At 41.4% G+C, this 288,358-nt stretch overlaps 2 protein-coding genes across 2 annotated transcripts in view; both read left to right on the top strand.

Annotated features, from left to right (window-relative positions):
* Nucleotides 1-17,810, top strand: part of LOC126187950 (chymotrypsin-1-like) — a 200,982-nt gene extending 183,172 nt beyond the window's left edge. Inside the window, exon 7 of the mRNA XM_049929326.1 lies at nt 17,567-17,810. Within this exon, the coding sequence (XP_049785283.1) occupies nt 17,567-17,740 (174 nt within the window). The 3' untranslated portion in view covers nt 17,741-17,810. The remainder of the gene's footprint in view (nt 1-17,566) is intronic.
* Nucleotides 17,811-95,308: 77,498 nt separating this feature from the next.
* LOC126187951 (chymotrypsin-2-like) lies at nt 95,309-262,349 on the top strand. Its single transcript, XM_049929327.1, has 7 exons — nt 95,309-95,358; nt 153,862-153,935; nt 163,202-163,290; nt 182,264-182,405; nt 201,887-202,000; nt 240,796-240,948; nt 262,044-262,349. Exons 1-7 carry the CDS (start codon nt 95,310-95,312, stop codon nt 262,215-262,217), a joined length of 795 nt encoding a protein of 264 aa, XP_049785284.1. The 5' UTR covers nt 95,309; the 3' UTR covers nt 262,218-262,349.
* Nucleotides 262,350-288,358: the final 26,009 nt, after the last annotated feature.

Raw genomic sequence — 288,358 nt, 5'->3', positions numbered from 1 at the left:
AGATGTCAAGGATATTGGATGGCAGTTTTGTAGACCACATCTACTACCCTTCTTGTACATGGTTGTGACCTGTGATCTTTTGCAAGAACTTTTGTTCTAGAGATCTAGGGGAGATTATAGTCAGAAGAGGGGCTAGCTCAGTCACAAATTCAGTACAGAACCTGACTGGGATTCCGTCAGACCTTGGTGCTTTGCTCAGTTTCATGATTTCAGCTGTTCCTCAACACCATTGGCACTAACAATTCTTTCATTCATATTTTCAGTGGTATGAGGATTAAACTGGGGTAAATCTCATGGGTTTTCCTTTGCAAAGGAACATTTGGAAATGGATCAAGCATTTCAGCTTTTGCTTTACTACTCTCAATTTCAGTTTCTGTCTCATTCACTTGGGCTGGACATTAACCTCAATGTCTCTAACAGCCTTTTCATAGGACCAGTATTTTTTTGGGTTTTGTAATAAATCATTTGACAATAGTCTGCTACAATAGTCACTAAAGGCATCACAGATTGCTCTCTTGACAGTCAAAAATGTTTCATTTATTATCTCTCAATCTATAGCCCTATACTTCATTTTATACCTATAATTCAGTAATCTCTGTTTCTTTAGAAGTTTTTTTACTGTATCTGTGTACCATGGAGGGTCCCTTCCCTTATGAACTGCTCTACTGGCTACATATCTACCCAGTGCATGGTCAACTATTCTTTTAAACCTGAGCCACAGGTCCTGTAATATGCTCCTGCCAAATCATTGTTGCCACACCTGCATTATGGGCATACTCACAGAGGTCAGGCCTATTTGTTGCCATTAGATCCAATATACAGGGTTATTACAAATGATTGAAGCGATTTCACAGCTCTACAATAACTTTATTATTTGAGATATTTTCACAATGCTTTGCACACACATACAAAAACTCAAAAAGTTTTTTTTAGGCATTCACAAATGTTTGATATGTGCCCCTTTAGTGATTCGGCAGACATTAAGCTGATAATCAAGTTCCTCCCACACTCAGCGCAGCATGTCCCCATCAATGAGTTCGAAAGCATCATTGATGCGAGCTCGCAGTTCTGGCACGTTTCTTGGTACAGGAGGTTTAAACACTGAATCTTTCACATAACCCCACAGAAAGAAATCGCATGGGGTTAAGTCGGGAGAGCGTGGAGGCCATCACATGAATTGCTGATCATGATCTCCACCACAACCGATCCATCGGTTTTCCAATCTCCTGTTTAAGAAATGCCGAACATCATGATGGAAGTGCAGTGGAGCACCATCCTGTTGAAAGATGAAGTCGGCGCTGTCGGTCTCCAGTTGTGGCATGAGCCAATTTTCCAGCATGTCCAGATACAAGTGTCCTGTAACGTTTTTTTTGCAGAAGAAAAAGGGGCCGTAAACTTTAAACCATAGGAGTGCACAAAACACGTTAACTTTTGGTGAATTGCGAATTTGCTGCACAAATGCGTGAGGATTCTCTACCGCCCAGATTCGCACATTGTGTCAGTTCACTTCACCATTAAGAAAAAATGTTGCTTCATCACTGAAAACAAGTTTCGCACTGAACGCATCCTCTTCCATGAGCTGTTGCAACCGCGCCGAAAATTCAAAGCGTTTGACTTTGTCATCGGGTGTCAGGGCTTGTAGCAATTGTAAACGGTAAGGCTTCTGCTTTAGCCTTTTCCGTAAGATTTTCCAAACCGTCGGCTGTGGTACGTTTAGCTCCCTGCTTGCTTTATTCGTCATGACTTCCGCGGGCTATGCGTGAAACTTGCCCGCATGCGTTCAACCGTTTCTTCGCTCACTGCAGACCGACCTGTTGATTTCCCCTTACAGAGACATCCAGAAGCTTTAAACTGCGCATACCATCATCGAATGGAGTTAGCAGTTGGTGGATCTTTGTTGAACTTCGTCCTGCAGTGTTGTTGCACTGTTATGACTGACTGATGTGAGTGCATTTCAAGCACGACATACGCTTTCTCGGCTCTTGTCGCCATTTTTTCTCACTGCGCTCTCGAGCACTCTGGCGGCAGAAACCTGAAGTGCGGCTTCAGCCGAACAAAACTTTATGAGTTTTTCTATGTATCTGTAGTGTGCCGTGACCATATGTCAATGAATGGAGCTACAGTGAATTTATGAAATCGCTTCAATCATTTGTAATAGCCCTGTATGTTCATCATAAATGGGGTTCCTAACCAAGTGTTCTAGGTAGTTTTCAGAGAAGTCATTTAATAATGTTTCATAAGATGTCTTTCATGACCAGAACTAAGGAAACTGTAATTTTTGCAATTAATTTATGGATCATTAAAGCCTCCACTGATGATTACTGTATGACTGTAACTTGCATACAAGTAAACTGAGGTTTTCTGTGAAGTTTTTGTTTATATCAGGAGATGTGTCTGGTGGGCAGCAGAAGGATCCAATCACCATTTTATGCCCAACCCTGATACCGAGTCTTGCCCGAACAGTTTCACATGCAGATTCAATTTCTATCTCGATGAATTTGTATTTCTTGCCTACTGTGACAAATACACAACCTGCATTTCCCATTTGCCTATCCTTTTGATATACACTCAAATTTCCCACTGAAATTTCATTGCTGTCAATTTCAGGTTTCAACCAGCTTTCTGTACCTAGTATTATGTGAGCCTCACTGCTTTTCATGAGCGCTTCAAACTCTGGCACTTTTTGCAAATGCCTTGGAATTTAACTATTAAGATTTTAGTACTCTCACCTGTGGGAGGCATTTCTTTTAATCTTACACTGATACTTCTGGGTTTCCTACATTTATCGTTATCTGCATTGGATGGAGAGTCGCCTAAACTAAAAATATCCTTGTGTGCTCCCCACACACAGTCAGCTATCTGAGTAGCAGCCTCTGACTTGTAGTGCACACCTGACCCATTTAGGAGAAACCTACAGCTCTCAACCTTATGGAGCAAGTCCAGGAAGTTGCAGCCTGGCTTGTCATTGAACCTTCAATGTCTGTAGTTCAGTCCTTCCACTCTATTCAAAACCAAAGGGCCATTAACATTTCTGCAGACATTGCTGCAAATTGTGAGCTTCATTGAAACTCCATGCACAAGGTTAGTCAGCTCAGCCTCCTCTGCCAGTCATTGGAATGACACAAGTATGATCTCGGAGCCCAGATGACAGGCATCATTTGTTCCAACAGGCACCACAATCTGCAGTTGGCTGTGACCTGTTCCCTCAATGGCTGTTGGAATAGCCTATTCAATATGTTGACTGAGACTCCCAGACATATATACTGAGTGCACCTGGTGTCCTTTAAGTCCCTTGCTTCCATTTCTCTAAGGGGTACCATCAATTGACATACTTTTGAACTGCAGTGATTAATAGATCCCTGTTCTTTTATGTTTTCCTCCTCTTGACATCAGACAGAAAATGTTTTTCCCAAAATAGGTGAAGTAAGTCCCACTGGCTCAGTTCCAGTTTCAGTGAAACAAGCACCTCAAACTTGTTGGTCAGGGGGATCAGTAAAACACCCTTAGTCCTGTCTGCTCCCTGTCCACCTCGTAGAGGACGCCTAGATCTACCACTGACACGTAGCTCGCAGTCAAGTGTGGACGAGTAATGACAGATCTTCTAGTTTCTGCAGAGGAGACTGAATCCACAGGAAAGGATAGTATTGGTATCACAGGTACATGACTCTTGGGAGCTCTTCCAACACACCAATTTGTGACAGCTACCAATCGTTTGATAGTAGTCAGGGCGATTTCCCGCTGCTTATGAACATCAACCAACTCATCCTGTGTTCAACAACAGCATTCATAGTGGGGCTGTGTTTTTTCTGGTGTAAAGTATTACAAGGAAGCAAACTAATAACTTTAAATGAAGCCCACTGATAATGTTTTACTCTGTTGATCTGAAAAGTTATGAATGCTCTGTATGAATTGAAACAAATACACTAAATGAGATTTCCATTCAGGCAACATAAAAACCTGTGGTAAAAATTAGTAGTTTCCTACAACATTTTGGGGTTAATTATAGTTGTTAACAAACCTGAAAAAAGAATTAATTTACAATTAATGTATACAATATATATGGCTACTCCTCTTAAAGGGAAAATTAGATGTAACACAATATGATAGTTAGTATATCTGCTACAGTAACTAAATCACAAATGCCGATTTATTACAAATTACTTGTGGGTATTACGTGGTGTAGTACCATAATCACATGCTTTTACAGTCAAAATTAACATTTATTTTGGCACTGAACAGAGCGAATACAGAAATGGTTGTCGAACATGGCACAAGAGAACAAAAACTGAAGACAAAACCAAAGGGCACAACCAAAGAAGTGTTGCTTCATGTCAGACCCCCACCCCCTGGGGCAGTAGCAAGCGTGGCTGGACGGAGCTAGCACATGCAAAAAAAAAAAAAAAAAAAAAAAAAAAAAAAAAGACTTTGTGCCAGTGTGGCGGGCAGGGGCAGCATCTGGCACGCAAAGTATGCAGCTCAGGCACATCGTCATCATGATCTTGCACAGCGGACAGCTACACAGGTGATGGCAGTGTCACCACTGTGGGTATTACGTGGCACAATACCATAATAACACACTTTTACAGTCAAAATGAACATTTATTTTGGCACTGAACAGAGCAAATACAGAAATGGATGTCGAACATGGCGTGAGAGAACAAAAACTGAAGACAAAACCAAAGAGTATAATCAAAGAAGTGTTGCTTTGTGTCATAGACGCCACATACTCATTAATTATGCAGAGGGCAACGTTAACTTCCTAAAGTTCTCAAAACACATATTTAGTTGCATTGATATACAATGAAATTCAGAGGTGATATATTCTTTGGCAGTAATTGTGAACCAGAAATGCTGATTTACAACAAAACAGATTAAGTATCCAAAATGTCTTGTAGTGGCAAGTTTTGAAAGCGTCCAAAAATTCTCAAAAATAACCTATTTCTGACTGGGCATGAAAACTGACAACTTCTGTATCAAGTAGCTCCTCAATTGAACTCACAAGTGCATTTTCTTACATTTAGAACAGGAAAAGAGAACTGTGGGTGTAAGGCACCCCTAGCACCCTAGGTGTGGGATAGTGTTATAAGTATGGGTATGCATATAAAAATATGCAGCATGACTTTGCAATGACTGCTCTGATTTCAGCCAAAATTGACACTCATGGCTTAATAACTAAAAAATTCTTGCTTAGGTAAACACCTACAGCACTTATATGCAGGAAGTATGGAACAAACAGAGACCATTATCAGTAGCAATGGCATGGTTTTTAGATTTAATAGGTCAATTAATAATCATTTTCATGACACTGAACTCAGGTTTAGCCAAGTGGAGCTCCACAGAATCTTCTAGAAGGAATTAGACATTAAAAAATTCAATTTACCATACCTTACATCAGTACCTTCACAGATGGTGCACCAGCACCATTGAAACCCATTGTGAGTGATGCATGCTATGGTGAATGATGTTTCCTAAGTTGCAATTACGAAAACTTTTATTCATAGCACAAGTTCTAAATAAAGTTTGGTTCTGTCTAATAACTGAAAGATCATCCATCATCACATAAGAGTAACAGAAACAAAGTCTGCTGCTGTAACACCATTCCTGTTGTGGAGTCTCGTCCTGGGAGGCTGTGGAGTGACACCCATAGGGCAGTGCAGTGAGGCTTATTGGGCTTGCAGTGTAGTGCGGTGAGACATCACAGCACATACTCAACACATAGTGTAGGTGGTGTGGAGACTAATGCAGCACAATGTGGCACAGCGGTGTAGATGCAAGCATTCGGGCTGGTCACACCCAAGCTCCTGGCCCAGAACTGAGTAGGTGATGGAATGATACTTGCTGGAGGTTGTACTCTGCCTTATATATGCAGCAGATGGAAAGATATCTCTGGAAGTTTGATACTTCTAAGGTAGTGTCACAATTTTCCTCATTCGGGTGCTGCTCAGGAATATGGCAGGCCCCCTGATGGCACATGTAACAGTCAGTGTGTCAAAAGATATTTAGTAATGGTATCACATCCACCCAGACCCATGGTCTAGGGGTAGTGTCTATGATCCATAATCAAAACGTCTTCGGTCCCGGGTTCGATCCCCACCACTGCCTAAATTTTGATAAATAATCAGCATTGGCGGCCGAAGACTTCCGGCATAAGAAGTCAGCCTCATTCTGACAATGGCCTTGTCAAAGAGGGCGGAGGAGCGGATAGAGGTGTCCTAGGGGTGGGAAATTACCCCTAAAGGTGGAAGAATCAGCAATGATCAACGACATGAGGATGCGGAAGGCAATGGAAACCACTGCATTAAAGACACGTAACGTGTATCCACAGGACATGTGGCCTGTATTTGAAGAAGTGTCATGATGATCTCTCCATTGGCAAAAGATTCCGGAATAGTCCCCCATTCGGATCTCCGGGAGGGGACCACCAAGGGGGAGGTTACCATAAGAAAAAGATCGAATAATCAACGAAAGGATAACGTTCTATTAGTCGAGGCATGGAATGTCAGAAGCTTGAACATGGTAGGAAAACTAGAAAATCTGAAAAGGGAAATACAAAGGCTCAATCTAGATATAGTAGGGGTCAGTGAAGTGAAGTGGAAGGAAGACAAGGATTTCTGGTCAGATGAGTATCGGGTAATATCAACAGCGGCAGAAAATGGTATAACAGGTGTAGGATTCATTATGAATAGGAAGGTAGGGCAGAGGGTGTGTTACTGTGAACAGTTCAGTGACCAGGTTGTTCTAATCAGAATCGACAGCAGACCAACACTGACAACGATAGTTCAGGTATACATGCCGACGTCACAAGCTGAAGATGAACAGATAGAGAAAGTGTACGAGGATATTGAAAGGGTAATGCAGTATGTAAAGGGGGACGAAAATCTAATAGTCATGGGCAATTGGAATGCAGTTGTAGGGGAAGGAGTAGAAGAAAAGGTTACAGGAGAATATGGGCTTGGGACAAGGAATGAAAGAGGAGAAAGACTAATTGAGTTCTGTAACAAGTTTCAGCTAGTAATAGCGAATACACTGTTCAAGAATCACAAGAGGAGGAGGTACACTTGGAAAAGGCCAGGAGATACGTGAAGATTTCAATTAGATTACATCATGGTCAGACAGAGATTCCGAAATCAGATACTGGATTGTAAGGCGTACCCAGGAGCAGATATAGACTCATATCACAATATAGTAGTGATGAAGGGTAGACTGAAGTTCAAGACATTAGTCAGGAAGAATCAATATGCAAAGAAGTGGGATACGGAAGTACTAAGGAATGACGAGATACGTTTGAAGTTCTCTAACGCTATAGATACAGCAATAAGGAATGGCGCAGTAGGCAGTACAGTTGAAGACGAATGGACATCTTTAAAAAGGGCCATCACAGAAGTTGGGAAGGAAAACATAGGTACAAAGAAGGTAGCTGCAAAGAAACCATGGGTAACAGAAGAAATATTTCAGTTGATTGATGAAAGGAGGAAGTACAAACATGTTCCGGGAAAATCAGGAATACAGAAATACAAATCGCTGAAGAATGAAATAAATAGGAAGTGCAGGGAAGCTAAGACGAAATGGCTGCAGGAAAAAAATGTGAAGACATCGAAAAAGATATGATTGTCAGAAGGACAGACTCAGCATACAGGAAAGTGAAAACAACCTTTGGTGACATTAAAAGCAACGGTGGTAACATTAAGAGTGCAACGGGAATTCCACTATTAAATGCAGAGGAGAGAGCAGATAGGTGGAAAGAATACATTGAAAGCCTCTATGAGGGTGAAGCTTTGTCTGATGTGATAGAAGAAGCAACAGGAGTCGATTTAGAAGAGATAGGGGATCCAGTATTAGAATTGGAATTTAAAAGAGCTTTGGAGGACTTACAGTCAAATAAGGCAGAAGGGATAGATAACATTCCATCAGAATTTCTAAAATCATTGGGGGAAGTGGCAACAAAACGACTATTCGCATTGGTGTGTAGAATATATGAGTCTGGCGATATACCATCTGACTTTCGGAAAAGCATCATCCACACAATTCCGAAGACGGCAAGAGCTGACAAGTGCAAGAATTATTGCATAATCAGCTTAACAGCTCATGCATCGAAGCTGCTTACAAGAATAATATACAGAAGAATGGAAAAGAAAATTGAGAATGTGCTAGGTGACGACCAGTTTGGCTTTAGGAAAAGTAAAGGGACGAGAGAGGCAATTCTGACGTTACGGCTAATAATGGAAGCAAGGCTAAAGAAAAATCAAGGCACTTTCATAGGATTTGGCGACCTGGAAAAAGTATTTGACAATATAAAATGGTGCAAGCTGTTCGAGATTCTGAGAAAAGTAGGGGTAAGCTATAGGGAGAGACGGGTCATATACAATATGTACAACAACTTTTGTGGCGGCGTTCGTAGCGACAAACACTTCGCTGTAGAAACGGCTTACGAAGTCACCGCCACACTTTTAATAGCGGGCCGACCGGTCCGCTGGAACAGTGAACAGAAGGATGAAAACCCAAACACTCTGATCAAATAAAAGTCGGTACTTATCTTTATTAATGAAGATACAGAAACACAGTGGTGAACTCCATGTCTACAGAAATCTGTCTAGTTCAAGTCGGAGCGGCTAGGTCAGCGTCGGCTGACGACAAACAACAACTCTGCTGCGATGAACACACAACTGACTAGCAAGTACACAAATCGGTGGCGAGTATACAACTGAGCGGCGAATACAGAACTGTCCTAGCGCTCGCGACTCCAGCGCTTAAGAAGCCAGAAGCCAGCGGTGGCACGCGCAGACTTGCGGCAATTTCCTGTATCGCTGGCACTGCTTATGCGGACGGCGTCCGGACTTTGATGCTGCCAACCTTTTTGGCAGCGGGCTCGGTTGGCATTACTGGCTAGGATATAACAACAACCAAGAGGGAATAATAAGAGTGGACGATCAAGCACAAAGTGCTTATATTAAGAAGGGTGTAAGACAAGGCTGTACCCTTTCTCCCCTACTCTTCAATCTGTACATCGAGGAAGCAATGATGGAAATAAAAGAAAGGTTCAGGAGTGGAATTAAAATACAAGGTGAAAGGATATCAATGATACGATTGACTGATGACATTGCTATCCTGAGTGAAAGTGAAGAAGAATTAAACAATCTGCTGAATGGAATGAACAGTCTAATGAGTACACAGTTTGGTTTGAGAGTAAATCGGAGAAAGATGAAGGTAATGAGAAGTAGTAGAAATGAGAACAGTGAGAAACTTAACATCAGGATTGATGGTCACGAAGTCAATGAAGTTAAGGAATTTTGCTACCTAGGCAGTAAAATAACCAATGACGGACGGAGCAAAGAGGACATCAAAAGCAGACTCGCTATGGCAAAAAAGGCATTTCTGTCCAAGAGAAGTCTACTAATATCAAACCGGAACACAAGAGAATCGAAGCATTTGAGATGTGGTGCTATAGACGAATGTTGAAAAATAAGTGGACTGATAAGGTAAAGAATGAGGAGGTTCTATGCAGAATCGGAGAGGAAAGGAATATGTGGAAAACACTGATAAGGAGAAGGGACAGGATGATAGGACATCTGCTAAGACATGAGGGAATGACTTCCATAGTACTAGATGGAGCTGTAGAGGGCAAAAACTGTAGAGGAAGACAGAGATTGGAATACGTCAATCAAATAATTGAGGACGTAGGTTGCAAGTGCTACTCTGGAATGAAGAGGTTAGCACAGGAAAGGAATTCATGGCGGGCCGCATCAAACCAGTCAGTAGACTGATGACCAAAACAACACATCACATCCACAGAATGAAGAGAAATGCCTATGGGTCAAGGGTAGGTAACACCACAGGGCGAAGATGATGTGCTGAAAGTATAATGTAGTCAGCGTATAGCTAATAATAGCAAGCATGAATGCATGAGTATTAAAAAAATCAGAGCTGGAGCCTTTGGCTGATGCCAGAAAGTGTGTCTCTATGATCCACATAAACTGACTGTATGTCTTACCATTAGAAAAAAATGGAAATATTTTGTAATCACTATTGAGCCAGAAAACTGAAATCAGTCTCTGAGCATGTTCTACAAAAATGAGAGTGTAAATCTACAAATTGGTAATATCACCAACCAACAGAACAGTATAAAACTTTACAGTGGCCTAAGTTTGAGTGTGAAGTATCTGGACAATGTAACTGAAGTGATCAGGATGACATATGATTAATCTGTTAAGTTTGTGGAAAGGATTTGAGTTCCCCATTTTTCTTGTACAAAGAACTTTATATTATCTGCTCAGTGTTGGGTTGATTCATCAGTTTTTTTGTTCTTGCTTTTGGGGGTGGGGAACTGAAAAGAATGTTTACAATCAATCTGTGCATTTATTTATCTTTGTTCATCCAAGGATCATGGCACAAATCAATAGGTCAAAATATGCAGCACACAGCATACAAAAAATGGTTTATGATGAGAGCACAAGTAGTCTATGAGGATAGGATAGATGGTCAGCCATAGCCCTGATTAAGGAACCAACCCAACAGTTGCCACAGTGATGTAGAAAAACCATGGAAAACCCAAATCAGGATGGCTGGGCAGAGATTGTAGTGAATCTGTAAGAGATTTTACTTTATGATCATCTTCTTTCATTCTCACAAGAGATGGGTCCCTTTCATCCTGGGGTCTGATTGCTAACTCCTTTCTTTTTAACCTTCCCCATCCCATCCACCTCTCCTCCCCCAAGAAGGAAATGCATGCACCTATGAAAAGTATTAAATATTTCATCTTCTGAAGGTAGGTACAACCAACGACTATGTGTCATAATGTTTTTAATAATTTTATCAAGTGATCTTTGTTTTTAATGTGTCATCACAGTTAAACAGATGAATAAATTCTAGACATTTGGAAGATGAAAGTGAGACAGACTTTTAAGTTCAGAAAGTCGTAATGCAAATGACATATCTACCACAGAGTATGAAAATGTATCTCTGGGAAAAGGATACAAAAAATATATTTCAGCATTAAATCAGCACAATTTTTAGCCAGCATTATATACCATCGGTAATCAATTCCATTTCAAAAAAATATACCAAAAGGGAAAACATATAAGCAACACAGTAAATGTAGCAGAATGTTTATTTCTGTTTCCAGCAAATGGAACTGAAGCTACAAAAAATGACTAGTACACAGGGTTAAATGGCCTATCAGTAAGGGTTGTTAAATATGCACACCAGACAAAATGCCAGGAATACCCAGTGTTTGTATTGCTATACTGAGTAACAGAGTAACACCAACTCCAGTCTTAATAATGGCCTCAATCTGGTGAAGAAGGCATTCCACAGCTTTCTTCAGGTATGTCATATCCAGCTAAAACCATGGTTGATGATTAGATCCTGTAGAGCTACTCAAATTACAGGGGAGTTGACTATTATGTTTCACCTGTTATTTCAAATAGTGCCACACATTTTATACGGGATTAAGGCAGGGTCAATCAGCAGTCAAGTTGAACTGTAACAAGATGCTTGGGGTTCACTGAAACAGGAATGTATATCCATAGCCATATTACAAGGCTGTGAGTGGTATACCAGTCTCTGTAGAGACATAGGTCAGGCAACATTTATACACCAACTAATTGGACAATTTCATTTGCAGTGCTGTCAAGGGCAATTCCAGGCACAATAGTGTTTATCTGACTTTCTGTAACATCACTACATCAACCTATCTTTCTGCAGTGATTCCACAAATCCACCTGACACATACACACCCACTTCACCACCAAACATGTAGAGGGTCACATGATCACCTGGAATCAGTTTTACAACACCTACAGTCCTCCAAAGTGAGCAGTGTGATCTTATAATGGGGTAACTAATATCTCATCTGATGAGATTACTATTCTCAATATTTGTTAGGGCTACTGGCAATTTTGATAAACTGAACAAAGCATGGAGACAAATTTCCAAAATGACTGAGAAAGAATAAAGTAATTTCCTTGTACAAAAATTACAAGTAGTCACATCCAATAAATTATGGTCCAGTCATCAGAACACATGGTTTGTCAAAAATGCTGGAGGTGGTTGTAAAAGTCAGTTCAGTACAGTTCATAGACAAGTATAATACCTTAACTTTTTCATAACATGGTTTCACGAAAAAAGGTCAACCAAGATAGCAGTTGCAAACTTTGAAATGCACACAATGACGACATTAAAAGTAACAAAAGAAATTTGGTTGATTATTCCTAGACCTCTCAAACTCTTCTCTCCATGTATATCAGGGTTAGCCAATCTTTTAGCTTATCTGGGGCATTAAAAGAAAAAGAGTATTTTTGAGCCACACATAATAAACTTAACACTAAGAATAACCCCTAGGAAGAAGGGGTGGATCAATGAGAGAATAGCATCATGTGGTGTGAATTTCAAATTAAAAATATTTAATTTATTATAACTTTAGATAAATGAATTTTTTTTTAAATTTTATTTTTACTGATTGTGTGACAGATGCTCACTTCGTGGGCTGCACTGAAACTCACTTCGGGCAGCATGCAGTCTGTAGACAGTGGGTTGGATACCCTCAGTGTACATCATGACACTTTGATACAGAAACTGCACTATTACACTTTTAGAAGAAAGACAGCTGAAGTTGAAAATAGGGATAACACTAAGTGGAGATAAAACACAAAGCTGCATCCAAAGTTAAAAAGTCTCTTGGAGTTTTCAGCAAGAGAGATAGGAGTGCCGCAAGGGTCGGTACTGGTACCATTCTCTTCATTCTGCACATAACTGACCAGACTAAAACATAAGATGGCAATATTATTGTGTCTTCTGATGAAGCCCTTTTAAAGCTAGCAGTCAACACAACAGAAGAAAATAAGGAAAATATTACTCTGAGAAACAAAAATGGAAACCAGTGTTTCAGTGGCAATACCCACATTAATTAGAGAAGAAAAATAAAATTCATGTTGATAAATGCTAGAACAGTACACAAATAAAAATTTCTTTTGAAGGAGACAAGCAATTATAGATCTCTGAAAGAGTAGTCAACTGAAGGGAGAAACAAATGCATTCTTAAAGAGAAAGGCATTGGCTACAGCCAATAAAGACACATTATTAAAAATATGCTATGACTTACAGATTCCTTCTTAGAGCACTTCAAAAGAAAGCCATTAGACTTTTGAAAATCTGTCCTCAACACAATCCTGCCGAGAGAAATTCAAGGAGCCATTGATGTTAACTATCTCAGCACTTTATATATACAAAACTAGGCTACTGTTGAAAGTTAATTCCAGTACCTTGTTAAATAATGTAGTAGTAGTAGTAGTAGTAGTAGTTTAATCATCCAGTGACAATGTAGATTGTATGGATTTCGTCAAAGAACATAGTATAACAAAAATAATATAAGGGTGTACAGTTTCCTACATAATACAACAGTTCACTGAATCCATCACAATATTTTTGGGCAATATAATTTTGATTACTGTAATAATATAAATGTATGAGAAGGATCTTTTACATGAAATACATTACAAGTAAATAATTGATTTGACACTTTTGTTCAGAAAAAATAACATTGAGGCTGTGGCAAGCATTTGATTTACGATACTATTAACGTATAGTAAATGAATGTAGTTACTTGCTACAAGGTTACTGCAGATATTTATTTACACTATAATAGCACATGGTCATTAAGAATTTAAATATTGCTTCCTTGAATGTGGAAAATGGTTTTATTTCTTTTAGCTGAGTTGGAAGTTTGCTGTACAAAATAGTGTCCTAAATGTTGGTTTGTTTTTGTGTTAAAGCCTAGTTTACTCTTTTATGTGGATGTCATTGCACATTCTTGTATTGTATGAGTGAAGATCTGAGTTGGTTTTGTAATTATCAATGTGCATTTTTATATTGACAATACTCTTTTTATATAGAGGCTTGGTAAGGGTAGAATATTTAGGTGTTGAAATAACTGTTTGGAAGGTGTTAGCCTTTTACTGTTTGAAATTATTCTAACAGCTCGTTTTTGTAAGGTGAAGATGGTTTTCATGTTTGCCTTATTATGACCCCAGAGGGTTAGGCCATAGGTGATAACAGAATGGATGTAAGCAAAGTAGACAGTTCTGCTACACTCTCTACTACACACAGTACTAATTATGCATAATGTAAAACAAGCATAGCTTAACTTGTTAGTGAGGTAGAGAATGTGGGCTTTCCAGTCTAAATTTTCATCAATTTGCACACCTAAGAATTCTGTGGCAGCTACCCTTTCAATTTGTTTATTTTGAATTTTGAGGTTCACATCATGATGAGACTTTGTTCTCCTGTAATGTATATAATTAGTTTTTGACATATTTAAGGTTAGCCTGTTCTGTCCAAATCAGTTTTTTATGTATTCTGAAACCCTGGTTGCAGTTGTTGGCAATACCCTATTTATGTCTGTTACAACAATATTTGTATCATCAGTAAACAAAGTTATGTGTACCACTGATTGGGATCTTTATATCATATATATAAGAGGTCCTAGAATGCTGCCCTAAGGTACTCTGATTGGTACAGTCTGCATATCCGATCTGTACAGAATGCTTTGGTTTTTATTGTTTGTTGAGGTAATTTCTACTACCTGTTTTCTATTATGGAGATATGAGTGAAACCATTTTAATGCAACTCCTGTTATACCAATAGCCTCTAGTTTGTTTAGCAAGATATCATGATCAACAGTATCGAATGTCTTCAACAAGTCCAAGTTTATTCCTACTGTACTGTTATTTCTGTCAAGTCCTATTACAATGCTTTTGATGAATTGGGTAATTGCTGTTTCTGTACTCATGCCTTTGTGAAAACCATGTTGGTTTACAGACAAGAGACTGAATTTTTTGAGATAATTTGTAATTATATTTTTCATGAGAGTCTCTTCTATTTTTGAAAATACAGACAACAACGCTATTGGTCTATAGTTTCCTACTTCATATATATTACCCTTTTTATACAATGGTTTTATTTTTGAAATTTTTAATCTTTGTGGGAATGCCCCTTCTGTCGATATGTCTATGATGTGTGAGAGTGATTCTGCTATGACACTAGCACATTTAATTATGACTGCACCTGTACCTCATCAATTCCAGAGGACATTTTTCTCTTCATTGTTTTTATTATCTTAAGAACTTCTGTTTTATTTGTGGGACACAGCAATATTGAATTACCACTTTTCTCTCTTTGAACTGTGGTACTACTATTACTACAAAAATTTTTACTCGCCGACATCTGAACACGTTCACACTATTCCATGAATTACACTAGACGCAGACGGTTGGGGTACACTAATTCCGTCCCGGGGGGTACGGGGTGGCAGCAGGAGGGGCATCCGGCCACCCATTCATCCTAACCTTGCCAAATCTGTTCCTAACAATGCCGACCCTGTGTCAGTGTGGGACATGGCACCAGCGAAAGAAAGAAGGAAAGAAAGGAAGTTAGTTCTCGTAATGGGGCTCCAGATGCCCTGAAGTTGTATTTTTCCGTTAACACTGCGGAAATTTGCCGGACGTGACTATCCCCTAATACACAGATATCGTGTTTTCCAGTTTTTGCACTCTGGGAATCAATTAGCAAAGGGATGTTTACTTTATGTGATTCATTTCCAAACTTTTCCGCTCTGACTGGCGTGTTCAAAGAATCTTCAGCGATGGGCAAAATAAAGTTTTTATGCACTTGTGATAGACTGTTTTTAAGCACTGAAGTTTAACTGTTTTTACACATGGAAGTTTCAGTGATATTTTGTGATTGCATTTTCTGGGAACAGTTTCCTTCCGTTTTCCACTTGTTTTCTGATGACCAATCTTCTTTGTTCATCAGCGTCTCACATATTCAGGATTGAAGTTTCTTCATGCCCGTTTTTAAAGCACCGATTATAAATTCTAAACTGGAAATACGTTCATTAAGCCTAGAAATTTCGTTCTTACAATTTACACATGTTTTCTTTCTATCACCGAAAATAACTTTTTTCCACGGAGAAGCACGATTTAGTTTTACACTCGCCACCATCTTGATTGTCCATGACTGAACATTTGAATCAGGAATGATTACCTTTTATAAAGCAGACAGCTAAAACTAATGTTTAAGGACATCATACCCGCAGGATGCATTTTTATAACAACTGTTGGCACAATAGAAAGGGTAAGCAAGTGTTTTTAGATTTCAAATACCTATAAAGAAACATTATGTGACTGTACTTACCCTACAAAGCAATGCAGAAAACATTGTCACAAATCAAGACAGCTAGACATTAATTGTACTTAAGCCATTTTGATAGCTGTCCCATCAAAATAGTTTTGTGTGTGTGTGTGTGTGTGAGAGAGAGAGAGAGAGAGAGATTATTCTTGCATGTGTTACTCTGTGTGTGCACGTGAGAACTACTACTCCATCTTTACATCTGTACTGATATTCTACTTTTTTCCCATGCACATTTCAATGTAATTTAAACATAAATCAACAATATGTCTTACAATGGATATGAAATTATTTAAAGAATTTTGTTATCAGTGAAATGTTGCCCCCCCCCCTCCCCCACCAACACACACACACACACACACACACACACTCACACAGCATATCCCATTGTATTACATTTTAATTTTGTATTGCTGGCTTGCCCAGTGTTGTTACAAAATGATTCACAGTCAGATAAACTAGTTATTTACACATAAATGAAACTATTGTTTATTCTTTTAATTTCATCAAGAATATATACAGAAAAAGATTTAGAGTTTGTAACAGCATAAGTGATATGCAGCTGGAAATAAATGAATTTGCACATCACCGACACATAATAATATGATCCTTTCATTCATGACACTGATTAATTAATGAGCCACAGTTATGAAAAGGAATAATATTAATATACATAATATTAATATACATAATATAATAAATATACATAATAATATATACATATATTAATATACATAATATTAATATACATAATACATAATATTCCTAAAAACAAAGATGATGTGACTTACCAAATGAAAGTGCTGGCAGGTCGATAGACACACAAACGAACACAAACATACACACAAAATTCAAGCTTTCGCAACAAACTGTTGCCTCATCAGGAAAGAGGGAAGGAGAGGGAAAGACGAAAGGATGTGGGTTTTAAGGGAGAGGGTAAGGAGTCATTCCAGTCCCGGGAGAGGAAAGACTTACCTTAGGGGGAAAAAAGGACGGGTATACACTCGCTGCTTGTGTCTGTATATGTGTGGATGGGTATGTGTGTGTGTGCAAGTGTATACCCGTCCTTTTTTCCCCCTAAGGTAAGTCTTTCCGCTCCCGGGACTGGAATGACTCCTTACCCTCTCCCTTAAAACCCACATCCTTTCGTCTTTCCCTCTCCTTCCCTCTTTCCTGATGAGGCAACAGTTTGTTGCAAAAGCTTGAATTTTGTGTGTATGTTTGTGTTCGTTTGTGTGTCTATCGACCTGCCAGCACTTTCATTTGGTAAGTCACATCATCTTTGTTTTTAGGTATATTTTTCCTTTGTGGAATGTTTCCTTCTATTATAACCATAATACATAATATTAATTTACATAATAATAATAATATACATAACATGTTTCAGGGAGATTCCGGTGGTCCACTCATAGCAAACAGTTACCAGGTTGGAATTGTTTCATGGTCAAGAAAACCTTGCACTATTAAAGGTTCTCCTGGTGTTTTTACACGAGTAGCTGACTATGTTGATTGGATTAAAGAAAAAACAGCATCAGATGAGATGCTAACATTTTCATATTAAGTGGGTCTTTTCTTTTCAAAAATCTATGTGTTGATTATGAAGTAGAATACAATAAACCTGTGATTTATAAAAGAGAACTGTGTTGTGTATTATAACTAAGACTAACTACAAATGTTTACACTGTATAAACATATTTAAAGCCTGTTAAACCATATAAATGAGTGTATGCCTTTAAATGACATCATATTGTCTGTCTGCTCTACAAACAAGTCTGAGGTAAGATGAAAGGTACTTGCTGTTCCACTAGCACTGTCATGTATCCCTGCCTGCTCAAAGAAGATGAAGAACATGGAGAATAATAACTTACATGTCTCTAAATGGGGCAATAGTGATCAAATTGTTTACTCACCTTCAAGTGATTGACTGAAAAACGTACATTCATTCATTTTTAGAATGTTTATTAAAATTTTGGAACCATACCTTTGGTAGAGAATAATTTAATGAGGCCAGTGACCATCATAGCTGAGCTGCAGCTCCCATGTATTTCACCAATGGTTGACATAATGCTTGTCATATCAAGGATTAACCTACCAAATATGTGTTCATGCATGTCAGTACTGCCAAATAGTCATGTGTGACTGCTTTCACTTTTGAGATCAAGTTTCTAAGCAGGAGCTATTAATTAAAGGTACTATTTGTCTGGTTTTAATTATGTACTAAGAAATATAAATTATGATAATCTAAAGATATTTCTACAGATGTGCCATGCATAACAGAGCATTATTTGGAGATCACAGAATAGTGGAGATGCACAAAAATGGATACAATTCAGTATTGTCTTACTGCAGATGTAATATGGTGAAAGAGGGAATCACTTATATAAACAAAAACTGGAACATTGTTCCAGTTCATAAACTTAAATGATCACTCACTTGAACAGCTCTTTGAGTGCTGTGCTCTGGTAATAGCCTAGGAAACAAACAAGACAGTGTTCCTGACAGTGTACAGGACCCTAACAAAAATGTTTTAAATTTCATTGAGAAATTAGAGAGGGCATTTATAAGACTCAGTAAGAAAGAACTGGGAAGTGACTGTATGTAGACATTTCAATATTGATTTCATGTCAGGTAGTTCTGATCAATCGTACTTAACAGTTACTGTTGTCAACTTTTGGTCTGCTCCCTGCAATAACATTCTCAACAAGAACAGAATGTAGTACAACAGCAGTTGATAATGTATTCCTTAAGCCAATCTAACTATGTTTCATGGAATAGATGTGAACGCCACAATAAATGTTTCTTCTGACCGTGATGGTCAGATGTCATCAATAAAGCATCCCCATCAGTCAGGTTTAACCAAGAAGGGAATTATTTTCATCCTATAATTCAGTGGATGAAAACAATTGGAAAAAAGCATAGCAAGTGTACACAGTAGATGATAAATTTAATTATTTTTTAAATAATATTCTCATTACTCTATCAATGCAATTTTCTTTTACACTGGGTCAGGAACAATTACTACACTGGGTCAGGGACAATTTGTAGCATATAAACTAAAATAGTATGTCATTAGGGCATTTCTCCTGCCTGGATCGAATCTTGTATTAACAGAAGAAAACAGAGGCTTACTTTAACAGAGGATACAACAGAAATAATGCTTAATTTGGTGTGGGGATACATGAAGTATTGATTCAGGGCTTAGCCCACTTCTTCACTTGTCAGAGGTATTAACAATATTTGGGCACTCAAATAAATCAATGGAAACAAGTAAAAATTTGTGCCAACTGGCATTAGAAACTGGATTTCTCACTTAATGTGAGTGGTCACCTTAATCACCTTGGCCATCCGAGCGTTCTTCCCAACCAAACCAAATTCCTAGCCTGTTACACACTATTGACATAGCATCACTACCCGTGAACCCCTTACTTACAATTTCTGATTCTTGTAAGAGATTGAGCATGGTGTGCATCTGAAAGAAAGGATCATGTAGCTTTACTTAGGGTGTTACAGGATTTTTGAAAAACTAAACTTTTCTGATGACACAAGTATAATGAATAAGAGGAAACCCATTCATACTAGATACAGCCAGAAGAACAATGTAACAGCCTTACAGTTGGTTTGCAAAAAAAGACTTTAACTCTTTATTTTATGAAGAATGTGTTACAAAATCCAAACAATTAAATGGTGACTTACAAGTACCAGACATTAACCAAAAATTCTAACTGCTTTGCACTTAGACATCTCTTAAATACCTCTCTCCTTGTGTTAACCTCATAATGGAACTCATCAATGCTCACTTCTGCTATGATGTGTACTTCTCAATACACTCAAGTAAATGTATTACTTTATGCATGGACATCGATCAGAGATCATAAAAAATGTGGTTCCTTTTGCTATGGTTAAATAAGTCACAGAGTATTATTTTTTCTTATATACATATATAAAATATGAGTAATAAAGAGTTATTTCAAAGTAAGAGCCAACCACTAAAAGTTGTGCTAAACATATTTGGCTTTAATTTTGAGGTAAGCTTCTGAAATGATCAAAATTATTGATTTTATTATTTATATAATTTTTAGACTATAATTTGAAAAGTACTTATAATTCAAATTTTATGAAATATTAATTACATATAAATTTTACCTTTTAAGTTTAAATATTTATATATATAAATAAATATCCTTGCATTGCTGGTCCTTTTAGTGGGTTGGAAGTGAGTTAGTAGAGCTCGTTGTCGAGTTGTGAAAGATGGAGGTCGTTTTTGAATTGCACATGTTCCACTGTTGATATGACTGTTTGCTGGAATTACGTCTTTTTGTAAATATACAATAAAAGTGATAAATAATGAATATGAACTCCTGCATCTGGTTTTATTGGTATTAATACCCACAATGAAATGAATCCAAAGAATCTTCTGTACCAAGCAGGAACAATTCATACAAGATGACTGTGCCAGTTCTATGAAGAAAATATAATAGACATCATGAAACAAGATAACTTCAAATCATTATTTACAACTTTGTGATTGGAATTTGGATCTGAGTTCTAATCCATCACATTTTGGCTTCAGCTCTTTCAGCAGTTGAGCAATGAACCAAACTAATACACCATTAAAAAAATGGCTCTTAGCACTATGGGACTTAACATCTATGGTCATCAGTCCCCTAGAACTTAGAACTACTTAAACCTACCTAACCTAAGGATAGCACACAACACCCAGTCGTCACGAGGCAGAGAAAATACCTGACCCCGGGCGCGGGAAGCGAGAACGCTACCGTACGACCACGAGCTGCAGACTACACCATTAAAGTGAGGTTTGCAACAAACTTACAATTTTACACTGTCTATAGAGATGAGTTAAGTCAGAATATGTGGGTCAGCAGGGATTGTTAATATTGTATATACCAATGTAATAAAATGTTGCAGGAACAAAACATAAATATTATTGGAACTGAAAGAGGTACAAGTACATGAACATAAGACATGTAGTATGTTGATAGCAACAACATTTTATTGTTGCTATCAACAGATTATGTGAAGCTAATCACAAATTTTAAATAATGCAGAGATCTTATTCATTTATTATTATTTTTTTTTTTTGTTCCAAGTGATGAAACAAGTTTTAGAAACTTTGCAATCACTGAGTCAAAATGATAAACAGAAGTTGGTGGAGGTGAAGATTTCAAGGACATGGAAGACTTAGACCAAACAATTAAACAAGAGGAGGAAGTCAGCAGAACTGAAAAATTATCACAACTGAGCACAAACAATTTCTCTATTTTCCTTGGTGGAACATATGACATAGCAACAAACAATACACAACTTCTTTCTGTGTAAATGAAGAAGTAAGAAAAGCAAACAAAGATGTTCAAAGTATCTGCACCAAATTTAAAAATGCAACATTCAGGGATATAAGTGATCTTGGAAGAATATTCCACATAACTCGTGGCATCTACCTCAAAAGAGTGGGAAAAAAAATTAATTATTTGCAAGATTTTAGGAACAGTAGGTAAACAACATCTTGGAAGCCACACATCTCAATGACAAATGTGGTTTGTCTAATTCTATAAGCAACAAGATGTGGACCATTTAACTCTATGCCAGCTGAGACAGAAAAATATAAAAAGGAAGCTGCCAACAATTCTCAGCAAGCAAAGGAAATCAACGGAAATGATGGGGTGCAAGAAGCCAACAACTAATGAGGCAGCCACATGGATGGATATCCTAGCATTAGAAAGTATTTGAAAGACAATGAGACAAAAGAAGACTCCAAGCACCAGTGCATTAAAAAAAGAATCCCTTCAAACAAAGCTGAGGCAAGCAATGTAATAAAAATGTCCTTAGGAAATGTAGATATTAATATAAAATCCAGTAGACAAATAAATTGCAGTGACAAGTATCTCTTCACACACCTCCAGACAGTCAGTCAGTCACAAACAAGGTTTTAGAGATTTTTTGCTGAACACTCAATTTTCGATTTTGTAACACTCAACATCAATTTTGACAGTGTTCTATGTTTTGCAGAAACACTGATGAAAGGCAGGTCAGATTGCTTCATTTTCAATACCAAGTTACACACTTGCAAACTAATTCTGTAGAAGAAATCACAAAACTGGAGGTACTGCTGTTTCACAAGGGTTGCCCAGAGAGTAATGTGCTGCACTTATTTTCTTCATAATTCTTTATTGAACTTAATGAGAATGACACACATGAAAGAATGGAGTTTTATCTACACACCCTATTTTTCCATGTAACCTCCATCCTGTCCTATGGCCTTCCTCCAGCATGAAACAAGGGCAGGTATGCCCTGTCGGTATCAATCCTTGTCCTGGTGGTGGAGCCAGTGCTTCACTGTGTGTGAATCATCTCCTCATCGTCCTCAAAATGTCTTCCACAAATGGAATCCTTTAATGGCCCAAACAAGTGGAAGTCTGATGGGGCTAGGTCAGGGCTGTAGGTTGGATGAGGTAACACTGTCCAACCATGTTTTGTTATGTGTTCAGCTTTCCTCACACTTTTGTGGGACCGAGTATTATTGTGCTACAGCAAAACATCTCCAGGGGTGCTGTGGTGCTGAAGTCGCCGGAAGCTTGTGTTGAGTTTTGTTAATGTTGACATATGCTTCTGAATTAATGGTACTGCCTCTTGGCACCACATCAATGATAATCACACCTTCACAATCCCAGAACATGGTAATCATGACCTTACCAGCAGAGGCAGTTCCTTTGAATTTTTTCTTCTGTGAGGAGTGGGAATGATGCCATTCCATTGATTGTCATTTTGTTTTGGGCTCAAAATGGTGAACCCAGGTTTCATCAACTGTCACACTCCAGGAGAGCTTCAAAATGTTGCAACAAATCAAGACAAATGTTTTTTTCTGCGTCATTTGGGATCCACCATTAGACACCACAGGACCAATCTTGCACGCACTTTTGAATATTCAAGAGTGTGGATAATTGCATCCACACTTCTTTTGCAGATTGACAGATACAGCACCAACTGCTGAGTTGTAATGCATCTGTCCTTGCAAATGACAACATCAGCTTGCTGCAACATGTCAGGTTTGACAGCCATGGATGGTCTCCCCAACTGCTGCAAATCATGGAGCTCTGCCAAACTGCCTTCTGATGACCTCACCCTCTGTACCAGTGGCTAACTGTACTTCTGTCGATAGCAGATGCTCCATAGGCTTTGCACAAGTGTTTGTCAATATCCCCCATAGTTTCTTTCTCTGCAGTAAGAAATTAAATGACTGCACATTGGTTGTAATGTACATCATGTGCAGATGCCACTTTGAAACTGTCCTGCATCTACGCTATCTGTTGGATGTAATGGAAACTTAGCCCACTGACTCAGGAGACTTCAAATAATACATATGTAACATTTCACATTTGTAGCATTGTTTACGGCTGAGAAAAAAAATGTGGTGCATTACTTTCCGGGCAACCCTCATAATTAAAAGTGGGTTGAAATTCAAAACTATTGACAGTTTTCAGTACCTCAATGCAGAAAGAGACTTTGAAGCAACAGTTGCAGAAATCAGTGATGCAAAAACTGTTGTTATGTGCACTATCACTCTCCAAATGGGAACTTTGAAGCATTTATCAATAAACTTGAAACACTACTAAATAGGATACATGCAGACAAGAAATCAGTAGTACTGTGTGCGGATTTCAATACCTACTTTCTTGTAACAAGCAGGAGAAAAGAACTGATGCTCAACCTAACAGACACTTTTGAAATAAAGCAAACAATTACAACCCCAACAAGAATTACAAACACTTCTGCCACTACCGTGGACCAAACAGTTGTTAACACATCCTATACAGTGAAATGTGTAAATGCACATTTCAGTGATCATGAGGCCAAAATGGTAACCCTCTTAGGCTGTTCACTACCCAACCAAAACCATAGCAGAACTGTGACTACAAGAAGGTTCAACACACACTTGTTTCTTACCAAGAGAAAGGTGGGAAGAAATTTCTCAGTTGCATGGCACCAACAAAATGTTTGAAAGTTCTCTAACTTGGCCCTTTCGAATGCTGTAAGACATTTCCTATTTCAGTGATCAAATCTAGACTCAGCAGTGAACTTCCTATTGGTGGATATAATGTTAATCTTATTTCACATTGTCAGGAAGTGACTCTTATTTTAGTGTTGTCAAGCAGTGACCCTTATTTTCTTTTTATCAATGTGCTATGTTCAGTGACATAATAAGAAATTGTTCATCACTACCAGTGGCATAGCAATAAGAGTGTTTTTCCCCTTGTGACCATGGACATAAAAAGAATTATCAGAAATAATTCTGTGAACAGTTTAAAAACATTTCAAATGAACATTTTGTTACTGCAGCAAACTTTGTTGACTCATGTGGAATGTTTGATTCTGATGAAAGACTTAGTCATTATGATTTAACAGTCTTATTGAAGGAAAGAATACTTGCAGTCTGTGAAAGTAAAGCCATGTTTGTTGTTGCTCAGAAAGTACACAGTTTCGGTTTGCCAGTAGACCTAAAAGAAAAAAATTAACATAGGATGTAACAATGGTTATGGAAAATGTAATGGTAGGCTTGTTTTAGATTTTGCCTCTTGCAGAGCATTCGAAACTTTTTCATATTTTGATAATGAGCAGTTTCAAACTGCCTATGTTGTACTTTATAAATGTCTAACTCATGCAGTTCAAACATTTAATAATTATTTAATATTTTAGCCTCCATTATGCTAGGACTAATGTTGAACAGTGACTGCTAGATGCTTTTGCTTTTCTTATGCTCATTATCTACATCTGCATCTACATCTATACTCGGCGAACCACTGAGAAGTGTGTGGCAAAATGTACACACCACTGTACCAGTTATTGGAGCTTTTTCCTGTTTCATTCACATATGGAGCATGGGATGGGAGAAATGATGGTTTAAATACCTCTGTGCATGCTGTAATTAATTTAATGTTATCTTCACGATCGCTATGGGATGGATATGAAGGTGCTTGTAGTATATTCCTAGTCATCATTTAAAGCCAGTTTTTGGAAATTTCTCAGTAGACTTTCTTGAGATAGTTTCCATCAGTCTTGAAGTGTATGCCAGTTCAGTTGTTGCAACATCTTTGTGAAACTCTCCTGTGGATCAAATAAACCTATGACCATTCTTGCTGCCCTTCTCTGTATTCAATCAATATCCCATGCTAGTCTTATTAAATACAGGTCCTATATACTTGTGCAAAATTCTAGGATGGGACATACAAGTCATTGGTAACAAATCTCCTTTTTACCCTGGCAGCATTTTCCTAGTATCCTACCAATAAACCGGAACCTGTTACCTGCTTTACCAACAACTGAGCCTATGTGACTGTACCACTTCAAGTTACAAGTGTCACATGCAAGTACTTATATGAGTCTGCAGATTTCAACTGTGACTCAGTAATATTATATTCATAGGATACTATTGTTTCTTTGTTTTCTGAAGTACACAATTTTACACTTTTGAACAATATAGCAAGTTAACAGTCATTGCAGCACTCTGAAATCTTGATGAGATCTGACTGTATATTTGTACAGCTTCATTCAGACTGTACATCATCATAAATAACTGCATCACCTGTGAAAAGTCTTAGGTTACTTTTAATATTGTTTACAAAATCATTAATACACAACATAAATGGTAAGGGACCCAACACACTTCCGTGGGGTGTATCCAAAGTTGCTTCATCTGTCGACAACTCTCCATCCGAGATAAAATGCTGTGCTCTCCCTACCAAGAAATCCTCAGTCCAGTCACATATTTCACCACAGGTATGGTTCTAAGTGAAATACTTTTCAGAAATTGAGAAATTCTGTGTCTACCTTACTGCCCTGATCCAGGGCTTTCCTATGTAATCTGACAAAAAGTGCAAGTTGAGTTTAATACGATTTTTGTTTTCAAATCCTTACTGGTTTACATGGAGGAGGTCATTCTGTTTGAGATACCTCATTATGTTTGAGCTCAGAATATGTTCTAAGATTCTACAACCAATGGATGTCAAGGGTAATGGATGGTCGTTTTGTGGATCACTTCTGCCACTCTTCTTGTAGGCAGGTGTGACCTGTGGTATTTTGTAACTACTTGGCACAGGTTTTTGTTTGAGGGATCTATGATACATTATAATTAGAAGATAGGCTAACTCAGCCAAAAATGGGGTGTAGAATCTGATAGGAATTCCATCAGGCCCTGGAGCTCTGTTCAGCTTTAAATGTTTCACCTGTTTCTCAATGCCACTGACATTAATATCTATTTCACTCATCTTTTCAGTGGTCTGAGAATTAAGTTGGGACAATATTCCTTGCTTTTTTTTCAAAGGAACATTTGAAAATGGAGATAAGCATTTTTGCTTTTGTTTTGCTATTCTCAATTTCAGTTCCAGTCTCATAGATAAGTGACTTAACAGTAACACTAGCACGACTAACAGCCTTTATGTATGACCAGAATTTCTTTAGGTTTTGTGAAAGAACATTTGACAATATGCTGCCATGGCAGTCACTGAAGGCTTCATGCACTCCTCTCTTGACTGCCAAGCACATTTCATTCAGAATTTCTCTAACTATAGCCCTATGCTTTGTTTTATACCTATTATGTAGTAGTCTCAGTTTCTTTAGAAGTTTCTTTACAGTGACTGTATACTATGGAGGATCTCTCCCATTATGAACTGTCCTACTGGGTACAGATCTAACTAGTGCATGGTTAGCCATTCTTTTGAACTTGAGCCATAATTCTTCTACATGGTTGTGTCCTGAACTAAAAGTTTCAAGTTCCTCATTGAATTATGATCCTATTGTTTCTCTGTTTACTCTGCTGAACATCTCATAGTGTTGAGATTTCTGTTTTCCAGAAGGAATGTAATATTTTGAGATAATTTTACAAAAACTTGAGTGCACTCTTTCAGCATGTGACTGAAAAGTCTAATTACTGTTTTGCCTGGAACATATGAACTTTGAAAATTTACATGAAACTCTCAGTGGGACACACACATTTTGTCTATTAAGTGCCTGGTGTGCACTGGGCCATGAGTTGTTGTAACACTGTTTCTGTCTTCACATACTGTGCTACGTCTTCTTTATCTGTATTTTAATCTATCTATGTTATTTCCTTCTGTCCATACTATCTCTCTAGTATTTGGAAAATAGAGTTAAATGTTTATGATTTTTGTTGTAAATCCTTTGTTGTTCACTAGTCTTATCAATAAATCTAATATGTTGACAAATTTTGATAATATGCTAGTTGAATACCATCACCAATGTCTGATGATAAAAACAAAAGTAAAAGTTGTATTTAGTGAGAATTTACAATTTACAATTTCTAATTTAAAGTTTCTTATTTGTACCCGGTGGTAATAATTAAACTTTCCCTATTTAACATGTTCTAACACAGAAACTAATTACTGTATGAATTCCAAACTTGGTACCATTAATGTCAAGGACATGAGGAAGAGAAATAATGCAGAATCAATCCAACTGAAACACTTTTAATGTGTGCTACAGTACATCATACCATTACATACTGATGCCATTACTACTACAAAAGGGGCTCAGTAGGGCACCCATCAGTGTCCAGAAGAGTCTGAAAGTGGAGGATTGCTTTCTACACAGCAGAACAATCCATGTCTTTATGTATGCTGGATACCTCTCTTGATATGTTATGCTTCATGTCAGCACATGTGTGAATATTCCCTTGGTCAACCCTGTCCTTCAGGTAGCCTCACAACCAGAAATCACTTGGAGTGAGATCAAGTGATCATGCTGGCCAAGCATTTGGAAACAACTGGCTGATAAATCGATCAATTTCCAAATGAGTTTTGGAGAAGCACATGAACTTCATGAGTGATGTGTGGTGGGGACCCACCTTGCATGAAAACCGTTGAGTTCAATACATATCTCTCCTGTAGGGTAGGTATGGCATGCTGGTGAAGCATATCGCAATAATGCTGGCCAGTCCCACTGCACGTCTTTGGTTCTTGAGTGCCAACCTGTTTTCAAAAAAGAATGGGCCAGTGATGAACATAGTCATGAAGACATTCCATATGGGACATGTTCACCATACAGAGGAATTTCATGCACAGTGACTGGAGGTGAAGAGCCCTACACTTGGCAATTTTGTGTTTTCACCTCACTCATCAGAGAAGATTGAGCTTTGTCTATCCATAGGATGGTCCAGGGCCAGCCCTCACCAACTTCAATCCTTGTGAGAAAGCGGAGAGCAAAGTCAACATGTCATTGTACATCCAATGGTGCACACTGCTGCTCCATATGGATCTTGTACAGATACCATTTGAGAATGGTTCAAAGCAGCATCTGTACAGTGGATCACAGGATGTTCAACTGCCATGACACAGCATGCACACTGCCTGATGAATAGGAATTGCACGCAGCATTATTTGCCATAGCAACAGTGATTTCATCAACCACCTTTAGTGCAACTGGTTGTTGGCCTCTTCCAAGGACGATGCCCAGTTCTGCAGCTGATTCAAACTTCTTCATCATCCTTTGTGGAGAAAGAGGACCCTTCCACAATCCTTTCAGCCAGCAATATTCTCAAAGTGCAGCTGCAGCATTACTGTTGTTCACCAACAATGCCCTCCTGCTCTTGTACAAGCTCATGTTGACACATCAACAAGTGCACTGCAAATGGTCAGGTGTGTGAGACTATGAATGATGATGACTGATCATGGCACCTGGTGACCATAGTTTGAACTGGACAGTGATGCTGTGATATCATGCACCCCATATTCTGGACATAATGCTACCAAGTTTGGTCCTCATACAGTGATTAGTTTTGTGTTATAACATTTTAAATGGGGAAAGTTTAATTATAACCACCCAGTCTATTATGATGATCTGCAAATACTTTCACTTTGATCCTTCACTATTTTTGTATGTGCAGGTAATAGTATATTTCTTGAAATTTGAGTGATATGTTGACCTCTTAAAAGATGTTGAATGGATATTTTTATTATATGTATTTCATAATTGAATGATTCATCCAGCTTGAAAAAAACTTGCTCTGAATCTGTTAAGATTCTCCATCCACCTACTGATAGAGCAATCCCAGTATATAAATGTGCTTTCTGTCTACATATGCATGGCTACTGCTGTCATAAAAAACTAATTTACTTGTATCTTTGTGGCAGCTGTAAATAGAACTACTGCCAAAGACAATGCAGTACTATGTGCGTAAAGTAAATTTATTACAAGAAATGTTGTGTCTTACCATGTGAAAAATGGAAATCTGCTACAAAAGGCACTGAAACTACCAAGTGGACCAATTGGAATTGAGGTAACATCAGTTTTGAAACAGACATTTATTCAAAGAGACCATCACCATAATACAGAGTCAAGAACATTGACATATGTAATACTTTACCAAAACTAAAGTTGAACTGATTTATACTTTTTTAACAGAAAGCTTACTTTTGTTGCTTGTGACACTGAAGTATCATAAGCTTTAAGCCCTTACTCTTTCTGATGTTTTTGTTGGAAACAATGTCTACAAATTTTGCATTACATTTGTTTGTATTTCATTCTGTTTAGTTTGATAGAAATGTGTATATGCATAGTTTTTTTTTGGTATTTGTTTTTTTTTTTTTTTAAACCTGTTACCTTGAAACAGGCTATTGTCTGTAATTAGTTGGAGAGAAACATATTTTGGATATAATTATTATTTTGATCAAAATTTTTCTCAAAAATGTAATTATTTCCAGTTTTTTTCTGCTTCATTTTTCTAGTTATGGAAAGTTTGGTAAGTACTTTGCAGAATTAGCTAATTATGCTATTTCTTTCTATCTGTCTTATAACAAGGTACATGGAGTATTTATTTCTCTGATAAAAAAAACAATTTTTCCTAATATTTTTTTCCAGCTAATGTAATTTACAAATTAAATATTAAAAAAATTTAATTAAAAAAATTTATAACACGCAAATTAGGTTTTCTTTTAAGGATCAAGATGTCAACAAAACTTGTCAGTTAAGTTAATGTAATTTTTTATTAATGAAATATCATTGTAGCTACAGCTCTTGCATATATTAAGCATATTTCACTTTCAGGGCGATATTTTTCAGAATTTTTTAAAATGTATGTTAAAATTGAACATTGTAAGGAAAAGGACAGATTGCTACTGACTGTAAAGGTGACAAGTTGAGTTGCAGACAGGCAAAACAAAAAGCCTATTTAAACATTTAGCTTTCAGCCCAAGCCTTCTTCAGGAAAGGAAACACACACACATTAATTCACACAAGCAAGCAGATCACATGCACATATGGCCACCATCTCTGGCAGCTCAGTCCAGTATGCCATTCCCGTCCAAGCTTTCAGAGATGGTGGTCATGTGTGCATAAGGTGTGCTTGCTGTTGTGAATGAATGTTTCCTAAAGAAGGTTATGGTTGAATGCTAAATCTATACCATTCTTCTCATGGTGAGTAGCAATCTATCCTTTTCCTGACACTGCTTGTATTCCAACTTGAAGTTTCCATTGTTTAAGAGTAAACATTGGGCAGTTCTATTACACTGCTATCAAAATTCTGCTTACATTTCACGCTCACAAAATTCTGGGGAGCTATTGTAATGGAACTGATCACTGCTCACTTTCACTACTTATTGCACTTCTTAATTCACTCATGTAAATGTACAACTCAATATGTGGACATCCTTCAGGGATCATAAAAAATGTTAGTTATGATTAAATGAGCTGTGGAGTACTATTTTTTTATCCACAAATAGAGAATAATAAGAAATTGATTTCAAATTAAGAATCAAACTACTAAAAGTTCTGTTAAACATATTTTGTTTTAATTTATATGAAAACTTCTGAAATTATCAAAATTGTTATTATTATTATTACTTGTAATCTTTGACTATAATTTGAAAGATGTCTGTAATGGAGATTTTGTAAAATACTGATGACATAAAAATTCAACCTTTGCGTGTAAAGATCCATATATAAATATCTTTGCCTTGCAAGTTGAGCATCACTGGTCTCTTTAGTCTTTAGTGTAACTCTGATGGACCAAAATGTGAAAAATGGAACCCAGTTTTTGTATTACACATGTTGCATTGTTAATGTGATTGTTTGCTTGAATTACATCTTTTGGAAATGTACAATAAATGTTGTAAATAGTGAATATAAGCACCTGCTTCTTCTATTATTAATATTAATACACAGAATGAAATAAATCCAAAGAACCTTCTGCACCTTGTAGGAACCATTCATATCTCCAGATGACTGTGCCAACATTATGAAGAAGATGTAAGGCACATCATGAAAAAAGATAAAGTAAAACATTTATTTACAACTTTCTGATTGAAATTTAGGGTCAAGTACTAATCTAACACATTTAGGCTTCAGATCTTTGAGCAGCTGAAGAATAGTGAAGCAAACTAAGTAACTTTTACTACTAATATTATAATTTTATGTTGTCTACAAAGGTGAATAGCATTTGAATCTGCAGGTAGGATTTTTATATACTCTCTCTCAATATGGTCATATTATATAATGTTCTGTGATAATGTAGCTAAGATCAAAAAGTGTATTTTGTACTCAAAACATGCAGTAAGATTCAACAAAACATCTTGCAGAAGCCTCTTCAGAGATCAAGGGGGTCTTACACTGTATCAAGCCAAGCATACTCCTTACACATATTTGTGGCTAATGATAAAATTGAATTCAGAATGTACCAACATATTAGAAGTAAACATGATATCCATACAGAATATGCACCCATATTAAGGGTTCAGAATGGAGTTTTATACCCTCTGATGCAAAGGTCTATTCAACAGGTTGCCAGGTTGCAGGAAACTGAACATCCTGAGATTTACAGTAACAAAGTAAAAGAGTACCTCATTATCCTCCTGCAATTTACCTGAACTTCTGAACTCAGGGGTGTAAATTCCATGCAACCCCAGTTTTTATATTACATATATGTTGCCTTTGCCAGGGTATACACAGTTAATAGTTAATAATAGTTTATGTAAGATACACAGTCGTGAAACTTTCAACATAATGTATGAAAAAAAAAAAAAAAAAAAAAAAAAAAAAAACACAGCAATAACGGGAATCTTTTCTGAAGTGATAGGAAGCAATGATACTAGCATGCCCATGACCAAGAATATTGCGAATAGCTTAATACCTCTCTTACAGACATTTTTAATTTTTCTCTCATGACTGGAATACATCCCACTTCATGGGAAAGAAGCTTAGTCTGACCTATGCTTAAGAGGCAAATCCCACCATTGCTGTGTTATTACTGACCAATCAGAATGTTACATGTGGTTTCCAGAGTCCTGGAATATATTGTTCACTACCAGATTACTGAGCACTTGCCAGAATTCAACTTATTTGACAAATATCAGTCTGGTTTTTGTGAACACCATAGTACAGACACCAATCAAGGTAACCAATGCCACACACAACTGTAAGGTCACAATATTGACACTATTATACATCAGCAAAACTGTTCACACTGTCAACTTTTAATATACTACTCAGAAAAATGTGGCAATTAAATTTCTCAGATAGTGAGCTGAAGTTGTTTGTAAGTTACTTCTGAAACAGACAACAAAGAGTTGTCTTTGGGAATGAAAAATTGTCTTGGAATCATGTTCCTCCAGGAGCCCCACAAGGTCATGCAGTCACTCATTCTACTGAATTTCCATTACTGTGATTAATTCAACATGGCACGAGTAATGAAAACACAAGATGGCTAGAGCTAACCATTGATATTTGTGTGTGCTAGATTTGCAACATTCGTCGATATGACGATGTGAGTGTTTCATACACCAAGTTTGGGTGGCTGTGGTCAGACAAGTTATGGGACTACCACATGCTATGTCTACTTCACTGGCTCCTCAGGGTGCAAGCACACCAGTATCTTGCTTCAGAATGTAAAGGTCTTTCATGGCATCACAATATAAACACAACCTCTCATATATCTAGTATCCTAGCTATGTCCATTCATAAAATAAAAACACATGGGATCTCCTTTGCTATTAAGACTGCCTGCATCTGGGACAAGTTGTCCTGCACTCTTAGTTCACTTCAGCACCCTGCTGCTTTTAAGAGAAAGTTGAAGTGCTTCCTTCCATCACCCTCATAGCACTCCCCAAAATTAACATATGTGGCCAACTTTCCCTCTCTCAAATAACCAAGACAACAATCTTATCTTCTCCCAGTTATGCTTCCTTCTGTCTTCCTTTGTCTATTCCTAATTAAAAAACATACATTACTGTAATCTACAATCATGGTTTGTATTTACTGTGTATAAAAATAAACTGTGTTTATGTTTTTTTGAATTGTACTTTATTAATTTTTATTTTTTAAATTTAGTCGAACATGTTTACTGTAGTATATGCAACGTAAAATACGTAGAATGCCTGGTTAGGTGTCAGGTTAAATAAATAATAAGGGACTGTGTGACTGCCTTGATGCAAAACTCTTTTTATTTTGTATTGAGATGGACCCACAATCTCATATTGTCCCATGCAAACACAGATCAATAGAATAATTTTCAAGTTTTAATGACTAAATAAATAAACAAATAAATAAAAGCTTTGTTTGATGTGTGTATATTCCACATCTTCTCCTAAACCACTGGACTGATTTCAACCAAACTGGAAAGAGCCACCTCTCATTGGGATGGGGATGCAAATGGAGTGACATAGAAAATGGTCACAGAAAGGGGAGAGGACATGGACACAGGGGGGGGGGGGGGGGGGAGGAAGAAATGGGGGAGAAATAGATGGACATAGAGAGGGGAGAGAGGAGATGCTCAGAGACAGGTAAGAAGAGCTGGACAGAGAGCGGAGTGGAGGAACTGGACAGAGCGGACAGGACAGTACAGCTAGTATACAGATATGAAGTCATCTAGAAGTAATTCACATAATTATTGTTCTGATATTTTAATTGCTGGGTTTGTGATCACAGAGACATTGTTTCAGAGTGTTGTGCCTTCCACAGAAGTTTTTGTATGCACTTCACCAATGCAGATGAAGTCATATACATCATGAGCTAATAAGCTAGCTATAAAGCAATATAATGCTAAAATGTATGCTTATCACTAGGAAGGCTAAAGGAGACTAAACATATCACTATAAATCATGCTGCTCACTTCAATTTATCTTGTGCATAACTGGTTTTCTACCTTGGCTCAAGTCCTTATGCTGTGACAAGTTCCAGAAATATTAATTGTTGCATAGCAGAGGACAATCAGTATATTACCGATTTGTACGTGCACTACATTGGAAACTACTGCATAAGTAGTATGATGAAAGAGATACAAGATTGTTGACTAAAAACAATAAGAATAAAGAAATAGTGTTTTAGTTAAAAGAAGATCACATCAGTTTTAGTTCCAGCAAATAAACTCAGGAAGCAATTTTAGCACTATGGATTACACTGTAAAGAAGAATGGAAGTGTATGGGATGTTGTCTGTAGCTTTTGCTGATTTTCTAAATGTTTTAGATGGGATAAATTGGAAACTAAAATACCATGGAATGAAGAGAATATGCCTCAAGTGATAAAATAGATGGTCAATTTGAGAACTATGGAACAATTAGTACACTCTAATAAGCAAAAATGGAAGTGGAAGAACATCTCAAATCAAGAAAAATGTCAGACCTGCCTCATTTCACTATACTAGTTCAACTTGTTTACTGAAAATGGGATTAATTTAAATATATTAGAAGCAGTGCAATTTTTTGATTTGCTGATTCATGTTCATTTACTGACAGATTTTGGAAAGAAGATACGTACTGAATTTATTCATACTATACAAACTACTTCCAGCAAAGTAGAAGGGCACATCTGTGATGAACTCTCATCCACTATCACTGAGTTGACCAATTTAGACGAAACTTGTCAAAGTGCAAGAAGCCATTTCAGGGTTGAAGAACAGTTATGCTCTAATAAGATAAGCAACAAAAAATTATTCCTTAGTAATGTAATCAATACAACTAAAGCAATCAAGGGTAGCCTCAGAAAGCAGGCAGCAATAATCATTCAAGGTGACACGAGCCACAATTTGCAGCTGGTTACACTCATTGCATTCATCAGCTCCTCCACATCTTACATGAGACCTCCTGGCAAACATAAAATGTGTACATTGGCCTTCTTTTTCAACCTACCTACTATTTCCCTTAGGGGCTCCACCACCCACACTATGCTGAAGCTCCAATGAGCAGCATACTCACCTTGTGTGACTGCCCACCCTTGGTCCAACAGGAGAGGCAACCCATTCTGGGTCTGATATGTTATCAACACTGAGGAGCATCTTGTATCTGTTGCTAAGGCAGTCATCATGTGGGACATGTTCCCCACCATGAAGCACACCAAACATGGTTGGTGCTTGCTTAGAAATGATGCACAACATCACATGGGACATGCTCCTCATCATGTTTTGTGACTGAAGCACTCTCCATTAGCAGTTATTGGTAGTTGGTTGGTTGGGGGAAGAGACCAAACAGCGAGGTTTTCGGTCTCATAGGATTAGGGAAGGATGGGGAAGGAAGTAGGCCATGCCCTTTCAAAGGAACCATCCCGGCATTTGACTGGAGCGATTTAGGGAAATCACGGAAAACCTAAATTGGTATGGCCGGACGCGGGATTGAACCGTCGTCCTTCCGAATGCGAGTCCAGTTTGCTAACCACTGCGCCACCTCCGCTCGGTCAGTTATTGGTAGTATCTGGCATCCACTATTTTTAAAAAAAAAAATTTATTTTTTATTTTTTTATTTTTTTTATTTTTTTTTAAATTTTTTTTTTTTACGGAACTGGACCTGGACAGCCCTAAACTCACTTACTACAACATTACTATTAAATTTTCTGTATTTCATGTGTGTGTGTGGGGGGGGGGACACTTACATCTATACATGTATGTGCATACATGCGTGTTTGTGCTCACAATCATACACAATATCCGTAAAGGAATTATGTAGTGCACAATCTGGAAATATTTTTGGATGAATAAATAAATCATAAATACGGATCTGTGATCAATTCAGACAGTGCCAAGCACATGTATTGCAATATATTGGTCCATATTCCGTGGCACAAAATCAGTTCACCTCACTTTTTAACAGTGAGTGCTCTTATATATACATAAGATAGCAAAAGTAAAGTCAAAGTTTTAAATTTTGCATTTAAGAAATCATTTCTGCAGTAGAATCATACAAACACACTGTCATTTGACCATTGCATGGACTACTGTAAGGAGGACATAGTAATGAGCATCACTGATATGGTGAAATAACTGAAAGAGTTGAAAGCAAATAAGGTCCCAAGTCCTGATGGAATCCCAATTTGATTCGACAAAGGGTACTCTACAACATTTGTCCCTTACTTCGCTTGCATTTATGGTGGGTCTCTCACTCAGCATACAGTCTCAAGCAACTGGAAAAAAGTGCAGGTGACTCCTGTATATAAGAATGCTAAAAGAATGGAACCACAACATTACAGACCAATACCTTTAACATTGGTTTGCTGCAGAACCCTTGAACATATTTGCAGTTTGCTTGGGTGGGAAAAGCTTCTGTCCACAAATCAGCAAAGTATTAGAAAATACCACTCACACAAAACTCAGCTTGCCATTTTCTTACATAAGATCCTGTGAACCATGGATGAAGGGCAACAGGTGGATTCCATATTCCAAGATTTCCATGAAGCTTTTGACAGAGTGCCACACTGCCAACTCTTAACAAAGGTACAAGCATTCAGAACAGGTTCCCAGTTATGTGAGGGGCTCAAAGACTTCTTAAGTAACACAGCCCAGTATGTTGTCCTCAACATCCCCAAGTGTACACCTGAGACAAATTTATAGTCAGGACTATCCCAGGGAAGTGTGATAGGAGCACTGTTATTTTCTTATAAACGATCTGGTGGACAAGATATGCAGCAGTCTGCGGCTGTTTGCTGATGATGCTGTGGTGTATGGGAAGATGTCATCATTGAGTGATTGTAGCAGGATACAAGATGGTTTAGACTAAATTTCTAGTTGGTGTGATAAATGGCAGCTAGCTCTAAAAGTAAAAAAAATATAAGTTAATGCAGATAAGTAGGTAAAACAAATCTGTGATGAACAAATATAGTACTAGTAGTGTGCTGCTTGACACAGTCATCTCAATTAAATATATAAGCATACCGATGTGAAGCAATGTGAAATGAAATGAGCATGTATGGGTTGTAGCAGGGAAGGTAAATGGTCAGCTTCAGGTTATTGGGAGAATTTTAGGAAATTGTGATTCATCTGTAAAGGAGACTGCATATAGGGCACTATTGCAACTCACTGTTGAGTACTGTCTGGGATCTGCACTGGGTTGAATTAAAGGACAACATCAAAAAAATTCAAAGACAGGCTGCTAGATTTGTTACCAGTAAGTTCAAACAACGCACAAGTATTATGGGGATATTTCTGGAAATCAAATGTGAATCGCTGCAGGAAGGGGACATTTTTTTGTGGAGCACTATTGAGAAAATTTAGGGAACCAGCATTTGAGGCTCCATGAAGAGCAGTTCTATTTCTGCCAATGTAATTTTGCATAAGGACAATGTGGATATGATTAGAGGGATTCGGGCTCATATGGAGGCATAATACCAAATGGTGGCTTGCAGAGTATGTATGTAAATGTAAATTAGAAGATGGATTGTTACATAATATATTTTCATTAAGGTAATGACAAGGTCCCAGAATCTTTTAGAAAATGTGAAAGTGAAGAAAAAGTATTTGCAGATAATAAGATTCAAACCAATGTCCTTACAATTCACAACACCAAACCGCTATTACCTGCACTACAATCAATAACTGTCACAGTACTCTTAAGTCTTTGGTGTTAAGACATCTTGAAGGTCTCATCCACAGATATGTCATTAATTGACATATTAAACATAACAAATTGTACCAAAAATGAAGTGTTTTGATAGATCTTCACTGTGCAATTTATTCAAGGTGACATGATTCCCTAACATACAATTATAGTCCAAAAATAATGAAATGCTTTAAAACAGTATAAATTAATGGAATGAAGGCTATAGCATAAAATTCACCAAATATGGGCCTCAACTGCAAACAACATAATCCAATATGGGATCTTCTAAGTTCTGTTTGTGACTCAGAAAATGATCTCCCATCTCAGTAGCCACATTCCTCTCCAAAAAGAAAAAATATGATGTGTCCAATTCAGATATTCATGATTCTAAATACTCTGGAAGATGAAACTCTATGTTGTGACCCCACAAAGTTTCAGTAGCTTTCATGTACCATGTGATAAGATCTGTAAGTGTAAAGAGATCATTGTGCAGCCAGTGCCCAGTTTCACTTTGCATCCAGAAACACTCAATACCACCACTGCCTGCCACACAGTGAAGACTGTTGAAAAATGAGAAAAATTCATCTGAAGAGCAATCCATATACAAAAAAATAACCAAGGAAGGTTGAAATCGGAGTGTCTGTATGGGTCAGTAACTGTAGCCTCATAGAACACAAGACAATACCTGAGACACTTTTATTCATGGTTTTTACATGTGCCCACACCCATCTATCTCCATGCCTTTCTTGTATGTTGAGATATGTCAGTGCAGGGTTTTACAATGAGTGACTTTACAAAATATTGTGAATAACATGGGGCTTCAACAGTTATTTGCATGACTTATATCATGGTGGCAATAGCATAGCCTGTACACCAACAGGTGCAGTACCAGACCAACAGACGAAAGCACCAGCACCAGGGTCATCACACTGAGAGACGTGTGCAGCTACTACCGGCATAAGCAGGCCAAACTGTTTCCTATATCTCTGAAACTGGCTGGAACTAATCACACCCTGGGGTATTACGCAGTGAGACATTTATTTACGCTCATGCTCCAGCTTCAGAAGTCAGTTCCAGCACTACACCATGGATGTCTCTCCTCTCTGCACATCACTGGCAGCTCAGACTCTATTAATGTATTGGTGCCATGCTGGGAGACCTTGGTATATTCTGCTTCAATATTTCTTCCCTGCTTGACAATGGCAGACTTGGTGCTAGTAGTATTTGCACAAACATAGACAATTTCTCTGGTTCTCTCATCAGGACTTCATTAGCAAAGTACAACCCTCCAGAAATTCAAAGTGTTGTGATACTGTTACAATTTTTGTACTCGTAACATCTGCCTAAAATTCTGGGCTTTAACTTTTGTTCTTCCTTCAGAACTTAACTTTGTTCAGGTAAATGGAAAACTTTATGCTACATTTCAGACTTTAATTTGATCAAACTTATGAATTTAGCTTTGTCGAACTCACTTCAAGAAGAGCCATGTTTGTTTCTTTGGAAGCAGTTGATGGTGTTATGACACAGCCAGTGACATTACCTGTGTGACACATACGGCTTCTTCATTTAGAATAAAAATTTTTAATGTGCATCTGATGTATATTTCTATTCGGACAGTACATATCAGAAAGATATGTAAGATAAAAAAAATTATTGGCAAAATAATCGGGAGGGAGAGGGTGGTTCTATCTTCAAATAACGGAAAATTAATGAAAGGACATGAAAAGTGTTTGGTCACTTCCAACTTCTTGTACTCATTTGCTGTAAAACAACAACTCGGTTCTGAGAGTTTCGGAACCTCCAAAGAAAATTGGAATAGAGATCAACATAAACATCATTTCCGCTCTTTTTATTGCTCATGAAAACCACACATTGCTTGTTGTACCACCATACAGCGAAACCTTCAGAGGTGGTGGTCCAGATAGCTGTACACACTCGTACCTCTAACACACAATAGCACATCATCTTGCATTGATGCATGCCTGTATTCATCGTGGCATACTTTCCACAAGTTCATCAAGGCACTGTTGGTTCAGATTGTCCCACTCCTCAATGGCGATTCGACATAGATCCCTCAGAGTGGTTGGTGGATCACATCATCCATAAACAGCCCTTTTCAATCTATGCCAGGCATGTTCAACAGGGTTCACGTATGGAGAACATGCTGGCCACTCTAGTTGAGCGATGTCGTTATCCTGAAGAAAGTCTTTCACAAGCTGTACATGATGGGGGCACAAATTGTCATCCATGAAGATGAGTTCCTTGCCAATATGCTGCCAATATGGTTGCACTATCAGTCAGACGATGGCATTCATGTCTGTACCACCATCACAGCACCTTTCATGACCGGGGTGATGCAAAACTTTTTTTTATGTGTGCATAAAAATTACCATCATTAAATGAGATAAGCAAGGTATTTGATCTTTAAATAATTACAAATGATTAAGTATAATGAACATTTCAATTATTACCAGCAAATTATAGCACATTGAAACATCCCCTCTCTCGGAGCCCATGCAGAAGGACATACAAATGTAATGGTAAGGTAACTGAAGATCAACCTATTCATTTGTTATCGGCGATAATAGTTCTATGGCATTCTAGAGACTTCTCATTCAACATATATTTAGTTGATTGTGGAAGAAAATAATTAATAATAATTTATATATTTTTTGCTAATGTCATTTCATAAAAAATATATTCACATAAATACATGTGGGAGTCCAGTATCTGTTCTCACGAGCAGAAGTGTTTAGGGGTCAGTCAAAAAGATAATCTTTATTGCCCACTTGAATGCTGGAAGTTACCATTGAACAGTCAATGCTTCAAGTATTCAATCACATTTTTGGTGTATCACAAGTTAGTGATGCGCAGCAGACCAGTTTTATTACTGCACCCACATACTGTTCTCAGTACGTAGAACGTGGTGATGGTAATTGACAAACAACATGTCCACACATTGGTACATTTATTTGTGGAAAAGGAATACACAGTAAACTTGCCCTGTTTTCTATCAACAAAAGTTGGTGCTATTGCAATCGTGTGGCCACAGTAACAGGCATTCCACAACAAATCTGCTCTAGAGGGTGTACACTTCTCAGTGATGAAGGATATGGTCTCAATATGTAGCCCAGGAAAAGCAATGAATGTGTGAATGGACTAGCCAATAACCATCTGACCTGGGGTGCACTGTGTACTATGCAGTTGTGATGCAATGAGATGGATGAACAGACCGCACTGCCTAAATAATCCTGTACGCGTTGTGTCAAGCACACAGTAAGCTCGTCCAGTGTCACCCATGACAAATGGCAGGCTGTGCACAATCCATAGCCGCATTGGTTCATCTCAGAGGTCACTAACACACAAGCAAAGTTTGGTTGGCAGTTAATAACATGAAACAAAGCATTCACAAATTGCACAGAAGGTAATGAAATAAAGCATTCACAAGTTGCACAGAAGGTAAGGAAATGAAGCGTTAATGAGGTAAGCCTTTTCACAATTACCGAGTTCACTGACACAATCCATTCTGGAAGTACAACAGGGCACTCAATCCAGCTGCAATCCTCGAGACAGCAGAGGCAGGGGAGCCATATGAAGCATCTTACCTCACACAAGCTTGATGTCATATCCACTCTAAAGCAGGTCCCACTACTGTGATGGACTAGCCCAGGAACCCAGGAAAATGGTGGGTGAAGTCCAGAGTTCAACAGAAACACAAACATGGAAACCAGTGTGGCAGTTGAATCTGGCCTTAATGTCTGATGTGGCGGAGGCAAAGGGTCATGAACATAAGTCCAGAAGCTGCGGCGGACAAGTTGCCAATGAGATAGGAGGCAATGACTGGAGCTCAGCTGGAGATCAGATGATGAGACAGGGTCTGAATAGCAAGTGGTAGCTTTGGGGGGGGGGGGGGGGCATATTCTAGTCCCGTAAATGGCTGGGCCACATGTGGTCCTTTGTGTGACTTGCGCATGTGTGTGTGTGTGTGTGTGTGTGTGTGTGTGTGTGTGTGTGTGTGTGGGTGGGTGGGTGGGTGGGCGGTGCATGTTGTCTAATTCTGATGAAGGCCTTTTGGCCAAAAGCTTACTTGTTTGATAGTCTTTTTGTGTGCCTATCTGTGACTCAGCATCTCCACTATATGGTGAGTATCAATCTATCCTTTTTGTAATGAACATTTCAGTTACTACCAGCAAACAGGAGTACATTCACACTCTTTGCGCTCTCACAGAGGAAAGATAATAATTGATTGATTAATTTAGTCTTTCATCCATAGACAAATTTCTTTGTATGGACGTTATCTTCATGTCATTACAGATACATGAGTAGCCTAGTTACAAACATGGTCACCTCTATTTTTTTAAAAATCAGGGTTATGGTCGAGTCTTATAGTTAAGAATACAGGGAATCTGATGTTAGTTTGTTTCAAAATCAGCCCAAACAGTGATAATTCAACAGTAGAAAATCAACCTACATGACAAAAATGTCCAACTCCTTACTACATTGGTAACAAAATCGACCACCTTCACACCCACCAGTCATAAAATTCGATTTGGTCAGCTGACTGGCGTGGGTGTTCATGGGACTGGGAGTTAACAGTGGCTATTGTTGACATCACTCTGTAACATGGACAAAAGTATAGAAGAAACGCCATTTGGTGAAAGCAGGAAGAAAGTCATCAGATGAGTGGATGGAAATGTGAAAAAGAGGAGAAAGTGAGGTTAGTAAATAAAAAAAAAACTATTTCCTTCAGAAGCAACTGTAATAACGGCCTAGTTACAACATGAATTTTTATTAGTGTCTAATGTCATTGTTGTGCTATAGGTATGGACTGAAGAAATTACCAGAATATCTAAGCTGTGGTTGTAGAGGAAAGAAGAACTGCAATTTCCTGAAAATGGTGGACATCAGGCAATTTTACAGAGCATTTCATGCCATATCAACAAAACAGAGTCAGGATGCTTTTGTAATGAAAAAATGCTCATCAAATTCTCCAGTTAGACACTGACCAAGTGGTGGAGATCGGGGTGAGAAGGGCTACACATTTGAATATTCCATTGAAAAGATGGCAGGAAACAGAATTTTGGAGAAGTTCATTTTTAGGAGTGATTGGCATTACAAAACATTGACTTGAAGGCGTTTTCAAACATTTCAAGAAAGAAGGATGCCTTATACCAATTGAAACTCGTGGAGGTTATAGAAAGGCTGCAGTATACAGCACCACAATTACGTCTGTGAAAAATTTTATTAAACAGTTTAAAGGAAGTGAATCACATTACTGAAGGTTAATAAGAGCTGTTATTTATTTGTACACTAATTGAAGTATAGCTAAAATGTGGGAAATGTACCTGAAATTGGTTTCTGATGAGCTAAAGGTTATGCAGTCATTGTTCCAGAAAGTTTTTGTCACCAATTTTAATATCAGTTTTAAAGCCCCATCCACAGATGTTTATTATGCTTGCCTGCAACTAACTAAGAAAATACAGTACGAGAATGATGAGCAAGTATTAAAGAAACTACAGGTAAATTTGACGCTGCACAATCTGCAAGATAAAGGATTTTACAAACTTATAAAAGAGGAAACCCCTGGTGTGCACATCATATTGTTCGACATGCAGAAGAATCTACCCATACCAAAGCTGCCTGATCAAATTGCATGCTGTTCTGGACAATTGTATTGCTACAATTTGACTGTTGTTTCTGGACATTCTACTGGGAAATTAGCAGTTAGTAAAGAGCATGTTGCGATATACTCGTGGGGAGAAGATGAAATCAAAAAGTCTTCTGATGAAGTACTTTAATCATTCAAGAAACTGACCATTCTTAAAGGAAAAATTAAAAATATTGCTAAATACAAGGCTAATATGTGCAGCACAGTACTTTGATATTCTGCTAAGTACTGCATCATAGTCATGAGAGTCCTTAGTCTTTAGTGATGTAATTATTGAGTCAATCTCCCCACTGTCAGTATCACAGAGCAGTATTTCTGATAAGAAAGGCATTTTCCAAGAGAATTATATGATCCCCTGTACAAACCACATTTTTATTTAATTCACCAGTAATGTCCAGAAAGTGATAGTTAAATACTGTACATATATCTGACTTGTTAGTAACAGAAATATTTTTACTATGAACTGACTTTATATCATCAACTTGCATTGCTACCAGACAGTTCCTCTATGACTGATCATATGATTTTAATTTTATCCTATGAATTAACTATTCTATTTGCATACAACATAATCTTTGCCTTCCTAATAACATTTTAAACGCCTTACAGTACTGTCAGTAATGGGCTACTGTAGCTCAATTGTGACCACTTCTAACATTTTGTTCTACGTGATATGCTTATCTTACTAGTCAGCCACCCAGCTGCCGTTTACTGCTAGCAGCCTGTTTAGAACATTCTAATGGAAACCAACTTTCAAAAAGCATGAGAAATGTGTTAAGGAAAGCATTATATTCGTCATCTATGTTGTCGGCACTATAAACATCCTGCCATTCTTGTTCCTTAACAAGGCTTAAAAAACTCTCTATTGCCATTGGATTAGCTTTTCTATATAGTTTGTAATTATATATAACATTTGGTTGAGTACAAAAACTTTTAGTGCTAAAATTTGTGCATCATGGTCTGAAAGACCATTCACCCTTTTACCGACAGAATGCCCATCTAGTAATTATGAATGAATAAAACTATTGTGTATGGCTGTGCTACTGTTCCCCTGCATCTTGCATCAGATGATATGAATTTAAGAGCTCTTTCAAAATCCTTTTTCTTGCACAATCACATACAAATTTAATATTGAAATCACCATATATAACTAAGTTTTGGTACTTCTTATAAAGTGAACCAAGAACTCTCTTGAGGAGAAATACTCTGAAGCCAGAGTTAGGTGACCTATAAACAACAACAATCAGAAGGTTAGTTTCACTAAATTCAACTGCGCCTGCACAACATTCAAATACCAGTTCAGTGCAGTGTCAGGATATGTCTATGGACTCAAATGGAATACTGTTTTTTTATGTACATGGCCACTCACCCATTCCACAAAGAATTCCTTGAAAAACACCCAGCTACCGTAACCTTAAGCTGAATGATGCTCCACGATATAATTTGAGCCACTTGAAATTTGGAAAATCTCTACCTTCTGCTTTCTGTCTGCTTGGTTAGACCTAAACCATTTATTTACAACCCCTCTTATTCCTAGCACTTCAAGTTTGTCTAGATGTATTTCATGATTAGTTGTGTCAAATGCTTCACTGAGTTCTAGTAAAATGACTGTTACTTGTTCTCCTTTGTCTAGGGCTTCTATAACTACTTTTGTAAGTTTTGCTACAGCAGCTCCTGTTCCCTTCCCAGATCTGAAACAAAATTGTTCTTTGCACAGAAGTTGGCATTTATTATAAATAATCCATAAGTGTTCTTTGTAATAGTTTCTATTATTTCTGAAAAAGAAAACAATAATGAAACTGGTCTGTAATTATATTTTCTGCATCACCTTTTTCATGTATGGGGAGAACTTAAGTATGCTTTAAGTAATCAGGAAAGCAACGTAATGAGAAATATTTGTTTATAATGTCTGTTAAGGGTAAGGCAAGATAACTGAAGATCAGTATATTCATTTGTTATCAATGATACAATGTAAAAGTTCTACAGCATTCCAGAGACTTCTCTTTTAATATATGTGTACTTTGATTATGAAAGAAAAACAAAAAGAAAAATAATTTATCTGTTTTTTGTTAACATCATTTTATAAAGATATATTCACATACATACTCTTAGGAATTCAGTATACTTCTCTCAGCGACAGAATTGTCCAGAGGTCACACAAAAATGCAACACTTAAAGCAGCAGTTGAACCCTGCATCCGCAATTATTTGCTGGATATATTGCAATCTGTGTTTTTCCCTACAACTTCCTCTAGTTCCATCAAAGTTGTTTCCTGATATCTTAAGGCATGCACTATCATACTGTGTCTTCTTTTTCTTCTGTGTCTTTCTTCATCAATTTTGTGGAACACCTCCTCATTCCTTATATTATCGGTCCACCTAATGTGCAATATGCTTCTGTAGCAATATGTCTCAAATGCTCAGAGACTCTTCTGCTCTGGATTTTCCACAGTCCATATTTTGCTACCATACAATGCTGTACTCAAAACCTACATCTTCAGATACTTCTTCCTCAAATTAAGATCTATGTTTGAGATTAGATGACTTCTCCTATCTTTGCCCATCTGCTTTTTACATCCTCCTCGCTTCATCCATTATGCATTATTTTGCTTCCAAGGTAGCAGAATTCCTTAGTTTGCTCTACTTCTTGGTCACTAATTTTGACATTAAGTTTATCACCAATCTCAATTCTGTTATTCCTCACTGTTTTCGTCTTTTTTCAATTTACTCTCAGTCCATCAAGTTTGCTCATTAGAATGTTTATTCCAACAGCTTCTGCATTTCTCCCTCACTTTCACTCAGGACAGCAATGTCATTAACAAATCTTACCACTGATACAGTATCCCTTCATCCTGAATTTTTAACCAACCCTTGAATATTTTATTTTCGTCATTGCTCCTTTGATGTACAGAGAGGATGGTAGGGTTTAAAGACTACATTCTTGTATTACAGCATTTTTAAACTGAACACTTTTTTCTTGGTCTTCCATTTGCTATCATATACCAGTACTAAAGAATCTATTGCTATGAATATTTTTTATACAAATCATATACTGTGTTACTTTGAATGTAAGTTACAACCTAATGTAAGTAGTATCATTAAATTTGAGGAGGGGGGGGGGGCAAGGAATTCAAAGGGGGCAAAGGAACTCAGAGGAGAAAGGTTCGTCATATTATCTGTTTGCAAAATTTACATAACAGAGAAAGACCAGCCTTTTAAGCACCATCTTCACTGATGTGAATATTAACTTGACTATCAGAATCTGTTTCATCACTGTCAGTATTTTAATCATTCTCCTTCCAACAAACATTGTTGTAGCTACCATGCAGTGTGTTGGACACAAAGCATTCCTGGATCCTATTGGATAATCATACACTTAAACATAAGGCTGACTGATGGCTTTGTAATCCTGCCAGAAGGGGTAAGCCAAGCCACACAGAACATTATTTATGATGATGGTCTTTAAAGGTTCATGTATGGCTCCATCAATCACCTGCAGTTCTGATGTCATACACCCAGACGTAACGACTAGGGCTGGTTTCACTGGAGCAACTTTAAGCTTTATTTCATATGTGAAGTGACCATTAATGGCAACATCACAAAATGTCTTTCACTGAGTAGAGCAACACAACTGCAACTGCCAAAGCTACCTAGCTACTCCCTCTTGAATTCTGTTGTCACTGAGAGAATGACTGTGCTCATGCCGTCTGTTCTATTCATTGTTGCCCTGTCACTATGCACTGGTGCTGGTACCACAGTCAATTGCAGTCAATGCTCGTGACCGACAGCCTCTTAACTGCTAATCCAATGTCATTATTCTCTACATAGCATGTTTAATTTACATGTCACAATGTCTGAAACTGTGTGAAAGTATACAGAAAACTGATAAGACTATTAAGATCTTTCAAAGGGAACTAATAATGTACTTTAACAGACGATCGTGTGAATAAACTCAGTATGAAACTACACAGCTGTAGCCACCACAGCCATATTTTGAACGCGGGTGATTATGAACCGACATCACAACTCCCTTCTGTGCTCAGCTGTACTCTATTGTTGTTTTGGTCGAGATGCCGTTAGAGCAGCTGTGTCTGTCCTATCACGTAAAACAGTGCAGGTGTGACCACAATAATAGTCACTACGTAAACAAAAAAGTCAACAATTGAAAACATTTACATTGTTATCTCATATACAGTGATCAGTTTCCAAATACTACGAATATTGGTGTTCCATTTTGAACTTAGGAATGAGCACTAGAGTTGAAGTTTCTATGATGCAAGAACAAAGTGGCATTTCAAGGGTCACACAGGTAAGTCGTACCCTAATTTTATGTCGACGATTTTTGGGGAAAAACTAGTTCTTATGTTTGGATGAATATGGTACACCCTCGTCATGTACAGGCTCTACCACTTCTCAATGTAGTCTTCATTTCCTCGAGAAGGCCCACATCTAAGGGAGGGCGAGGGGGGGGGGGGGGGAGGAGGCAACCGGAGTATCTATTCCGAGCAGCAATTTCTGGGGACGCCAAATTCACAATCTCGAAGAAAAAAACTTTATTTCACAAAGCGCCTAATCTAGCACACGTTGACCTATTGTGATTATTCACATGATTTTGAAACACATCACTGTTGATTTCTGAACATTTTTGAAGAGATTCTCAGTTGATTTCTGAATGAATCATAAGTTGATTTTTGAATAAGTGCATAGCGTACATGATGTCTCGGCCAGGGGAATCCCGCCACATCTATAAATTAAAAAAAAAAAAAAAAAAAAAAAAAAAAACTTTCCCACACACAAAAGGGGACGGAACGAGACGTGCTGATCCGAATAAATTGGAAAGGGTGAATGCCAATCGCTGTTTGTTTATGTGGCTGATTGGGTGTGCGAATGATCAGTGTTGTTATAAATATTAGCGAAATCGATAGAATCAAACTGCCGGATTGGAAATACATGATTAACAGGAATGACACGTAAGAGAGATTAATGTAATCTTCTCGGTGTAACCAACAAAATGAAACTTAGGCAGAAAATTTCTGCCACATCGCTACACTATTAAGGGCCAGTTGCACAGTTCCTGGACAACAAGTTCTGTTCTCGGAGTAGCGCGTAATAAGGAAGTTCGGCCACAGGGTGCAAGTCTTGTTGCAGGTGACGCCACATTGGGCGACTTGCGCATCGGTGGCGAGGACAACACAACACCCTGTGCAGGAGCGGAGAAAACCTCCAACCCGGCTGGGAATGGTACCCGGGCTCGCTGAATCGTTGGCAAACACGTTAACACTCAGCTAAGCAGGCATACAACAGCACAGAAAACGCGCTGCATGAACACGCAACAACGCCTAACCGGAGTATAAACGTGGGATAACTAAACTAGTGATTCTGGCCGGGTTAGTGAAGTTAACTGTAGAAGAGGTTTTGACAATGGCAGGTAGAGTTGAAGAATTAGTGATGACAAGATTATTTGATAGAACGAGGAAGGAGAAGAAATGGAGACATCACACAGATTATATGGAAGAATGTAACGATTCCAAATTTATAGAAAAATTTCACGCTACTACTTTTCGATTTCATACTTGAGAAACTGGAACGTATGAATGAAATGTGAAACTACTTCCTTATTTGTAGCAAGCCTAATAGGCATTTGATATTGGTACTTCGTCAATTATGTTCTGTCGTGCTATTTATGTAAATGAGGTAGATAAAAATGACTATTTGTGCCAAAACAGTCTCGCTTATTTGGCGTGTTTTATATTAGCAAGGTCTGTTTCGTTTTATCTAGCAGGCACTGACAGAACAGACGTAATGAAATAGAGAAACCACAGCAGTTATTGTTATTGTTATTTATTGCGCATCCATTTTATCATATACAGTGGTATAGGATAGATACTGTCATTGCTGATACGCTGGTACTGCCTGTTCCGTTTCTGATGACAATTTTTGTGTTTCAGAAGATACTGTGGACTGGTCTATCAGAGGCAGAACAGCAAAAGGTTCACTGTTCATGCATCTGTTTAATGAGTTTTGAATTTTCCGTCCTAGTAGTGTTTTTCCCTTGCTGTTAAGATGTAGACCGTGCTGTGTGAAATGTTATCTCTCCAGGGAATCTAGAGACAGGAAATGTGAATACTGGAATGCTTTGCGGATCTTCCCAAACTGTCGATTGACCTTAGTAATCTCTTTATTTGCGATAGAAGCGTTCATAAGGTCGTGCCTATGTGGAATTCCAACAACAAGAATTGCTGGTATTCTTCTTGCAGAACACAAAGTTTTGTCAAATTTTTAGTGGCTTCGGATAACTCGTTCATGTACACATCATTAGCGCCCCCAATTATGACTGCGTATTGACTCGAACTGGAGAATTTTTCATGATTTATGTTTCGTGTGATTTCCGCCATGGGTGCCCTTGGTTTTACAATGGAAGAAGCGTTTACACAATAATCATCGCGTAATTTCAACAAGGCCACGTCCATGGCTACCAGAGTGTATACAGGTAGTCACATTATATCTGGGAGCTTGCGGAGTTATTTGAACCTGTTTATGTACACAGTTCACAGTACCTTTAGGTGTTATTGTCTTCTTCACATTTCTGCGTACTTAACATTGTGGTCACTTGCGCATGTATGTTTGTACTGCTTTCAGTATATGTTTCAGTCTTCCGTGCACTTATGTCTGTGTCACGTGCACCGAAATGACTGTTTACTACTGTATGGAACGTGTTTTCACATGGTTTACAATGCATACACATACAGTTGTTGGTGTCATTTGTATTAACACTTTCATTTTGTTCCTCGGTAAACATTTTGACTGCCGCCTGACGACCGTTCCACGACAACACATCACACTCGCAAATAGAGTTCTTAAAGGTACTAACGCCGAAACATTCTGTATGGTACCATTTTTGGAATGTAGAACAAATTCTGATCCCTTCACGAACAATTCCGCTGCACAATATACACTTCGCAGACGCACAGAATTTACTTTTCACAGAGCGGTTCATAAGTACTTCTATACGACACACCATCTTGCTGCTGGGGTACTATTCGTATTAAACAGCTATTTCAGTATTAGACAAGGACATTTGGATTTTTAATGTAGTAAACTGTTGGACGAATTTTGATGAGGTAATAGATTCTTTCGCAGAAAGTAAAACACGCCGTGTAAAGCTGTAGCATGATTTGAGAGAAATACATGCTGGGACCAAAGGATTGCAGAAATATGTACTGTCTTGCTTGTTGTCTTTACTGGTTTTGTTTCCTATATTTAATTTTATGTCACACAAAAGAGAAAGTTATTAGCTAATAGGCAATAAAGAGTACAAACTTTCTGAAGAGTGCTTATTCTCCCGGTTACAAATAATCTCACCTAGTTTTCTTTCATATCGAGTTGAGCCTCTATGGACCGCGTGGTAACAACCAATTTCATTTTAGTGTCTAGCTCTTGTTCTTGTTCCAGCTTTGACTTTCTGCCAATATCTTCTGAGACCACCAAGATGCGCCTGGTTATGCTCTTCAGACAAAGGTCCTCTCCGTCTTTTGAACGTTGATGCCATTTTAAAACCTTGGTAGTTGTTCACCAATCTTCTAAATTTGTTCCTGTCAGAAATTTCTCTCTCTGAGATACCGATCTGCCTAAGATCTTTTTCACATTCTTCGAACCATGTTGGCCTTGTTTTCTTAGATTGGATGAAACTCTATATTCTTTTTGTTAGTCGGTCACCGTCCACCCTCATGAGATGACTGTAAAATAACAATCGTCTCTTCTTAATTAATGCTGCGATAGGTTCTGTCTTGCTGTACAAGTCCTCATTTGCTCTTATTCGCCATTGTCCATCCACCTATCTATTACCTAGGATTTTCCTTAATATCCTATGCTCTCGCTTTTCCAGCCACTCAGCTTGATTCTATTCATAGTCAAAGTTTCGGACGCATATAAGCCCACAAGTTTTACAACTGTATTATAATGTCGGAATTTGGCCCACATACTCAGACTTTTTTTTTATAGGTATTCTTTTTCAGTTGCTACGCCTGGTCTAACTTCCTCATCCTGACATTAATTGCTTCTTCTTCTAATCCATTCTCCTGGATGACTTCCCTGAGATACCTTAAATTCGAAGTTCGTGGCGTCCTCCATCGGTAACGTTGGAATTCAATATGGTGTTGGCCCACTCTTAGCTGGTGAAGCCTGACATGAAGTCGGCTTTCCAAAACATCCCAAAAGTATTCTATAGTATTCAGGTCAGGACTCTGTGCAGGACAGCCCATTACTGGGATGTTATTTGTCGAGTGATCACTCCGCCACGAGCCTTGCATTATGAACAGGTGCTTGATCCTTTTGAAACATGCAATCGCCATCCCCGAATTGCTCTTCAACAGTGGGAAGCAAGAAGTTGCTTAAAACATCAATGTAGGCATGTGCTATGATACAACCACGCAAAACAACAAGGGGTGCAAGCCCCCTCCATGAAAAACACGACCACACCATAACACCACCTTTTCCGAATTTTACTGTTGGCACTACATACGTTGGCAGATGACGTTCACCATACCCACACCCCGCCATCGGATAGCCACATTATGTACCGTGATTCGTCACTCCACATAACGTTTTCCACTCTTCAATCGTCCAATGTTTACGCTCCTTACACCATGCAAGGCGTCGTTTGGCATTTAGTGGCGTGGTGTGTGGCTAATGAGCAGCAGCTCGACCATGAAATCCAAGTTTTTTCACCTCCCGCCTAACTGTCATAGTGCTTGCAGTGGATCCTGATGCAGTTTGGAATTCCTGTGTGACAGTCTTGATAGATGTCTGCCTCTTACACATTACGACCCTCTTCAACTGTCGGCAGTCTCTGTCAGTCAACAGACGAGGTCGGCCTGTACGCATTTGTGCTGTATGTGTCCCTTCACGTTTCCACTTCACCATCACATCGAAAACAGTGGACCTAGGGATGTTTAGGAGTGTGGAAATCTCGCGTACAGGCGTATGGCATAAGTGACACCCAATTACCTGACCACTTTCGAAGTCCAAAAGTTCCGCAGAGCGCCCCATTCTGCTCTCTCACGATGTCTAATAACTACTGAGGTCGCTGATATGGAGTACCTGGCAGTAGATGACAGCACAATGCACCTAATATGAAAAACGTATGTTTTTGGGGGTGTCCAGATACTTTTGATCACATAGTGTACACTGCCTGAAGCACCCAGAAGGGAGAAAGAAACAAAATGATACTTCACAGGTTGAGACGATACGTGAGATACGTGATGTTCTTTCGTATGATTTCACACCCCGCTAACGCATGGGCACATGCATTGATTTGGTTGGGAAGGGCATCATAAAGCCGTTTTACTCTCTTGAGTTAAGCTGGCATATGACAGTTTTAAGTGATCCTCGATATCCCAAATGCTGGCTGTGGGAAGCGTTGAAATCTGAGCTGGTCCCTCACATCTTCCATCAGGGATAAATCCATGAATCTAGCTGGCCACTGAACACACCTCAAGATCTCACAGACAGTTCGTAGAGACAAGGGCCATTTGTTGGTGAGTACTGCCCGGTTGAAAAATGGCACCACAATAATGTTGCATGGGAAGTAACACACTATGACACAGGATGTGTGTGACATACTTTGGTTTCACTGAGGGCAAGTAACCCTTTGACACCACTGGGGTAGGACTGCCTGCCCTCAGGGGCTAGAGCAGCCACGAGGTACCACTCAACCGATTGGATGTCGAAGTTCCTGTCAGGTAAATTTTTAACGTGCTCAACAAAAGTGCGTGAGTGGTACCGAGGGTATCGTCAAGCAGTGGGTCTTAGAGGGTCCCTTTACCGTTTTCTTCACGCACATGTCAATGTTGCACCCTTCCGTGAGAGATGGGAGGGCTGAAAAAACATAAACATTCTCTGCTGCTTCCAATCACATTCGGATTTCGTCGAATGGTTTTGAACGGTCCCAAGTAATCCCATCCTGTACACCAGAGCAAAAATGGTCCTACTACACACCAAAGTGGTCAGGTCACGTTCAATGTGGTTGCAGCCCTTCAACGTCTTTAGAATATGGTTGAATCTCTGGGGGATGTCAGCACTGTCGAACATTGTAAGGAATGTCATCCTGTTGCCACCGCACTGTGAACTATTGTTTTCGACCGCGAAATGTGCGGCGATCAACGCCTAAAAGAAGGGATGGTTTCATTGACGCCCTTCACGCCACCACCAGAGCGGCGGTGTGTCTGAAATATTTTCCTCGGCCACCCATAGGAAAACCGAGTGGCTATTCTGTCCTCCATCCAAGAATCTTCAAAAGACGAGGTGAAATGTGGTTAAGTGGGAGTATAAGGACCTCCGCACCGTGTGACACTATGTGGAGTGGACTTGTGGTGAAGTTTGGTGCCAATGTGACATCATTGACCCACCTTACACCTCACACGAACTTCTGAGCTGTGGCCTTTTTTTCACATGTGTGGACACCTTGATGTTTGAAGCGCCGCCGAGCCCGAGGGTGAAGTCGCAGGATGTCACTTTTTTTGCACAATTACAAAGAAAGGTCGTGGGCACCTTTGCACCAAATTTCAAATTTATACACAGCAATGCGAGACAATTACGGGGTTTCGAAAAGTGATACTTTTTTCTCTGCTCAGTAACTCGCAAAGTAATAATTAATTCAGTCCTCATAATTAAATTCAGCTCATCATCACAGAACAATCCTCACGTAACACATCACACTGCTCATCCATTCCAATCAATACTGCCTAAACTACTGAATCACGTCCAGCAGCAGTTAACAATAACCCTCCTATATTTTATCATAAGTACTGGTAATGCAAGTTGGCGCCAACCAATCCCTGCCTATGGATTTCGGCAATCACGATCAAAGTTCCGTTGACAAGCTTTCAAGACGCTGTTAGAACACTGCAGCAATAATGATATAACAGTTCAGATATTAATATTCATTTTCAGCATTGGCCGTCTATAATCTCTCTCTTTGGCTTCGTAGCATCCCCGACCGGCCATTGGTTATATACAGTCAGTGGGCAGGTACGTAGTCCTCATAGTCGTGGATGACAGCTATGTCCATTTGTATTCTGCAACCCTATAACATATTTTTCACATGTTAAAATATGGATCTCGTTTGTATTCTCGATTGACTATCCGTCAACTACATCATTCAACCGATCCTGCCACCAGAACATTGCGTGGACCGCAATAACATTATGGCAATAGGCAGACCATTACAATACTAATGCGAAAGTTGAACGTATTATCTGATTAGCTCGAATGAAAGGATGACTCCAAAATGTTCGCTTTATGTGAACGTTCCTCAAATATCAGTAGTCATAAAGGAAGAAAGAACTGTGGAGCAGACTGACAAAAACAAACACTTTTCAGTTGACCGCCAGTCGCAAAACAGCGTCATCAGTGTACAAAGAACGTGCAATTCGACTCTCATCGATCTGTAGCCAAAAAGTCGCGCTGTGGTTGCGTTCCTCCTGTGGAAGGACAGAAGTCTTTAAATTTGGCGTGTGAGCGCCCATTACCAACAATAGTACAAATCCTTCACCACTGCAGTGGGCGAAGGCGTTGGGAGAGAGAACACGTGGAGATAAACTTGGTTCAAAGGCATCAGCTTCTGTTCACAGACGAGTGCAAGACGATCGTCGTAGTAAAGTGTGGAGCGGGCCAGGTGCCAGCAGACGTCTCAGACATCGCAGCTCCCCATGTTCTGCAGGGAGGTGGTTCGGTCATGTTACGGACCAGTACTATGTGTAGAAACTTCACATCACTTCTACGATGAACGTTCTGCAGCATCGGGACAAGATCCTTCAAATTACTGTTCACTCACCATTTCGTCGATGAACTCGTCTTTCGAGATAAAAATGTTCGAACACAACTGCGCCTGCCTCGTTATACACTGTCCAGGAGGGAGGAATCAATGGAATGCAATGCTCACTGGAATGCAACGCTATATGCTCACTTGAATGGTGTTGAGCATGTTTGGGACAAGTTGAGACTCACAGTCGCCCATGGAACCCTGCTCACTAACCGGGCTACCTCAACGGGGGGCGGGGGGGGGGGGGGGCACCGTCGAAACCTGGTGCAGGCTGGAAAAAGACCGCCTTGTGGACAGCATCAATATAAGATTTTTGCGTGTTATAATGTACATGCGTAGAGTAACACGGCACTGAATATCACCCCACAACAGTTTTGTTCATTATTGTACACAGGTGTACACTTTGGAACAATGCCAGTATTTTGTTGTATTATTGATGGTATTATTTGATAGTACAGGGCTATTACAAATGATTGAAGCGAATTCATAAATTCACTGTAGCTCCATTCATTGACATATGGTCACGACACACTACAGATACGTAGAAAGACTCATAAAGTTTTGTTCGGCTGAAGCCGCACTTCAGGTTTCTGCCGCCAGAGCGCTCGAGAGCGCAGTGAGACAAAATGGCGACAGTAGCCGAGAGAGCGTATGCCGTGCTTGAAATGCACTCACATCAGTCAGTCATAACAGTGCAACGACACTTCAGGACGAAGTTCAACAAAGATCCACCAACTGCTAACTCCGTTCGGCGACGGTATGCGCAGTTTAGAGCTTCTGGATGCCTCTGTAAGGGGAAATCAACGGGTCGGCCTGCAGTGAGCGAAGAAACGGTTGAACGCGTGCGGGCAAGTTTCACGCGTAGCCCGCGGAAGTCGACGAATAAAGCAAGCAGGGAGCTAAACGTACCACAGGATAACAGGTTGGTGCTCCACCGCACTTCCATCATGATGTTCGGCATTTCTTAAACAGGAGATTGGAAAACCGATGGATCGGTCGTGGTGGAGATCATGATCAGCAATTCATGTCATGGCCTCCACGCTCTCCCGACTTAACCCTATGCGATTTCTTTCTGTGGGGTTATGTGAAAGATCCAGTGTTCAAACCTCCTCTACCAAGAAACGTGCCAGAACTGCGAGCTGGCATCAACGATGCTTTCGAACTCATTGATGTGGACATGTTGCGCCGAGTGTGGGAGGAACTTGATTATCGGCTTGATGTCTGCCGAATCACTAAAGGGGCACATATCGAACATTTGTGAACGCCTAAAAAAACTTTTTGAGTTTTTGTATGTGTGTGCAAAGCATTGTGAAAATATCTCAAATAATAAAGTTATTGTAGAGCTGTGAAATCGCTTCAATCATTTGTAATAACCCTGTACATTAAAAAGAGGCTTTTAGTTTTTGTTTTTTTATTTTTATTTTCGTAAGCCATATTGTTCCATTACTTGCCCCCTATGGATCAACCTCATACCCATTGGCAGATAGGTAGGTGATGCATAAGTTTTCTTGATTAGTTTAGTTTCATGTGTCGATGTGTGACAGTACATACTGATGTGTTGCTTAATGGTTCCAATGACAACTGAAACAGAGTGGATGTCTTGCGTAAGAGACACGTAATCGCTGAATACGTCACCACAGTGCTTTATATTCGACAAGTGCTGTAAATTCTCAGGTATCAGTCTGTGCGCCACATGTTACATGATTTCTGAGTGCTTGGCAAACGATAGATAAGCGCGATATCAGGTAATTACTGTGCTGCCGCTAAAGAAGCGAGTGCTACATACTGTAAACCTTATCAAAACATTTTCACGCGAGATTAAATTCATTCGAACCTACGCAGAATGAAAGAAACTGCACTTGAAGAGAAACAGTAGAAATACACAGAATTAATATGAACGACAAACGTACAAATGTTGTTCAGGAATGTTTTGTTAAGAGTTTATCTGCAGCGGGCCTATAGTCTCGTTCACCGAGTACTTTTACCTCGCTATGTTAAACACGGTGTATTGCTACGAATGTGACAAATGTATCTTCATTTTAAAATACAGCAGCCTACTGCAGATTACGATGTGACCCCCGTAATATTATGTGAACAGTAACAGATAAACAAGTTTTCTTTAAACTCTTGTAAAACACGCAGTAGTTTTCGAGTTGTCGCTTTTTTTTATAATTGTGCTCTTTTCATTAATTATAAGGTCGCACGTGTAAGCACTTAGCAGCAACGCCTGACCGTGTTCTAATTCTCACAACATGGTGTCATACCGTGATTGAGTAAATGATCAGCGCGTGTTCATCATACAGGGTGTTTCAAAAATGACCGGTATATTTGAAACGGCAATAAAAACTAAACGAGCAGCGATAGAAATACACCGTTTGTTACAATATGCTTGGGACAACAGTACATTTTCAGGCGGACAAACTTTCGAAATTACAGTAGTTACAATTTTCACCAACAGATGGCGCTGCAAGTGATGTGAAAGATATAGAAGACAACACAGTCTGTGGGTGCGCCATTCTGTACGTCGTCTTTCTGCTGTAAGCGTGTGCTGTTCACAACGTGCAAGTGTGCTGTGGACAACATGGTTTATTCCTTAGAACAGAGGATTTTTCTGGTGTTGGAATTCCACCGTCTAGAACACAGTGTTGTTGCAACAAGACGAAGTTTTCAACTGAGGTTTAATGTAACCAAAGGACCGAAAAGCGATACAATAAAGGATCTGTTTGAAAAATTTCAACGGACTGGGAACGTGACGGATGAACGTGCTGGAAAGGTAGGGCAACTGCGTACGGCAACCACAGAGGGCAACGCGCAGCTAGTGTAGCAGGTGATCCAACAGCGGCGTCGGGTTTCCGTTTGCCGTGTTGCAGCTGCGGTCCAAATGACGCCAACGTCCACGTATCGTCTCATGCGCCAGAGTTTACACCTCTATCCATACAAAATTCAAACGCGGCAACCCCTCAGCGCCGCTACCATTGCTGCACGAGAGATATTCACTGACGATATAGTGCACAGGATTGATGACGGCGATATGCATGTGGGCAGCATTTGGTTTACTGACGAAGCTTATTTTTACCTGGACGGCTTCGTCAATAAGCAGAACTGGCGCATATGGGGAACCGAAAAGCCCCATGTTGCAGTCCCATCGTCCCTGCATCCTCAAAAAGTACTGGTCTGGGCCGCCATTTCTTCCAAAGGAATCATTGGCCAATTTTTCAGATCCGAAACGATTACTGCATCACGCTATCTGGACATTCTTCGTGAATTTGTGGCGGTACAAACTGCCTTAGACGACACTGCGAACACCTCGTGGTTTATGCAAGATGGTGCCCGGCCACATCGCACGGCCGACGTCTTTAATTTCCTGAATGAATATTTCGATGATCGTGTGATTGCTTTGGGCTATCCGAAACATACAGGAGGCGGCGTGGATTGGCCTCCCTATTCGCCAGACATGAACCCCTGTGACTTCTTTCTGTGGGGACACTTGAAAGACCAGGTGTACCGCCAGAATCCAGAAACAATTGAACAGCTGAACCAGTACATCTCATCTGCATGTGAAGCCATTCCGCCAGACACGTTGTCAAAGGTTTCGGGTAATGTCATTCAAAGACTACGCCATATTATTGCTACGCATGGTGGATATGTGGAAAATATCGTACTATAGAGTTTCCCAGACCGCAGCGCCATCTGTTGTTGAAAATTGTAACTACTGTAATTTCGAAAGTTTGTCTGCCTTAAAATGTACTGTTGTCCCAAGCATATTGCAACAAACGGTGTATTTCTATCGCTGCTCGTTTAGTTTGTATTGCCGTTTCAAATATACCGGTCATTTTTGAAACACCCTGTATGATTAGCCGCATTGTGGGTGGGGGTGGCTACGCAGTTCTTAACCCTCCGTTACTCGCGAGAAAATTCGTGACGTGGTCACTCGTGCGCATGGCAGGTGTCTTCCACAAAGCAAGCGGTCTATTTGTATACTTTAAACGGTCTTTATGAATGATTTTATGACTTTTTACTAAATCTAAATATAATACATTTAGTATACGTACACAAATATATCCTAACGTTTGAAACAGTTTGTGCAATAATTTAAAAAGGTTAAATTTGAAAATAACAAATTTACATCTCATTTCCATGCAAGCATTAAGGAGTGTGTAACGATGCGACTACTTATCAAAAGAACATGGAAATGTTTATTTCAAAACAACGACCTAACTAATAAGCGTATACAAACAGTAATGTAGTGACAAAGTGCAAGCAAAATTGAAATAAAGAACACGTTATTTGAAAACAGTTTTCACATATATCCTTCAGACGATCTACACATGTCGAGTTGTTGCACCATCTACGAGTTGTTTTATTTCGTGCTCTTCCACATATATAATACCTTCCATGTGATTCCGTTGATTTTACTGGCTGTTCCACAGTTTCTTGAGTGCCTAACAGTAATTTAGCTCTCCTCCGAATTTCACATGGAAGGCTTTTTAATAAGGGAACGTCGCCTCTATTTGAGGCTTTATTAGTTCCCAGCTGATTTTTTCTATAAAATCAACCCTTTTTACAATCTGATTTGAAGCCATGCGGTGGTATTTATGTATGCATAAAGCTTTTATGGCTACAATGTTCAAAATATTGTAAAACAGTACCATAGGCCATCTTCTTGTATTAAGTGACACATTGTTCAACTGACAAAGCTGATCTAAAAGATCTACCTCCACTTTTTACATGTTATAGAAAGTACTCAGTTCAGGTTTATTTTGTTCCCCTGATGAACGATCTATAGCGTCATCGAAATGCATGCTTAACAACACCAATACAGTTCTATTTTTCTTTGGACCAATGTGCAGTCCTGTTGAAATCTAAAGATAGATGATTTTGGCTTCCTTTCTCTTTTTGGTAGAAATTCTTTCGGCACTTCTCTGTTGTTTTTTCGTACTTTCCCGACGTATGTCAGTTTCCTCGCCTGAAGTTTCTTGACTAAAGGCAAACTGGTAAACCAGTTGTCACCAATATTTCTGCTTGTACCTTGTACCGGTTCGACCATTCAGAGAACAATATCTTCAGCTGAATTACTGGCATTATATGGTCCCCCTGGTTGCTTACCGACGTACGGTTCTAAATTCAAAGTGTAAGCTGTTTTTACATCAACCAAAGCAAACACTTTTGACCCATACTTTGCAGGTTTTCTTGGAATATGTTGCCTGAATGGGCAGTTTCCTCAAAATGCCAGAAGCTGTTCATCAACTATAAGATATTCACTAGGTGAAAAATATTTTTGGCAATTGTGCTTGAATAGTTCAAGTACCTCTCTGATAGCAGCCAACTTGTCAATCTCTCTGCGAACACCTGTATCACGGATTTCATCAAACCTCAGACATCTCATCAGAAACCTTAATCGGTATTCACCCATGCACAAATAGCATGACTCAAGTCCGTTTCCCTTCGAGTTATCCCACAATTTCGATATACTCTTCCTAGAACATCTCAAAGATACACACAGATATAACAAAAAAATGAAAGCTCTGATATCTATCGCACCTGTTTCTTTAGCATCCCTTTCCCTAGAGAAGTTACCACGAACTTTACTCACGGATATATTAGTGCATGTTGTGATAATGATTATTATGAAACTTCCTGGCAGATTAAAACTGTGTGCCGGACCGAGACTGGAAATCGGGACAAGTGCTCATTCTGGAAATGATTATTATGTTTTCATCCAGGAACAAATTCAGAATTTCTATTTCTGTCTTTTTTTGTACGAGCTTGATTTTTTGATCCGGGCAAATGCGTATTAATATTAAAAGATCTGCTTCTAACAATGGTAGGATATTTATTTTTCCTCTATTTAGTTATTCCATCTTTCCCTAAAAATTGCATTCTCTTGAGTTACGTCTTCTTGTGACTCATATTCATCATTTTCTGACACTTCTTGTTCTGTTCTTGAATCATGACCGCTTTCATGAACAGAATCCTCAGTCTCTGTCACTGTGAGCATCTTCATCACTCAGCTCATTGAACCATTCCAGCCATACATTAGGATCTCTACTAAACTCTGTCTGAGGTCTTTTTGCCTTTTATATTTCTTCCACAATTTAAAAATAAAGAGAATACTAGGTAACACGGAAGGCAACTGCAATCAGTTTCAATACGTCTAAATTGACGCACATGAAGATCGATTGAATCTAGGAAAGCAATAAAGTAATACAAACTCACTTTGTTTCAGATTGTGGCAGCAGAACTCGCGCGGATGACAGGTGTCCTCCAGACTATAATAATGTTTCATAAGCAATGTATCTTTCGTAACTGAAAGACAACAATGACTGTAGCTAACAGCCGAAGAGTTAACAGAAAGGTACTGAAAATGGCACGAACTCAGTGCAGCCCTGTCAGACAAAATTGAGCGGGAAAGTCATGTGGATGACGAGTATGATCCGCGCGGGCAACGGAGGGTTAAGAACTGTTATGATAAAGTGGTCTTGTTTTGACGCCTGGCGAAGTGTTTTCATGTGAATTGTGTTGTGATGTTCATCCAGTTCACCGTCCCCTACTGGCACGCACATACGGCTTTCCCTTATAAATGTATTGTTCCTGGTAACACCTGCCATATCTGCAATGATGTAATATTTGCTTCGAAGAAGCGTTCAATTACGCTACAGGGCTGTAAGATAGCGAACTAAGGCAACAAAAATGTGCTCCGCACATATGACGTACTACGTGTTCATCCTGTCCCGATGTGTGGGCAAATGGAAAGAGAGTCGTATGCCGTTTGGATTCTCGATGATCTGGAGAGAGTCCCTCAAGCTACACATGATGTTATTTCGGTGATGATCCCCTATAAACAAAGCAGTCCGCTTGAAGCAAAAAGGAGAGTTATGTTTCCCAACATAAGCTCTGCAATCGCGATGTACTGCACGACAAAGAATTTTTTGTTGCTGAATCTCCAGAGAACGGTTTTTATGAATTCTAATGGATCCTCAACTGAAAACGAGAATCGATTTAGTCTGTGAGTTGCAGGTTTCTCGCTGATGTATGAGCAGCTGCAACGCAACATACACTTAAAAGTGCAATTTTTACAGTTTCATCTCGGTTTCATTTCACGAAATTGCGGTGTTGTCAGCGATGAGCATGTTTCACTGACTAAGCAAAGCTACAAAAATGGACTGCTCGGAAGTTCGTGTGATTAAGACTGGATGATGATTTTTTGGTTTGTTTTTGGGTATTACCTTGAACCACTACTATAGTCTGTTCATTATTGGCCAGAAGGCGTAGCACAATTAACACTGGTGTTGTTACGCTCTTGGAAGTAAACTTAGGTCCCACTCATACATCAGTTCTCTTATTACTAAGTTACGTTAGATGAAGCCTTAAGATACAGGGTTATTACAAATGATTGAAGCGATTTCACAGCTCTACAATAACTTTATTATTTGAGATATTTTCACAATGCTTTGCACACACATACAAAAACTCAAAAAGTTTTTTTAGGCATTCACAAATGTTCGATATGTGCCCCTTTAGTGATTCGGCAGACATCAAGCTGATAATCAAGTTCCTCCCACACTCGGCGCAGCATGTCCCCATCAATGAGTTCGAAAGCATCGTTGATGCGAGCTCGCAGTTCTGGCACGTTTCTTGGTAGAGGAGGTTTAAACACGGAATCTTTCACATAACCCCACAGAAAGAAATCGCATGGGGTTAAGTCGGGAGAGCGTGGAGGCCATGACATGAATTGCTGATCATGATCTCCACCATGACCGATCCATCGGTTTTCCAATCTCCTGTTTAAGAAATGCCGAAGATCATGATGGAAGTGCGGTGGAGCACCATCCTGTTGAAAGATGAAGTCGGCACTGTCGGTCTCCAGTTCTGGCATGAGCCAATTTTCCGCGGGCTACGCGTGAAACTTGCCCGCACGCATTCAACCGTTTCTTCGCTCACTGCAGGCCGACCCGTTGATTTCCCCTTACAGAGGCATCCAGAAGCTTTAAACTGCGCATACCATCGCCGAATGGAGTTAGCAGTTGGTGGATCTTTGTTGAACTTCGTCCTGAAGTGTCGTTGCACTGTTATGACTGACTGATGTGAGTGCATTTCAAGCACGACATACGCTTTCTCGGCTCCTGTCGCCATTTTGTCTCACTGAGCTCTCGAGCGCTCTGACGGCAGAAACCTGAAGTGCGGCTTCAGCCGAACAAAACTTTATGAGTTTTTCTTCGTATCTGCAGTGTGTCGTGACCATATGTCAATGAATGGAGCTAGAGTGAATTTATGAAATCGCTTCAATCATTTGTAATAGCCCTGTATTTCAATGTATTAACAACAATGAATGTTTTTCTTAATCACGCTGTAGCTATTTGGTTTTTGTTCCAAAAATCGCGTTCAGTCACTGCCTCTCTACTGTTGTGCTCGATTGTTGCGCTGTTCATACGCAGTGGGAAAATGCCTGAGGCTGCTTCTTGGTCCGTAGTGAATCACGTCAGTGGAACACAGTTAAAAAGTACCGACAAATGGGCTGTTATCAATGTTTTTCATAAATTTGCAGAAAAAAATCGGATTTGAAGTTTTCCGAGGGACTATATTAAATACAGTTGAGATACAAATACGCTATAAATGTTTATGGGAATCGGTAGCGTAGTAAGTAGGTAATCGGAGGGCACTTCCTGGGATTGCTGGTGCAAGTCTCGCCTTGGATATCCCTTTTTTTCGTTCAATCTGAAATGCCTACTCCTCGAAATTGTAAAATTTATAATCATTTTTATGAATAACGCACGCCTTCTTCTTTCTGAGTATACATTGCACGCGAAATTCCCGTTTTCATTTCCAATACTAATTCTTAATATCGATACATTATGAAAGAATGTTAATGGTTGTTGGTTGGTTGGGGGGGGGGGGGGGGGAAGGAACCAGACAGCGAGATCACCAGTCCCATTGGATGAGAGAGGCCGTGCCATTTCAAAGGAACCATCCCAGCATTTGCCTGCAGCGATTCACGGAAATCACGGAAAACCTAAATCAGGATGGCCGGACGCGGGTTTGAAGCAACGTCCTCCCGAATGGGAATCCAGTGTGCTAGCCACTACGTCCCTCGCTCGGTGGTCGTTAAATAAATAAAACATAACGATTTAATTTGCAAGTAAATAACTTAAGTAAAGAAAACATAACGATTTAATTCTTTAGGACAAAAATGAAAAACAAGATACTCTTTATTTGGACAACGTTCATTGTTTTATACCACGTATGTAGTCTCACGAGAACTAGTGATAAGTGTCGTAGAAACGTGAAAAACAATCATTTTCATAGCATCGAGCACACCATACAACTACTGCATTTTTACATTTGGCGCTGTACTATTACCATATAAACCCAACAGAACTGATCTGGGACCAAGTCACGAGAGATAACAAGACTTAACCCGCCAGATGTACTGGAACTAACGCACGCAGCTTTTCCTCAGGTCACTGCCGAAGGCTGGCGCGATGTAGAACGGCACGTCATAAAGAAGAGGAGAGAATGCGGCGCCTGAGAGGCGTCGTGGATTCTGTTGTTGTTCGACTAGTTGTCAACGTAGCAGATGACACTTCCAGAATTGAGCAGATGACAGTTCCAGAATGAAATGCATTTCTCGGATACGGATAAGAAAGGAGCTAAGATGTTACCAGACGACTGACTGAAATTAACACCTTCAGTGGCTTCAGTTTTCAACAATACGGTGAAATTCCTGCAGTATGCTTTTGCATCACACACTGCTCGCTCAGAAAAATTACCCTGTGTTTAATTTAGAAAATTTCATCAGTCTTGTTTGTAATTAGAAAACTACACTCCTGGAAATTGAAATAAGAACACCGTGAATTCATTGTCCCAGGAAGGGGAAACTTTATTGACACATTCCTGGGGTCAGATACATCACATGATCACACTGACAGAACCACAGGCACATAGACACAGGCAACAGAGCATGCACAATGTCGGCACTAGTACAGTGTATATCCACCTTTCGCAGCAATGCAGGCTGCTATTCTCCCATGGAGACGATCGTAGAGATGCTGGATGTAGTCCTGTGGAACGGCTTGCCATGCCATTTCCACCTGGCGCCTCAGTTGGACCAGCGTTCGTGCTGGACGTGCAGACCGCGTGAGACGACGCTTCATCCAGTCCCAAACATGCTCAATGGGGGACAGATCCGGAGATCTTGCTGGCCAGGGTAGTTGACTTACACCTTCTAGAGCACGTTGGGTGGCACGGGATACGTGCGGACGTGCATTGTCCTGTTGGAACAGCAAGTTCCCTTGCCGGTCTAGGAATGGTAGAACGATGGGTTCGATGACAGTTTGGATGTACCGTGCACTATTCAGTGTCCCCTCGACGATCACCAGTGGTGTACGGCCAGTGTAGGAGATCGCTCCCCACACCATGATGCTGGGTGTTGGCCCTGTGTACGGCGCCAAACACGCATACGACCATCATTGGCACCAAGGCAGAAGCGACTCTCATCGCTGAAGACGACACGTCTCCATTCGTCCCTCCATTCACGCCTGTCGCGACACCACTGGAGGCGGGCTGCACGATGTTGGGGCGTGAGCGGAAGACGGCCTAACGGTGTGCGGGACCGTAGCCCAGTTTCATGGAGACGGTTGCGAATGGTCCTCGCCGATACCCCAGGAGCAACAGTGTCCCTAATTTGCTGGGAAGTGGCGGTGCGGTCCCCTACGGCACTGCGTAGGATCCTACGGTCTTGGCGTGCATCCGTGCGTCGCTGCGGTCCGGTCCCAGGTCGACGGGCACGTGCACCTTCCGCCGACCACTGGCGACAACATCGATGTACTGTGGAGACCTCACGCCCCACGTGTTGAGCAATTCGGCGGTACGTCCACCCGGCCTCCCGCATGCCCACTATACGCCCTCGCTCAAAGTCCGTCAACTGCACATACGGTTCACGTCCACGCTGTCGCGGCATGCTACCAGTGTTAAAGACTGCGATGGAGCTCCGTATGCCACGGCAAACTGGCTGACACTGACGGCGGCGGTGCACAAATGCTGCGCAGCTAGCGCCATTCGACGGCCAACACCGCGGTTCCTGGTGTGTCCGCTGTGCCGTGCGTGTGATCATTGCTTGTACAGCCCTCTCGCAGTGTCCGGAGCAAGTATGGTGGGTCTGACACATCGGTGTCAATGTGCTCTTTTTTCCATTTCCAGGAGTGTATTTTAGGTGAGAACGAGTGCATTTTATACTTTTCAAAAAAAAAAAAAAATGGCTCTGGGCACTATGGGACTTAACTTCTGAGGTCATCAGTCCCCTAGAACTTAGAACTACTTAAACCTAACTAACCTAAGGACATCACACACATCTATGCCCGAGGCAGGATTCGAACCTGAGACCGTAGCGGTCGCGCGGTTCCAGACTGTAGCGCCTAGAACTGCTCGTTATACTTTTCGTCTGGTCACCTAAGAAGCGTGCGGTAGTGCTGGAGTTTTGACGAATATTATTTCATTCTCTTTAAAAATTAACAGAATTTCGAAACGTATATTGTTTCTCCGCTCGTCTCTTTTTACGTCTGAACTGCAACTGCTCGCATCATTGCAGGTTAATTGGGTCAGCTGGCCGGCCTGTGCTGTCCAAGTTAAATGCGCCGGTAAAGCTGTCTGTCGTCCCGCATTGTCGCTCAGTCTATGTGCGGGTAACACAGCATAAATCTTGTCCTTATGATCGTACTTTACTGTATTGGACACAGCTTGCCTCGCACTCCACGTGAAACGAAATCCAATGAGATTCAAGCAAGCGCGGAAGAGTACGTGATTTAATCTTTACGTCAGCTTTATTCTTATGATGAACACAGTATATAACTGATAGAGGGAATTGAACAGACAAATGAAGTCATTGCTTATGGACACTATATACTAGCGATACTAGCGGGCAACTAAAGAGCACATCTAGAAAGTAAATCAAATGATGTATTAAAACAGGCAAAACAGATAGAAACGCAATAAATTAAACATAGCAGCCAACAAGTCAGTGAACATAATCCTAAAAGGCAAACTGTGAAGAAACTTTGTGATCAAACTAGAGAATGCTTCCATAACACGTCCCATGACACGATACCTCGGCAAACAGTGACGAACGCCTAAATCTTTACAACCACAAACAAATAGTTTTCGACAAAATCTAAGACTTTTACATTGATTAACCACGTTAAACACAAAACAGTCAGATTACCACTTCTTACACAATGCAATAACACTGTGCGATCTTTGAGGCGATTGAATGTTTTAAGGCCAGTAAATGCGCACATTGCCTGGGCTTTGTTACTAACAGGCTATTAGACGAAAGCAAAGAAGTGTGCTGCTCAGGCTTTCCGGGTCACTTGAAGCTCTGCTTGTCGTCTTGGGAATCTGCCCGACAGGCTATACCGTCAGATATCGAGCTGCAGGACACTGGCTCAAGATGGGTGGACCTGATAAGATAACTACCATAACAGGGGAAGAAATTAGTGAAAAACGCCATTTATAGATACTGCCGTCAGATAGCTGGCAATGGGAATGGGATAGCAGTGATAAGGGCCGGAGAGTTTATACTTTAGTTCCAAAAAATCTGGGAATGGTTAGGAATGACATATATAGACACATAGCAGAGCCATGGATCACTTCCTGACTGGACGTGGCCCATATTCAATGTACGAGGGTATTTCGGAAAATAAAGATACACCGTATGCAGGAGGAACAGAACAGTTTTGGAGAGCAAGTTGGCAACACTGGTGTTAACCTTGAACCGTTAGCTTTCTCCTCGCAGTCGCTCGGCAGTTGAACGTTTCTTCTGGTTGGAGTAGGTCGTGTTTAAAATGGCTGCGCCGATTCAGAATCCCGCCAAATGCGAAGTGTGCTCCGTCATACGTTTTCTTCATGCAAAAGGTCAGCGACCAGCGGATATTCAGAAAGAAATTGTTTCTGTTTATGGGAACTTTATGGTTGGTTGGCTGGTTGGTTTTGGAGAAGGAGACCAGACAGCGAGCTCATTGGTCTCATCGGATTAGGGAAGGAAGTCGGCCGTGCCCTTTCAAAGGAACCATCTCGGCATTTGCCTGGAGCGATTTAGGGAAATCACGGAATACCTAAATCAGGATGGCCGAACGCGGGATTCAAACGTCGTCCTCCCGAATGGGAACTTTATGAATCGACAAAATGTAAAGAAATGGTGTCGTCATTTCTCTAAAGGTAGGATCGATGTTAATGACAAACAAAGAACAGGTCATCCATCCGTGATCTCTGATGCCCTTCTTCGGAGAATGGAGGAAGCAATTCGTGCTAATAGACGTCTCACATTGAAAGAATTGCATCCGATCATACCAAACGTGTCAATGACAACTCTTTATGACGTGACTGTCAAGTTAGGGTACAGGAAATTGTGTGCGGGCTGGGTTCCAAAACTGTTAATGGAAGAAAACAAAAAGAAAAGGATGGGCTTTGCACTCGACTTCCTCACACGCTAGGCTGAAGCAGGTGATGAGTTCCTTGATCACATTGTGACAGGTGACGAGGCGTGGGTTCATCACCATACACCTGAATCCAAGCAACAATCAATGCAATGGCGCCTTTCGAATTCACCAAAGCCAAGAAATGCAAAACGTCGATTTCAGCGAAAAAAATCATGGCTTCTGTTTTTTGGGACAGACAAGGAATTCTTCTATTGGAATTTATGCCTCCTGGAACGACAATTAATGCTGCTGCATATTGCCAGACTTTGAAACATCTTCGAAGGGCAATTCAAAACAAACGCAGGGGAATGCTGACAAGTGGAGTCCGCTTGCTTCATGACAATACTCGGCCTCACACAGCGCTCGTAACCAAAGCACTACTCAAACAATTCAAATGGGACGTATTGGACCATCCGGCTTACAGCCTGGACCTTGCGCCCACCGACTTCCATGTCTCCCGTTACCTGAAGTCACATCTTGGTGGAAAATCATTCCACTACGATGAAGAGATCAAAGATGAAGTTGAAATGTGGTTCTGACAACAGGTGGCAATCTTCTATGACTGTGGGATACAAAAGCTTGTGCACCGACTTAACAAATGTTTGGATAACGGGGGTGATTATGTCGAAAAATAACAAATAATCCAGTTAATAATATGTAACTGACGTTTTCTAAATAAATGTTCTATTTAAGGACTGCGAGCCATTGTATCTTTACTTTTCGAAATGCCCTCTGATTTACAGTTCAGTGAAAAGGAAGAATGTATTTATGTGGAGAGGTTCCCCAGCGCCCGACGTAATACACTGCACACTTTTCACACAGGCGAGACGGCTAGAGCACACACACGAGAGAGAACCTGTACAATGCGATTACAGACGAAACAGCTTGGAAGGGATAGACAGTGTGCCAGACTCGATCTCAAAGCTCGTGCACATTAAAGAATGGCCTGATATAAGACCCAGGACACGATAAACGATCAATATGACACACACATCAGAGGAAGATGGCGAAACTGACTCAAGCAACAGTACAGACGATACAACTGCGTAAGTTCTCGCGGCCAGAGTGAGTTGAGATAAAGGTTTTCCGAGTATCTCACCATATCATAATGTAAAAAATTACACTGGAGAAGCCAATGTTTCGGCCACAGTTACAATGTTCTTATGGGTCTATTACACCAAGATGAAGGCCAGTCTAACTGTGGCCGAAACATTGGTTTCTACAGTATAGTTTTTTACATTATGATGTGGTACGATACTCAGAAAACTTTTATGTCAATACAGGTGATTATGATAAGTTCCTTGACAAAATCACCCAGTATGGGTTACTACTGTATGTAGAGGAAGGATGTAGTACCGCGTGGATCAGCGGTAGGAACGTGACTCATTGTCTTCCCAATGTATCTCTACCCACTGAACTTTGGTGGCAGTACTCTACGACTCATATCTAAAATTTCCAATAATCTTTAAACTTCCTCCAATTTCAATAAATTACTGACATTTATATTTAATACCCTCAGATTCAGTTCATTAGTTTTATATGTCTGTCGTAATTTATTATTATTACTTCGATATTTTGTAATTAAAAGCAAAATTTGGTTGTTATAAGGAACAATTTATGCAACCACATGAAAAATTGTAGAATTTGCGATCTATTTTTAAAATACTAGACTACAAGGCTCCAAATATGCAATAAATGAAATGAAAATAAGAAACAATGAAGAACATAAAAAGAGAAGCCCATGGAGATTACCAGAGGCAAGCCAAAAAAAAGTGTTCAGGTACCAGTATCTGCCATTTTCTTTTTTTTGCATTTTTCATCTATTCTTGAAAGATGCAACAAATATCATTACCTCAAAATACCAATTACTAAATTTTAGCATCATTTTTCTGTTCTGCAACCACAAAACCTAATAAGTGATATTCTATTCACCATAACAGTCAACTTTCGAATTTACTGAACGACATTACGATATTTACACGAGCAATGATGACACACACACACACACACACGGGGTGAACGTTAATAAAACTGACAAACTGCAGGGACGGATTCCTGACTGGAAGTGGACGAAGAATGGTCCTGCACTTTTTCAAATTATGATGTCATATGGACTTATTCTCTGGGGAAACTCAAGCCATGTTCAAACTATATTACTTCTGCAGAAGAAAGCAATCAGAATCATAACAGGTTCTCAGCGTAAAGCACATTGTAAGCCCTTGTTCTCTGAATGTAAAATAATGACTGTTGTAAATCTTTATATATACCAAGTGTTAACCTGTACAAAAAAGAGTCTAAATGAAGCAAAACGTACAAGTAATATTCATGGTCACAACACAAAAATAATAATTCCACACTTATGTCATACCATAGACTATCAAAGTCAATCAACAGCTATGAGCTAGTGGGTCACAAACTATTTAATAAGCTTCTGCAGAGGGTACAAGACCTTCCAGAGTGTGAATTTAAGAAAACATTAAATAAATGGCTTGTTGCCAACCCTTTCTATGAATTGAAAGAACTTTTGACTGCAATACGGAATTGTAAGCTAACAACTGACATGGCCAAAGAGTTCTATTTGCTAATGTAATGAGTATGTTATATGTATAAAAAATTGTCTATTGCTGTAAAGGCCTAATGACAATAAAATTATGTTATCTTATTTTATGATATATTTTAGTTTTCTTTGGACAGGTTAGCTGATTCTACAAAATGGAAATATAATATCACTGTCTGGCTTCAAATATCACGAACTTTTTTGTACTTCAACATGTATGTGTTCTGACAAATACTCACTGCCCCTCTGAAGCGACCATAGCATATTGTTTTATCAGTAATCCATGTTACATGCTGAATGTTGCATAGCTTGTCTGTTATGGTTGGGAGTAAGTAATTCAAAGTTGATAAATTTGTATATGTATACAGAGGTGCATACTTCATTACACATAATTTTATTGTTTATAAATTGATTTTTTGTTTATTCACTCAATTTAGAATGAAGTTTTCAGTAGAAGGCGCAGTTTCTTATCTCTGGAGGTTATTTTGTGGATTATGTGAATTACTATAGATATCGACTGACAGGCATTAATGAATATTTTGGAAACAAACTCTCACTAACACAGTGTCAAAAATAAAATTTATGGGTCAGATCTCAGAACCCTTTACAATCAAAATGGGCGTAAGACAAAGAGATGGACTATTCCCACTCCTTTTCAACTGCGTCTCGGTAAAGGTCATTCGAGAGTGGAGAAAGTTCTTAGCCCAAGAAGAAACAAATGAAGAGCGATTCAGACTTGGTCTTAAGAACAAAGGGGTGTACATTGACTGCTTGGCCTTTGCGGATGACATGGCCATTTCTGCTAACAACATAGACGCAGCAGTCAACAAGATCAATAGGCTGTCAGAAATTGCTGAAAAAGTTGGACTCCAGATCTCTATTCAAAAGGAAAAATATATGACGAACATTTGTAATGGACCTGACTGAATGATCACCAATCTGGGAAAAATCGGACGAGTTAAGAGTTTTAGTTATCTCTGTGAAGTCAACCAGGAAAATGGATTAGAAGAAGAAGCAGTTAATGTCAGGATGAGGAAGCTAGACCAGGCATAGCAACTGATAAAGAATATCTATAACAAAAAGTCTGTGAGTATATGAGCCAAGTTCCGACATTATAATATAGTTGTAAAACTTGAGGGCCTATATGTGTCCGAAACTTTGGGCATGAATAGAATAAAGCTGAGTGGCTGGAAATGCGAGAGCTAGGTAATAGATAGGTGGCTGCACAATGGGGAACGAGAGCAAATAAGGACTTGTACAGCAAGACAGAACCTATCACTTGTACAGCAAGACAGAACCTATCACAACATCCATTAAGAAGAGAGGATTGTTATTTCACGGTCATCTCATGAGGATGGACGGTAACCGACGAACAAAAAGAATATGGAGTTTCATCCTATCTAAGAAAACAAGGCCAAGATGGTTCGAAGATTGTGAAAAAGATCTTAGACAGATCGGTATCTTAGAGAGAGAAATTCCTGACAGGAACAAATTTATAAGTTTGGTGAACAACTACCAAGGTTTTAAAATGGTATCAACGTCCAAAAGACGGAGTGGAACATTAGCCGAAGAGCATAAAGAGGCACTTTTTGGTGGGCTCAGAAGATACTGGCAAATTTCGCACCCCCAGATTAGGCACGAATTTAATAATGCATTCTTCCAATTATACCGCACATGCATAATAAGTATAATTTCGTTATTTGGTATCATTCCTAGTGCTGCAATTTCAATGGCCAGCAGTGTTGTTCCGTATTTACGAGTATTTCCTCCTCGCCTAACGGCACCTGTGTACATTGTGTTTGCACATTGCTGGCGGTCCCAGCTTACTTTCAACACCTAGCTCGGAACACCTGCGTCGGACATTACCCAAATACACTCCTGGAAATGAAAAAAAGAACACATTGACACCGGTGTGTCAGACCCACCATACTTGCTCCGGTCACTGCGAGAGGGCTGTACAAGCAATGATCACACGCACGGCACAGCGGACACACCAGGAACCGCGGTGTTGGCCGTCGAATGGCGCTAGCTGCGCAGCATTTGTGCACCGCCGCCGTCAGTGTCAGCCAGTTTGCCGTGGCATACGGAGCTCCATCGCAGTCTTTAACACTGGTAGCATGCCGCGACAGCGTGGACGTGAACCGTATGTGCAGTTGACGGACTTTGAGCGAGGGCGTATAGTGGGCATGCGGGAGGCCGGGTGGACGTACCGCCGAATTGCTCAACACGTGGGGCGTGAGGTCTCCACAGTACATCGATGTTGTCGCCAGTGGTCGGCGGAAGGTGCACGTGCCCGTCGACCTGGGACCGGACCGCAGCGACGCACGGATGCACGCCAAGACCGTAGGATCCTATGCAGTGCCGTAGGGGACCGCACCGCCACTTCCCAGCAAATTAGGGACACTGTTGCTCCTGGGGTATCGGCGAGGACCATTCGCAACCGTCTCCATGAAGCTGGGCTACGGTCCCGCACACCGTTAGGCCGTCTTCCGCTCACGCCCCAACATCGTGCAGCCCGCCTCCAGTGGTGTCGCGATAGGCGTGAATGGAGGGACGAATGGAGACGTGTCGTCTTCAGCGATGAGAGTCGCTTCTGCCTTGGTGCCAATGATGGTCGTATGCGTGTTTGGCGCCGTGCAGGTGAGCGACACAATCAGGACTGCATACGACCGAGGCACACAGGGCCAACACCCGGCATCATGGTGTGGGGAGCGATCTCCTACACTGGCCGTACACCACTGGTGATCGTCGAGGGGACACTGAATAGTGCACGGTACATCCAAACCGTCATCGAACCCATCGTTCTACCATTCCTAGACCGGCAAGGGAACTTGCTGTTCCAACAGGACAATGCACGTCCGCATGTATCCCGTGCCACCCAACGTGCTCTAGAAGGTGTAAGTCAACTACCCTGGCCAGCAAGATCTCCGGATCTGTCCCCCATTGAGCATGTTTGGGACTGGATGAAGCGTCGTCTCACGTGGTCTGCACGTCCAGCACGAACGCTGGTCCAACTGAGGCGCCAGGTGGAAATGGCATGGCAAGCCGTTCCAAGGACTACATCCAGCATCTCTACGATCGTCTCCATGGGAGAATAGCAGCCTGCATTGCTGCGAAAGGTGGATATACACTGTACTAGTGCCGACATTGTGCATGCTCTGTTGCCTGTGTCTATGTGCCTGTGGTTCTGTCAGTGTGATCATGTGATGTATCTGACCCCAGGAATGTGTCAATAAAGTTTCCTCTTCCTGGGACAATGAATTCACGGTGTTCTTATTTCAATTTCCAGGAGTGTAGATGATATGACAAGTAGGTCGTTCGGCCCACGCTTTATTCCTTTTTATGGTATTTCTTTTTACGGACACACACGAAAAATACTGTGCTCGAGGCACTAGTTGAGACTGACGATGGTCTCTTGCATAGAAATTCCACGATCTACGTTGTTCGACAAACTGGGGCTGTTCCAACGGGTTTGATAGATATTACAGATCTGTACTGAAGCGTTTAGAGCTACTTTTGTAAATATAGGAGCTGTAGTGTTGTATATCATCGTTAGCAGACCAACTGTAAATCTGTTAATTTCTGATTCATAAAATTTCGAGCGTGCAGCAACATAAATTCAACTTCTTCCTCTAATATTTCGGCTAAATACCGCCCATCCATCTTTAGAGTGAGCCGAAGTGACTGACGCTCCAGCACCTGCTCCGTCCTTTAAAACCCGTGGACCGCACCACTGCGCATGCGGCCACAGACACACAAGGCGCCAGAGACGTTAATCGGCGGCAAAGAGGTATGACATATAAAAAACGTAAAGAGCTCAGTAACCCCGCTCTCAAGTGTCTTAACTTATTCAATCGGCGGACACTTAAAACCATCTTCTCCCCGAAGAGGTACTGTTAATTTCTCATTTTCGGTTTCAGATTCCGACACAGTCGTTTCTGGAACAGGATTCTCTACTTCGCCGGTTTAGCATGAGGCGAGTCAATTTTGTATACGCTTCTTGGGGAACGGTCGTAAATTGGTCTGTTAAGCTCAAGCCTATTTGTGTTTTATAAAAATATAATCTTAGCATTGCCGTAATGTTCGACTATTAGAACCGTTCCTTTTACGAATGTAATTGAACAGATCCTTCAATAGAATATTACCGTCGGGCATGTGACGTGGTCTCTTATCTACCTCAGTGCGAGCTGTGCACTGTTATCTCTATAGGTCTGATAAGTGGGGCACTGAAAAATCACACAAGTACCTTCTTTGGACGGCACTAATGAATTTTTTACGAGATGTTCGAAGTCTTTCTTACAGTGTATGCCACTTGAGATTTATTTTTTGTATTTTAGAGTTTGTCACACTTTCGAGCATTCAGGCAGCCCTTCTCCTTGTATGTTTGATATACTCTGACGATACGAACTGAAACGATACGAGCTGACATGCATCCCACACAACTGAACATTAATCCAATGTGAGGCCAACGGTACAGTTGTAGACAAACTACACTACTGGCCATTAAAATTGCTACACCACGAAGATGACGTGCTACAGACGCGAAATTTAACCGACAGGAAGAAGATGCTGTGTTATGCAAATGATTAGCTTTTCATAGCATTCACACAAGGTTGGCGTCGGTGGCGACACCTACAACGTGCTGATATGAGGAAAGTTTCCAACCGATTTCTCATACACAAACAGCAGTTGTCCGGCGTTGCCTGGTGAAACGTTGTTGTGATGCCTCGTGTAAGGAGGAGAAATGCGTACCATCACGTTTCCTACTTTGATAAAGGTCGGGTTGTAGCTTATAGCGATTTCGGTTTATCGTATCGCAACATTGCTGCTCGCGTTGGTCGAGATCCAAAGGCTGTTAGCAGAATATGGAATCGGTGGGTCCAGGAGGGTAATACGGAACGCTGTGCTGGATTCCAACGGCCTCGTATCACTAGCAGTCGAGATGACAGGCATCTTATCCGCATGGCTGTAACGGATCGTGCAGTCACGTCTCGATCCCTGAGTCAACAGATGGGAACTTTTGCAAGACAACAACCATCTGCACGAACAGATCGACGTCGTTTGCAGCAGCATGGAGTATCAGCTCGGAGACCATGGCTGCGGTTACCCTTGACGCTGCATCACAGACCTGTGATAGAGTACTCAACGACGAACCTGGATGCACGAATGGCAAAACGTCATTTTTTCGGATGAATCCAGGTTCTGTTTACAGCATCATGATGGTCGCATCCGTGTTTGGCGACATCGCGGTGAACGCACATTGGAAGCGTGTATTCGTCATCGCCATACTGGCGTATCATCCGGTGTGATGGTATGGGGTGCCATTGATTACACGTCTCGGTCACCTCTTGTTCGCATTGATGGCACTTTGAGCAGTGGACGTTACATTTCAGGTGTTTTACGACCCGTGGCTCTACCCTTCATTCGATCACTGCGAAACCGTACATTTCAGCAGGATAATGTACGACCGCACGTTGCAGGTCCTGTACGGGCCTTTCTGGATACAGAAAATCTTCGACTGCTGCCCTGGCCAGCACATTCTCCATATCTCTCACCAATTGCAAACGTCTGGTCAATGGTGGCTGAGCAACTGGCTCGTCACAATGCGCCAGTCACTACCCTTGATGAACTGTGGTATCGTGTTGAAGCGGCATGGGCAGCTGTACCTGTACATGCCATCCAAGCTCTGTTTGACTCAATGCCCATGCGTGTCAAGGCCGTTATTACTGCCAGAGGTGGTTGTTCTGGGTACTGATCTCTCGGGATCTATGCACCCAAATTGCGTGAAAATGTAATCAGATGTCAGTTCTAGTATAATATTTTTGTGCAATGAATACCCCTTTATCATCTGCATTTCTTCTTCGTGTAGTAATTTTAATGGCCAGTAGTGTACAACTTGTTAGTATCCTACTAAGAAGTCGAAATTAATCATCCACTACTGGGGCTACGAGTTTATTCCTCTTCATATCCTCACATACACTGCTCATCAGAGACAATTTTAGGTTACGGCTAACTTAATAAATTAATTTTTCAGCAAAAGTTAGTACATTTTAACGTTTCATGATGTGTATAACTGTAATTTTCACGACATAGATTTGTAATTGATATCTCTGGTTGACACTTGATTATGGGATAAAACTTCCTAGTAGATGACTACACCGTGTGCAAAAAGTCTAAGATTGGCAAGCAATTTTGCAGCTAATATACAAAAATATAATAATAACAGTGAATATCGTATTACACATCCTTGGGGCGCATCGGAATTGCTTTTTTATGCCGATGTGCATCCTGGACAGCGTTCAGCATTCTAACTGTCAAGAATCACTCACTCCAACACCAAAAGTGGCTAGGTATCTAGTACAAACGTATTTTCTGTTTTATAGGGGTGCAGGCGACTGTCATGTCTAATCACTGGGAACAGTCGAGCTCTCTGCATGAGGATTTTCTGTAAATTATGGTTACGAGTGGGACTAAGTGGCACGCAAATTCTGGACAGACCCTGACTAGACTCTATCTGAACTTCTGACTCTGTTTCGTAGTGATTTCAAATAGTTTTTGAGTACCGTTAGGAGTGAATGCTATGGAATAATATCGTTTGCACAGTTACAGCATTTGACCGGTGCTACATTTCTTGTTTCTCTTTTGTGAAAAAATGTGAAAATAAGCCTCAGCATTTTCATTTGCAGTTTTGTTTTGTGTATTTCTCTTCCTATATTTACACTGTTAGCTACCGCAAGCATGAAACGTGCTTTGTTGGTGCTCCACAATTTTCGCAATTTCAACTGAGATAAACTAACGCTGCAGGGGTCACCTTCAGCCTGCCATCGCAAAAGTTTTCACTGATCCAGTTAAATAAAAAAATCCGTGTAATTACTTACTTTTGTAAGCCACCTTAAGAATTTTCCTTTGTGTGAGCCCACATGTGCCAGATTGGTCGATTCAAAATACTAGATTCTAACGTTCTACAGTACTGTTCGTGTCAGTTTTATATAGTCATTCACGGATTGTGGCAATACTCGTGCATATCATAACAACTGAAGTGGAAGAAGCCATCGGATAGCGATATGCACAAAGCAATATCGCGTACAAAAGGCATAAAAGGGTAGCCATTGGTGGAGGTGTCATTTCCACTCAGGTGATTTATGTGACAAAGTTTCGACGCGATTATGGTCGCCGACGGGAATTAACAGACTTTGAATACAGAATAGTAGTTGGAGTTAGACGCATAAGTCACTCCATTTCGGAGACTGTTAGGGAATTCAGTATTCCCAGATTCAGAGTGTGAAGAGTGTGCCGAGAACACAAAACTTCAGGCATTACTTCTCACCACGGACAACGCAGTGGCCGACGATCTCCACTTAACGACTGAGAGCAGTGGCGCTTGTTTAGAGCTCTCGGTGCTGCCAGACAAGCAACAATGCAGAAATCAATATGGGAAGCACGAGGAACGTATCCGTTGGGACAGTGCGGCGAAATCTGGCGTTAATGGTCTATGACAGCAGACGACCGACTAAGATTCCTTTGGTAACAGCGCGGCATCGCCTCTTCTGACTATTTAGATTGGAAATAGCATCCCTGAGTCAACAGATGGGGACGATTGCAAGACAACAACCATCTGCACGAACAGTCGACGACGTTTGCAGCAGAATGGACTATCAGCTCGGAGACCATGGCTGCGGTTACCCTTGACGCTACATCACAGACAGGAGCGCCTCCGATGGAGTACTCAACGACGAACCTGGGTGCACGAATGACAAAACGTCATTTTTTTGGATGAATCCAGGTTCTGTTTACAGCATCATGATGGTCGCATCCGTGTTTGGCGACATCGCGGTGAACGCACATTGGAAGCCTGTATTCGTCATCACCATACTGGCGTATCACCCGGCGTGATGGTATGGGGTTCCATTGGTTACACGTCTCGGTCACCTCTTGTTCGCATTGATGGCACTTTGAACAGTGGACGTTACATTTCAGATGTGTTACGATACGTGGCTCTATCCTCCGTCGATCCCTGCGAAACCCTACATTTCAACAGGATAATGCACGACCGCATGTTGCAGGTCCTGTATGGACCTTTCAGGATACAGAAAATTTTCGACTGCTGCCCTGGCCTGCGCATTCTCCAGATCTCTCACCAATTGAAAACGTCTGGTCAATGGTGGCCGGGCATCTGCCTCGTCACAACACGCCAGTTACTACACTTGATGAACTGTGCTATCCTGGTGAAACTGCATGGACAGCTGTACCTGTACACGCCATGCAAACTCTGTTTGACTCAATGCCCAGGCGTATCAAGGCCGTTATTACAGCCAGAGGTGGTTGTTCTGAGAACTGATTTCTCAGGATCTATGCACCCAAATTTCGTGAAAATCTAATCACATACCAGTTCTAGTATAATATATTTGTCCAATGTATATCCGTTTATCACCTGCCTTTGTACTTGGTGTAGCAATTTTATTGGCCAGTAGTGTATTCTGCTAAATACTTCAGCGCAGTTAAGAAGCAGCTCCTGGCCACTAGTTCTCAATTCCACCACAGCTGACGTCACATCCAGTGTCGCTATAGACCATCTTCCCCGCCATCCCCCCTCACTCCGAATAAAACTCCACTGATTGTTCCATGATCAAGTAGCGTAGACTCGCACGATCCCACAGAACATGACACACAATTGACACTGGCGATAGTTGTGGCGCGATGGTAGTCGCTGGACTAACAGCTGTGGTGAGTAAGGAGATAGATATGGAATACTTTTCGATTCTGATATGGAAAGAAAGAAGAAAGGCCATCAAATCTGAAGAACAGCCTCACACAAGAAAAGGTCAGAGACGGAAATTGGCCCTGTTCTTTTCAAAGAAATAACATTGTCATTTGTCTCCAGTATTTCAGGGAAACTATGGAGACCTTACATTTCAATGAGCAGAGGGATTTTGAACCACCGCCTTCCCAAATGTGTGGCGAGCGTCCTACCACTGCGCAACCTTTGTTTATTGTGCGACAAGTGTATGTGGTGTGCATTTTCATTTGCATATGCATTTAGCGGTGTATACGGTTTTGTTGTTCTCTTGGAGTATAATGGCTTGATGTGCTTCTCTTCAGGAAGAGGAGCGTAAGAAGTGTCGAACTGGATAATGATGGCATTGATGTGGGCTAGATAGCACAGGTAGAGAAGTAGTGACAGACGTGTATAGTACACTACTAGACAATTAAAATTGCTACACCACGAAGATGACGTACTACAGACGCGAAATTTAACCGACAGGAAGAAGATGCTGTAATATGCAAATTTTTAGCTTTTAAGAGTATTCACAGAAGGTTGGCGCCGCTGACGACACCTACAACGTACTGACATGAGGAAAGTTTCCAACAGATTTCTCATACACAAACAGCAGTTGACCGGCGTTGCCCGGTGAGACGTTGTTGTGATGCCTCGTGTAAGGAGGAGAATAGCATACCATCACATTTCTGACTTTGATAAAGGTCGGATTGTAGCCTATCGCGATTGGGGTACATCGTATAGCGACATTGCTGCTCGCGTTGGTCGAGATCCAATGACTGTTAGCAGAATACGGAAATGGAGGGTCCAGGAGGGTAATACGGAACGCCGTGCTGGATCCCAACGGCCTCGTATCACTAGCAGTCGAGATGACAGGCATCTTATCCGCATGGCTGTAACGGATCGTGCAGCCACGTCTCGATCCCTGAGTCGACAGATGGGGACGATTGCAAGACAACAATCATCTGCACGAACAGTTCGACGACGTTTGCAGCAGCATGGACTATCAGCTCGGAGACCATGGCTGCGGTTACCCTTGACGCTGCATCGCAGACAGGAGCGCCTGCGATGGTGTACTCAAAGACGAACGTGGGTGCACGAATGGCAAAACGTCATTTTTTCAGATGAATCCAGGTTCTGTTTACAGCATCATGATGGTCGCATCCGTGTTTGGCGCCATCCCGGTGAACGCACAATGGAAGCGTGCATTTGTCGTCGCCATACTGGCGTATCACCCAGCGTGATGGTATGGGGTGCCATTGGCTACACGTCTCGGTCACCTCTTGTTCGCATTGACGGCACTTTGAACAGTGGACGTTACATTTCAGATGTGTTACGACCCGTGGCTCTACCATTCATTCGATCCCTGTGAAACCCTACATTTCAGCAGGATAATGCACGACTGGATGTTGCAGGTCCCGTACGGGGTTTCTGGATAGAGAAAATGTTCGACCGCTGCCCTGGCCAGCGCATTCTCTCACCAATTGAAAAGTGTGGTCAACGGTGGCCGAGCAACTGGCTCGTCACAATATGCCTGTCACTACTCTTGATGAACTGTGGTATCGCGTTGAAGCTGCATGGGCAGCTGTACCTATATTCGCCACCCAAGCTCTGTTTGACTCAATGCCCAGGCGTATCAAGGCCGTTATTACGGCGATAGGTGGTTGTTCTGGGTACTGATTTCTCAGGATCTATGCACTCAAATAGCGTGAAAATGTAATCACATGTCAGTTCTAGTATAATATATTTTTCCAATGAATACCCGTTTATCATCTGCCTTTGTTCTTGGTGTAGCAATTTTAATGGCTAGTAGTGTACTTGCAAAGTGTGGGATGTGAGGCGAAGATGGGGTGACAGTGGAGATGGCCAGAATGTACACAAATATACACTCCTGGAAATGGAAAAAAGAACACATTGACACCGGTGTGTCAGACCCACCATACTTGCTCCGGACACTGCGAGAGGGCTGTACAAGCAATGATCACACGCACGGCACAGCGGACACACCAGGAACCGCGGTGTTGGCCGTCGAATGGCGCTAGCTGCGCAGCATTTGTGCACCGCCGCCGTCAGTGTCAGCCAGTTTGCCGTGGCATACGGAGCTCCATCGCAGTCTTTAACACTGGTAGCATGCCGCGACAGCGTGGACGTGAACCGTATGTGCAGTTGACGGACTTTGAGCGAGGGCGTATAGTGGGCATGCGGGAGGCCGGGTGGACGTACCGCCGAATTGCTCAACATGTGGGGCGTGAGGTCTCCACAGTACATCGATGTTGTCGCCAGTGGTCGGCGGAAGGTGCACGTGCCCGTCGACCTGGGACCGGACCGCAGCGACGCACGGATGCACGCCAAGACCGTAGGATCCTACGCAGTGCCGTAGGGGACCGCACCGCCACTTCCCAGCAAATTAGGGACACTGTTGCTCCTGGGGTATCGGCGAGGACCATTCGCAACCGTCTCCATGAAGCTGGGCTACGGTCCCGCACACCGTTAGGCCGTCTTCCGCTCACGCCCCAACATCGTGCAGCCCGCCTCCAGTGGTGTCGCGACAGGCGTGAATGGAGGGACGAATGGAGACGTGTCGTCTTCAGCGATGAGAGTCGCTTCTGCCTTGGTGCCAATGATGGTCGTATGCGTGTTTGGCGCCGTGCAGGTGAGCGCCACAATCAGGACTGCATACGACCGAGGCACACAGGGCCAACACCCGGCATCATGATGTGGGGAGCGATCTCCTACACTGGCCGTACACCACTGGTGATCGTCGAGGGGACACTGAATAGTGCACGGTACATCCAAACCGTCGTCGAACCCATCGTTCTACCATTCCTAGACCGGCAAGGGAACTTGCTGTTCCAACAGGACAATGCACGTCCGCATGTATCCCGTGCCACCCAACGTGCTCTAGAAGGTGTAAGTCAACTACCCTGGCCAGCAAGATCTCCGGATCTGTCCCCCATTGAGCATGTTTGGGACTGGATGAAGCGTCGTCTCACGCGGTCTGCACGTCCAGCACGAACGCTGGTCCAACTGAGGCGCCAGGTGGAAATGGCATGGCAAGCCGTTCCACAGGACTACATCCAGCATCTCTACGATCGTCTCCATGGGAGAATAGCAGCCTGCATTGCTGCGAAAGGTGGATATACACTGTACTAGTGCCGACATTGTGCATGCTCTGTTGCCTGTGTCTATGTGCCTGTGGTTCTGTCAGTGTGATCATGTGATGTATCTGACCCCAGGAATGTGTCAATAAAGTTTCCCCTTCCTGGGACAATGAATTCACGGTGTTCTTATTTCAATTTCCAGGAGTGTAGTAGGGGGAAATAAAGACCCAGAAAATGATATAATACAATGTGATATGTGATCTGGAAACGGACGGAGTCATTGGGACTGAACACATTGGTAATTAAGTTTTAGGGTCTGGATGAGAGCCATAAGGTGATGGGTCAAACAGCTGATATTAATTGAGGATGGTGCGCCGTCTTTCGCCTTCTTGTCGGGAAGTGGACTGCGGGTGCGCTGGTGGCTCGAATCGTAAGGCGAACAGTGAGCAAAACATTCCTAGTAATAGTAATGCTTCATTCGTGTGATTTACGCGGATGATGTCACAGCCAGAGGGCAAGTGATTGGCCTCGGTGACGGTGGAGACCTGGATCGCACGGCCTGGCGTCAACGTTTCGCCTGCCAGGTGCAGTATCGGCCGTTAGGCGCTCGGCCGCACTTTCAAACACGCGCTCCGCCAGTTACGCCACCGCACTTCCTGCAGACGCCACCGGAGCGCGAGGGCGCTGCCACGAACTGTTACGGCGCTGCCAGTGACACGGAAGCTTCACTTTTCTGAAGCTTCAGCGGTGGGTGTACGTACATTCATGTCCGACCCCATTTAGTGTTTTTGCCATTTGAATAACATTTACGAACTTTCACAGGGGCCAAGGCTCGACGTCATCTGAATAGAGATTGTTTTCTGACACGTTCCACATCATTACGATGTGTCGTATTCATGATCTATGGAGCAAGTACTAATCTATGTATCTTTTGAATCTGTACATACCGGGTGATCAAAAACTCAGTATAAATTTGAAAACTGAATAAATCACGGAATAATGTAGATAGAGAGGTACGAATTGACACACATGCTTGGAACGACATGGGGTTTTCTTAGAACCAAAAAAATACAATGTCTGACAGATGGCGCTTCATCTGTTCAGAATGGCAATAATTAGCATAACAAAATAAGACAAAGCAAAGATGATGTTCTTTACAGGAATTGCTCAATATGTCCACCATCACTGCCAGCCGCGGTGGTCTCGCGGTTCTAGGCGCTCAGTCCGGAACCGCGCGACTGCTACGGTCGCAGGTTCGAGTCCTGCCTCGGGCCTGGATGTGTGTGATGTCCTTAGGTTAGTTAGGTTTAAGTAGTTCTAAGTTCTAGGGGACTGATGACCTAAGATGTTAAGTCCCACAGTGCTCAGAGCCATTTGAGCCATTTTGAGTCCACCATCACTCCTGAACAATAGCTATAGTCGAGGAATAATGTTGTGAACAGCACTGTAAAGCACGTCCGGAGTTATGGTGAGGCATTGGCGTCGGATGTTGTCTTTCAGCATCCCTAGAGATGTCGGTCGATCACGATGCACTTGCGACTTCAGGTAATCCCAAAGCCAATAATCGCACGGACTGAGGTCTGGGGACCTGGGAGGCCAAGCATGACGAAAGTGGCGGCTGAGCACGCGATCATCACCAAACGACGCGCGCAAGAGATCTTTCACGCGTCTAGCAATATGGGGTGGAGCGCCATCCTGCATAAACATCGTACGTTCCAGCAGGTGTTTATCAGCTAGGCTAGAGATGATGCGATTCTGTAACATATCGGCGTACCTCTCACCCGTCACGGTAGCAGTTACAAAACCAGAATCACGCATTTCCTCGAAGAAAAAAGGCTTGATAACGGTAGATGTGGTAAATCCAACCCATACCGTGCAATGGAGTTTCCACGACAGTTCTAGGATTTTCGGTAGCCTAAATTCTGCAGTTGTGGGCGTTGACAAACCCTCGGAGCGTGAAATGAGCTTCGTCGCTCTACAACACGTTACTCAACCGATCGTCATCTCCCGCCATCTTTTGAAACGCACACACCGCAAATGCCTTTCGCTTCACTAAATCGCCAGATAACAGTTCGTGACGCCGAAGGATTTTGTACGGATAGCATCGGAAGGTACGCCTAAGTGTATGGAATGCCGGTGTGACGTGCGACTGCACGAGCGCTGACTTCCCCGTGCATAGACGAACCCGCTACAGTCTCCATTTCTTCCTGAACTGTCTCAGCAGCATTACGCTTTGTGCTCGGTCGGCCACCACGGGGTCTATCGTCTAAACAACTCGTGGCTTTGAAGTTCGAAATCATTCTCGCCACAGCTGCATTTGTCAACGGACCTTTACCCGTTCGAATCCCTTTCCTATGGCGATAGGATCGTAACGTTGAACTAGCACATTCCCCATTTTGATAATACAGCTTCACCAAAAGCGCCTTTTCAGGTAACGTCAACACGCTGCGACTTCTGGCGCATCTGATTCTCTCTCTTTTTTTTTTTTCTTTATTGTGATTTTAAAAACCTTATACAAAGGCGGGCTGGCAGCAGCACAATACGCCGCTCTTCAGCCTCAAGTTTGACAACAAGTAGTACATAAAGGTGGCACAGAGAAGACACCAAAACGGTGGGCAAAAAATGTAGACACTAAAAATCGAAAAAACATGGAGCCGTTCACGCTGGACGAGAAACAGCACTAACACTAGGCGACACGGTGCACAGAACATGGATGATGGCGACGGCATGTGAACGGTGGTGGCGTGACGGCGAGCAACACTACACACAAACGAAGGCACACACACGAAACACTGACGGCGACGATCTCCGGCGCGCGAATGTTCACTGAGCGTGTACGAGTCCGGGGACCTGCCAAGTGGGGAGGAGCAGGAGGAGGAGGAGGGGAATGGGAGATGGGATAGCAGAGATGCCATGGGCAGAGGAGAGCGGGGGAGGGAGGAAGGGGGAGGGGAAGCCCGGGGGAAGAGGGGAGGAGGAAGGGGGGAAAGGAAAGAGAAGGGAAGGGAAGGGAGGGAGGGAGGGAGGGTGCCTAAAGGAAAGGACACAGGAAGGGGGGGATCAAAGTTGATAGGAGGGGTAGATGGAGGGGAGGAGGACATCATCAGGGAGGGCGAGCTGGCGGAAGCCACCTTGGGAAAGGGTAAGGAGGGTGGAGAGATGGAGACCGGGTAGGACGTGGGAATACAGGTGCGGCAGCGGGCGGGGGTGGGAGAGGATCAGGGAGACGAGTGGGTGAGGAGGATTGAGTTTATGGGAGGTGGACAGGATCCGTATCCTTTCAAGGAAAAGGAGGAGGTGGGGGAAGGGGATGAGATCGTACAGGAGCCGCGTAGGGGAGGGGAGACGGATGCGATAGGCGAGGCGGAGAGCATGGCGTTCAAGGATTTGGAGGGATTTGTAAAAAGGAGGGGGGGCGGAGATCCAAGCCGGATGGGCATAACAAAAGATACGGCGGATGAGGGATTTATAGGTGTGGAGAATGGTGGAGGGGTCCAACCCCACGTACGGCCGGAGAGGAGCTTGAGGAGACTGAGTCAGGAGCGTGCCTTGGCTTGGATTGTCCGGAGGTGGGGAGTCCAGGAGAGGCGACGGTCGAGGGTGACGCCAAGGTACTTAAGGGTGGGAGTGAGGGCGATAGGATGGCCATAGATGGTGAGATAGATATCAAGGAGGTGGAAGGAAGGGGTGGTTTTGCCTACAATGATCGACTGGGTTTTGGAGGGATTGACCTTGAGCAGCCACTGGTTGCACCAAGCGGGTGAATCGGTCAAGATGGGATTGGAGAAGGTTTTGGGAGCGCTGTAGGGTGGGGGCAAGGGCAAGGAAGGCGGTGTCATCAGCAAACTGGAGAAGGTGGACGGGGGCTGACGGCGGCGGCATGTCCGCCGTGTACAAAAGGTATAGAAGGGGGGAGAGGATGGAGCCTTGGGGCACACCGGCAGAGGGGAAAAAGGTGTAGGAATCTGTGTTATGGATGGTGACATAGGAAGGACGGCGGGAGAGAAAGGAGACGATCAGACGGACGTAGTTAATGGGAAGGGCGAAGGTTTGGAGCTTGATGAGGAGACCGGAATGCCCTACACGGTCATAAGCACGTTCGAGGTCCAGGGAGAGGAAGATTGCGGAGCGACGGGAATTAAGCTGTTCGGAAAGGAGATGAGTGAGGTGAAGGAGAAGGTCGTTGGAAGAAAAGGACGGCCGAAAACCCCACTGGGTAACGGGAAGGAGGCGGTGCTGGCGGAGATGCTGGTGGATGCGTCGGGTGAGGATAGATTCCAGGACCTTGCTAAAGACCGAGGTAAGGCTGATGGGACGGTAGGAGGAGACGGTGGACGGCGGTTTGCCGGGTTTAAGGAACATGAGGATACGGGAGGTTTTCCACAGGTCGGGGTAGTAACTGGTGGACAGGACTACATTGTAGAGCCTGGCCAGGGTGGAGAGGAAAGAGACAGGAGCTTCACGAAGGTGATGGTAGGTGACATGATCGTGACCAGGAGCGGTGTTGCGTTTTGTGCAGAGTGTATCAATGAGATCCTGTGTAGTAAAGGGGGCATTGAGTTCCGTGTGTGCAATGTTGTCCAAGTACTGGAAACCAGGAGCGAGGGGAGGGACAGAGGTGTCGGTTTGATCACGGATATCCAGGAAGAGGGAGTAATCGAACTGGGGATCATCGGGGATGGAAAATACATCGGAGAGGTAGGAGGCAAAGTGATTGGCCTTACTAAGGGTGTCAGGGAAAGGGTGATCATCATGGAGAAGAGGATAATAGGGGGAGGGTTCAGTTCCGGTAAGGCGACGGAAGGCCAACCAGAACTTGGACGAGTTGATTGGGAGGGTAGCATTTAAACGGGTGCATGTCTGTTGCCAGTCCCGGCATTTCTTTGCCGCGAGCAAATTACGAATGTGTCGCTGGAGTTGCCGGTGGCGTCGTAGTGTGTCCGGGTCACGCGTGCGGAGGAAGGCACTGTAGAGACGGCAGGATTCACGGAGGAGGACGGCCTGTGGGGGTAAGGTAGGACGGTGGGGATGGACGGCGACAGTAGGGACGCGGGCCTCCACAGCCTCAGACAACGCCTGCTGGAGAAAGGAGGCAGCATGGGTGACATCGTCAAGGTGGTGGTAGGTGAAGGGGTGGCTATCGACCTGGGTGGAAAGGGTATCCCGGTAGGCATTCCAGTTTGCACGGGAATAGTCATGGACGTACTTAGGGGGAGAGTGATTACGAGGGTCAGGGCGGGGGCGACGACCATCTGAAATGGTGTGGAGGACAGGGAGATGGTCGCTACCAATAGGCTCCAGAACATCCACCGTTATGCAGCCAAGGAGATTGGGGGAGGAGAGGATAACATCAGGTGTGGAGTTGGGTTCGGGATGGGTGTGCTGGGGGATGGGGATGAGGTCGCCTTGAAGGAAGGAGAGGAACCGATGCCACCGCCGTAACTGGGCAGCGGAACGACTACGGATGTTGAGGTTGGTGGCGATCACGTAGGAGGAGAAGGTACGGTCGATGTGGGAGAGGAAGTCGAAAGGAATAGGGGCGTTGGGGCGGACATAGATGGTGGCGCAGGTAATGGTAAGGCTGGGGAAGAAGAGACTAAGGATCAGGTGTTCGGTGGGGTCGGAAAGGAGAGGTTGGAGCCGAACGGGGATCTGGCGGTGGTGACCAATGGCAACTCCGCCACGCGCAATTTGGAGGGGATTATCGGAGCGGTGGAGGAGATAGGGTGAGGTGTGGATGGAGTGGTGGGGTTGGATGAAGGTTTCATTGAGGAGGAAGGAATCCACGCGGTGGGTGGCAAGGGTGTGCAGGAAGAGGTTCTTGTGGGTGGGAAGGGAGCGGATATTGTTGAAAAGGATACGTTGCTGTCGCGCCATGACAGGGATTTATACGAGGGTGTCAAGATGGGAGAAGGTGAAATGGGCCTGGTTGTTGGAGTAGGTGGCGTACATTTTGAGATGGAAAATGGAACGGGCGGCGAGGGAGATCTGTTGGAGGGTGTGGGGGCGCTGAAAGGGATGAACATTCCTTAGGACGACGGTGAGAATCCTGATGATGTCCTCAGCGGTGGGGGGGGGGGGGGGCGAAGGGAATTGCCAGGAGGGGTGGGGGCGTCCAGAGGACAGACAGGTACGGTGAGTTCAGGAGTTGTCGGAGGGGGTCGGGCTTTACACTTTTGGGAGTAGGTGGGATGGGGGAGGGAGGGGATTGAAGGTTAGGGCACTGCCGGAGGAAGTGCGCTTGCCTACAATGCGGGCAGGTGGGGGCCTCGCAGCACTCAGCTGTTGGGTGTGTGTTATAGCGCACACACCTCTGGCAGCGCAGGGATTGAGGAGGGGAACGGGAGGGGTCGACCTTGTAGCGCTGGTTGAAGAGGAGGGCACCCTCCTTCAGGAGACGATCAATGGAGGGGGCGTCCTCGGAGAAAACCCGCATAAGGTGGATGGGGCCGGCCGAGTTGAAAATGCGACAGACCGCCCGCACCTCCAGCGTGGGATGTGCCTTGAGCTCCGCCAACATCTCCTCCTCCGTGATTGACGGACTGAGCCGAATGATCATGGCGGGGAGGGTTGGCGGGCAATGCGGGGGTTGGGGTTGGCGGGTAGGAGATGGAGAAGGAGCAGGGGTGAGGGAGGTGTTGGGGCCAAAACGGGTGATGGGGAGGCGGGAGAGGATGTCAGTATGGAGGGTTGGGCTGGGGGAGGAGATGAGAACAGAATCCTGTCTGGGAGTAAGGAGAGAGATTGGGGCACCAGGGAAGTGTTGGCAGAGGAGGAGGGAGAGATTCCGGGCCTCAAGAAGGGAAGGATCGGGACGGGAGAGGAGGTATTTGTATGAACAGGGGGGGGGGAGGAGGAGGAGGAGGAGGCGGAGGGAGCAGGGCCAGGTGGGGAGACATCCATGGCACCCTGGGGGGGGGGATGGAGGTCGGGGCGGGGCCTCTTTTGGAGCGGAGGAGGTGGTAGTGCCACTAGGGCGTTTAATGGCGGTAGAAGGGCGGGTGGTGATATGAGGGACGGGAGCTATAGGGAGGTGGTGGGAAGGGTCAGGTCCTGGCGTGGACGCAGCAGTCGGCGCCGGAGATGGTGACAGTGACGGTGAAGGCGACGGCAATGATGACGGTGGCGGCGGTGATGGCGAAGGCGATGGGGAGAGCTGGGCATTGACAGTGGCCCGACGGGCCACCACCCTAGCCGGAGCTGCAGTGACAGGCAGGGGGAGTGGGGGGAAAGGAGCAGATCGAGAGGAGCGGGAGGAAGAAGCTGGAGAGGGGGCGACAAAGAGCGAGGGCGAAGGGAGAGTGAGAAGAGGTGGGATGGAAGGAGGGGGGTGTGACTGGGCACACCATGTTATAGTGGTGGAGGCGGCGGAAGGGGAAGTATAAACTATGGCGGTGGTGGTAGTGGTGGCGGTGGTGGTGGGAGCGGACATGACGACAGGGAGAAACAAAAACGCACAGGACGAAAAAGAAAGGACACAAACTGGGGACAGACGAAGACAAAGACGGAGACGGAGGAAGATGAAGATGGACGTAGACCAGGGTCGGACGGCGACGGCGACGGCGACGGCGGGTGGCAGGAACGCCGCAGCAGCTGCTGCTGCTGCTGCTGCCGCGGACGGGGCTGCTGCTGCTGCTGGCCGGCTGGCTGGCTGGCTGGCTGGCTGGCTGGACCGCTGCTGCTGCTGCTGCAGGAGGACTGGCTGGCTGCTGCTGGCTGGACTGGAACCGCTGCTGCTGCTGCTGCTGCTGCTGGACCGCTGCGGCTCTGCTCGGCTGGGCTGGCTAGCTGGCTGGCTGGCTGGCTGGCTGGCACCTGTAAAACCTAGCACTTCGATTAGTGCTGGAATGGCACAATCGAAGGGCGGTAACCTTGCGGTGTACCGCCGGAGATGGATTCTCTCTCTCATTACAGCTCCTTTTATACACGATTGTCATGCGCAGTCACTTTCGTTTTGCTGTCCAGCGCCATCTGTCGGACGTTTTGTGCTTTTTTTTTTTGGTTCTAATAAAACCCCATGTCATTCAAAGCATGTGTGTCAATTTTTACCTCTCTATCTACATTATTCCGTGGTTTATTAAGTTTTCAAATTTATACTGACTTTTTGATCACCCGGTATTTCTACATTCAATTTTACTGTTAATCTGATACTGCAAATACAGCAACAAGGTTATGCATTATTTTTACTGTTTAATATCACATGTATAATAAATTAATATCTGAATTCTCTGTTCATGAACAGCGTCTGTTCCTCGCTCCTGTATCCATTAAAGAACCACATAGCGTGCAAAGGAAGACCTAACACCAGGCAGGCAAAATTTGTAACAAATCCTCACCATATACCTTGTTTGGTGACGTCGGGGCAGCTGTGGAGTTCTGATGCAAGAGCCGTGCCGTCGATGAGGGGAGGTGGTGGCCAAGTGACAACACACTGGAATAGCCGGTGCTAAACTGTAATAGCCGGCATGTCCGAAGTCGATGGGGTACACTTGCAATTGGTGGTGATTAGCAACAAGGAGGGCTCACAAGGAGCAATGAACAGCAACGACGAAGCCAGAGATCCCCTAGTCCAGGGTCGAACACGCCACCTACCGAGGAGGTGGTCACCAGCAGAAGGAAGTCAACCAGCAGTGTGAACAAAAAAATGGTTCAAAGGGCTCTGAGCACTATGGGACTTATCTGCTGAGGTCATCAGTCCCCTAGAACTACTTAAACCTAACTAACCTAAGGACATAACACACATCCATGCCTGAGGCAGGATTTGAACCTGCGACCGTAGTGTTCACGCGGTTCCAGACTGTAGCGCCTAGAACCGCTCGGCCACCCCGGCCGGCGCAGTGTGAACACACCAAGTTGGCTGTATACGAACTTCACCTCATGTAGACGCCTGTAGCTACTGGAGGGGAATCCGTGGAATTTGGCTGCTGCTTCATCTGGTACTACAGTGGTTTTTGAGTCGCAAGTATATTACACTATGGTGTTCGGCATCAGTTGCACACGTGGATACTACCTGAGAATATCTGGTGGGAGGGAGGGTCTGATATGGGGAGGGGGAGTGGCGGCGGTAATAGATTTTGGGGGTGGGGGGGTATATATGTGAGCCAGTTACTAAAGTATTTATCCAACGTTTCCACTGGCTCTGAGCACTATGGGACTTAACATCTGTGGTCATCAGTCCCCTAGAACTTAGAACTACTTAAACCTAACTAACCTAATGACATCACACACATCCATGCCCGAGGCAGGATTCGAACCTGCGACCGTAGCAGTCGCGCGGTTCCGAACTGCGCGCCTAGAACCGCTAGACCACCGCGGCCGGCAACAACGTTTCCACTCTCACCGCGGAATCCGCAGCAGGCTGGAGCGGAGGGACATAATCATTGGGCGATGATGACTTCGTTTGCTCTGGCTGTCTTGTTTGGTCACATGCTCCAGAGTCCTGTAACATTTACCAACTTCACATTCCAGAGGTGCTGGTCAGCGCTTTCCACGTCCTGAAAGAGCACACCTTCTTGTGAAATAGCGTCTGGAATTCGGGCAGACGGCTGTTTCCTGCCGGGGCCAGCGAGATATACGGGCCCTGCAACGAACTTGTGACGTCACACTATTCGGCTTGTCCGCCACACTTGGCGAACGCTCGTCTCCGTGCAGGGCCCACGGGAAATCGACATTTATTTGGAAAGGTACCCTCCAAAGGTCTTAATTTTGTCGTGTGCTATCGAGGACTCGCATGGATTTAAACACGCAGTCAATAATTATTAAACTCGTCTGAAATAGTTACTCGCTCTCCGCCGCACTCGTAAGGCCTGTGCTATCACGTGCTGCGACGTACGCGCCACGGCCTGTCTTTCTCGTTCCTCCTGTATGACGTAGTTCTGCTGAACGTCGCAATAACGGTACAATGCCTCTGGCGAAGCCATGGTGGATCACAAGCAATGAAACACTTGAACCATACCTCCATAGAGTGAGAATACGGAAGTAAGCAAAATTTGTTAGAAATCCTCACCACATGACTTCTCTGAGACTCAAACATACATTATACTACAAAATTTGCGAATTTAGTGAACATTGTGAAAAAAAATCATCACTGGGTTTCAAACCCGCGCACTGTGGCGCTATTAATGGTCGGGAACTGAGTAAACAGCTGCCTGCGTGCTTTTATAGGGCTTGATCAAGCACTTGCTTGAATCTGATCCACTATTTTTCGACGCCTTCAGTGTCTAGATCAAATTATTCTAGCTCTCGTCTGAGCAACTGACGCGAGTTACTGCTTATCAATATACAGGGTGATTCAAAAAGAATACCACAACTTTAGGAATTTAAAACTCTGCAACGACAAAAGGCAGAGCTAAGCACTATCTGTCGGCGAATTAAGGGAGCTATAAAGTTTCATTTAGTTGTACATTTGTTCGCTTGAGGCGCTGTTGACTAGGCGTCAGCGTCAGTTGATGCTAAGATGGCGACCGCTCAACAGAAAGCTTTTTGTGTTATAGAGTACGGCAGAAGTGAATCGACGACAGTTGTTCAGCGTGCATTTCGAACGAAGTATGTTGTTAAACCTCCTGATAGGTGGTGTATTAAACATTGGTATAAACAGTTTACAGAGAATGGGTGTTTGTGCAAAGGGAAAAGTTCTGGACGGCCGAGAACGAGTGATGAAAATGTAGCACGCATCCAGCAAGCATTTGTTCGCAGCCCAGGAAAATCGACTCGCAGAGCTAGCAGAGAGCTGCAAATTCCACAATCAACTGTATGGAGAGTCCTACGAAAAAGGTTAGGATCGGCCGCCAGGCAGCCCGTGACAGAGCACTTCATCACTGGCCTCCAAGAAGCACTGATCTTACCCCCTGCGATTTTTTCTTATGGGGGTATGTTAAGGATATGGTGTTTCGGCCACCTCTCCCAGCCACCATTGATGATTTGAAACGAGAAATAACAGCAGCTATCCAAACTGTTACGCCTGATATGCTACAGAGAGTGTGGAACGAGTTGGAGTATCGTGTTGATATTGCTCGAGTGTCTGGAGGGGGCCATATTGAACATCTCTGAACTTGTTTTTGAGTGAAAAAAAAACCTTTTTAAATACTCTTTGTAATGATGTATAACAGAAGGTTATATTATGTTTCTTTCATTAAATACTCATTTTTAAAGTTGTGGTATTCTTTTTGAATCACCCTGTATTATCTTTTACCCTTCCTACTAAGTGTCTGTAGCTGTTTGCACCTTGGTAACCGTACTGGATACAACTACCTCATCATCACTTATTCCAATCTCTTTGTGGGCACCCTCGATTACTCCCTTGTATACGTTTAGCTCTTGAAGAAATCACTAGTGCCACATGTTATACGCCCCATCGCTGTTCAATAAATCTACATCTACATGGATACTCTGCAAATCACATTTAAGTGCCTGGCAGAGGGTGTGTACGAGATATTCTGGAAAAGTAGCGGGGAAAGGGTTACAAAAAATATACCGACTAACTCTGAAAGAAAGAGTAGTTACCCAGAAAAAAAAAGGTCTTGTGAAATTCCGGAACAAAGTTTCCAGTAATTATTCTATAACGAAATAAATAAAGCTACCGTAGGGACCTGGAAACTGAAACAGTTTGTTGTACCTAATTCCATTCTCTCCGCGCGCTTTCGCTTGCACGGCGCGGCAAAAAAGTTAAGACAGCGCGGTAAGCAGGTAAGTTGCGTGCAGTAGATGAGGCTGATCATTATGACACTTCGACCATGTCCTTTGTTTACGGAAAGAACTCATCGCGTTCGCAGAAAAAATGCGCGTCGCCAGCTTTAAGAACGTGCATTACGGACGAGCCGATAAACTACTTATCGTACCGAAGATAAAAGAGCTTTTACTGTCCTACGGCTAGAACATATAAAAGCAAATACTCAGAATACGAGCTCAGTCAGACGGCGCAATGGCATGTTTAGTAGCAACGTTGTTGTGTGTGCTTTTCGCCGGTATTTGTAAGTACCACAAAGTAAATATCTTACTTCCTTCACGCTGTATTTACACGACAGTAATTAAGGGAAAGTAGTAGTATACTTCGCCCTACACGAGTTTGCGATTTATAATAATTAGGTCTTCAAAAGTTCCCATATGGTTATTGTTGTCCCTTAAAAAAAAAAAAAAAAAAGGTCGGAAAATGCAGAATCTTTAAGACAGCAATTTTAATGTGTGGGTGAAAATTATTAAAGTATTTCACCCAAGAAATCTGCAAAAAGGGTAGCAGAAGTTATTCACAAAAACTAGCGTCGAATATTCTTGAGATCTAAGTGTTGCAGAATCTTATAACATATTCTGACCTCAAATATAACAACGTACATCGAACAGAGTAACATCCTCCAGTGCAACCAACATGGATTTCGAAAACATCAAAACATCGATCATATGAAACCAAACTTGTGCTTTCCTCACATGACATCCTGAAAGTCATGGACCAAAGCAGTTAGGGAATGCCGAAGAGCATTTGACTTGGTACCACAGTCAGACTTATCATCGAAAGTACGATCGTATGGTGCATCGAGCAAAATTTCTGACTAGATGGAGGACTACTTTGTAAGGGTACGCTGCATGTTACCTCTGATGCAGAGTGATCATCAGATGTAGGAGTAACAAGTTTGCTTGCGGGTCATCGTCTGCTACAAGTACAGAAATATTTGTTTTGTAAATAAACCCGCCTTTTCTTGATGCTCACATGGCTCTGAGCACTATGGGACTTAACTTCTGAGGTCATCAGTCCCCTAAAACTTAGAACTACTTAAACCTAACTAACCTAAGGACATCACACACATCCATGCCCGAGGCAGGATTCGAAACTGCGACCGTAGCGGTCGCGCGGTTCCAAACTGTAGCGCCTAGAACCGTTCGGTCACACCGGCCGGCTTTCTTGCTGCACTGTAATTTATTTCTCCCAGATACGTTTCGCCTTTTTTTTTTTTTTTTTTTTTTTAACAACAAGGTATCTTCAGTGAGTCCTAGAACGATACAGTTCTGTTTTGATATGTGTTATTTTTAGATTATGAAACAGTTCCCGGCTTGTTTTTTATGGAAATAAGCAATTCCTTATAGTTTGTGTTGGCATCTGTGTTTCCTTTTATCTGGTCTGAAGGTCGCACTACTACTCCATCTCCGAAACATGAGCACATTTTTATATTACGAACTTTTTTCCTTCACACTGTTCACCATGATTGTCCTCATTTTTGTGGTGCACTATTGCTGTTTTGCCACTAGTCCATGAACTACGCCACAGAGCATTTAAACCAAAACTCGAATCAGCTGATCACCAAACCTTTCAACTACTCTCTAATAGCTATTACATTCATATTCAGCACCCTAAAACTCAAACCATTACCCCCCCCCCCCCCTACACACACACATGAAACAAAAACATATACACACTCTTCAGCTCTCTCTCTCTCACGCACACATTATATCATGAAGAGACTTTAGTTTTCAACATATACTTCGTTAGGTTGCCAACATGTAGGTAAACAGACCAAACCGGAGGAAACACGTAATGAACTCAAAATATTTTCGTTTCTACAAGCACAGTTTTCGAACAAACACATATAAATAGTGGCAAAAATAAGGATAAACAGAGTGGAAGATAAAGTTCGACATATAAAAATGTGCTCATATTTCGGAAATGAAGTGGTAGTGCGACGTCCAGACCAGATGAGAGGAAACTCAGATGCCAACAAACTGAAAGTAATTACTTATTTGCATAAAAAGCAATGTGAACTGTTTTATAATCTAAAAGTAACACATATCAAAAGAAAACTGTATTGTTCTAGATCCAACTGAAGACGCCTTACAGAAAAAAGGCGAAACGCGCTTGGGAGGAATAAATTACAGTGCAGCAAGGAAAAGGTGGTTTCCATTTACAAAACAAAGATGCGGATGTTCCTTTAGGCGTGCCCCCCTGCTGTTCATGTTGTATAATAATGACCCCAGAAATTTCATTGATGGTGCTCTTATCTACAACGAAGTAATATCTGAAAAAAGCTGAACAAACAGTCATTTGATAAGATTCCGAAGTGGTGCAAAGACTGGCGACTTGCTTTAAATGTTCAGAAATGTAAAACTGTGCACTCCACCAAACGAAAAAAAAGTATCAGTTGCTGCAAAATAAATGAATCACAGTTGTAATAGGTCCTCCCATAAAAGCACTTGGGTATAATAATTTGTAGGGATATGAAACAGAACGGTTACATAAGATGAGTCTAGGTAACGGAAGTGGTACACTTCGGTTCACTGGTAGAATTCTAGGAAAGTGTGATCAGTCTTCAAAAGTGACTGCGTACAAAACACTCGTATGACCTATTCCAGAATATTGCTCAAGTGTGTGGGACTCGTACGAAGTAAGGCTGTCAAGAGATATTGACTGTATACAAAGAAACGGCAGTATGAATGGTCACAAGTTTGTTTGACCGTTGGAACAGCGTCACAGAGATGTGGAAAGAAATGAACTGGAAGACTCCTTGAAGATTATGACCACTGCCCACCGAGAGGTTGAATGCCACCTGGTGACACCACCGGCACGTGACCCGGATCGGGAAGTACACAATGTGACCACAAGTATCCGGACACCTGGCTGAAAATGACTTATACGTTGGTGGTGCCCTCCATCGGTAATGCTGGAATTCAGTATGGGGTTGGCCCACCCTTAGCCTTGATGACCCTTCCTCTCTCGCAGACATACGTTCAATCATGTGCTGGAAGGTTTCTTGGAGAATGGCAGCCGATTCTTCACGGAGTGCTGCACTGAGAAGAGGTATCGTTGTCGGTTAGTGAGGCCTGGTACGAAGACGGCATTCCAAAACATCCCAAAGATGTTCTATAGGATTCAGGTCAGAACTGTGTGCAGGTCAGTCCATTAAAAGGATGTTTTTGTCGTGTAACCACTGCACCACAGGCCGTGCATTACGAAAAGGTGCTCGATCATGTTAAAAGATGCAATCACCATCCCTGAATTGCTCTTCAACGGTAGGAAGCAAGAAGGTGCTTAAAAATCAGTGTAGGCCTGTGCTGTGTTAGTACCACGAAAACAACAAAGGTTACAAGGCCCTCCATGAAAAGCACGACCACACCATACCACCACTGCCTTCGAATTTTACTGTTGATACTACACAAACTGGCTCGCCATACCCATACCCTGCCATCGGATCGCCACATTTCGTACCGTGATTCGTCACTCCACACAATTTTCCACTGTTCAATCACATCAAGCGAGGCGTCGTTTGGCATTTAGCGGCGTGATGTGTGGCTTATGAGCAGCCGCTCGACCATGAAATCCAAGTTTTCTTACGTTCCGCCTTACTGTCATAGTACTTGCAGTGGATCCTGATGCAGTTTGGAATTCCTGTGTGACAGTCTTGATAGATGTCTGCCTGTTACACATTACGACCCTCTTCAACTGTCGGCAGTCTCTGTCAGTCAACATAAGAGGTCGGTCTGTACGCTTTTGTGCAGTACGTGTCCCTTCACGATTCCACTTCACTATCACATCGGAAACAGTGGACCTAGGGATGTTTATGAGTGTGGCGTATGACACAAGTGACACCAAATCACCTGACCACGTGTGAAGTCTGTGGGTTCTGCGGAGAATCCCATTCTGCTTCCTCATGATATCTAATGACTACTGAGATCGCCGATATGAAGTAACTGACAGTAGGTGGTAACACAATACACCTAACATGAAAAACGTATGTTTTGGGAGTGTCCGGATACTTTTGATCACATAGTGTATATGCGGAGCAGAGGCTAATGGTGATAATGCGGCCTTGAAACGGAGGAATCCACTAGCATAAGCTACTCCGACGACAGGCAGATTGTTATCGCCCCGTGTCTGGAAACCAGCATCTCGGACACGGCGAACCTGGTCGGCTGTATCGTGCTGCTTTCGCGAATTTTCTGGGGTCATTATTATACAACATGAACAGCAGGGGGGCACACCTAAAGGAACATCCGCATCTTTGTTTTGTAAATAGAAACCACCTTTTCCTTGCTGTACTGTAATGTATTCCTCCCAAGCGCGTTTCGCCTTTTTTCTGTAAGGCGTCTTCAGTGGGATCTAGAACAATACAGTTGTCTTTTGATATATGTTACTTTTAGATTATAAAACAGTCCACATCGCTTTTTATGCAAATAAGTAATTACTTTCAGTTTGTTGGCATCTGAGTTTCCTCTCGTCTGGTCTGGACGTCGCACTACCACTTCATTTCCGAAATATGAGCACATTTTTATATGTCGAACTGTATCTTCCACTCTGTTCACCATGTTTATCCTTATTTGTGCCACTATTTATATGTGTTTGTTCGAAAACTGCGCTTGTAAAAACGAAAATATTTTGAGTTCATTACGTGTTTCCTCCGGTTTGGTTTGTTTACCTACATGTTGGCAACCTAACGAAGTATATGTTGAAAACTAAAGTCTCTTCATGATATAATGTGTGTGTGTGTGAGAGAGAGAGAGAGAGAGTTGAAGAGTGTGTATATGTATTTGTTTCATGTGTGTGTGTGTGGGGGGGGGGGGTAATGGTTTGAGTTTTAGGGTGAATAACTTCTGCTACCATTTTTGCAGATTTCTTGGGTGAAATACTTTAATAATTTTCACCCACACATTAAAATTGCTGTCTTAAAGATTCTGCATTTTCCGGCCTTTTTTTTTCTTTATATTTGAGGTCAGAATATGTTCCAAGATTCTGCAACACTTAGATCTCAAGAATATTCGACGCTAGTTTTTGTGAATAACTTCTGCCACTAGTCCATGAACTCAGATCAGCTGATCACCAAACCTTTCAACTACTCTCTAATAGCTATTACTTTCATATTCAGCACCAACAATAAGGTATCTTCAGTGAGTCCTAGAACGATACAGTTTGGTTTTGATATGTGTTAGTTTTAGATTATGAAACAGTTCCTGTCGTGTTTTTTATGGAAATAAGCAATTCCTTATAGTTTGTGATGGCATCTGTGTTTCCTTTCATCTGGTCTGAAGGTCGCACTACAGCTTCATCTCCGAAACATGAGCACATTTTTATATTACGAACTTTTTTCCTTCACACTGTTCACCATGATTGTCCTCATTTTTGTGGTGCCCTATTGCTGTTCTGCCACGTCGAATATCTCTGCAAAGTGGCTGAAGGACTGCAAAACTGCGAGTGGACGACAAGGTAATGGACATCCGAGCCCCATCACAGAATGTGGAGATCAGAGGATTGCCCACTCTGTAAAACGGGACAGGATAGACTCCCGCATGGACGAGATAGCCCGCCCAAGTAGCCGCGCGGTCCAACGCGCTGCTTCCCGAGCGGGAAGGCGTGCCGGTCCCCGGCACGAATCCGCCCGGCGGATTAGTGTCGAGGTCCGGTGTGCCGGGCAGCCTGTGGATGGTTATTAAGGTGGCTTTCCATCTGCCTCGACGAATGCGGGCTGGTTCCCCTGATTCCGCCTCAGTTACGCTATGTCGGCGATTGTTGCGCACTGTCTCCACGTACGCGTAATCAATACTTACTCTACCACGCAAACATTTGGGGTTACCTTCGTCTGGTATGAGACCTTCCCAGAGAGGTGGGGGGGGGGGGGGGTCCACGGAAGAGCCGAACCGCACAAATAACACTGGGTTCGGTGAGGGGCAGCCTGTTGTGCGGTTGTGAACCACTGACGGTTATGGCGGGAACGAAGCCTCTCCGTCGTTTCTATGGTTTAATGGCTCTGAGTACTACGCGACTTAACTTCTGAGGTCATCAGTCGCCTCGAACTTAGAACTAATTAAACCTAACTAACCTAAGGGCATCACACACATCCATGCCCGAGGCAGGATTCGAACCTGCGACCGTAGCAGTCGCTCGGTTCCGGACTGTAGCGCCCAGAACCGCACGGCCACTCGGGCCGGCGTCGTTTCTATGCCCCCGGTTCAATACACACACAATGGACGACATAGTAATAACAATCCCTGGCTTAGAGAAACAACTGAAAGATTCGAAAGTAAATAAATCACCAGGTACAGATGGAATGACAGTTCCATTTTACAAAGCGTACTCCTACGGCATTGGCCCCTCACCTAGCTCTCGCGTTTATTGTGAATCTCTCGCCCAGCACAAAGTCCCAAGCGACTGAAACAAGGCGCAGATGACTTCAGTATATAAGAAGGGTAAAAGAACGAATCCGCAAAATTACAGATCAAAGACGGACGGGCGGTTTACGACGATAGAGGAGAGAGCCATGTGGTTAGATGTTCAACACCATGGCCGACACCATTTTAGAGTTTTTTATGTTTTGACGACTATGTGGAGATGCACCTTGGAAGAAACGGCTGCAACAAGGGAAATAGCCACGACGTTTTAATTTTATTATCAATTTTATTGTGCCTGGTGCATGTTCCATTTTAGCGAGTTTTAACAGGTTCTTTTACTTTTTATTATTCTGATGATGGAAGGTTGCCTGCCGGCCGGTGTGGCCGCGCGGTTCTAGGCGCTACAGTCTGGAACCGCGAGACCGCTACGGTCGCAGGTTCGCATCCTGCCTCGGGCATGGATGTGTGTGTTGTCCTTAGGTTAGTTAGGGTTAAGTAGTTCTAAGTTCTGGGGGACTGATGACCTCAGAAGTTGAGTCCCATAGTGCTCAGAGCCATTTGAACCATTTTTTTGAAGGTAGACTTCCGAAACGCGTCAATCTTAGTGTTTTACACTATAAATAATTGGTTGAGCCGATATATTTTTTAACACTGACAGACCAATGTCCCTAACTGCTGTTTGCTGCACAGTCCTTCAACATATTCTCAGTTCGAAAATAATAAACTTTCTTGAGACTGAGAAGCTTATGTCCACGAATGAGCAAGGTTTTAGAAGACATCGCTCGTGTGAAACTCAATTTCTCCTTTTCTCACATGATACACTGAGAACTTAGGATGAAGGACAATAGGCAGATTGCGAATTTATAGATTTCCTGAAAGCATTTGACACAGTGACCCATTGCAGGCTGTTAACTAAGGTACCAGCATATGGAATAAGTTCACAGCTATGTGAGTGACTCGAGGACTTCTTAAGTAATAGAACCCAGTATGTCGTCCTCAAGGGCTAGTGTTCATCAGAGACAAGGATATCATCGAGAGTGCCCCAGGGCAATGTGACAGGACCGCCGTTGTTCTTTATCTACATAAATGATTTGGGTGGGGGGGGGGGGGCAGGGTGGGCAGCAATCTGCGATTGCTTGCTGATGATGCAGTGAATTTCCAATTGATGTGGTGGCAGCTAGCCCTAAATGTGGAAAAAAATGTAAATTAATGTGGATGAGTAGGACGATAAACCTGAAATGTTCGGATGCAGTATTACAAGTGTTCTACTTGACACAGTCAAGTCGTTTAAATATCTGGGCGTAACGTTGTCAAGCGATACGAGATGGAAAGAGCATGTGAGAACTGTGGTAGGGAAGATGATTGGTACACTTCGCTTTACTGGGAGAATTGTGAGAACTGTGGTAGGGAAGGTGATTGGTACACTTCGCTTTACTGGGAGAAGTTTAGGAAAGAGTGGTTCATCTGCAAAAGCAGAGCGCATATAGGACGCTGGTGCGACCGACTCTTGAGTACTGCCCGAGTGTTTAGGATCCTTACCAAATCGGACTGGAGAAAGACATCAAAGCAATTCCGAAGCGGGCTGCTAGGTTTGTTACCGGTAGGTTCGAACAATCTGTGTTACGGAGATGCTTTGGGGATCCCTGCAGGGAAGGCGACGTTCTTTCCGAGAAACACTAATGAGAAAATTTGCAAAACCGGCATTTGAAGCTGACTGCCGAACGATTCTACTACCGCCAACATGAACTGCGCGTAAGTACCATGAAGATAACATACGGGAAATAAGGGCTCATATAGAGGCATATAGACAGTCGCTTTTCCCTCGCTCTGCCTGCGAGAGGAACAGCAAATGAAATTACTACTACTAGTACAGGATGCCTTCCGCCACGCACCATACGGTGGCTAGCGAAGTATCTATGTAGATGTAGATCTGTGGCAAATTTGACAACGGAGTACAATGCTGGTGTAGGCCCAAGTGTTTCTGTGCACGCTGTTTAACACATATTGTTGGCCAACTGAGCATGCAGGAAACGATCTTTACGGGTTCGCATGTTGACACAATGGCATCATCCATTCCAGTTGTGGTGGATGAAGAATCACTGATACAGGGCAGTAGGATGAACCACGTTTCTTGTTACGCGAGGTCAATGGTCGTGTCTGGATATACCGTCAACCAGGTGAACAGCCGTTCAAAACAAGCATCGCGCCATGGTGCACGCTATGGGGAACATTCACCTGGGCTGCTGTGGAATTTGTGGTAGTAACTGATGGCACCATGACAGCTATGAGGTATGCAAACATTATTGGGAACCACCTGCATTATTGCAAGCTTGATATCTACCCCAGTAGCAGTGGAATCTTCCAACAGGATAAGTGCCCATGTCAAAGGGCCAGAATCGTGCTACAGTGGTCTGAGACTCATGGTACTGAACTTGAGTCAGCAAATTCACCTGATGTGAAACCGACGGAGCATATCTGTAATGCTATCAGGCGTCATTTCTGTGCCCGCAAACAACCGGCTGGTAATTTACGGCAACAGCGTGACGTGTGACCAGACGTCTGGTGCCACGTACCTCCGGAAACTTACCAAGCACTTGTCGAATCTATGGTACTAAGAATCGCTGCTGTACTGAGTTACAAAGCTGAACCAACACGCTGTTAAACATGTGAGTGTAATGTCCTTGTATCTTCATTTGGCAGATGTCCACATGTAGTTCAAATGCTTTCCTGATACGCCTACCCTCATCTCTCGCGGCAAACGCCACAGCAACCTGCTATTCGGTCGAATGTATGCATCTATCGTCCTGGAGAGCCTTGCAGGTGGCCTGTACATTCAGTATGACAATGCATGACTCCCTCAGTCTAGAACAGAGTCAGAATCGTTCTTGGAACACTCAGTGGGTATGAGGGTGTTTATCTGGTCCTGTGGTCACTTCACCTGAACCTAGTCTCTGCGAGTTGTGGGTTGCAGTTGAGAGCACCGGGACGCGATGGCTCCACAAAACTTTCTAGCCCATGCCCCGATATGTCCTCTATGTCAGTTGCGTAAAATGTGCTGCTATCTGCTACCAGTTAGATTTCTTTAACACTGTTGATTCTTGTAGGACGTTAGTACCCTACTCCCAAAAAGAGATAAACAGAAGAAGAAAAGACGACAAATTACAGATAATCGCCATAAACCAGAATTGTGCTTTCTGCATGTGAATGTAACACTTTCTGCTTCAAATAGGTGCACGAATGAAAGGCATCTGCACTTTCGTTGTGAACTCTTGGAGAAGGCTACAGTGTCAAGATAAAACCCTGTTTGGATCCTGTTTCCCTTAAAACAGTCCCCCGATGCCTTGAATATCAGATAACACACAGATCCCACTCTTGACAGAGATGAATGTACGAATAGGATTTTTTACAAAAATTTGGCTTTCCTGCTGAGACAAATTTACTTTTATTAATTCTTGGAAACCACAACAAGCACAGTGCCAAAGCTGTGAGCTACAGTAAGCAACCAAACAATTAACCACGATGTTGTAGTAATGTTCCACTTGAGGTCCTATGGTAGTACATATCGCCATCCGCCGGCCGTTATGGCCGAGTGGTTCTAGGCGCTTCAGTCCGGAACCACGCTGCTGCTACGGTCGCAGGTTCGAATCCCGGCTCGGGCATGGATGTGTGTAATGTCCTTAGGTTAGTTAGGTTTAAGTAGTTCTAAGTCTAGGGGACTGATGACATCAGATGTTAAGTCCCATCGTGCTTACAGCCATCTGAACCATATCGCCATCCAGTAAACCTGTCCAGCTAGTTCTCAATGTTCACTGTATGAGCGGACAGAAACAAATTACCAACAGTTTTTTGTTCTCGTATAATAGTGACTTCTCCGTCGGCTAGGCCAGTTTGACAGTACTACTTTTTGTTTATAGTTTTGAGAGGTGATTAAATTTAGCGTTTTGTGGGGAGCGCTGGATCATTTGACGGTTCATATCGTCCTCCTGTTTTGGCTACTTTGTTTATGTGCTCTCTGCACTTTCTACAGTGCCCTACTTGAACCTGGCTTCAGCTCTGTGAGGTATATTCAGGTGTGGTTTTGACTGACTTACAAGGGGATGTCACGACGCTGGGGTCACAGATTTACTTCATACTTTGTACACCTTTAGTAGGTCATTATTACAACGTAATGTGCACATAGTACGGTGCACTACTCTGGCAATTCCGAGAAAATCGCAAGAGAAGTTTTACGCGTCCACCATGTTACTGATGTGTCTGTGCCTAGGTGCTGGTCGTTAAAGAGTTCGTGGGGGTCAAGTGGATTGCCGGCACAATAGCTCACCGTGTTCGATCAGAGAGCTGCTTGTCCTCTACAATAAAAAAAAAAACAAAAACAAAAAAAAAACTGAGTGCTGGCATTAACGAATGACTTGAACAAACGTAAAAAAAAGGTTGTTTGCGTTCGAGTTGCATAAGACAAATGTGTATGAGGCGAAGGTTCGACTCCTGCTCAAACTTAATTTTTAATCTATGTTTTTTCGCCACTGATTATATTATTTAATTTATATGACATTCGAGAGGTAACATAATTTAAAAAAACCATCTGTATTTGCGTCAAGTTTTAGTGAATTTCATGCCATTTGACTACTTACTATTTTTAATTAAATTTAATTATCAGAACAAACATATTTATATCTATCGAGGAGTAACTGAAGAAACGCATAGAGTTTTCCTGAAAATATTTGCCTGTTGTGATTTACGAAATCCCTTATACATGCAGTCTGATAAAGCACCCGGAACTACTTTGCACCTCAGCGCTTCGAGCTGCAAATGCCTTATACAGGTTCGTCGAACGCTAACCGCGTTCTCGAACGCTAACCGCTTGACCCCCACGAATTCTGTCAGGCATCTACGCACAGATACCTCAGTTACATAATAGGCGCGTAAAACTTCTCTTACAACTTTCTCGGTATTGGCAGAGTAGTGCACCTATCTGCTTGCTCATTATGTTGTTTTAATAACGTACTAAAGGTGTACAAAATTTGAAGTAAATCCATCAACACAACGTCGTGGCCACCCCTTCTCAGCCAATTTATTCTGTGCATGAATTTTACTGGAATCTTCTTTAAGGACATTGTAACTCTTCTTACTTTCCATACTTTTAGAGAAAATTGGAGAATATTTCCGATTTGCGCAAGACATAGTTTATTTATTTCTTTTACCCATAGATGTTTCACAATAACACATGAGATGACGGCAGAAACTTTATGTTTGCCAGAAAGTGCGTGTGTAACTCTTAAAACGACAATCGTGAACAAACTAGGTGTCTTCAAACGTCTAATCCAATGGCAAACAAAACGACAGCAGCAGAAACGATGTCAAATTGTATAAAATAAATTATATATGGCATTACTGTCAATAATACGAGGCAGCGTTATGTGAGTCAGAATAATGGGAAAACCGCTGAAGATAGTGCATAAAGTCTGAAACTTATATGGTTAAAAGAAAAATAAATGAAAGACTGCCGACTCGCCGAGCTATCCAGCGTAGTTATACGTGCCTAAAGCTGGGTTTACACCAGCAAGTCGCTTGCAGAAGTTATTGCTGCAAGTTATTGCTAGCCTCTTCCAGCTGTGTTTACACAGCAGCGCAAGAATTAAGCAAGATTCTTCCACAAGTTCTTTGGCAAGAAACTTGCGTCAACAACTTGCTGATACTGTTTACATATGCTTTCAGTACCACTACAAGTGTGAGCCGAAGTGTAAAATGACAAGTAGGCGGGTGAGATATGCTGCAGCTCTTGTAATCGTAATGCAAAACGCGAAAAAGAAAAAGAGAAGTATTTGGGTTAGAGAGTAGATAATGAGAACATCGCAAATTGATGCCTTTTGCAAGAACTTAGTATCGAGAACATGGATACTTTTGAAAACTTTTGCAGAATGTCCTCAAATGATCTGGAATATTTGTTGATGTTAACAGCACCCGTCATATCAAAACGAGACACAAACTTCGGTACTGCTATTTCAGCAAAAGAACGTTTGCTAGTCACTCTGATTTATATCTACCGGTGAGCTAGGAATAAAATAGGCATTTCATTTATTTATGTGAAACATACAACCAAAAAAAGTTTGAATTTTGAAATCTTTTCTTTGTAGGAGACTCATACAAGTCCCTAATGTGCTTGTTTCATATTCCCGTCAGCACGATTTCTCTGATCGTGCCCGATGTATGTAGAGCCATTTTTAACGTCTTGAAAAGGGAAAATTATTTGAAGGTATGTGAAAACACAACAATGAAATTAAATTTGTATTGAAATAAACTGCATTTTACAGAATGATATGCTTATAAAAATGTTTTTTTTTTATTCTAATGCTCATAAAATGGAAAGTGACAAGCTAAGTAAATAGAACATGTAATAATTACACATCGTCTTTTTCTAGACTCCTAAAACAACAAGCGAGTGGATGCAGGTGGCAAAGGGGTTGTGTCTTCAAGTTATGCTACTTTCTATGTACTTCTTTTATAGATGTGTCGAAATCGACGAGATTTCATTTAATGCGCTCATCTTCTTCACTCTATCCTTAAAGTCTCGGTTATGCACGTTCCGTATTTCGGGGTAGCTCTCCACGGCTTCAATAAAATGTTCTGTATCCTGCTTCATCCATTCCCGTTTCTTCCCCATTTCTGAAATTTGTTTGCATATAATACATAAGATGGTTGCATAAAATTAAGTCACCACATTAAGTAAAATGTTAAATATGAGTGTTATGCAGACGACATGCTTACTATAACTTGCGCTTCCTACTTGCAGGAAATAGAAATAAATCCTAAAAGCTGCAAGTTACTTGCAGATACTTCTTGCGTGGTGTTTACACTGGAAGCGGAAAACGTGTGCAAGTCACTTCCGCAATAAATTGCTACGGTCGCAAGTCGTCTTGGCGATATGTTTACACTCGCAAATCGCGCGGCAAGTTCCTCCGCGGATGTAAATTGCTGCAATAACTTGCTAGTGTAAATCGAGCATAAGGATGCACACAGAGAACGCTGGCCAGCCCCCAGGCAACATGGCAGCAGTCCCATTACGAGTAGAATGTTGCGAGCGCTCCGTTAGCTTTACATTCTTGCACACACGATTTTTACAGTGACTAATCGATAAACGAATTTGATTTTTGCATTACTTATAGCTCTACGTGTCAACTTCATTACGAAATGCCCATAATTTCGTAAATGATGCTAATTATTGTGATTTTTCTCATTTAAGCAAGACACTACGCGAAATTCTAAAAGTTTCAATGACAAATAGGAGTCCTATGATTTTGCAGTCGACGCATATTACATCATGCGATGCTACGTATGATATTTAGCTAACATACTGAAATTTTCTTTAGACTTGGGAGGAGATCTCTATCTCCAGTCTTGAGAAAATCGATTTCACGAGCACACTAAGATCGATCAGGCACGCCGCGATAAAGCCAGAATGAAATATTTATAACATCCCTTGTACATCAAACGGTTTGAGATATCGAAACGAGTTTTTTTATGGTCAAGATGTGGAACTGTCTCATCTACGGTAATATAGGACATGCAATAGTTCGTATTTTAGTTTTTTCAATACAATATTGTAAATTTTTAGCATCATACTAGCATACTCATGCTTCCAGAAAAATAATAATGAATTAAAGATGATCTGCGTTTTTGCAACTTCACTACTACTGTTTTTCTGTTATATCCCCCACAGCTGTGTCATTCTAGCGGGATTTTTAGTTTTCTTGTTGCTAAAACACATACACAAAGATTTTATGTTGGTCAGGAAATATGTTACATTTCATTTTGTTGTTGTTTGAATTACATCTTACATCTTATTTTGTTGTCAGATGTCAGTGCGTACCATGCTGTCCTATTTGTAGGTTTTTCAACTTGTGCGCTTCGTTTGTTCTCTGTTGTTGGTTTTTACTGGTGTGTTGTGCTGTAATACTGCTGTGTGTATTCTGTGCTAGTTCTTTTTTTAACGTTGCGTGTGGCTGCCAAAAGAAATCAGCCATAGGGCTAAATCAATACAACAATTTATCTGCAAACATACGGATGTCTGAATGGAATGACCTGTGAATAACAGTAAAATTTTGTGAGGTTTTGAAGTAGGGTACTATTTAGTGTGGTTTGTTATTTATAGATCATGCTGCGTATTTTAACACCGTTTACTTACGTTTTCACTTGCTCATGTAAGAATTCTGGGTCTTGTTTTGTTGCTGTGGCTTAGATGCACGTTTCAGTGCACTGTTTACGTTTTTAATTTGCCGTCGTTTGTTTTGCTGTTTTGTTTTCGATCAACAGCCGCGAAAATTGAATTAGTTCTGCCGTTTTTCTTTTCTTTTCTTTTTTTTTTTTTTTTTAAATGGTTCAAATGGCTCTGAGCACTATGGGACTCAACATCTGTGGTCATAAGTCCCCTAGAACTTAGAACTACTTAAACCTAACTAACCTAAGGACATCACACACATCCATGCCCGAGGCAGGATTCGAACCTGCGACCGTAGCGGTCACGCGGTTCCAGACTGAAGCGCCTTTAACCGCACGGCCACACCGGCCGGCTTTTTTTTTTTTAATTTTGTTTGTGTGTTCGGTCTGCTAGACCGTTAATCGCCACTCAATACAGAGTCCTGCGGGACTCCATTCTCCTGGATATCCATGGAACTATGGGAGTCACCAACTCGGACACGGAAAGTATGGAGCGACAGGATAAAAATCTGGAGTGGTCCCCAGAGACCCAACTTATACAAAGTGGCAAGGATATGATGTCGCCAAGTCGTGTCGTATACTTTCCGTAAGTCAAAAAAGATGGCAGTCAGGTGTTGCCGTCTGGGAAAGGCTGTTAGGAGGGCAGACCCGATGAACACAAGATTATCAGTGGTAGAGCGACCCTGGCGGAAGCTGCTCTGACATGGAGCCAGCAAGCCACGTGACTCCAGGACCCAAACAACCGCTGACATACCATACGTTCCAGCAGCTTACAAAGAACGTTGCTGAGGCTGATGGGCCGACAGCTATCCACATCAAGCGGGTTTTTACCGGGTTTGAGCACCAGAATGGTGGTGCTCTCCCGTCTTTGCGATGGAAAGACGCCACCACATCAGAGCCGGTCAAAGACCTTGTAAAAATAACTAGACTCACTGATGGCGCTGCAGTCGCGGGATAATTTGAACCTTCGGCTGGACGCCATTATAGTGGTTGTAGTCTGATGTGTTGTGTAATATTGTTGTTTATGAATACCCTGATTCAACGTTGTATGTTTGTTGGGGCGTACATACAGTATTTGTTACTCGTAATTCTACTGTCTGTACATTCCAGTCAAAAGAAGTACAATGGTGAAGAGTTGTGCAGGGATTAATTGTACAAATAAATTCGAGAAAGGAACGAATATTACATTTCACAGGTATGTGAATATTTTAAGTTGTTTTGTATGTCAGTGCACTTGCTTAATAAATGTTTTTGTAACACGGTATTAGCATAATGTCTGTGCATCTATTTGCAGGTTTCCTTTCTCAAAACCACAGCTGTTACAAAAATGGTTACACGCTGTCAGGAGGCAAGATTTCCGACCGACAGAAAACCATTTTATATGTTCTGATCATTTTGAAGAAAGTTGGCTGATCGGTAGTGTTTTCATGGTCTAGGTTAGGTTGAAACTTGATAATTTGGTCGTAAGTTGCCAAAGCACTATGCCATATATAACGCACTTCTCGTCATAAAATCTAAAGCAAGGTAGTCAGAAAATATCTATTAATATAGTGGGCAAGTCTTCGAGTATTGTGATGCATTTTGCGTACATGTATTGAAAATGAACTACGAAAAATGCTAGGGGTCCAGTACATAACTTTTAGCTACGGCAGATTCCATGTAGTACGTAAGATAAATTCATAAACAGTGACTAGTTGCTGTTTGTTCATAAATTAAAAAGTATATTGTAGTAACATAATTAAATGAGGCATTATGTTTGCGACCTAACTCAAGGGAAGGTATTTTATAACCAAAAGCGATGTATCAACATTCGAACTCCGCGCGTCAGTTTACCACTCTAATGGCCGCCGCCCAGCTATTCAATTTGTCCACTCGTGCGGTTGTGGGGGCCTGGAGCCGGTTGAAGATGATGAGAAGATGTCGCTTGTAGTCAGATGAGAGATGTTTAATCATCTGGCTGTGGATGCGATCGGGCCCAGGAGCTGTGTCAGGGCAATGTGCAAGGGCACTGAGGAGCTCCCACTCTGTAATGGGGCGTTATACGATTCACTGCAGCGTGTAGTGAATGAGAGGACGTTCTATTCCAGCCGCCGTTTGAGTGTGCGAAAGACTGGGGGGTAATTCTCCGACGCCAAGCTCGAGCAAAGTGCTCGACAATCGAGTTTGCGTCAGTACATAACTCGCCATTTATGGTAACACCAGGGACAGCTGTTGGGGACTGGTAACTGGAAAGACGTTTGATCTTTGCCCAGACTTGGAAAGGTGACGTGTGGCACCCAATGGTGAAGACGTATCTCTCCCAACAGTCCTTCTTCCGTTGTTCAATAAGGTAGCAAAGAGGGGCACGGAGCCGTTTTAAGGTTATGAGGTCCACCAGGGAAGGTGCTTATGCCGCTGTAGAGTTCGCCGACGCTCCTTAATTGCTTCAGCAACTTCTGGCGACCACCAAAGGACTGCCTTACGCCTCGGGCACCCTAAAGAGCGAGGGATCGCGTTTTCTGCCACAAAAACAATTATGCTTGCCACCTGCTCAACTACCACATCGATGTTACCGTGTGGGGGAGATTCAGTGGTGACAGCAGAGGTGAAAGTTTCCCAGTCCGCCTTGTTCAATGTCCATCTAGTCAGGCGTCCATGTGTCTGACGCTGGGGCAGTGACAGGAAGATGGGGAAGTGGTCACTACCACACAGGTCGTGATGTACTCTCCAGAATGAGATTTTCACTCTGCAGCGCAGTGTGCGCTGATATGAAACTTCCTGGCAGATTAAAACTGTGTGCCCGATCGAGACTCGAACTCGGGACCGAGTTCGAGTGTCGGTCCAGCACACAGTTTTAATCTGCCAGGAAATTTCATATCAGCGCACACTCCGCTGCAGAGTGAAAATCTCATTCTGGAAACATCCCCCAGGCTGTGGCTAAGCCATGTCTCCGCAATATCCTTTCTTTCAGGAGTGCTAGTTCTGCAGGGTTTGCAGGAGAGCTTCTGTAAAGTTTGGAAAGTAGGAGACGAGGTACTGGCAGAAGTAAAGTTGTGAGGACGGGTCGTGAGTCGTGCTTGGGTAGCTCAGTTGGTAGAGCACTTGCCCGCGAAAGGGAAAGGTCCGAGTTCGAGTCTCGGTCCGGCACACAGTTTTCATCTGCCAGGAAGTTTCATGTACTCTCCAGTTATAGAAGGGAGAAGTCCTGGGCTGCAAACTGATAAAACAATGACCGCATAACTACCATGAGCCACACTGAAATGTGTGGTGGCCTCAGTATTTAAGAGGAAGAGGTCGAATTGCGACAATAATGTTTCGACATCTCTGCCTCTGCCATTAAGCGTGGTACCACACCACAAGGGGTTATGGGCATTAAAATCTCCCAGAAGTAGGAAAGGTTTAGGGAGTTGATCAATCAGTGCAGCTAATACATTCAGGGGTACTGCATCAGCTGGAGAAAGATATACATTGCAGACAGTTATTTCCTGCGCCATCCTTATTCTGCCAGCCACAGCTTTAAGAGGGGTTTGAAGGGGCATATGCTCACTACACACCGAGTTTAGGACATAACCGCAAACTCTACCTGACACTCGATTATAGTCGCTACGGTTCCCATAATATGCCTTATAGCTGCGGAGTGCAGGGGTCCGCATTGCTGAGAACCAAGTTTCCTGGAGGACAACGCACAAATTGGGTGTAAAGCTTAACAGTTGCCGTAGCTCAGCCAGGCGGTGGAAAAAAACCACTGCAATTCCACTGGAGGATGACATCGTGAGACTCAGAGTCACCTGCTGCCACCGATTTATTGCCTGAGCAGTATATATCCATTGTGTCTGAGGGTCTGGCGAGATCTAGGTCCTCAGTGGACGCCCAAAACTCCACCCCATCCTCAGCCACAGAGCTTGTAGGTAGCGTTGGTGTGGGTGCCACCGCAATTTTCTTGGTCTTAGCTGTTTTCTTTTTGGATTTCTATCGCTGCTTCTTGGGTTTCCCTGGCTGGGAGGACTTCACTGGCTCAGTCTCTGGGACTGAGGATGAGCGTGAAGCCCTATGACCAGCTGTTTTTGGGTTGTTCATCCATTGGCTGGTGTCGTCTTTCCCACTAGAAGAAACCTGGGAAGGGAGTGATCCAAGCGACCCCTTCCTAGCGAGAGAAGCCGAAGAAGACTTACACTTCTCTGGCTTAGAAGTGTGGATGGACGTCCCCAATGGTTGGGGGGGGGGGTGTTGGTTCCAACTAGGTGGTGTATTACCAACAGGGAGGGCAATGCCTCCCACCACCAAGCAGACAGGTGTAGTCTTCCTGCTCTGAGAGGTGACCTGGGTTAGCAGACCTGATGGTCCCATAACTGTTGTAGCAGCAGTGTAAGATGATGACAGGATGCAGGTGTTCAAATTTTCTCTTAGCCTCAGTGTAGGTCAGACGGTCCAGGGTCTTGTACTCCATGATCTTCCTTTCCTTCTGGAGAACGCTGCAGTCAGGCGAGCAAGGCGAATGGTGCTCTCTGCACTTTACACAGATGGGAGGCAGGGCAAATGGAGTACTGGGATGTGATGGGCGTCCGCAATCTCAGAATGTGACGCTGGAAGTACAGCGGGAAGACATACGGCTGAACTTCCAGCACTTAAAGCACTGCATTGGGGGAGGGATATAGGGCTTTACAATGCAGCGGTAGACCATCACGTTGACCTTCTTGGGCAATGTATCACCTTCAAAGGTCAAGATGAAGGCTCCTGTGGCAACCTGATTATCCTTCAGACCCCGGTGGACACGCATATGAAACGTACACCTTGCCACTCTAACATCGCTGGACTGCAAAAGAAGGTCTCTGTGAAATATGATACCCTGGAACATATTTAAGTTCTTATGGGGTGTTATGGTTACAGAAACATCCCCCAGCTTGTCACAAGCGAGTAACTCCTATGACTGGGTAGAGGATGCTGTTTTGATCAAGACTGAACCCATATCTCATTTTGCACAATCCCTCCACCTCCCTGATCTTGTCCTCTAAAAGCTCAACATAAAACTGAGACTTCATCGTCATGAAAGATTCCCCATCAGCTCTCGAACATACAAGGTACTGGGGCGAATAAGATCTGCTGCCATTCTTAGCCTGACATTCCTTCCATGATGTGGCCAGGGAGGGGAACGATTTGGGGTCGCACTTCTGTGTGTTGAATTGAGCTCGTGATCGCTTAGACACAGCTGATGTTTCATCACCAGCAAGAAATGATGGACTACGCTTCATCGTGTGTCATCCACCTGATGCCACCCACTCTGACCAGGGGCACTCTCCACGTGCGCCACCCATCCTGCGCCATTTCCGGAAGTCCCGATGCCCCAGGAGGATGGGCATCTACTCCTTGGCATACATGGGTAGTTAATGGCGCAGGCATCAGCAGAGCGATCCCTGTGTGGTCAGGGGCTACAACCAACAGGGTACATAGTGGCCCCACCACAACGGATTGGCTATCGTGCTGGATATCAGGTGCAAGGAAGTCTATGGTAATTGTCAAGGCAGAAATCGACACTGCGTAGTGCATGGTGGAAAACGCACCCAGGAAGGTGTCCTCCACCAAGAGAGGACTGCAACGCAACAACAAGAAAGTGGGCTAAAGATCTCAATGCACGATGGACACAATGCACGATGCTCCTTGTAAGGTGCCCTTCCCCAACTGGCTCGCTCCTTGGGAAAATTTTGAAGAATGGAGGTCAAACCCTACAGGGGACCATCACATAAAGGCCGAAACATGAAACTCCTTTTAATCGCCTTGCACGACAGGCAGGAATACCTCGGGCCTATTCTAGCCACCAGACCCGCAGGGGGGGAGGGGGCGGCCGAGGGTATTTGACGTAAGTGGTCAGACGTCCGCGGGCTGGTTGCGCGGCGTGAGAGAGACCGGATGATCACGTGACTTCACAGTAGTCAGTTGGGCTCTGGAGCTCGTGGTGAACACACTGTATACGGTCATCTAGAATACCGGTACTTGCATCATCACCTGACATTGCAGTGGCGTCCTCTGGTGGCACCGATACGAACTAAGCCAGTTGGGCTCTGGAGCTTGCGATCAACACACTGTATATGGTCATCTAGAATACCGGTACTTGTGTCATCACCCGTTGTCGCAGTGATGCCCTCTGCTGGGCCAGATATGAACTAAGCCACTTGCAGTCCAGACCCAGCGGCGAACACATCTGCTTGAAATTTCTTAAATAATAAAGACAAGTCCTTTTTCCCCGCCATTTTCTTTGCTTAGTAGAGATAAGTGTGGTGTGGCGCATTATCATGTTGGGATTTAAACTTCACGCCATTTTTCTGGGCGTCATCGCCGCCATCTTGGATAACGGTACTTTGTCCTGAAACGCAGGTTGTCCCAATACTCACGAGTTGCCTTAGGATTTTTCAACTCCCAGAAATGGCTACTGTGCTGCTAAATATACCTTCCCTTGTGAAGGCAGCAGCCTCGTCAGCAAACACGATACACGTTCGGAACTTAGCGATGTTTTAGAGTTTGGTGCAGATAGCGCTGGCAGAATACCACGTCCTGAGGAAAGTCATCAGCTGTAAAATCTTGTACCTTCTGATGTGTGAATGACCATCTCGTGCAGGAGGTTCCACACACCAGTGTTGAAGGTATTTAATACTTTTGGTATGGATCGTGTGCTGGAGATGTCCTTTACTGGCTGCAACACAGCCTCTTCAAAGTGAACAATTAGCTCACTGTGAAGTCTGCCAGTTTCCTGTCATTCTGTCTAAGGGATCCTGTCCCACAAAGATGGCAGTCAAGTCTTTGAAACGTGTCATGGTTTGGTAACCCTGGATATCGTTCTGCATACAGGCGGCTTGCTGCTCGACTGTTCCATCGTGCCTCCCCATAAATGGAATGCCTGTCAGCTAACTCGATAGAGTTTAAACAACATCAAGAAACTTTAAACGTCATTAGAAACGTTAATGTAAACACAGCATACCATATACAATAATAATGTGTTTGTCCAGGAATCTGGGCAATGCTAACAGTATCTAAAATTTAAATTTATCCGTCGTAGCAGATAGGCGATTGTGCTGCACACAAAGCGGAGTAAACAACTGTGAACGTTAGCCTGTGGGCAGAACAGCGTCAGACCCTTCAAGAACCGTTGGGAGGGGGGGGGGGGGGGGAGGGGGCACTGTGCACCTGCTACATCTGGGTCACATAATAAAAATATTTCTTTATGTCTCCTCTAGTAAATCCACAAATTTGAATATGTAGTTTTCTTTACACCCCCTGTATATTAAACAGAATCGGAGATAATGATGATATTTGAGATAAAAAATGGTTCAAATGGCTCTAAGCACTATGGAACTTAACATCTGAGGTCATCAGTCCCCTAGAACTTAGAACTACTTAAACCTAACTAACCTAAGGACACCACACACATCCATGCCCGAGGCAGTATTCCAATCTGCGACCGTAGCAGTCGCGCGGTTCCGGACTGAAGCGCCTAGAACCGCATGGCCACCTATTTGAAATATTCTTGCTTCAGTTTGTTTTCTTTGCTTTTATACTAGCGATGTTCTCAACAAAACTATATTTTGTAATATAGGGCTAGCAGTTTAGATATTAAGTCGTCCTACCGTAACTGGTCGCAGGATTCGTGCCAGCTTGTAATGATCGCCGCTATAGTTAAAGTTGTTTGCTGTATTTTCTACCACTCTGGCTACATGTGATCCTATTGAGAAATTAATTCTAAATCCGAAAAGTTCCAGTCATATCACATTTCCTTCCTTCAAAAGTACCTGTATTCACTTTAAAATTATTCTTCCTGAAAGTGACGGGTCTGTAGCTGGCGACTTTTTTGAGTTCCTGTTGTTGTTGAGTGTTATCATAGTGCTGGTCTTTTTCCACTGTTCAGGAAATTACTGTGGTTGTAAGCATTTGTTAACACTGTTCGTCAGAAGGACAACCGGTTTTCGAAGCAGTTTATTAAACTGTCGCTATGCTATGCTGTAACGCTGCTGATGTTTTTTTCCCTGTTTTTAAGCCTCCGTATCACCTCAGCAGGTGTCATTAACTGTGGACTCTGTTCACTTTATCTTTTCCAAGAATTTCCACTAGTTGTATTATTTTTATTTTTTAATTATTCCCCTACTACTGTTAGGCATAGCTTTATCAGCGATTAGAAATTTCGGAACAATAACAGTGAGTAATATGTTATTGCTGCGGGAGTCTCGATAGCTCTTTATCGTGTCCTCGATATTTTTAACGCCTCCAGAATTTGCCATTCGCTTTATTCTGCAATAGAAATACTGTTTCGTTTGCCTTTTCGCTAATCCCGTTTCCGTAGACCTTTTCGCAAGTCCTATTTGTTTAGTCCTCTTCGCAGTCTGCACACCTCCCCTTAGCGCTTCGAGTGCCTGTCCTTTTTAAGTTCTAATTTTTGAAAGAAATGGTATATCTGAATCGCATTGGGGTAACATTTCAAATTTTCCCCATTTACAGAATATATGTTACTGCTGATTCCATTTTCATGTTAGTATTAGTCTCAGCTGATCACTCTTATTACTACATGCAACTAGCTGTAGGTGCAGTTGCATGAACTAAGATAGTAGCTCTCAATGATGGCCTGATGCCTTGTCACTGACAATCATTCACCAGAACACAACGTAATGTCAATACAAAAATATTGTAAATTTCAATTATCATATTGTCACAGTGTGATGACTGAAATTTGTTATAACATTTTGTGTAATGATTATACATTGTGTTCTGGTGGAAGATTATACGTATCGAGTGGGGCAAATGGGCAAAGAATGTGAAAACGTTCTTCAAGCTGGGCAGAACGTTTTTATTTTAACTACGTTGTCTAGCGTTACAAGTCAAATGTGTTGCACGTTGGATTTAGATCCAATCCGGTGCTTGGGTGTTGCATGACCTGCCTCATTAGCTGTCCACGAGGGCTGAAATACGTTGCAGCAAGTATGACTTTCTCTGTGTTTGTCTATGTGTCTATGCCCTCTTTTCTTACGTCTGTCAGTATGACACACAGGTATCCCATTTCACATTTTGGAGGAGAGTACGTCGGGAAACAAAAATTTCATATAAAACTTGTTGCTGACGTAGGTAGCCATATCAGTTTCATCCTAGACTGTACTGCAGTCTATGAAAGTTACATCAAATTCACTTTTAAAAATAGCAACTCCCATATTTTATTGCATATTATGACTGTGTGCTAAAAAGAATCTTTTGTCTTCAACTTGATGGCATTAACTTTTACGAACTACCTCTTTTTTTACTGCTGGCAGTCGAAATTAGCACCATGAGCAAGTTGCGTGAATAGATTACGCACATCATGTGGCCGTGATAAATGCTCAATGATCTTTCATTCTGCAGCGAAGTCGATATTTTGAAACTCCCTACCAGGTTAAAACTGTTTTCCATATATGGAATCAGATCCGTATCCTTGTCTGTGGGAGGTTAATGCGCTTAGAACTGAATGATGTCGGAGTCCGTTCACTTAGTCTCCTCGTGGAGCACATTGGTTGAATGTTGCAAGTTAATTTCGACCATTTTCATTGGTTACGATACTGTGTATTAGGGTAATGCAAATAAGGTACAAATTAAAGCTACTTAGTATTTAGCAAAGAATGATTAACATGCAAAAAAGTGACAGTAAAGAGTATAAAAATTGAAGTTCATTCTATTACTACCTACCACAGTGCAATCTGTAGGATGTAATTAAATTGGTTACCTTGTGACCGCGTTGTCTACAACAACTTAAAAAACATTGTGACATTGCCCACAACGCAATTGTGTGCTGTCCGCTTGAGTTGCGGGCACGTGACGCAGTAACGGAAGTACAAGATGATTAAAAAAGAACAGATATCAGTTGTTTATTACAAACTATGAAAGATGAAAACACATTGTGCATGTCACTGGATAGAGGAAGGTTCACAGTTTTATGTTCGCACAGACACTGTACCCTACAGTCATCACGAGCATCATGCGTTCTCGAGAAACATCGAAATGGTAATCAATTTCATTCCTCGCACGAATCAACACATCTCTGTCGAATCGACAGCTTCAACAATTCGATTTCTCAGCCCCTGAATACCAGCTGCAATAGGTGGAACGAAGATTATCTTTTACCTTCCCCCACAGAAAAAATCGAGAGGTATGAGGTCTGGTGACCTGGGAGGCCTAATACAATGCACAAGTTTTTGTTGTTGATCTCTTCCTATGCGACGCTGTGGGATGTTGTTAAGATAACGCCGCACCTCAAGGTAAGGTGGGGCGTAATCATGCATCAAAATGAAATCATTGGAATCTTCGTGAAATTGACGAAACAACCAATTTTGCGGCATGTCCCGGTATGACATTCCTGTCACAGATTCCTCTGCGACAACGAAATAACCATAAACTTTGTGAACAGAAACGGTGCAAAACGCAGTCAGTTTCACCGGATCTCCTTCATTTTCGACGACGAAGCCTGCATTTTGTGATTTCCAAATTTATAAATTATAGCGGCTTACTTTACCCGACAGATGAAATATCGATTCTTCAGAGTAGATGACTCGCTCAAACAAAATGTCCACTGTCATATTCTAGAGAACTGAAATGCGAAATTCATACCTTCTGTTATGGTCGCCAGGACGCAATTGCTGCAGAAACTACAACTAGCAAGGCTTCATACGCAGGTGTTGTTTCAGAACACGCCACACCGTTATTCGAGGAAGTAGAAGATCTGGCCTGCGCGCCTTGGGACATCCGAGGACTCCGTGGGAACGCATCTCGGATACGCTCGACATTTTCGTCAGACGAACGTGGCAGACTAGGGCTCTCCGCTTTGCATAGTCAACCAACTTCCAAGCATTTCCTATGGCAGTCATAAATCTGCTTGTGCAGAGGTAGCTTCTTGCTGAATCGACGGCAGAAGGTACTCTACTGGCCCTAAAATTGCTTCGCCAAGAAGAAATGTAGATGATAAACGGGTATGCATTGGGCAAATATATTATACTAGAACTGACATGTGATTACATTTTCACGCAATTTGGATGCACAGATCCTGAGAAATCAATACCCAGAACAAATACATCTGGCCGTAATAACGGCCTTGATACGCCTGGGCATTGAATCAAACAGAGCTTGGATGGCGTGTACAGGTACAGCTGCCCATGCAGCTTCAACACGATACCACAGTTCATCAAGAGTAGTGACTGGCGTATTGTGACGAGCCAGTTGCTCGGCCACCACTGACCAGACGTTTTCAGTTGGTGAGAGATCTGGAGAATGTGCTGGCCAGGCAGCAGTCGAACATTTTCTGTATCCAGAAAGGCCCGTGCGGTCGTGCATTATCCTGCTGACATGTAGGGTTTCGCAGGGATCGAATGAAGGGTAGAGCCACGGATTGTAACACATCTGAAATGTAACGTCCACTGTTCAAAGTGCCGTCAATGCGAACAAGAGGTGACCGAGACGTGTAACCAGTGGCACCCCATACCATCACGCCGGGTGATACGCCAGTATGGTGATGACGAATACACGCTTCCAATGTGCGTTCACCGCGATGTCGCCAAACACGGATGCGACCCTCATGATGCTGTAAACAGAACCTGGATTCATCTGAAAAAATGACGTTCTGCCATTCGTGCACCCAGGTTCGTCGTCGAGTACACCATCGCAGGCGCTCCTGTCTGTGATGCAGCGTCAAGGGTATCCGCAGCCATGGTCTCCGAGCTGATAGTCCATGCTGCTGCAAACGTCGTCGAACTGTTCATGTAGATGGTTGTTGTCTTGCAAACGTCCTCATCTGTTGACTCAAGGATCGAGACGTGGCTGCACGATCCGTTACAGCCATGTAGTGCCTGTCATCTCGACTGCTAGTGATACGAGGCCGTTGGGGTCCAGCACGGCGTTCCGTATTACCCTCCTGAACCCAACGATTCCATATTCTGCTAACAGTCATTGGATCTTGACCAACGCGAGCAGCAATATCACCATACGATAAACCGCAATCGCGATAGGCTACAATCCGACCGTTATCAAAGGCGGAAACGTGATGGTACACATTTCTCCTCCTTACACGAGGCATAACAACAACGTTTCACCAGGCAACGCCGGTCAACTGCTGTTTGTGTATGAGAAATCGGTTGGAAAATTTCCTCATGTCAGCACGTTGTAGGTGTTATAATTTGTCTGCAATAAACAACTGAAATCCTTTCTTTCTTTTTGAATCACGTGGTGTATAAGCAGGTGCACAGACAAATGGATAATCATTCAATTGGCTATATAGGCCGCAAATGGGGTCATCCACTGCCCTACGCAGATTATTACGGTTCGGCGCCTGGGGACGACCATCGACACGGCGAAGTATGTCGTCTAATGTCATGAGCATCTACTGGTGAGTGAAAGATGATACCACCCCGAGTTGGCGACACGGTGCTGGGCGTTCAGAGGACGTGGAGATTGGAGGCACGTCCACTCAGTAAGGCAAGATAGGCGGCGATCGGATAAAAGTGCACAGTGCTGGTGCAGGCACAAGTATTTCAGAACACACGTTCACAGCACACTGTTGAACGTTTGTCTCCGCGGCAGACGGAATCAAACGTGTTTTCAAACTGATCTAGCGACATCGTCAGTTACGATTGCAGTGGGCACAACATCAAAGGGGACTAGACTGTAGACCAACAGAAACGTGTCACTTGATTGGATGAATCAAATTTCTTGTTACGCCAGGTCGATCGTATGGGGGACAATCCACAAAACCTGTGGTATTAATGGAAGGCATCACCACAGCTGCGGACTACGTGAACATTATTGTGGAGCAAGTATATCCGTTCACGCATGTTGTCTCCGCCGACGGCTATGGTATCTTGCAGCTGGATAACTGTTCGTCTCACAAGACCAAAATCGTTATACAGTGATTTGAGCAGCAACTCATGTTTATGTCTCGGACACCAAATTCGCCTGATCTGAAGCCCAAGGGGGACATTGGGACGTCGCTGGGTGCTAAGTCGGCGCCACAGATGCGAATTGCGCGATCTGTGCGTAGTCACCTGCTGCTGTATTTCTCCGAAAACCTACAAAGGACATGCCGAATCCTTGTCAAACAGAACTACATTTTAAAAGTGGACCAACACGCTACGTAACAGGTGGTCATAGTGTTTCGGCTCATGAGTGAATGTTGAGTCATTTTTCTTCAGAGACGTCTTGTACAACCATGTTTTTGATCCTGTAATGGTCACTTTTTACTCAATGTGATTCTGATATTGTGTTGCTCTCTTAATGTTTGAGTTCCATTTTTTAAAATCCCACTGGCGTTCCATAGCACGTTTAGTAACTTTATTTTTTTTTCATTTTTATGGTTCAGTGCCTGAAACTGTAAAACCCGAACCCTAATAGGATCATTTGGTTGCCTATCTGTCTGCCTGACTGTTCAAGATGCTTTTTCACAGGAACGTGTAGACCTATCAACTTGAAATTTATATCGCATACTAAGGTCTACCGTCCATTGGCGCTGGAAGAAATTGAACGTTCTAAGTCAATGCGATCAAAAGATACGGCCATTTATGTCACACGCTTTGATACTCGCAAGCTCACTCATTAAAACCTACAGTATACTTTCTGTTGACCTAGAATCACGAAATTTGGCAAGAAGCAAGATTTCAAAGTACAAGGGTAGGAAACCATTCAAAATTGTTAAGTTGTAATATCACATAAAATATATCTTTTTGCCATTGAACTTACATTATATTCATCGCCGCTCAAAAGCATAACAGAGAAAATCTCTCCATGTAAACATGAAATTCAAGTTGTAGCAATGTTGTAGTAAATACATAAAATATTTTATTAATATCTTCTCTCTCTACATAAATGGAATTCTCGTGACCGATATCCTGCCAGTATTGATAACACACAAAACCTTCGAGGTTCTCGAGTCCCAGGATGAATGAACGATCTGTATAAATAGTTTGTACGGAATCCTCTTAAATTACGTAACAAGAGCCCACTCCTCCGGTCCAGACCGTATACCAATTAGGCTCCTTTCAGGGTATGCTGATACAATAGCTCCATGCATAGCGTGCGTGACGAACGATCCGTACCCAAAGACTGGAAAGTTGCTCAGGCCAGTAACTCAAGAACGGAAACAGGAGTGATCCACCGAATCACAGACACACATCACTAACGTCGGTCTGCAGTAGGATTTTGGAACATATTCTGTGTTCTAACCTTAAGAATTACCACGAAGAGACCAATTTATTGACAAATTGTCAGCATGGATTCAGAAAATATCGTTCTTGTGAAACTACTAGCTCATTACTCACATGAAACAATGAGGGCTAACAACAAAGGGATCTCAAATTGATTCCATATTTCTAGATTTCCAGAAGGTTTTTAACACCGTTACTCACAAGCGACTTCTAATCAAACTGCTTGCCAATGGCGTATCGCCTCAGTCTGTCAGTAATTGGCGGAGAGACATAGGGTAAAACAGGCGTGATATTTGGCGTACCCCAAGAAAAAGTTATAGCCCTCTGCTGCTCCTAATCTACACTATGATATCAAAAGTATCCGGACATCTGGCTGAAAATGAATTACAAGTTCATGGCACCCTCCAACGGTAATGCTAGAATTCAAGATGGTGTTCGCTCACCCTTACCCTTGATTACACCTTCCAATCTCGCAGGTATACGTTCAATCAGGTGCTAGAAGGTTTTTTAGGGAATCGCAGCCCATTCTTCGCGGAGTGCTGCACCGAGGAGAGGTATCGTTGTCAGTCGGTGAGGCCTGACACAAAGTTGGCATTCCAAAACATCCCAAAGGTGTTTGTAGAATTCAGGTCAGGACTCTGTGCAGGACAGTCCATTACAGGGGTGTTATTGTCGTGTAACCACTCCGCCACAGGCCGTGCATTTTGAAAAGGTGCTTAATCATGTTGAAAGATGCAATCGCCATCCCCGAACTGCTATTCAACAGTGGAAAGCAAGAAGGTGCTTAAAACATCAATGTAGGCCTGTGATGTGATAGTAAGTGGTGCACGCTCCCTCCATTGAAAACACGGCCACACCATAACACCACCACCTCCGAATTTTACTGCTGCCACTACACACGCTGGCAGATAACGTTCACCGGGCATTCGCCATACCCACACCCTGCCATCGGATCGCCACATTGTGTACCGTAATTCGTCACTTCACACAACTTTTTCCACTGTTCAATCATCCAATGTTTACGCTCCTTACACTAAGCGAGGCGTCGTTTGGCATATACCGGCGTGATGTGTGGCTTATGAGCAGCCGCTCTATCATGAAATCCATATTTTTCTCATCTCCCGCCTAACTGCCATGGTACTAGAAGTGGATCCTGATGCAGCTTGGAACTCCTATGTGATGGTGTGGATAGCTGTCTGCCTATTACACATTACGACCCTCTTCAACTGTCGGCGGTCTCTGTCAGTCAACAGACGAGGTCGGCCTGTACGCTTTTGTGCTGTGCGTGTCCCTTCACGTTTGCACTTCACTGTCAGTGGAAACAGTGGACCTAGGGATGTTTAGGAGTGTCAAAATCTCGCTTACATACGTATGACCCAAGTGATAGCCAATCACCTGACCATGTTCGAAGTCCGTGAGTTCCGCGGAGCGCCCCATTCTGTTCTCTCACGATGTCTAATGACTACTGAGGTCGCTGATATGAAGTACCTGACAGCAGGTGGCAGCACAATGCACCTAATACGAAAAACGTATGTTTTTGGGGGTGTCCCGATACTTTTGATCACACAGTGTATATAAACGATTTAGAAAACAATATCAGCGGTCCTCTTAGATTATTTACAGATGATGCTGGCATTTACCGTTTCGTAAGTTATCAAATTTGTTCTACTCACTGTATTTAACAGTGTTAATTAACTTAATGTTTCTTGCTACAAACAGGTACCGCATTTGAAGAAGACTGTCTCTGTGATGCACATTCATGAATGCATGTTACTTCCGTGTCCAAATTTATACCATAGCAGCTGTTCAGTTCGAGACGTGTACGTCTGTGAGTTGTCAGTACTGGGAAAAAAAATTTCTACTTATTCCTTTGCCGCTGAGGTTCGCAGCCAGTTTCACTTAGGCCACGTCCGAATCCGCCAAGATCAGTTAAAATTAAACACAGCATAAATAATCTCTCTAGACTGAGCAGAAAGAGCAGACTCTTTATCCTGAAAGTGAACATAATGCTCTGACGTATTAGGATTAAATCTGATTTGCCAACGGTTGCACTGCTGAGTAGTCTCAAGTTGTCTTTGAGACTCACGATTCGATTGTGATTTTAGCCACTTTGATACTGCTGTGCTATCATATAAGGTTATCTCCCTGCCCTGATACCTGGGAATGTGAAGTATGTACACTCCCTGAAAAATAAATAAATAAACCAAACCTCAGAATACATGGTCAGATATCAGTGAAACTATTACATGTGTACATTACCGGAAAACACGTTCATTCTCTGTGGCAGGTAGAACGGCCACCAGACTGCATTGGTATTGTTACCAGACCTGGTGGGGTATATAAAGGACAATGACAGATGTTGTGTGATGAGTGTGAAGGGCACACAGATCCCATGTACTCATGAGAGACAGCGTTACGAGCAACTTACAGTGTTTGAAAGGGGATTCATTGTGAGTCTGAATTTGGCTGGCTTGTCGATACAGCATCCAGATTCATGTGGTTATGTTATGTGGTTTATTCATCTCATTACATACAATTTTCAAATCATTTGATTTGATGTACAGGAGACATGTCAGGCGTTCGGATGTGACAGTGGGCCGATGTTAAGACTGCATGGAAACGTGACTGCAGGCATATTTGTCAAGTTTTCGGTCGACCACGTGTGAACACCACAAAGCGGGATCGTTGTATTCTGCAGCACGCTAGTTACACGTTCCATATATCATTTGAACATGTCTTTTAGCTGGCCGCAGTGGCCGAGCGGTTCTAGGCGGTACAGTCTGGAACCGCGCGACCGCTACGGTCACGCAGGTTCGAATCCTGCCTCGGAAATGGATGTGTGTGAGGTCCTTAGGTTAGTTAGCTGTAAGTTCTAGGGGACTGATGGTTCAAATGGCTCTAAGGTCATCAGTCCCCTAGAACTTAGAACTACTTAACCCTACTAACCTAAGGACATCACACACATCCATGCCCGAAGCAGGATTCGAACCTGCGGCCGTAGCGGTCACGCGGTTCCAAACTGAAGCGCCTAGAACCGCACGGCCACTCTGGCCGGCGGGGACTGATGACCTCAGAAGTTAAGTCCCATAGCGCTCAGAGCCATTTGAACCATGTCTTTTATCCCAATAATGCGGAACGAGTCGGTTTATATGTCTTGTATACACGATTAAAGTTATCAGTAACACAAATGAACACATTTTTCATTAATTTCCAGCATTCTGGAAAACATGACGTAAGCAACAGTATGGTTCACTAAATATTAAAAAAAAAAAAACTGCAGAGAACCATCGAAGTTGCAGTATTGGTTTTCTTTATTACTTGATGACCTAAACTCGTTTTCAAATCATACAGGAAGTTCTGCAATGACATACACTCCTGGAAATTGAAATTAGAACACCGTGAATTCATTGTCCCAGGAAGGGGAAACTTTATTGACACATTCCTGGGGTCAGATACATCACATGATCACACTGACAGAACCACAGGCACATAGACACAGGCAACAGAGCATGCATAGTGTCGGCACTAGTACAGTGTATATCCACCTTTCGCAGCAATGCAGGCTGCTATTCTCCCATGGAGACGATCGTAGAGATGCTGGATGTAGTCCTGTGGAACGGCTTGCCATGCCATTTCCACCTGGCGCCTCAGTTGGACCAACGTTCGTGCTGGACGCGCAGACCGTGTGAGACGACGCTTCATCCAGTCCCAAACATGCTCAATGGGGGACAGATCCGGAGATCTTGCTGGCCAGGGTAGTTGACTTACACCTTCTAGAGCACGTTGGGTGGCACGGGATACATGCGGACGTGCATTGTCCTGTTGGAACAGCAAGTTCCCTTGCCGGTCTAGGAATGGTAGAACGATGGGTTCGATGACGGTTTGGATGTACCGTGCACTATTCAGTGGTCCCTCGACGATCACCAGTGGTGTACGGCCAGTGTAGGAGATCGCTCCCCACACCATGATGCCGGGTGTTGGCCCTGTGTGCCTCAGTCGTATGCAGACCTGATTGTGGGGCTCACCTGCACGGCGCCAAACACGGATACGACCATCATTGGCACCAAGGCAGAAGCGACTCTCATCGCTGAAGACGACACGTCTCCATTCGTCCCTCCATTCACGCCTGTCGCGACACCACTGGAGGCGGGCTGCACGATGTTGGGGCGTGAGCGGAATACGGCCTAACGGTGTGCGGGACCGTAGCCCAGCTTCATGGAAACGGTTGCGAATGGTCCTCGCCGATACCCCAGGAGCAACAGTGTCCCTAATTTGCTGGGAAGTGGCGGTGCGGTCCCCTACGGCACTGCGTAGGATCCTACGGTCTTGGCGTGCATCCGTGCGTCACTGCGGTCCGGTCCCAGGTCGACGGGCACGTGCACCTTCCGCCGACCACTGGCGACAACATCGATGTACTGTGGAGACCTCACGCCCCACGTGTTGAGCAATTCGGCGGTACGTCCACCCGGCCTCCCGCATGCCCACTATACGCCCTCGCTCAAAGTCCGTCAACTGCACATACGGTTCACGTCCACGCTGTCGCGGCATGCTACCAGTGTTAAAGACTGCGATGGAGCTCCGTATGCCACGGCAAACTGGCTGACACTGGCGGCGGCGGTGCACAAATGCTGCGCAGCTAGCGCCATTCGACGGCCAACACCGCGGTTCCTGGTGTGTCCGCTGTGCCGTGCGTGTGATCATTGCTTGTACAGCCCTCTCGCAGTGTCCGGAGCAAGTATGGTGGGTCTGACACACCGGTGTCAATGTGTTCTTTTTTCCATTTCCAGGAGTGTATTGCAGAAAAACAAAACTTTGATGTGGTTGAAAAAGTGCTCCCTTCGAATATTGTTGGAAATGAGACCAAAACGTTTCACTAACAAATGCAAGCAGCAACAGCAATGAAATCTAAGATAAAAGCACTTCTTTTTCCATCAATAGGCGATTTTACACGAAATATACAGAAAATATTTTGCATTCAAGAGCAAAAACAAAATAAAATGTATGTATTTGTACGTAGTTGCCCTGGAAGAACAGTAAAAGTCATAAAGGGAATGACATAAAAGAGGCACATTGGTCATGTTGATGTGCAGATGTTAAGGTAAAATGTTCTTTTGTTTGTCCGTAGATAGCCATCTTACATGGGGACTCTCAAGTTACTTGATGTGACATTACTTCTTGCTCAAAGATGCTTGGACTTCAGAGGTTCAACTCAGAACATTGGAGATCTAAAAAATGGAAATTTCCTCGGAATATTACAACTCTTGAGCTACAATGAATATGTTTCTGCAAAACACATTTGCAAGGTCAGAGACAGACAAGAAGCTGGAAAGTATTTGCAAGTGCATTATCTGTCAAATTATAGAATGAAGTTATTTCTAGTTGTGCCTCTCCAGATAATATGTTCCCGTTTATTTAAAAGACTGCGACTGAAAAGTCGGGTACCAGCTGTCTCATTCCACATCATCTTCAAAAATTATGGATTGCGAACATATTGCGCTTTTTTTTAAACATTTAACTCACCTCAAACTGCCATAACTGTAACTCACTCATACTCAGTACTCCGTTGCTATGAGTTGCTCACACCCATGATTCCCAGCTCTCTTTCTCACTCAGCCCAACTAATTGTTACTCTCTTTTTGTCCCTCTGTCATTGTCTCTTACGTCACAGCTACAGTCCCCTTCGTTCAATCCTACTACTGTCTCCTTTTGCTGTCATTGTCTACCTCTTGCTCTCTATTAGAGCTAGTATCTCATTCCTTCCTTCCTTCCTACTGCTGTTCTCTCTTCTCACTATCACTATCCCTCTCTTCATCGTTGTCATTGTCATTACCTCTGTCTCTCATTACCACTCCCTCTCACCCACTTCCTCTTTTTTTCCTCTCGCTACCCTTGGCACTCTCGCTGTAGTCCTTTCCCTACCACTGTTAACTCTGTTCCACTGCCATTGTCCCCCTCTCTTTCTCTCACAGTGTCATTTTCTCCTTCGCATTTTCTGTAACACAAACACTGTGTACTATCTTCCAGTATTTATTACTTTTCCCTCCCTTTGCCAGTGCCACTGTGTCCTCCTCTCTCAACGTATAAAAGCGCGAATATGTTTGCATGCCAAAAGTTTTGAAGGTGCTGGGGAAAGTAGAATGATGCAACTGGTACCAACTTGTCATTCAGATAGAACTGGAGCATTTTTTTCGCTGGTTCCATTCTTACCCTTGCTGTAGCAGGGCATGCAACATATGAAAAGAAATGGTCAGTAAAATTTAGATAGTTTTCTTAGTGAAATTGAAGTAACACAAAACTAATTTTACTCCTCAAAATTTTATACGGAAAAAATTGCATTTTCTTCAGTACTACAACGTGGGGTTCACAGATAATAACGGAGACACTTTATAGCATATTTCTCCGTGCTGCGTCATTTTATATGCTGCGTTTTCACCTCACACCGGATTTTACGTGTAGAAGTAGGGTAACTTTGAACCTCTGTGTCTTGGAAATGAATGAAGGTATCAATAAAATTTTCATTGTTGTTCGAGTTTGGAATCTTAGGAATATTTTGTAAAAATTTATGCCATTTTCTGTGCACGGTCGTGTTGAATCCTTGGATGTGTTTTGATCGGCTTGTGACGGCGAAAAAAACAAAACAAAAAAAAACTTTTTTGAGAGGGTTTTCCGAGGAACCGCCCATGAACTAATCGTGCCTCTTTAAGTCTCACAGCGACAGTAAGACGATTCTTCTGTTGGGTATACAAATGGTCCCTTGCCCAACGGCTATCCTGAACACTTGATCTATCTTTTCGTAACCAACAAACTCTTTCTTATGGCCGGCGTTCTGGAACATATTTGAAAGCATGCTGTCGCATGTATACCGATTATTGTTGATTAAAATCAAGTTGAAGAAACAACATTCATCCTGTGTTACATTTGAATCACTAAGGAAATGCATAAACACGAAATAAATGTACGGTTTTTGTAATACCGGCAAATAAATAGTAATTAGAAAACAGCTACCGAAAATTTAATTGATTAATTATAACATATTAGCTTTCACGGCTGGCGTCTTCATTAATTAAAACTTAATACTTGTGACACAATAGCTATTAGTGACCGCCGCGTACAAGATTATGTGAACGGAAATAATATGAGAGGTTCTTATAAACTAGTTCACATATTTCCAAAATGAGATTTTCACTCTGCAGCGAAGTGTGCGCTCTTTTCTTTTTTTTTTTTTTTTGACCTTTGCCTTTCGCGGGCAAGTGCTCTACAATCTTTTTTTTTTTACAATAACAAACATAAACTGCTTCTAGCATTTTTTTTAAATATATAAGACGATGACTTTATAAAATAAAATTTTTCTGGGAAACGTAAATAAGTGGACTTTTTTTTTACATAATAGTGAAAAAATAAAATAAAATATCCTGCTTCTGTCAGTACAAAACAATAACGGTCTACGTTCTTCTTTTAGGCGCGTACCTCGCTAATCCCGTCATACCTCGCGTTGGTGTCGGGTACGTCTTCACGTGTGTTTGTGGATCCTCTCCACTGTCCTGGTCCTTTCTTGTTCTGATACTTATAGCCAATAATTACATTCTCCTACCCGGGACACCCCAACTGGGTGGGGGATCAAGCAAGGCACTCCCTAAAAAGTTTGCGTAATATGTTCGATATCTCGGATGTCTCATAAGCTGTGAGTGATGTTCCTGTAGTAAGGCCCAAAAGTCAAGCACATTCTTACTGCCGTCTCGGAAAAGATAACGCACAGTCAAACCTCGAATCCAAGTCACTGCGTTTGTCTTCGTTCGGGGATAATATGTCCTATCTGGGAGAAGTAGTGTGCGTGGATCTATTGTTTGCGGCCCCACCCGAAGGAGGAAGGCGATAATTTTTTTTTAACCATAAGTCCGCCGAAGGCCCGCATATCAGGCGATGCTCCTCTGTGTCTATAACATTGCACTGCGGACACAGTGGCTCGTCCGCCATATGAATTGTGCGCAACCTGGAACGAGTCACATATTTCCCATTTACCACTTGATACCACAGTGCGCGCGTTCCCGTATCAAGGTGTGGGTGGTGCACTGTACGCCATACCACTGACCACAAAACTGTTGGTTGGCGGCGCTCTACGGCATTATTCGGCCGTCCTCGAGTCAAGATGTGATATATATCACGTGCCGTTGCCGTCCTGGTAGTCGGTAGTTCCATATGTACATAACTGTGTTCCACAAAGAAGGTTCGCATATGGGCAAGCGATGGTGAGATGTGAGCCACCGCTACCGGAGCCGAACGAGAAGGTGGAGCGAGTTCGTCTATCAAGCTGCCCGTCAGACTTGTCTGGTGTCGTGTCCACATCTTTATCATTGTGGTTACATAAATAGCCACTGCTCGGTCGCGTACGTGGACTAGTACAAGACCTCCACGACTACGCGGAAGGGTGAGGGTTTCGTATCCTTCCTTAAAAAGCAAACCTGTGCTCACAAAATATCCTAGTGCTGCCAGGATTCGGCGGGCCAACACCACCGGCATAGGAAGAACTTGTGCCAGGTGGGGGATGCGGGAGGCTAGATAAGTGTTGGCAAAGGTGACCTGTTGTATCATATCCAGTGCCCTTAACCTGTGACTTCGGACACTCGCACGAATTCTTTGCAGAAGATGTCTGTAACTCAGTACCACCGTGCGTCGAACGTCTGTAGTGAAGATAATTCCTAGGCATTTCATCTTGTTGATTGGCTGTAATGGTGCTAGACTTCCTGTCGGGAGTCCTCTCCCGATTGTTCACTGCTCCCGACTTTGCCATGTTCAGGCGGCTTCCCGTAGCCATACAATACAAATTAATCCAATGCAAGGCCGCTCTTGCCTCGTCGCTTGACCGTGCTAAAAACACTAGGTCATCTGCGTATGTTCGGCATATAAACTTGTTGTGCCTTATCGTCATTCCTTGGAGTCGATTCAGGAGCCCGCAAAGCAGCGCCTCGACAGCGATGGCATACAATATCGTTGACAGCGGGCACCCTTGTCTGACCGATCGTGAGATGGTGATGGGCCCCACCAAGCGTCCATTGATGAGCACTTTGGATACGGCTCCGTGGAGTAGTCTCATGACGACGGTGACAAAACTTTCCGGAAACTTCATTTTCGTCATCACGTCCGTGAGATAAGCATGACTCAGCCTGTCAAATGCGCGATCGAAGTCTATCGATACCAATACACCCCGGAGACGACATGTTGAAGCCAGTGCGATAACATCGCGGTAGTTGCTGAGTGCCGTTTGTATATTGCTAGCTCCTCCTAGCTGGGTTTGGTCGAGTGAAATCACTTGGCGTATTACGCGTTTAAAGCGTGCTGCAAGTATCCTGGCGTAGATCTTGTAGTCGCAATTAAGAAGGGTCAGTGGCCGGTAGGCCTGTATCCCTGTGCCGCCAGATGGTTTGTGGATGGGGATGATCATTCCTTCCACGAAGGAGGGTAGAAGAGGCACGTTGGGAGACATCAATTCGCAGTACATGGCAGTCCATCGTGAAATCATGAGATCTTTAAATGTACGATAGAACTCTAACGGAAACCCGTCGGGCCCCGGCGATTTGTGCGACGCTCTCTTATCAATCGCTTCCATTACGTCGTCAACTGTGATTTCACCTGTTAACTCCAGGTTGGCCGACTCGTCGAGACACGCGGAGAGCGTTCGTCGGACCTCATGAAAGGCTGCCTGATCGTGTTCCGCTTCTTCATAGAAAGCGTTGGCAATGTCTTTTTGCGTTGTCATGCGGCGACCATCTGGCAGTACGACCGTCTGTATTAAGGTTCTGCGGCTACGTTGTTTTTCTCTTATAACGTGATACATCGACGGGGATTCTCCACGGACTCGTTCAAAGGCCCTTGCACGGATTGCGACGCCCTCCAGTCGGCGGCGCGTTATGGAAATTATTTGGGCCTGTGCTCGTTTTATACCGGCACGACGCTCCTGTGAAGGTGCTTGTACAGAAAGTTCGCGGAGCACAGTGAAATAAAATTCCGTCGTGTATCGCCTCCACATCATCTGCTCTCTTCCGTATGCAATTAAGGCTCGGCGCAATGCAGGCTTAACGCATTCCAGCCACCACTGCAACGTCGTCGGATATGTCGGGAGGCGTCGTTCACACACATGCCAAGTGTCTTCGACTAAGCGTCTGCACTCAGGTTCCCTAAGGTGTGCTGTATTCAGTTTCCAAACACTGCGACTCCTCCACACTTGTTGACGACTCAGGGAGACCGTGCATATATATGCTATGTGATCTGAAAAGGGGACAGGCCACACTTCCGCATCGAGGATCGCAGGTTCGAGACGGCGTGTTACGTAAATGCGATCGAGACGACTTGCAGAGTGACTCGTGACGTAGGTGTATCCACGTCTGTCGCCATGTATCTTCTCCCATGTATCAATGAGATTCATGTCCTGTATGAGTTGCCGCAGCTCTGGGCATGAAGTATAACGTGGGTGTTGATCTTTTGGTGCGAGCACGCAGTTGAAGTCGCCTCCAAATGAGACATGTTCATACCGACCTAAGAATAGTGTTGCAATCTCCTCTGCGTAAAATCGGGATCGGTCGCGCCGTCTGTCTGACCCCGACGGTGCGTAAATGTTAACGACCAGTACTCCCAGCACTGTGAGCGCCAGTCCTCGCGCTGACGGCAGGTACACCACGTCCTCGGCTACTATGCCGCTACATAGAAGTATCGCTGATCCGCTGCCGCCGTCGGTAGTAGGTGTAATGTACGTATCGTACTCATAGAGGTCGGGGAAGCTCTCAACACATACTTCCTGCAGCAGAACGATGTCGACGTCTGACGCATGCAACATGTCTCGTAATAATTGCAATTTGACAGGCGTTCTGATCGTATTAATATTAATAGAGGCTGTTCGATATGCCTGCCGCTGTTCCTCAGTGCGTAAAGCGCACATGAACGCTTATGTTAATTTGTGTGTTGCTGCACGGTGACATGCTATCTGTGCGTCAGTCTGCATCTTCTGCGCGGGTAACATCCGGTGGACGCAGCACTCGCCATTGCGGGTGCATCGTCGGTGTGGGGGTCAGTATCGGATTCGTCGGCCCAGTTCCTGTGCTGGAGGTCCAGCTCCCGTCGTGTCTCTCCGGCCGGGCTGACCTAAGGCGGTGGCGTTGCTGCGGTGGGTGGAGGGACTCCTTCCGTGGTCTTTCCGTCTATTCAACCCCTGTATAGCATCATTCGCGTCGCACTGCTGTGTGGGAGGTAGAACCTCCCGTTGCGCATCCGGATGCCCTGTATCGACATTACACTCAAGTCCATCTGACGTGGACTGCAGTAAGCAGGTATCCGACGGCGCTAGCCGTCGTTTCTTGTGGCGCTTCGGTGATCGTTGTTTGCGCGTGTGCGCCTCCGTATCCGAGTGCGGAAGTGACTCCCGGTGCTCAGGGACGAAAGCAGCTGTCGGCACAACAGCAGGATCAATTTCCATTTCTCCTACCGATCCTTTCCGCTCGGTTAAGTGCGTCGTCGGCGCCGGAGCGGCAGAGGTGTGCGTCGTTGCGTCACTGGAGGCGGTCTTGCCGCAGTCGGTTGCCGTAAACTGTCAGGATTCTGTAGCTGGTCATTCTTCGGGATGGGATCCGTTCGAAAAGCTTCCGCATACGTTAGTGGAGTGGCGTCAACGTGGACGGAGGTACGGGTTCGCCGGTTGGAACTTGCACTATCCTCCGCTGCATACATTCGGAACGGACGTGGCCCTCTTTCCCGCAGCCTGAGCATGTTTTGGGTTGTCCATCGTAGATGACTATAGCTCTGCATCCGCCGATGAACAAGTACGAGGGTACATGTTGTGTCAGTTCTATTCTCATTTGACGCACCCCATTGAGAACGGGGTAAGTCGTGAAGTTGGACCATTTTTCCTCAACGTAGCTAAGCACTCTTCCATATGGGCGTAAGGCGTCAACGACCAAGTCAGAAGGAACCTCGAAGGGAAGTTCGAAAATACGTATGTTTCGTAAGCCCAGTCCTGCATGATCAATAGTTACTTCTCCAACATGTCCATCAGAGTGACGAAATTTGAGTCCATGTTTAGTATCTCGGATGATTCTGTCACATACTGCATCGTTAATCAGCTTGACGTAAACGACACTGCTCACTATGGAGAGGTGGATTCCGATAAGTTCGTTGTAGTCAAGTTTAACTTCGTCTCGTAGGAACCTTTCTATTTCGTAGGCTTTCGGTCTCGCATATTCATTCGAAAAACTTATCTTGAGAGTCGACTTTCGGTATACATGTGCCATTCCATATCGAGTCGTCTAAACGCACGAGTACGCCGAAGAGGTAAACAACTGCGCGAACTTCTCCGGCAGGGACGTAAACAGACGTCCGTGCCATAGCACCGCCGAAGGGAGACTGAACTGAGCTACCCAAGCACGACTCACGCCCCGTCCTCACATGTGGGAGACGAGGTACTGGCAGGAGTACAGCTGTGAGGACAGGGCGTGAGTCGTGCTTGGGTAGCTCAGTTGGTGCTGGCACGGTAGCTCAGCGTGTTCGGTCAGACGGTAAGCTGCCCTCTGTAATAAAAAAAACTGAGTTCACCGATCAACAACGAACCAAAACGGATGTCTTAAGACGTCCGCCCCGAGCAGGTACAACGAACGAAAGAGAACAAAATGAGATTAAAAAAAAAAAAAAAAGTTGGTAGAGTACTTGCCCGCGAAAGGCAAAGGTCCCGAGTTCGAGTCTCGGTCCGGCACACAGTTTTAATCTGCCAGGAAGTTTCATATTAGTTCACATATGTTCTCTTCAGTGGAATCCTCTTGCAAAATTTTCTGTGTGTACTTGTCATAGCCTTTCGTGGACTAAATGAAGCTGACAATTGTGATGAAGCAGGTACTTTTTTCGGGGTGATTCAACGTCTTTGCAGCCTGTTCATTTCCAGTCCATAACGATGGGAAATAAACAGTGAGCTGTATGTTCTTGATATCCATGCCTATTACCGACCGGAGAGCACAGGTTGACGCTGTTAAGCCCAACTACAGGTCTCTTGGATAAGACTGCCATCGACGTTTAATTCTCAGCGAGTAAAAAGTGTCAGCTGAAATACTTTCTGCCGTACGAGGTGTATTGGATTATGTGAGATCTTTCACGTATTTAATGACGGGTTCTATGTGTCTCAAGTTACTGATGCCAACTGATACAGAAGCAAATTATTAAAAGCTCGAAATACCACCATTGATTTTGAAGTAAAACACTTTGAGAACTCATTGAGTCTGTAATTGTTGGCGGTGCAATTCATATCGATCCTGAATTTCCGGAGGTGTGCATTAAGAAGAGGAAAGCATTTCATTATGAAACCATTAATGGAGTGTCAGATATCGATTCAGATTTATTCACGATAAATGCTTCTTACGTCATTACTAGCACGCTAGTGTCTACCTAGAAAACCGTATACGAAACAGTGAAGATTTTAGATGAAACTTTCAGGTTTTTATGGCAATAGTCCAAAGGTGACTGACAATCTGTTCGCTGATGAAAACAATTCATAGGTACTTCAAACTTCGAACAAATTGATTTAAAACCATTAGACCTATAGAATAAGATGCACAAGCTTAAAATTGCAAGCTTGTTAATGAATGTACATGTACCTATGCACATCTTTTACAGTCTTCCAGTGACTGTGCTGAAGTACACACATCGTGCAGCACTCTAGCTCGTGCTAAAAATTATCTTCCGCACTTGTTACTACAAGCAAGTAGGGTATAACAACTCACTGCACTTTACATGCGAGAGTACTGATGTTTGTTTACTGAAATGTTTGAACAATCCAGGTGAGTGGCGACAGAACACTCCTTATCACAGAGTCACTGATACCAGACATTTCGCCAGTGTACAACTCAGTAGCACACTTTGCCTTCCGCTTTTAATGTCCACAGACCCTGTAATGCAGGGTAACACTGCAGCTAACTCGCAACCGAATTTTGTGCTGTTAATAGTGACTCGATGACACACTTGTGTATATTACCGCGCACTTTTATTCAACCTATTGCCACGAGCAACTGTTAGTTCACTCAAGTTCCGCCGGCACCATCTATACTATGCAAAACCCCGTGAAGTGCATGGCAGAGGATAGGTCCCACTGTACCAGTTATTAGGGTTTTTTGATGTTTTATTCTCGTATGGAGCACGGGGAGAGTAATTATTGTAATGCGTCAGTGCGTGCAGTAATTATTCTAATCTTATCCAAACGAAACCTGTCACCGACACGTAGTGCGTTGTAATATATTCCTAGAGTCATCATTTAGAGTCGATTCTCGAAACTTATTAATCGACTTTCTCGCGGTAGTTTATCTTGAAGAGCCTTACAATTCAGTAACTTCAGTTCATTCAATGTCTATGTGACACACTCCCACGGATCAAACATGTGACCACTCATGCTGCCCTTTCCTGTACACGTTCAGTACGCCTGTTAGTCCTACTTGGTACGGGCCCCGCACATATGAGGAATATTTTAGAACCAGTCGCACGAGTGATTTGTAAGCAATCTCCTTTGTAGACTGCACTTCCTTAGCATTTTGCCAATGAACTGAAGTCTAACACCTGCTTTACCTGCAATTGAGCCTATGTGATCATTCCATATCATATCTCGACAAAGAGTTACATCCCGACTTTCTTTTTTTTTTCTTTCGATGTACAAAGTTTTACATTTCTGAACATTAGAGGAAGATTCCAATCTTTGCACCATTTTGAAATCTTTCTTTGCACCATTTTGAAATCTTATCAACATCTGACTGAATATTTATACAGCTTCCTTCAGACAATACTTCAACAAAGAAGTCTGAGTTTACTGTTAATATTGTCTGCAAGGTCGTTGATATACAACACAAACAGCAACAGTCCGAAGACACTTCCGTGGGGCACTCATGAAGTTAGGTGTGTTCAAAAAGTACGATTACTTTATATTTTTGTGAAAAAATATTTATTTCTTCATCAATATTCATGTTATCCCCTTCAAAGTAATCCCCCTCAGATAGAATACACTTGGGCCAACGCTTCTTCCAGTCCCCGAAGCAATTCTCGTCACCTTTGAGTACTTCCAGTGATGCAGTTTTCATTTCCTCAATCTATGAAAATCTTCGTCCTTTCATACGTCTCTTCAGTTTTGGGAAAAGGAGAAGGTTGCAGGGGGTCAAATCCGGTGAATATGGTGGCTGAGGCATGATTGTCGTGTTGTTTTTGGCCACAAAATCTCTCACATGCCACGGTGAATGAGCAGGTGCATTGTCGTGAAGCTAAAGCCATTAATTGTTTTTCCACAATTCCGGACTTTTTTCCTTATTGATTCTCGCAAACGGCGCATAGCGTCAAGGTAATACTCCTTACTGACCGTCCGATCTTGAGGCAAAAATTCATGATGCACTACGCTACGCTAATTGGAAAAAAAGTGAGTAAAACTTTCACATTTAATCGAACTTGGTGTGCTTTTTTCGGTCTTGGCTCTTCGAAATGCTTCCATTCGGACGGTTGGGCTTTGGCTTCGACGTCATCTACATCTACGTCGATACTCTGCAAATCACATTTAAGTGACTGGCAGAGGGTTCATCGAACCACCTTCACAATTCTCTATTTCAGTCTCGTATAGCGCGCGGAAAGAATGAGCACCTATATCTTTCCGTACGAACTCTGATTTCCCTTATTTTATCGTGGCGATCGTTCCTCCATATGTAGGTCGGTGTCAACAAAATTTTTCGAATTCGGGGGAGAAAGTTGGTGATTGGAATTTCGTGAGAGGATTCCGTCGCAACGAAAAACGCCTTTCTTTTAATGATTTTCAGCCCAAATCCTGCATCATTTGCGTGACACACTCTCCCATATTTCGCGATAATACAAAACGTGCTGCCTTTCTTTGAACTTTTCCGATGAACTCTGTCTGTCCTATATGGTAACGATCCCAGTCCGCGCAGCCGTATTCTAAAAGAGGACGGACAAGCGTAGTGTAGGCAGTCTCCTTAGTACGTCTGTTACATTTTCTCTAAGTGTCCTGCCAATAAAACACAGCGTTTGGTTAGCCTTCCCCACAACATTTTCTGTGTGATCTTTCCAATTTAAGTTGTTCGTAATTGTAATACCTAGGTATTAGGTTGAATTTACAGCTTTTAGATTAGACTGATTTATCGTGTAACCGAAGTTTAACGAGTTCCTTTTAGCACTCATGTGGATGACCTCACACTTTTCGTTATTTAGGGTCAACTGCCACTTTTCGCACCATTCAGATATTTTTTTCTAAATCGTTTTGCAGTTTGTTTTGATCTTCTGATGACTTTGTTAGTCGATAAACGACAGCGTCATCTGCAAACAACAAAAGACGGCTGCTCAGATGGACTCCCAAATAGTTTATATAGATACAAAACAGCAAAGGGCCTATAGCACTACCTTGGGGAACACCTGAAATCATTTCTGTTTTACTCGATGACTTTCCGTCAGTTACTACGAACTGTGACCTCTCTGACAGGAAATCGCAAATCCAGTCACATAGCTGAGACGATATTCCATAAGCACGTAATTTCACTACGAGCCGCTTGTGTTGTACAGTGTCAAAAGCCTTCCGGAAATCCAGGAATACGGAATCGATCTGAAATCCCTCGTCAATAGCACTCAACACTTCATATGAATAAAGAGCAAGTTGTGTTTCACAGGAACGATGTTTCCTAAACCCATGTTGTTCTTCGAGGTAATTCATAATGTTCGAACACAATATATGTTCTAAAATCCTGCTGCATACCAACGTTAACGATATGGGCCTGTAATTTAGTGGATTACTCCTACTACCTTTCTTGAATATGGGTGTGACCTGTGCAACTTTCCAGTCTTTGGGTACGGATCTTTCGTCGAGCGAACGGTTGTATATGATTGTTAAGTATGGAGCTAGTGCATCAGCATACTCGGACAGGAACCTAATTGGTATACAGTCTGGGCCAGAAGACTTGTTTTTATCAAGTGATTTGAGTTGCTTCACTACTCCGAGGATATTTACTTCTACGTTACTCATGTTGGCAGCTGTTCTCGAGTCGAATTCTGGAATATTTACTTCCGTCTTCTTTTGTGAAGGCATTTCGGAAGGCTGTGTTTAATAACTCTGCTTTGGCAGCAATGTCTTCGATAGTATCTCCATTGCTGTCGCGCAGAGAAGGCATTGATTGTTTCTTGCCGCTAACATCCGTCACATGCGACCAGAATCTCTTTGGATTTTCTGCCAGATTTCGAGACAAAGTTTCGTTGTGAAACTGTTATAGGCGTCTCGCATTGAACTCCGCGCTGAATTTCGAGCTTCTGTAAAGGATCGCCAATCTTCGGGATTTTGCGTATGTTTAAATTTGGCATGCTTGTTTCGTTGTTTCTGCAATAGTGTTCTAATCCGTTTTGTGTGCCACGGAGGATCAGCTCCGTCGTTTGTTTGTTTATTTGGTATAAATGTGCGCAGGTCGTGGTCTTGCGGTAGCATTATAGCTTCCCGCGCACGGGGTCCCGGGTTCGATTCCCGGGGGGTCAGGGATTTTCCCTACCTCGAGATGACTGGATGTTGTGTAGTTTTCATCATCATCATTCATCCCCGTTACGGCCGGAGGAAGGCAATGGCAAACCACCTCCACTAGAACCTTGCCTAGTCAGCGGTGCGGGTCTCCCGCATCGTCCCCTACGCTCCTCGGAGTATGGGACCTCATCATCATCATTAGTATAAATCTCCAAATTTCTGCCGATACTATTTGTTTGAATTTAAGCCACATCTGGTCTACACTTATATTAATAATTTGGAATGAGTAGGGATTGTCTCTGAGGAAGGCGTCAAGTGAATTTTTATCTGCTTTTTTTGAATAGATATATTTTTCGCTTATTTTTCGAGGATTTGGGTATTACAATATTCAGTCTCGCTACAACAACCGTGTGTTCACTGGAAGTATCTACTTCAATTTCGCGACAAGTTAAACGACTTCTGACAGCAAGAAAGCCCCACCGCCAAACGTGTTTAGCCTATCTTTTCGGAACACCATTCTTCGCAAAAATTTCGACTGAGCTTATATCTGGCTTTAGCCAGCTTTCAGTGCCTATAACGATTTGAGCATCAGTGCTTTCTATTAGCGCTTGGAGCTCTCGTACTTTCCCAACACAGCTACGACAATTTACAACTGTTATACAACCGTAAACCCGTGTTTCGTCACCAGTTATGACCCTTTTGAGCAAATCAAGATCTACATTGACGTCATTCAAGATCTCCTGATCAAAATTATGTAGTTTTTGAACAAACTTCACTGACACACGTCTCATGCCCAAAATATCCCAAAAAATTGCATGACACTAGCCGAGCGATATGCCAACATCCTCAGCAACTTCTCTTACGGTAATTCGACGATTTTCAAAACAATTTTCTTCACAGCTTCGGCGTTATCATCTGCCCCTGTCAACCTTTCAAGTGTTTTAGAGCACTTGATTCCATTTTTCACACAAAATTTGATGGAGATTCTCTGTTCTACTTTTTATAATAATCGTAAATTGCCGAGCACAATAAAATACGTCTAGCCTTTCTATCTGTCAAAAACAAACGAAGTATTGGGAGTATGCTGTACACTTGAAACTGTGAACATATGTTCGGAATATGTCTACCAACATAAAAAAACGATCGATAATAGAATGTACGTTGCCCGCACAATTTGAAAGGACACCTTACTTCTTGAACAGCCCTTGTACATCTGACGATGACTCCAAAATAGCATGCTGCGTCCTCCCTGCCAAAAAGTCCTCAATCCAGTCACAAATTTTACTTGATACCTCATATGATAGTACTTTTGACAATAAGCATAGGTGTGGTAGAAAAGTGCAAGTTGGGTTTCAAATGATCGATGTGGGAATCCACGGTGGTTGGCACTGAGTTCATTATCCTCGAATTCGGAGTAGGTTCTAAGATTCTGCAAAAACTCGATTTCAAAGATATTTGATGTAGTTTTGTGGACCACTTCTACCATCCTTCTTGCAGACGTGTCTGATATGTGCTTTTTACCAAGAACTGGGCAAGTTTTTTGTTCAAGGATCTACAGTTGATTACAGTTACAGGAGCGGATAGCTCAGCCGCACAAATTCAGTATAGAATGTGACTGAGATTCCACCGGGCCATGAAGTTCACTTTCACCCATTTCAGCTGTTTCTCAACATTCTTATTTCTTTAAGTATTAAATTGTAGCATTTCTCCTGGCCTTTTGTAAATGAACATTTGAAAATGGAGTTAAGCATTTCAGCTTTTGCTCTGCTACCTTCAGTTTGTGTCTCATTCACAAGGGATTGGACACAAACTTTGGTGCCACTAACAACCTTTATATCCGACAAGAATTTATTTGGGTTTTGTGAAAGATCATTTGACAATATTCTGCCATGGTAGTCATTGAAGGCATCACACATTCCTCTCCACAGCCAAACATGTTTCATTCAGTATCTCTATACTGATAGCTCTACACTTTGTTTTGCACCTATTATGCATTAATTTCTGTTTCTTTAGAAGTTCCTTTACCATACATTGACTGTATACTATGGAGTGTCCCTCCCCTTAGAAACTGTCCTAACGGGTACAAATACAGGAGAAAAAGTAACATGTATTTGTTCAGAATGACTGAATATGATCTAGAAATCTGTGATAAAACTGTCGTTTATGAGGCGTTTAAGCTGATACAACAGAGAGTGGTTAAAATTCCAGTGTGGTGTGCTGAATATTATGAAAACTGGATGGGTATCTGTTGCATTAGTATTTTCAGAAGAGACCAGGGATTCCCAGCAAATGAAAAAAGTTAAAGTTCTGTGGAGTGACTTTGATCTTTCTTTCTTGTACAACTTGTAATCCCTCCCAGTTTCGTGTCTAAAACCAGTGGGCAATGCACAGCAGACTTACTGACACTAGACACATGAATGGCTGTTACAAATAAAGTTAAAAGTTCTTCAACATTCAGAAACAGTGAGGCGTGGCAATAATGTGTGAAATAAATGTTACTCTGGAAACATTGTGACACCTGATACAGTGATACAAAACAAAGATATACAGAAAACCTGGCAGAGATCCTTTGGCAGTACTTAGCATGTGTGGTGCCTGTCTGCTGGTGGCACAAAAACACTGGTACATGCTGTGAGGCCCTTGGATGGCAATAAAAGATGCGCAACAGTTTCCATTCTACAAACACGCCCTCTGGAGGTTAGCAATTCTGTGTAAGTCCAGAGACACTTGCTCGTATAAATGCATTAAGTCTGGACGTATGATGTCGTCATGTTTCAGGAACTCGTCCATGAATAACTGTGTGACATCCAACATTTCATCCCTTGGACAATACACAGAATAAGACACCTCATTTGCCAAGTTACACAATGCCTTTATGTGAAGAGAATGTATTTGAGGGCAGCCAAGCAAATAAAACTATATCATGAAGTTGACAACATGCAGTCCAGTGGAAGGTGTGTGACCTAAACTCATTCACCATGTAAGTTAGCTGATTCTTCATATAGAAACCAGGTCCAACAACACAGTGCCTTTGTATGATGGGAATATATGTGATGGACAGTCAAGTATACAGAACCGTTATCTTGTAGCTGACTATACAGTTCAGTGGAAGGTGTCACCTAGACTCTTTTGAGAGGTCTCCAGCAGAGTCATGTAAGGAATACAACCATCCTGACACAATGTTCCAGCACACGATTTACCTGGAATAATCTCTATTTTTGTGAAAAGTCACTAGAGACTGTGACCAGCCTCTAATCTGCTGATGACCCGCCTCTGTGTAGTGTTCTCTCTTTGTTATCCAATTTCACTAATACTGGACACTGCATCAGTCAAAACCAGTATATCCACTTCTGTCTACATGAACTACTGCCAGCAACTAAACTATCTAGTAACTGTAAATTAAAAATGGTACCTCAGTGGTAAGACACTTATATTTGTGAAGAGAGCAGGTTCAGATTCCTGTCATGGTCATCTAGAATTGTTTTCTGTGGTGTGTCTGAATCAATTAAATGAATTCTGGGGTGGTTTTTGAAAAGTACATAGTCAGTTATACAAAATCTGAACTTGTGTTACATCCTGCAATGAACTCATCATCAGTGAGTCATTAAATGCTAACCTTTCTTCCTTCATTCATACTGGCATGTTATATGTGTCCTGGGTTAATTTTGTACCCCAGAGACAAGATGCTGTAACCAACACAACAGAAACACAATGAGAAATTGAAACTGTTTCCTTACAATATTTTCTCATAATGTACTATTGACTGACGGATCCAATGGATTACCTTTTAAATTGTGCCTTTTATAGACAAATAATAGTAAAATGACAAGGACTGTGATACGCTAACAATACTTCTGTATGCAATAAAAAATTCAAAACACATAAAAACTCTATCATCATCTTGCCTTGCTACACAACCCGCAAATGACTAAAAGACACTCAGTTATTTGGAACTGACAGAGGGAGTTGTTAGCAGCTTTCAAGGAATTACATGTTCATTCAGTTTCAATTGTTAAATGCCACTTCTCTTGTTTGCTCTATTTTTACTTAAGTCTAATCAGATAGATGCAATTTACATGTTACAACTGCCCGGGGGACCAGTCTGTAATAGCTAAGCATGGACATGATGAATGTGAGAACCCTGCAATGGGGACTCTACAGCCCCCATTGCAAACTCTAAACATGTGTTGGTAACGTAACGTGAAGCACACAGCAGAAATGGACAAATTCCAATGTAACTTTTTACGTGTACAGAGTAAATGATTACAACTGCAATTCTCTGTGACAGGAAGGCCTCCAGAGTGCATTAGCATTGTCCGTGTCTGGTGTTGTTACCAAGGCCTGAACAGTATCAGATGTTAAGTGATCACTGTGCAGGACATGATGGAGACGCCATATACTCATCTGAGACAGCATCATCAGCATGTGACAAGAGTAGGAATGAGACACCATAATGAGTCTCTATTTGGCTGGCTGGTTGAACTGTGAGATTTGTGGGGCATTCGGATGTGACTGTGGCCTGATGGTGGACCAAATGGGAACAAGAAGGCAAGTACACTCACAGTCAAGTTCCAGACCACACCTAGGGAGGATCACCATATTGTGTGCCAAGCACACTGTAACACCATCACTTTTGCAACTGCCATTTGAGAACAAACAATGGACTGCCTGTAACATTGGCAGGAGACTGGCAGCAGCCAGACTAGAGAATTACCACCCCCTTGTGTATGCTGCTATTAACACAACAGCACAAATGACTGAGTCTGGAATGGTGCCATGAACGGGAAGCAATGATTGCAGAGTAATCATGTCACATTGTGTTCAGCGGTTAATCATCATTCTGCACGACACTACATGACCATAGTCTGTGAGTATGGTGGTTATATGAGAGTGGTCCCATTCTTGCAACTTTTTGGAGAGGCACAGCAGTGTTATTTATGAAAACAATGTATGGGAAACCATCAAGTATGACTTCCGGTCATGGCTGGTTGTGAATCATGGCACTCTGATGGCACAATATTTATGTCACCGATATTATGCATTCTCAGGCATTATCTATTATGCAACAGAACCACAATGTCATTTTTAAACAGGACAACATTATACAGACATGGCATGTGCCTCTAAGAAATTATCTGCACGATGTTGAGATACTGTCGTGGCCAGCAAGATCAACAGATTTGCCCCCAATAGACCACAAATTGGACCTGCTCAGATGTCAACTCTGTCCCAATGCCAGTATCCCGGGCACCGAGGACCAGCTTCAACAGTTGCATACCAGCTTGCCTCAGGAAAAGACACAATGGCTTTATGACACTCTTCCCAAGCAAATAACTGCATTTATCGATGCCAGAGGGGTGCAGCATCAAACTGATATGTGCAAACTTTATGGAAGTATCCTGCAGTGACTGTGTCTGTCAATGTACAAGGGCTGTTCAAAACGTATCCAATCTTATTTTTTATTGTTGGAACCAACACTTGTATTGAGGCACACATGCACTCTATTTCCATAGGCATACATAGAGCACATGCATGATTTTTTTCATGACTGTGGAAATAACAAGTCATTGGCTAGCCACTGACAAGTCAACGTTTGTAAGTGGTAACTGTCGATCTTCGTATTATGTGTAAAAGACAGAAAAAGTGGAATAATGTTATTGCATAAAATTTTATATTAAGCTTTGAGAATCTCCAGTTGAAACAGTCTGCAAGATTTGATAAGTGTTTGGAGACAAAGCAGTGGGTATTACACAGATAAAGAAGTAGTACAATCGCAGTGAAGAGTGAAGCACGTTCAGATGAGCCCTTAACATCTGCAACAGAGGTTGTTATTGATCATGTGAGGACCCTGGCAATGCAGGATAGATGAATCATGATCAGAGAGCTTGAAGATGAAGTTAAAATTACGAGGGTTATTCCAAAAGTAAGGTCCGATTGATTGCCAAATTGAAACCACAGTGAACATCAGAAATGTTTTACTTGTAACAATTAGCTACACCTTTCAGCTACTTCTCTACGTAGTCGCCGTTCTGACTTAGACTTTTGTCATAGCGTTGTACCAACTTTTCAATAGCCTCATCATAGAAGGCAGCCGCCAGTGCTTTCCGCCAATTCTCCACGCTGGCCTACACCTCGTTGTCTGTGTCAAAATGTTGTCTTCAAAGACAGCGGTTCATGTGACCAGAGATGAAACTCAGGGGGAGACAGTTGCGGACTGTATTGTGGGTAATCTAACATTTCCATTTGAAAACGATGCAGGAGCATCTTCATTGCCCCTGCAGAATGCGGCTGAGAATTGTCGTGAAGACGAAACAGCATGACAGTTATGTAATGTTGGCTGCATAGCTTCAGGCGAAATTTCTCACCAGGCCCTCGTACTTGGCGACAGACACTATTTTCTAGACACCTTTACGCACTCACTGCAAGCTCAGAAATGAGAAGAGCGACGTGATGCTAACTGGGGTTATACTAGAGACACTACCCAACACATCTGTGCAAAGCTTTATCGGATTTTCATAGTCGTTTCCATTTCGCGACCGATCGGACCTTACTTTTGGAATAACCCTCGTAGTATTGGACTCTCATTCATTCCATAAAAAAAAAAAAAAAAAAAAAAAACATGGATCTCGGCTACACTTGGGCCAAAGTTGCTAGCAAATAAGCAAAAGCAACTTCATTTGGAAATCGCATGCAACATGCTGGATATTGTGAACAGTAATCACAGCTTTGTTAAGACAATGATCACAGGTGATGAGTCCGTACAACCCAGAAACAAAGTTCCAGTTGTCACAATGGAAGCACTCATCATCCCAGAGGCCCAAAAAAATGAGGCAGGTCCATAGCTATATGAAAGTCATGCTGACCATCTTTCTTTACTGCAATGCCCCAGAAGATGCTAATGTCAATAAGGAGCATTACCGAGAGGTTCTGTGTCACTTCCATGAAGCAGTGAGACATAAACAGGAGGATTTATGAGCAGCAGGTAGTTGGCACCTTCATTATGATAACACACCTGCTCATCATTCTCAATTAATTCAGAGTTTTCTGGCCAAACACAACACAGCAGTAGTTTTTCAGCCTCCATATTCCCCTGACCTTGCACCGAGAGACTTTTGCCATTCCCTAAACTGACAAAGGCTCTGAAAGGAACCAGATTTCAGACTAGGGAAGACATTGCACATATTTCAACAGAGCTGCTGCAGGCTATACCGAAAGAGGCTTTCCAGTGTGCTTCCTCTTACAGTGGCAGCAGCATTGGCAGAGAAGTGTAGAAGCTGTAGAGGACTGCTCCGAGGGTGACTAGTGTCAAACAAGTAAAGATTGATTTTATAAATAAAAGAAAGATTCTCTTTGAACAACCTTTGTGTAACTTGATTCATGGAGCACAGCATGTGGATGAATGAACTTGTGCAATTATTAAGTACAACTTCCTCTCTGTTTGTAAAATCATTTACTGGTTTTATAGTTTGTCAGTGCTACATTTAACTAAGCACCATAACTAATGATCACACAGTCGCATACCCTAATACAAACAACTGACTAGCTCTATGAAAACAAACTGGACACGAGAAGTTAAAAACAAAGAATGTAAAATGGCACAAAACGAAAAACTAAACAGCTGTAGGGATAAAGATTTCAAGAAAAAGTGTTAAGACTAGATAGATTTGGAGGTATAAACAGGAGTGACATGTTCTGAAAAAAGAAAGAAACGGAAGAAATAAATAGGTTGAAACAATATGTAAATTAAAAACCAACAAGTGAGAAGGAATGGAAAATTGGTTGGCTGGGATATACTACAGAGTCATCAGTCAATTATCCTCAAGCACACAACTCCGCCACACACCATTGGGTGGCTTGCGGAGTATAAATGTAGATGTAGATGTAGAACTCTCAAGTTAAAAGCAATTATCAAAAGGAGTTGGGGAAAGTAAAAGAGTGTAAAACTAATGGGGAACTACACCAAAAGAGAGAATGAAAGAAGCAAACTAACAGGGAAAACTTACACTAAAAGGAAAAGTAGAAGAAGGTATTATAGTACAGCAGATGGCCTGGGCTGGCTGATCACAAGAATAAAAAAAAGGATGAGCCAGCCACTCTGCAACACACTAAAATCACAAGCCTAAAAGATAAAAGCGAGATGAGCACATGTACAGAAAATACGAACACCAAGGCAAAAAAAAAAAAAAAAAAAAAAAAAAAAAAAAAAAAAAAAAAAATATATATATATATATATATATATATATATATATATATATATATAATAAAAAAATGCAATGAAAGAATGACAAAGAAGTAAAGTGGAAAAGTGGAGGGAGGGTGGAGGCCTGGGAGAGAAGGCCAGACACCCAACCTTTAGTTGTATTGTAAAACCCTCCTTCATGAATAAAATGTGAAACTAGATCAGCTGTTGAGGCATTGTTGGCCAACAATGGGTGCTGGGAAGGCTAAAATTCCACTGCAGAGATGCTAAAATTGGGCAGTCTAACAAGAATGTGGAGGACAGTCATGGGGGAGCCACAGCAACAGCAAGGTGGTCCTCTCGACGGAGAACATGACCATGTGTTAGCCAAGTATGGCCGATGCAGAGCCAGTGAAGGACAACAGATTCCCTGTGAGTGGCTCATGTCGATGACTGCCACACATTTGTTGTCTCCTGGATAACACACAGAGTCTATGTGGTGTACTGAGGGTGCACCATTCAGTATCCCTGATCACAAAAACTTTACGGCAGAAGACTGATTGGAGATCAGTCTCTGGCAGGCCGTTCTCCAGAGTTGGTTTGCTGGTAGCCTGTTTGGCCAGGCTCTCAGCAAGTTCATTGCCCAGTATCCTGACATGTCTTGGAGTCCAAATGAAGGTCACTCAATGTCCTCTGTTGCCGAGGGTATATACATACTCCTAGATAGTCAATACCAGAGGATGTTGAGGGAAGTACTGGTCGAGAGCTTGTAGGCCGCTTAAGGAGTTGCACAGATGGAGGACTCACTGGTGCAGGAGTGGATATGCTGAACAGTACGATAGATGCCTACCAACTCTGCAGTGAAAACACTGCAGCCACCCCACAAGGATCACTGTTCAGTACATCCAACATGAGCGTAAGCAAAGCGAACAAGGCCATCAAGCATTGATCCGTGGTGTAGACTATTTCTGAACCCTGTAACTCGCTGAGAAGAAACAAAAATTGCCAGCGGGGGTCCACAGGTGGAACTGAGCCTTCTGGACCTCACATTAGGTTCAGTCGAAGCTGTGGCTGAGATATGGACCATGGAGGTGTATGTAAGTGGACCCGCAGGAAAAGTGGTAGAGGGAAAAAGTGGTGAGTTCAGTACGAAGCACCCGGCCATGGACAGTGACGGGATTCCTAGTTCTGGCCTGCTATTGCAGGAGGTGGATCGCCATGTTAGGGCGATTTCGATGGCAAGGCAAACTATGAATGTGGGCAGTATAATTTGCAAACAGTAGTTGCCACTGGAGATGCAATGGAAATGCCAGCTTCCAGGAGGAGGCTGTTCACTGGGCTCATTTGGAAAGCTCCCGTTGCAAGCTGAACTCCATAGTCGTGGACAGGGTCCAGCAGATGCAGTACAGAAGGTGATGCTGAACCATACACCAGGATCCTATAGTCAACATGGTACTGTATGATGGCTTTGTACAGCTGCAGCAGTGTAGAACAATCAGCACCTCAGTCAGTGTGGTTCAGGCATCAAATAATATTAAGATGCCGCCAGCACTTTTCAGGAAGCTGATGACGATGGGTAAGCAAAGTTAAGTGGGCATCCAAGACCTGTCCCAAAAAGCAGTAAGTCTCCATTACATGTAGCAGTTGATCATCAAGGTAAATTCAGGGTGATAGACAGTACGATGATGATGATAATAGAAGTGCATGTCGCAAGTCTTGGTGGTCAAAAATTGAAAGTTGTGAGTACGGGCCCATGACTGAACCTTCTGTATAGCTACCTACAGCTGGTGTCCAGCCACAACAATAGAAGAGGAGCAGAAGGAAATACAAAAATCATCAGCATAGAGGAGGGGAGATAGGACCCTACTGCTAGTGTGAGACCATTGACAACAATTAAAAAGAGAGGGACACTCAGGACTGAGCCCTGCGGGATCCCATTCTCTTGTATACATGGTGCACTGTGGGAAGCACAGACATGAACTCTGAAAGTGTGGAGCGACAAAAAGTTCCGTATAAAAAATCAGGAGGGGCCCCAGAGACCCCACTCAAGCAGAGTAGCGTGGACGTGGTGTCACCAAGCGGTATTGTAGGCCTTCGCCAGGTAAAAAAAGGAAGACTGTAATAAGGTGGTGTCATCGGGAAAAGACTGATTGAATGGCAGACTCAAAATGGACCAAGTTGTCAATAGTGGAGCGCCCTTGGTGAAAACCACCCTGGGATGGAGCCAGAAGGCCCCGAGATTCAAGGAGCCAACACAATCATCGGTCACCATACATTCAAGCAGCTTGCACAGAATATTAAAATGGGTCAAATGGCTCTGAGCACTATGGGACTTAACATCTATGGTCATCAGTCCCCTAGAACTTACAACTACTTAAACCTAACTAACCTAAGGACAGCAAAAAACACCCAGTCATCACAAGGCAGAGAAAATCCCTGACCCCGCCGGGAATCGAACCCGGGAACGGGAAGCAAGAACGCTACCGCATGACCACGAACTGCAGACACACAGGATATTAGTGAGGCTGATAGGACGATATCTATCAACAAACAAAAAATATTTTGGAGATACCTATCAGCTAACATACACTGTATATTTATATTTTCCATAGTTTGTTAAATGAATTACTGTCAGAGTGTACGAAACATTTAGTGCCCGCCCCCCATCCCCAATACATGATGCAATAACAAAGAGTGGTAATAGGTAAAACAATTGATAAGCTTACCAATGCCAAAATGAGGATGATTATGGAATTAGTAACTTTATCATAAGGAGCATAGCAGATGAAATTAAAATGCCACTAGTTTATCTTGTCAACAGCGATGTGGCAGAAGTTATTTTTCCTGATGCTCTTAAAATCTGTCACACTTTTAGTGTTTAATAACGCAGAATAACACCACCTAGTAACTAAACACCAAGCTCAAACACAGACACAAACAAATAAAAGCTATTTTGAAAATAACCAGTTATTGAACCCAGTATAGTCTGGCTTCAGATCAAATGTATCAATAGTAAAAGCAACAAGTCGTCTATCAGATATTTGAGAAGATACAAACAACTTTGAGCTATATTTATAGACTTGAGTCAAATAATTCGACACTGTGATGCACAGGACTATAATTATAAATGGCATATGAAATATGACATAAAGTCTCATTGGAACCTATGTATCTGACAGACAACAGCAAGTATATGAAAATAAGCAAATGACGCAACTGTTGAAAATAAAATTTAGAGTTCCACAAGGATCAGTTCTTCAATGCTGGTGTAAATGATTTCTCAAGTCTTATACCATGTGAGAATGTGCTCTATGCCCATGATATCACACTGATAAAATGTGAGAATTTAGAAAGTGTTCAAAATTAATGCTAAGAAATATTTTATGCGACTAATTATTTGCGTCTGGCCAACCAACTGTTGATTAACAAAACAAAAACAAAAAAAAAATTATTTCACTCTCAGAGCAATGGTGAAATTACTTGGACTTTAGATTGATAAAAGATTGTAAAAAACTAAATAAGCAGTAAACTAGCAAGAGCACTAATTTTGCTACAGAAATGAAAGCAAAATCTACGTAATCAGCTACCATACTCTTATTATGCATTCTTTCAGTCTTAACTGCAGTATGGAATACTGTTGACACACACACACACACACACACACACACACACACATACACACACACACACAGTGCATGTAATTAATATTTCATTAGAATTAAGCATTTATATATGCGCAGAGATAATATGTTTGTTGGCTAGGCCATTTGTATGAAAAGTACTGAATAGCTGATAATAAAGATTCTAAATAACAAAATTACTCATATAAAAACAAAAGAAAAAAAGGAAAACAGGAGAATATTACTCAGTGTAAAATGTCAATAAACTTCAATAAATAATTAATATACTTAACACATTTCATATTATGTTTAGTCGGTTACTATTAAAACTCTGTACAGAAATTTTGGATACAACACTTGTAACTTCTGTTCAACAGAATATGTGCAAGACAGGAAAGAAAATGTTTAGGTAACAGTTTTGATCTACTACAAATGTATTTATTATCTGCCAGTATTTTATTTCCAACCAGTGAAAGATAGTTGCATCTTACACAAAAGAAAAAAAGTAAAAGACAAAATGCTAAGATTTAGCCTGTCTATAAAAATATTACTGTAATAGTAATATACAATGAGAGATAGGTAGTTGAATAATTCTCAACGTTAGAGAAAAAATTGTGATGTAATTGAAGTTAATGATAAGAACTGCAAACTTTTAATATTTGTGCAAAAATAATAAAAAATATTTAAATTTTTCATTTCAGATGCAGCACCACAAAAAGTAGAATCAAGAATTGTGAATGGGACAGAAGTTATGGAGGGACAGTATCCTTTTGTGGTAAATATTAATTTCAGTCTCTCTTAAGAATTTACTGACCTTTCCTTGGATATGAATAACGATTTGTGTATAAAGTAATTAGATAGATCAGTAGGAATCTGGTGACCTTTGTGTAGTTGGTAATGCAAACAAGCAGGAGTTATTTTTAACAATTTGTAAATGTTAACAAAATTTAAATTATCAGGTTAAATATATTTCTATCCTTCTTGAAAAGCAGTGTGTGTTTCATGCCTGAACATCATCTTTTGAGATGTCATCATGAGAGCAGAAACACTTATGGTAAAAGTTTTTGGAATATTGTTCCAGGAAATGATACTTAATGGCATTATAATTATTTAGTTATCACAGTCGTGGTTGTGTATAAGTTGTTAATTTTTATTTGTGGATGACTGGTTTCAAACTACGTAATACAGAGATCATCATCAGATCTATATTCTGTGAAGAGAATAAAACATATCACTTTAATTACAATCAAAATGGACATTAATATAAATAATGTAGCAAAAAGCTGCAGCATGATATGGCCTTGGTGGTCATAGGAATCCATGACATGGAGCAGGCCCATCCTAGATGGTGTTGAGAACACTGCTGAATATGGCTCAGCTACTGACAGCCGAGCCATCTTCAGCAGAGTTCTCAATGCCAACTAGAATGGACCTGCTCCACGTCATGGATTCCTACTACCACCAAGGGCATATCATGCTGCAGATTTTTGCTACATTATTTATATTAATGTCTATTTTGATTGTAACTAAAGTTATATGCTTTATTCTCCTTCACAGAATGTAGATCTGAAGACAATTGCTGTAAAAGACCAAACCAGGTCACCCATAAATAAAAAGTAACAACTTATAAACAACCATGACTGTGTTAATAAATATTTATGGTAAAATATCTTATTTCTCCTCCAGTACTCGTTATTCTTCTGTGTACTTTTGTCAACAGAGAACTCCACATATAAAAATTTGCCAGTGTTTGAATGGGTTGTTGGCATGCCAGGTAATGGTACTGTCATGATAAACTTACCTGTTACAAAAAGTAAATTTATGATGTTGCCAGCTGCATGTTGAGGGTCCTAAAGACAAACAGAAGTATATGTTATTACCGTATTATTTATAGGTATACTAAGGAAAATTCACACATGAAAATAATAAACTATGAGACAGAATTGCTAGACATCACTTATATTGTGGAAGGGAAACATCTAGTACTGTTGACAAATGCATGTAACAGAATATTACCTTATTCTAGCTGTCAGCACTATTAGTGGTTTCCTTGGGGAAGAAAGGAGGATAGAGCTCCCTTCATGTTGTTTTGGAACTGACACGGCTCCTCAGAGCAATAGTAAGTTCTGCAGTGACTCATGCAGCTGTCATTCTATTATTTTTTGGCACAATCCTCTTCAATGATACTCTGTCACTGTATCACTCAACACAGTTCCACATTGTGACTTAGTGGATGATGTTTTTCATTTGTTCAGAATGTTGGATAAATCTTGTCTATTGAAACACCAAACACTTCAGCTTCCTTTGTTAAAGAAGCACCCACCATTCAAACACCAATGATTTCTTCATGTTTAAATTCATTTAGATCTTACATAATGCACTATCAATATAATAGAGGGAAACATTCCACGTGGGAAAAATATATTTAACAAAAAAGATGATGAGACTTACCAAACAAAAGCGCTAGCAGGTCGATAGTCACACAAACAAACACAAACATACACACAATGTTTGTGTTTGTTTGTGTGTCTATTGACCTGCCAGCGCTTTTGTTTGGTAAGTCTCATCATCTTTCTTGTTAAATATATAATGCACTATCAACTACACAAAACTCTTGACATACCCTTGCAATGTATTGAGGACATTGCAAAGGTGCAATTTGTGGTCAAATACAACAGTGCAACTTGCAACTTCAACTTATGTTCAAGCATGCATTTCTCACAGTGTTTCCAAGTTTCTATCCAGCTCCTGCAACTAATTCTTATAAATTGTCATCAGGAATTTAATGTGGTTATGAGCTGATATTATTTGTCATCTATGAGCTTCAAATACTCATTTTTTTCTCATCCCCACTGGCTATGAGACAAAGGGTTGCCAGTACTTAGTGTTAATAGTATTGATTCTTTTGCTGGAATAAAATTTACTATTAAACGTGAACATGGATTTAATTTTTCTCAGTTGATCCCACAGAAATTTCAAATTATATGGGTGTTTAACTGTCTCAGAAACAATGCTGAATCACCCCTTACTCTGTTATACATAAACATTCAACACAATTATTTCCCATTTAATTTATGTACTGTTCTCCAATGTACCAATAGCATTTCATTTTATTTAAATGTGCTTTCTGGCCATGAGCAGCTCAAAATTATTGGCATTCTTTCTTACATGCTAATACTAAACGTGTGCTGTCAACTTCTTCACTGACCATGTTCATCTACGTTGTTCATCCATTTTTATGTCCACCTAGGTTGCATTCATTTTTAAAATTGTGACCAGTTTAGAGTCCACATGTTCCGTCTTCAGATCTGAATCTATCAGTTACAAAACCAACTTTTCAAGTTCATCAACAAATTTATACGTTACATTGCAGAACAATATTTATATTGCACTGTTCTGTGATACAGCATGTACATTTTCCAATAAATTTGACATGTTACTCTTGTAACTGATATACTCAGATTTGAAAATAATTCATGTGAAACCAAAACAAGTCACAATTTTTAAAATGAATGTGATCTAGATGGGTGATAAAATCAGGTGTATACCAATTACTTGTGGGTTTTCTTTGAAAAATACAATATATCATTTGCTACAAAAATTGCAATGTCTCATTCTTGACAGCTGCATATTATGAGACAGTTTCAAGTTCTAAGATACTACAAAAGTTGTGTGTGCTAGGCTATAACTTTCCGAAAGCATAACCATAATGATATTTTTATGAAGCCCAAATACTCATATGTAAGCAAAAGCAATGATGATGACCTTGTAAGTCAAGAGATGGGAAAGAGAAATAAATTAGCACCATAGAACATACACAATATCATCCTTTTAATTTAATAATTGGATACTTAACTGTAGAAAGGTGCTAAGTGCCAAATTCATGAAAAATGTGATAAGAGGTTTGAAAGAGACAGGATACTGAGGAGGATTACCTATGAAATGTGCTATGTCCACCGAGAATTCCAAGTGGTTACATTTGGCAATGATGCTAAGTTGCCAGCTGATTTCATAAGAATGGTGCAATGTGCCATTCAGTTGTGTTTGTTTCACTTTACTGCATTATCGATTGATATGCCACAGGTTATGTTTGTGCCCACACAAATGCACTCCGAGATGTTTTATCACTGCCAGTTATCTTGTTACAACATGGCAGTATCTGTAGGTGACACCCTTCAGTCTTACATGTGTATGTGGGATGGGGGTACAGCTGGTAGAGGTGGAAATGAAATCGTGTCATGCATTCTGAAAGTGTTATACACCGGGATAACAATGAGGAAAAACCTTATTGTTTGGAGTGACAAATGTGCTGCACAAAACAAGACTTGAATGATAGTATTTCTTCTTCTTTTTCTGGTGGCAAATGGGTTGTTCGCACAAACACAACAACAGTTTCTTGTTAGTGGGCACAGCTTCCTCCCCTGTGACTCTTGAGTTTGGCTTGATAGACAGAAGGAAGTCAGTGACGAAGGCATTTCTACCCAGCGACCTATGCAAAATGATCGAGGAAGCAAAAGTTGATGGACAAGATACTCTTTATAAAAAAACTGAACATTTCAAAAGCTGTTAGCATCACATATGATTCAACAGATGGAAAGGATCGGTAAGGCGAATGTGCTCAAAAGAGTGAAACACGCAAGAAACATTCAATGTGCTACCTTTGAATCTATTTCCTCACCTAATTCAATCACAGATGAAAGGAAGAAAGCTTTAAAAGCTATGATACCTTCCCTGGAAAAGAATGAACATAAATAATATTATATGAAGATCTGTCGAGAGTGACTAAGAACATAGCACCTAGAATAATTTGATGGTGCTTAGCAACTTTCATAAATGTTTCTGTTTGAATTACCTTCAGCATCAAACAGTTCCAACTGTGGCACAAAACCACCACTAACAAATGACACGATACTCCCATTTGTAACATGGAAAAGTCTGAAGAGTAAATAATTAAAACACTGCATTATAGACAGTTAGTTTGTAATTACTTCAGTTCATGAATGTGGTACTTTGCACCTTTCTACAATTAAGTATCCAATTATGAAGTTGTATCGAGAAGCAACAGAAGAATCCATTAATATAATTATAATTAATCTATAATCATTTTCACCAGCATTACTCCTTATTTTTTACATTTATGAAGTGGCCTAAGTGGTAAAGCTGCATGTAATAGCTGAGTAATCGGTGGTGATTTCATGGTTGCAATTAAGTACACTTTTACTTAAAGTACAGAGTTCACAATAAAGAAGGTTTCTAGATAACAACAGAAAAATCATACATGATCACCTAACAATAACTTAAAGAAAGTCTGCTGTGGTAGTACCAGTCCCGTTGTGAAGTCTCATCCTAGGTGGCTATTGGAGCCATATCCGTAGTGCAGTGTGGTGTGTTGCAAAGGAGTGCACTGTGGTGCACTACATTACAACGTCACGGCACAGAGCAGTGATGTAGATGTGAGCGTTGTCCAGTATGGTCTTGGTGAAGATCCAAATGATCAGCTGCAAGGTGCAGCCAGCACCTGGCCTGGAGCTGAGCAAGTGACAGAATGCTGCCTGCTGAAGGTAAAGACACAAAATAAATATCCAGCAGGTGGAAGGATATTTGCAGGAGTCTGACATGCACTTGACCTGCAGGTGGAGACTGGTCCCTTGATAACAAAGCTCCATTGCTGGATAGTGTCCACAACATGTGATGCCGTTGTGATATTTGTACATAGTCTCTGGAGGAGAAATTCCTGCAAGTCAAGGATACACGAACCCACAGGTTGAAGATGTGGTGGAAGCGTAGTGTAGTCAGCATATGACCAATGCACAGCATCCCTTCCAACTTAAGGAGGACATGTTGACGCCATCTCAATGAAGGTCGCAGATCCTGCATCCTTTTTCCTGTGAGGGGAGAAGGCAAAGCTGGCAAGGAACAGCAGTGCCGATGACTGTCAACAGGAGCAGTGCTTTCCCTGGGTGACAAGAGAGGTCCAACAGAACGGGGAGCTTCAGGTGGTTGTGATCCAATCCCAGGAACGTGGGACTTAATGTTGTGAAATGGTAGCTGCCAAGAGTGTGGATGAATCAGGAAGTGCTGTGGAGAGAAAATGCAGGAGAGTTAGCCATGGCACTGAACACAAACTGGAACAGCACCCACCAAAGTAGACCCACCAGGTGGTGCTATGCTGCAAAGTGTGAAGACACCAGATGTTGAAGTGGTGGCAGCAACGAAGGGGCACTGGGAGACTGGGCTAGATCAATCCGGGTTCTGGAAGAGTGATTGAGCCGATGACAGACATGGTGTCTGCGGGTGCTGATGAAAATTTGAAGCAGCAGTCACCAGCTGTGAGAGTATAGGGGAAGTGTGGGCATGTTATGAGTGGGGTAGGATGTGTTAGGAGCATGACAGGTCACACTGGTGTGCAGTAGGATACATTGGTCTGTGGTAGGAGCGTGTTGTAGGATGAGGCCCAGTGGGCAGAGGGGCACCATGAAAAGGAAAGGAAAAGAGGTAAAAGGAGAGTAAAGATCAAAGTTGTGAAAGGAAAGGAAAAGAGGTAAAAGGAGAGTAGAGCTCAAAGTTGTGAAAATTGCTGAATGTGAAGCTTAAGGAGCATAGGAGAAGCTAGCTGCATGGAAAACAGGGGTGGCAGGAGGGTTGTTGCAGCAATGTGCTCGGGAGCACGGGATATGCTGTCTGTAAGGAGGCCTGGGTCAGCACGAAAGTCATCGCTACAGTGTGTGTTGGAGCAGGGAAGATCTACACCACAGAAAGGTAAGACAAGGATGTGTGTTACCTAGAAGAAGAGGTATGTGGTTCTGCACTGTCTTTGAGAGGAAGAGGGTGAACACAGCTTGAAGCGATGGTGTGAAGCCATGTGAAGTGTCGGGGTTGCTTGTGGGAGGGCAGTGTCAGGTGTGATTGCAGTGTCACCAGAGGATGACACTGGGACTGCAGACTGCACACTCACCAGTGCATCTGTTGCAACATGCTGGAAAGTGAGACTGGGCATAGTTGCCATAGTTACATCACAGCAGAGGTGCAGAGGGCGAGTAGCATCAGCTGCAGCTAGGAAAGGGCAGTGGCTGAGCAGCAGTCAAGCCATGATGTTGGGTGGACTTGAGCCTTGTCACTAACTGATGTCTGGGTGACACCAACCTTAGGAGAAGGGCCGATCATGACTGCAATGTGTGCAGCAGTGTCCGATGCCACTGGAGGCAGGTGGTGGACCAGATGAGGCACAGCATGTACAAACAGTAGCACCATTGTTGACAGCTTGGAACCAGTCAGTACCACCCTTGAGAGGAGTGCTGGCCATGGCTACAGGAGTGTCGGGGGCAGCTGGACGTGGGTGGTAGTCAGGTGGCAAATGAGAGCAGGAGCTGGCACTGGAGACATCAGAGTGTTAATTCACAACAGCATCTGAAGTGATGGGCGAGAAGCATGCAGTGGGGTCGTAATGAGCCTTGTCACCGTCTGAAGTGTACTGAGTGGTTGGCTGCACATAGTAGCTGATTAGTGACAATTTACAACTTGCAGTTAAGTTCACTTTTATTTACAACACAAGAATTCACAGTAAAGAATTGTTCTGGATGATTATGAAAGCATAACAGAAACAAAGTCTGCTGTGGTAATACCAGTCCCACTGTGAACTCTTGTCCTGGATGGTTGTTGAAGTGACGTCCATAGTGTTGTGTGCCACACTGCAAAGTGAGCGTCTCAGCTGGTCTCTTCGAAGCTCTGAATGATGGGCATCAGGATGCAGGGTGCTCCTGGCTAACAGCTAAGTGAGGGATGGAATGCTGCTTGCTGCAGGCTGAGCCATAATTTAAACATCCAGCAGGTGGAAGGATATGTATGGGATTTTTATGGGCACGTGACCTACGGATGGAAACTAGTTCCTCGATACTGGCACCACTGTTGCGGATGTGCACACTGCTCATGAGCATGACTGATGCCCTGGTAGCTGCTATAGTGATTGGTGTGTCAACAGATTGATTATAATCAGTTTAGTGTCTACATCACATGATGCCCTGTGATATTTGTAAATATTCTCTAGAGGAGACTCATCTGTGAGTCAAGAGTAGGTAAATCCACAGTAAAAACACGTGCCGGACATATAAGATAATTGGCATATAAGCAATAAACAGCAATTTCATATGTACATAGTCTTGTACAACCCAACTGGTAGAAAATAAAAGATTGATGGGGAAAAAATTCATTTTACTTTTCAAACTGCTTTTACCTGTGAAAATCAAAGTGTGTTAGATTTGCCCCACATTCATTCCTACACAAAGGTAGCTTCATAGGTGGCTATTATTAAAACAAACATGTCATGACTAGAATTTGGTCATTCAAATAAAATAGTCCTACCTAAGAATTTTCTCACAGTGAACATGAAACGATCACATTTTTGATGTGTAATATTCAGAAACATGTTTCATGGAACACAAGCATGTGGGTAAAGTCTTCCTACCTTACAGGTGCAGGATCTCTGCAGTAGGGGTGTTCACAAATGTATCCTTATCATGAAAGAATTCAGCATTCTATGTTGCTGGGGTGAATACGCAACTGATATAGACACTCTCCAAGATGTGATCCTCACCAGAACTGAGTCACGTTGTGGATGTGCACCTGTGATAGGGCACACCTATCTCAGAATGTTGACTAGCTATACAGTTCCACAGATGCCTCCCCACAAGATTTTACAGCAGGATGGTGCCCCACCCCACTGTCATGGGGATGTTACCACATTTCTCCATGAGACATATCCTGAGCATAGGACCAGGAGGGGGGTATCCCATTGTCTGGGCCCCTCGGTCTCTCAATCTGACTCAGCTGGATTTCAGTGCATGGGGATTTATCAAGGACACTGTTAACAAAAGTTTGAGATCTGGTAGGTTTGGGACAACAGATCTATGCCACTGTAGATGCCACAACACCTGTCATGCCTATAAACGTATGGTAAAAAGTTTATTACTGTTTCAGTATCTATTGAGGTACAAACGGTGCCTCCAAGAACTGTACCGACAGGCAGTGTTGGACAAATAAAAGTTATAAACCTCAATAGGTACTGAAATTTTTTACCTCTGGCCTGTAAATCCTTTACAATGAATCATATCAAACACTTAAGCACATCAATAATACACTGTTCAATATAATAATTGCAAGATGATAAGACATCATGTAACAAACATTATATTTGCATGAAGCATATCATTTGCTTTTGTATGCAACTTATTACCATTACACTGAAATTGCACCAAGTTGCTAGGAGTAATACATCTATATTTTTTATGTAAGGAAAGAAATCACATCTGGATGTTGTCTGTTTGTGAGGTGATCATCATATGCCCAGTTTAAGAAGCAGAAATGTCTACCAGCAAGAGTTGGAATTGATGGCTGCAGGATTAAGGTCAACTTAGATTGTGGTTTATTGTTTTGTAATATTAGTGCTTGTGTGCATCTGGAGTCCATGAGTGTCATGTGAATCTGGAATCAGTGGCTTTAAGAAAGCCATACTCAACAGTACGCAGGATCCCAGTGGCCTCACATGACCAGTATGAGACATGCAACATCATTTTCCAGCAGTTTCCTTTTCTTCATAACCCAAACGATTATGTGTAAATCATCTGTTGTTACATCTACAATATTATTTTTAGTATTATATATCTGTATTTTTGCTCTACCTTTTAAACTGTACAAACATTAAAGAAGCATGCCTATTCTTCATTAATCTGATTTAAGTCACACTGTAGTATTTAGTGTTCTTACACAGAAACCTGGATCATCACTCCTGTAACCAGAGAAACAAAAGTTGCTACAGATCTTACAATACAATACAAAATTATACGTGTACATGGACAAAATTTAAGTCAGCATTTTGTGATAGTGGACAACAACAACAAATTTTGATCTAAATTTTCCAGTCCAGGAGTATTATTTACTGAGTGATTAGTACAAACAAGAAAATGTGCTGGAGATAGCTTTAAGGAAATTGGTTGTTCTTTATTTAATAGTATTTACCAATTTTATAAAAATTTCTATTTCTCACAGATCTCCCTAAGATATGATGGAAACCATTCCTGTGGTGGTACTGTTCTTAATAAGGAATGGGTCCTTACTGCAGCACACTGTGTGTATCGGTGAGTTGCCAGCTGCTACTATCTACGGAGATTTTTACTAAAATATTACATGAATAAAAATCGGAGAAGTGTGGGTAAGACTACACCCTGACCATCCTGTTAGACTTAATTATGTATATAGATAGTTCCTCTATAATTTTGATGAGTGAGTTTGCGAGTGTCAAAATATGCGACGTAAATGGCTGTATCTTTTACACCACAAAGGGATGCAGACCTTAGTATTTGACATAAATTTCAACTTGACACTTCTATTTGTGCCTGAAAAAAAGGGGTCTTAACAGGTAGACAGACAGTGATCCTGTAAGGGTTTAAGACATGGAACTCTTAAACAAAGTGCTCACTCACAATACTTAATCACTGTGATGTTATATTGTTACCGTAACCCATTCTAATCCAATATCACATTATGAGATTTATGTAAGTGTCCTTTTTTGGGATTGTAAACAGAAATAAATTTTGATGATCAGGAGAAGCATACTGGAAAAACATACATCATCATCTCAAGATACTCACTACCGCAATTGCTACTTACCATTTTGTAGAATCAACATTTGTATTCCTCTCTTGCAGAAGTCTGCCACCTGGGCTAAGAACCAGTGTGCGGCAGGCTCAGATACAGGGTTCACTTCTGGTCATGGTGGTAAGAGGGAGGGAGAGGGTGTTACAGTTTGTTTCTGTATTGTCTTCCCCAAATATAGCTTACCTACAATTTTGACAAAATAACAACAAAATATACATATGTTTTAACATAATAATACCTGCCTCCATAGCTTCTAACACAGCAAACTGGAAGCTCCCTAACTGCTATGCTGCACTCTTGTTAATATTTGAATTTTTTCTTTCCACTTATTATTCATGTTTCATACAATTACCTACCTAATACTCATATACGTGTAATGTATGCATAAGTATTTAATGTTAGTAATTGGCTGAGTTACACAAATTAATTATCCAGATTATTATTTTGAATGTGCTCATTACTTTAATAAATGTAGTTTTTATTGGAACTCTGTTAATTGAAAGCTATGACAGGCTAAAAATATTACTACTGTTCATCATATGCAGAATCTTCTGAACTAACTGACATATGTAGATAAGTTAGCATACACCATTAGAAAGGCAGGCACCCCAACTTTGTATTAAGATAATTCAATTTTCATGAAGCTAATTAACTTATGAGATAAATGACACTGGAAGTCCAGACTGTACGATTTTCAATTCTAGATTTTGTTTCTGTACTTGTTAGATTCTGCATATTGGCACTGTGCTTTTAATACAGTTCAATAAACTTTTCTAAATTACTAACCCATAACATATTCCATGAAACAATTTACTGCCTCAGCATATAGGACATTCAGAATAGAAAAAACTACCCTAGTTCTGTAAAACAACATATATCTTTATACCAGTCTTTGTAAGATTTGCCCCAGCCCAAAATCGCCAATCTAGGCACAGGAATAGCAATGGTAACATCTATGTAATTCATTCCTGACAAGCTAAAAAACATGTTAGTTAATTTCATGTTCCATCTACCATCCGCATGATAAATCATAATAATGTGGAACAAATCATTTTATAGTAATTCCTATGCATGAACTTCTGCACATTATAACAACAGAAATTCTCCTTTGGAACAGAAAGAGTTTTCAAGAATAAACTTTTTCAGTTTGTTTTCAAATCTTACTTTGTTGTCTGTCAGACATTTTGAATCACTGGATAAATGATTAAGAATTTGGATTTGCAGCATAGTCCACCCCTTTTTGTGCTTAAGACTACCTTGACATGGAGTAATTAATTTCATTTTTCCTTCTGGTATTGTAATTATCTGCATCATTGTTCCCTTTGAACTGTAGCCGATTATTTACAATGAACTTCATGAGGTAATAAATATTCTGTGAAGCCATAGTCAGAATGCCCAACTCCTTAAACATACGTCTACAAGATGATCATAGATGAGCACCATATATTATTTTTACTGCATGTTTTTGGGCAGTGAAGATTTTCATTTTGAGGTTATAAAAGTGAATCTAGAAAAAATTTACTCTTTACAAGCAGTAGCAGGAGAAAACACACATAAAAGTTATGGAAATGTGCAAGCTTTTGGAGCTAGTGGGTCCTCCTCCTGGGAGAAGTATTGAAAGAAAAGGCATATGACATTGAATGAAAATACACAAAATGTGTCAACATACTGATTTGTCTCTCCCCATGATTTTCAGTAATTCCAAATGCAAATGTGGCTGCATTAAATTGTTTTAGGAGTTCCAGAGTGTGCTTTTTCAGGGTGTATACGTGGACCAGGAAAAAAATTCCTGGATTTTTCCCAGTTAAAAATACACTTTCTCCCTGATGAAAATACACTTTTTCCATGTTAAGTAACAGTATACTTTTCCCCGGAACTGTAAAACTTATCAGTCCTTTCAATGGTTGTGGTTTTATACACTGGCGTAGAATTTCCCGGCACTTTAGAAAACAAAACTCAGGGGAAAAAAGATGTTTTGGAAAGATGTCGGATGTGCAGCAACATGTACACTGCATATTTTCGTATTACAAAAGTATAAATTCGAATTCCACCAAACACCGCATGCTACTTTCTGACAAAAATAACTTCATTGTTCTGCAAGGGCCGGCTGGGGTGGCCGAGCGGTTCTAGGCGCTACAGTCTGGAACCGCGAGAATGCTACGGTCGCAGTTCTGAATCCTGCCTTGGGCATGGATGTGTGTGATGTTCTTAGGCTAGTTAGGTTTAAGTAGTTTTAAGTTCTCAGGGACTGATGACCTCAGAAGTTAAGTCCCATAGTGCTCAGAGCCATTTGAACCATTTGTTCTGCAAGGCAATTAATGCTTGTGTCAGAAAGGTGGAAACAAAATAAAATCTGAAACTAATAACATATTTTAGCCTTCTGTAATTATGTGAATGAATTTTAATTCACTTGATAGCTCCCGGGCACAGAAATCCGTTTTGTTTCCATTTGATGTGAGAGCAATTAACGAAGAGGAAACAGCAAAATCACTTAAATGTAAACACGAGTCACGTGGAGACTACCACCTCTCCACTACAACTCAGACTGCTCTGTGCATCAGGTCTGGATCTACGATATTTCCAAACCCGGGCAATATTGGATAGTGGCGCTCCCCCTCCCTCGAGCGTTTGAGGTAGGACGCCAAAAATTTAAAAAATCGACTTTTCAAAAATACCTTCATTTTGTAGTGCACATCTCTCTGAAGATTCTGATGGATAAAACATTTATGTTTGAGGGAACATAAGACATGTCATTTGGTCTATGTCCCGAAGAGCAGTGCCATGCCTCTTCACACAGCATTCTTCCATTGCATGTCTCTGTATTTCGCTCTGTGCTCCCAGGCTGCCAGTTTGACATCCTGCCCCTCTTTAAAAAAATCTCGCAATTAACACTGGATAGGATTATCTGTAACTGGCAGAACAAGAACTCTTCAGAAAATTTGCAGTCTTTACTGTCTATTAGCTAATAAATTGCTGTTTTGTGTGACATAAAATTAAATATAGGATACATAAAACGAGTAAAGACATGAGACAAGCGAGACGGTACACATTTCTTCAATCCCTAAGTCCTTGCTTTTTTTCTCTCTCTAATCTTGCCACAGCTTTATATGGTGTTCCTTGCTTTCTGGAAAAGAATCTATTACCTCATCAAAGTTCATCAACGTTTTTCTACATGAAAAATCCAAATATCATTGTCTAATACTAGAAAAGCTGTTAATACAAGTAGTACCCAAGACTGGTGTGGTTTCTCAATCTGTTTACATGATTTTGCCACTGTCTGCTAGATAAAACGAAAGAAGCCGGCCTAATATTGCAGCTATTGTTACACACACCAAATAAACGGGGCTGTTTTGGCACAAATGGTCATTTTTATAACAACACAACAGAATATAATGCACGAAGTACGAATATCAAATGCCTTTTAGGCCTACTACAAGCAAAAAGTTTGATGTTAGGAAATAGTTTCACATTTCATTCATACTCTCTAGCTTCTGAATTTGCCGCACCCCCAGTTGTCCCAGGTTTATACACCCTGTTTTTCCAGTTTAAATTCTCATCACACTATTCATTACTTTCTCACCATGTATTACACTTATCACTGACATAATACTCCTAGATACTTAATAAGTTCTGTCTTTTTAAAATTGAAGGTGAGACCACTGTGGAAAACTAGTCAACCATACTTTTAAGAACCTTGTTTGCCATTACTTTCTTACTGCATGTATGCCTGGACAGATAGTGTCATCTGCAAAAAGAATTAATACTTCTTCTTGATACTGTAAAATATAATGTGATTCTTGCAAGTAAAGTTCATATTTGTAAAGCAAACATGACAAAACTAAGTGTAATTGTTATATGAAACTTACACATTGCATATTTTAATAACTTTGTTCATTTTTTTGTGACAAGGACATGTACACTGAGTTTGTTATGAAATATTACCACTGTATCAAGTCTGCACTTTTCATCACATACTGTATTATTTGACTGATATGGTGTTATCAGAGTTACACTTGGAAATGAGTGGAGATGTGTATACAATTTGTAAATTTGATAACAGACCTGCTCATTACATAATTTATAGTGCTAATAAACAAGGAGAGAGCCACTTAACTGCAACAACTATGTTGTGTACATCTTTTGCAAGATCCAAGAAAACACTGTCCAGTTATGACATCAAAAGATCAAACTACAAGACTGCAAGAAATGAAACTGCAAGGAAAAAACAGGCAGTCGATCACCCCAAGCTGATGTCATTATTGCATGGCTGCATGATGGCATTGAACTTGGAAGTACGCTCATTTGACTCCTGATGGAAAATTTTCACCACCAGTATTTGGCCAGGATGGAGAGGATATGTGGTGTAAAGCTCCTGATAACCAGCCTTTCACCCAACATACTGGATTAAATTCCAGACCTTTCCACAGTACCTCAAGAAGCAACGGCATGTAACACCGTTTATGGTGATCAGTCTGTTGGATGGGAACATTAACCTTCCTATTGTGAATGGGTCATTTACTAAAATTAACATAAAACCACCTTGGAGAAGATGATGAGAGAAGCAAATAGCTTGACTAGGGGAATGATTTTTCATAAATCTGTGCAGATACTGGACTGTGCGGACACCATCGACATAGTAGCAAGAACTCTGACGGCAATGGAAGAGACATTCACTGTGCTTGAACAGGCCAGCAGGAATACAGGACTAAATATTGATGAGAAAAAAACAAAATACCTAGCTGCTGGGAAAGCACACAGGGAGAACATGCCAGCTTAGATAATTATTGGTAGTCACACATTTGGAAAAGTCGATCATTGCAAGTACCTGGGTTCCATTGTACCTAGCCTAGATGATACCTCATAAGAAATAAAACAGAGACTAATTGCAGCCAATAAAGCATAAGTTTCCTTAACAAAAGCTTCTATCATCAAGGCTCCTGCTTAGGACCACAAAACTAACCATTTATAAAATACTGGTAAGACCAGGGCTTACATATGCCTCTGAAACCTGGGCTCTTTCAGCAAAGGATGCTGAATCACTGGACGCATTCTAGAGGAGGTTACTCGAGAGAATTGTTTGCCTAGTTTGTGAAAGGGAAAAGATGGACGGGGAGATACAGCCATGAATTGTATGCCATGTACCAGCCCGTTAGAAGAATTGTGAAGTCATCTAGGCTGAGGTGGACTGTATATGTGGTGCAGGTGAATGATACAGAAACACCAAAAAAGATTTTACAAGGGAATCCAGGTGGTCAGAGAAAACACGGTCAACCAAAAACTAGATGGGAGGACAGACTCATAGAAGACTTTCACAAGATGGGCTACATGAGCTGGAAAACGCTAGTAACAGACCAAGATAAATGGAATGAGACAGTTGAAGAAGCCACAAATCATCATGAGCCGTAGAGCTGCAGAAGAAGAAGAAGAAGAAGAAGAAGAAGAAGAAGAAAAGTATTTACACTTTAGCAGGACCTTGGGTAATCCTCAGATAGGTTATATTTATGTTGTCCTCAATTTTCATTTCAAAATGTAAAATAATTTCAGAAATGCTCAGCTTCAACAAACTTATTGCGTGTGGTTTATTTAGACCCAGTCAGAAATTTTCATTTGAATCCAAACAAAATTTTACCTGAAATAAATGCGATTTTTGTCATATGGTCAACAACAGTTCAGAGGCATTTCACATTGTTGTAAGAACAGATACAAGTGTAACAACGACATCATTAGTCTGATTGTGTGTGCCAAAATGGCTATACGCTTTCTAAGGTGATGATTAGTTGGAAAGACTTTGGAATGAGTCAGATGATGAAATGGTAGATAACCCTGTCAATGGTCCTGATTTTCAAGATTTTCTTGATGGTTCAAGTAATGATGATAACTATCATCAGCTAGAAGCGAGAAGAGTGATGTGACTGAAGGAGATGAAGGTGGAATATCATTGTCTAAACAAACTAATGTAGTTGGATTTATACATATAAAACAAAGATGATGTAACTTACCAAACAAAAGTGTTGGTATGTTGATGGACACACAAATAAACACAAACACACACACAAAATTCAAGCTTTCACAACCCACGGTTGCTTCATCAGGAAAGAGGGAAGGAGAGGGAAAGACGAAAGGATGTGTTTTTTATGGGAGAGGGTAAGGAGTCATGCCAATCCCGGGAGCGGAAAGACTTACCTTAGGGGGAGAAAAGGACAGGTATACACTCGCGCACACACACACACATATTCATACGCACATATACAGACACAAGCAGATATTTGTAAATGCAAAGAGTTTGGGCAGAGATGTCAGTCAAGGCGGAAGTACAGAGGCAAAGATGTTGTTGAATGACAGGTCAGGTATGAGTGGCAGAAACTTGAAATTAGTGGAGGTTGAGGCCTGGTGGGTAACGGGAAGAGAGGATATACTGAAAGGCAAGTTCCCATCTCTAGAGTTCTGATCGGTTGGTGTTAGTGGGAAGTATCCAGATAAACCGGATAGTGTAGCACTGTGCCAAGATGTGCTGGCCGTGAACCCAAGGCATGTTTAGCCACAGGGTGATCCTCATTCCCAACAAACACTGTCTGCCTGTGTCCATTTGTGCGAATGGGCAGTTTGTTGCTGGTCATTCCCACATAGACAGCTTCACAATGTAGGTAGGTCAGTTGGTAAATCACATGGGTGCTTTCACACATGGCTCTGCCTTTGATCGTGTACACCTTCCAGGTTACAGGACTGGAGTAGGTGGTGGTGGGAGGGTGCATGGGATAGGTTTTACACCGGGGGCGGTTACAAGGGTAGGAGCCAGAGGGTAGGGAAGGTGGTTTGGGGATTTCATAGGGGTGAACCAAGAGGTTACGGAGGTTAGGTGGACGGCGGAAAGACACTCTTGGCAGAGTGGGGAGGATTTCATGAAGGATGGATCTCATTTCAGGGCAGGATTTGAGGAAGTTGTATCCCTGCTGAGAGCCACATTCAGAGTCTGATCCAGTCCCGGAAAGTATCCTGTCACAAGTGGGGCACTTTTGGGGTTCTTCTGTGGGAGGTTTTGGGTTTGAGGGGATGAGGAAGTGGCTCTGGTTATTTGCTTCTGTACCAGGTCGGGAGGGTAGTTGCAGGATGCGAAAGCTGTTTTCAGGCTATTGGTGTAATGGTTCAGGGATTCCTGACTGGAGCAGATTCGTTTGCCACGAAGACCTAGGCTGTAGGGAAGGGACCGTTTGATATGAAATGGGTGGCAGCTGTCATAATGGAGGTACTGTTGCTTGTTGGTGGGTTTGATGTTGACGGATGTGTGAAGCTGGCCATTGGACAGCTGGAGGTCAACGTCAAGGAAAGTGGCATGGGATTTGGAGTAGGACCAGGTGAATCTGATGGAACCAAAATAGTTGAGGTTGGAGATGAAATTCTGGAGTTCTTCTTCACTGTGAGTCCAGATCATGAAGATGTCATCAATAAATCTGTACCAAACTTTGGTTTGGCAGGCCTGGGTAACCAAGAAGGCTTCCTCTAAGCGACCTATAAATAGGTTGGCATACAAGGGGGCCATCCCATCCTCCTACAGGCCAACTGCAAATTAGAACAGCATGCCCCCCTCCACCTCAAAAAACTATCCAATCTCCTGGTTTCCCACCTCTGGAAAGGCAACTCACTCACCCTCCACAACCTTTCCAGCAAACCTCAACCTCTTCTCATTGCACACAGACCCAGTCTCTCCCATCTACTCAATCTCCCACTTCCAGCTCCACTCCCCCCAAAACCTAATCAACACAATCTGGAACCACAGCACTTAAATTCAGTAGTTAACCTTTCCTCCATACATCTCTCCCAATCCTAAACCTCTGTCCTATCCAAAGGCCTCACCTTCAGCCCTACTCCCAGATTCAACCAAACAGCCCTCGTCAAAGATTTACTGTCCTACACTCGTACTCTCTGCTGGAAATATCAATTTGCCGTGAAGAAAAATAATCCAAATCCTACTCCTAATGATCCAACTCCCCAAGACACTATCCAAATTGAACCCTGCCTGGAACAGTTCTGTCCTCCGTCACAGCGAGACCCACCTCCTCTTCCTCAAAATCACCCTCTCCCAACCTTCCAGGAATTTCTCACTTCCAGCCTTGCCTCTCAATCCTTCTTAAAAAACCTTAATCCTACTCCCAACATCACCACTGCTGAAGCCCAGGCTATCTGTGATCTGAAGGCTAACCGATCCATCGTCATTCTTCTGGTGGACAAGGGTTCCACGACCTGACTCACAACTTCTTCACTTTCGAAGGCCAGATATACCAACAATTAAAGGGAACAGCCCTGGGTACCAGGATGGCCACCTCGTATGCCAACCTATTTATAGGTTGCTTAGAGGAAGCCTTCTTGGTTACCCAGGCCTGCCAAACCAAAGTTTGGTACAGATTTATTGATGACATCTTCATGATCTGGACTCACAGTGAAGAAGAACTCCAGAATTTCATCTCCAACCTCAACTATTTTGGTTCCATCAGATTCACCTGGTCCTACTCCAAATCCCATGCCACTTTCCTTGACGTTGACCTCCAGCTGTCCAATGGCCAGCTTCACACATCCGTCAACATCAAACCCACCAACAAGCAACAGTACCTCCATTGTGACAGCTGCCACCCATTCCATATCAAACGGTCCCTTCCCTACAGCCTAGGTCTTCGTGGCAAACGAATCTGCTCCAGTCAGGAATCCCTGAACCATTACACCAATAGCCTGAAAACAGCTTTCGCATCCTGCAACTACCCTCCCAACCTGGTACAGAAGCAAATAACCAGAGCCACTTCCTCATCCCCTCAAACCCAAAACCTCCCACAGAAGAACCCCAAAAGTGCCCCACTTGTGACAGGATACTTTCCAGGACTGGATCAGACTCTGAATGTGGCTCTCCAGCAGGGATACAACTTCCTCAAATCCTACCCTGAAATGAGATCCATCCTTCATGAAATCCTCCCCACTCCGTCAAGAGTGTCTTCCTGCCGTCCGCCTAACCTCCGTAACCTCTTGGTTCACCCCTATGAAATCCCCAAACCACCTTCCCTACCCTCTGGCTCCTACCCTTGTAACCGCCCCCGGTGTAAAACCTATCCCATGCACCCTCCCACCACCACCTACTCCAGTCCTGTAACCTGGAAGGTGTACACGATCAAAGGCAGAGCCATGTGTGAAAGCACCCATGTGATTTACCAACTGACCTACCTACATTGTGAAGCTGTCTATGTGGGAATGACCAGCAACAAACTGTCCATTCGCACAAATGGACACAGGCAGACAGTGTTTGTTGGGAATGAGGATCACCCTGTGGCTAAACATGCCTTGGGTTCACGGCCAGCACATCTTGGCACAGTGCTACACTGTCCGGTTTATCTGGATACTTCCCACTAACACCAACCTATCAGAACGCTAGAGATGGGAACTTGCCTTTCAGTATATCCTCTCTTCCTGTTACCTACCAGGCCTCAACCTCCACTAATTTCAAGTTTCTGCCACTCATACCTGACCTGTCATTCAACAACATCTTTGCCTCTGTACTTCCGCCCCGACTGACATCTCTGCCAAAACTGTTTGCCTTTACAAATGTCTGCTTGTGTTTGTATATGTGTGGATGGATATGTGTGTGTGTGTGAGTGTATACCTGTCCTTTTCTCCCCCAAGGTAAGTTTTTACGCTCCCGGGATTGGCATGACTCCTTACCCTCTCACTTAAAACCCACATCCTTTCGTCTTTCCCTCTCCGTCCCTCTTTCCTGATGAAGCAACCGTGGGTTGCGAAAGCTTGAATTTTGTGTGTGTGTTTGTGTTTATTTGTGTGTCTATCAACATACCAACTCTTTCGTTTGGTAAGTTACATCATCTTCGTTTTTAGATATATTTTTTCCACGTGGAATATTTCCCTGAAAGCGCTGGCACGTCGATAGACACACAAACAAACACAAACATACACACAAAATTCTAGCTTTCGCAACCAACGGCTGCTTCGTCAGGAAAGAGGGAAGGAGAGGGAAAGACAAAAGGATGTGGGTTTTAAGGGAGAGGGTAAGGAGTCATTCCAATACCGGGAGTGGAAAGACTTACCTTAGGGGGAAAAAAGGCCGGGTATACACTCGCACACACACACATATCCATCCACACATATACAGACACAAGCAGACATATACAGAGGCAAAGAGTTTGGGCAGAGATGTCAGTTCATCTGATGTTTGGACTGACATCTCTGCCCAAACTCTTTTGTGGTACAGAGTTGTCTACAGTTCCTCCAGCATTCACAAGCAAGGTGAGCATAACAAATACATTATATGTAACTGTATTTTATGGGTATACTATTATTATTATTATCATTATTACACCATGTCACAATTATATGTAACTGTATTTTATGGGTATACTATTATTACTATTATTTTTATTATTGTTACACCATGTCACAATTATATGTAACTGTATTTTATGGGTATACTATTATTATTATTATTATTACACCATGTCACAGTCTAGTGACAAGTGCGCTGGGCTGTCACCATTGTGGTGGTGGGGAGTGCAGTGCTGGGACAGACTTTCTCAGAACCCTTTACCTCCTCATTGTGCCAATTGTCTACAGAAAAAACCTCTAGCATCCATCACTCCTTCGGGCTTGTATGCAGTATATCTTTACTTTTTACTTATTGTCAGTTTTAGGTTTTATTGTACGAGGGCAGTTCAATAAGTAATGCAACACATTTTTTTTCTGAAACAGGGGTTGTTTTATTCAGCATTGAAATACACCAGGTTATTCCCCAATCCTTTAGCTACACAACACTATTTTTCAACGTAATCTTCATTCAATGCTACGGCCTTACGCCACCTTGAAATGAGGGCCTGTATGCCTACACGGTACCATTCCACTGGTCGATGTCGGAGCCAACGTCGTACTGCATCAATAACTTCTTCATCATCCGCGTAGTGCCTCCCACGGATTGCGTCCTTCATTGGGCCAAACATATGGAAATCCGACGGTGCGAGATCGGGGCTGTAGGGTGCATGAGGAAGAACAGTCCACTGAAGTTTTGTGAGCTCCTCTCGGGTGCGAAGACTTGTGTGAGGTCTTGCGTTGTCATGAAGAAGGAGAAGTTCGTTCAGATTTTTGTGCCTACGAACACGCTGAAGTCGTTTCTTCAATTTCTGAAGAGTAGCACAATACACTTCAGAGTAGATTGTTTGACCATGGGGAAGGACATCGAACAGAATAACCCCTTCAGCGTCCCAGAAGACTGTAACCGTGACTTTACCGGCTGAGGGTATGACTTTAAACTTTTTCTTGGTAGGGGAGTGGGTGTGGCGCCACTCCATTGATTGCCGTTTTGTTTCAGGTTCGAAGTGATGAACCCATGTTTCATCGCCTGTAACAATCTTTGACAAGAAATTGTCACCCTCAGCCACATGACAAGCAAGCAGTTCCGCACAGATGGTTCTCCTTTGCTCTTTATGGTGTTCGGTTAGACAACGAGGGACCCAGCGGGAACAAACCTTTGAATATCCCAACTGGTGAACAATTATGACAGCACTACCAACAGAGATGTCAAGTTGAGCACTGAGTTGTTTGATGGTGATCCGTCGATCATCTCGAACGAGTGTGTTCGCACGCTCCGCCATTGCAGGAGTCACAACTGTGCACGGTCGGCCCGCACGCGGGAGATCAGACAGTCTTCCTTTACCTTGTGGCGATGATGACACACGCTTTGCCCAACGACTCACCATGCTTTTGTCCACTGCCAGATCACCGTAGACATTCTGCAAGTGCCTATGAATATCTGAGATGCCCTGGTTTTCCGCCAAAAGAAACTCGATCACTGCCCGTTGTTTGCAACACACATCCGTTACAGACGCCATTTTAACAGCTCCGTACAGCGCTGCCACCTGTCGGATGTCAATGAAACTATACGAGATGAAGCGGGAATGTTTGAAAATATTTCACAAGAAATTTCCGGTTTTTTCAACCAAAATTGGCCGAGAAAAAAAAGTGTTGTATTACTTATTGAACTGCCCTCGTATTTCTTTGTAATTTACTTTACTGCGTTGTATTTAATTCTAGTTTAGTTTACTTTATTTCACAGTTTTCTTCTAAGGGCTACAAACATTCTCCATCCTGCTCCAGGACATACACAGTTTCCTCTTCAACAGGTTGACAAAACGAAAGTATCGCCATTTTCACTGTTCATAATTGAAGGGATGTTGATAATGATTTTGAATGAAACCAACAGAGAACTGACATGTATATCAAAATTCAAAGACGTCCTATTACAAGTCAGGAACTGAAGGTTCATTTGGGACTTCTCATATTAGCTGATGTGTACAGATCTGTTGAAGAATCTCAGAAGAGCTATGGGACAACATGAATGATTGGTTAGTTTTTCATGCAATGTCACTTCAGCATTTCCGTATGATCAGCAGATTTCCCAGATTTGACAACAAAGAAGATCAACCAGCTAGGCAATGTAATTATAAACTGGCTGCTATCAGGGTTCTCTTTGAAATGTTTCTGGAATAGTTGCCTAAAATGTTTGTTCCTTATGAAGATCTCACAGTGGATGAGCAACTGGTTCCATTCAGAGGAAGGTGTCTCTCCTGGTGGTATATACCTCCACAACCCAAATTGGAAAGACTGAATAAAATTAGGGTTGTTTGACATAAAAACAGCATATGTTCGTGCAGCAGAAGTGTATACAGGAGAACTGGAACAGTGACCATGAGAAATACATCAAAGCAGAAATGTTATTCTGAGACTTGAATGTATTGAGAAAACTAGGTGGAACTTTACCACTGATAATTTCTTTATGGACTACACCCTAGCTGAAGAACTTCTCAAGAAAATTCTAATATTAGTGGGAACTCTTGGAAAGAACAAAGCTGAAATTCCAAAGGCAATGCAGCCAAACAATAGCAGACCAGTACTTTCAACCACCTTTGTGTTCCAGAGGGATATAACGTGTTGGTTTTGTAAGTGTGGGTGGGGGTAGTTATATTACTCTATAATGCACCAATACTGTAGCCTGTTATCAGAATAGCATAATAAGCACAAGGTGGGGCACAATGGACACCCTAGTTTCATACAATCACTGAAGAGCACGCAGATGCAGTAGCAGAATGGGAGTAATGGAGTTAGGTGGGGGAAACAATACTATTTTCAGTAGTCACCATGCCGTGGTCTGGTGAGCATCGAAGCATTGTCCTAGAAACGTCCTTTAAAAGCAATGATAGTGTGGTGGTGACGTAGAGGGCTTTTCATAGCAATTTGGTTTGAACTGTCATGACAGGATTCCTGATGCTAAAAGTATTAGGAAATGGATTACTAGAGTTAACGGTGACACGATGCACTGCCTAGAAAACCATTTAGTCAACCTAAAAGTCTGAGGACACCTGAAAACATTGTGACTGTGAGAGCATCCATTGAACAGTCTCCATCACACTCTGTGTGGGAACATGCTGCTGTTCTTGGAATAACGTCTAGAACGGTAAGGCGTATTTTACACTCTGACCTCCTCCAAGTTGATTGCTGTTCAAGAAGTTAGTCCAGAAGACTAGGCGAAATGTACAGATGCTTGCAATGCAATCTTAGCCTCTGTGCAACCCGACACTATTCTGTGGTCTAGTGATGAAGTGCATTTTCATCTATATGGCTCCAAAAGTAAGCAAAATTTTCGTTAATGGGTGACTTAAAACCCTCGTGAAACTCACCAAAGACCACCGCACAGCCCCAAAACGACAGTTTGGTGTGCTGTGTCCTTCATAGGCATTGTTGTCCCTTACTTTTTTGAATCTTGAGGTGCACCTGTTGCTGTGAACTCTGTGTGCTATTGTGAGATGGTGGAGAAATTTTTTACACCCCAAACTTGAGGAGTATGATGTGGAATATGACACAGAAGCCCTTTGGTTTCAACAGGATGGTGCCACAGCTCATGCCAAATTCTGTGAGAACAATTCCCAGCCACCTGATCTTACAAATGCATGTTCCATGGACCCCCTCGCTCCCCAGATTTGAGTCCCTGTGGTGTATTTCTACCCCCCCCCCCCCTCCACCCCTTCTTCTTTGGGGGTTTTGAAAGTTCAATCAAGAACCTTGGAAGCTCTTAAGAGGGAAATTGCAAATGTCACTGCTGGAATAACACAAGATGTGCTGAGAAGAGTTTTCGAAAACTTTTTTGAATAATTCAATATATGCATCATTCACTAACGTTGTAAGGTTGTCATGTGGATGATGTAATTTTTAAAACCAAATGAAAATAAAATGGCATTGAATGTAGTTTTCAGAAATAAAAACACTTTTTAATTATCCTTGTTGGTTTTTTTAGAATTCACCTGTCAAATCACTGAACCCATTCTGCCCCACCTTGTACTACATTACAACAAAATAAAAAGGAGTTGACACAACAGATAAACTCACCAACACTTATTCCTGCAAAAAGGTGTGTCAAATGATGGCCTGTTTGTTCTATAATGTGCTGGATATTGCTGTAATAAAAGCCTGAGTGTTGTATGTACAAATCAATCCAGGGTACAATCAAAATAATTTGTACGGAAGGAGGCTATTTCTAAGAGAACTTGGATATGAGCTAACACAACCAATGCAAGAAGACAGAATTACCAAAAATCTAAGATGATCAAAGTTAGTCTACAGAATATTGCAAGAAGGAGTTCAAGAGCAAAAGAACAGAAGAGGGCTAGTGCAAAGAGTTAGGATTGAAGAAAGACTGAAAGACATACAAAAAGTGTAATAGATGTCAATCATTCCTCTGCGAAGAGCATACAAACATTTACTTCAAGAATTGCATAAGTTAATGTGATAAGAATACAAACTAAGTTCAGTATAGTTCCTCAAAGTCCAATTTTGTAATTTAATTTAAATTTTATAATAATTGTCTGAAATAAATGCTGAAATTTAAGCTCTAATGTGTTTTCTCCTGCAAAAAAAAAAAAAAAAAAAAAAAGTATTTTGAAGTACTTTGTAAGAATAATTCATTTTTCAACTAAAATTTTGTAAATAATTTTTTATTTTGTAATAATTATTTTCAGTATATGTTAGTAAGTTCCAATGTCTGTATTGCTACATAAGAAAACCATACACAAAACATATTTTGAAGTACCACCTAAGAATAAAACTTGTTTTAATAGTGGTTCTAGCTGACCCATTCACAATATGTGTGTTTCAATTTGAAACACAATAGAAAAGTTCGGCTCAGCAGCCCCATTGTGCCATTTGAGAGTAGGAGGCTATATGCCAGGACTGGGGTTGACCGTCTTCCTTTCCTTTACCCGTAACAGTATAAACCCAACACAACATTATACAAGCACTTGCCATAATCATCCATATGACAGAGATATGCATTTGACACTTCATAACATGTCAGAGAAAGGCAATGGCAAATCACCTCTATTAGGACCTTCTAGAACGAAGATGCATGGTTCCTGCACCTGTTCCTGTGCAAATTCTGTGCTAACCATTATTAGTATTTCATTAAGTATTTCTAATCTGAACAAAAGTCTGCAATCTATGGCTATGCCTGTGTGTAAATACAGGGAATGCCATTTCTTTCAGTTGTTATGTTAGGGAAATCAGTGTCACTGTTACCTTGTTTTGCTTAGTGAAGGGTCTTTCTCTTTCTGTCTTCCTTTATCAGCTTCCTGTGGTTTGCTAGTTTTACCTGTAAACTCATGATTCATGACATTAGTTGTTAATACAAAATATGGTTACCCTGTCTAGTTGGTATATTCTCTGAAGATGGTCAGGCTGATAGCAGATCCAAGTGCACAGCCCCTCACAGAAGTTATTGAAATGTATCCTACATTAAATGAAGGTAGCTTGTAATTTCTAGAATTACTTGCTATTTTCAAGATGCCTAGTTCTCACACTTCTTCATTTCCCTTAAATTAGTCATTAAATTTGGAAAGTGATACATGTAATTTTTTTTTTGTTTTACTTTTTATTTTTTAGGAGTGCCATGACTTATGACTCCCAGGCCTCTTGATCAACACCTATTTGCACATCACCCTCACTGTGAAAATATTAAACAGAAAGAAATGTTTTCAATTGAAAGAAAAGATGAAAACTCCTGGAAACTAGTGTTGCAGAATGGATTGCACTGCACCTTACAACAAAACTTCCAAAGAAAATGTGTTGGGTACTGAGATGTGTGTGGGTAGTGAGTAATGTTGTCTTTGATCAGCACAATATGTACAATAGTACCCCATGCCTCTTACTCAGGAGCAGCCTGTTGCAATCTCCTGCGTTGGAATACTTGCAGGCTACGATTGAGTTCTGTAATTGTAAAATAGCAGCTCTCTGGGTTTGCTACAATAAATCATTTACAGTATCATCATGAATAAGCAGTGGCTATCTGCTGTGGTCTTCATCATGGACAATGTAATGACTTCAGAAATTTGCTAGTATCAAGTATACATAGGCCTACATATGATCGTTAAACGAAACAAAGCTGATGAATTTTGGTTACTGCTTGTATGTTTATGGGTTCAAAAACATTGTTACCTACTGTTACAGCTGACAGAAGAAACAATACCACCTGACATTTAGAACCCTTACAATAGGGATATTATGTGTTGTTGTGCGATATTGTGCCAAATTCTGTCCAATTAGAACATTATACCATCAAAATACTGAGCTGGTTGTGACCCTGCCTATAATGCTCCAAATGTCCTCAACTGGGGAGAGCTCTGGCAATCTTTCTGGCCAAGGTAAGGCAATGATCATGCAGGCATTATTTTGCTGAACTGTAAGCCCAGGAGGCGTTGTGACAAAGAGCAACAAAACAGGGTGTAGAATATCATCAACATACAGCTGTGCTGTACGTATGCCACAGATAACAAGCATAGGGGTCCTGCTATGAAAAGAAATCTTACATCTCCGCTAGTCACTGCAGCTCAGTTTGAAGCAGGACTCATCACTGAAGACAATTCTACTCCAGTCAATAAATAAATCATCCAATTTTTTCTGAAATTTTAATCACTTGTTTGACTGCACATGTAGATTTTTGTCTTAGAGTGTGTATGCATTTAAATTTTGCAGTGCACGACCTACAATACTCTGTAAACTATCACTCTGAACAATTTTTATTCTTGCATGTTTCCACACTTCACACAAGTATTTGACGTAAGTATCTGTATGTAAACAGGAATGGTCCAATAAAGGTTCTGTAGGAGAAATATGTAGCTCCCAAGTTGTTTATCATTTTCTCTTAATTTCTGGAGACTCCTTTACACAACAGAGGCAAGTACAAGAAACTAGAGGATGATTATATTGGAAAAATCAGTGTAGGTTGATTGCTGCCAGACAACTGAATTAAATTTCAAACTGTGAAACTCTTAGAGGAAAAGGTGCCCAAAGTATGTCAAATACATGATTAACAAGGCAATTCACAAGGTTTTTTTTTTCTTTTGTGTTGTCTACATTAATACAACACATATAAAAGAGCCAAAGTACTTCTGTGGTGAACTTCCGTACATGTTGTCAAAAGAGATGAAATGGCATTTCTGCAGAGACTGGGGATATTACAAGAGTATACTGAGGGGGCTGGGAGGTAAAAGAGAGAGAGATAGGGGGGGGGGGGGGGGGTGGACCAATCAGAAAACAGCATTGTGTGGTGGGAGTTTTAGTCTGAAAATGTTCAATACTTTGTGACTCTACATATATAGAACTTTATGGAATTTAATCAATGCTCACTTCCTGGGCCATACTGATACTTGCTTTGGGCTGCATGCAGCCTGTAGGCTGTACATCTGTACTGTAAAGAATATGTTTATGTTCGAAGTTCTAAATGGTTTGACCATGAGATCTACTACTTTGTCCTTAGATATAGGATAAAGCATATTGTTGACGCAGATAAACGCCCTTCAGTCCATGGTAATAATTTTTATGATTTATTCACTATCAACTAATGTAGATGTTAATTTAGCAAATCATAATCACACCTGCACTTATTGACACAAATGTACTTGCAACATATCAAGTATCTCCAAAGAGATGTCATGCACTTTTTCTCTGTTATATCTGAAAATATTTTCAACTTTATTTTGTGACATTTGATGGAATAATATTTATGGAGCATGATTGTAAAACGTGTACAGTAATAATAATTTTCAGGAGGCATCTTTAACATTGCTGCAAATTATGAGTTTCTAAATGATTTGTTGTCACCCTCAACACAGATCCTTGGACTGAATATTGTGACAGATTAATTTGTGGATACTCTATTGACTGAATACATAAAATTAAGCTGTTAACCAAGCAAATGATTTCCACTGACACCAGTGTCACATGAATCACACTTAACAGTATTTGTTTAAGACTGGTCCACCTAACTCTCTCCTCCAGATATGCATGAGAAAATGTACCTGACACCTCTTAGGAGACACATAACAAAACCTATTTCTTACATTTCAAAATCATTCAATTTATTTTCAGCATAGACCAAACAAGGCTGAGTGTGTTTGCTGGGTCCATTCGACTGGATGATGATACGGTACCCCTTATACCAGTCTCCGAAGTTATTGTTCATGAAAATTACAACAAAACTCTCTCAGTTAATGACATTGCAGTCTTAAAGGTAAAATAAATAATTTTCACTCCATTTTCTTGCACTTTAAACTGAAACCAAGTTATACAATTATGAAATGCACAGTGGTTTATGCATTGTCCTAATAACACAGAGGAAAAGTGAACAAATGATAGCAGCAGTTTTGTGTGAAACGTTTGGTTACAGAAGAATGTTACAAAATATGGTATGAAGGAAAACATATTACTGAAACATGTGGGAACCTGGAAGCAATTTATTTGGCTGCACTTCTAGTATACTGAACAGTTTGCCAGTAAATGAAGACAACAATATGTAAAACAAACTGATGAGGCTGCCATTAGTTAGATGTGCTGAGATAATGCTACTAGTACTAGTACAAGATGTGATGAAGGATAGACTTCAAGGATGTGGAACAAATAACATTTATTATATATCCACAGGCAGAAGCAACCACTCCTGTCTCCTGCTGCAAAGTACGTAAACAAGAAATTATGGTCTATAATTTAAGCACACTGGTAATTATGGTGTTTACTTCCAGATTACTTTATATACATCTATAAATGAGAAACAAACATACTTTAAAATAAGCCACTGCATCTTCTCTTGTACCAGCCAGGTGCTGTTTTTATCTAATACTACAAATAAAGCACTTATGTAGCTTTGCACAGAACACTATCAGCAATTTATATATGGGAAATGTCGTCATAAATCTAATATAAATATTAAGAGTTATATAAAATTTATATCACAGAGTCCATATATTTTGATGAAATTGTTAGAATGGCTAATGAGATATGACCTTACAATGGAAACTCAAAGTTGGAAAATCAACAATACTAGGGAAAGGATAGATTGCAACTCACTGTAAAGATGACCTGTCAAGTTGCAGACAACAAAAATACTGTTACACATGACAGCTTTGGCCAAATCTTTCTTCGCCAAAGAAAACACACACACACACACACACACACACACACAAGCAAGCACACCTCACATACACATGACTGCTACCACCAACATCTCCAATCAAAATGTGACTGTTACCTGAATAGCAATATGGAATGGGATGGTGAAGGGGAAGGCATAGCAGGGTATGGATGGAGAAAAGCGTTACTCTTATATGTCATTCTTTCTCTTCCTTCATGTGTGTTTTCATCACCTTTCAAACCACACACATTCTGACTTCCGATCCCCACTGTATTAGTGATCTCATCTGTGCACAATGCACAGCTACATGGCTGTGTGGATTGTTGGTGGGACATCCCACACCCAAAATTCTTACCACTGATAATTATAATTATTTCTATTGATCCTATTTCCTCCCTCATTCTCATGAATTTTCACATTTTATTTTTCACACCTACCTGTGAAACACAAACTCCCATACCTCATCTGTTCCCCCCCCCCCCCCCCCCCCATATTTTTTATATATGTGTTTGTGCACGTTTTTACACCGCTAAAGGAGTTTCTGCATAAAATTGTATACTGTTATAGAAGAAGCTGCTGGAATAAATTCCATAAATACCGTACATAAATTGATTTATTAAAAAAGAGATCGGCACACTACAAGAACCTGAACATAGGGTAACGAAGATATAATAAGTGACTATTCGGTGTCAACTGGATGTTGTTAGTGTGGTGATATTGTATTTAAAGGTATTCAGCTATGTTCAGCATCATACAGATGGTATCAGACATACTGTTTCACTCATCAGGAACTACAAAAGTTTTCATGTGATTGTGAAAAATACTGCACCAGGTGCAAGACAGCAGTGCAAAAATGTGGGAATGGTTTTGAAGTCAATGTGATAGATGTGCTGCACCAGGACCTTGCCAGCATTACAGAACTTGCTGAAATGTTCATTTACATGGTACGGCATTTATCCTAAACTTGTGGAGAAACAGAATCTAATGTATAAAATCAGTGCAGTACTGGTAACACAAAAAACTATGAAAAAAACGTTCATGAAATGACAGTGCTTTAACATGCAAAAACAAAGTTATTTGTCTAACCAATGATAGTGACATTTCTAGTATAATAAATTTTAACACAGTTATTGATATAAAACCTAATTTCCCCAGTCATGATTATGTGGAAGGACACTTTATTCCATCTACGTGTGATGTAATCAAAAACTTTACATGTGAAAAGATACGAAAAGTATGGTCGCAATGAAAACAATCATCTCAAGCACCCAACTGCTCCAGAAACTTATGTTAATGGAGATAAATTAGGATGAGACATCATAGATAATAAAACAATGGATATTGTCTTATATTCAGATAGCAACAAGAGGCTTAGCCACAATGCAACGATATTAAGGAGGACTCAAAGCCACAGGTTTTATCAAACAAAGCACCTTTCTGATAGAAATTTTAAAAACTGTAGCTACAGCAATAAGGCACTGCAAAATCAGTGTATAGTAATATTCTGTGGTGCAATGGACATACATAAAAACGAGCTTATTGAAGCTTCTCAAACACTTAAGATAGTCTTAGACATACTAAAAGATCAAAAAGTCATTGTAATAGGCTTTATTCCCAGGAGTGATCTAATGGAATGGTTTTCTGTAAACAAGGAAATCCAGAAAGCCAACAGGGCTCACCAAAAATTCTGCAGACTGATGTATACAACTAATATGGAAAGAATGTGCTTCACAAAACATGGAATGCACTTACACAAGAAAGGCAAATCCTATTTATGTAAAAAACTTGGCAAGTTAATGAAATGCTCTAAAGGGGATAAGCAGGCTGCTAACTTGTTGATGTACAGAATATCTAATATACATAGTCTGTATCTATCCAGGCAGGCTAGGAAAAAATCTTACCTTCATAGTCTTGGATGTAACTGAATTTTGCATATGTTAAAATAAAGGATTAAGAAAGGAACAAATATTTTTTTGTTTTCTCCAAGAAAGTTTCTGCTCTGAGATACAGCCCTCCAAAGACGACACTGTTCATACCATTTTGAAAAAGCAAACTTTGGAAAAAAATTTAAAATGTTGTATCTGTGGAACAGTTCTTGATATTTTGTTGGTTTTTTTTATTTGGAAGATAATTGCTTTATGATTACAAAGAAATCCTCCATTTGCACTGATCTGTCAAAGTTCTTTTACTACATCATTCTGAACTTTTGTATAATTTATGAATTTTTTTTTTTTTTCCAAAAATGCCAACCAATAAAATCTTGATTTTTTTCTGTTGATTAGTACCATATATAGTTCTACATTCCCTGAAAAGTAGAGCTTCCACTTTAAGGTTGAACAGGTTTTATAAACAACTGAAATTTTTGTCCTACATAAAACCTGTTTTATTACCACATTAACACATAACAGGCTCATGAAAATCAAAACCTAGCCTTATTTAATATAATTTTAGTTTTGAAAGATGAGTTAGAGACTCATTTTCAAGCATTTTAAATGGTTCCAAAATGTATGTGAAAGGTCCAAAGACCTAAAGGTATTAATTTATACAACTTCTGTTGTCTCTGTTTTGTACTGAAATTAGCCATCAATAAACTAAAAATGTGTTCCACTGCTTCAGTATCTTCCTGAGATATAGAGTGATGCCTTCCTGTTGAACCAATAGGAACTGGAGCACATACAGTCTTCAAAACATTGTAAACAGGAAGTGAACACTGATGGCGTTGTTGCTGTCCTTTGGCTGGAAACCTATATCCAGCAGCTGGTCCATGTGGTAGCATAAAGTTCACTACAATTTCTTTTAACTCTTAACTGGTGTCTATGATCTCTGCAATCCACCAGTCTCACTCACTCACACACACACACACACACACACACACACACACACACACACACCTTCTCAGACTGTGAATCTCAATATTATCTTGCTGTTTCTAAGGTGTTGGCCAAACAAACGAAATTTCTTCTTTCTTGCTCTTTAAAGTGTGTGCAATATGATTTTGCCCATCACTTTGAGTCCAAAAATGTCTTCTGAATTCCTTTCACAGGAGTAGTTTGTTTGAACCATTCTTCTTTTTTCTGATCACAGGATTATTTGATTGCCTCTATGAACAAAAGCATGAGGGCTGTGGATGTGTAAGATTTCACGACTCTCATAAAATCGTCAGTATTCTGGATCACAGCTGTATTTGGTCTGGAAAGATTATGTTTTGTAGCATGCTGGCCTCTACACCATCACAAGGCCCCTTCCCGTGACCAGTAGCCCTGTATACCAAGTCAGTTGGCACAAGTGACTTACACAATTCATACAGCTGGTAACTGTTTTTAAAATGATTAGGAGCACCATTAGAAATAATGATGATATACTCTGCACCTGTTTGCAGTTGAAGAATTTTGTGCATTGCTAGCAAAGCATGTGCTGAATCATGTCCTGTGTCATCACTTATAACTGCAACACTTGTGGTCTTGTTTTGCAAATATGTCACTCCTGTAAAAATTGAAACCTGGTCATTACTTCAATGATACCCTTGTACTTCTTGTGGGAGAATTACAGACCACTTCTCAGCAAAATCACAGCGTAGCACTAAACATAGTCTTTCAGCCTGGCTGGCCTTGGTGGCCGTGCGGTTCTAGGCGCTGCAGTCCGGAACCGCGGGACTGCTACAGTCGCAGGTTCGAATCCTGCCTCAGGCATGGATGTGTGTGATGTCCTTAGGTTAGTTAGGTTTAAGTAGTTCTAAGTTCTAGGGGACTGATTACCTAAGATGTTAAGTCCCATAGTGCTCAGAGCCATTTGAACCTTCAGCCTGTACACTCCCTTTTACTTCTGTAATGTGTTGTTGTTGCAATTTCTTCAGATGCAGGTATGTTACTGCTTTCACTGAACATTTACCAAGTTCATCAACAAATCTGTCAAAGGCAATGGTTTTCTTAATTAGTTTGTTTTCATCCCATGTTGCATATGTAATTTCTGCAGAGTTATTTGATACATCTTCCAGGCCAAGTGTCTGTAAAAACAGTCCTCCCTTTCTAGGGCAGTCACCACATTCTTGAAAGAAACAAGTCTCTCACTTTATGTCACAGACTACTAATGACTTCACATGCACAACCAAGGTGTCATATGCACCAGTACGTTCTTCAAAGTTACCACACAAAAGTGCAAAATTTGTGCAGTACACACATAAACAGATGTCTCTAGCTGGGTTTTGAACTACCCACTTAGGTTGTAGTGCATAACATTGTGATCTTCCAATATAAGAAGTTGTACAGTTACTCTTACAAATTCAGAAAGTTTCTTTAATACTTTGAGTCATGTACCTCTTCACTTTCACAACTTTTTGACCTTCATCTGTTACAGTTAGTGTCTTTTTTGTTGGCACTCTGGTGAGAACAGTCCCATTTATCTTCCAGATACAATGACTGCACTATTTGAACTTGAGCTGCTTCTACAGGATGGCCATAATAGGCATCTGGTCTTCCAAACACTCCTTTTACAGACCTCACATCTCTTGATTTGTCTGTCGTGTACTTTGATACTGATGAAATGTGGTTCAAAATTGTTTTCTTTGAAAATGTCTCTAGAATAGTAGTTAAAACTTGCACCTTTTCACTGTAGGATGCACAGTATTCAATAGCTGAATTGATATTTGTGAAAAAATTCCTGGCAGGAGGTGCAAGAGTGCTTTGGTTCATTTTCTTCTGAAGATGGAATTTCCACTTTGAAGAGTGTGGTCAGTTTTGCTGTAGTGTATTCATCCATAGCTTTAGTAATTTCTTTGAGCTTTTTTGATGCGTAGAGCTTATGACTCGACTTCAATGACCGCAGTTTCTTAACAGGACTAAGTCAGTAGTTGACTGATTCAAGGTATTTAATTCTTCCTCTATTGATGCAAAATCTGCATCATTTGCGCCATGGGAGGCTTCATCTTGTTCATATACTATCATTGTTGTTATTCTGTCAAAACAGTTAGAACACAAAAAGTCGTCACTAGAAACATCTCCATTTTGAAACAGAGTCTTCAAATGACAACACTTATTTCCAACTTGAACAAAGTCTGTTTTTTTGTTTATTTGTCTTCTATATCACTCTTTTATGTAGATGCAAATAGTCAGTACACTTCACTCTCCTGTGACCCCAGTCAGAAGACATTTCAAACAGTTCTTTTCACAAAACATACTGCAACTGTGTCAACTGGCAAATTCCTCACAAAAACACAGAACTCACTGGATGGTCTCAGATTTCTTAGAAGCCTCTTCAATAAACAAATTAGCACTAAACAACTACAATACAAAAACCTGCAATGAAGAACCATGACAAAGGAACAGACAAGAAACTACAACAAAGTGTAAGAAATATCTGCAACAATGAAAGTGAAAAGAAATACCTGTACAAAAAAAGTGATAAAAAATAACTGCAACAAAGACAATAGAAATAAACATTGTAACAAAGAAATTAGTAAGAAACAACTTCAGTGAAGACATACATTACCTTTGAGAGTTAAAAAAAGATTTTTTAAAATAAAATCTGTCCAACTTAAAAGTGGAAGCTCTCCTTTACAGAGAATATAGCACTACATGGTACTAATTGACAGAAAAAAATCTAACTTTTCTGGATTGGTATTTTTGAAGGAAAAAAAAATCTGTAAATTATTAAAAAACTCAAAAGGTGACAGTAAAAAAACTTTGCCTGATATGTTAAAAAATTTTCCGAAATTTGAATCTTCAAACCGGTGTTCGCAGTGTCATCTTTGGAGGCCTGTATCTTGGGGCAGGAATTTTTTGTGAGAAAACAAAAAATGTGTTTCTTACTTACTCCTGAATTTTAACATATGCTAAATTCAATAACATCTGAGACTATGAAAGTAACCCCCATGCCTGAAGTGCGCATTATGCCAATAATAAATCAGTACTTAAATATGCGGCTTTAAACCCTGCAGTACATTTCCAATGTGCTGTGGTAATATGGCATGAAATTTCAATGTATACAATATCATATATGAATACCTCCTGAGCAAGTTTACTTGCCATCAGGGTTGACTTAAGGTTCGAGTAATGCACCAACCTCAAATTACTTGTGAAATTAGAAAACACCATCCAAATTTTGAAGGATACGTTTCTGGTGCTAATGCTATTTCACATCCTTGAGATTTTCAATGGCAAAATTTTAGTTTTTTGAAGCTCGTGAAGAGGCTCAGTAAGATGAATGTCTGGGTTGGTCTCTGCTTGCAAGAAACGAAGGAGATATTTAGAAAGTTAATGAAATTGTGAAGAAATACCAATGCCTGAACATCTGGATGATCACCAGTATGGTAAATATGAACAAAGATACATGAGGACAAATTTTGCATGATGAATTAAACACAGTAAAAGTTTGTACAATAATAGTCTCAAAAAAATTCACTCAGGAATAAATTAAAAAAAGAGATCAGAGGAAAATCTGCTTGTCATCTTGGAACAATTCACCCAATATCTGGGCTTGCTCATGAATGTCATCCCAGATGAATAAATATGAGTATCTCTTCATGATCTGGGAACAAAGTGTCAACTGTTGCACTGCAAGACCCAAGATCACCATGAATGAAAAAAGAGAGAATGAGCAAGTCAAAGATGAAGGTAATGCTGATCTCCATCCATATTAAGAGTGTTATCATGAGTGAATGGATTGGATGAGGACAAGCTGTTAATCATAACTTCTAATCAAGTTGGAGGAAAGAGTACTTTTAAGGAAAATAAGATCAGATTTGTGCAGGCAAAACTCAAGGGCTCTGGATCAGGACAATGTGCCAACTCATACAGCCATATATGTCAAACAGGTTTTAGCAGACAAACACATTCTTGTGCTTCAGTGTCTTCCACATTCACCAGATCTTTCTCCATGTAATCTTTGCCTCCACTATCAAAAGTGACAGATGAATGCAATTTTCAGTGTATGAAACACTAAAAGAAAAAGAAATGGCAGGGCTGTTGAACAAGATGAGCTACAGCATTGATTTGAACAATTTAAGGCATGTACAAAGTGACACATAGATGGAGAAGGAAAATATTCTGAAGAGGATAAAAGTTGCTTCTATCTTTGTTTGCAATAAATAACATTTTCTCACACTATCCTCATTATTTACTTGCCAAGTCTTTTCTATACATAGGTGACCAGCATATTGGACCTGCAATAGGGGTTTTTATTTATGTTGACAGTCTAGTACACTTCTGCCCCAGTAACACATTTTGAAAAGACTAAAAATTAACATTACTCTCAACAGTTTTGATAGAAATTACAAGTCGAACCAATTATGACAAAAACAGCCAACAATTAGGCATGCACATCTAATCCTTGAAATGGAGAGGCAAACCAAATTCCAGGGATCAATTTGAATGGAATAAAATTATAACCATATAACAATCCTGGCTACCTGGGAGTTACCCTTAATGCAGAATCCCATTTTAAATAACACTGTCAGAACAATAGGTGAAAGATCTTAGCACTTAATGACCTCCTAAAAAAGCTACTTAGCATAACATATGGTAAACACCTTCCTTGATTGCATGGACATTCTGCCATTGTATTATTAGGTGGCAGAATCGCAAGCCTTGTGCAGAGTCACTCTGCACATTGCAACCCAGCAGATATAGCATTTACCTCTGCCTGCTTCGTCATGACAGGCTATATATGACTAACTCCCATTCACAGCTTATACATTCTGGCTAGGATAGTGCCACTAGATGTCCATAGAAAAGCCACAGAAAGTAGACAATACGCAAAAGTATGACTCAGCTCCAACAATTTGCTCTACAGAAAAACCACAAAGGGAGTGACTCAAATCTAGAAAGAGGCTTCTATGTGGCACCACTGAAACCGCCAACATGCCTAAAATAGTAAGAGAGCAAAAAATGGACTGCACAGTGCATGTCTGGGTGATTCCTATGGATGGTCTGTATTTTATAAACTTGTTTTAGTATTATTTGAAGAAACAGAGCAACCGGTCACTTTTATGTAGTTTCATATATGCCAAGAAGCATTTCCAGCCTTCAACCATCTTCAATTGATGTAATACATTTGTATCTTTCCCAGCATAACATATTTATTGACTACATTATAATTTAATAATGTTAGTAAACCATGTGTTTTACATTGTTTCGTATTTTATTTGTCAAGCTATATTACAATAGATACTGTATTTTTGTGTATTCCTTGGTCAGTCCATGACAAAATGAAACAAATAAATTGATATTAAACAGTTATCTGTTTCCTGTCACATGTAAATATTGATCCACAAACACTTATCATCTCAGTAATGTGCAACTTTGCTTTCATATGTCACAAGAAGTGGGTGTTTTCATTGTTATAAAAATATTCCCAAGAATACATTTAACTTCTCATAAATTGTAGTAATTTGACATACTTCTTCTCACTGTTATTATTCCTCTTTATCAATTTTCTGGCAGAGACATTATTAATAAGTACATCTTACAGTGAAAGAAGAGTTGTTGGCACTTTTAGCTGGAAGATGCAGATGGGTAGTTTCAACTGTCTGATAGGGAAGAGTTCTCTTCCTCTATTTCCCCTTGCTTGGGATGTGAGAGAGTTGTGACTTATGTGTATCTGTTGAATGCAGGAGACTACAATGAATGTGTGTGTAGCATGGTATCAAGTTTGTAATGTGTGATGAAAATAGTGAGAGGGCAAAACCCAGTGCTGCTCTTCTCAAACCGAAAAAAGGGAACTGCTGAAATTGTTGCCCCACTTGACTAAAAGATCATCACCAGTGTAACACATCCTACTCCACAAGACACTGCAGTAACATCTGGGATTTAATCCAGCACACTGACATAAGGTACAGTAATAATGAACTTTAAGTCACTGCCTCCCTGACCATTATCAGCTAAATGCTGGTAGTCAAAAGTTTCTTCCATCACCAGGATACAAATCAGTTACCACTACACATGCATGTACAGGATGTACATAAAGTCCGGGAACACTACAATTATTTATTGCACAAGAACTAACATTATACAGATGTCATGCATGTTGCATTTTGAAGAGAAACTCTGAAAGTTTTTTTTACAACCATTCAATATGCAAACAATGAGTGATCTGGCAGATGTCAATACGGTAATTGAATTCTTTCAATACCCATCCCAGCATGGCATTATCGACTGTGGCAGTCGCTTCCCGTATTCTGTCCCGGAGCTCTGCTACATCACGTGGCAGAGGTGGTACTGGCAGTCGCTTCCCGTATTCTCTTCCGGAGCTCTGCTACATCACCTGGCAGAGGTGGTACATATACCAGATCTTTAATATGTCACCACAGAAAAAATTCACATGGAGTGAGATCTGGCGATTGGGGAGGCCATTTCATGAAACAGCTGTCCCCTTTTGTAGCACGGCCAATCCATCGACACGGCAGCTCTGTGTTCAGCTACCCAAGAACTTCACGACGAAAATGGGGTGGAGCCCCATCCCGCTGAAAGATGAACCGAGAGTCTGATTGCATTTGAGGCATCAGCCATTGCTGCAACATGTCCAATCTGTAGCACACTTGTTTTTGTCGAACTCAATAAATATTGAAAGTGTTCCTGGGCTTTATGTACACCCCACATTAGTAGCCTTGACTACAAAGGTGGGTTACATTGAAGTAATTTTCATTTACTACTTAAACTGTACCCCAGATGCTGCAGAACAAAATTTAACAGTTCTACAATAATGTGTGATAAAGCATACAGATGCTAATAATGAGGCTCTCAATTTATATTATGCATAAAACTTTGATGGCTAATACCTTCACTTACTAGTGCTAAATGCAACATATACACACTTTTGGGCCAAAACATTATGAACTCTGCCCACTGCAAGACAGAAGCCCACCTTGTGGCACTGGGGGCATGTGATACAGTATAGAATGTGTATAAGCAAAACAGAGGGGAATGAGGAAGCATTCCAGTGATGGAACAGACCAAAAATGGAGAAATACACTGACATATGAGACTGTGACAAATGGTAGTCTGTTATGGCTTGGCATTTTGGAATGAGCATCTTAGAAAGCATGAAGCTGGTAGGCTGTTTGCATGCTACTGTCATAAGCATCTATGTAAACTGGTTGACAGGCAGTGAAACCATGAGCATGCAGAAAGTTGTTTGATGTCCGGGCTCGATTGCAGAATTTGGAGGTCTGAGGCTTGTCTGCTGTGTAAAGCAGGATAGGTGGTGATATGTGGCAGATATGATGACAGATTATGGAAAAGTGTCACCTTGTTGGATGAATTATACTTTTTGTTCCTGGTTGTGTGTATACTTCTTGTTCCTGGTTGTGTCCAGACACACTGCCATACAGACAAACATCTGCTGTATATGTGAACTCTCCCACAGATGCAGCATGGTGGGGGCATTATTATGCTGTGAGGGACATTCACTTGGGCTTCCATGGGGCATGTGGTAGTAGTCAAAGGCACCACAACAGCTGTAGACTACGTGAACATTCCTGTGGTTCATTTGCATCCCTTTGTAATTATGTCTTCCCCGACCGTGATGACATCTTCCAGCAGGATAATTGCGCACATCACATTGGTTAAGGAGTATGAAACTGAACTGATGTTGTCATCTTGGCTACCAAATTGAACTGACCTGAACCCGAATAGAACACATCTGGGGCTCTCTTGGGTGCCACCTCTGTGGTCACAAACCACCACCCTGTAACTTATGAGATATATTTTGTTGGTTGTGGGCTAGGTTTTCAGCCAATGACGGGGCATATAGATAGCAGCAGCAGGACAGGCATGAGAAGAAACACAAAAAATCCTTAATTATTCCATCCTGCAAGTACAGTCAGTCAAGTGCATTTTCTTCTTCATATATGAGAGTGGTTTGAAAAAAGTTCACAGAATGGAACAGAAAAAAGTACCCACATCACTGAAACTTTTTTTATTTATCAATGTAGTCTCCTTGTAGATTAATGCAGTTGATCCAACAATTTTCAGTGTCTTGATCCCATCTTGAAAATGCGTTTCTTGCAGGACTGCAAAATAGTTGTCAACTCCAGTTATCAATTCTTCATTTGAAGTGAATCTTCATCCACCAAGAAAAATTTCCAGTTTTGGGAAGAGACTGAAGTCTGATCGAGCCATATCAAATGAATAAGGCGGGTGCGGCAACAATTCATACCTTTGATCATGTAATTTTGCCATGGCGATGGTTCATGTGTGCGGGTGCACATTGTCTTGATGGAAGATTACTTTCTTCTTTGCTAAACCTGGCCTTTTTTCACTTATCTGTTGTTGCAATTTATCCACGGGGTTAGCATAGTATTCTCTGCTAATTTTTTCCCCAGTGGGGAGATAATCTATAAGCAGAATCCCCTTCCAATAACAGAACAATGATGCCACGGCCATTCCTGCTGAAAGAATTGACTTTGCTTTGTTTGGTGGCAGAGAATCAGCATTTTTCCACTGTTTTGATTGTTGTATTGTCTCTGGGATATAGTAGTGCACTCAAGTTTCACCTGTGTTCACAAATGGTTGATCCAGCATCAAAAGTCATGGTACCCATCTTGCAGATAATTTTTTCATTTCTAATTCTTCAGTTAAAATGTGATATACCCTTTAAGATGACATCTGGCAAGCATGAGGAATTTCACACATTTAAAATCGGTGATCCTCCATGACCATTTTGGGCACTTTTGCAATGATTTCTGGAGTAGTGACACATCTTGGCCGACCATTGCACGGATCACTATCTAAGCTCCTCTGACAAAATTTAAATTCATTTGTCCACTTGGAAACAGTTGAATATGAAGGAGCAGAGTCCCCCAGTGTATTCTGGAAATTGGCTTTCATACCTTTCTTTACAAAGTACTTAATCACTGCTCGAATCTCGATTTTTTTTCCATCTTCACAAATCACTATGCAGAAACAACAACAGAGGCACGTCACTGCCACAGCTCTCTTCCAATAGCACTGACATGGCATTTGTTTACGGGCAACAGCTAGTGCTGACCTCTCATGGTGATTGTGAGAACTTTCAAACCACCCTCGTAATATTCAACATTGTAGTGGCCAATGAGGTAACAACCACAGGTTCAGACAAGCTGCTTACACAGTGGAGCACTGACATAGCGCACTGACTCGGCAGTGGTGTGGAGACAACATGTGGCTCAGCTGCAGAGTGGAGCAATGGGTGACATTGATTGGCATAGCAGTAGCTCATGGTGCCATCCACAATCTGACTTTGAACTGCTGGTTGGACTCTGGCAATGGTGAACAATCCCGATGAGGTGGCAACTAAAGTGGTGTTGGCTGCCTGGGCTGGGCAAACAACCAAAGGTCTTTCCTTTGCAGCTGGGTGATGGCAGAGTAGTGGCAATAGTGCAGACAGACAGAGACTGGATGTTGCTTACTGCTCAGTGGCTAAACACATTGATGGGCTGGTAAAACCATGGTTAAATACAGCTTCAATGTGCTTATAGTTGTGGATGCATGACATTTTGGTGTCACTCGGATCTATACGGAACAGGGCAATGGTCGGGGTATGTCATAACTGGTAGAGCATGTTGATGAGGCAGAAGTCAGTCAAGCTGCACTGGCTTCTCAAAGACTGGTTGCATGGCACTGATACCCAGGACTGTTTGACAAAATTTTTGCTGCTGCTGAGGAATGCTGATCAATAATGGGTAGCTGTGGAAAATGTCCATAGACTGTGGCCTGATTTCAGCGCTCATGGTCTGATGACACAGTAGCTGATCATGCAGTCCAATGACCAGCATCTGGTGTCTGGCTGTGCCTTTGCTGCAGTTCTGGGCTACAGCTTCTGTTCCAAGTTCTATAGTTTTGCTCATTGCAATCTCTTTCTGTCTCAGAAGAAACTTCACCCACGAATTTTGGTGGAAACAGTCACCAGTTTAATAACAATTATATACACTTCACATTTACATTCCCAGTGTCAGTTTATCATCATTCACACTTCTTTTCCTTATTGATCATTCTAGCACTTCGCTTTCACCTAAGTCTCTATGTCCCCATCTGCATTTGCAGCTATTACATATCATGAGAAAGGAATGGGGTTCAGGAAAGGTATACTACCTGCATAAACTTCCAGCCTTTCCACTTAATGTGAACATCCTAAAACTCTCATTTTCCACCTTCTCCTATAATTTGCAAAGCACGTATCGAGTAACTGACAAGAAAAAACCCACAAATATTTCTGAATATTGTGTTAAGGTACATCCTACATTTTACCTGCTTGCTGGCACTAACCCCAAAAAAACCAGGCATGCCTTGACCTGTATAATTCTTTTATGTAAACTATATGTGTACTGTACTGTTGTCTTGTCATTATGAACTAATCAACAATGAAAAATGTTACATTAGAAAGGAGTCAGTAGTAGCGTTTCCATAGTTGCACTCTTAATCATATCGACCAGGCAGAAGTCAGACTACTTCATCTTACCCATGATTCTAACTTCTCATCTTCACAATAAATTCCCAATTCTTCATGAAAAAACCTTAATATCTCCACAAACAGATACTTCTTCCTCCATGAGAAAACAAATAATCCAGCAGCCCCACTTCATCGAGCCTTCTGCTACCATGGTCCTATTTCCTGGGTCACAGTTGCTTTCCAGCTACCCTCCTGTGCCTATTCTACATTTCACCTCTCAGTATGAGAGAGTACTCCCTGCCCAAGATCCACCTTTCAAAAGCTTCATAAAACCTTCTGGTCATGTTCTTCCATATTAACAAATTTCTACAGATATTTGTGGTGGATTTATTGCTATTATGTGCAAACCTGAGCAGTTTAGTTGATATCTTTACATCTAATGATAACCTCTCATCCATGTGATGTCTCAGCATATTGCCATTTTTGGTCAGTTGGGTATGATGTAAGGACAGAAAATCTGAACTATTCAATTCTGTTCTGACACTTAAGCCACACTGTACTTGGTCAGTGCTGAGCTACCACTGGTTACATCTATGTTGTTAATATACATGCTTCCACATGATCTAAGTCTAATCTAAAAGCTTCTCCAACCCATTACCTTAACTATTACAGTTCTTATTTTATCCTTCAAAAATGAAACTTATGATTACTTTGGCCACTTCTAAGTCCACTCAGTACCCACTGTTTCCAATGTCTAAACTAGGCACCCTCCTGGCACCGGTTTGCTTAATGACCTTGTTAATGATGAACCCGACAAATTATATCGTGTGACTAGGAGCATGGGGATGGATGACCTTGCAAATGACATTGTGTACAAGTTACTGGCACTAGAGGTTTGGCCCTCAGGCCATTCTTAAATACAGCATTTGTGTCTACACCCTACATATTGAACAACAAGGCCACAAGTATACAAAGCTATAGAATGTACAGATTCCATGAATGAAAACACTCTGTGCACCTACACACATCTGTTAGTGTCTCTGTTAATGTTCAGCATTGTCTTCCATCCATATACTCCCTGCCCTCTTCAGGAAAGAAAAACTGGTTGCTGCTGGTACTGGGTTGAGTTCTCTGGGATGGTGGATGTGGTCAGCAGCAGAGGCAGCTCCGTGTGAGGATACAATTTTTCTTTACAAATTTATACAGCTTGGATTCCACCATGAAACTGGCCAGAAGTGACTTGATGGACATCAGAAAGTCTTTAATTATTCCATCCTGCAAGTACAGTCAGTCAAGCACATTTTCCTCTCCATGGGATATTCAGTGCTATAACAGCTGGTGAGCTGTTAACACAGTGGAGCCCTGACATGGTGCACTGACTTGGTAATGGTGTGGAGACCACATGTGGCTTGGCTACAGCCCAGAGCATGCAGAGGGCGATTTCAGTCAGCGTGATGGAAGGACATGGTGCTGCCTAAAATTTGACTGAACTGCTGGTTGGGCTCTGGCGATGGCGATGGCAAGCAATCCTAGGGAGGTGGTGGCTAAAGTGGCATTGGTTGCCTAACCTGGGCAGACAGGAAGACGTCATTCCTTCATGGCCTGATGGTGGCAGAGTTATGGTGATGTGGAGATGCACAGAGACTGTGCATCACTTATTGCTCAGCTGGTGTAACACACTGGTGGCCTTGTACTGCTGTGGTCAAATAGTGCTTTCATGTGTTGACAGTTGTGGAAGGTTTGACATTTTGGTGTCATTTGGAACCATCTGGAACAAGGCAATGGCTGGGGTCTGGTGTAATTGGCAGGGCACATTGACAGTAGGTCGGGAAGTCAAGCCTGAGTCGTTTCTTGAAGACTGGTGCCAGGGCACTGACACCCAGAACAGTGTCACAGAAGTTGTGCTGCTGCTGAGGCATGCTGATAAAGCATGGACAACTGCCAACTGCAAGACTTGTGACTTGTGGTCTGATTTTGTCACTCATGCTCTGGTGACACATGAGCTGATCAGTTATTTCAAAGACTAGCACCTGATGTCTGGCTGTGCCTTCATTGCAGTCCTGGGCTACAACTTCTTCTCCTAGTTCTTCTATAGTTTCATCCTTTACATGGGAATTATGTGACCTGAGCATAGATATCTGATACCATATACTTCAAGAACCAACCAAGATCTTACTGAATCCATGCCACGCAGAATTACTGCTGAGCTGCATATCAAAGGTTAATCAACATGCTGTTAAGCAGGTGATGATAATGCTTCAGCTTAGAGTAGGATCATTTATTATATGCACAAAAATATATTGACTGGAAATCATCTTGCAGTTACTGAGAGTAAATATTTTTCAATATACACATTCTAAACAGACACAGACAGTTCAGTAGTAATCTCATTCAAGACTGATGATAAATATCTACTTCCCAATTCCTGACATAGAAAATATGGGGGCAGAACTGTTGTGTATACAATGCAATATCAGTAAAATAATCTGTTGCTGCTGTACAGTATTAAATTGCTGGAGAGTGGGGTTACTAAGTTCCTTCCTGTTATTTCAAACTATACTTCTCACAAGCAGGACCAAAGGAGCTCGTTACTGTCATTAATGTAGCAGAAGAACATACTTCATGCATTTGTAAGCATATTTGTAGTTGTGGAAGAAGTTTAAACATTACTCCATTTATGAATGAATGCTTATTTTATTACATACACTGGAGATGGAGCATTAATGTAATACTCCATGAGCCATTAAATGTGCTAGGGTAACATACTGTTGCTTTGGCTTTGTAGTTGTGCTGGGCAGGAAGAATTGTTCACAAAATATTCTTCTCAGTGCATAATAAAGGGTCTAGTAAGTGCTCATTACAGTCATCCACAATACAAATATATGCACTTGGTAAATTATATAGATGAAAGAAGAGGATTATATCTAAGTACATTTCATGACCACTCACAACAACGATGCACATTTAAAAAAATTGCAGGTGTACAATACAGGGTGATTCAAGAGCAACGTCACATGTGAGGGTATACTGTATGTGAAAATACAGCAAAGAAGTCCTATTAACATGTGTCTGGTTTTTTATCATTACAGAACTGCTGCAGGTTGAAGACTACACACATCCATAGTGGGTATGAAGACAAGTGTGAATATTATGAATATTACTTAACGGAATGCTGTGTAGGCACTGTGGTGGACAAAATAAAGATGGAACAGATGACTGACTCATCCTACAAGATGTGTAAGACTTCTCCAACAGATGAGATTGAAGTGTTTGGGTCATGTGAAGTGAATGCACCCAACTCGAACTCCACACCAGTATTTGGAGATGGAGGTACCAGGAGAAAGACCAACTGGGTGGCCTAGAAAGAAATGGACAGACCAGGTTAAGGAAGAGCTCAAGAGGAGAGGAGAAACATTGGATGTAGTGGAGAGGGAAAAAGCTATACAAGGATAGAAACCAATAGAGGCATATTGTTCACCATGTTCCTACCTGGCTCGCTGGAAGGAAATCATGATGATTATGATGATGATGATGGCAGCACTGTGACATTACACCAAGGCAACAGCTGCAAGTGTGGATCAGAGAGCAGTCGTGTGTGTGTGTGTGTGTGTGTGTGTGTGTGTGTGTGTGTGTGTGTGTGTGTGGTGTTATTTGAGCAGGTCCATTGGGTCTGTGAATACCAACATGCTGTATACATTCACCCATTCAGAATGCACAGACATGTTTGTGCATGGGTACTGTAATGGTATACCCCATCCAGCTGTTACTGAATACCATAGACATTTCCCTAATCAAAATACTCCCCAGGACTTTTCAAACATTATGCAAATCTGGAACACTACTCAGCATACACATAACAACAGAATGTGAGGCCATCCAGTCAGCTGAGGAAAGGGAATATGATATTGCAATTGTATAATGGCATCCCATCACCAGTACACAGTGCATTTTCTGCCAGCTTGATATTCCACAAACATGACTGTGGTGTACATTACATTCTGAGGGCTTGTACACATTCCACGTGCTGCCTGTGCAATATCTGCATCCATGACTCAGTATGCAACCAACAATTTTGTGAATGGTTGGCTGTACACGGATAAGTTGTGCAATACATTATTTACAGATAAAGCTAAATTTACATGCAATGGTATCGTGAATACCTGAAATTCTTATACATGGGTGATGGAGAATCTACATGACAGTAGGGAAATAAGATTCCATGCTAGGTTCTCAGTTAATGTCTGGTATGGTATGACTGATGAACTGGCAATAGGGCCTGTGTTCCAGCCATATTGCTCGACAGCCACAGCAAATCCACATTTCCTGACAGAAGACCCACCATCACTTTTAAAGGAAGAGACATTAGGGCAAGAATGGGAAATGTACCTGCAACAGGATGGATCACCAATTCACCATACCGGACAAGTATTCCAGTATCTGAATAACACATTTCCTCAACTGTGAACTGGCTGTGGCAGACCCCATTAAATGGACCTCTGTTTATGGGGCTGGTTAAAGATGGATGCATGTGCAATGAAGGTGGATACACATGAAGAACTTGTCACTTGCATCACTAATGTTGTTGCCCACAATAAAGCTTGTTGACATTAAGTTCAGTGTGCAACACAACACACTCCCCAATGGGTTGACAAGTACAGTGACAAGGATTGGGGGATTTCTGAACATCTCATGTAAGATGGATCAGTCATCTGTCCCACCATTATTCTGTCCACCACAGCACCTAAACAGCATTCTGGTAAGTAATATTCACACTTGCCATCATAATCATTCATGGATGTGTGTAGTCTGCAACAAACTCCAGTTCCACGGCAGTCGAAAATCTGACACATTTTTACAGAAATTTTTTGGTTTTGGTTTATTTCTACACGTAAAATCACCTCACAAATTATGTGTCATTGTTCCTGAATCACATTGTATATGCAAATGTCAGAACTGTTCCCTGTTACTTAAAAATTTGAGAATTACACCAATCCCAGTGCTCATCTCATATTTGAAGAGGGTAGACTTGGAAAAAATAAATGGAGCGAACTGTGTTGTGTGTATATGGAAAAAACAGCAGCTGAACTACACTATTTTTCCCTCTTTGTTAATGCATCTGAAATTCCTCGAAAGATTCATACTGTCACACACACACACACACACACACACACACACACAATATTGTAATTCTTCTAAATTTTAATGTTCATTTCCTTTACTTGCAGTTGTCTGAGCCACTTTCTCTTGGCCCAAGAGTACGCCCAACAGAGCTTCCACTGGATTACCAGAGTACATTTGTGGGCACACCAGCCACAGTTATTGGATGGGGGCTACCTTATGTAAGTAAACTACATGTAAATCTGTACATTTCAAACCAATGTTAAGTACAGCAGATGATACTTCTTATTGTACCGCATGTTGGGGTTCCTTCCTGTTCCATACACATATGGAACAGGTGACAAATTATAGTTTAAAAGCCTCTGTGCACACTGTAATTAGTCTAATCTTTTCTGTGTAGTCCATTCCGTAGAGATACATGTAGTGTGTTCCTATATTCCTCACTTAATACAGGTTCATGAAATTTCCAGGTAGGTTTTTGCAGGATAACAGGCATCATTTATCTTCAAATGTCTGCCAATTCAGGTTTTCAGCATTTCTAATGTCCTCTGTTACTGCTATCTGGTGTGGATTCCACACACAAGTGTTTTTTGTAAGCAGTCTATCTTGTAAACTAAGAATATTTTCCCAGTATCTGGCCAGGGTAAGAATGAGTCTATGTGATCATTCCATTTAATATCCTTAGTTTGATTGTATTTTGGAGGGATATGTTATTGTCCATCTGTTTGTTGCCGTGTGTATGTAGTGACATCATAGGCGCCATATTGGAGATGCTTCGAATAACCATTTCCGCCATATTGATGAAGGGTCACCGCAGATGGATGGAATCGGACACTTCCGTAATGCCGCTGGCAGTTATAAAGTTAAAGGGCATGAAAGGAAAGCAGTGGTTGAGAAGTTCATGAAACAGGACTGTAGCTTAACCCTGATGTTATTCATTTTCTACAATGAGCAAGCAGTAAAGGGAACCAAAGGATAATTTGGAGAATGAATTAAAATTTAGAGCAGGGTGTATAAGCGGACAAGGAAAAAAATTCCTGGATTTTTCCAGATTTCTGGTTAAAAATACACTTCCTCCAGGATGAAAACGCACTTTTCCCATGTTATTAAGTGACAGTATATTTTCCCTTGGAACTGTAGAACTTATCAATCCTATGAATGGTTACGTTTTTAAACACGGGCGTAATATTTCCTGCCACTTTAGAAAACGAAACTCGGAGAAGAAAACCCCTTTTGGAAATATTTTTGATGTGCAGGAACATGTACGCTGCATATTTTTGTATTAGCAACATATAAATTTGAATTCCACCAAACACCGCATGTTACTTACCAAACCATTGAAATCAAGATTGTGATGCGCTTTTGTGAGCCAGTTACAGCTTATGTTAAGTGATCCTGCCAGATGATGACAGCAGATATTCAGACCACAGGACACGTGATGTAGTCAGCTAATAGCAACATTACTGTTAAGTAGTGCGGAATAACAAACAGGAAAAGTTAATGTTTTAAATTAACATACATAGTGTTGCTACACAAAAACCAAAGCTTTCACATATAATATTGATCTCCAAGGTTAATAAGCTGCAAGAGATGCTGAGCTTTCACCATGGCTTACACATATAATGTAGATCTTTTTTGCGCATTTTACACGTTAAGATATATCACAAAATGATCCAGTAAAATTTTTAGCCGAGTCCAGAGACTTGTCCTCAAAGTTTTCCACAAATAAATTAGCTACCACAGAGGAGAGAGAGCTTCCTGTAGCACTACATTAATTTGCTCATAATAACGACATAAATGTCTGATCTTCTGGGATTGAAATTCTTCAAAACGGCTCATCATCAAATGCTCTGTGTTTTAAGAAATTCACGGTACATTCTAGCACATAGTTCAAATCACTTAAAAAGAAATTTGCTTTGAAAGTAACACTTTTCAAACCATCATTCGCTATATTTTCCCACGCCGTGTTAGAAATAGGTTCGTTTCAGTAGCTGTCAGAGAGCGCCAGGTAACAGGTGCCACCATGCTTTGGCAAGCTACTATGATGCAGGAGCCTGTATCTTCATATATGTGAAACATTAAAAGATCTTGCATTATGTCATAAAAGAAAAAAGACATCAGAGAATACTCAAAGAGCATCAGAATTTCGTGAACCATTCTAACATGACATACTTAAAGTGTATACTTAAAGAGCATATTCATATGTTCAGGTTCCCAATGAAGTAGGCCTCAACCTGATATTAAGCTTTTCAGTGTGGGTTTTGGGATGTAAATTTTCTTGGAGTACCATTAACTCATTTTTGATTCTTCATTATGGCATTATGCCATACATGCTAAAAGATGAAAACATGCACTTGAAATGCAGCGAACAGTTGCAATTAGCCAATAGTGTGGAACTAAACACTTCATTTCAAATACATTGACTGCCTCAGCATAAAAGATTAATAAAAATCAAACTTCTTTAGGAAACTGACAAAAATAACTTCATTGTTCTACAAGGCAATTAATACGTGGCTGTCAGAAAAGTGGAAATAAAATCTGAAAGTAGTAACATATATTAGCCTTCCGTAATTATGTGAATGTATTTTAATTCACTTGACAGCTCCTGGCCACATAAATCCATTTTGTTTTAATTTGATGTGAGAGCAGTGAACAAAGAGGAAACAACAAAGTCACTAAATGTAAACACAGGTGATGTGGAGACTAAACACTTTCCCACTATAACTCAGACTGCTCTGTGCATCAGCCCCGTATCTACAATATTTCCAAACCACCGGGACAATACTAGATAGTGGCTCCCCCCTCGCTCGAGTGATTGAGGTAGGACGCGAGAAATAAAAAATAATCGACTTTTCAAAAATATGTTCCTTTTGTAGTGCACATCTTTCTGAAGAGTCTGATATATACAACATAATTATATGTTCGAGGAAGTGTAACACATGCTATTTGGTCTCAAGTATGCCAAAGTCCAGTGCCACGCCTCTTCACACAGCATTCTTCTATCACACATCATTCTATTTTGCTCCGTGGAATTGCAACGTATATATTTTATACTAGATGCCATCAAACTATATTCAGGATAGTGGAAATTAAAAGTCTTATGATCTGAAAACTTGAATTTAATACTGGATGAGATTATTTGTAATCGGGAGAACTAGAACTCTTCAGAAAATTTGCACTCTTTATTGCCTGTTAGATAATAACTTTCTGTTTTGGGTGACATAAAATTAAGTATTGGATACATAAAACCAGTAAAGACAAAAGACAAGCAAGACAGTATACATTTCTTCAATCCTTAGCTACTAGCATTGTTCTCTCTACTCTTGCTACTGCTTTCGTGGCGTGCTTGCCTTTCTGTGAAAGAATCTATAACCTCGAAGTTCATCAAACGTTTTGCTACATGAAAAATCGAAATATCGTTGTCTAATACTGCATAAGCTGTTAGTACAAATAGTACCCAAGACTGGTGTGGTTTCTTGATCTGATTACTTCTATTTTGTCACTGTCTGCTAGATAAAACAAAATAGGCCTTTTTGACATTGCAGCAATTGTAACACGCACTGAATAAACAAGGCTGTTTTGGCACAAATAGTCATTTTTATAACACGACAGAATATAATTCACGAAGACCAACATAAAAGGCCTATTAGGCCTACTACAAGCAAAAAGCTTTATGTTAGAAAATAGTTTCACATTTCATTCATACGCTCCAGTTTCTCGAGGATAAGATCAAAAAGTAGTAGTACGAGATTTTTATATAAATTGGAATCATATTCTTTCCATAATTTGTGTGATGTCCCCATTTCTTCTCCTTCCTCATTCTAACAAACAATCTTGTCATGACTAATTCTTATTCGCCGGTTAACTTCACTAAACCTGCCAGAATCACCGGTATAGTTATCCCTGATTATTGTCCGGTTAGGCACTGTTATGTTCATACAAACCCTTTCCCATGCTACTTCCAGAATAGAACTTAAGCAGCTGCTACACAGGGACTGTACAACTGGGCCTTGCTAGTGTAGAGATCTGTCCAAAAATTTTCTGACAAAACTTAATTTTCTTGGGTACACAAGAAGATAATAAGTAATTTTTCTTACCTGTTATTCCTGTTAGTCATTTATTTCCCCTCTTGTAGTCTCAATCTATGGATTTTGCTAGTAATTATAACAATGCTGATCATTCGCAAACCCAGTCAACCACATAATTAGACAGCGATAGGCGTCCACTCATTCGGCTTCACTCCACTCGGTTTGTATAGCTCGATCCCCTTTTGCCAGCAAGAAAGTTTATTTCTAGATGCAACGATGATTCCCTTGACAGAGACATCACGTACACTGTGCACGCATTGAAAAATCAACTTATGATTCATTCAAAAATCAACTTACAGAGTGTGTTCAAAAGCCAACAGGGATGTGTTTGATGCTAGGTGCTTTGTGAAACAAGGTTTTTTCTCCTCAAGAATATGAATCCCCCCCACAATTTTCAACCAGGTCTGATACCTCATGTCTGCTTGTGTCTGTATATGTGCGGATGGATATGTGTGTGTGTGTGTGTGTGTGTGTGTCCGCGAGTGTATACCTGTCCCTTTTCCCCCCTAAGGTAAGTCTTCCTGGGACTGGAATGACTCCTTACCCTCTCCCTTAAAACCCTCATCCTTTCGTCTTTCCCTCTCCTTCCCTCTTTCCTGATGAAGCAACCGTGGGTTGCGAAAGCTTGAAATTTGTGTGTGTGTTTGTGTGTTTTTTATTGTCTCCCATCAACATACCAACGCTTTCGTTTGGCCTCGTTCATGTTTTATTGTTGCAGCATTATTCTTCAGTAGCGGATTACAGTAATATCCTTTGTTAGAGTATCGATTCTTACCAGTTAAGATTTTAAAAATTTAACTGAAAACTAGAACAATGAAAAATTCCCGTAATTCTAAAAAATTCCCGGGTTTTACCGGTTTTCTCCCGGATGAAAAAATTCCCGGGTTTTTCCTGGATCTACCGGTTCATACAAACCCTATCTGAGAGAAGAAAGAAAAATTTTGAAGTGTGATTCTGTCAGAGACAGCAAAAGGACTTTGAAGTGTAGTTGAATGGAGTGGAGAGTGTCTTGAAATGAGGATATAAGATGAACATTAAGGAAAGAAAAACAAGGATAGTGGTATGTAGTCTAATTAAACTGGGTGATGCTGAGGGAATTAAGATTAAGAAATGAGACACTTAAAGTAGTGAATGACTTTTGCTATTCAGGCAGTAAAATAAATGATGGCCAAAGTAGACAGAATATAAATATGTACACTGGCAATGGTAAGAAAAGCTTTTCTGAAAGAGAGATTTTGTTAACATCCAATGTATATTTGAATGTTGACAAATATTTTCTGAACGTATTTTTCTGGAGTGTAGCCTTGAATGGAAGTGAAATGGCCGGCCGGGGTGGCCAAGCGGTTAAAGGCGCTACAGTCTGGAACCGCGTGACCGCTACGGTCGCAGGTTCGAATCCTGCCTTGGGCATGGATGTGTGTGATGTCCTTAGGTTAGTTTGGTTTAAGTAGTTCTAAGTTCTAGGGGACTGATGACCTTAGAAGTTAAGTCCCATAGTGCTCAGAGCCATTTGAACCATTTTTGAAGTGAAATGTCTATGATGAGCTGTACAGACAAGAAGAGATTAGAAGCTTTTGAATGCTGAAGATTAGATGGGTAGATCGCATAACTGATGAGAAGGTACTGAACAGAACTTGGGAAAAAAGAAATTTGTGGCAAAACTTGTCTAAAAGAAGGGATAGGTCGATAGGACTCATTCTGAGACATCAAAGACTTGTCAATTTAGTATTGGACAGAAGTGTGGGACTAAAAATTGCTGATGGAGACCAAGAGATGAGCACAGTAAGGTGGTTCAAAAGATGAGGGTTCCAGTAGTTATCCAGAGATAAAGAGGCTTGCACAGATGTACCAGCACGGAGAGCTACATTGAACCAGTCTCTGGACTGCAGAAGACGAGAACGAGAACAACAACAACAACAACATGCAAATCAGAGTCTTCAGAGGGTCACATTAACTATCAATAGGCACATAAAAGAAATTTATAATTACACAAGATTTCTTCTTCTTCTGCCAGAATGGTTGAAGGGTGACTTTTCTTCTCATTTAGGACTATATGACATAAATTTGTAGAAAAGCCTTTACAAAATCCAAGTTGAACAATTGTTGGCTATTATCAAGAAAAGTGGTTCAAAATTCTGTTATTAACTATTTAGTCAAAATTTTTTGAGAGCATAGGAATAGTGTAAATGATTCTATTACTAAGGGGTAAAACAGTTATCTCTACTTTTGTGATTGAGTACTACCACTGCATATTTCAGCAGCTCAAAAAATCACTGATCACAAAATGCATTCGTAGTGTAGTGGGAATATGTGTATAAAATAAATTTCTCATCTACAGGGTTATTACAAATGATTGAAGCGATTTCACAACTCTACAATAACTTTATTATTTGAGATATTTTCACAATGCTTTGCACACACATACAAAAACTCAAAAAGTTTTTTTAGGCATTCACAAATGTTTGATATGTGCCCCTTTAGTGCTACGGCAGACATCAAGCCAATAATCAAGTTCCTCCCACACTCGGCGCAGCATGTCCCCATCAATGAGTTCGAAAGCATTGTTGATGTGAGCTCACAGTTCTGGCACGTTTCTTGGTAGAGGAGATTTAAACACTGAATCTTTCACATAACGCCACAGAAAGAAATCGCATGGGGTTAAGTCGGGAGAGCATGGAGGCCATGATATGAACTGCTGATCATGATCTCCACCACGACCGATCCATTGGTTTTCCAATCTCCTGTTTAAGAAATGCCGAACATCATGATGGAAGTGCGGTGGAGCACCATCCTGTTGAAAGATGAAGTCGGCGCTGTCGGTCTCCAGTTGTGGCATGAGCCAATTTTCCAGCATGTCCAGATACACGTGTCCTGTAACGTTTTTTTGCGCAGAAGAAAAAGGTTCATCCAGAAGCTTTAAACTGCGCATACCATCGCCGAATGGAGTTAGCAGTTGGTGGATCTTTGTTGAACTTCGTCCTGAAGTGTCGTTGCACTGTTATGACTGACTGATGTGAGTGCATTTCAAGCACGACATATGCTTTATCGGCTCCTGTCGCCATTTTGTCTCACTGCGCTCTCAAGCGCTCTGGCGGCAGAAACCTGAAGTGCGGCTTCAGCCGAACAAAACTTTATAAGTTTTTCTACATATCTGTAGTGTGTCGTGACCATATGTCAATGAATGGAGCTACAGTGAATTTACGAAATCGCTTCAATCATTTGTAATAGCCCTATACTTTGTGAGCTTCTTCCCCTTGTCAATCTAGTAAATTCTCTTTGAATAGTTGAGTAGTGTGACTATGTCTGCCTCCATAGCCAACAGGATTCAATTCCTGGTACTTCCAGGGATTTTTCCCTTGTTGAAGGACTGGTACAGGATGCACTCAACCTCATCAGGCCAAACAAGGAATTACTCGACTGATTAGAAGTGATTCCAAGGTTAAGACACCCGGCAGCAATAGGGAGAGCGGTATGTTGACCATGTGTCCCTCTGTACCACATCCGATGATGCCATTGTCAGAGCATGACAAGCCAGTCGTTTGGGCCTGACTGGACCACCAAATGGATCTTTACCTGATGGGGACATTTCATCATTGCTATTTGACAAATCAGACAAATCATTTATTAGGGGACTTACAAGTATCTCAAGATAAATTGCCAATTGCTTATGCTCATGTCCTTCTTTTATTATTAGAGTTTTACTATGAGACGTTACGAACAAATGTCCTCAATCAGTACAATTCAGGATGAAACCCATACCGAAATCTCCACACCCATGGCTCCAAATTACTTCTACTAAAACTAATTCCTTAATAAATTGTAAAACATTTCCTGTTGGGTATTGGTGCAGCATCTATTTGTTACCTAATCTACAGCATGTCTGGGTTAAACATATAATAATATAAAACGTGATAACTTGAGATGTTAAGAGATATGTATTGGCAGTTTGTGTATACATGCATGGAAACTCAAAATATTTTCTGTGTTCCCTTATGGCAATTGGATTGTTGAAGAATAGGGTTATAGGCCCATTCTTCTTTGCACAGCCTACAGTTAATGCAGCAATGTACACAGACAAGGTGGAACTTTATACTGTGCCACAACTTCCTCATGAGGTGATTTTTTTTTTTTTAATCAAGATGAGGCATCATGCCATCTTGCGAACATTTGAGGGATTTTTTGGATCATGAGCTCCCAGGCTGCTGGATTGGGAGAGGTTGCCCCCCTCCCAGAAGCATATACATTATGCTACTTGATTTTTTCCTATGGGAGTTTATCAAGAATCTAAAGTACCAGACACCAGTTCATGATCTATAGACACCAGTTCATGATCTACCAGACCTGCACCATCGCATTCGTGCAGCTATCACAAATATGTTACACTTGTAATGCTGCGAAACACTTGGAGAGAAGTGAAATACAGATTAGATGTCTGTAATGCAACTAATGTTTCATGTATTGGGATGCATTGGGTGTTTGAAAAAGCATTCTGAGTTATCAAGCTTATAGAAACATACTGTTAATAAATATTGCAATTACTTCTCAAGTTATTACGAGAGCTATCCAAAAAGTAAGGAACAATTGGTCGCAAAATGGAAACCACAGTGAAAATGCGATGAAGGTTTGCACCACTGTGTTAGGCAGTGTCTCTAGTATGCCTGTAGATAGCGTCACGTTGCTCTTCTCAGTTCTGAGTGAGAGTGAGCACTTGAAGATGCCTAGAAAGTAGTGCTTCCTGCCACATATTGATGCCTACCATGAGATTTTGCCTGATTTCATTGTTTGTTTTGTTTTGCTTTAGGACGAAAACAACAGCTGGGGTCATATGTGCCCACGTCAAAACTACAGTACACGAACACAGAGTGGAGTGTCACTCTTAATGGACAGAATTGGAGACAGCTAAAAACAGGCACATGGAAACAGGGCTAGAAAAAAAACACAATATAGTAATGGAGGTCCAAAACTAAGAATTAAATGGCCATCGCCATATTGCTGTGGTGAATAAAAAGTAAAACGCGATCGACAACCCACGCATCACTCACTAAAATGGCTGATAAATCAGGTGGCAAACCAAAGCTGGAATGTAAATGGTTAAAAAAGGGGCATTCCAGCAAGAAGTGGTGGACAGGTAAAATTTGTGCACAATGTGGACAAAGAGGTGGGGTAAGGCCAAGGGGCAAATGATAATGTCTAAAAAGACAGTGCCCAATACACAGCTGAGTTAAAATAATCTCCCGCTGGTGGGAGGGTTGAGAGGAGGTTGTCCAAGGCGCTGGAGAGCTTAATAACCTGAAGCTTATTCCCGTGGAGGGAGGACCATTGGCGATGCCAAAGGAACACCACCTCCTGACAGACGGTAACACCAAGATCATCGGAGGGAATATAGGTACTTGTGAACTGAGGTACGAGGACTGCAGCCTCGTTTCTTGGCAGTCCGACATGACCTGGGACCCACAGGAACATGGCACTGGCTCCACCAACACTGAGCAAGTGACAGGTTTCCTGGACCCACTGCACTAAGGGATGGGCAGTGTACAGTGCACACAGACTTTGAAGGGCACTGAGTGAGTCAGAGCAGAGGACACAATTGGAAAGGCTGTGTCACTGGATGTACTCTGTGGCCTGATACAAGGCAAAGAGCTCAGTTGTAAATGGTGAGGAGTGTGCCCGAAGCCGATATTGAAAGACAAGAGTGCAAATGATGAAGGCACACCTCACCCAATGGGCAGTCCGAGCGCTATCAGTGTATACAAAGGTACTATCGCAAAGTTCCATACGAAGATCATGAAATTGGAGGCAAGAGGCCGAGGCTGGAGTAGTGCCTTTAGGAAACGAATTAAGGCCAAGGTTAATATGGGTCGCTTCATGAAGCCAAGGTGCTGGAGGATTCAAACCCACTGTGAAAGTTGCAGGTAGTGTGAAGTTAAGCCGCCACAGCAAGTGGCAAAAGTGGGCTCCAGGAGGTAACAGAGAAGAGGGACTAGCAGCATACTGACGATCAAAGGAATCATCAAAAAAGGACAACCCCCATGGGTGGCCACGCATGGCAGACAAACGGCATGCATACCTGCTGAGGAGAAAGTCACGGTGGTAGGACAGTGGTAGTTCAGCAGCTTCAGCATACAGACTCTCAACCGGGCTGATGTAAAAGGCGCCTGTGGCCAAATGGATGCCATGATGGTGCAGGGTGCATACGTGGAGAAGGAAAAAAATTCCTGTATTTTTCCCGGATCTCCCGGTTAAAAATACATTTTCTCCCGCGTGAAAATACACTTTTTCCATGTTAAGTGACAGTACACTTTCCATTGAAACAGTAAAACTTATCAATCCTTTGAATGGATATGGTTGTATACAGCAGCGTAGACTTTAGAAAATGAAATTGGAAAGATCTTTGACGTGCAGCAGCATGTACGCTGCATATTTTCGTATTGCAAAAGTATACATTCTAATTCCACCATCAGGAAAAGTTAATGGTTTAAGTTAATATATATAGTGTTGCTACAAGAAAAGCAAAGCTTTCGCATATAATATTTGTCTCGAAGATTAATAAGCTACAAGAGAAGCTAAGCTTTCACATATAATGTTGATCTGTTTGGCGCATGTTACACTTTAAGATACATCACACAAATATGCCAGTAACATTTTTAATACCGACGTAAATATCTGATCTTTTGGGCTTGAAATACTTCTAAGTGGCTCGTCATCAAAGAGTTGATTTTTAAATGAGAGCAAACGCTTTGTGATTTAAGAAATTCATCATACATTCTTGCACATAGTTCATCTTGCGTTAAAGGAAATTTACTTTGAGAATAACGCTTTTCAAACCTCAATTTCCAATATTTTCCCACGACCTGTTTAGATTCATTTCAGCAGTTGCCAGAGAGCACCAGATAAGAGGCGTCACCACGCTTGCGCAGCTATGGTGATGTGGGAAGCCCGTATTCGTACGTGTAAAACATTAGAAGATCTTTCTTACATTATGTCCTAAAAGAAACAAGACATCAGGAGATACTCCAAAAGCGTTGGAATTTCGTGAACCATACTAAAATGCATAGTTCGCCTTAAAGCACATATTTGTATGTCAAGATTACCAATGACGTAGGCCTCGATCTGATATTACGCTTTTCAGTGTGGTTTTCGGCACGTAAATTTTCTTGGAGTACCACTACTGTATTATGTTATGTTTGGTTCTTTATTATGGCATAATGCCATACGTGCTAGAAGATGAAAACGTGCATTTGAAATGCAGTGAACAATTGAAACTAGCCAATAGTGTGGAATTAAACACTTCGTTTCAAATAAATTTACTACCTCAGCAGGAAAGCTTAATAAAAGCCAAATTTCTTTAGCAAACTGAAAAAATAACTTCCCCTGCAAGGCAATTAATGCTTGACTGACAGAAAGGTGGAAATAAAATAAAATCTGAAACTAGTAACATATTTTAGCCTTCCGTAATTATGTGAATGTATTTTAGTTCACTTGATAGCTCCCAGCCACAGAAATCTGTCTTGTTTTCATTTGACGTGAGAGCAGTAAACGAAGAGAAAACAGAAAAATCACTAAATGTAAATGCAGGTCATGTGGAGACTACGCCACCCCCCCCCCCCCTTACACTATAACTCAGACTGCTCTGCGCAAAGGTCAAAAAAAATTTTTTTTTAAAAAAACAGCTTTTCAAAAATAAGTTCATTTTGTAGCACACATTTTATGAAGATTGTGATGCATAAAACATATATCTTCGAGGGAATGTAAGAGATGTTATTTGATCTTAAGTGTGCTGAAGTGCAGTGCCACGCCTGTTCGAACAACATTCTTATACAGCACATCACTGTATTTCGCTCCGTGGAACTCAAGATGTGTATATTTTGTAATGGATGCCATCAAACTATTTTAGGACAGTGGAAATTAAAATGTCCTGTAGTGCCTCTCCTACTCCCAGTCGGCCGGTTTGACATCTTGCCCCTTTTAAAAATTAAAAAAAAAAAAAAAATATAAAAAAATCGCAATTAATACTGGATGGGATTATTTGTAACATGCACTCTTTATTGCCTATTAGCTAATAACTGCTCTTTTGAGTGACATAAAATTAAATATAGGGTACCTAAAAGCAGTAAAGACAAGAGACAGGCAAGACAGTACACATTTATTCAATCCTTAGGTCCTACTGATTTTTCTCTCTGATCTTGCTACAGCTTTACATGGCGTGCTTTCCTTTCTGTGAAAGAACTATCACCTCATCCAAGTTCGTCAACATGAAAAATCGAAATGACGTCGTCTAATATTGAAAAAGCTGTTAATACAAATAGTACCAAAGACTGGTGTGGTTTCTCAATCTGATTATGTCTATTTTGTCATCGTGTGCTGGATAAAACAAAATAGGCCTTTCTAATATTGCAGCAATTGTAACACACGCCAAATAAGCGTGACTCTTTTGGCAATAATGATCATTATAATAGTATGACAATATAATTCACGAAGTACCAATACGACCGAGCGAGGTGGCGTAGTGGTTAAACACTGGACTCGCATTCGGGAGGACAGCAGTTCAATCCCACGTCCGGCCATCCTGATTTAGGTTTTCCGTGATTTCCCTAAATTGCTCCAGGCAAATGCCGGGATGGTTCCTTTGAAAGGGCACGGCCGACTTCCTTCCCAGTCCTTCCCTAATCCGATTAGACCGATGACCTCGCTGTCTGGTCTCCTTCCCAAACAGCCCAACCCAACCAATACGAAATACCTATTTGGCCTACAACAATCAAAAAGCTTTTCGTTAGTAATAGTTTCACAATTCATTCATACGCTCCAGTTTCTCATGTTCGAGGCCGAAAAGTAGTAGAACGAAATTTTTGCATAAATTTGGAATTGTCATATTCTTCCATAATTTGTGTGATGTTCCCGTTTCTTCTCCTTCCTTATCCTAACAAACAATCTTGTCATCACTAATTCTGTAACTATTCCAACCACTGCCAAAACTCATACTCTGGCTAACTTTACTAACCCCAGTTTAGTTATCCAGCGATTATTCTCTGGTTAGGCGTTATTACGTTTTCAAAAAATGGTTCAAATGGCTGTAAGCACTACGGGACTTAACATCTGAGGTCATCAGTCCCCTAGACTTAGAAATACTTAAACCTAACTAACCTCAGGACATCACACACATCCATGCCCAGGGCGGGATTCAAACCTGCGACCATAGCAGCAGTGCGGTTCCAGACTAAAGCACCTAGAACCGCTCGGCCATAGCAGCTGACTATTACGTTTTCATATAATGCGTTTTCCGCGCTATTCCCAGAATGGAACTTTTAAAATGGCTGTTAGCCGGGGACTACAACTGGCCCTGTCAAGTGTAGCGATCTGGCCAATAATTTTCTGTTAGAATTTCACTGTCTTGGATACACCGTGAAGATAATACATGATCTTTCTTACTTGTTATTCATGTTAGTCGTTTATTTCCACTCTGGTAGTCTGAATCTAGGGATTTTGCTAGTAATTATAACAACGCTGAACATTTGCAAACCGAATCAACCACATAAACAAGCAGCAGTTTACGCTCACCGGTTTGGCTTTATTCCACTCAGCTCATATAGCACTGTCCCGTTTTGTGTGCAGGAAAGTTAATTTCTAGATGCAACAAGGTTTCCCCTGGTGGACACATCACGTACACTATGCTCGCATTCAAAAATCAACTTAGACTGTGTTCAAAAATGTCCAAAAACCAGCAGAGGTGCGTTTCAAAATCATATGAATAATCGATGGCCTGACATGCGCTGGATGCTAGGTGCTTTGTGAAACAAGGTTTTTTCCTCAAGAATATGAATTGGCCCCCGCAGATCCGGGCCTGCTGTGCACGTGTGAATCTGGCAGCTTGGGCGCGCCAGTAAAATTTTTCTGGGTACCCCATGTGGCTGGTTGCTGCTATTGTTGCTGCTTACATAGCCAACAGTCACACTTCAGTAGCCAGAAGCGGGAGAAGGTATTACTCATATGCGACTCAACTGCGCGTGTTCATGAGCCCGCTCGTAACTGCTTAAATTAATCTAATGTTAACAGTTGTGACGTCATGCTCATCAGAGGCAATTTGTTGTTCTGAAGCATTGCATAATCTTCCTAAAGCCTTTGACACACTTTGCTGTTGGCAGACGCTTGTACATGCACTGTGTCATTTTATATGGCGCCTTTCAATTTAAGTTTTATTTTCGTTTTTTCTCTCGTTCAAGTTTTAATGTTGCATTACTATTCTGTAGTAGTGGGATACTGTAACATCCTTTGTTAGAGTATCGGTTCTTACCAGTTAAAATTACAAAAATTTAACTGAAAACTAAAAAAACGAAAAATTCCCGGAATTCTAAAAAATTCCTGGGTTTTTCCCGGTTTTCTCGTGGATGAAAAAATTCCCGGATTTTTCCCGGATCTCCCAGGTCGTATACACCCTGTGGTGGATAGTTTTGAGACTGCATAAGAGGGATGGGCGTGCAGACACATAAACAAAGCACCTATAGTCGAGTTTCGAAAGGACAAGGGACCAATACAAACAGTGGAGGGTGGTTCGATCGGCACTCAAGAAGTACCCATGAGGACATTTAGTAGACTGAGGGACCGCATACAGTGGGCTGCCAGGTAAGGCACATGGGAGGACCAAGAGAGTTTCCTATCTAGCATGAGCCCCAGAAAAGTCTTAGTTTCAATGAACAGAAGGGCAACAGGCCCAAAATGTAGAGATGGTGGGAGAAACCATTTGTGCCACCAGAAATTCATACGGACTGTTTTGTCAGTGGAAAAGCAAATGCCATTGTCAATGCTCCAGGAGTAATGACGATCAAGACAGCGCTGAAGACGCCACTCAGTGAGGCAGACCAGTGGAGAACTGCAACAGGTGGCAAAATCGTCAACAAAAAGAGCCGGAGATGCCCGGCGGGAGACAGGCAATTGTAGGGTTAATGGCAATAGCAAAGAGGACGATGCTCAGGACGGAACCCTGGGGCACACCATTTTCCTGGATAAAGGTGCCTGACAAGGCAGAACCCACACACACTCTGAAAACTCGGTCTTGTAAAAATGCCCAAAGAAAACAGGGCAGGTGCCTGTGGAAGCCCCACGTATAAAGAGTACAGAGGATACCAGTTCTCCAGCAGGTGTCATAGGCCTTCTCCAAATTGAAAAACATGGCTACAGTCTGGGATTTCCACAGTAAACCATTCATGACATGTGTGGACAAAGTTACAAGATGGTTAACTGCAGAACACCACACACAAAATCCACACTGTGCAGTCGCTAGTAAATGGTTAGACTTGAATCACCACACCAGCCGGGCATGAATCATACACTCCATCACCTTGCAAACACAGCTGGTAAGAGAGATGGGCCAGTAGTTAGAAGGAAGGTTTTTGTCCTTACCAAGCTTAGGTGTGGGTATGACGGTGGCTTCATGCCAGCGTCCAGGAAATGTGCCCTCCGCCCAGATGCGGTTGTACGTGTTAAGTAGAAAGTGCTTGCCCACAGGAGAAAGGTGCTGCAACATCTGAACGTGGATGGAGTCTGGCCCTAGGGTGAATGATCGGAATGAACTGACAGCATCATCTGACCCTGGGGTGGAGGATTGGGATGAACTGATACAGCACCATCTAGCTCCGTCATAATAAATACGGTACAGTAACACTCATGATGTGGAGAAGAGAAGGGTATTGCCCGAGCCTCCTCCACTTTTTTCCAATGGATGAGGGAAGGGTGATAGTGGGAAGAGCTCAAAACTTCAGCAAAATGGCGGCCCAAGGTGTTGGACATAGCAAGAGGGTCCACGATGACATCGTCAGCAACTGTCACGCCGGAAATAGGGGAATGGATCTTGGTGCCATAGAGCCATCTTAGGTTGGCCCACACGACAGAGGAAGGTGTGGAACTATCAAAAGAACTAGTGAATGAAAGCAAATTAGCTCTTTTGCTTTCTCGAAGAACACAACGACACTTCGCAAGCATCTGTTTATAATGAATGCAGTTCGCCAGCGAAGGGTGGCGGTTAAAGATGCAGAAAGCTCATTGATGTGCACAAATTGAATCACGGCATTCCTCAGTCCGCCAAGGGACTGGGACATGCTGTGGTAAAGGGGAAGTGTGAGGAATGGAACATCCTGCAGCAGTAAGGATAATGTTAGTGAGATAGTCCACTTGGTCATCACAACTGGGGAAATCTTGTTCTTCTAAGGTCGCCAAGGAGGAGTAAAGCTGCCCATTTGGGCATGCACAATAGTGGGGTAGGAGTCAACAAACAGACAGCACACAGGAAATGGGTTTTCTAGTAGGTGTCAGAAAGAATGGACCACTCAAGATGATGGGCAAGCTGGGCAGTACAAAAGGATAGGTCCAAATGGGAATAGGTGTGCGAGGAGTCAGAAAAGAAAGTGGGTGCTCCAGTGTTTAGGCAGAAGGGGTTAAGTTGGTTAAGAAGATCAGCCAAGAGGGTACCTCTCCAACAGGTCCTGGGTGAACCCCAAAGTGGATTATGCACATTAAAGTCACCAAGCAGCAAAAATGGGGAAGGTAGCTGCCCAATAAGCTGAAGGAAGTCTGCCCTGGTAACATCAAATGATGGAGATACATAAATGGTACAGAGGGAAAAAGTCAGGTGGCGAAGGAAGAGGTGAACTGCAACAGCTTGAAGACAGGTAGTCAGGGAAATAGGCTGACAATGCAGGTCATTCCATATGAGCAGCATGACGCACCCATGAGATGGAATGTTGACCTCAGGGGGAAGGTCAAAACGAATCAGTAAGTAATGTGAAAGCTCAAAGCGGTCGTGCGGGCGCAATTTCATTTCCTGACGGCAGAGTACAAGGGGATGCTGCAATGCTAAAAGCAGTCGTAAATCCTCTTTGTGGGACCGAAGGACGTGAACGTTCCATTGGAGGACAGTCATGAGGAGGAAGAGATGTAGGGGTGTCAACTCTGTGGCTGCTGAGTGACAGCCAGTGTGGAGTCACTACTGCAGGGCACAGGGGCAGGAGGATCTTGATCCATGGGGTCCACAGAAGCATCAGCTTGCTTGTGCAGTCAGTCCGTGGAGTCCAACACTGAAAAACGGTTGGTGGTGTGCACCGGCAAGACAGAGCCCGGCTGGGCTAAGGTACCATATGTCGAACAGGGTGTTCAAGTTGGTGGAGGAGAAGACCGTTTGTCTTTAGCGGACTTCTTCAAGCCTTTTTGGTTAGAGGAAGAGTCAGGTGGTGTTTGGCTGGATGGACGGTTAAGTCTTCATGGGAGTATTCCTCCTGCCCTTTCCTGCCTACTGGTTGTGTAGTTGGTGGCGTCAACCTTTGAGGCGAGAGTTTGACCGTTTGTTGCACAGCGGGTTGGGGGATGATGGCACTACCTTGACACCGGGCGACTTCACAGCCTCAGAACCAAATTTCAGGTTGCATGTCTATGTGTTCATGTCCTTCACGGAATGAAGGATAACAAGAACAGAACTATAGGTGCCAGATGGGAGAACACAGGGTTTACGATTAGCCAGTAACTTACAAGCTAGGAACCTTTTCCTTTATTCGAATCTAGGTACATAGGACAGTCCTGAGAGGAGGTGGTGTGGCTGCCTTTGCAGCTGATATAGCGGGGAGAAGGAGGCGGACAATCACCCTCATTTGCACAGATTACACATTAGGCTGGGTGTCGACAAGATGTTCTAGTATGATTGAACTGATGACACAGGTAGCAGCGCATCGGGTTCAGAATGTACAGCCTGACTGTGATAATTTCATAGCCTGTTTTGATCTTTTATGGCAGCACCACTCTATCAAAGGTGAGGAAAAGAGCGCAGGTGGGAACTGAAGAAGACTCTACCTTTTTCATTACGTGATGGATGGCAATGACACCCTGGTCGGAGAGGTAAGACTGTATTTCAGCCTCAGTTAGACTGTTGAGCAGCCTGGTGTAAATTACACCATGGGAAGAATTCAGAGTGTGATGGGCCTCGACACGAACAGTGTAGCCATGGAGAAGTGACACAGCAAGCAGTTGTTGAGTTTGGGAATCAGAAACTGTCTCCAAAGGCAAAGTGCCATTCCATAAACGAGAGCAGGTTTTCACAGGGCCAGCAATAGCATCCACACCTTTCTGAATAATAAACGGATTGACCGTGGTGAATGGCTGACTGTCTTGAGTACGTGAGACCACAAGGAACCATGGTGCAATGGGAAGGGTTTTTGAATCAGTAGCCTCATTATGTTTAGGTTTGGTAGATGTTGAATGGGGAGATGATTGATTCAATGCGAGAAAATCCCCATGACTGCCAGCATCTCCGATGGCGAGCACCTTTCGATTGGGGCCTCCCTTCACAAGGAGGCGCACCTGCCTTAGGTGATTGTTCACACCTCCTGAACATCTGACAGAGGGACCATTCGGCAATTTTGGAAGGTTGCAGCTCAATCACCCCTCCCTGGGCCTGTCCTGTACCAGGGGGTACGTATGAACCCTACCTGTTGACCCAGGGCTGGGAATTACAAGCTACCCAGTCGCATTTTATGCATCTGACATGTGGGCCGACCTCCAGGATGGCACAGGGAGGAAGAAAAGAGAGGATTCTCAAATGCCAAAGCAGAGGAATGAGAGGAAAAGGAAAACAAAGAAAGGAAAAGGGAGCCAAAAAGAAAGTTGAGACTGTTCGTATGTCAGCAACAGAATGCAGAATATTCCCAAGAATTCTCCAAACATGTTCTCCAAGGGAGGGGAAAAAGAATACCAAGAGGATAGACATAAAGCACAGAAGGGAAAATGCTGCAAATGCTGGGGTCCCATGGTAGCCAAGCACAAACCCCCCAAAGAGTGGCGAGCCCCCTCTGGGCATGATTTCATGCAGACGTCTAAACTGTTATGCATTTCCTTCTTCATGGCAGTTCTCAGCTGCACACTGTAAGGACCATGAGGGCACTCCTGCATCATTTTTCATGGGAAATGTTTGATGACTCACCATACAGCCCAGACTTGGCTCCCTCTGATTTTAATCTCTGCTCATACAAACTGCTGGCTATGAAGGCAACATTTTGACACAAACAAAAAGCTGCAGTCCAGCATAGAAAATTATCAGAAAGCACAGGAGGCTGCCTTCTTCGATGAGGTTATTGGGAAGTTGGTACAATATTATGACAGATGTCTAAGTTGGTGTGGCAAATATGTAGGGAAGCAGCTGGAAGATGAAGCTAACTGCCACAAATAAAAGAGTTTAGGTTTTCACTGTGGTTTCCATTTTGCAACCACTCATTCATTACTTTCCAAATAGCCCTTGCACATTTTATATTATTATATGCTTAACTCAGACAGCCTGTATTAATGAAGCACAGTACTCCAAGAACTGTTCAACTGATTTCAGTCAAAGGCCTGCAATTTTATTTCACTGTTTGTGCATATAGCCCTCTCCTCTCTGTTATATCATGCCTACAGTAATGTGATACAAATTTGTGCCTGTCTGTCAAATTTCAGTGACTTTCAAATGACGTTCTGTTACGCGTAACACATATAAAGAAACACATACAGAAATTTCAATTTCTTGTAGTGACATCAGAAGCTCATTTTCCTTACATAACAGACTTCTTGTATTTTGATGAAAATGCCCAAATGTATTGTGACTTTTACCCTGTGCGTTGTCCAACCTGTCATATTTTCCTGTTTTTGCCTCCCATTAATGGCTGCTGCTGTCCATAACTATTTAACAGCTCTATCTTTCAGAAACATTTATCCTAATAAAGTGAAATGAAAATATTGGATATCAAAGGAACTAGGCAGACATTTCTCTAGTGACATTGAATGCTTATGGAAATTAATTAAACAAGTTAACATCTTCCTGGAAATATACATCTAAAAACAAAGATGATGTGACTTACCAAATGAAAGTGCTGGCAGGTCGATAGACACACAAACAAACACAGACATACACATAAAATTCAAGCTTTCGCAACCAACGGTTGCTTCGTCAGGGAAGAGGGAAGGAGAGGGAAAGACGAAAGGATGTGGGTTTTACGGGAGAGGGTAAGGAGTCATTCCAATCCTGGGAGTGGAAAGAGTTACCTTAGGGGGAAAAAGGACAGGTATACACTCGCACACACACACATATCCATCCGCACATACACAGAAACAAGCAGACATTTGTAAAGGCAAAGAGTGCGGATGGATATGTGTGTGTGTGCGAGTGTATACCTGTCCTTTTTTCCCCCTAAGGTAAGTCTTTCCGCTCCCGGGATTAGAATGACTCCTTACCCTCTCCCTTAAAACCCTCATCCTTTCGTATTTCCCTCTCCTTCCCTCTTTCCTGACGAAGCAACCGTTGGTTGCGAAAGCTTGAATTTTGTGTGTATGTTTGTGTTTGTTTGTGTGTCTATCGACCTGCCAGCACTTTCATTTGGTCCATCACATCATCTTTGTTTTTAGATATATTTTTCCCACGTGGAATGTTTCCCTCTATTATATTCATATCTTCCTGGAAATATTCAGATATAACCCATGCTGTATGTGATGTGGCCATGTAATAAGCAATACATGAATTTCACTGGCAGGGTGTATACAGGGACAAGGAAAAAAAATTCCCGGATTATTCCCGGATATCTCGTTTAAAAAATATGCTTTTTCCCGGGCGACCTACTGTCACTTAGCACAGAAAAAGTTCCCTCGGAACTGTAAAACTTATCAATCCTTTGAATGGTTAACGTTTTATATAATCGCGTAGAACTTCCCGGAAAAAAAAGAAAAGCCGGAGCAGAGAAGTTTTGGAAAGACCTTTGATTTGCAGCAACATATACGCTGCATATTTTCGTATTACGAAAGTATAAATTCGAATTGCACCAAACACAGCTTGTTAGTTTCCGGAGCGTTGCAACCGAGTTTGTGATGTCCTTTTGTAAGCGAGTCATATCTCAAGCCACGAGATCTCGCCAGCCGATGACAGCAGCTATTCAGAACATAGGGCACGTGTTATAGTCAGCCACTAGCAAGATTACTGGTTACATAGCGCGAACACACAAGAGGAAAAGTTAACGGTTTACATTAATGTACACAGTACCGTATATCTACAAGAAAAGCTAAGCTTTCACGTGTAGTATTGGTCTTTTTTTTGGTGTGATATACTTTAAGATACATCATACAAATGTGCCAGTAAATTTAAAATTGTGACATAAATGCCTCGGCTCGAAATTCTTGAAGTGGCTGGTCCTCAAACTGTTCAGTTTCGAACGCTCTGTAATTTAGATATCCATCCCACTTTCACACACGTAACATAATTCATCTTGCGTACAAAGAAATTTACTTTGAAAGTAACGCTTCTCTAACCACCGTTCGCAATACTGTTAGTTATAGGTTCGATTTACCAGTTGCCAGAGAGCTCCAAAAACGAATTATTGTGCGTGTGCAACTGCAGTGGTGTAGGAAGCCCGCATGTTCGTGTGTATAAAGCACTAAGAGAGCTTACACTACACCATAAAAGAAACAGGGCATCAGAGGATACTCCAAAAGGCATCAAAATTTCGTGAATCATACTAAAATGCATAATTCGGCTTGAAGTGCACATTGGTTTTTTCCAGATTCACAATGAAGTAGGTCCCATCTGATATTAAGCTTTTCAGTGTGGTTTTTGGGATGTAAATTTTCTTGGAGTACCAGTACTCTATGATCTCATGTTTGGTTCTTTATTATGGCATAATGCCATACATGGCAGAAGATGATAACGTGCACTTGAAATTCACCGAACAGTTGGAAGTACCCAAAATTGTTAAATGAAACACTTCGTTTCAAATAAAATGATTGCCTCAGTGGAATTTCTTTAGCAAACTTGCAAAAATAACTTCATTCTTCTGCAAGGCGATTAATGCTTGACTGCTACTAACTTGGAAAGAAAATAAAATCAGAAACTGAAATTAATAATATATTTTTGCCCTCTGTAATTATGTGAATGCATTTTAATTCACTTGATAGCTCCCGGCCACAGAAATCCGTTTTGTTTTCATTTGACGTGGGAGCTGTACACGAAGAGAAGCAGCGAAATCACTTAACGTAAACACGGGTCACGTGGAGACTAACCCCCTCCCCACTACAACTCAGACAACTCTGTGCAAGCGCGAATCTGGCAGCTAGGGCGCGCGAGAAAAATTTTTCTCGTTTGCATCTGGCTGCTTGCTGCTACTACCGATGCAGCTAACAGCCAAACTTCAAGAAGCGGGAAGCGAGATAAGGTACTGCTTATACGCGAGTCAAATGCGCATGCGCAACAGACCGCTGGCAACTGGTCAAACGAACCTAATGTGAACAGTTGTGACGTCATGCTCATAGCAAGCAGTTTATTGTTACGAAGAATTACAGTCTGCGCCCTATGGCCTTTAACATATTTTTGCTATCTGTAGACGCTTGTGCGTGCACGGTGTTTTGTTGTCGTAAAATGCACATTTCCTTTGCCACTACAGTTTTATTTTTTTCCCTCTCGTTTATATTTTATTGCTGCAGTATCATTCTCCAGTAGCAGGATACAATAACATTCTTTGCTAGAGAATCAATTCTGCAGTCAAAACTACAAAAATGTAACTGAAAGCTAAAACAATGAAAAATTCCCGGGTTTTTCCCGGTTTTCTCCCGGATGAAAAAATTCCCGGGTTTTTCCCGGAATTCCCGGTTGTCCCGGGTCGTATACAACCTGACTGGAAGCTTTGCATTAACATAATGAACAAAATGCTTCACACAGGGCTTGTTGTTTTGCTCTGCGACACAAGTATCACTTTACTTTGCAAAGCATTCTTAGCCATTTTTACTGGCTCTCCCAACAATCAGGACCTGATTTTCTTTATCAAGGTAATTTCCCACAGACATCATAGCTGAGATCAGACATCATAGCGGAGATCTGTACTTGGTTTTAAAATACTAGTCACTTTGTATTTAATGCCCAGCGAGCTCAGGACTGTAACATTCCCCTCCTATGATTATACCTTAGCGGGCCAAGACTGCTTGGTATATTTAACTTTCCAGCTAGTATTAGTCTTAACTTGAGCTTTGTTGTCTTTATGGGCTGTTTCTGGGATCCTTGGTTCATCTATATGCTTCTGTCATGCATCCATGATGTTGATACAAGCTTTCCAATTTCATCTATCCACTTTGCATTACATTGTCAGCTTGATCTCTTCCTATCCTTTGAAGTTCAGTAAGGGCTGTCCTTGGTCCATTTATGATTCATACATCATACTTGCCTGAAGAATCACTGTATACTAAAACATAAACATTATTATTTCTTCCCCTATTCTCCTCAAGTACAAATACAGGCCTACAAAATGAACTACAATACTGGTAGTTCCTTTTGTGTTCCATGGATCAAATATAGTTGATTTACAAAAATAATATATTCTCTCTGTGCATATATGGTAACATACTGATCATTTATTTATATATTTCTGTTTACGTTACAACTAACCATGCTTAATATGTGTTTGAACTAACAAAAACACATTCAAATATTAACATAATAATGTATAATAATTGGTTAAAACTGCATTCTGCAACTCAGCTTTTGAACTTGTGTTTTTCATCAGAGTTATTATTAAAGGTAACACTCTAATAAATACAATGAAACACGTCTGCCTGACAAAGTGAATGGTTTTGGTATACAGGGTTAGTGGCTAATGTTGAAGACGCTAGAGAAGGAGAGGGCAACAAGGATAAAGACTAGAATTATGAGCCAAAGGAAAAGCTCATTTAGATGTATTCAAGGGTAACTACAGTGAATACAGGTGACAGGGTTCAGGCAGGGAGTGATGGGAGAAGCAGTCTGTTCAGAAAACAGTGTGAATGACAATCCATAGTTCTATAAATTAGCCAGAGGGGAGGAAGAGAAATATATGAAACTGATGCATTGGGGATAAGGGAGAAAGAATAGGTATACCAACAGTGGAGGAAGGAGACTGGCAGTTATCAGTGACAGGAGGACTGCATTCAACACCATTCTGTGTATTGTATGGCCGAACTTGCTCTTGGTTACAGTCTGACAGTGCACAAATCCCTATTTTAGAGATAAAGACATAGACTCTGAGTCATAAAATTTAAAATTGTCTTGCATATACTTAGGGAAAGACAGATTCATCCAGACAATGTAGATAAAATGCCATGCCGTACCATCAACAGGAATCAGATGCTATTCATTGGCACTAAAACTGGCAATAAAACATAATTCCAGAAGCATGAAACATTAATAGACTCGCAACAGATTTTTGACAGCTATAGGGATATGTTCACCTTGTCTGCACTACAATTAAGAATTGCTTATTCTTGTTATTCGCAGTCTTGAGACATCTGGTGTATGTGGGATATCCAGTGCAAAATTTAATTACCTTCTGGGTTGTGGAATTAGTAGTAGATTAAATGGAGTGAACCTTCCAACCAGTGCAGAGAAATTTATTTAGAAAAGCTTTTCAAACTTTTCATAGTCACACATGGGAGCACGCTGTTTGATTATACAAAACCATGGACACTGCTACAGCAATTGCCAAACAACTGTAATAGCTCGGGAGGTTAAAATCTTGTGGAAATTGCCCAACTGCATGATGAACACACCATAAATGTTCAAGTTATGATTATAGATAGCTATGTACAAGATATTTGATTTGTACATTTAATATGAGTGTTAATTTTAATACTTTGATAACAACTGTAATTTTCTACCATCTGTCATCATGTACTTACATTAAGGCAGTAGCCCTCTTTGAATGCATGAAAAGTAGGTGATTTTTGTGTTTTAGTTTTTCTATGTAAATCTGATGATATTGTTTTATTCCTTATACTTATGTCTTTAAGAAATCATGTTTGGGTTCACATGAAATGCTTCTGTAACAGCTAAGCAAGCATACATAGGATATACAATAACTGCAAAATGTTAAGTACTAACAAAATGGTAACCACAAAACTGAGACCAAGGAATGGAAAAAATAAATAAATAGATTTGAACGTATCACAAAACAGCTACATATGCTGATAGAGAATTCAATTTAGAATGCTGGCATTAAATTTTGATCAAAGCCATATGTGCAATTCTGAAGTTATGTTTCCTGCCAATTTGAAAAATACGTTTTTGAGAAAACCACATTTAAAGCTTTGTGTTACATTTTTTGTAATTAAGTTAAACATAATACTTATAGCCAGTGATCCTTAGACCACACAGCAATCCTTCCAGATTGAAAAGGAGGTCCTCCTCCATCTTCTTTGTGGCCATGGTAGTGCTGCAATCCTCTGTAGCAGTTTCTATCATCTGCTGCTCTGCTTACTTGATATGCTTTTCATCTGCTTTTGTGCAGAAGTTGTAAAAGGGGCAAGAAGTACTAGTAACTGCTGTAATCACCAATTACAGTTACAGATAAGACCTTTTTTTTACATTTAAGCATTATTGGTATGTATTTTCTCTGGAGTTTCAGTTACGGATATACTTCATACTTGTAACAAGCACTGTTAACCTGGAAGCATTGATGACATTAATGGCTGTCAGTGTGACAGGTGCCAGTTTGGAAGGCCACAGGGATTGGTCAGATACGTGTAATTTACCCAGCAGCAGCGATTGGCAGTGTGCATGCATCCTGTCGCTAGATTCACCGCCACTCTCGCTTCAACTAGAAAAAGAGAAAATGGCATGAGTGGCATGAACAATTTCAACAACTTAAGGATGTGATGAAACAGAAGACAGAGCAGTTATATTGAACTTAATGGCACAAAAAGATGAATGTTCATCAAATCAGTTGGACACTGCAATTGTTTTTCAAGCTATCTCAAGTGACATACAGAATGGCCAACAATTCCACTGCTCAAGTCATTCGTACAGAAATTTCAAAATAACTAAAAAAAATGCCATTTGTTGTGGTTATTGTGGCTGAAACTGTTTCAAGCCAGTCTCAACTTTCAATTGTTTTTGATATATATTATTTGTTGGAGAAGTGTGTGAAAGATTTTTGAGATTTGTTGATGCCAGTGATAACCCATTTTCTGCAAGCTTAGTGGAGCATCTGTTTGGCAGTGTAACTGAATTGCGACTGAAGACACAAACATGTGCTTTATCAGTATTGTATTGGTTGCTGTTCCAAAGACAGTATGTCGGGAATAAGTACGTCAATTTGGTTGCGATAGAAAACTTGTGCTGACTTGGCTGGGCAACATAATTGGGAACAAAAACTTCTGAGAGGCAAATACCTCTCAGATCTCTTCATACACAGCTGTGCTCATAAGCTTAATTTAGTATTGAGAGTCTTTTGAACATATACAAGAGAGCAAAATATTTTTTCAGAGAATACCTGGTTTTGTCTGTTTTTTCTTTTTTTTCCCAAATCATCTAAAAGATGAAGTTTTTTTGGATGAATTTATCAAATGATGTTTTCCTTCAGTATACAACACCAGACTGTTATATAACAACAGATTAATCAAGCTAGTGGTTAATCATAAGACTCAAAGGGCTTTTCAAGTCTTTGAAAGATGATCCTGATGCATAGGATGGTGAAACACAAGAGTGTGCCTAGGGCTTTTACCTGACATTTAAGCAATTTGGTTTCAGTTCTTTCTTAATGTTTTTTAGTGTATACTTCTCAAGTCAGCAGCTCTTTTCAAAATAATGCAAAATATATTCTTTGCTGTTGAATATTGTTTGAATAAAGTGGTCAGTTGAAGACTGTGTCACAGCAACTTCATGTAAATTTGAAGTGTGGTCTAAAACCAAGTCAGAAGGAAGCGATAGTGAGCCTCCAAGAAAGAAGCAATGGGATGGCATGACTGACAGAGAAAGATCGTACCATACTTCGTTCTGTGAAATTGTTGATAGGGTCTCATGTTGGTTGACTGACAGGTATGCGGACTTTAATACTTATTAAAGAGTTTCTTTCAGTTATGAATTATGAAAATACACATATAACTTCCCTGACACTGCATTTAATTCCTTGAAATTATCTTACAGTGGACATTTGTATATCCCTCAACTAAGGACAGAACTGTCTGTGGTATATTCTTCAGACAAATTCCAGAAATAACCAGTATTTAGACCAAGTCAATATCTCACCTCCTGTCATCTCAATGAAGCAGTACCTGAAGCACCAAAACTAATAAATTAATTTTAACAATTCTTGCAATCAATGCTTTGGCAGAAAGGTCATTTTCAGGACTAAAGAGAATCAAAACTTATCTTCGAAATACACAGTAGCAAAACATACTTGTCACTTTGCTTTGTTTCCACTGAAAAACGGTTGCTAAGTTTGTAAAACAATACGTATCAGTCTACAACTCCATGGTTGAAGTTTTTGACAAGAAGGATCACAGAACTGACCCCAAATATAAATAAGACTGTGACTACCAGAACTTTTATAACAAATGGCATATGGCAGTATTCAATGTAATACTATGGTGTGGTGTGATGCGATAATAGATAATCACAAACAGTAGCATAATAATAGGTTATTATAACTGCAACAATTTTGTTACTTGAATTATCATAAACAGTAACATAATAATAATAATATTAATTATTATAATTATAACAATAAGTACAACAATAACAATAATAATAATAATAATTATTATTATAACAACAATACTGTAAATTTTAACAGTTTTTTAAAAATCATTAATTACGAATACCTCATGCCTCGGATTTGTAACATGCTGGTCGGGTCTCAAGTTTTAGCATGTTCATAATCACCATACTGACTAGTAGGAAATTACTGAAATTACATGTCAACTATTTTGTTAGAAACAAACACTTCCTAGAGTCACTTTTTCACAAATTACCTTGTAATTTGGTGACAGAGTTTCTGGTGAACTTGGGATGAACACTACAATAATGTAGAACAACCCAGAGAATATTTAAAAAATCAAAGAGGACTGCTCTCTTAATGTGAGGAAACATCAGTGTTTGTTGCTGTGGTCTTTAGTTTGCAGAATCATACAATGCAGCTCTCCATGCTAGTCTATCCTGTGCAAACCTCTTCGTCTCTGCTTAACTACTGCAACCCACATCCATCTGAACATACTTATTAGCTTAAAGCCTTGATATCCCTTTAAAATTTTTATCCTTCCCACTTCCCTTGGTTACCAAATTACTGGTTCCTTTATGCCTCGGGGTATGTCCTATTCTTCCTTTAGTAAAGTTGTCAAATAATACTTCTTTTTTCCTCAGTTCAATTCAGTACATCCTCTGATTAACTTCTTGTAGCTGGGATTAACAGTCCTACAAAATTTTATAAATGAAATGAAGGGCACTGCTTTTACAGTAAAACTATTTGTTTAAACAACCCACATGGCCACTATCAAGTAATGCCCAACAGACAAATATGATGACAACATGCATAAATGTAGAAGAATTTTATTAGGTGTAAACATAGAAAGGAAAATTCTTGCAGAATGTAAGTAATTTAGGAGTAAAGGACCCCACTCACCAATTGGCAGAACTAGAGTACACATGTGCATGCGCGTGTGATGTCGTGTTCTGCTTTGGTAGAGTTTAGTATTGGCTCCCACACCATACTCAGTTGGAAGCTCATGTACCTATTTTAAATTATTGTGACATGGATTTCAATCATTTCTTTGAAAATGAAGTCCCAAAATTTATCAGTGGTAGCCAGGAATTTCATTTGCTGGTAATTCATTTTGTGTCCATTTTCAATGCAGTGTTCTGCTTTTGCTGACTTGTTGTAATGCTGTAAGTGGATGAGGCACTCACGTTCTGTCAACCTTCAATTGTGTGGATTGTTTGTCCAATGTAAGTTTTTCTGTATTCACATGAAACTTGGTACAAACATGCTTTTTTGAGACCCAGATCATCATTCACAGACCCTAATTTTGGCCAGCATATGGAAAACTGATGTTATGGGGCATTTCCACAGTAGTCTGCCAGTGTTTGATGATAGATTGTCAGCAAATGGTATGAAAGCGGTCTTCTTTATCGTCTTCTGTGTTTTCAAACTTTGTGTCGTTCTTGGGGCTTTTGCATCACAGGGTCATCTCAGCCTGTCAGTTTCTGTATCCATTCTTGTGGATGCAAGTTGCTGCAGCTCTGCCATCAGACTTTGTTAATCTGAACTGGAGTGTGCCCTGCATACTAGTGTCGAGCATGCTGTTCTTCTGTGAGAAATGGTGGCAGCTGGAGGTACGGAGATATAAATCTGGCTTATGGTATACAATGTGAGCAAGTTAACTGTCGGGCCTAAACTGAACTAGCTTGTTGATACAGGAAATTTGCCATCTTTTCCTATTTCCTTGGTAAACTAGAAGTTTTCATGCTTGGAATTCAGAAGCTCTAAGAATTTTTGTAGCATTTTAGGTCCATGTGGCTAGATGACAAAAGTGTCTTTGGCATATAGAAAGAAACTAACAGGCTCAGTTTGGCTGTTTCTTTTAAGTACTCCACAATCAAATTTGCTACAACTGGCAAGAGGGCACTGCCTATGGCTACAACATCAGTTTACTCATAGCATTGTTCATTGAAAATAAAATAAGTAGGTGTCAGACTGTGTCAGCTACGGCTGAACTTCTCTCTGATTTGCTGTATGGATTCTTCAAAGGAGACTTCAATGAAATGTGAGACTGCATTGAAGGTGATCATAATGTCTGATACCTGCAGCCTTAGCTCCTTCAGATGACTGATAAAATCATCTGAGTATCATATGTGATGTATAAACTTGCTGATGGTAGGGCTCATCAGATAAACCAGATGCTCCGCCTGGGGATATGCTGGCACCCCATTGCTGCTCACTATTACCTGAAAGCCTTGGTCCTTGGCAAGCCATACAATCTAGATGGTACAGCAGTGCATTGGTGAAGAGATTAGGAGATGTTGTCATTGAGTGCCCCATTCTTCAACAGAGTGGAGGTACTTTCTTGGTTGGATCTGCTGCTATTTTCTGGTATACTGGATTGTCCAGAAGCTCTGGCATTTTTGGCTTGCAGTCCTTATGTTGGAGGAAACCCATGCTATTGCCCTTATTGGCTGGAAGGACAATGATTTCTTTGTCTTCTCTAAGAGTACGAAGTGCTGTCCTTTCTACTTTGGAAATGTCGCTTCATGGTGAAGTCAAGTTGGAGAGAACTTGGCAGATTTCCAGATGAATTTCCTCAGTGGCATCACTTGGTACTCCTCAGACAGCCTGCTCCACAGCTCTTACACTCACAGCTGTTTAAGAGATGTAGGTGTCAGCACAAAGTTCAGCCCTCCTTCAGTACTGCTGTTGCTGTTGTCAAACAATTTTCCTGTAACATTGATCATGGCGTGTCTGTTGGTTGCAGCTTCTTGCAACTGCATAACTGGATCTCTAGAACTTGCCAGTTTGTCTCTTGGTTGATTTTCTTGTACATCTAGTCCAACTGGGCCAAAATGATTCCATCGACACTTTCCCATGAATATGCAGAGTGTATAGATGACATACACAGATGAAGTGTTAAGAGCTGTCTGGCACTAGCACTGAGCTGCTGCCGAGTGAAACAGATCCTTTCCCTGGAAGCACTCATCTTTGTTCGATGTGATTAGCTGCAGGGGTGCAGATGTGATCCACCACATTGGCAAAAAGTAGACATGGCACTACCATCCCAACATCTAAAACGATGAGGCAGCTTAGCAGATGTCATTCCTGGTTTTGAAGCTTTTCCAGTTTTTCCTCCAGCTGACACATATCCTTCGCAAAGAGGTGAGTAGTATGTGATCTGATCTTCCCTAAGGTTGGCTCCTACCCGTTTTACCAGTCTTCTATGAATAATTTATATCAGTATTTTTCAACTCTGTCTTATTAAACTGATAGTTTATAATATTTACAAATGCCTTTTTTGAAAATGGAATTATCAAATTCATCTTCAAGGATGTATCATCAATCTCACATATGAGGGGAGATAAAAAATGACCAGAATTTTAATGTTGTGCATTGTGTACTTGTACCAGGTTGTGCCACCAGAGGGCTGTCGTAGAATCTCTCCTGAGTCATTCATTCTACAAAGCGAAATTGCGCAACAGTGATTAGTGTGGTTTCTCTGACAGCTCAGTGAGTGTGACATGACTACTTCTTGTAAGCAATGCGTGGCTGTGAAACTCTGTTTGTTGCTCAGCAAGAATCCAGTGGAAATTGTTGTGATAGTGCAAAGAGCTTACAAAGAAAATGCTCTGAGTAAAACTCAAGTGTACAAAGGGTTTTCTTATTTTAAAAAGAAGAAATGGTCATTGAAGATGAGACCTGTTCAGGTTGCCCTTCAACTGTGTGAAGGGAGGACACTGGCAAAATTCGTGATCTGGTCAATGAAGATCAATGCAGGACATCCGACCAACTCGGGAACTTATCCAGGTTGTCCTGGAGCTCAATTCAGCATACTTTGACTGTTAATTTGGTCATGCGATGTGGGGCAGCAAAGTTCGTGCAGAGACTTCTCACCAGAAATCAAAGGGATTGTCATGTTCAAGCCCTGTCATGAAATGGAGGACACATTCAAAGACGGTACAAATTTTTTCAACAAAATCATCACAGGCAATGAGTCTTGGGGCTAAAGGTACAATCCAGAAAGTAAACAACAGTCAATTCAGTGGAATCACCTCACCCAAAAACGCTTGCCAGATAAAATCAAATGTGAAGACTATGTTGATCTGTTTTGGAGATTATGAAAAGGCTTGCACAAGCACAAGTTCTAGGAGAAAGCTTCTGGCTTTGTGGAATTGACACCAGTGGTTCTTGCATCAAAAGAATTTTCCTGCATGCACAGCTCTCAGTGTTTCACAGATTTTGCCTCAATGAAGATGCCTAGCTTGGCCCACGCACCCTATTCATCAGATTTAGCATCCTTGGACTTCTTCCTGTTCCCGGGCATGAAGAGAGACCTCAAATGGAAGCATAATGATATGAATGTTCTAGCAGGTATCAAAGAGGATAAATTTAAAAGGTGATTCCATTATTGGAATAAACATATGAACAAGTGCATTACTGCTGATGGAGAGTACTTTGAAGGAGATTATGGTTGTATTTGAGAAACAATAAAAGTACATGCTTTCTACAAAGAAATTCCAGCTACTTTTGGGTCCCCCTTCATATCCAGCACACCAGCTGGCATAGTTGTCATGACTGGCTTTCTCAAGGATCTCTACAACTTTGAGGAAATGTCTTGTTTCAACTCAGCTGTTTCAGTGAAATTCTTCTCACAACATTGTATCTCCTACATCATCTTCATATACTACTACTTTTTTCCTATAATTATGGCTGTTAAATTTGATTTCCTTGTATTGCCTTTATGTGTATTCCTTCTACTTTTCAGTCCTGCTTCCTTCGCTTAGCACTGGCTTGCCATATGAGCTCTTGATATTCACACTGCTGCTTCTCTTTTCTTTGAAGGTCCCTTTAATTTTCATATAGAAGTCAACTAACTTCCTCTAGTCATACACGTTTCTACAGTCTTGCTTTTATCTTCTAAGCATTTTGCACTTTCCTCAATCTCACTTTTACATTTTCTCCTTTCAGTTATAAAATTCAATATCTCTGAAGCTATAAAAGGATTTCTCCTGGAACTCGTCTTTGATCCTCTACTGTTGTCATATTTCCTCTCTCAAAGCTACCCATTTGTGTTCGATTTAATTTCTTTTCCTGTTTCAGTCAGTTGCTGCCTAATATGCACACCCATTTTTTTCTTTTTAATTCCAAGATTTCGACTTTCTTTTAATGATGTGCTAATCTGTCTTCTTTGCTCAGGATGCATTCATTGTTTTATTAGCATTGTGTTACAGATCTTTATTGTTGTTGACTGAACGTTTCTTTACTTTGTATTTCTTATGTTCCATGTACCTTACCTTATAATAACACATAACCTTATTTCTTGGTTATGAAGATGCTAGTATGAAACTTTAAGAGAGGTGAAAGTACTGTGAGGAGAGGGGTGTTTCTTTGTGCCTATGGTATGAATTTCTGCTATAGTGTTGATAGCATTTGGGGGGGGGGGGGGGGGGCAACACTGAACTGGGGATGTGTTTATAAAGCAAGTTCATGGGTTAATACCTATCTGTGAAGGCCATAGTAGAGGACAGCATGGCAGTAAACAAAATTTTAAGAAGAAAATTATGCTAATTTGTTACTGTGAATGATGAATTGAATACTCAAAAAAATCTTTTTTTGTATTTTTATTTCTTTAAATATTCCAGGTGGCTGTACCACTTATAAACAGAGTCTGTTGAACACATTGCAGCTTTGTAACACACACAACAAATCCAATGGGAGAACAATTTTACTGTGTGACATAAGACTCTTGGAAGATCATAGGCAAAATGAAACACTGGAAACTGCTATGAAATTCATAGAAATATAAAGTTGTCATCAATTAGAAGGTTGATTTGAACACAACAGTCCTTTACTAGGCATGATCCTGTTAGAGGTGCCTTTTTCCAGTCTGTGAATTCGCTTACCCAGCCATTTATGTAGGAACCTACAGTTTAACAATCGAACAGTGAAAGACTTCAAAATGATGCTTGTCGTAGTGTTTTCTTCAATTCCATATCCACTTTTTTTACTTCCTTCAAGAAATCATATGGCTTTTCCCACTTTTTTATCCTCTTGATGTGTTACGATTTACAAAATATTTAGATTTTCTTGGATGTTTCATTAGATATACCAAGAATGGTAAAAGGGGGTCAATATGACACCACTATAATTTCCCTTGATTATCTGAACATAATTCAACAATGAGGGCAGCAATATTCAGCAATCATAAACAGATGATGATGCTCACTGTTGTGTCTCAGCATGTGCACACTCCAATATTTTCATTCAGGTAATATTATTTGGCCATGAAAGACTTTTTCAGGCATGTCTAACCAGCAGAGCCTTTTTCTTTAAAATTTTTACTTTTCTTAGGAAATTCCAACATTAAACTGGAATTGACTTCACTAATGAAGATGACAATTTTGCACCAGAGACAAGTGAATTCAAAGCTGTAGACAACATGAACGAGGAGATTATTGGAGGAGATGTTGATCTCTGTCAATCCTCTCCTCAGCCAGCACAGCAGGCTCAGGTGAATGCCTGTGTAAAGAAGGTCACTTTGTATGGAACAAACTGGGAGATTGCCAAATTTTCATCTTTTGGAATGAGGTTGACTGTGAATATTCTAATGGAGAGGCTAGGTTCCACTACTTACACTTGCCAATGGGTACACCACTCTACCATCAGTTATTTCTGTCTTATTTTTGATAAAGCATTGCCAAATCTGATGAAAAAAAAACAGAGTCAAATTATTGAAAAGTACTAAAAATAAATAACAACGGAAATTTGGGGAAAGTTCATGGAAAACCATATTCATTCTTATTGCCCTCGAGAAAATACTGCATGGATGAGCAACTCTTACCACGCAAACGATGATGCAGGTTCACTCAACTCATGCCCAGCGAACCTGACAAATATGGTCTCAAATTTTGGACAGCTGCTTATGTAGTGACAAAACACATATGTAGTGTTTTCCTGTGCCTCAGAAAAGAGGACACACGTAGATGGCAGTAACATTGTTCTGCATGTCATGGAGCCATTTATGAATCAAGGGAAAAAAACATGATGATATGTTCATGTGTCTTCAACTTTCCAAGAATGTAAAAGAAAAGAAAACTTCATTTGGTGATACTTTGAACAAAATCCGTCATGAATTCCTGATGAGGTAAATGAGCCAAATGCTAAAATGCACTCCACCACCATCCTGCACCAGACTGGCAACACAGGCTGCACTGTAACTGCATACCAAGGAAAGTAGAATAAAAATGTCATTCTTGTGAGTATACTGCATGCTACGGTGGCAATAACCATGGAAAGAAGAAACCTGAAACCATAACATTCTATAATGCAACAAACTATGGGGTGGATGCAGGTCATCAAACAACCACCAAATATACAACAAAGATTGCATGTAGGAGACAGTTGACGGTTGTCTTCTACATCATCTCAGGCATGGTGGCAGTAAATGTGTGTGTCATCTATAAAATAGTAACAAACAAGAAAATGGAAAGGAAGAAGTTCGTACTTCAGTTGGTTAATGAACTCAAGGGACTGAAAGAGCAGAAAGAAGAACAGACAAAAGAGGAGGATACAAGACCAAAAGCATCTAGATAGTGGAAAAGTGACGAATCGGCATCTGCGAAGGTAACAAATCAACATAAACTGCATAAAGTGGCACAAACCTGCATGCTGAAAATATGTCGTGAAAAATAAATCCCTTATTGAAAGTGCGTGTAGCAGAGTCCAACAATGAGTAAAAAGTACAGCAAAGTCACGTGGAGACTACATGTGAGAACAATATCGACTGTACGTACCAAATGTGTCTAGAATTTAGTATACAGAAGTCTACAGTTTGGGAAACTTCTTAGCATGAGTGATAGTAAATTGGTAAGATATGAGGGCGGTTTGGAAAGTTCTCGGAATGGAATAGAAAAACAGTAATTACATCTCTGGAACATTTTTTATTTGTCAATATAATAGGAACTTAAGTCCAGGCAGGTGAAATAAAAACTCAGGGGTTTGCTGATGAGATTCTAATTGTGCAGAGACAGCAGAGGACTTCGAAGAGCAGCATCTTGGGAGGATGAAATACGACGAACATCAATAAAAGCAAAACAAGGATAATTGGGTGTAGGCAAATTAAATAAAGTCATTATGAGGGAATTAGCTTAGGAAACAAGACACTGAAAGTAGTAGATGAGATTTTTAATTTGGGCAGCAAAATAAGTGATGATGGCTAAAGTAGAGAGGATATAAAATGTAGACTGGTGCTGGCAAGAAAAGTAGTTCTGAATAAAGAGAAATTTGTTAATACTTGAATATACATTTGAGTGGAAGGAAGTCTTTTCCGAAGGTACTTGTCTGGAGTGTAACCATCTATGGAAGTGAAATGTGGATGATACAACACTTTAGACAAGAAGAGAATAGACGCTTCTGAAATGTGATGCTAATGAAGGATGCTGAAGTCTAGATGGATAGATTGTGTAAGGAGTTACTGAATAGAAATGGGGAGACAAGAAATTTGTGGCACAGCTTGACCAAATGAAGGGATCAGTTGATAGGACACATGCTGAGACATAAAGGAATCACCAATTTTGTATAAGAGAGGTGGGAAGGAGGTGGGGGGGGGGGGGGGGGGTACAAATTGTAGCTGGAGACCAAGAGGAATACATTATGTAGACTCAAAAAGAAATTAAGTTGGTTGCAGTAGTTATTAAGAGATGATGAGGCTTGTAAAGGATACAGCAGTATGAAGAGCTGCATCAAACCCAATTTTGACTACAACAATAACACAGTCAAAAGAGATTTAACTGTAATATTAAAAAAAAATTCTCCTACACTACCTGATCTAATTTCAGACAAGGAAAAAAATTCCAAGATTTTTGCCAGTTAAAAATACACTTTCTCCCAGGTGAAAATACACTTTTTCCATATTAAATGAGTATATTTTCCCTCAGAACTGTAAAACTTATCAGTCCTTAAAAATTCCTGTAATTCTAAAAATTGCCAGGGTTTTTCCCAGATCTTTCAGTTGCCCCGCATCATATACACCCTGAAATTACACAGACCCCTATAGGTGGACATTAATATGGAGTGTATCTATACTTTGCCTTTATGATGCTTGAACTCTGCTGGGGACACAACACCTGATCACATGTCAATGTCTGTGGAAGTATGACAGCCCATTCTTCCTCAAGAGTCAAAACCAGAGAAGGTTCTTACACTGGAGTCTGGAGCAAAGTCAACATTCTGACTCACCTCAAATGTGCTACATTGGGTTCAGGTCAGGACTCTGAACAGGCCATCACATTTCACAAATTTTACTGTCCACAAACCATTGTCTCACAGATGCTGCTTTGTGACAGGACTCATTATTATGCTGATGCAGTCATTGTCTCCAAACTGTTTCTTGACTGTACACAGTACGCAATGCTGTAACATATGTTAATATCCTTCTGCACTTCATCTTTCTTAAGCACGATGAGGGGACCACACCCTAATCAAGAAAAACACCCCCATACCTTAAAACCACCGCTTACTTCACTGTTGGCACTACACATGATGGTAGGTAATTTTCCCAGACATGTGCCAAACCCAGTCAGATCCTTCCATCACATTGCCACACGGTATAGAGTGATTCATCACTCAAACTTACTTATTTCCAGCCATTCACTCTACAGTGGCATTGCTGTTTACACCACCTCAAGCATCACTTAGTACCGAGTGCAAAAATTTTGTGGCTTTTGAGGAGCTGCTTTTACCCCATTCATTTTAACTCCCTATGCAAAGTCATCGTTCTGTTTGAACTGCAAAGTGATTTAGGGAAATCATGGAAAACCTAAATCAGGATGGCCAGACATGAGTTTGAACCGTCATCCTCCCAAATGCGAGTCTAGTGTGCTAAACACTGTGCCACCTCACTCGGTGCCAACCAGGTGCTTTTTGTATGTGTGTGATTGGGAAGTGAAACTAGAGTAACATTGTAGTAAATAATAAATATGTAAAATAATGTTTTGCATATTCTCAGTGCATCACCACATGTCATCAGCCATCACATCCTACTACACAATATGAAAAAGTAATGTCTGTGGCATCCAGCCTGTGAACAGGCTACTGGCCTGACAGTTGGTACAGCACAGTCTTTTATCGCTGTGGCACTAGAAGAGCGCAAGTCGTGGACCCAGTCACCATTTCTTTTTTGGAAAGATCCCCGGTGCTCATTTGATACCCCCAGTACTCATCTGCTGAGTAGATCTGGCTCCATCCTGGAGGGACTCTAGCAAGGAAAAATCCTCACCCCTATATAGGATCAAAGCCTGGGACCTCCAGGGCCAGAGTTTAGTGCTCCACTTACATGATCACCATCATTGTTCAGTATCATACTGTGTGTTTAGATGTAGCCAAGTATATGTCTTGCATAAGACTGATTTAGAGGAAAAACGGCCTCAGTGGCCAGAGATGGCGATCATATGTATGTGTGAGCTGTATTTGTGTGAATCTGTGTTTATGTTGTCTACTTCAGATAAAGGCCTTTTGGCCAAAAGCTGACTTATTTAGTAGTCTTTCTGTTGTGCCTGTCTGAACTCAATATCTCTGCTACATGGTGAGCAGCAGTCTATCCCCTTTTGTAATACTAAAATTATTCCATCCTGGGCTTTCAATTGTAAAATAAATAAATGATATTCTAGACAGTATTTGCCCAACCATGATGGTTCTTACATGACTTTATAATTTAAAAACATTTAATTCATTGCAATAAATCTGTAGATTGCACTCTCAAGGCCTACAATTGATTCATACAAGAGAGAATATCTCAGTTGTGTCCCTCTCCTTTTTAAGATAATTTATTCCAAGTTCATCAAACAGTTGTTGTTTCCTGCTTCATATTCAACGATTACCCCCCCCCCCCCCCCCTTCTCACTACAGGTGGGTCCCTCTCATCCAGCAGGCTGAGTGACCTGCAGTACTTTCCCCAACCTATCCCCCTCTATTAGTTCTGAAAGCCAGGATAACACCACGCACTTTTGTATGTGTCTATTAATATGTTTGTCTATCAATATTTTGCTTCCTGAAGGTAAGTACCAGCCAGTCATTTTGGAAGTTAATTCAATGGTTTTCTTGATTCAATTTTTATTTTTATACAATTAACACATAAACTGTACATCAATTTACAGATATATGGGCTGAACCTCACACCACACTTCTCCAGTGTTAAGTCTACTAGATTACCCATCCTATTTGAAGTTTAATTGAAAGTAAATCCTACTTAGAGTTAAACTAAAAGTAAAATAATTGTTGTTATAGCTTTCTTTACATTTCATTTCACATTAAAATATATCACTCTGCTAACTTTAAAATGGCAATAAAATATTGATGCTTCTTGTAAATTTAGAAAGGCAAGTAGATTGTCAGATTTTTCATGAGTAACATCTTTCTAAATAATTCTTATTTTTGCAGACTGGAGGTGAAGTTGTGAATGTATTACAAGCAGTGGACATCATTGTGTGGTCAAACAGAAAATGTAGAGAAGCCTATTCTGATGCTCCAAAGCCAGTTCTGCCTTCAAACATCTGCGCTGGGGTCCCTGAAGGAGGAAAAGGACAGTGCAGTGTGAGTAGAAATTTGGTATCTCTCAGCACAGTCCATAGGCATAGTACAGTATTCATCATATAGAATTTTTAAATCTTGAGGCCAAATGATTTTCATACACTAATGTCTGAAAGTTAAATAATATCAAGCAACAAGATTAGAATACTGGAAGGGTTTACCAACAGAAAACAAGAATCCATAACAAGTAATTAGGAAACTTTTTACAACTGAAAACTTTCTTCAATAACAAAACAAATTTCTAGCTGAGGTACAAGCTCTACAGCATTGTGACACACTCTCCATGAGGTGGTTTAGGGACTCTATTGACTTTAATCTCTTCCCTGACAATTGAAAGGCTGCATTTCACCTCTTCAATGCAAACCAGGCTTGGTGTATAGAATTCAGATCTATAAATATTGCTGACCAACCCAAGTGGTGAACATCCTCAACCTTTAAGAAATTTATTTACCCATGTAGCTCCACATGCATGCTCTTTATCATTCACAAAGAGGAAGCCTGGATCAACCGGATTTCTTAAAAATCGATCACATGATCACAATATATCAGCTCTGTACCTAGGGGCAGTAACAGTATGCCTCTGATCACCAGCAAAGATTTGAAGCTCCTTACATTCATCCAATATGTGGTGACAGTGACTAAAGTAATTCTGAAAACTAGAGGGCACCTTTGTTGTATGCTTTATTGTACATAAATTAAAACCAAGCATGGGACATAATGGTTTCTTATAATTCCATGTATGCAGCCGGACATAGTGAGAGAATTTTTTTTACTAAGGCCAGGTATCAAGCCCAGATCTCCTGTTTATTAAGCAGGTGCTTTAGCCATTAAGCCACCTTGGCACAGAGGTTCACACAACTGAATGGATTACCCTGGCATGCCTCCCTCAGTGATCCAAATTCCCATTGCTGCCCCTGTCTACTTTAAATTTGGTCTTACACATCGTGTTAAGGTGGAATTTAAACAGATAATGGCTTCACTTACCATAGAGTCTGCATAAGAGTCTTCTGGACATCCATAATGAATGACACTTTTGGCTAAGGCCACGAAATTTGGTTGCCCAGGCCCTGGGTGACCGGTCTGGTTTCTTGCGGCATTGGTAAAATTCAATTTGCACCACTATGACGTGTTTGTTTACAACAGTAGTTGTGCAATAAACTGCACATGTGATCAAAAGTAATAGCTGCCAGTTTTTATAAAGGGGCAAGCTGACACAGTAACTGATATGCCTTAGGTGGAATCCACGTGAGGAAGAAAGCTTTGCACAAATCAGAGTCTGCCATACTGAAAGCCAAAAAATGCTGTCCAAGTCTTTTTTGTAAGTTTCCCAATCCTCAGTTGAATCATCATATGGAGGGAATTTTGGTTGGATTGACAGGGGGAATAATACACTGTCTGTCAATGGAAGCCAACAAAGTTGTCTCAGCCTAAGTAAGCTATTCAAATCAGGGCTGGTAGCATGGCATCCATGATGAATAAGGTGATGAAACTGCACTTAAATATTGCACACACAGAAACCATTCCAAACTCATCACCAATTGTGTAGTAACCTAGTAATACACAATACCAGTCCAAAGTAACCCAAATAGGTTTTATTCATGAGCACTTGGCTACAATGGTAAACAGATTCCAATGGATCCCCATGTAAAAAGACACATGGATGTGAAGGGCACACTGGAAAGACACACAAGGGTGTTAGTCCTGCTCCATGCTCATATTAAGTGTGAGTCGCAGGCAGATGGTGTGGTGCACATGCATGCCTCCCACAGGCTGCCTCCAGCTGCCAGCCTGCACTAATACCATTGGCGGCTGATTCAAACATGCACGCACCGTGACACCTAACTTGGCGCACTCACTGTCACACACACTAGTTGCAGGGCACAATGGGGACTGACCTGTGCTGCCTTTCTTCTACATCTATAAGGTTTTTGCATGCTTCAGTGTTCGCCATTTGATGCTATGGTGTATCACTGTGCCTCAAAAAGGACCCGTACCTCATGACAAGTGGTATGTTGATGAGGTGAATGGCTGCTGATGCAAAACATTCCTTAGTGAGCCACATCTGGGGAACATGAAATGTGTTAGGCCTGCTCAAACATTGGGGCCATGCTTCAGTCAACTATCTTCCCCTATAACTTCTTTCAGGATCAAAATGGGACATAATATTTGAAATCAACAACTTATTAGTGACATCTGGGGTGACTGGCAAGTAATAAAACCCGCCCAACAACAAAAGCTAGAATAAAAGTCTACCTGAGGGGGTAGTTCATCTCCCCCAAATGGTCACAAACCACCTAAGTCAGTAAAGAGAAAAGGCAGCAAACATCAACAAACTTCAATTATAAAATATCTGGGATATTACAATTTGTTTATTTACAATTGAAAGGATATGTTTATATTCCAACATAACACTTAATATATGAAGTAATTAAAACAAAACTTAGAACACAAAATTTAAAACAAGCTGTTGGGGGCAGGGGCACTAGGGGTGCAGGAGCCTTTAAGACACCCCAGCATCCTTATGACTGTGGTTGGCTTATAAAGATGTATAAAAGTCAGCAGCTTAACTTTAGGATGACTGGAGTGATTTAAGCCAAAGGCGGTATGCATCTATAAGGTATCTGCTGCTTGGGAGAGTACTTCTAGCACGCCTATGTGCGGATATGCAATAAAAAATGACCAATTTTAGCACAAATTTCTTAGTTTTCAGGTTTTATAGCCCAATTTGGAACAATTTTGATGATATTTAAACCCAGGTTTAGTCAAACAGAAGAACATAAATTGTGTAAAATTTTGATTATCCGTTTAAAGGATTCCTCTATTGCATGTATGTATTATCATGCTATTGAGCCAGAAAATTCAAATTGATTTCTGAGAATATCCTGCAAAAATGTGAGTGTACATCTACAAACCAAAAATAGCAGACAAACGTTTAACTTAAACAAAAGAAAACTCTACAATGGCCCAACATTGTATGTAAAGAAGATGCTGGACAATGTAACTGAAGTGATCAACATATCAACATGTCACATGCTCAGTCCATTATATTTGTGGGATGGATCTGACATCCTCATTTTTTCACATTCAAAACTTTATATTGTTTGCTCAGGGTTAGGTTCATTCACGAATTTGTCTGTTCTTGCTATTAGTGGTAGGGAACTGAAAATGCTGATTACAATCAAACTATGTGATATATTAATATTATAGCAAATACTAGAGATTATATTTTATAATTTTTATATTATAATCGTAACTTGCAAAACATGTAAATAAAATTACAATGAGCTTTCACCGTGGATATAATCAAATTCTTTTCCTGCCTAACTGAAGATTTGGATAAATATGTAATGATATAACAGTGGGTAAGCAGCTTGTGAAACACAAAAGCATTCAGGAATATGTGGACAAGGCAAAAATGTGGCATAGGGAAAGACCTCATATGTCTGTGTCCAAGACATTCATATTACTGTGCTAGGGGGTCATAACTACCGTGGTGGAATACTCACTTTTATGAATGATATGAACAGTCCTCATTACCATGTTGCAAGTATTTTATGTTATATCTCTTGTCAAACAAGGTAACAGTATTTTTCCTTTACATGCCATCACATGAAGTCTTAGATAATGAGGCTCCCATCAATGTTATCATGCAACTCCCTCATCCATTTATTGAGTTTATGATGAACATAATATTAATATTTATAAGATTTTGTTAGCACCTGCCCCAGGAGTCTAACTGCTGGCATTCTTATCTTCAGAACCATGATACTACTGAGAATACATCAGCAGAAGGAACTCAGCACCATTAAAGATTTTTTTCAAGCCACTGATCTCTCTATACCCCCTCCCACTTCACAGTGGAAAATTATTATACATTTGCACTCAATGGAGCAACAACCAATCTAGATACACTTTACAAGCTGGGACACACTTTCTACATCTACATCTACATACATACTCCACAATCCACCATACTGTGCGTGGCGGACGGTACCTCATACCACAACTAGCACTGACTGCCTATATGCCTCTGTACGAGCCCTAATCTCTCATCTTATTTTTGTGGTCTTTCCGCGAAATATAAGTTGGCAGAAGTAAAATTGTACTGCATTCAGCCTCAAATGCTGGTTCTCTAAATTTCCTCAACACATGTTTCCTGTGCAACACATCTTGTATCCTCCTACAGTCACTCAATGATGACACCTTCCCATACACCACAGCATCATCAGCAAACAGCCGCACATTGCTATCCACCCTATCCAAAAGATCACTCATGTAGATAGAAAACAACAGTGGACCTACCACACTTCCCTGGGGCACTCTAGATGATACCCTCACCTCTGATGCCTCCTTTCCTCCAGAGACTCCCACCCGAGTTCCTGAAGCATTTCCATAACACTCTCGTGATGATCAAACCTACCAGTAACAGATCTAGCAGCCCACCTCTGAATTGCTTCTATATCCTCCCTCAATCCGACCTGATAGGGATCCCAAACACACTCGAGCAGTACTCAAGAATAGGTCATATTAGTGTTTTATAAGCAGTCTCCTTTACAGATGAACCACATCTTCCCAAAATTCTACCAATGAACCAAAGATTTCATATCACTCTGCAATGTTACGCCCAAATATTTAATTGATGTGACTGTGTCAAGCGCTACACTACTAATGGAGTATTCAAACATTACGGGATTCTTTTTCCTATTCATCTGCATTAATTTACATTTATCTATATTTAGAGCTAGCTGCCATTCTTTACACCAATCACAAATCCTGTGCAACACATCTTGTATCCTCCTACAGTCACTCAATGATGACACCTGCCCATACACCACAGCATCATCAGCAAACAGCCGCACATTGCTATCCACCCTATCCAAAAGATCACTCATGTAGATAGAAAACAACAGTGGACCTACCACACTTCCCTGGGGCACTCTAGATGATACCCTCACCTCTGATGAACACTCACCATCGAGGACAACGTACTGGGTTCTATTACTTAAGAAGTCTTCGAGCCACTCACATATTTGGGAACCAATCCCATATGCTCATACCTTAGTTAGGAGTCTGCAGTGGGACACCGAGTCAAACGCTTCCTGGAAGTCAAAGAATATGGCATCCGTCTAATACCCTTCATCCGTAGTTCACAAGATATCATGTGAAAAAAGGGTGAGTTGCGTTTTGCAGAAGCGATGCTTTCTAGAGCCGTGCTGATGCATGGACAGCAACTTCTCTGTCTCAAGGAAATTCATTATATTCGAAATGAGAATATGTTTGAGAATCCTGCAACAAACCAATGTTAAGGATATTGGTCTGTAATTTTGAGGATCCATCCTTCTACCCTTCTCATATACCTGCGCTTTTTTCCAGTCGCTCGGGACTTTACATTGGACAAGAGATTCACGACAAATGCAAGCTAAGTAAGGGACCAATGCAGTAGAGTACTTTCTGTAAAACCGAATTGGAATCCCATCAGGACCTGGCAATTTATTTGTTTTCAACCCATTCAGCTGCTTCGCAACCCCAGGGATGTCTATGACTACGTCCTCCATACGGGAATCTGTACAAGACCCAAACGGCGGTGCACTCATGTGCACTGAGAAAGAAACCACCACAATGTACCACAACTGCTGTACAATTAATTGGCTATTTTTCAGCATCACAACAGCATTCAGGGGAGCCGGAGGTGGTCAAATCCAAAAAATTACGGTTTTTTTTTTTTTTTTTTTTTTTTTTTTTTTTTTTTTTTTTTTTTTTTTTTTTTTTTTTTGCTGCCGAAAATTAATTGGAACATTCCTCTTTAATGTAAACTTTGAATTATTGTTCTACTCGCCCTAGAAGTGGAGTTATTACCATTTTCCCCCACGCCTGCAGAGGAAATGGGCGGCCGCTGAATGCATCTAACACCCTCACGTGACTTCCTGGCGAACTGCTTGGGATTTTCTCGGCCTGTTACGCTTACAGCACCTTATGTTATGCATACAGCAAGTGTGCAAGGGTTGGCTACATTGTTTTCTGTGACAAATGAAGCGCTAAGAGCGCGGAACATCGTCTCTTTGCTGTTTACCGTTTCGAATTAGTTCAATGTTGCGCCTGTTGTTGGTAGTATTATACCTCTTGTGCAAAGCGTTGTTCTGGTTATGATGCCACGTTTTAGTAACCGTGTATATAAGAAGAGGAAGAACGTAGGGAAAAGAAAATTAGCACTAATACCAAGTTGCAATACTACAATTACTGAAACAGTGCGTTCTTCTGCTAAGCAACACATGGCCGGCCATAGCCCTGTGACATCTTCTAGCAAGAAGCTGACTGGTGGAAGAGACAGATTTCGTGAATATGTTAGTGACAGTGATGATATTAACGAGGTACTGAATATTGGATTATTATCTTCTGTGCTGAAAGAAAGTGTTCTGTGCAAAATGTGTTCAAGTGTAGGAGTGGGACTAGAGATAACAAAGTGCTTTGGTTTAGCTTGTGAGATGAAGATAATCTGCGCATGTTGCAAGTATCAAGTGACTTTCTAGAATTCACATGCCAGTCTCCTTGGTGAAAATGGACGATCTAGAGTGTTTGATGTGAATGTTCGACTTGTGTATGGTCTTCGATCCACTGGAAAAGGGTTTGCTGCTGGTAAACTGTTTTGCGGTATTCTGAACTTGCCATCGCCTCCAAGCAAATTTGGGTACTACTGTGAACTGGTAGGATCCTCTGTTGAAGATGTGGCTTTGAAACCCATGAAGGAAGCAGTGGAGGAATCTGTAGAAATGAAAGGTGGTTCTAGGGATTTGGTGGTGGCATTAGATGGTTCCTGGCAAAAGAGGGGTCATAAATCCCTGAATGGGGTTGTAACTGCTACTTGTGGTGATAGTGCAAAAGTGATAGATGTTGCAATATTATCAAAACATTGTAGGTGCAAAAATAAAATCAAAGGAGAGCACAGTGGAACCTGTGAGGCAAATTTTAGTGGATCAAGTGGAGCAATGGAAGTGGATGGAGTGAAACAAATTTTTGAACGTTCAGTTCCCAGATACAACGTTAGGTACAAATACTACCTTGGGGATGGTGACTCCAAAGGTTTCAAGATTGTAGAGAAACTGAAACCACATGGAAATGAATTTGTAGCTGAAAAGTTGGAATGCATTGGGCATGTGCAAAAGCGTATGGGTGCACGGCTTCGAAGGCTCAAACAAACTTTGGGTTCAAGTAAGCTCAGTGATGGAAAGACAATAGGAGGGAGAGGCAGGCTTACTGATGAGGTGATTGAACGTCTACAGAGATACTATGGGTATGCTATAAGGCAAAATACTAGTAATGTTAGTGACATGCGAAAAGCAGTGTGAGCATTGTTCCTTCATACTGCCCCTTCCAATGAATACCCCAACACAGCCTGTGCCCAAAAGATTCCTGGTGCAAATATAATGCAAAAAAGGACTATGACCACAAACATGGTTAGCCAGCAGCTGTGATAAATGCAATAAAACCAATTTTTCATGACTTAGCACAGCCAGAATTGTTACACAAACGTCTACACAGAAAGACGCAAAATCCTAATGAGAACATAAACAATTTGATTCGGAAAGTGATTCCTAAAAGGGTGTTTGTAAGCGTAAAAACACTGCACTTCTGCATTTATGATGCAATAGCAACCTACAACCAAGGGAACAGTGTGAAATGTGAAGTTCTGAAGGCATTAGGATTTACAGCTGGGGTGAACACTGTACGAGCACTAAGAAATATTGACAGAGAAAGGATAAGAGGAGCAGAAAGAAGAGAAAGGCATATGAAGTATGATGGAACAACAGGCCAGAGAAGAAGACAGGAGAGGAAGCTTTTGGAGGATGAGGGAGAAGACCCTGATAATCCACCCTATAGTGCAGGAATGTATTGAGAAACTTTGATAGCCATTTCCCGTAAATTAGAATTTTTCGAATATAAGGAACATTTTCTCAAAACCACTCACGCTAGAGAGATGAAATTTTTATACAGCACCCCTAGTGGTCAAACTTACATTGTAACACAGCCATTTGGCAATATGTTCAGTAGTTTCATTTCAGTTTAATTATAAAGCAATTATTTGTAAAAAAAATTTGGGTCATTAATAAAAAAATAATTGGAAGGGAACTAGAAAAGATACTCCAAAATCCCTTGTCATAACTGTAATACTAAACCACTCTATTATTTAAAAAATTCAAATTTTTCTATTTGGTAGTTTATTCATAAATGTTCCTCAAACTTAGTGATTTTAACATGGGCAGCATAGGCACCTCTGGCTCTCCTTCAGGACTGGGTGGATCACATTACAAACTTCATCTGTCATGTTGTTGATGCAAAGGGAAGGAGGAGAGAAGCAGAAATGATTATGCAGGTGTGATACAGCAATGGTCACCCACATAGCACCTTCCTATATTATCCTATTCATGGGCCATCTTGAGGAATCCTTCCTAACCACCTATAATCTTAAACCTCTCACCTGGTTCAGATTCAATGGCACATCCATAATCTGGACTGAGGGTGAGGATACCCTATCCCCAACAATACATCTACTGAGACAGTTGCCACTCATTTCACACCAAGAAGTCCCTTCCATACAGCCTAATCATCTGTGGTCATCATATCTTTAGTGACAATCAGTACCTCTCCAAATATGTCAGAGGTTTCACTGAGGCCTTCAAAGATTGAGATCCAATGTTTCGTCTCCCCAGTCACATACTATCCACCATATACTCCTCACGTGGCTCAGTACCACCCAGGAGTAGAGCAACTGATCAGAATTCTCCATTCAGATTTTGAATACCTTTCATTGTGTCCTGAAATGAATATCTGTCCCACTCGTCCCAACCTACGCAATATCCTTGTCTGTTTCTATTCCACCCCTGCTTCCAACTCGTTGCCCCATGGCTCATGTTCCTGAAATGGACATAGATGCAAAACCTGTAACACACATCCTCCCACTACTACCTACTCCAGTCCTGACACATGTATCTCCTACCCCATCAAGGAAGGGCCACCTGTGAAAGTAGCCATGTGGCTTCCCAGCTTAGCTGCTACCACTGTGCCACTTTCTTATGAGAATGACAAGATTCTGGCTGCAAGAATAACTGCCACAAAATTGTAGCCAAGAGACCATCCAGTTACTGAGCATTTTATCCAATACAAATTGCTTGACACCAATAACTGCATCACCGACACCAGATTCACTGAACTGCACAAGTGGAAATTCTCCCTGCAATATATCCTACATATTCCCATTACTTCCTGGTCTCCACCTGTGCTAGTCCTTGTCCTCTACCTGCATATCACCTCCCCCACTCTCATTCCAGACCTACACATGCCTTCTATCCTGCTGACAACTGCAGAGTCCTTTCCTCTTCTCTCCTCCTCCCTATGCCCCCCTTCCTCCCAGCAGTCTCCTGATGTCGCACCTAGCATACCACTATTCTGTCCCCCACGCTGTCCCTGCAAGCTCTAGCATCTACCCACATCATTGTCCTCCTACCTCCCCCCCTACACCAAAAATCACTCTTCTGCACCACCACTACCTACCCAGGAAAGACCACTGCTTAACTACGACACAGTTGCAGTTGAGCCTTAACAACCAAGACATGACAGTGACCATGTGTGTACTAATTATGCTTGTGTGAATCAGGGCTAGTTTTGTTTTTTTCTACATCTGACAAAGAGCATAATTCAACAGCTGAATAATATCTGGCAGTGTATCCAAGGTTCTCGGTTGTCCAGCCGGATCCGATCATCAAAGTTCCACGATATTTTAGCGAATAACCATTCCACCATCATCATCGGGTGGTCTGTGCTGTGCTGTGTCCATGGTATTTATGTCCGTGGGGTCCTGAGTCGTACACTGGCGCGGGTGGCCGGTGGGGCGCCATGTGGTGGGAGGGGTGGGGATAGCTGCAGCCACACCTAGGCACAGTTCATCTCCGACCGCTGTGGCAGAAGGATCTCGCATCTGCTCGCGCCGTTGCTCTTTGACGATGTTTAATAATGGTTTCCAGGCCTTGCTAAGTTGAAACCCGGTGTCCCTGTTGATGAGGTTATCTGTTACCTGTATTTCTATGGCCTCCTTATAGATACTGTCCCAGAAGACACTTGTGGCCGCCAGGATTTTTGTCTCTTTGAATTTTGCTGTGTGTCCGGTTTCAGTGCAGTGTTCTGCTAGGGCCGAATGGCTGGGTTGGCATAAGCGGATGTGACGTTCATGTTCCTTGCAACGGTCCTCGACCGTGCGAACTGTTTGGCCGATGTAGGATTTGCCACAGCCGCACGGGATTTGTATATGCCCATCATCTTTTGCTGTTCCTAGTAGGTCACGAATCTTTATTGGTGGTCAGAAGACTGTGTCAGTCTTGTTTCACCTTAACAGTCTCCCTATTTTTGACAACACATTGCCAGCAAATGACAGAAAGGCCAGAGCTTGCTTCTCTTCTTCAGGTTGTTCTTCATCTCGGTTCTTGCTTCACTTCTGTTGTCAGAAGGCTCTTTGGATTTGGCGGTTGCCATACCCATTCTTGCGGAACATGGTCTCCAGGTGTTTGAGTTCCATTGGCAAGTTCTGTTCATCAGAGACTGAGTGTGCTCTATGTACCAAGGTGTTGAGCATTCCATTAAGCTGTGCCGGATGGTGGCAGCTGGAGACATGTAGGTACAGGTCAGTGTGTGTAGGCTTGTGGTACACACTGTGACCCAGTGAGCCATCAGACCTATGTTCCACTAGGACATCAAGAAAGGGTAGTTTTCCATTTTTCTCAGTCTCCATGGTGAACTGAATGTTAGTGTGACCGAATTTAGATGTTGTAGAAAAATCTGTAGCTGTTCCTGTCCATGTGGCCAAATGACGAATGTGTCGTCCACGTAGCAAAAGAAGCATACAGGTTCAGTTCGGCGGCTTCCACTGCTTCCTCTTCAAAACTCTCCATGAACAGGTTAGCCACCACTGGGGAGAGCGGGCTCCCAATGGCTACTCCGTCGGTCTGCTCGTAGTATTGACCATTGAAGACAAAGTACGTAGATGTTAACACGTGCCTGAAGAGTTGTGTCAGTTCAGGCCCAAATTTCTCACTGATTAAGTGGAGAGAATCTTCCAGTGGGACACGTGTGAATAATGAGATGACATCGAAGCTGACCTTGATGTCGGATTATTGTACTGTCATCTCCTTCAGGCGGCCAATGACGTCCGTTGAGTTCCGGATATGGTGCACGCGTTTCCCCACATAAGGTCTTAGCATGCCTGCTAAGTGCTGTGCCAAAAGATATGTCGGTGCCCCTATGTTGCTGACTATGGATCGCATCCCTTCTTTGTGCATATTTGGGAGACCAGATATCCTCGGAGCTACCGTCGAACATTGCCGAAGTCTTTTGATGTCCTTGTCCATTTTTCACACTTGAATCTAAGCTGCACCTAAAAAATGAGACTCAAAATCAAAGAAAAAAAATTTGCCTGAATCTAAGCCACACCTGAAATTTGAGACTCGAAATTTAAGGGGAGAGGCAAGTTTTAGACCGCACCTCCAAATCGAAACAAAGTTAGTCCATTGTAACATGAGACACAATTTAGGTCGATTGAATGAAGATACAGCTACAGTAGTTTGGTTCGAATCATAAGCTTAGCAGTTAAGCTTTACCAGGTAGCCATTGCTTTTGATCTGATAAGTGCCATTCTCTTTGTTATAGGTGATTACATCACTCTAAGCTGAAAATGCATTATTGTACTGTGTCATGCATTGTTTGTCGCATTCTAATAATGAGTGTTTACAGTCTGTCGCAGCTCATGGCATGGGTTGCTTTTGTGTGTGCTATTGCCAATTACAATAAAAGAAGAGTGGAATTGTCGCATTAGCAATACAATGGCAAGAGACTGCTATTTGTTGTTACTGCAGTGGTTACTTACAATGCAATGCAGGGGTCGAAACTCGGGGCGTAGAAAAAAGCTCATCTTTTACCTTTTTTTTTTCAAGTTTATTTACTGATGCAGAGGGTTTGGTGCCAGTATTTATCTTTGTGCCTGCAAAGCATGCCTGTGTAGCGCTATATATATACAACGGCAGAAGTTAGTTGTGGCGGCATATACCAACATTTTTCAGAACTTCTGCTAACTTTGCACTCGATTGTAACCCGCAGGCGGTATTTTGGATTACAAAAACCGGAAAAAAAGTGCAGCTTAGATTCGAGTAAATACAGTACACAGCATTGGTAACACACTGATTTCACAAACTACTCCAAAAGCAAAGGATATAGCTAACATTGTAAATCTATCAGAATATTTACTTGTGTTCCCAACAAATGGAACTGAAGTTGCAAAAATAATAAGTAAGCAGGGTTAAATGGCATATCAGCAAGAGTCATTAAACAAGCACACTAAACAAAAAATTAGCCTCCCCCAGCAGGACACTAAGATACATTTTCTGATGAAAAGTATCCAGACACCTGTTAATGGATATTGATGTGAGGTGTGTTCACCCTTCACCTTTATGACAAATTGAACTCTGGTGGGGACACTTTCACCGACTTGTCTGCATGCCTTTGGAGGAATAGCGGTCTGTTCTTCCTCAAGAGCTGAAACATAAGAAGGCAGTGATGTTGGACATTGGGGCCTGGGGCAAAGTCGAAATTGTAACTTACACTGAAGATTTTCCACTGGGTTCAGGTCAGGACTTTGGGCAGGTCAGTCCATTTTATGAATGTTACTGTCCACAAGCCTTTGCTTCACAGATTATACTTTACGACAGGGTGAAATGTCATGCTGATACAATCAATTATTGTTTTCAAATGTCCCTCAAATGTATGCAGCACACAATGCTTAAGTTCAATAAGGTGAACATACTATAACCATGAAGATACCCCCATGCTGAAACACCACCTCCTTCATACTTCAGTGTTGGAACTGCACATGACAACAAGTAGTGTTCCCAAGACTTTCTCCAAACTCAAACCCCTCCATCAGACTGCCACAGGTTATAGTAACATTCATCACTCCAAATCATTCATTTTGTCATCCAGCATTTAGTGCAGGCTGTTCCAGCTCGTCGGCTTCGTTGTGAGCCGTGGAGCGCTCCCTGCTCCAGGGAGCCCTGTCGCTCACTGTGACCATTCAAGTGGGCTGGCACGGCTGGCTGAGGCAGGTGGCAAGGCATGCGTTTTTATGTGCCAGCTGCGTCTTATAAGATCGACAACCTCATACTCTTAGCTGCTAAGATGTGGTGACATGCTACACCATGAAATACGATGTTCAGGAAATAAATAAGAAACAACTGTTTTACAAGAAATTGCATACTAAATTTATTCAGCCTCTGTAGCTGGACATTTTCTTTTCATTACAAGATCGGAAATATCAGGCATCAAACTGTTTGCAGCGTTAATGCAGAGGATGGCCTTCATTGTTGCATCCTGAAGAAACGATCATTCTTTACTTTTTCCTCTTTTCATTGCTGAGAAAAGCTGCTCACAACAATACGTAGATCCAAACATGCAAATGATCTGAGTGGCACTGTTGTGAAGCTTGGGAAATGTTTTTTGCTGTAATGAACGGTGCCATCATGACAAATCCAACATGTTGTAGCACCTCTCTTTCAACAAAGTTAAATTTTGCAAATCAATAATCTCCAATTGAAGTGAAGATGATAGGCCATCGGGGGAAACTGAAAAAGGTGTGTCAAACACCTTAAGTTCCATTTCCAAACTAGTGAGGTCTCAGAATCGTGTATCAAATGACGTGATGAGCTGCTTTAACTTTGCTTGGTAATCTCCGAAAGTAGTACCTTCAGGTAGCTTTAAAGAAGCAAGACGATTGAAGAACATTAAATGTCCATTACTCATCTGCCTCTCAAATAAACGTAACTTTTCCTTGAACGCTTTGATCTGGTTGTGCATGTCAACGATTAGCTGCCCTTTGCCCTGCAATGACAGATTTAAATTATTCAGCTGCATAGTTATGTCAGCTAGCAACGCCTGGTCTGATATCCATTTTATATCTTTCAGACAACGCATTGCTTCCCCTTTCATTTAGAGAAAAAGGGTTATTTCCTAACGAACGGCAAAGAAAACATCAAGAACTTTTCCCTGATTCAGCCAACGAACTTTACTGTGGTAAGGTATATCACCATATTCCGCTTCCATATCTTTCAGGAATTCTTTGAATTGGCGATGATTCATACCGTGGCACCACACAAAATTCACACACTTCACAACATCTTTCATTACGTTACCTAGCTCTACTGTTTCAGCACACAGTACCTCTTGGTGAATAAAACATTGAAGAGTCAAAACGTCTTTCCCGAATTTGTCCCTGAGTTTATTTTTCAAACGAGAAGCAAAACTTTGATGATACCCGATTATTTGTGGTGCACCATCTGTCGCTACAGAATGGAGCTTATCCCACGGCAAATTCATATTGTCCACTGATTCACAAACAGCCTCAAAACTGTCACATCCTGTTGTGGTGTAATCGAGTGGTACCACATCCAAGAGTTCTTCAGTTACTTGCATCTCCAAGTTGACACCACGCACAAAGACTGCAAGCTGAGCACAGTCCGATATGTCGGTGCTTTTGTCAAGCGCTAGTGAAAATGCAACAAAGCTCTCCGCCTTCTTCCTGAGCTGCGTCTCTAAATCCGCTGCCATGTCCAGGATTCGATGAGACATTGTTTGCTTCAACAGGCAAACCCCTTCAATTGCCTGCACCTCCCTTGGAAATAAACATTCTGCAACTGCTACCATTCACGATTTAATGAGTGGTCCCACAGAAAACAACTTGCCACTCATCGCAATGATCTGAACGACCCTGTAGCTTGCTCGAATTGCACTTTCAGTAGTGTTTTTCTCCACTCTCATTCACCTGAAAATTAAAAACGCATTACAGAACACGAACTATGTTGCATGGTTTGATACCCTGCGTATAACAAAACCGTTTTTAAACTTACGTCTCCTGGTATGTCGTTCTTAAGCCTGGCTACCAGTTCTCTGCGTGCAACATCTCCTACCTGATCGTAGTGCACTGCGTGAAGACGTGTATGATGTCATTGTATATCGTACCTCTTCGCAGAATTAAATACTTTATGACATACAAGACACTGCGGACGACCATCCCTCTCAATGAATAGAAAGGTATCCTCCAGTAGAGGTACAGGGCTCCCGCGGCTAGCCATAGCTGTCTTTGAACACGGATTATTGTGTCAGTTGTGGCTGCATGCGGCCAGGGGGCAGTGAGTTTGCTCTCCCCCTCCACGCGGTCTCCGAGCTGCCGCAGTGAGTGCTCCGGCTCCCTTGAGCTCGGTTGGACCAGCCTGATCTAGTGGCATTGCTGTTTACACCACCTCAAGCTTTTCTTAGCACTGACCACATATGAGGAGCTGCTTGATACATGTATCCTGATCTTTTTAACTCGCTATGCACAGTTGTTGTGCTAGCCAGACTGCTGGTAGCACTTTGGGACTCAGGGGTGATTTCTTCTGCTGACTTCACGTGGTTTTTTCAACCAGCCTCTGCAATGCTTGATGACCCCTGGCCTTTGTTTAACTATGGTTCCTTCACATTTCCATTCCACTATCACATAACAGATGGTTGGCTGTTAGATTCAGTATGGATGAGATGTCCCTGGATGGATTTGTTATTCAGGTGACATCCAGTGACTATGACTAGTCCACACTGGAAGTTACTGAGCTGTCTGGACTCACCCTCTTGCTTTTATTCCCAGTTCCTTTTATACCAATCGGTCCACCTCTTCTCACATCTAGTAGTCAATTCTACATTACATAGAGTGTCTGGATACTGTCAGTCAGATACTGTGTAACACTGACTCCCTTAGGTGAGGGAGGGAGTCCACAAGTTTCTTCAGGTATGTCATTTTCAGCTAATGCCACTCACTGATGATTATATTCTGCAGAGCCACCAAGTGGCTCTGAGTACTATGGGACTAAACATCTATGGTCATCAGTCCCCTAGAACTTAGAACTACTTAAACCTAACTAACCTAAGGACAGCACACAACACCCAGTCATCAAGAGGCAGAGAAATGCAGAGCCACCAAGTTGTGGCAATGTACGTTACTATGTTTTGTTCTCTGTTCCAAATAATCCCATACATTTTCTATGGAATTAAGTTAAGGTGGACCTGCAAGCCAGTCGAGGTGTGACAGGGAGCCAAGTACTTGTCAAACCAGAAATGTCTGCATGTAACATGTGAACACAGCTGTTCTTGCCTTGGAAGATTGGTGTTCACAGCATACTTTTCATGAAGATGGGGAAGAAAAGGCAACACTTTGTCAACAGAAAATGTTGAAGTAAAGATCGCTATTCATGTTCATGGTCACCTGAAGAATGCATCCAAGTCATAGTGTGAAAAACACTCCCAAAACATTAATACAACCATCTCCACTCTGAAATACACTCCAAACACACTGTTGGTTAAGTGACAGATTTGGCTAAAGATGCACTCTATGCCTTGCAACATTTGAAAAGTGGCTTGTCAGATGCTTCCAAATAGCTACTGTCCAGCTTCTGCGTTGCTTGGCCCATTAAAAACATGCACCTTCATATACCACTGTGAGCCGTTTGTGACTCCTAATGTCCACTGCACAGATTTCTCTTCACAGTGTTAACTCAGAAATCTGCATTCACTGACAGCAACATTTTCTGTTATATCTGAAACTGACTGACATTGACAACATATGACACACGTCTACTGATTCTTGTCAGTTATGATCTTTTATGACCAACATTCTTGTGTCAAGTTATGTGACTGTGAATGGTACATTATACCTTGTAGATACACTGGACAGTCCACATTGATCTACAAACAAATAGGGCAATATTAGGGAGAAGACAGATTGCTGCTTACCCTAAAGATATGTTTAATTGCAGATAGGCACAATTAAGAGACACTTATACATTTAAGCTTTCGGCCACAGACTTCATCAGAAAAAGAGGAACGATCATCATTCATTCACACAACCAAGCACACGTCACACACACAACTGCCAATTCTGAGCAATCAAGCCAGAATGTGGCATTCTGGCCCAAGCTGCTGGAGCTGGCAGTCATGTATGCATGAAGTGTGCTTGGTTGTGTGAATGAATTGTATGTATCTCACTTTTTCTGACGAAGTCTGTGGCCAAAAGCTTGTCTCTTAATTGCACCTGTCTATATTTTAACATGTCATCTTTATGGTAAGTAGCAATCTACTTATTTTCTACTTTGATATTCCTACCTGGAGTTTCCATTGTTTAACAAATAAGGCAATTTCATTTGCAGTGTGTCATCACATCAAAACATGATACCTCCTTTCTGTCATCTTGTTACATCAATCCATCTTACTTTGCTGTTTCCATGCAACCAACTGGCATGTACACACCACCTCACTGTCATGGAGATGGAGGGTCATGTGACTGACTGGTACCAGTTCTACACCACCTACAGTGCTACAGATTGACCAGTGTGCTCTTTTAGTAGGATGACATATTTTGTCTGGTGCACTTGCTGTTCTCAGTATTTATTAGGGCTTCAGGCAATTTTGATAAAGTGGTCAATGGAAGGAGTAAAATTTCCTAAAGGCTGAAAAAAAGGTAAAATAATTTCTTTTATGTAAGAATGAGAAGGTGTCGGGTCCAATTAATTACAGTCTGGTCACCATGACCTTTGTTTTCTACAAAATACTGGAAGCTGTCATAAAAGTCAAATCAGTACAGTTTCATAGATTTATACAAAAGAGAACTGTATCATATGAGAATTATGTTATATAACCAAACACCTCCTTATTTAAAACGCGTATCACTGTCAAATACATTTAAAATACAGCTGGAATAGTTCTTACATGACCATTGTTTCTACTCTGTGTCTGAATTCTTAGAACATTATAAGTAAACCTGATTTACCAAACATTTTCAATTATATTGTTGTGTATTATGTCACTTTATATTCTCATTTACCTTGAGTGTGTAGCCTCAATTGTTAACTAGTTCTGTAATTATTAATTTATTGTGTTAACCCTTGCTTGTCTTACATTATATGCAGAATCAATACAGGTACTAAAATGATTTACTGGACCAAATAAACAAGTTAAGCTAAGGAAAGTTTGTAGGTTGTTCCTAGTTCTCTCAAAAGCTTCTGTTTATGTACATCATTACACCCTGCTGCAGAAACTCCACTGCTATGGCATGAGAAGAAAGACAGCAGATAGTGGTAAGAGCGTTTGTGAACTACAGTCAACAGTGGGTGGGGATAAAACACAAAGCTGAAACCAAAGTTAAAAAATGCCTCCTTATAGTTTTCAGGAAGTAAGATACAGGGGTGCCTCACGGGTGTACTTGCGCTATACTCTTCATTCTGCACATAAATGACTTGACTGTCATAAAAAATGGAAATATTATTGGTACACTATTGAGATTCTCTTATAGCTTACAGCAATGCAACAGAAGAACATGAGAAAAACATAACTCTAGAGAATAAAAAATGCAAACCAATATTTAAGTTTCAATAATCTGTTTAAAAAAAGCAAACCAAAAATCATGTTGATGAATTCTAGTAGAAAAGTTGAAGAATAAAACTTTCAGGCTCTTATTTGAGAACTGAGAAGAAGAAACGGATATGAATTTCTGGAGGTGGTGTTCAACAGTTCTGAGAAACAAATATCACTGAAGAGCCAAAGAAACTGGTGCACCTGCCCAGTATCATGTAGGGCCCCAATGGGCACGCAGAAGTGCTGCAATACAACATGGCATGGACTCAACTAATGTCTAAAGTAGCGCTGGAAGGAATTAACACCATGAATCCAGTTGTGGACTGGCCAGACAGCCAATCGACTAGGAGGAAGCCAAAAGGCACGCGTTTAAGCTCATGCAGGCTGGCGTGAGGTCTGGAACAGGACACGGAATGAGACTAGTAAAAAAACGTACATAGCTTCTGGAATACTTAACTTTAATCCATAATTGGTGAACATCTCTCTTGACGGTACATGTTTCACAGCATCAATAGTAACTGGTAATGGCGCCTTGCGAGGTTGTAGCAAATGACGTAGCTGGAGGCTATGCTAACTATCGTCTCGGCAAATGAGAGCATAATTTGTCAGTGAACCATCACTAGCAAAGTCGGCTGTGCAGCTGGGGCGAGTGCTAGGAAGTCTCTCTAGACCTGCCGTGTGGCGGCGCTCGGTCTGCAATCACTGATAGTGGCAACACGCGGGTCCGACGTGTACTAATGGACCGCGGCCGATTTATAGGCTGCCACCTAGCAAGTGTGGTGTCTGGCGGTGACACCACAAATCCTGTAGGGCTGTGCATAAATCCATAACAGTATGAGGGGCCGGAGATTTCTTTTATACAGCATGTTGCAAAGCATCTCAGATAGGCTATGTTCATGTTTGGGGAGTTTGGTGGCCAGTGGAAGTGTTTAAACTCAGAAGAGTTTTCCTGGAGCCACTATGTAGTAATTCTGGTAGTGTTGGATGTTGCATTGTCCTGCTGGATTGCCCAAGTCCATCAGAATATGCAATGGACATGAATGGATGCAGGTGATCAGACAGGACAATTACATAATGTCACCTCTCAAGAGTCATATGTAGATGAATCAGGGGTCCAATATCACTTCAACTGCACATGCCCCACATCATTACAGAGCCTCCATCAGCTTGAACAGCCCCTGCTGACATGCAGGGTCCATGGATTCCTGAAGTTTTCTCCATACACATACACATCCATCTACTCAATACAATTTGAAATAAGACTCGTCCAACCAGGCAACATGTTGCAATCATCAATGGGAGATGAGTGAGTCTTCAGCTCTGAAAGCCCATATTGATGATATTTCACTGAATGGTTCACACACTGACACTTGTTGATGGCCCATCATTGAAATCTGCAGCAATTTGCAGAAGGGTTGCATTTCTGTCATGTTGAATGATTCTCTGCAGTTGTCATTGGTCCCGTTCTTGCAGAATCTTTTTCCAGTGGCGCCAATGTCACAGATTTGATGTTTTACTGGATTCCTGATATTCACAGTACATTTGTGAAATGGTCATACGGGAAAATCCTCACTTCATCGCTACCTCGGAGATGCTGTGTCCCATGGCTCATGTGCTGACTATAACACCACACTCAAACTCACTTAAATCTTGATAACCTTCCATTGTAGCAGCAGTAACCAATCTAACAATTACGGCAGACACTTGTCATCTTATATAGGCATTGCTGACTGCAGTGCCATGTTCTGCCTGTTTACGTATCTCTTTATTTGAATACACATGCCCATACTAGTTTCTTTGGCACTTCAGTGTATAATATTTGTTCAAAAATACATTGAAACATAATCTTAATTGAGAGATGTCAGCTACAGTAAATAAGGATACATGATTAAAAAATGTGCTATGGACTCGCACATGCCCTCTCAGTATGCTTTAGAAGAAAGCCATTTGATTTTTGCAAAAACGTTTTCAAGGCACTCCTGCTGGGAGAAACTGAAGAAGCCCATGATGTTAACTGTCCCAACATTTGACACACATGAAATCTGTCTGTGTTAGAAAGTATGTTCCACTTCCTTGTTAAACACAGAATTTCATGAGAATAAATCATGAAACACAAACAATTACCTAATACAAAGCAAACAACTAGAACTAATGGTTAAGGGCATTACGGCTGCTGGATGAATTTATAATGTTCTTCAGCACAATATAAAATGTAAAACAGTATTTTCAGATTTAATAAATTAACTGAAACATTATCTGGTGTCTAGCATTTACAGTTATGAAGAGTCCATTGCTGCCAACAAAGACAGGTAAGTATTAACTGCAGCCTAAATGATTTTGATAGCCATCACATCAAACTATTCTGACACACATGAAAACACACACGTATGTGTGTGTGTGTGTGTGTGTGTGTGTGTGTGTGTGTGTGTGTGTGTGTGTGTTCGAGAGAGAGAGAGAGAGAGAGAGAGAGAGAGAGAGAGAGAGAGAGAGAGAGAGAAAGCATCCTGTCCTGTTATTCTATTTTCATATTGTTACTAATACTTTTATTAATTTCATTGATTAATTCAAGAGCTTTGCTTACCAAAACTGAAAAAAAGAGATGTCTGTCTAATGTATATAACATGTTTCAGGGAGATTCTGGTGGTCCACTTATAGCAAATGGTTACCAGGTTGGAATTGTTTCATGGTCAAGAAAACCTTGCACTATTAAAGGATCTCCTGGTGTTTTCACACGAGTAGCCTACTATGTTGACTGGATTAGAGAAAAAACAGGAACAGGCTGGATCCCTATTTTTATATATTAATTGTTGTATTCTCTTAGTTTCTGGGATTATTATTTAGTAAAATATAAGAAAGTAAGAAAAGAAACTTGTGATTTATATAAAGGAATTTTGTTGTGTGTTATAATTAAAGCTAGCTATTATACATCAGTTGTACCAACATAATTCAATTCAATTCAATTCAATTCAATTAAAGCTTGTTATGTCATCGAAATCTGTGTATGCCTTTACATGTTGTCACCTTTGTCTGTCTGAACTGAGATACAAGACATAAGGTACTTACTGTTCTACCAAGGCCGTCAGGTAGTCCTACCAATTATAAGATGGAGGATACGGAGAGTAACAACTTATGTGTCTGTAAATGATCTAATGTGATCTAATCTCATACTCACAGTAGTTATGTAAACATCAAGTGCTTGACTGCGAAACATTCATTCACCTGTTTTAAAAATGTTCATTAAAATTTTGAAACTATTTCATCGGTTGAGAATAATTTAATGTAAACAAAAACCTTCTTAGCTGAGCTGTAGCCCCCATATATTTCACCAATGATTGATGAACTACTTGCTTTATCAAGAAGTAACCTGGCAGTATGACATCATTCAAATCAGTATTGCCTTACAATGTCATATGTAACTGCTTACAGTTTTGAAATTAATCTTGTGATCAGTCATACCACATTAGACGGGAAAAATGTTTCTAACTGTCCTGAGGCAAAAAACCACACAAAAGGCAAAATGTGCTGAGATTTACTGTACCACAAGTCAACATTTACACACTTGAGCAACACATGCTTTATTCAAAAGCACACCACACCAAGACATACGACCAAAAGGCAAAAGATTGCACACTTGTACAGCCAACTGATGAATACAAAGATAAGGAGTTCAGTTATTAAATAATCCAAAATGAAGAAAATAAATCAATGCTCTCCCTTATTTAATAACTTGCAGACTCCAATATCACTACACAAAATTGAAATCTAATGAAAACAGTGGTTTCGTTAATATATCATCAAGTCGTCATTCAGTGTCTGTAATTCCACCAGCACTAATTAACTCGTGAACAAACAAGTGGCTTATACGAATATGCTTTGTTCATGGATGAAATTTAGGATTCTGGGCAAGCCGGATAGTAGCTTCATTGTCAATCTGTAAATTTGCTTCAACTTACAACCGATTAAATTTTGTGAAAAACTTCTGCATCCAGACCCTGTCTTGAGCAGCTTCACTAGCAGGTGCAATTTCAGGTTTAGTTGCGGATATGGCAATACAATCTTTGACTAATCAAGAAGACAGGTGCCCCAGTATGTAGAAAAAGAACACCCGATGCTGAGTGCCCTGTGCCAATGTCACCACCATGATCAGCATCACTATAGCATTCTAAAATCCCCCTTTTTGAGACGTTTTTATAAACAAGCCCACAATTTGTTGAACCTCTCAGGTATCATAGAATCCTCTTCACTCTCACAACACCACAATCTGTTGGTTTTTGCAGATTTATAGATACCACACTGATAGCATATGCAATATCATGACATGTCCCACACATCTGAAACATTAGTGCTCCAGTAGTTTGTCCGTATGGAAATTCAGAGTTATGAGGACTTTCTTCTGGTCAACTGTTCTTTATAACCGGAGTAGATACACCCTTGCAGTTACTCACGCTGAAGCGCTCTAATATCTTCTATGTATAATGAGATTGGCTTACATGAACAGATCCATCTTCTTGTTTATCAGTTTCCAGACCTAAGAAAAATGATGCAGGTGTTGAAGTAATTTTGAACTCTTCTCTTAAATCACTGAAATTCTTGAAGTTCCTGTCCACTGTGAGGAGCAATCAAACCATCATTAACGTAAAGCACAAGGAATATTTTCTTAGAGCCTTTCTGTCTCATGAAAGGACAAGGATCAACTTTGCTGCTCTGGAAGCCAAGTTTAGTGAGATGATTACTGAACTTTTCATTCCAGCAACGAGAAGCCTGCTTCAGTCTAAACACACTTTCCTTCAAGTGATACACTCTCCCAAACCCATCATCACATCCTGCATGATGCTGCGCATATATGGTTTCTTTCAAGTCACTAAAAAGAAAAGTTGTTGACACATCAATATGTGCAAGTTTTGTGCTCTCACTTGCTGAAACAGTGAGCAGTGCTCAAATGGCAGCAATTCTACCTACAGGACTAAAAGTTTGATCATAGTCAAATCCTCTTCATTGTCAGTAACCCTTGAACACCAACTTCACCTTCCATTTATTGACTGGTCCATCAGCATTTGTTTTCACTTTGTACACCCATCTGTTTGGAATGGCCCTCTTTGCTAGTGGTAGTTCAACAAGGCCCCATGTTTTATTTTACTGAAGAGCTTTTAGTTCACAATCCATGGCTTACTTCCAGAAATACTTCTTAACAGACTTCATCACAATTTCTAAACTTTTGTGGAGCTCCAAGAGTTGATTGATAATGCAGACGAGGTATGGCTTCTTCATTTACATTTTTTTTTTTTTTTATCTTTGTCTTGAGAGTCTTCATCTATATTCAGCGATCTGTCATCCTCATCACTCTCAACATCAGTGACAGACAGGTCACTAGTCTGAGGTGTTGAATCCTGATGATTAAAAGTAGTCACTAGAGAAGTAAAAGTTTCTCTGATTTCAGTGGGCTCTCTTTAAATATTACATCTCGTGACCTAAGGAGTTTGCACTCCTCTTCACAATAAATTCTGTAACCTTCCACTGTAATCATATCCAATCAGAATTTCTTTCACTGCTCTATAATCCATCTTCCTTCTCTGATATTTTGGAATATGAGCATAGCAAATGGAGCCTATCATCCACAAATGTTTCAGTCTTGACTTCTCGCTACACCACAGTTCACATGGAGATGTTCCTGGAATACTGGAAGGCCCTGTTCAGTTCAAGAGTAGGTTGCAGTATTCAACATCTCTGCCCATCTCTTCTTGTCAGACAGTGAATTATATGTTCTTTCTGAAGAATTACTCCAACTTCTTTACTGTCAAATTCTGTTTCACTGTCACACTAAAGTGTCTTGATGGTATGACCAGCAGTTTTTTCTTCAGCTATGAACTGATTTAACTTAGGGGACTGATGACCTCAGATGTTCAGTCCCATAGTGCTCAGAGCCATTTGAACCATTTTTTGATTTTACTTATCTGCAACTCCAGACTTTCGTTTGATGAAAAACACTGCACTACATTTTGTATAATCATCTTTAAAAAGTACAAAATACCAATATCCTGTCACTGAATTTTGAAATGGACCACACAGGTCTGTGGGAATAAGCTCAGCCTGTTCCAAAGTCCTGAAGCCAAATGGTAAATGATGAGCCATGCCACAAATACAGCTTTCACACAGCTCACTGTCCATTTCCACATTGATATTTAGCTCACTGTGAAGTATGGAGTTCACATGGCACTTGCTTTGGTGTCTAAATCTTTTCATTATAAAGATGCAAAAGGGTGTCTTTGCTAGTGACATTGACTTCACTGAGAGAGCTGGATTTCACGTTTCACACAGCCAGTTTAAAAAGTCCTCCAAAGTGAACACAGACGCCTACCAATGTAGTGACATGATGAACACTGAATTAACAAATTTCTGCAGTTGATGCAAATTTACTTTTTGGATGTTTATCCTATGCTGCAAGGAGAGAGAATAGATTCTTGTGAATCTGAAGTACATACCACACATCTGACAGTAATTCTGTGCCTGTTTCCTCTGTTTCTTCCATGTCAACTGCTTCAGTTGTGTCACCATTAGCTGTAGTGACTGAGTGTTTTGTTGGAAATGGCTCAAACGTCTTGAAACAACTTTTACCATTTGTAGTGTGACTTGTTGTACCATTGTCTATGTACCAGTAATCGTTTCTGCATACAGAGAACATCACAGAGGATGTAACAGCAAAAAGTATCATGTTTGTATCTGTGTTAGATGGTTTTGAAGGTTTGCCATCATCTGCCCACTTTAATTCTATGGTTGGGTTTCTTGTAGTAATTACATATTAATTTCTCTTTCTTGTTTTTCTCCACTGGATTTATATTTTTCTGAGATGACTGCCTTGATAGATCTGTAGTGAGAGTTTTTTGTTTACTAAAATCATTCTCCTTTGTCCTCAAAACTTTCTCACACACATACACACAATTGATTTGTAAGATTGTCAATTGTTCTCTTATCTCTAGACATTAACCCCCAATTAGATTTGAATGAAAAATAGTCATCTGGTAGTGTACCTAATACTTTGCAAATAAAAAACAAATCAGGTATTTCTGGACTATTTACTATATCTTTAGCCACTTCCTGTTTCAGTTGACTTCATAGGTTTTTCAGTTTTGAAATATGTGCTGCAATATCATCTTCAGCAGCCTTTTTGTAACTACAGAACTACAAAAAAGGTTGTAAACTTTTTCTTCGGGAACACTATTGAATATTTTGTGCACTTCTGACCATACTTCATAAAAATCTCAGCAAAATGACATTGGTTTTTAATGGTCATAGAGCCAAAAACCACATAAAAATGAAAATCTACATCTACATGGGTACTCCGCAAATCACACTTAAGTGCTTGGCTGAGGGTTTATCGAACCACCCTCACAGTCATTCTCTATTATTCCAATATCAAAAAGTGCACGGAAAAAACAAACGTCCATATCTTTATGTGCAAACTCTGCTTTCCTTTATGTTATTATAATGATTGTTTCTCCCTATGAAGGTCGGTATCAACAAAATATTTTTGCATTTGGAGGAGAAAATTGGTGATTGAAATTTTGTGAGAAGATTACATCACAATGAAGAAACACCTTTGTTTTAACTATGTTCGTCTCAAATCCTGCATCATGTCAGTGACTCTTTATCCCCTATTTTGCAATAATACAAAATGTGCTGCTCTTCTTTGAACTTTCCCGATGTACTTCATTAATCCTACCTCGCAAGGATCCCATATTGCACAGCAGTACTCCAAAATAGGATGGACAAGCATAGTATAGGCAGTCTCTTTAGAGATCTGTCACATTTTCTAAGTGTTCTGCCAATAAAATGCAGTTTTTGGTTTGACTTCCCCACAATATTTTCTATGTGTTCTTTCCAATCTAAGTTTTACACAATTGTAATTCCTAGGTATTTAGTTGAATTTACAGCCTTTAGATCTGACTGGTTTATCATGTGACCTAAGTTTAATGGATTCACTTTAGCTCTCATATAGATGACCTCACACTTTTCAATATTTAGGTTTCGATTGCCAATTTTCGCACTGTACAGATATATATTCTAAATCATTTTGCAATTTGTTTTCATTTTCTGATAACTTTATCCTCTGCAAACAATGTAAGATGGCTGCTCAGCAAACTATGACCTCTATGGCAGGAAATCTTGAATCTAGTCACATACCTGAGATGATATTCCATAAGCATGCAATTTCACTAAAAGCTTCTTGTGTGGTACGGTGTCAAAAGCCTTCTGGAAATCTATAAATATGGGATCAAATTGAAATCCCCTGTCAACAGCACTAAACACTTCATGCAAGTAAAGAGCTAGTCGAGTTTCACAAGGATGATTGTTTCTAAATCCATATTGACTGTGTGTCAATAGACCATTCTCTTCAAGGTAATTCATAATGTTTGAAAACAATATATGTTCCAAACTCATGCTGCATTCCTGTTGCATATCAGTGTTAATGATATGGGCGTACAATTTAGTGGATTACTCCTACCACCTTCCTTGAATACTAGTGTGACCTGTGCAACATTAAGAGACTTTGGATCTGGATCTTTTGTCAAGTGAGTGGCTGTATATGATTTTTGAGTATGGAACTATTGTATCAGCATACTCTGAAAGGAACCTAAATGGTCTACACAGTCTGGACCAGAAGACTTGCTTTTATTAAGTGATTTAAGTTGCTTCAATACTCCAAGGATACCTACTTCTAAGTTACTCACGTTGGTATCTGTTCTTGATTCAAATTCTGGAATATTTACTTAATTTTCTTCGGTAAAGGAATTTTGGAAGGCAGTGTTTAATAAAATGACATTGGTTTCTAATTGTTGTGAAATTAGTGCAAGTCATATTCAGTAGGCTCTCCACTGTTTGCTGCCGCAAGTTGAAATCAAGGAACAGCATGTTCCACAACAGACCAGAGAGACTTGGGAGTCATATTTAGAATGTGTTGAGCAATGTGTGCTTTATTTCAGTTACGTTAACAACTGGAGCCCTGAACACATCTTTCAGATAACCCCACAGCCATAAGTCACAAAGATTGAGATCAGGTGATCTGGATGGCCAGGCTATACAGAAACAATGGCTGATAATTCTAGCATTTATGAAATATCACTGCAGCAGCTACTTCAATGGCTGTGCCATGTGTGGAGGAGTGCCATGTTGCCTAACAATGAACCTATCCACACATCCAGGATGTTGAGGGGTTTGAGTGACACTGGTGCCCAAAAGACATTAATAGCATTTACTAGTGACAGTGCACGTAACAGGACCCACAGATTCATCTCCTGGATAAAGGATGTCGCCAACCTGCACCAGACCTTCATCTTTGTAGAATGAAGTACCAGTTGATGTAAGCACGGATTTTCCATAGCCAATATTCTATGTATTGACATGTCCTTGAAGATAAAAATGTGATTTGTTTGTCCACAGAATGTTCCATGATCATTCAATCTCCACTTCCACATCAGCAAGAAATTCCAGAGGGAATTTTTGTCTTACTGGCATGTTAGCAAGAAGCAACTACTGAAAATGGTTAATTTTGTAATAATAGCAATGCAGGATGTTTTGTATGATTTTATTCTACATCTACATCTACATCCATACTCCACAAGCCACCTGACGGTGTGTGGCGGAGGGTACCTTCAGTACCTCTATCGGTTCTTCCTTCTATTCCAGTCTCGAATTGTTCATGGAAAGAAGGATTGTCGGTATGCCTCTGTGTGGGCTCTAATCTCTCTGATTTTATCCTCATGGTCTCTTTGCGAGATATATGTAGGAGGGAGCAATATACTGCTTGACTCCTCGGTGAAGGTATGTTCTCGAAACTTCAACAAAAGCCCATTCCGAGCTACTGAGTGTCTCTCCTGCAGAGTTTTCCACTGGAGTTTATCTATCATCTCCGTAACGCTTTTGCGATTACTAAATGATCCTGTAACGAAGTGCGCTGCTCTCCGTTGGATCTTCTCTATCTCTTCTATCAACCCTATCTGGTATGGATCCCACACTGCTGAGCAGTATTCAAGCAGTGGGCGAACAAGCGTACTGTAACCTACTTCCTTTGTTTTCGGACTGCATTTCTTTAGGATTCTTCCAATGAATCTCAGTCTGGCATCTGCTTTACCGACAATCAACTTTATATGATCATTCCATTTTAAACCACTCCTAATGCATACTCCCAGATAATTTATGGAATTAACTGCTTCCAGTTGCTGACCTGCTATATTGTACATCTACATCTACATCTACATCTATACTCCGCGAGCCACCTTACGGTGTGTGGCGGAGGGTACTTATTGTACCACTATCTGATCCCCCCTTCCCTGTTCCATTCACGAATTGTGCGTGGGAAGAACGACTGCTTGTAAGTCTCCGTATTTGCTCTAATTTCTCGGATCTTTTCGTTGTGATCATTACGCGAGATATATGTGGGCGGTAGTAATATGTTGCCCATCTCTTCCCGGAATGTGCTCTCTCGTAATTTCGATAATAAACCTCTCCGTATTGCGTAACGCCTTTCTTGAAGTGTCCGCCACTGGAGCTTGTTCAGCATCTCCGTAACGCTCTCGCGCTGACTAAATGTCCCCATGACGAATCGCGCTGCTTTTCGCTGGATCATGTCTATCTCTTCTATTAATCCAACCTGGTAAGGGTCCCATACTGATGAGCAATACTCAAGAATCGGACGAACAAGCGTTTTGTAAGCTACTTCTTTCGTCGATGAGTCACATTTTCTTAGAATTCTTCCTATGAATCTCAACCTGGCGCCTGCTTTTCCCACTATTTGTTTTATGTGATCATTCCACTTCAGATCGCTCCGGATAGTAACTCCTAAGTATTTTACGGTCGTTACCGCTTCCAATGATTTACCACCTATGGCATAATCGTACTGGAATGGATTTCTGCCCCTATGTATGCGCATTATATTACATTTATCTACGTTTAGGGAAAGCTGCCAGCTGTCGCACCATGCATTAATCCTCTGCAGGTCTTCCTGGAGTACGTACGAGTCTTCTGATGTTGCTACTTTCTTGTAGACAACCGTGTCATCTGCAAATAGCCTCACGGAGCTACCGATGTTGTCAACTAAGTCATTTATGTATATTGTAAACAATAAAGGTCCTATCACGCTTCCTTGCGGTACTCCCGAAATTACCTCTACATCTGCAGATTTTGAACCGTTAAGAATGACATGTTGAGTTCTTTCTTCTAGGAAATCCTGAATCCAATCACAAACCTGGTCCGATATTCCGTAAGCTCGTATTTTTTTCATTAAACGTAAGTGCGGAACCGTATCAAATGCCTTCCTGAAGTCCAGGAATACGGCATCAATCTGCTCGCCAGTGTCTACGGCACTGTGAATTTCTTGGACAAATAGGGCGAGCTGAGTTTCACATGATCTCTGTTTGCGGAATCCATGTTGGTTATGATGAAGGAGATTTGTATTATCTAAGAACGTCATAATACGAGAACACAAAACATGTTCCATTATTCTACAACAGATTGATGTAAGCGAAATAGGCCTATAATTATTCGCATCTGATTTATGACCCTTCTTGAAAATGGGAACGACCTGCGCTTTCTTCCAGTCGCTAGGTACTTTACGTTCTTCCAGCGATCTACGATAAATTGCTGATAGAAAGGGGGCAAGTTCTTTAGCATAATCACTGTAGAATCTTAAGGGTATCTCGTCTGGTCCGGATGCTTTTCCGCTACTAAGTGATAGCAGTTGTTTTTCAATTCCGATATCGTTTATTTCAATATTTTCCATTTTGGCGTCCGTGCGACGGCTGAAGTCAGGGACCGTGTTACGATTTTCCGCAGTGAAACAGTTTCGGAACACTGAATTCAGTATTTCTGCCTTTCTTCGGTCGTCCTCTGTTTCGGTGCCATCGTGGTCAACGAGTGACTGAATAGGGGATTTAGATCCGCTTACCGATTTTACATATGACCAAAACTTTTTAGGGTTCTTGTTTAGATTGTTTGCCAATGTTTTATGTTCGAATTCGTTGAATGCTTCTCTCATTGCTCTCTTTACGCTCTTTTTCGCTTCATTCAGCTTTTCCTTATCAGCTATGATTCGACTACTCTTAAACCTATGATGAAGCTTTCTTTGTTTCCGTAGTACCTTTCGTACATGATTGTTATACCACGGTGGATCTTTCCTCTCGCTTTGGACCTTAGTCGGTACGAACTTATCTAAGGCGTACTGGACGATGTTTCTGAATTTTTTCCATTTTTGTTCCACATCCTCTTCCTCAGAAATGAACGTTTGATGGTGGTCACTCAGATATTCTGCGATTTGTGCCCTATCACTCTTGTTAAGCAAATATATTTTCCTTCCTTTCTTGGCATTTCTTATTACACTTGTAGTCATTGATGCAACCACTGACTTATGATCACTGATACCCTCTTCTACATTCACGGAGTCGAAAAGTTCCGGTCTATTTGTTGCTATGAGGTCTAAAACGTTAGCTTCACGAGTTGGTTCTCTAACTATCTGCTCGAAGTAAATGATAAGGGATCTTTCTTTCTATGTATTCACAGCACATTACACTTGTCTACATTGAGATTCAACTGCCATTCCGTACACCATGCATCAATTCGCTGTAGATCCTCCTGCATTTCAGTACAATTTTCCATTGTTACAACCTCTCGATATACCACAGCATCATCCGCAAAAAACCTCAGTGAACTTCTGATGTCATCCACAAGGTCATTTATGTATATTGTGAATAGCAACAGTCCTACGACACTCCCATGCAGCACACCTGAAATCACTCTTACTTCGGAAGACTTCTCTCCATTGAGAATGACATGCTGCGTTCTGTTATCTAGGAACTCTTCAATCCAATCACACAATTGGTCTGATAGTCCATATGCTCTTACTTTGTTCATTAAACAACTGTGGGGAACTGTATCAAATGCCTTGCGGAAGTCAAGAAAGATGGCATCTACCTGGGAACCCATGTCTATGGCCCTCTGAGTCTTGTGGACGAATAGCGCGAGCTGGGTTTCACACGATCGTCTTTTTCGAAACCCATGCTGATTCCTACAGAGTAGATTTCTCGTCTCCAGAAAAGTCATTATACTCGAACATAATACATGTTCCAAAATTCTACAACTGATAGACGTTAGAGATATAGATCTATAGTTCTGCACATTTGATCGACGTCCCTTTCTTGAAAGATTAGATTGGATTAGATTAATACTTGTTCCATAGATCAAGAATACGACACTTCGTAATGATGTGGAATGTGTCAGGTTAATAAAAGATGTCTGTACAAGATATTACATTACACAAAATATTGCATGACACTAATGTTTAAGTTGGTTTTTTTTTCCCTCCCTTAATTTATATCTAAAAATTCAGCCAATGAGTAGGAGTTGTCATCTAGAAATTCTTTTAATTTATTTTTAAATGTTGGTTGGCTGTCTGTCAGGCTTTTGATGCTGTTTGGTAGGTGACCAAAGACTTTTGTGGCAGCATAATTTACCCCTTTCTGTGCCAAAGTCAGATTTAACCCTGCATAGTGAAGATCGTCCTTTCTCCTGGTGTTATAACTATGCACACTGCTATTACTTTTGAACTGGGTTGGATTATTAACAACAAATTTCATAAGTGAATATATATACTGTGAGGTTACTGTGAGGATCCCTAGATCCTTAAATAGATATCTGCAGGATGACCATGGGTGGGCACCAGCAATTATTCTGATTACACGTTTTTGAGCAATAAATACTTTTCGGGGATGACCTGTGCCCTTTTCCAATCCTTTGGAATGCTACGCTTGTCTAGAGACCTATGGTACACTGCTGCAAAAGGGGGGCAAGTTCGTTCACATACTCTGTGTAAAATCGAACTGGTATCCCATAAGGTCCAGCGGCCTTTCCTCTTTTGAGCAATTTTAATTGTTTCTCTATCCCTCTGTTGTCTATTTCGATATCTACCATTTTGTCATCTGTGCGACAATCTAGAGAAGGAACTACAGTGCAGTCTTCCTCTGTGAAACAGCTTTGGAAAAAGACATTTAGTATTTCGGCCTTTAGTCTGTCATCCTCTGTTTCAGTACCATTTTGGTCACAGAGTGTCTGGACATTTTGTTTTGCTCCAAGTACCGCTTTGACGTAAGACCAAAATTTCTTAGGATTTTCTGCCAAGTCAGTACATAGAACTTTACTTTCGAATTTATTGAACACCTCTCGCATAGCCCTCCTCACACTACATTTTGCTTTGCGTAATTTTTGTTTGTCTGCAAGGCATTGGCTATGTTTATGTTTGCTGTGAAGTTCCCTTTGCTTACGCAGCAGTTTTCTAACTCGGTTGTTGTACCACGGTGGCTCTTTCCCATCTCTTACGATCTTGCTTGGCACATACTCATCTAACACATATTGTACGATGGTTTTGAACTTTGTCCACTGATTCTCAACACTATCTGTACTTGAGACAAAACTTTTGTGTTGAGCCATCAGGTACTCTGAAATCTGCTTTTTGTCACTTTTGCTAAACAGAAAAATCTTCCTACCTTTTCTAATATTTCTATTTACAGCTGAAATCATCGATGCAGTAACCGCTTTATGATCGCTGATTCCCTGTTCTGCATTAACTGTTTCAAATAGTTCGGGTCTGTTTGTCACCAGAAGGTCTAATATGTTATTGCCACAAGTCGGTTCTCTGTTTAACTGCTCAAGGTAGTTTTCAGATAAAGCACTTAAAAAAATTTCACTGGATTCTTTGTCCCTGCCACCCGTTATGAACGTTTGAGTCTCCCAGTCTATATCTGGCAAATTAAAATCTCCACCCAGAACTATAACATGGTGGGGAAATGTACTCGAAATATTTTCCAAATTATACTTCATGTGCTCAGCCACAACAGCTGCTGAGCCAGGGGCCCTATAGAGACATCCAATTACCATGTCTGAGCCTGCTTTAATCGTGACCTTCATCCAAATTATTTCACGTTTCGGATCTCCGTCAATTTCCTTAGATACTATTGCACTTCTTATCGCTATAAACATGCCTTCCCCTTCACTGTCCAGCCTGTCTCTGCGGTATACATTCCAATCTGAGTTTAGAATTTCATTACCATTTACATCTGGTTTCAGCCAACTTTCTGTCCCTAGTACTATGTGGGCATCGTGACCGTTTATTAATGAGAGCAGTTTTGGGACCTTTCTATAGATCCTCCTGTAGTTTACTATTAGCAGATTAATATTGTTATCTCCTGTTGCATTTTGCCTACTCCTACGTTGCGGCATCTCAGGAGGCATCTTGTTGGGCCTAGGGAGGGAATCCTCTAACCTAAAAAACCCACATGTGCACTCCACATGTGCATGCCTGACCTATTCAGAGAGACCCCACATTGCTCCACCCGACAGTGGAAGTCGAGAAATTTGCATCCCAGATCTCCGCAGAATCATCTGAGCCTCTGGTTTAAGCCTTCCACTCGGCTCCAAACCAGAGGACCGCGATCAGTTCTGGGAACGATACTACATATAGTTAGCTCAGATTCCACCCCACGAGCGATGCTTTCCACCTTCACCAACTCCGCCAGCTGCCTGTATGAACTGAGGATGACCTCTGAACCCAGACTGCAGGAGTCATTGGTGCTGACATGAGCAACAATTTGCAGTCGGTGCACCCAGTGCTCTCTATCGCCATCGGCAGGGCCTCCGCCACATCTCGGATGAGACCCCCCAGCAAGCAGACAGAGTGAACACTGGCCTTCTTCCCCGACCTTTCCACTATTTCCCTAAGGGGCTCTATCACCAGCCTAACGTTGGAGCTCCCGATCACTAATAAACCCCTCCCCCCGTGTGCCTGCTCGGACCTTGCTGAAGGAGCAGCCACATGTCCACTCACAGGCAGAGCGTGCGATGCCACACGGCCAGCCTCCACATTGGCCCTCTGCCTCGTGCACCATGAATGCCGCTGAACCCGCCACTCCCCTTGGGTAGAGGGTGGCCCAACAGCACCCGGTAACCGTGAAGATGTTTCGACAGCAGTGACAGTGGGTGAAGCATGTTAACACCTGGGGTGTACCATGCAACGCACCAGACTCCCCACTGCTGCTACACTCCGAGGCAGCAGCCTGAAGACGGCTGAGAGCGGCCGTCAACACGTTCAGCTGTTCGCGAACAGTGGCCAGCTCCTCCTGCATCTGTACATAGCAGTCAGTCACACGTCCTATCCATCCTAAGAAATCAATTTACTGTAGGTAGTTAATCAACTTTTAACTAGACTGCTAATTCACTAAAGGTGGCTGATAGTTGACTACACTGTGGTTACTAGACACTTCTTGTAGAAAACAATGAAAATAGCACTACCTGTCTCTGGACTGTATTCAAAACAAACACTAGCACTACTGGCACTGTGGCTGACTAAAGGGACTCTCTCTGACTGTATTCAAAACAAACACAAAATCTGCAGACGTGACACAGATGGCAGTTACGACGACACTGACACTACGGCTGACTAAAGGGACTCTCTCTGACTGTATTCAAAACAAACACGAAATCTATGGAACACTATTACTAGCACTCGACAATTAAGGCTTCCTAAAAGTAAAAACACACAGAAGAAGGAGTGACAAGTAAGAAAAATACAGTAAAATACTTAAATTAATGTAGCTCGCTGCACAGCAGATGTGACACAGATGGCAGTTACAATGACACTCGCAGGCATGCCCAATGTTCAGGCAATTCCCTGTTCACTGCACATCTGCACACCACCACTTGACCCCTCCTGTATGCTGTGGCCACATCTTGTACAGACGTCATATCAACTGCTTTGTTCTCTCTGCAAAACTGCACTTCAAAATAACTTGCCCTATCAAATTTTGTTACTATTTTCTCCAGACTCTTAGCAGACATCAGACCAATGCCTTTTTCATACCCTTAAGTGGCTGCAGGGCTACTGGCTCACAGCCACCATTCTCAACAGAACTTTACCAGCAGCGTACAATTCTTCACGAGACAGTCCTGTTGAGCATCTGTGATGCAAACTGAGGTGTGTTTGCTGGTGTTCATATTCTGATGCTTACAGCACCAAATATTGGTAAAATTTTCATTAAACTTTTGTTTTTGTTTCATGACATTTCCCCCTGCATTAATAAATTTCTGTTCAAATTAGATGTTCTCTTTCTACAGCATTTTGTGGACATGGACATGTTTCTATGGGCGCATGACAGAGAGGTGTTTAGAAAACAGATTGAGACAAGTGCCAGTAAAATACACAAAACAGGCAGGTAAAACAGCACATAAAACACAGTGCTGTTGGAACTCTCTGTGCATACCTGCACAGAACCATGGAATGAAATATTGCATCAGTAGTAAAATATCAACAAAACAGTAAGAAAGTGTTATAAAGAGCTAAAACAATATCACAGATGGACATGGTTGGCTGACCACAAAAATAAAAAAAGGAGAAGCCAGCCACTCTGCAACACTAAAACATGCCACCTAAAAGTTTAGGCCAGAGTCCAGGCACATCACAAAACTTTAAAATCTTAGTCACACTCATCTCATCATTAGCTAATATAGAGGACAGATCCCTACCAATATTTGCTTCTGCCCTTGATCATGATATAAAATGCACTCCGTTAAAATATGATGTGCAAACCATAATCATCACAAAACGGGGGATCCTCCCGTCGTAGTAAAAAGCTATGTGTGAGAGGGCAGTACCCAATTTTAAGATGCATGAGGGTCACTTCATCCAGCCTGAGTGACTAGCAGGACGAATGCCACGGCCAGGTTGTTGATATCACTAACTGCAGCTTATGGCCGTCACCGCCAGCCATTCCTCATCCCACAACTGCATGCCCTTCCTGCATGGTGCAGAAATGATGGTGTGCAAGGGGATAGGACAATGTGCCACATTCTGTCCTCTGCAGGCCTGCTTGGCAGCCTGATCAGCCTGTTGATTTTCCCCATATCCCTGCATGACATGGCACCCAGCATAATGACACCTGCTTACCCTGCCAGTGCAGCAAGTAGAGTTGGTCATATATCAGCCGGACCAACTCGGGAACAGGTTCTGTAACGATTGTAAGGCACTAAGGGAATTGGAGCAAATGAGAAATCATTTGCCCTGAATACAATGCATCTGCTCCAGAGCTTTCAGGATAGCATGAAGCTCTGCTGAGAAAATGGTATATTCATCAGGAAGGCAAATCCTGAAGACACAGTTGAGGAGCTTGACAGAGTAGCCAAAGGAATTCCATTGCTTGGAGCCATCAGTGTACACTATTGTGAAACCGCAATGCATATCTAAAATGTTAAAAAATAGAGATCGAAATGTAAAATCTGATGTACGATATTTCTTAAAATTCGCCAAGTCTACAATAAGTATGGTCCTCCGGAGAAGCAGAGGTGGAAATCTGCCCCCACTGCGATGTGAAACATTACAACCAGCCAGACCCATCTCTAGGATGCAATCCTATGCATGAATCCCATAGGGCCTTTTTGCCTGTTGCCAGTTACGAAAAAGCTTTTCCAGTGGAGGCTGAGCAATCATATGGTATGTGGGTGGGTGTATACGGTGTGGACAGTGTGTTATATGCCTGGTGCACTGTAAGTAGCCATTGCCTGATGTGAAGTGGCGGTTCACCAGCCTATGCACAGGGACTTGGTATGAGGCTTGTTCTGAATGCCCCAGTGGCCAACTGAATCCCTTCATGGTGCACCACGTCCAACATTTTTAAATAGGTGGGCCTCGAAGACCCATACACGGAGCACCCATAATTGGACCGATATCACACAAATGTCCTGTAAAACAGTAGGTAAGTCCTGTCTGCTTCCTATGTACTGTGGCTAAGACATTTTAAAATACTTAAAGCCTTGTAGCTCAAGGGTGTATGATTGATGGAAATGAGTCTCCTGGAGAGACAGGCACAGTGGTCTACACTAAGATAAGAGAAGGAGTTCCTCCTCCACATGCATCCTGAACCCCAGCAAGTTCCACTGTAGGATGGGAGCCATTTCATTGATGCGGTTTTAATTTACCCCTACCTCTGCACTGCAGAGGTGAAGCACTTTTAGAGCAAGGGGGAATTGAGGGCTGCCTGGATCCAAGGCATCCAACTCCATGATGTCCTCATCAATCAGATGTGAAAGAATTATGTCTGATGGCGCTCAGGACAGCTTTTGACCTGAATTTCGTGAACCATTCCCTGCACCCTGTGCCTTTGAGTATGAGGGAGAAAGGGGGCATTGAGAGGCACTCTGATTCTTGACATGCACTACGGAACTGCTGTTGGTCTTTTCTGTGGCGGCTGCTTAGGTTGCTTTATCCTTGCTCTTTTTATCTTGGAATGTACACATGCAAGAACACATGCTGGTGGTGGATGGTTGTACACTGGACAATGTCTGTGTTGACCTTAGGAACATAAGAAGCAGTAAAGACAGGTTTTGTCACCTCATATTCCTTTTTGGCTTTGACATAGGGGATCCACTTGGTCTTTTAGTTCCTGAATTTTTCATTCCTCTGCAAAACAAACAGGGCAGTCTCGGCTCCAGACTGAGTGGCTCCAGAGCAGTTAACGTAGACTGCTAGAGATGGGACACTCCATACCAACTTCATGAGCTGCCTTTCCACATTTCCTACAGGTCACTTCATCCCCGCAACACAGCATTGCGTTTCCAAAATGCTGCCATTTGTAGCACCACATAGAGTTAGGTAACATAAGGCCTAACCCTAAGCTGGAGGAAACCTCTCATGGTGTGGTCCAGCAACATTGGAGAATTAAATATCACAATAAAGGTGGCGGTCTTTTCAGTTTCTCCATTATTCCTACAAATCCTTTGCTCTATGTCCACTATCCCCTGCAATGCCCATTCCTGTTTAAGTTTGGCTATGTCAATATCCATAATGTCACGGCATGTGACCACACCCTTGACAGATTTAAGGGAATTATGCAGTTCAACAGTTACATCATATTCACTCAATTTTTTGGTCTTCATAAGTAGTTCCACCTGCTTTGCCTTTACCCTGTTAATCTTGACCAGTAGGGAACCATTCTGCAGCCGCTTGATAGACTTGACGCTTCCAGCAAGTCCTTCCCAGCCTTTACAGATATGGAAGGGGGACACTTTTTCAAACGTCCCCTCCATCCTCTTAATGACCAAAAACACACTTTGATTTATGACTCCTTGAGCCCTGTTACCAGGAGGGCTAGCCTCCTTCATTTGTTTGGAGGATTGGGAGTGAGTACTCCCAGATGGTGCACTCTTCCCACTGGGAGGAGTAGAGGAAGAAAAAGAAAAAGAAGAAGAAGATTTCAAGGGTTCCATCTCAGTCCCACGAGCAGCTAGGGAAACGAGGGTCCATTCAGACAGAGCCCCGTGTGCCTGAGTAAGCCTTATACAACTGAGGTGCAGCAGGCTGCCCAGAGGTGGCCTGCTAACGACTGTTTCACCTCAACAGCCACGCATGTCGTCAGCACACAGCACACCTTCAGATAGAGGTTTTTTTTATAGAGGTTTTTACCATCCTCATGATCCAAGTGGTCAAGCCAAGATCCCCATTCCCTGCGACACATAGCGCTCCACTGCTGTGCCATACAGTGGACGTTGAAGCGTGCCCAGAGCTTACGGTAACAGGAAACTGGCAGTGCATGCCAGCCCCCAGCTCAAGAACCCCGGGGTCGCCAAGCCTGTACTCAGCAAATGAATGCTGAACTCCTGAGGGCTCCAGCATTTTGAAATTGGAACTTTAATTATAGACACCCTATACTAAGGGACATAAATCTTGATTGATTTAATTATTCATTGTTTGAGGTAAACAAGTAACTATCGTTTAATAAATACAACAGGCCTATTCCTCTCTGGTCATGAAGAAAATCTTCATGTCCATTTCTCTGCTCAGGTTTTAAAAGACTTTCAAATGCACAAAACACTGTGCCCTCACTAAAGAGATTTAATGTGTCTTAAAGAACAAAAGCTATCTTACTGTCGCAGTGAAGATAGTGGTAAGGGCCACAAGGAAAGTGTAAAATGTTAATAGGGAAACTCCTAAAATATGACAATGGAGTTTCCATTCAAGTCCACCAGAGACACTATTCAGCAGACTGGGGCAATCACATGTTGATGTGAATGATGTGTTGCCCCCCCCCCCCTCCCCCCACACACACACACACGACACATCATACATGGCATAGTTTACATCTGAATATTTGTGATGGTTAGTTTTCAGAAACACTCAGTGTAACCAGGGCCCTGTCTGTCCCATTAAAAGTGTTTCCAAAAGCCAAGGCTGCTGGATAACAGCACAGTTGCAGCTATCAAAGGAGAAACAGAAAATAACTTCTCTGAGACCATGAAGGTTAAGAAACTTAACACAATTGAACATCTAAACATAAAAAACTTGTTAACAAGACAGTTGGACTTCTAATATCATTACAGGAAATTGCTGCACCTGAAGGTATTTCTGAAGATGTGTCATCCTTAACATAAAGTTATTTACAAATGTCTGCCTGTGTCTGTGTATGTGCAGATGGATATGTGTGTGTGTGCGCGAGCATATACCTGTCCTTTTTTCCCCCTAAGGTAAGTCTTTCCACTCCCGGGATTGGAATAACTCCTTACACTCTCCCTTAAAACCCACATCCTTTCTTCTTTCCCTCTCCTTCCCTCTTTCCCGATGAAATAACTGTTGGTTGCGAAAACTTGAATTATGTGTGTATGTTTGTGTGTCTATCAACATGCCAGCCCTTTCGTTTGGTAAGTCATATCATCTTGGTTTTTAGATATATTACATAATGTTATTTAGAGATAACAGAAATTGAACAGATTCATTTCAATGGATGCAAGTCAGTACTACCTGGAGGTGTAATTTGAGGAATGTTAGAGTGGCAATATATACAAAAATTGGAATAAAGTTCTGGCTCGTAGAATGAAATGAGAAATACCTTGGACAGCTGTCTGCGTGTTGCTCTTCAGTACTAGACTGGCAAACAAGGCTGTAATGTGCCAGGACTGTATCCTTGTATTAGTGCCTCTTAAAGTTCACGTCACAATCGGATGTACCGGTATTGAAACATTTCCTCACCCAGTAGACAGTGTGCAGTGTTCCTGACCTACCTTGCTTTGTTACTCAATATTGTCTTCCCAGTAGCTGCGTCTGTCTCACCTAAATCACACTGAAATTAAGAAGCCAGGATCCTAGATTAAGTTTTCCAAAATCAAAAGTCAAGACCGTATTCATTGTTGAACATTTATGTCAACCACAGTGCGATTTATTTGTTATCACTCACACACACAATATTCAAGTGACCAAGCCTCTTACACTCAATCATCACATTAGGTAGATCAAAAACTTCCAGTCTTTAACAATGTTCACAATTACAATTACCGAAAAATTAACCAACTAGCCGTGCTTTTGCTCCATGAGAATCTGACGGAGAACTACTTGAGAACTGCACCTGCTCGGACCTTATATAGACGAGTGCTTGAATATTTGACTATTTCTGTTAATATATTATAGTTTATAATTTCCCAGGGTTAAAATGATCCTTTCTAATTGGTTTTGAAGTTAACTATTGGGTTTTATTACTTAAATAACATGAGTGAGCTGTATCAATTTAAATACGCGGAACTAACTTATGCATCCGCAGTGGGAATTCCAGACTTATAACCATGGCAGCTCTCTTGAACAATAATTTATACTTATTCAAATTTACTTAATTCTTAACTAGGCTAATGCACTTACAAAGTTGAGGCTGGAGTCATTTTATGTAGAAAAATAAAGGTAGCAAAAGTATCGAAACAGATCTCGGAATTATTTAGTAGGCTGGTCACAATTGGCACTAAAAGTCATACAGTCTACAGATTTCAAGTCTTAATATCTATTTAACTAATAGACAAAGTTAATTTAAACACTTTGATGGAATCAGTAACATTTAGGCTTTCTTTTGGATGCAGTCTTATAGCTGAATTCGATCTATTAGCTCACTCGAATTTTACTTAATATGTATGGCACAATATACGTCATTGTTCATAACTTTTAATAGGATGCATTTCCAATAAAACTAATTAGCTCATTACTTTCAGAATAGACATTAGAATGTACTGAAATAATAGATTTTACTAGGAGAATCTTATTTAAACTATTTCTGAATTCTGTGAGGCTGAAGGCCACAGAATCTGTAGTCGTAATCTGAGTAGTGGAAAAAAAAAAAAAAAAAAAAAAAAAAAAAAAAAAAAAAAAAAAATTTAAAATAAAAGTTCCTTGCTTAACTAAGTTACTGAAGGAGTGTAAAACCAAAACAGGATAGCAGTGGGATATCCTGCTTTGTTACAAGGCTCTGATAATGTACATGATTCCAACAAAAAGTGCTTTAAACTTCACTCAGTAATAGAGGCGTGGTACTAATAAAACTTAGTAAGTAGCATGTAACCATTTCAAAATTGAACTGGTGCTTTTCATTTATTACTATAATGTTGTTCTACCAAGAACCAACAGAAGATTCTGTTAATATGATTTCAAAATTGGTTTCATCGATTTAAGAACTGATTTCATCACGGGTAATTCTGACCAACGCCACTTTAGTGTTACTGACATTCCGTTTTGGTCCCATAGCAACATTCCCAACAGGAACAGAACACAATGCAATAGCAATTGATAATTTATTTCTAAATCCAACTGCATTTCAGGGAGTACATGTATGTGGACTCCTTAATACAAGTTTTATCTGTCCTTGATGCTTGAATGAGAGCAAAGCATCTCCATCAACCAGGATTAACCAAGAAGTGGAAACTACAGTTTTGCAGAATCAGTTCATAAATGCTGACTCATTTATATTATTCAGAGAGAATTTATGGAATGAACAATTGGAAGAAGAGTAGATGAAAAATTTAATTATTCTTTAAAAATATTTTCACAACACTATCAATCCAGTATTCCCTTACAGTCCGGCAGACAAAATTCAGTGCAAGGTAAGGGAAAGGTGGCTTATCACTGGGATAAAAGAATAATGTGCAAGGAAAAGAGGACTTTATTTAATGCAGGTGATTAGTTCTAATCATGACTTAACAGGGTAGAACTACTAAAGTGCGCGTCATTTACGACGGCGGCTGAGTTTAGGTTCGTTCTGCGCATCTGACGTCACAAAACACAGTCAGCCAATGAACAGAGAACGACGTTGCCAGAGCTGGACTGCAGTGCAGAGCACGGACGAGTGTCTCCAGTTTTAGAAACGTTCAGTCATAAATAAAGTAATTGAACAAAAGCAATGTCTTGATAGCAGACTTTCGATAAAAGAAATTTTGGAAAAAGCATTCTCTATACCAGTTGCTTCATATTCTGTTAATTAATTAAACCAAACAAGCAATAAGCCTCCTAATTCAGGCGATAGCAAGGAAATTCATTCTCACTAACCGCTTTTTCGCAATAAAGAACAGTGGTAATTGTTTATTTCCTATTGTACTTCGACGAAACGTGGGTAGTTCGTAGTCACACCAACAGTGTTCATCGGTATTTTGCGTGATGCTTTAAAGTCCTCTAGAAAATCAATTAAATCACAAGCTGCGGTAGCGTAATGGTTAAGGTGTTTGGATTCAAAGCAAAAGGTTCTGGCTTCAAACGTTATTTGATGCTTAATATTTTCTTTATTTAAAAACAATTTCGAACTGTCTTACTTCATGAATTTTATTCGTTTGAATGTAATTTTTTGAAATATGTAGTAGCAACTAAAATAAACCATACGGAAAGTATACGCTACGGACTTTTACCTCTGCAAACTCTTCAAAATTTCGTGCAATGGTTTACTACATTTGATGCTGCACAATAACTGCGTTGAAAATCGAAACAAAATTAAGTCATTTATGGGGGGAAGGTATCAGTCAAGAAGATGTGTAGAAATCAAAATTTTGGGCCAAATAGTTTTTGTGGAATCAAATGGTAAGTTTGTCAAAGCAGTGGGAACACCGTGTGTCTGCACAGGCGAGCAGTGCAGTGATGACAAAATCGCGCACAGCGCGGAATGCGGGGAGCACGTCTCTGTAGCAGCGAAAGGGTTAAGACGGCCGTGGTGGCTTTACTTCATAAACTGCGCGCTCCCCCCTAAACGTAAGTTTGTGAACTGTACTATACTATGGCGCTGCTTCTCTTGGCGCGTGCAACTGGCAACGCAGCAATCTCCCGCGTCTGGGCGGGCATGCGCGAACCGCCAAGATAAAAGAATTGAACTATAGTCTAACTAAAAAAAAAAAAAAAAAAAAAAAAAATTATTTTTACTGTTTTTATTGATAGAGTGTAAGGCCAGACCAAAAAAATATTAGTTTCTAAACTGAACTGACCCTTAAAAATTCTGAAAATTGTCATCTGAACTTTCTTCTCCTTCTTACTCTTCTTCTTCTTCTTCACCATCCTCTTCATAAACAGGGTGTTAGAAAATGGTACGGCCAAACTTTCAGGAAACATTCCTCACACACAAAGAAAGAAAATATGTTACGTGGACATGTGTCCGGAAACGCTTAATTTCCATGTTAGAGCTCATTTTATTACTTCTCTTCAAATCACATTAATCATGGAATGGAAACACACAGCAACAGAACGTACCATGGTGACTTCAAACACTTTGTTACAGGAAATGTTCAAAATGTCCTCCGTTAGCGAGGATAGATGCATCCACCCTCCATTGCATGGAATCCCTGATGTGCTGATGCAGCCCTAGAGAATGGCGTATTGTATCACAGCCGTCCACAATACGAGCACGAAGAGTCTCTACATTTGGTAATGGGGTTGTGTAGACAAGAGCTTTCAAATGCCCCCATAAATGAAAGTCAAGAGAGTTGAGGTCAGGAGAGCGTGGAGGCCATGGAATTGGTCCACCTCTACCAATCCATCGGTCACCGAATCTGTTGTTGAGAAGCGTATGAACACTTCGACTGAAATGTGCAGGAGCTCCATCGTGCATGAACCACATGTTGTGTCGTACTTGTAAAGGCACATGTTCTAGCAGCACAGGTAGAGTATCCCGTATGAAATCATGATAACATGCTCCATTGAGCGTAGGTGGAAGAACAGGGGGCCCAATCAAGACATCACCAACAATGCCTGCCCAAACGTTCACAGAAAATCTGTGTTGATGATGTGATTGCACAATTGCGTGCGGATTCTCGTCAGCCCACACATGTTGATTGTGAAAATTTACAATTTGATCACGTTGGAATGAAGCCTCATCCGTAAAGAGAACATTTGCACTGAAATGAGAATTGACACATTTTTGGATGAACCATTCGCAGAAGTGTACCCGTGGAGGCCAATCAGCTGCTGATAGTGCCTGCACATGCTGTACATGGTACGGAAACAACTGGTTCTCCCGTAGCACTCTCCACACAGTGACGTGGTTAACGTTACCTTGTACAGCAGCAACGTCTCTGACGCTGACATCAGGGTTTTCGTCAACTGCACGAAGAATTGCTTCGTCCATTGCAGGTGTCCTCGTCGTTCTAGGTCTTCCCCAGTCACGAGTCATAGGCTGGAATGTTCCGTGCTCCCTAAGACGCCGATCAATTGCTTCGAACGTCTTCCTGTTGGGACACCTTCGTTCTGGAAATCTGTCTAGATACAAATGTACCGCACCACGGCTATTGCCCCGTGCTAATCCATACATCAAATGGGCATCTGCCAACTCCGCATTTGTAAACATTACACTGACTGCAAAACCGCGTTCGTGATGAACACTAACCTGTTGATGCTACGTACTGATGTGCTTGATGCTAGTACTGTAGAGCAATGAGTCGCATGTCAACACAAGCACCAAAATGAACATTACCTTCCTTCAATTGAGCCAATTGGCAGTGAATCTAGGACGTATAGTACATACTGACGAAACTAAAATGAGCTCTAACATGGAAATTAAGCGTTTCCGGACACATGTCCACATAACATCTTTTCTTTATTTGTGTGTGAGGAATGTTTCCTTAAAGTTTGGCCGTACCATTTGTAACACCCTGTATAAGATGGTCTTCACTGCCACTGAGAATGGTAGATATGCCGCACTTCTTGAAAGATTTAACAATAGGGTCTTCTCCCACTCTAGACCATGACTGTTTTATCCCACTGACACACTTATTTGATTTTAAGTCATTTTAAAATTCCTTTCACTGTGAATTCATGTTGGGTTTCATCCATCATCCATTTGGTACATTCCTTTCTCATATATACTTTAAAGGCTTTATTTATTGAGGCACCAAGAGGTGCCAATTGTGAAGTAAGTCTTCTGGGAATAACAGCAAGCTCTGTATTTCCCTGTCTCAATTTATCTTTCACAAATTTTTCAAATGACTACTAAACTGATCTAGCACAAGAAGAATACTCTTTTTCAATCAAGAATCTTCCTTCTCTCCCACACACTGTCTATCCACATTTTCATATTAGCCTCATCCATCCAAACTTTATCATGTAAGTGAACAGCTCCTGGCAGTATTTCAGAAGTTTTTGACACTGTTATGCACTTGATGATCATTGGATTAAGTTTAGTACCATCAATACAACATGAAAGGTACCTGTGAAATTCTCCCACAGATCAAACTAACTGTGACCATCCATGCCGCCCATCTCTGTATACATTCAATATCCCCTGTTAGTCCTATTTGGTGCAGGTGTATTTGTTCATATCCACTTGTTTTTATCGTTACAATTTTAGCGCATTTCATGGCAACAGTTCTGTTACTCAGCACATCAAACACCAGAGGAGTTTCATCCATATTTGTTAATTCCACATTGGTTTTCTTTGATGTTGAATAATAAAGTGATGGATAGATAATATTTTATCTTCATACTTTTGTGGCACTCCCTAAGATATTTTGGTTTTGGTGTGTGTGTTGTCTGACCCAGAACATGTGAATATAGGCGTCCCACAGGGAAGTGTATTAGGCCCAATATTGTTTCTTATATACATTAACAACTTCCCACAAAGTATCAGACATGGAGAAAAAATACTTTTTGCTGATCACAGCAACATAATAATAACAGGTGAAAATCCAACACAACTGTCAGAAAGATCAAACGAGGCTCTCAATGATGTCCACAACTGGTCATTAAAAAATAAAGTAACCCTAAATGTAAAGAAAACTAACTATATTAACTTCCAATTGAACAAAAAATACAATGCCACTAGAATAAAAGCTAATAATAATGAATTAGAATGTGTAACAAGTACCAAATTCTTAGGGATCAACATAGACAGCCAACTGAAATGGACAAGCCATGTCAACATTTTGGCAAAGAAATTATCCACAGCATGCTATGCTCTTAGAATCCTTGCACCGGTATGCAATAATACCTGTCTTAAAATAACATATTACAGATATCTACACTCTGTCCTCAGCTATGGGATCATGTTTTGGGGAACAAGTGCCAGTAACATACAAACTGTGTTCTAAGTACAAAAAAGAGCCATAAGGATAATAACAAACAGCAACAACATGGCCCACTGTCTATAATTATTTAGAAAGCTAAGCATTTTAACTGTTTCTTGTGAGTATATCCTCCAGAACATAATGTTAATTAAGAAAAGTCTCAACATGTATAACACAAACAGCCTAACACATGACCATGAAACAAGATCTTGTCACCACCTCCATCTAGATAGAAAGAACAAGGCAAAGACACAAAAAAGTATATTTTATAATGGGATAAAACTGTATAACAAAGTACCATAGGAAATTAAAGAAATAAATGAGCCCCTCACTTTCAGACCTTCTTAGTAAGTAAAAGTTGTTATACTGTTAAAGAATATTTAACATAGATGTACATTATTCACAACACATGACATTATCACCAAAATATGATGTAATTATAAATGTGTTTATGACTAGTTATAAAAACTACACAAAATATGAGAAATCTGTTTCATTGTATATGTAAATGTGTGCTCATGTATTATAAACTGATGACATCCATACAATATATATTGTTCCATGGATGAATAAATAA

The sequence above is a fragment of the Schistocerca cancellata genome, chromosome 5 (genome assembly GCF_023864275.1).
Source record: "Schistocerca cancellata isolate TAMUIC-IGC-003103 chromosome 5, iqSchCanc2.1, whole genome shotgun sequence".
Lineage (NCBI taxonomy): Eukaryota > Metazoa > Arthropoda > Insecta > Orthoptera > Acrididae > Schistocerca > Schistocerca cancellata.
This window is presented reverse-complemented; position numbering and strand designations above follow the sequence as displayed.

Excerpts from the sequence above, each read along its gene's own strand:
- LOC126187951 (XM_049929327.1), top strand. The coding sequence starts at position 95,310 with ATGGCATGTTTAGTAGCAACGTTGTTGTGTGTGCTTTTCGCCGGTATT. Across the intron at positions 163,291-182,263 it reads GCAGCACACTGTGTGTATCG|CATAGACCAAACAAGGCTGA; the intron begins GTGAGTTGCCAG and ends ATTTATTTTCAG. Across the intron at positions 182,406-201,886 it reads ATGACATTGCAGTCTTAAAG|TTGTCTGAGCCACTTTCTCT; the intron begins GTAAAATAAATA and ends CTTTACTTGCAG.